At 54.1% G+C, this 255,034-nt stretch overlaps 7 protein-coding genes and 2 pseudogenes across 22 annotated transcripts; 4 read left to right on the forward strand and 5 right to left on the reverse strand.

Annotated features, from left to right (window-relative positions):
- Positions 1–841: 841 nt before the first annotated feature.
- NRBP2 (nuclear receptor binding protein 2) lies at positions 842–41,281 on the forward strand. Of its 2 annotated transcripts, XR_009115356.1 has the most exons (19): positions 842–1,121; positions 25,127–25,249; positions 26,115–26,216; positions 26,534–26,623; positions 26,763–26,803; positions 27,316–27,410; positions 27,867–27,890; positions 28,425–28,508; positions 31,062–31,117; positions 31,708–31,803; positions 32,986–33,118; positions 33,614–33,716; positions 34,029–34,079; positions 34,208–34,343; positions 35,128–35,181; positions 36,470–36,533; positions 37,235–37,290; positions 38,238–40,629; positions 40,821–41,281. XR_009115356.1 is itself a non-coding variant. In XM_058037066.1 (18 exons), exons 1-18 carry the CDS (start codon positions 1,005–1,007, stop codon positions 38,304–38,306), a joined length of 1,494 nt encoding a protein of 497 aa, XP_057893049.1. In that variant the 5' UTR covers positions 842–1,004; the 3' UTR covers positions 38,307–41,281. The 2 variants fall into 2 exon arrangements, 1 of the variants encoding a protein (XP_057893049.1); XM_058037066.1 differs by having other exon boundaries at positions 38,238–41,281.
- A 3,528-nt stretch (positions 41,282–44,809) lies between these two features.
- PUF60 (poly(U) binding splicing factor 60) lies at positions 44,810–67,993 on the forward strand. Of its 2 annotated transcripts, XM_058029834.1 has the most exons (11): positions 44,810–44,890; positions 49,787–49,882; positions 52,202–52,291; positions 53,222–53,272; positions 57,477–57,638; positions 58,684–58,776; positions 59,840–60,053; positions 60,589–60,779; positions 63,021–63,156; positions 64,209–64,447; positions 67,035–67,993. In XM_058029834.1, the coding sequence occupies exons 1-11, from the start codon at positions 44,864–44,866 to the stop codon at positions 67,332–67,334; spliced, it is 1,599 nt and encodes a 532-aa protein (XP_057885817.1). In that variant the 5' UTR covers positions 44,810–44,863; the 3' UTR covers positions 67,335–67,993. The 2 variants fall into 2 exon arrangements, with proteins under 2 accessions (XP_057885817.1, XP_057885827.1); XM_058029844.1 differs by lacking the exon at positions 53,222–53,272.
- Positions 67,994–70,458: 2,465 nt separating this feature from the next.
- LOC131088339 (GPI-linked NAD(P)(+)--arginine ADP-ribosyltransferase 1-like) lies at positions 70,459–72,251 on the reverse strand. The gene is made up of 2 exons (XM_058032359.1): positions 71,515–72,251; positions 70,459–70,522 (listed from the first exon to the last, which is right to left on the reverse strand). Exons 1-2 carry the CDS (start codon positions 72,249–72,251, stop codon positions 70,459–70,461), a joined length of 801 nt encoding a protein of 266 aa, XP_057888342.1.
- A 3,265-nt stretch (positions 72,252–75,516) lies between these two features.
- On the reverse strand, positions 75,517–76,971 carry LOC131088410 (erythroblast NAD(P)(+)--arginine ADP-ribosyltransferase-like). The gene is made up of 2 exons (XM_058032488.1): positions 76,230–76,971; positions 75,517–75,602 (listed from the first exon to the last, which is right to left on the reverse strand). The coding sequence occupies exons 1-2, from the start codon at positions 76,969–76,971 to the stop codon at positions 75,517–75,519; spliced, it is 828 nt and encodes a 275-aa protein (XP_057888471.1).
- A 6,753-nt stretch (positions 76,972–83,724) lies between these two features.
- On the reverse strand, positions 83,725–84,530 carry LOC131088471 (erythroblast NAD(P)(+)--arginine ADP-ribosyltransferase-like). The gene is given in 2 exon segments (XM_058032616.1): positions 83,725–84,395; positions 84,398–84,530. Coding segments are annotated over 2 exon segments (804 nt in total).
- Positions 84,531–86,899: 2,369 nt separating this feature from the next.
- On the forward strand, positions 86,900–87,637 carry LOC131088548 (erythroblast NAD(P)(+)--arginine ADP-ribosyltransferase-like; annotated as a pseudogene).
- Positions 87,638–94,071: 6,434 nt separating this feature from the next.
- On the reverse strand, positions 94,072–96,566 carry LOC131088619 (erythroblast NAD(P)(+)--arginine ADP-ribosyltransferase-like; annotated as a pseudogene).
- Positions 96,567–100,920: 4,354 nt separating this feature from the next.
- CCDC166 (coiled-coil domain containing 166) lies at positions 100,921–102,924 on the reverse strand. Its single transcript, XM_058037774.1, has 2 exons — positions 102,859–102,924; positions 100,921–101,820 (listed from the first exon to the last, which is right to left on the reverse strand). Exon 2 carries the CDS (start codon positions 101,797–101,799, stop codon positions 100,957–100,959), a length of 843 nt encoding a protein of 280 aa, XP_057893757.1. The 5' UTR covers positions 101,800–101,820; positions 102,859–102,924; the 3' UTR covers positions 100,921–100,956.
- Positions 102,925–104,522: 1,598 nt separating this feature from the next.
- SCRIB (scribble planar cell polarity protein) lies at positions 104,523–235,746 on the forward strand. Of its 14 annotated transcripts, none has more exons than XM_058020166.1 (45): positions 104,523–104,684; positions 128,054–128,171; positions 128,364–128,442; positions 129,795–129,884; positions 130,485–130,541; positions 134,858–134,921; positions 136,369–136,443; positions 136,973–137,117; positions 137,665–137,783; positions 139,596–139,795; positions 142,213–142,379; positions 143,307–143,431; positions 146,193–146,318; positions 147,321–147,545; positions 148,204–148,521; positions 151,255–151,317; positions 167,578–167,667; positions 168,325–168,402; positions 171,212–171,520; positions 172,623–172,703; positions 177,699–177,947; positions 178,708–178,818; positions 183,266–183,442; positions 184,272–184,388; positions 187,003–187,191; positions 188,400–188,519; positions 188,729–188,785; positions 192,899–192,955; positions 194,026–194,109; positions 203,569–203,637; positions 206,829–206,879; positions 209,376–209,417; positions 210,185–210,316; positions 212,047–212,160; positions 213,866–213,913; positions 215,225–215,390; positions 217,238–217,406; positions 219,172–219,261; positions 221,450–221,635; positions 223,949–224,098; positions 224,830–224,969; positions 225,169–225,206; positions 226,309–226,383; positions 229,290–229,341; positions 233,649–235,746. In XM_058020166.1, the coding sequence occupies exons 1-45, from the start codon at positions 104,523–104,525 to the stop codon at positions 233,810–233,812; spliced, it is 5,538 nt and encodes a 1,845-aa protein (XP_057876149.1). In that variant the 3' UTR covers positions 233,813–235,746. The 14 variants fall into 14 exon arrangements, with proteins under 14 accessions (XP_057876149.1, XP_057876157.1, XP_057876198.1 ...); XM_058020174.1 differs by having other exon boundaries at positions 210,188–210,316; XM_058020215.1 differs by lacking the exon at positions 226,309–226,383.
- Positions 235,747–255,034: the final 19,288 nt, after the last annotated feature.

The following is a 255,034-nucleotide window of genomic DNA, read 5'->3' on the forward strand; positions in this document are numbered from 1 at the left end:
GCCCGGCGCCAGGGCAGCGCGGAAAGAGGGTGGGACGAGGGCTAAAAGTAACTGGAGACGGCCAGAAAAAGAAAAAAACAAACAAACAAACAAAAAAAATCTAACGAGCCAGAGAGTTCCCGGTGGAACGAAAACATCTGCTGGGCGCCGGGTGGGGGCTGGCGCGGAGCTCTGGGTGCCCGGGGTCCCGCAGAGCCCCCGGTAGCGGAGCGGGAGCGGCTCGGGAAGGGGCCCTGGCACGGAGGGACCCCCGAGATGGGGGCAGCGCCGGGGGGAGCCCGGGCAAGGCAGCCCCAGGGGCACGGGACGGGAACGGGGCTGCGAGGGGGAAACGGGAACGGGGCTCCGAGATGGGGAACGGGAGTCCGAGGGTGGGACGGGAAAGGGAACGGGGCTCCGACGGGGGGGGACGGGAACGGGGTCCGAGGGGGGAACGGGAACGGGGTCCGAGGGTAGGATGGGAACGGGAACGGGTCTCCGAGGGTGGGGACGAGCCCCGGGCCCCGGAAGGGGGCAACCGGCGGCTGCTGGCGGGGCAGGACACGGACACGAACCGGACGGCCCCGGGGCGGGTCGAGCCCGGTGCGGGGCGCGGGGACTATCGGGGGTGCGGGAGCCCCTCCGGGGATGCCGGAGCCGCTGCCGGGGGTGCCGGCGGTGCGGGAGCTGCTGCCAGCGGTGCGGGAGCCCCTCCCGGCGGGGCGGGGCGTGCGCGGCCGCACGTCCGGAGCGGGGCGGGACGAGCCCGGGCCGGCCCCGCACGGCACCGGCGGAGCGCGGCGGGGCTCGGGGCGCTGCGGTGCCGCTCGGCTCGGCTCCGGTTCGCCCCCGGTTCGCCCCCTTCGGCTTGGTTCCGTTCGGTTCGCTTCGGCGCGCATCAGCTCGGCTCGAGGTGGTTCAGAGTGGATCGGTTCGGGTCGGATTGGATCGGATCTAAGCGGATCGGGTCGGACTAGAGCCCAGCACAGCCCGGCACAGCCCGCAGGGCGCGGATCGCGGCGGGGATGGCCGTGCCCGAGCCGGACGCGCGGCTGGCGCAGGAGAAGGAGGAGGAGAGCGAGGAGGAGAGCGAGGTGCTGGAGGAGAGTCCCTGCGGCCGCTGGCAGAAGCGCCGCGAGCAGGTGGGACCGCGGAACGCCGGGCGGGGGGAGGCCGGGGAGGGGACGGGGGTGCCGGGGATGGGGATGGGGCCACCGGGCTGTGCGGGGCACGGCGAGGGCCGCGGCCGGAGGGCGATGCGGGGAGCGAGTCCCCGGGGACAGCCGGAGGAGCGGGGAGCCGAGCTCGGTCATGCCCGACTCGGGCTGTGCCGGTGAGGAAAGCCGAGCTCGCCATGCCACAGCGATTCGTGTCTCGGTATGAGGAGCCGAGCCCGCCGTGTCTCGGTGTGGAAAGCGGAGCCCGCCGTGTCTGGGTGCGGGCTGTACCGGTTTTGGAAGCCGATCCCGCCGTGTCTCGGTGTGTTGGAAGCCGAGCCCGCCGTGCGGGTTGTGCCGGTGCGGGGAGCCGATCTCACGGTGCCCAGATGTGCAGGGACCCGATCTCACGGTGCCCAGATGTGCAGGGAGCCGATCTCACGGTGCCCAGGGAGCCGATCTCGCCGTGCCTGCCGTGGGGAGCCGATCCCCCCGTGCCCTGGTGCGGGCTGCAAGGGCTCGCGTTTCACCGTGCCCCGCTCTGGGGTGTCTGGGGCAGGAGTCGGGCTCACCGTGTCCCGGTACCGGAGGCCGAGCTGGGCTCGCCGTGTCCCGGTGCCGGGTTCCGGATGCCGGGCTCGCTGTGTGAGGCCCCGGAGCTGGGCTCGCCGTGCCCGGTGTGGAGAGCCCCGGGTCAGTCCAGGCCCGTCCCGCGGCCCCGGTTCCGGTGGGACCGGCCGTGCTGGGCAGCCGGTGACCGCCCTGCGGGGCCGCTGGAGGCTACCGGAGGGTTCTGCTGGTGTGGGTCCCGGAGCTGTGCCCGGTGCCAGCCCCGCAGGTGGCAGCACGGTGACCCCGGAGCTCCTGCGGGAGCGGGGACGAGCCGGTCACCGGTGCTGGGTCGGGGCTGCCCTCAGAGCCCACCCCGGGGCTGGAGAGCGCCGTTCCTCCTCTCCAGAGAGCGGCTCAGCTCATCTTCCTGTGCCAGGCTGCAGGACCAGGAGTGACTCCCAAAAATGGGGCTGGAGCCACCCTGTGCCTGTCGGGGCCCCCAAAACAGGGAGCAGAGCCGGAGGTGAATCCTGGCCCCAGGCAGGGGCTGGATGATGGGCACGGGGCTGGGGGACAGACACGGGGCTAGGGGACAGACGCTGGGCTGAGAGATGGACACGGGGCTGGGGGACAGACACTCTGCTGGGGGACAGACAGACCACAGGCACTGCCGGAGCCCGGAGGGGAAAGGCCCATCCAAGGCCGAACCCTTTATCTGCCCCTTAACTCCCCTGTCCCCGAGGCCAGACCTTTTATCTGCCCGTTATCTCCCCTGTCTCCAAGGCCGGACCCTGTATCTGCCCCTTATCACCCCTGTCCCCAGGGCCAAACCCTTTATCTGCCCCTTATCTCTCCTGCCCCGGGTAAGGACCCGGCCTCAGCGCTCAGCCCAGGGCTGCATCTCCCGGCCTGAATTCCCAGGCTGGGCTTTGCTGAGCTACTGATCCCTGCTCCTGGCTGATATCTCCACTCCTCCTGGCTGATCCCTGGGGCTGATCCCTGATCCCTGGGGCTGATCCCTGCTCCTGATCCCTGCTCCTGACTGATCCCTGGGGCTGATCCATGGGGCTGATCCCTTGCTCCGGGGGCTGATCCCTTGCTCCGGGGGCTGATCCCTGCCCCTGGGGCTGATCCCTGCTCCTTGGGCTGATCCCTGCTCCTGATCCCTGCCCTGGGGCTGATCCCTGCTCCTGATCCCTGCTCCTGGGGCTGATCCCTGTTCCTGGGGCTGATCCCTGATCCCTGCTCCTGGGGCCGATCCCTGCCCCTGGGGCTGATTCCTGGGGCTGATCCCTGCCCCTGGGGCTGATCCATGCCCCTGGGGCTGATCCCCTGCCCCTGGGGCTGATCCCTGCTCCTGATCCCTGCTCCTGGGGCTGATCCCTGCTGCTGGGGCCGATCCCTGCTCCTGGCTGATCACTCCTGGTTGATAACTCCTCCTGGCTGATCAGCTGCTCTATCCCTCAGCACTGCCAGGCGCTTCCACACCCCCTTCCCCTGCTCCTGCTCCCTCCTCCTCTCTGTAAAACGCCTTCCCCACACCGAGGGCTTGACCCCGACCCTCGTGAAATGGAGAATATCGAGGAGCTGGAGAGAGTTCAGGGGCAGGAATGGAGCTGGGAAGGTCTGGAGGAGCTGGGCAGGGGCTCAGCCTGGAGCAAAGGAGGCTCAGGGGGGACCTTGTGGCTCTGCACAGCTCCTGCCAGGAGGGCACAGCCGGGGGGATTTGGGATCTGATCCCAGGAACAGGGACAGGAGGAGAGGGAACGGCCTCAGGCTGGGCCAGGGGAGGTTTAGCAGGGATATTGTGGAAATTCCTTCAGTCTGTTCTGGCCAAACAGCGATGGGTAAAGGTGAGGATTTCAATGCCAGTGGTGTTTATTGGTGAGGATTTCAATGCCATTGATGTTTATTGGTGAGGATTTCATTGTCAGTGGTGTTTATTGGTGAGGATTTCAATGCCTGTGGTGTTTTATCGTGAGGATTTCAATGCCATTGATATTTAATGGTGAGGATTTCAATGCCATTGAAGTTTCATGGTGAGGATTTCAATGCCAAACAGTGACATTTACTGGTGAGAATTTCACTGCAAGCCGTGTTTAATGGTGAGGATTTCAATGCCAAACAAACAGTGATGTTTCATGGTGAGGATTTCAGTGCCAAACAGACATGTTTATTGGTGAGGATTTCAATGTCAGTGGTGTTTAGTGGTGAGTATTTCATTGCCGGACAGTGACATTTATTGGTGAGGATTTCAATGTTAATGGTGAGGATTTCAATGCCAGTGGTGTTTCATGGTGAGAGTTTCAGTGCCAGGGATGTTTAATGGTGAGGATTTCAATGCCGAACAGCGATCTTTCATGGTGAGGATTTCAATAGCAGTGATGTTTTATGCTGAGAATTTCAGTACCAAAACAAATAGTGATATTTAATGGTGAAGATTTCAATGCCAAAGTGATATTTAATGGTGAGGATCTCAATGCCAAGCAAACATTTTGGCATTTATTGCTGAGGATTTCAATGCCAGTGATGTTTAATGGTGCGGGTTTCAATGCCAAACAGTGACATTTATTGGTGAGGATTTCAATGCCAGTGATGTTTAATGAGGATTTCAATGCCATACAACCAGTAGTGTTTAATGGTGAGGATTTCAATGCCAAACAGTGATGTTTCATGGTGATGTTTATTGAGGATTTCCATGCTGATTTATGCAGGACCTTTCTGGAGCGGCGCTGCCATGCCCAGACCTGGCCCAGGGGGGGTTCCTCCTCCTGTGCAGATGTGGGACAGGTGGGAACCCCCAGAGCCATCTCCACAAAGTGCTTTGGGTTCCGGTGCTCTCCATCCCCGGGGATTTTCCAGCTGGAGCAGGGAAGGGTGGGCTGGCCTTCCCTGGGCAGCACGGCTGCTCCAGGAGAGCTAGAGCAGCAGGAATGCTCCTGATTGCCGGCTGGAGGAAGTTTGTGCTGGTGTTTGTGCAGATACCCAGGTGTTTGTGCAGGTTCACGGATGTTTGTGCAGATGCCCAGGTGTTTGTTTGTGCAGGTTCCCAGGTGTTTGTGCAAATTCCCAGGTGTTTGATTGTGCAGATTCCCAGGTGTTTGTGTGATTCCCAGATGTTTGTGCAGGTTCCCATGTGTTTGTGCAGGTTCCCAGATGTTTGTGCAGGTTCCCAGATGTTTGTTTGTGCAGGTTCCCAGGTGTTTGTGCAGGTTCCCAGGTGTTTGTGCAGGTTCCCAGATGTTTGTTTGTGCAGATTCCCAGATCTTTCTTTGTGCAGATTCACAGATGCTTGTACAAATTCCCAGATTGTTTGATTGTGCAGGTTCACAGGTGTTTGTGCACATTTCCAGGTGTTTGTGCAGATTCCCAGGTGTTTGTGTGCAGGCTCCCAGGTGTTTGTGCAGGCTCCCAGATGTTTGTGACCTGCAGGAAGGAGTCGGACGCTGCAGATCCACCCTCGGCTCTGCTGGGCTTTGTCCCCACAGGGAGCTCCTGCTGGAGCCCCACTGCCATTATTTATTTCCCCAATCAGTTTCCGGGGGGGTCCAGCCCTGTGTGGGACCCTCAGAGCTGGGGTTTGGAGGGCAGGGCCATCGGGGTCCCGGTGGGCAGAGCTTGGGGTGGTGGTGGAGTGTCACAGACAACTTTTATGGAAAATCCTTTCCTTAGGGTTTTTTTCTCCTGAGAAGCTGAAAGGCCTCAGGAACAAAATGTAAACAATGATTATCTGCCGCTGTGGAATGCAACAGGTGCAGCTGGGATTGGTCTCATGTGGTTGTTTCTAATTAATGGCCAATCACAGTCAGCTGGCTCGGACTCTCTCTCTGAGCCACAAGCTTTTGTTATCATTCTTTAATATTCTATTCTTAGCTGGCCTTCTGATGAAACCTTTCCTTCTATTCTTTTAGTATAGTTTAATATAATATATACCATAAAATAATAAATCAGCCTTCTGAAACATGGAGTCAGATCCTCGTCCCTTTCCTCATCCTGGGACCCCTGTGAACACCCATGACAGGGGAGCAGCCCCGTGTCCCTGGCAGTGTCCCAGCCCTGCCCTGCCCCTGTCAGAGCTCTGCTGCTGGTTGGGAACTGCTGCTACCACACCATTTCCCACCTGGGAGCACCGGGGCTCCCTCAGCCTTGATCCATGACCTCTTTGCTTTTCCCGCTGTTATAAATGATCGAAATTTTCAAAAATTTAGCAAAGATTTATTAATTTGTCTGCGAGACTGAAGTTCGGTCTTGGAAACCACCACAGCAAAAGAGTCAGCGTCGAGCCCGGGGTCAGCACCGGGTGAACACGGACCTGACCCCGAGTGTCAGAGTGTCTCCAGTTCACAAATGCTGCTTCTTGCAGCGAGGTTTTATGCAGTTTATTCTGCCCGAGGCAGAGATGACCGAATGTTCTTTGTGTCTCTTCACATGCATCGTTGTTGATTTCCATGTGCAGAGCTGGACAAAGGTCCAGTCCAGATGTCTCGATGTTGTCAGTCGACACCGGAGAAGCCTTGTATTCACATGGATCAGGATGGCACCGTTGGTTATCTCGACAGATGTTATCATCAGGGCAATAATCCTTTCCAAAGTGGACCCGACAACTCGGTAAACCAACGATTATCGGCCTGGAAGCCGCTATTCTTACGTTAAAAATCCCGATGTTATCTCAACAAAGTCTGGGAACTGGATGTATATGAATAAGACACTGCTCCCGGCCAGGATGGTCAAAAGACATAGTTTGGATTTTACAATATTTTATACATTAATAGCATGAATTATCCCTACCATATCCTACAGCTGCTGGTTGGGAACTGCTGCTGGCACACCTGGGAGTACCGGGGCTCCCTCAGCCTTGCCTCCGTGACCTCCTTTGCTTTTCCCACCCACCCTGGAGATTATGAGCAGAAGGGAGAATAAACTTGGCTTTCTGCTTTTTCTGGGAGGTTTTGTGCCTCTGTTGGTGTGGGCAGGGCTGTGGTGAGCCTGGTTTATCAGTCTGGTTTATCCCTGCTGCTTTGGGGTCCCAAACCCCCAGTTTGCCCGGGAAAGGGGGCTGTGACCAGCAGGAGTTTGCTGCTCCCACCACATCTGTCTGTCTGTCTGTCTGTCCCGTTTCCTGGGCTCAGGCTGTGATTTCCACCCCCTCCCCATCCCCACCTGTCAGTTCTGCCCCTCTGGGGCTGCTCTGGACAGGTCTGGGCTCCTGCAGCCCTTCCCTGGGGTGGGAGTGCTCAGATGGGGCTCATGGATGGAAATTTAAAATTGTTCCTGTGATTTATTCCTCTGAGTCAGCCTGGAACTGGCCCCTGCTCGTGGTTCTGCTGCTGCTTCAGTGTGGGATTTGCTTTGGGATTTTAGGGTTAATTTCCAAGAATTTAGGGTTAATATCCAAGAATTCAGGATGATATCAAAAAATTTAGGGTTAATAGCAAAGAATTCAAGATGACATCTAAGAATTTGGGGTTAATATTCAAGAATTCAGGATGATATCTGAGAAATTAGGGTTAATATCAGAGAATTTAGATTATATCCGAAAATTTAGGTTTAATATCCAAGAATTCAGGATGATATAAAAAAATTTAGGGTAATAGGGTTAATAGGCTTGGGGTAGAGTGAGGGAAGGGATGGGGCACCCAGAGGGACCGGGATGGGATGGGCTTCTGATTTTCAGCACCAAATCCTGTGGGGTGCACATCTGGGGGGTTCAAGGGAAAAACTGAGCTCTGGGGAGATCCTGGAGCCCTTACAGGGCCTGAAGGGCCTCCAGGAGAGCTGGAGAGGGACTGGGGACAGGAGGGAGAGGGAGAGGACACAAGGAATGGCTCCCAGTGCCAGAGGGCAGGGCTGGATGGGAGATTGGGAACGAGGAATTGTTCCCTGGCAGGGTGGGGAGGGGCTGGGATGGGATTCCCAGAGCAGCTGAGGCTGCCCCTGGATCCCTGCAGGTTTTCCAGGCCAGGCTGGACACTGGGGTTTGGAGGAACCTGGACAGTGGGAGGTGTCCCTGGTCCCATGGAAGGTGTCCCTGGTCCCATGGAAGGTGTCCCTGGTCCCATGGAAGGTGTCCCTGGCCATGGAAGGTGTCCCTACCCATGGAGGGTGTCCCTGGCACTATGGAAGGTGTCCCTGGTCCCATGGAAGGTTTCCCTGGTCCCATAGAAGGTGACTGTGGCTGTCCCTGGTCCCATGGAAGGTGTCTCTGGCCATGGAAGGTGTCCCTGGTCCCATGGAAGGTGTCCCTGGCACTATGGTATTACAGCGTCCTGAGTGGGTCGCTGGAGGTGAGAGAGTGATGAGAATCTTGTTTCTTGATCAGAAGGCTGGATTTATTGATATATGATATATAATACATTATGACTATACTAAATAGAATAAAGAGAGAGAAGTTGCAGAGGCTTCCTAAGCTAAGAATAGAAAGAAAGAATCTATAACAAAGTTGTGTGCAGGGACTCTGTCCCCAGCTTGCTCCTGTGATTGGCCTTTAATTATAAACATGGGAACATGAGCCAATCAAGGTGCATCCCACTGCATTTCACAGCAGCTGATAACAATCATTTACATTCTCTTTCTGGGGGCCCTCAGCTTCCCAGAAAATGCAGAAATCTGAAAGAAAGGATTTCTGTGAAAAAATGTCTGCGACTCTATGGAAGGTGTCCCTGATCCCATGGAAGGTGTCCCTGGTCCCATGGAAGGTGTCCCTGCCCATGGAAGGTGTCCCTGGTCCATGGAAGTTGTCCCTGGTCCCATGGAAGTTGTCCCTGGTCCATGGAAGGTGTCCCTGGTCCATGGAAGGTTTCCCTGCCCATGGAAGGTGTCCCTGCCCATGGAACGTGTCCCTGCCATGTCACAGGGTGGCACTGGGGGTGTTGCAGACCCCTCCCCACCCAAACCATCCTGGGGCTCCCCAGCTCTGAGCTCTGACTCCTCCAGGAGGGTGAGAGGAGGGAAAAAGAGAAACCAGCAGCAGAAAACCCGGGGCAGAAACGCTGAGGCAGCGTTTAATGAACATAAAATGCTGTTAAAAACCAGCCAGAGGCAGGGGGGAGGTTCGGGGTGGGAAAAGGAAAACAAAGCATGGAAAAGCAGCGCTGGGAGGGAGGGAGGCAGGGCTGGAATCCCGGCAGTGCGGGGGTTCCCATTTTTAGGCATGGATGAGGTTGCACTTGGCAGCAGATCCCGGTTCCACGCTGGGGAAGGCTTTGGGAAGGCTCCAGCCCTGCAATTCCTGCCACGGGGTTATTTTTGAAAGCTGCTCTGCTGCCAGCTGTCCCCAGGGAGCCGTGAGGAGCTGTGAGGAGATGTGAGGAGCTATAAGGAGCCTTTCCAGCACAGGGGAATCAGCTGCAGGGCTTGGTTCCTTCCTCTGCTGCCATCCCTGCCTCCTCCTCCCATCCCTGGTTTCTGTTTACCCCGGGGGAACCTTGCAGGGCAAGTTTGGGGTGACCCTGCCCAGCTCAGCTCATCTCGCAGGGGAGCTGCCAAGAGTTTTGGGTTAATAGCCGAGAATGTAGGGGTGATATCTATAAATTTAGGGGCAATATCCATGAATTTAGGATGGTATCTAAGAATTTAGCGTTAATATCCAAGAATTTAGAATGGTATCTAAGAATTTAGGGGTAATATCCAAGAATTCATGTACATGAATTTAGGGTCAATATCCAAGAATTCAGGATGATATCCAAAAATTTAGGGTTAATATCCAAGAATTTAGGGTGATATTCAAGAATTTAGGCCTAATAGCCAATAATTTAGGGGTAGTATCCAAGAATTTTGGGTAATATCCAGGACTTTAGGGTTAATAGCCAAGAAGTTAGGATGATATCCATGAATTTAGAGTTAATAGCCAATAATTTAGGATGCTATCTAAGAATTTAGGGCTAATAGGGTTTAGGACTTTAGGGTTAATAGCCAAGACTTCAGGGTTGATATCCAAGAATTTCAGCTAATATTCAGGACTTTAGGGTTAATATCCAAGATTTTATGCTTAATAGCCATATCCAGAACTTTAGGGTTAGTAGCCAAGAATCTAGGGTTAATATCCAGGAGTTTAGGGTTAATAGCCAAGACTTTAGTGTTAATATCCAAGAATTTAGGACATCTAAGGGTTTAGGGCTAATATTCAAGAATTTGGGCTAATATCCAAGACTTTAGGGTTAATATCCAAGAATTATGGCTAATACCCAGGACTTTAGGGTTAATATCCAAGACTTTAGGGTTAATATTCAAGACTTTAGGACCGTGAAGGTTTCACCCTGGCTGTGCTCTGAACGGGGGTTCTGGGACACCCCAGCTGAGGGTGAACCAGAGGGAAATGGAATTCCAGAGCTCACCAGTGGAGAAATGTTACTGGGAGCAGAGAGTGCAGCTCTGTCCCCAGCACGGGTCTGGCACGGATCAAGCCCGGGCTGTGCCGGGTTTGGAACCCTTCCCATCACCTTCCGTGGGCGAAGGGGGGATGGATGGATGGATGGATGGATGGATGGATGGATGGATGGATGGATGGATGGATGGATGGATCCATGGATGATGGATGGATGGATTGATGGATGGATGGATTGATGGATGGATGGATTGATGGATGGATGGATGGATGACGGACGGATGGACGGACGGATGGATGGATGATGGATGATGGATGGACGGATGGATCCATGGATGGATGGATGGATGATGGATGAATGGATCCATGGATGATGGATGGATGGATGATGGATGGATGGATGGATGGATGGATGGACAGATGGATGGATCCATGGATGGATGATGGATGGATGACGGACGGACGGACGGACGGATGGATGGATGGATGGATGGATGGATGGATGGATGGATGGACGGACGGACGGAGCCCCAGGGCTGCTCTTGCCGTGCCGTGCTCTGCATTTCACCGAGCCTTTAATCCTTGGGGAGCTCTCCCGGGCCGAAACAATCCCGAGCCTTGTTCTGGCTGCTGGGGAGGGGCTGACGTCAGCCTGCCGAGAGGATTCAGAGCAGGAATTGTGGTTTTTTCATGCAGGAACACGCTCCTCAATCCCCGTCCGTGCTCTGAAAGGAGTGCCTGGCTGCAGCTCCTTAATCCTGTTCATTTTCTCCATGGGAATTCCAGGCTGCAGCTCCTCAATCCTGTACATATTCCAGGCTGCAACTCCTTTATCCCATCCCTGTTTTTCACAGGAATTCCAGGCTGCAACTCCTTTATCCCATCCCTGTTTTGTACAGCAATTCCAGGCTGCAGCTCCTTTATCCCATCCCTGTTTTTACAGGAATTCCAGGCTCCAGCTCCTTTATCCCATCCCTGTTTTTCACAGGGATTCCAGGCTGCAGCTCCTTTACCCCCAGCTCTCAGCCCGTCCCCTCTGTGCTCCCCCCTCCCACCGCGTTACAATTCCTGCCATTTTCCCTGGTTTTTTTCCCTTTCCTGCCTTTATCCGCGCTGGTTTTTGGCCCTTTCCCTCTCTTTCCCAGGGGGATGGGTTTGTTTTAGCTGCAGCCGGCTCCAGCCCCCTCCGTGCCCCTTCCTGCGTTTCCTGTGCTGTAACCCGAGCCCTCGGCTGTCCCGGGGGTTTGGTTCGTGTTCTGTGCCGGGCAGGGCTGTCCCGGGCTGGGTGAAGCTCCTGGAATGCGGCTCAGCTCTGCCCTGAGTGTTTGTCTGGGTTTGAACACACAGGTGTGTGCTGAGGAAGGCAGGAGCCTCCCCTGAAATGGAGAATGTAAAACCTCCCCCCCCCTGAATTGTTATAATTTTTAATTTTAGGGGCTCTTGGGCAAAAAATATGGGAACAGGAATAACAGTTCTTTAATAGGGAAGAAAACAAAAAGATAAACAATGCAGTACACTAGAACACCATTGACAGAGTCATGGTGGTGTTGACACCCTGTGGGTGAGGGTGTTGGTGGTAGTCCCATTGGAATTGTGGCTGCAGCCCTCCTGCAGTGGCAGGTGTAATGCTGTTGGATCGGGGATCCTGTAGAAATCCAATTGAAATTGTGGCTGCTGGAGTGTCAGGTGTGGTTCTGTTGGATCAGGGATCCCGTAGAAGTTCAATTGGAGATGTGGCTGCAGTTTTTTGGAGTGCCAGCTATGGTTCTGTTGGAGCAGGGATCCTATAGAAGTCCCATTGGAATTGTGGCTGCAGTTGTTTTGGAGTGTCAAATGTGGTTCTGCTGGGTCAGGGATCCTGTAAAAGTCCAATTGGAATTGTGGCTGCTGGAGTGTCAGGGGTGGTTCTGCTGGAGCAGAGATCCTATAGAAGTCCCATTGGAATTGTGTCTGCAGTTTTTTGGAGTGCCAGCTATGGTTCTGTTGGAGCAGGGATCCTGTAGAATTCCAATTGGAATTGTGGCCCAGCCCTCCTGCAGTGTCAGGGCTGGTTCTGTTGGACCAGGAATCCTGTAGAAAGGTGCAGTCTCTTCCTCTGAAGATCCAGTGGAAGAGGCAGCTGCTGTTCCTCTGGGAAATCCAGTGGAGAAGCCGTGCTGGTGTTCCAGAATCTCCACATTATATCCAGTTGGGAATGCTCGGCTCTCCCCTGGCCTCACATCTCCCAGTGGGATGCTGTAGCTCTTATCAGCCATGCAGGGACATTCAATGGCCTCTTATCAGAAAGTGTCTCCCAGGTTGTGGAGGAGATAAGGAAAACTGCCCACTGAACAGAAGAAAACTGCCATCCAGAGGGCAAATACAGTTTGCTTGGCAATCCAGGCTGCATGGCAAACCTGGCTGAGCTCCTGCGGGGTTGGCACTGCTCACTGAGGGGTTCTGAGGGGTTCCTGCCTCTCCTGGAGCTGCTCTGCTCAGGGCTCAGCTGCTCAGCAGGGCAGGAACATGGAAATCTGAGCGAGTTCCTCCCAGCTGGGCTGGCTCCTGCTGGCCCCTGCTCCTCCCTCAGAGCCTGCCAGGCTGGGATGCTCTGCCAGCAGGGATGTGTGTCCTGGAGCTCTCCCTGGGATGCTCTCCCAACAGGGATGTGTGTCCTGGAGCTCTGCAGGACTGCTCTCCCAGCAGGGATGTGTGTCCTGGAGCTCCCTGGGATGCTCTCCCAGCAGGGATGTGTGTCCTGGAGCTCCCTGGGATGCTCTCCCAGCAGGGATGTGTGTCCTGGAGCTCCCTGGGCTGCCCTTCCAGCAGGGATGTGTGTCCTGGAGCTCCCTGGGCTGCCCTTCCAGCAGGGATGTGTGTCCTGGAGCTCCCTGGGATGCTCTCCCAGCAGGGATGTGTGTCCTGGAGCTCCCTGGGATGCTCTCCCAGCAGGGATGTGTGTCCTGGAGCTCTGCAGGGCTGCCCTCCCAGCAGGGATGTGTGTCCTGGAGCTCTGCAGGGCTGCTCTCCCAGCAGGGATGTGTGTCCTGGAGCTCTCCCTGGGATGCTCTCCCAACAGGGATGTGTGTCCTGGAGCTCTGCAGGACTGCTCTCCCAGCAGGGATGTGTGTCCTGGAGCTCCCTGGGATGCTCTCCCAGCAGGGATGTGTGTCCTGGAGCTCTCCCTGGGATGCCCTTCCAGCAGGGATGTGTGTCCTGGAGCTCCCTGGGATGCCCTTCCAGCAGGGATGTGTGTCCAGGAGCTCTGCAGGATTCCCTGGGCTGCTCTTGTCCATGAGCCCAGGCCTGTGCCCCCTCCCAGGGCTGCCATGGGGTGACCCCAGGGTGGTGTCACCTCCCAGGGCAGTGCTGGCATGACCCCAGGCTCGTGTCACCTCCCCAGGCTGGGCTGAGGTGTCACCACGCTCATGTCTCCTCTGGGGCCAAGCAGGGCCAGGGGGTAAAGCAAACATCGCTGCCGGCTCCGGCTGCAGGCGAGGGCAGGGAGCCAGGAAATAAACGCCAGCCCTGCTGCTGACCCTGCTACTGCCCCTGCTGCTGCTGCCCCTGCTGCTGCTGCCCCTGCAGGAGCTGTCCTGGCATACACCAACCCTGCTGTCCCTGCTGCTGCTGCTGCTCCTTCTGCGGCTGCCCCTGCAGGAGCTGTCCTGGTGTGGGCAGGGAGCAGCAGGAAATGCCAACCCTGCTGCTGCTGCTGGCCCTGCAGGAGCTGTCCTGGCATACACCAACCCTGCTGTCCCTGCTGCTGCTGCTGCCCCTGCAGGAGTTGTGCTGGCACGGGCAGGGAGCAGCAGGAAATGCCAACCTTGCTGCTGCTGCTGCCCCTGCAGGAGCTGCCCTGGCTCTGCTCAGGCCAGTGGAAAAGTACTCGGGTGTCCCCTTGCTGGAGAACAGGGACGAGAACAGGGAGGGCAGTGTTTGCTGGGCAGCAGGGAAGGGCAGCCGTGGGCACACAGGGAAGCAGGGGCTGCCAACCCTCCCACGGGAAGCAGTGCTGGGTATGGGATGGGATTGGGGAAGAGATTCCTCCCTGTCAGGGTGGTGGGGTGTTGGAATGGGAGCAGTGCTCGATATGGGATGGGATTTTGGGATGGGATTTTTGAGAAGGAATTCCTCCCTGTCAAGGTGGTGAGATGTTGCAGTGGGAGCAGTGTTAGATACTGTGATGGAATTTGGGAAGGAATTCCTGCCTGTGAGAGTGGTGAGGTGTTGGAATGAGAGAAGGATGAGATTTTGGGAAGGAATTCCTCCCTGTCAGAGTGGTGGGGTGTTGGAATGGGAGCAGTGTTATATTTGGGATGGGATTTTGGGATGGCATTTGGGAAGGAATTCCTCCCCATGAGGGTGGTGAGGTGTTGCAGAGGGAGCAGTGCTATATTTGGGATGGGACTTTGGGAAGGAATTCCTCCCTGTCAGGGTGGTGAGATGTTGCAGTGGGAGCAGTGTTAGGTACTGTGATGGGATTTGGGAAGGAATTCCTGCCCATGAGGATGGTGAGGTGTTGCAATGGGAGCAGTGATACATATTGGGATGGATGGGATTTTGGGAAGGAATTCTTCCCTCTGAGTGGTGCAATGGGAGCAGTGCTGGATACGGGATGGGATTTTGGGATGGGATTTTGGGAAGGAATTTCTCCCCATGAGGATGGTGAGGTGTTGCAATGGGAGCAGTGATACATATTGGGATGGATGGGATTTTGGGAAGGAATTCTTCCCCATGAGGATGTTGGGGTGTTGCAATGGAATTCCCAGAGCAGCTGTGGCTGCCCCTAGATCCCTGGACGTGCCCAAGGCCATGCTGGATGGGGCTTGGGGTGACCTGGGCTGGTGGGAGATGTCCCTCACAGGACAGGGTGAAACGAGGTGACCTCTGAGGTCCCTTCCCACCCACAGCACCCCGGACCTTGATGGTTCTGTCACAGGGAGGGTCCCTGGAGAAGGGCTGGGTGCTGTGGGTGCCCCTCCTGCCCTGGTGGGGCAGCTCTGGCACTGCCCACCCCGCTGGGCTGTCCCTGACTCAGTTTCCCTGCCCTCTCTCCAGGCCTGGGCACAGCCACACATTGGGGCGTGATTTGTGGAAACAAACAAACAAACTCCACAACTTTTGTGCCGTTGTAAAGCTGGTATGTTTATTACCGCCCTGGACGCGTGTGGGAATCATATTTTAAAATGACATGCGTACTTCTGACAACTTCAGATTATTTTAAATCTCTCTCTCAAATACATATGTATGCAATTTCACAGTAGGTTCATACATATTCATTCTACTGATTTTGAGTGACACTTGCTGTGAATTCTTTATCAGAAAGAGCTCTTGAGTCAGGTTGCTTTGCTTTGGCTTCTTCTTTTCTTCCCCCTTATCTCTTGTCCTTCAGCTGAAGCAGTTTCTCTGAGCACAGGTTTTCTGTGAGACCAGGCAGTCAGACTAAACAGCAAGCTACAGATTTAACTCAAAATGTGCATTTCACCTAGATTAAAATAGATTTCTACTCTGGAAAAATTCTACTTTGCTTCAGGTGCTTCTCCTGGGTGACAGGGCAGCCCTGCTGCTCTCTGCCTCAGCTCTGCTGGTTCTCCATGGCCCAGGATGGAGGCTGAGGGGGCAGCAGTGCCTGAGGGGCACACGGTTGTGCCCCCCTGTACCCCCCTGTGCCCCCTGTGCCTGGCTGGGTTCGTGCTGAGCTCACGGCTTCGTGGCAGACAAGATCAAATGCTTCACTGGAATCCAAATATTTTCCGTCCACTGCCTTGCCCTCACCTGCTGGTTGTGTAACAGGATGGCAGGGACAGAACAGGTTTGTCTGGCACCACGGATCCCTTGGCACCGCCGCGGGGCTGAGCTGCGCCCAGCCCTGGGCACGGCTACTGCCAGTGAGGGATGGCATCTGTGCTGGCCTGGGGCTGCTGCCGCTGCTGCCGGTGCCCTCGCTGGGCACAGAGGGGTGCAGGTGCCACTCTGGGGTTGGATGGGGCCTGGAGCAGGAGCTGGAGCCTGGAGCTTTCTCCCAGTCTAAGACAGGGGTGCGACAGCCCCTTACCATGGGCACGGTGTTGGATGGAGCCCTTGGAGCAGGAGCTGGGAGCCTGGGACAGGATGTGTGACAGCCCCTCACCAGGCACGGTGTTGGATGGAGCCCTTGGAGCAGGAGCTGGGAGCCTGGGACAGGGGTGTGACAGCCCCTTCCCTTGGGCACAGTGTTGGATGGGCCCTGGAGCAGGATCTGGAGCCTGGAGCATGCTGTCACCTGGGACAGGGGTGTGACACTTCCCTCGGGCAGTGTCGTTGTCGAGGCAGTCACGACACAAAGTAGAGACTACAAGCAGTTTCAGTTGGCAACTCTTAATTATTGAACATGGCTGACTTTTTTACACTTTCTAATTGTTTATGCTTTTTCTGCTCTAACTATTGGCTACAATAAGTCAACATAATAGTATTGGTGAAAAGTTATAGTGACTTTAACTTTCTAAAACTACTTCATCTAGCTGCAAGGTTCTCTTTTCTTTCTTCTCTCGGTCTCTTTGGTTACAGCTTTGGAGAGAGCTATTTATCAGCTTCTTCTTACTTCTCGGCTTCTTCTCGCTCTTTTAGCTAACAGGCCCGCTGTTAGCCCCTTCTACAGGGCAGGGCACAGGGCGTTGGTGACCCCCCCATCTCCGGGGCCCGCGGGCTCTGCCCGTGCTGCCACTCCCCATCCCTGACCCTCGGGGACGTGCAGGACACAGCTCAGGTGTCCCTGGCCCTTGGGGACGTGCAGGACACAGCTCAGGTGTCCCTGGCCCTTGGGGACGTGCAGGACATGGCTCATGGCTCAGGTGACCCTTGGGGACGTGCAGGAACAGGCTCAGGTGTCCCTGACCCTCGGGGACATGCAGGACACGGCTCAGGTGTCCCTGAGCCTTGGGGACGTGCAAAACAGGTCTCAGGTGTCCCTGACCCTCGGGGACATGCAAGACACGGCTCAGGTGTCCCTGACCCTCGGGGACGTGTAGGACACAGCTCAGGTGTCCCTGAGCCTTGGGGACGTGCAGGAACAGGCTCAGGTGTCCCTGACCCTCGGGGACGTGCAGGACACGGCTCAGGTGTCCCTGAGCCTTGGGGACGTGCAAAACAGGTCTCAGGTGTCCCTGACCCTCGGGGACATGCAGGACGTGGCTCAGGTGTCCCTCACCCTTGGGGATGTGCAGGACAGGTCTCAGGTGTCCCTGACCCTTGGGGACGTGCAGGACACAGCTCAGGTGTCCCTGAGCCTTGGGGACGTGCAGGACACAACTCAGGTGTCCCTGACCCTTGGGGACATGCAGGACAGGTCTCAGGTGTCCCTGACCCTTGGGGACGTGCAGGACACAGCTCAGGTGTCCCTGACCCTTGGGGACGTGCAGGACACAGCTCAGGTGTCCCTGACCCTTGGGGACATGCAGGACAGGTCTCAGGTGTCCCTGACCCTTGGGGACGTGCAGGACGTTGCTTAGGTGTCCCTGCCTGGGGCCTCAGCACTCCCAGCTCGGTGTTTTTGCTTTCCCATGTTTTCTGAAGCGGTTTCTGTGTTGCAACAGCCGTGCCTGCCCTGCCTGGGGCCACAGACGGGGACAGCCTCAGTCAGGGCAGGGGATGCAGGGTTTGGGGGACAAGGGTGGCCCAGGGTACATGAGATTTAGGGGCACAGTTGGCCCAGGGCCAGCAGCCTCTGTGGGGGCTCCCCCTGTCCCTGCTGCCTGTGGGGTGTCCCTGTGTCCCACCAGGAGCCAGACACAGTCCAGGGTGTCCCACCAGGAGCAGGACACACTCCCAGGTGTCCCCCTGTCCCACCAGGAGCAGAACACAGTCCCGGGTGTTCCCCTGTCCCACCAGGAGCGGGAGACACTCCCGGGTGTCCCTGTGTCCCACCAGGAGTTGGACACACTCCCGGGTGTCTCCATGTCCCACCGGGAGCGGGACACACTCCTGGTGTCCCCGTGTCCTGGGACAGCAGGGTGGACATGGGGCTGGCATTTCCTGCGCAGGGTTTTTCCAGGCACGCCACGTTCACCCTTTGGCCCCGTGCTCCCCCAAATCCCAAATGCCGTGGGGGTACAAAGGGCTGGGACAATCGCTGCACACCGTGAGGGGAGAACCATGGAGTGGTTTAGGTGGGAAGGGACCTCGCAGGGAAGGGACCCCAGGTGGGAAGGGACCCCGCCATGGGGGCAAAACCTCCTCTCCTCGTTGTTCCTGGCCCCATCCCCTGGCTGCTGCCCCAGGCCCGGAGCTCCAGCCCCAAGCCCGTTCCCGGGCCTGGCTCAGCCCCATCCCCCGGCTGCTCCCCCAGCCCCGGAGCTCCAGTCCTGAGCCGTTCCCGGGCCTGGCTCAGCCCCATCCCCCGGCCCCAGAGCTCCATCCCTGAGCCTGTTCCCGGGCCTGGCTCAGCCCCATCCCCATCCCCCAGCTGCTCCCCCGGCCCCAGAGCTCCATCCCTGAGCCCGTTCCCGGGCCTGGCTCAGCGCTCGCTGACGAGAAAGGCTCAGGAGGGAGCGATTGCTTGGAAGCTGCAACCCGATCTTTGCTGAACCGGGGCTGAACCGGCCCTGCCCCGTCCCCAGCGGCCGCTCCGGGCACCGGCGGAGCGCTCCCGGAACGGCGCTGAGCAGCGCACGGAGCTGCTGGGAGTGGGATAAACCACGGGGGATAAACCATGGGGATGAACCACTGGGGATCAACCACAGGGATAAACCACGGGGGATGTACCACAGGGATAAACCATGGGGATAAACTGTGGTGGATAAGCCACGGGGGTTAAACCCCAGGGGATAAACCACAGGGATAAACCACGGGGATAAACCATGGGGGATAAAGCACGGGGATGAACCACAGGGATAAACCACGGGGATAAACCACGGGGATGAACCATGGGAGATAAACCACGGGGATAAACCACGGGGAATAGACCACAGGGAATGAACCATGGGGATAAACCAGGGGGATAAACCATGGGGATAAACCATTGGGGATAAACCATGGGGAATGAACCATGAGGAATGAACCACAGGGGATAAACCATGGGGGATAAACCACTGGAGATAGACCACGGGGATAAACCATGGAGATAAAGCACTGGGGATTGATCACAGGGATAAATCACAGGGAATACACCACAATGATAAGTCATGGGGATAAACCGTGGCAGATAAACCATGGGGGATGAACCACAGGGAATAAACCATGGGGATAAGCCATGGGGGATGAACCACAGGGGATAAACCACAGGGGATGAACCATGGGGAATAAACCCTAGGGATAAACCACAGGGAATAAACCACAGGGCATAAACCCTGGAGACCTGCGTCGCCGCCTTTCGTCAGGCTGTGTGGAAAATGCCACGCTTGTTTATTTATTTATGGAGGCCGGGCCAGAGCTCAGAGCGGGAGCAGCTGGTGATGATCACCAGCTCTGTTCTCACTCGGCACAAGGCGGAGCACGTTCGTGTCTGCACGCAGCCGGGAAGGGTCCGGCCTGACACGTTCCAGAGCTTCCTGGATCCCGGCAGGTCCTGGCACTGGTCCCACTGCTGGGGCTCATCCCACTCAGGGAGTTCATCCTACTGAGATCCCAGATCCTGGCAGATCCTGGCACTGATCCCACTGCTGGGACTCATCCCACTGCTGGGACTCATCCCACTGCTGGGGCTCATCCGCTGCTCAGGTTTGGGGCTCACCCCCTTGCTGGGGCTTGTCCAACTGCTGGGGTTCATCTTATTCCTGGGATTCATCCCACTCCTGGAGCTCATCCCATTCCTGGGGATTATCCCATTCCTGGAGCTCATCCCACTGCTTGGGTTGAGATCCCGGCAGATGCCGGCACTGGTCCCACTGCTCAGGTTGAGATCCTGGATCCCGGCAGATCCCAGCATTGATCCCGCTCCTGGGGCTGAGATCCTGGATCCCAGCAGATCCTGGCACTGGTCCCACTGCTTGAGCTGAGATCCCAGATCCCAGCAGATCCCCTGCCCCAGTCCTGAGCGCCAGGATGCCCCTCGGGCCCGGAAAGAGCTTTTTTGGAGCTGGGAGGGACCAGGACCAGCTAGGCTTTAAGGTCCCCCCAATCCAAAACTGTGATTCCAAGACAATTCTGCGGTTCCCACTCTGGCTGTGCGCTGGGATCACTGGGGTCACTGGAGTTACTGGGAGCACTGGGATCTCTGGGGTCATTGGGATCACTGGAATCGCTGGGATCACTGGGGTCACTGGAGTTACTGGAAGCACTGGAGTCCCTGGGAGCACTGGGATCACTGGGAAGGCTGTGCCCGGGTCTCTCCCGTCCCTGCCGGGCTCTGAGCGGAGCCTGTGCCGGGCGGGAGGTGGAACAGAGGTGGAGGAGGAACAGAGGTGCTTTGTGTGGCTGCAACATGAACCGTGAACTGCCTGGGCGTGCCCTGCTAACGAGCCGGGAGTGCTGGGCGCCACGGCTGCCCCGAGCCCCGCGGGGCCCAGCCCTGGCTGCAGGATCAGCCCCGAACCCGGGCAGTAGATGAACCCCAAACCCAGGCAGTGGGATGAACCCCAAACCTGGCCGGTGGATGAACCCCAAACCCTGCCAGTGGGATGAACCCCAAACCTGGCCGGTGGCATGAACCCCCGCAGTGGGGCCAGCCCTGGCTGCAGGACCAGCCCTGAACCCAGGCAGTGGGATGAACCCCAGCAGTGGCATGAACGCCAAACTCAGCCAGTGGGATGAACCCCAAACATGGCCAGTGGATGAACCCCAAACCTGGCCAGTGGATGAACCCCAAACCCGGCCAGTGGGATGAGCCCCAAAGCTGGCCAGTGGATGAACCTCAAACCTGGCCAGTGGGATGAACCCTAAACCTGGCCAATGGAATGAACCCCAGTGGCAGAAGGAGCCCCCTGGCACTGGAATCAGTCCTAGGGTGCACAGACCCCCCCCTGGAGTGCCCCCAGCCCCACAGGAAGGGCAGGAGTGGGTGGGGGCTGCAGTCCCAATCCCACTGGGATGCTTTGGGGTCGCTGGGATGCTTTGAGGGCACCTCTGCTTCTACCATGAGCCTGTTGTGGGCTGGTGTTTGAGCCAGGTGCCTCGGGGGTTTTACCTGGACTGGAGATGGGTCCTGGTGGCTGTGGCTGGTCTGGGGAGCAGAAGGGTCCATGCAGGAGGTCACCTGTGGAGGTGACACCTGTGAAAGTGACACCTGAGGAAGTGACACCTGCAGAGGTGACACCTGCGGAGTTCACACCTGCAGAGGTCACACTTTCAGAGGTCACACCTGCGGAGGTCACACCTGCAGAGGTGACACCTATGGAGGTCACCCCTGAGGAGGTCACACCTGCAGAGCTGCCCCTGGGGTGGGGATCTGTGGCCCCTGAATATGGGAAGCTCCTGGACAGGTGCTGGGGCTCCTCAGGACGCTCACAGGTGATGTGGTGGCTTTGCTTTGCCCACGCCTGATTTTCTATGGCTTTCCTCACACCTGAATTTCTCTGCTTTCCCCACCCCTGATTTTCTCTGATTTGCCCAGCCCTGATGTTCCCTGGGCAGTGCAGGTGTGGGTAGCTCTGGGACAGGTGTGCAGGGCTGGGGACAGGACTGTCACAGTCCCTGCCACACCCCTGAGGAGTCGCAGGGCCAGCTCAGCACCAGCTCCAGGTTATTTCCTCTTTTTTAATACATTTGCTTCCTTTGACTTGCTGAGATTTTTTCATGGCACACTGACTGCCCTCAGGGCGCTGTTATCTTTTTATACTAAAAACCATATGTATTTTATTAACAATAATTTTCTAATACGTTTACTTATGTTAGACAGTCTGTCTCTACACTAAAGCAATCCAAAAATGCCACCATCACAGCAGGAGATGGAGGCTAAGAAGAAGGAGAAAGACAGAACATGCTTAGATTCCTTTAAGAAGTTTTTTGAACTTTTTCTAAAATCTTTTAAAATTCTACTTTTTCTCCCTGTGATAAATTCACTAATGTTCTGCTTGAACCCTCGTGGCTTGTAAATCCTCACACAAAGTTGGTAATTGTTTCCATGGGTTAAAATCGAAGGCCCAGGTAGTTTTGACTGGGTGCCAAGGTCTCTGAGCCCCCTGCCAGGGTCTCAGGGCAGTCAGAGGAATTTCCTGGGTTCCAACTCTTCAGAGGAAATTCCTGAGTTCTGACACTGAGTTCCTGACACTTCTGCTGCTGCCTCCTGGCCCACAGCACTGGCTGGAGATCGGCTCAAGCTCCAGTTCCCAGCCAGAGCCTCTCCAGGGACCTTCACCCCAAAAAGGCTGCATTTCTAAATCAGTGACTGTGGCAGGGAGTGCTGTAAGAGCATGGGGACCCTGTTGTTCCTGGGCAGGAATCAGGTTCAGGCTGGCTCATTGATTATTTTTGTGTATTTATTTGTGCATTTGCTGTGGGAGGTGTTGGTGTCAGTGACTGTGGGAGCACTCAGTGCTCTGTCAGTGACACACAGGTGATTGCAATGAGCTCTGGTCACGGTGCATGCCCCAAAGCAGGGGATTCTGCCTGTTCATTTATCATTTTTTATGTATTTATTTGTTTATTTATTTGTGCATTTGCTGTGGGAAGTGTTGGTGTCAGTGACTGTGGGAGCACTCAGTGCTCTGTCGGTGACACGGAGGTGATTGCAATGAGCTGTGCTCATCGTGCACCTCCCAGAGCAGAGGGTTCCTGTTCCTGCCGGTTCATTTATTGGTTTTTGTGTATTTATTTGTGCATTTGCTTTGGGAAGTGATTGTGGGAGCACTCAGTGCTCTGCCAGTGACACAGAGGTGATCGCAGGGAGCTCCTGTTCCTGCTGGTTCATTTATAATTTTTTGTGTATTTATTTGTGTATTTATTTGTGCATTTGCTGTGCACAGAGGTGACTGCAGTGAGCTCTGCTCACACTTGACCTCCCATACCAGGGGGCTCCTGCTGTTCATTTATTATTTTTGATGTAATTATTTGTGTATTTATTTGTGGATTTGCTGTGGGAGGTGTTGGTGTCAGTGACTGTGGGAGCACTCAGTGCTCTGCCAGTGCCATGGAGGTGATTGCAGAGGGTTCCTGCAGGTTCATTTATTAATTTTTATGTATTTATTTATGTGTTTATTTGTGCATTTGCTGTGGGAAGTCTCGGCGTCAGTGGTTTTAGGAGCACTCACAGTGACACAGAGGTGACTGCAGTGAGCTCTGCTCACAGTGCACCTCCCAAACCAGGGGGTTCTGCAAGTCCATTTATTATTTTTTTATATTTATTTATGTATTTATTTGTGCATTTGCTATGGGAAGTGTGGATGTCAGTGATTGTGGGAGCACTCAGTGCTCTGCCAGTGACACAGAGGTGATTGCAATGAGCTCTGCTCACAGTTCACCTAACAGAGTGGGGGTTCCTGCAGGTTCATTTATTATTTTTTGTGCATTTATTTACATATTTATTTATTATTTGTGCATTTGCTGTGGGAAGTGTTGGTGTCAGTGACTGTGGAAACACAGTGACACAGAGGTGATTGCAGTGAGCTCTGCTCACAGTGCACCTCCCAGAGCAGGGGCTCCTGTTCCTGCTGGTTCATTTATTATTTTTTATGTATTTATTTATGTTTTTATGTATTTATTTGTGCATTTGCTGTGGGAGGTGTCGGTGTCAGTGACTGTGGGAGCACTCACAGTGACACAGAGGTGACTGCAGTGAGCTCTGCTCACAGTGCACCTCCTGCTGGTTCATTTATTATTTTTTGTGTATTTATTTGTGCATTTGCTGTGGGAGGTGTCAGTGTCAGTGACTGTGAGAGAACTCGTAGTGACACAGAGGTGACTGCAATGAGCTCTGCTCATAGTGCACCTCCCAGAGCAGGGTGTTCCTGCCAGTCCATTTATAATTTTTAATGTATTTTCTTTATTTATTTATTTATAATTTTATTTATTTGTTTGTTTGTTTGTTTGTTTTATTTTATTTGAGCATTTGCTGTGGGAAGTGTCTGTGTCAGTGATTGTGGGAGCAGTCAGTGACACAGAGGTGACTGCAATGAGCTCTGCTCACAGTGCACCTCCTACTGGTTCATTTATTATTTTTTGTGTATTTATTAGTGTTTTTATGTATTTGTGCATTTGCTGTGCAGGGCGGTGACTGCAATGAGCTCAGACCTCCAAAACCAGGGGGTTCCTGTTCCTGCCAGTCCATTTATCACTTTTAATGTATTTGTTTATGTATTTATTTGTGCATTTGCTGTGCACAGAGGTGACTGCAGTGAGCTCTGCTCACAGTGCACCTCCCAAACCAGGGGGTTCCTGCTGGATCATTTATTATTTTTGATGTAATTATTTGTGCATTTATTTGTGCGTTCACTGTCAGTGACTGTGGGAGCTCTCAGTGCTGTGCCAGTGCCATGGAGGTGACTGCAGGGGGGTCCTGCTGGTCCATTTAGTATTTTTTGTGTCTTTATTTATGTTTTTATGTATTTATTTGTGCATTTGCTGCGGGAAGTGTCGTTGTCAGTGACTGTGGGAGCGCTCAGTGCTCTGTCAGTGACACAGAGGTGATTGCAGAAATTTGGTATTTTTGGGGCCTGTTCCTGATCAGGCCGTTCCTGAACAGAAATTTGGTATTTTTGGGGCCTGTTCTCCTGATCAGAAATTTGGTATTTTTGGGGTCTGTCCCTGACCAGGGCATGCCTGAACAGAAATTTGGTATTTTTGGGGTCTGTTCCTGATCAGAAATTTGGTATTTTTGGGGTCTGTCCCTGACCAGGGCATGCCTGAACAGAAATTTGGTATTTTTGGGGTCTGTTCCTGATCAGGCCATTCCCAGCCCCAAGAGAATGGAAGTTTGGTATTTTTGGGGCCTGTTCTGGATCAGGTCATTCCTGAACAGAAGTTTGGCATTTTTGGGGTCTGTTCCTGATCAGGCCGTTCCTGAAAAGTTTGGTATTTTTGGGGTCTGTTCCTGATCAGGCCGTTCCTGAACAGAAGTTTGGTATTTTTGGGGTCTGTTTCTGATCATGCCATTCCTGGACAGAAATTTGGTATTTTTGGGGTGCCTGTTCCTGATCAGGCCGTTCCTGAACAGAAATTTGGTATTTTTGGGGGTGCCTGCACAGCAGGTGGTGCCAGCCTGGCCTGACCCCCCCTGTGCCCCCAGGTGAACCAGGGGAACATGCCTGGCATCCAGAGCACCTTCCTGGCCATGGACACCGAGGAGGGCGTGGAGGTGGTGTGGAACGAGCTGCTCTTCACTGACAGGAAGGCCTTCAAAGCTCACGAGGTGAGGACACGGCCTGGAACAGCCTGGCATGGCCTGGCACGGCCTGGCACGGCCTGGAATGGCCTGGGACAGCCTGTCACAGTCCAGCACGGCCTGGCATGGCCTGGCACGTCCTGGCACAGCCTGGCTCAGCCTGGTATGGCCTGGCACAGCCTGGCTCAGCCTGGTACAGCCTGGCATGGCCTGGTACAGCCTGGCATGGCCTGGAATGGCCTGGAACAGCCTGGCATGGCCGGGAACAGCCTGGCAGGACTCTGCCCCCTGGCACGGCCTGGTACGGCCTGGTATGGCCTGGCACAGCCTGGAACGGCCTGGCACAACCTGGCTCAGCCTGCTACGGCCTGGCACAGCTTGGCACAGCTCTGTCCCCTAGCACAGCATGGCATGGCCTGGCACAGCCTAGCAGGATCCATGGCTGCTTCCAGAGAGCCCAGACCAGGCCCTGGGGCATCCCCAGAGCTTGGGGTGCCCTGCCCATGCCAGGAGCTCCCCCCTCATCTGTGTTGCCCATGCCAGCCCCTCACCTGTGCCCTGTGCACCCGGAAGCTCCCACCTCACCTGCCCTGCCCATGCCAGGAGCTTCTGTGTGTCAGGAGCTTCCACCTCATCTGTCTTGCCTGTGCCAGCTCCTCACCTGTGCCCTGTGGCCCCCTCACCTGTGCCCCCCTCACCCATGCCCCCCCTCACCTGTGCCCTGTGCCCCTCCCCTGCCCCCAGGAGAAGATCCAGACCATGCCAGCCCCTCACCTGTGCCCCTCACCTGTGCCCCTCACCTGTGCCCTGTACCCCCAGCCCCTCACCTGTGCCCCCCTTTCCTGTGCCAGCCCCTCACCTGTGCCCTGTACCCCTCCCCTGTGCCCCCCAGGAGAAGATCCAGACCATGTTTGAGCAGCTGGTGCTGGTGGATCACCCCAACATCGTCAAACTGCACAAGTACTGGCTGGACGTCAGGGACAGCAAGGCCCGGGTATGGCTGGGGGGGCTTTGGGGGTCTAGGGGGGCACTAAGGGTCCCTGGGGGTCACTGGAGGGTCTGGGGGAGCTCAGGCTCGGGGTCTGGGAGACACTGGGGGGTCTGGAGGCCTCTGGGGGACCTCAGGGGGCTCTGGGGGGTCTGGGGGGGGGGGCTCAGGGGGGTATGGGGGCGTCTGGGGGGTCTGGGGTCCTTTAGGGGGCACTGAGGGGCACTGGGAGACTGGGGGGGTCTGGGGGGCCGTGGGTGGGATCTGAGGGGCCTCTGGGGGGCTCTGGAGGCAGCTGACCCCCCTCCCCCATGCCCCCCCAGGTCATTTTCATCACAGAGTACGTGTCCTCGGGGAGCCTCAAGCAGTTCCTGAAGAAAACCAAGAAGAACCACAAGGCCATGAACGCCCGGGTGAGCCCCGGGGACACCACGGTCCCTCTGGGGAGGGGGCTCTGAGTGTCCCTGGCCCTGGGAGGGGCTGGCAGGGCACAGGGGGCTGTGCCTGTCCCTGTCCCCATGACACAGCCATGTCCCCCTGTCCCCTCCCCAGGCCTGGAAGCGCTGGTGCACCCAAATCCTCTCAGCTCTCAGGTGAGGCTCCTGCGGCTCCTGCAGCTCTAAACCCTGCCCTGAGGGCTGCGGGGCTGCGGGCAGAGCTCAGCACACTCTGTGCCCCCCATGTGTGCCCCTGTGTGCCCCCTGTACCACGTGTGCCCCCTGTGTGCCTCCCCTGTGCCCCTCCATGCCCCCCCTGTGCCTCCCCAGTTTCCTGCACTCCTGTGACCCCCCTGTGACCCCCCCTGTACCCCCCTGCGCCCCCCCATGTGCCCTGTGCCCCCTATGACCCCCCCATGCCCCCTGTGCCCCCCAGTTTCCTGCACACCTGTGACCCCCCTGTGACCCACCCTGTACCCCCCTCTGCCCCTGTGCCCCCCCTGCCCCCTGTGACCCCCCTGTGCCCCCCATGACCCCCCCGTGCCCCGCCATGTGCCCTGTGCCCCCTGTGACCCTCCTGTGCCCCCCGTGACCCCCCTGTGCCCCCCCATGTGCCCTGTGCCCCCCATGCCCCCCTATGACCCCCCCATGCCCCCTGTGCCCCCCAGTTTCCTGCACTCCTGTGACCCCCCCATCATCCACGGGAACCTGACCAGTGACACCGTGTTCATCCAGCACAACGGGCTCGTCAAGATCGGCTCCGGTGCGCCCGGGGGGCACAGGGGGGCACTGGGGGGGCACGGGGGCTGGGGGGCACAGGGAGGCACCGGGGGGCACCGGGGGGGCACGGGGACTGGGGGCGTCACAGGGGGATGGGGGGTCTGGGGGTGCACGGAGGGCTGGGGGGGTCACAGGGATCTGGGGGGGCTGGGGGAGTCTGGGGTGTCACAGGGTTCATAGGGGACTGGGGGGTGTCACAGGGGGCTGGGAGGTCACAGGGGTCTGGGAGTCTGAGGGGGGCACAGGGGTCTGGGGGCTTGGGGGGCCTGGGGGATCCAAGGGGGTCCGAGGGGTCTGAAGGGTCAAAGGGGGGTTGGCAGGAGGAAGGGGGTGGGGGGGTCCTGGAGGGGGTCCTGGGCAGGCAGGAGCAGGGTCCCTTTTTGGGGTGCCAACCTCGCTGTGCCCTTTCCTTTCCCCCCGACCTGTCTTGCCCTGGCAGTTTGGCACCGGGTGTTTGCCAACGGTGAGTGACCCCCCGCCTCGGCCACCCCCTGCAGCCCCCCGACCCACCAGGAACACGGGGGGTGGGCTGTGTGGGGAGGGGGCACCAGGCACGAAGCATGGCTGTGGGGTCCGTGGGGAGGGGGCCCCTCCATTCCACCGGGAACGGCTGCTGGGTGGGAGCAGAGGGGGCTCCTGGCACGGGGTGGGCAGGGGCACAGATCCTCCCTCATACCCCACAGGTGGGCACACACAGAGACCCCCAGAGGTGGGCAGGGGCACAGACCCCCTCAGACCCCATGGGTGGGCACACACTGATCCCAGGGGTGGGCACACTCATGGGTGGGCACACTCATGGGTGGGCACTCTCATGGGTGGGCACTCACAGACCCCCATAGATGGGCACACTGACAGACGGGCACTGCCAGGGTTGGCGCTCTCAGGTGGGCACTGTCCTGGGTTGGCACACTCAGGTGGGCGCTCCCAGGGTGGGCACACTCAGGGTGGGCACTCTCAGCCCCTCAGCCCGTGCCCCTCTCTCTCTCTCTCCCCCCAGCGCTCCCGGACGATCTGCGCAGCCCCATGAGGATCGAGCGCGAGGAGCAGCGGAACCTGCACTTCTTCCCTCCGGAATACGGCCGTGAGTGGGGAATGGGGAAATGGGAATGGAGAAATGGGAACGGGAATGGGAACAGGGGAATGGGGAATGGGAGAAGCGGAACCTGCACTTCTTCCCTCTGGAATACAGCCGTGAGTGGGGAACGGGGAAATGGGAATGGGGAAATGGGAACAGGGGAAATGGGAACGGGAATGGGAACAGGGGAATGGGGAATGGGAGAAGCGGAACCTGCACTTCTTCCCTCTGGAATACAGCCGTGAGTGGGGAACGGGGAAATGGGAATGGGGAAATGGGAATGGGGAAATGGGAACGGGGAAATGGGAACGGGAATGGGAACAGGGGAATGGGGAATGGGAGAAGCGGAACCTGCACTTCTTCCCTCTGGAATACAGCCGTGAGTGGGGAACGGGGAAATGGGAATGGGGAAATGGGAACAGGGGAAATGGGAATGGGGAAATGGGAACGGGAATGGGAACAGGGGAATGGGGAATGGGAGAAGCGGAACCTGCACTTCTTCCCTCCGGAATACAGCCGTGAGTGGGGAACGGGGAAATGGGAACAGGGGAAATGGGAATGGGGAAATGGGAATGGGGAAATGGGAACGGGAATGGGAACAGGGGAATGGGGAATGGGAGAAGCAGAACCTGCACTTCTTCCCTCCGGAATACGGCCGTGAGTGGGGAACGGGGAAATGGGAACAGGGGAAATGGGAACAGGGGAAATGGGAATGGGGAAATGGGGAATGGGAGAAGCGGAACCTGCACTTCTTCCCTCCGGAATACGGCTGTGAGTGGGGAATGGGGAAATGGGAATGGGGAAATGGGAACAGGGGAAATGGGAACGGGAATGGGAACAGGGGAATGGGGAATGGGAGAAGCGGAACCTGCACTTCTTCCCTCTGGAATACAGCCGTGAGTGGGGAACGGGGAAATGGGAATGGGGAAATGGGAATGGGGAAATGGGAACGGGGAAATGGGAACGGGAATGGGAACAGGGGAATGGGGAATGGGAGAAGCGGAACCTGCACTTCTTCCCTCCGGAATACGGCCGTGAGTGGGGAACGGGGAAATGGGAATGGGGAAATGGGAACAGGGGAAATGGGAACGGGAATGGGAACAGGGGAATGGGGAATGGGAGAAGCGGAACCTGCACTTCTTCCCTCTGGAATACAGCCGTGAGTGGGGAACGGGGAAATGGGAATGGGGAAATGGGAATGGGGAAATGGGAATGGGGAAATGGGAATGGGGAAATGGGAACAGGGGAAATGGGAATGGGGAAATGGGGAATGGGAGAAGCGGAACCTGCACTTCTTCCCTCCGGAATATGGCCGTGAGTGGGGAATGGGAATGGGGAAATGGGAATGGGAACAGGGGAAATGGGAATGGGGAAATGGGAACGGGGAAATGGGAACGGGAATGGGAACAGCGAAATGGGGAATGGGAGAAGCGGAACCTGCACTTCTTCCCTCCGGAATACGGCCGTGAGTGGGGAATGGGGAAATGGGAATGGGGAAATGGGAACGGGGAAATGGGAACGGGAATGGGAACAGGGGAATGGGGAATGGGAGAACTGGAACCTGCTCTTCTTCCCTCCGGAATACGGCCGTGAGTGGGGAATGGGAATGGGGAAATGGGAATGGGAACAGGGGAAATGGGGAATGAGAGCTGCAGAACCTGCACTTCTTCCCTCCGGAATATGGCGGTGAATGTGAAAATGGGAATGGGGAAATGGGAATGGGAATGGGAACGTGAATGGGAACAGGGGAATGGGGAATGGGAGCTGCGGAACCTGCACTTCTTCCCCCCGGAATACGGCCATGAGTGGGGACTGGAGTGAATAGGACACAGGGACGGGGAACAGGGAATGGGGATGGGAATTGGGAATTGGGAATCGGGAATCGGGAATGGGGAACAGGAACGGGGATGGGAATGGGAGTAGGGATGGGAATGGGGAACGGGGAACAGGAACAGGGGCTGGCAACAGGAACAGGCACAGGAACGGGACCAGGAACGGGAATGGGCACAGGAAATGGTGATGGGAACGGGGAATGGGGAATGGGAACGGGGAATGGGGAATGGGAACGGGAACAGGAATGGGAATGGGAACAGGAACAGGAATGGAACGGGAAAGGGCACGGGCACAGGAACAGAGAATTGGAATGGGAATGGGAACAGGGAATGGGCACAGGAACGGGCTCAGGCACAGGGAAGGGGGAATGGGAACACGAAATGGGAACAGGAACAGGGAATGGGGAACGGGGCACTGGGAGGCTGCATGGGGAACGGGCACGGGGAATGGGAACAGGAATGGGCACGGGGGCTGCACAGCCAAGGATGGTAGGGGAGGGGAGGGGACACAGGTGGGAACAGGTGAGGGCAGGGGAGAACAGGTGGGAACAGGTGAGGGCAGTAGTGTCTGCCCACGGGGATGGGATGTCCCAAGGGTATCTGAGTGGGGATGGGTTGAGGGTATCCAGGTGGGGATGGGGTGAGGGTGTCCAGGTGTGGCTGCCCAGGTGGGCTGCCCTGGTGCGCTCTAGCCCTGAGCTCTGCCCCATGTCCCTCTCCTCCCCAGAGAAGGCAGACGGGACGGCTGTGGACATCTTCTCCTTCGGGATGTGCGCACTGGAGGTGCGGGAAGGGGCCTGGGAACCCTGGGAGCCTGTCAGGAGGTGTCACCGGCTGGGCATGTCCTCTGTCCCTGTGCTGTCCCTGTCCTCTGGAGCCCCCCTGCCCTGTCCCGGTCCACTGGAGCTCTCCCAGATGTTCCTGTCCCTGCCGGGTCCTGTCCCCGTCCCCTGTCCCTGGAGCCCCCCCAGGACTGTCCCTTGTCCCTGTCTCCTGTCAGATGGCGATGTCCCTGTCCCTGTAACCCCTCAGCCTGTGCCTGTCCCTGGAGCCCCCCAGACTCCCATGTCCCTGTCCCTGTAACCTTCTGAGGGGTCAGATGTCCCTATCCCTGTCCCTGTAACCTCCCAGCCTGTCCCTGTCAGATGGCCATGTCCCCTGTCCCTGTAAACCCCCGTCCCTGCCCCTGTTCCTGTCCCCTGTCCCTGTCTCTGTAACCCCCCATCCCTGTCCCTGTCAGATGGCCATGTCCCTGTCCCTGTCACCCCCCAGCCTGTCCCTGTCCCTGTAACCCCCCGTTCCTGTCCCTGTCCCTGTCAGATGGCCATGTCCCTGTCCCTGTAACCCCCCGTCCCTGTCCCTGTCCCTGTCAGATGGCCGTGCTGGAGATCCAGACCAATGGGGACACGCGGGTGTCGGAGGAGGCGATTGCGCGGGCCCGGCACTCCCTGGATGACCCCAACATGAGGGTGAGGGGGCTTGGGGACCTGAGGGGACAGACCCTGTCCTGTGTGACCCCTGGGGACAGTCCCTGTCCTGGGTCACTTCTGGGGACAAATCTGTGTCCTGTGTCATTGCTGGGGACAGTCCCTGTCCTGAGTCACTGCTGGGGCTGAATCCCTGTCCTGTGTCACCCCTGGGTGCAAATCCCCTCCTGCCAGCTCCCAGTGGGTGCAGGTGGGCTCTGGCCCTGTCCCTGCTGTCCCTGCCCCTGGCCCTGAGTGTCCCTTTGGGTGCATCTCCTGGGGAATGGGGTCCAAGCCAGTCCCAGGGCAGTGCCCCCTGTGCTGGCACTGCTGGGGCACCTCCAGTCCTGGGGCAGGTCTGGGGTGCCCAGGGGGGGACATGGAGGGGCTGGAATGTGCCCAGGGGAGGGAACAAGGCTGGGGAAGGGTCTGGGGGAGCTGGGGAGGGGCTCAGGGTGGAGAAAAGGGGGATCAGGGGGGCCCTTGTGGCTCTGCACAGCTCCTGCCAGGAGGGGACTGTGGTGGTGTTCACAGGGCTCTGAGGATGAGGGAAGAGACGAGGATCTGACTCCATGTTTCAGAACGCTGATTTATTATTTTATGATATATATTATATTAAAACTATACTAAAAGAATAGAAGAAAGGATTTCCTCAGAAGGCCAGCTAAGAATAGAATAAGAAGGAATGATAACAAAGGCTTGTGGCTCTGACTCTCTGTCCGAGCCAGCTGACTGTGATTGGCCATTAATCAGAAACAACCACATGAGACCAATCACAGATGCACCTGTTGCATTCCACAGCAGCAGATAACCATTGTTTACATTTGTTCCTGAGGCCTCCCAGCTTCTCAGGAGGGAAAATCCTAAGAAAATGATTTTTCATGAAAGATGTCTGTGACAGGGGACAGCCAGGGGGGATCTGTGATTTATCCCAGGGAACGGGGACAGGAGGAGAGGGGAGCTCAAGGGGGACACAGCAGGAATTTCCCCATGGAAAGGGGGTCAGGAGCTGCCCAGGGAGGGTTGGAGAGTCCAAGGGGGGAATGGGCACTGAGAGCTGGGCACAGGGCCGGGATGGGGCACGGGGGCAGCTCCGTGAGCTCTGTCCCAGTGACGCCAGGATCCCTGTGTGAGCAGCAGGGCACTGCCCAGCCCTGCTGACCCCCTGGCCCTGCTGTGCCCCAGGAGTTCATCCTGTCCTGCCTGACCCTGAACCCCGACCGGCGCCCCAGCGCCAACAGCCTCCTGTTCCACCGTGTGCTCTTCGAGGTGCACTCGCTGAAGCTGCTGGCAGCTCACTGCTTCATCAACCACCAGTGTGAGTGCTGGGGGTGAGCCTGGGCCCTGGCAGCTGGGGAGGGATGGGAAGGGTCAGGGTGGAGCAGAGAGCCAGGGGGAGAGCTGGGAATGGTCAGAATGGAGAGCTGGGAATGGTCAGGATGGAGAGCTGGGAATGATCAGGGTGGGGAACAGAGCTGGGAATGGTCAGGATGGGGAGCAGAGCCAGGCTGGAGAGCTGGGAATGGTCAGGATGGGGAGCAGAGCCAGGCTGGAGAGCTGGGAATGGTCAGGATGGAGAACACAGATGGGAATGGAGAGCTGGGAATGGTCAGGATGGAGAACAGAGCCAGGCTGGGAGAGCTGGGAATGGTCAGGATGGAGAACTGGGAATGGTCAGGATTTAGCACAGAGCTGGGAATGGTCAGAATGGGGAACAGAGCTGGGAATGGTCAGGATGGAGAACAGAGCTGGGAATGGTCAGGATGGAGCAGAGCCTGCAGCACCCACACCCTTCCCCATGCCTGTGCCCCAGATCTGATGCCTGAGAACGTGGTGGAGGAGAAGATCAAGGAGCTGGATCTGAACATGGTGATGGCAGAGATCCGCAGGGAGGGGCGGCCCGCAGTGCAGTGGAGGTGAGGAGGGGGGACCCCACAGCCCTGAGACCCTGGAGACCCCCAGGGCCTGGAGACTCCCCAGCCTAGAGACTCCCCCCACCCTGGAGTCCCCAGAGCCTGGAGACCCCCAAGCCTGGAGAGCCCCCAGCTTTGAGACCCCCCCAGAGCTTGGAGAGCCCTCCAGTCTGGAGACCCCAGCCCAGAGACCCACCCCCCAGAGCCTGGAGACCCCCCTGCCATGGGCAGCAGCCCCCTGGACCCGCCCTGACCCTCCTGGACCCCTCTGCACCCCCTGATCCCCCTGACTCCCCATACCTGTTCCCTGCCCAGGTACTCCGAGGTTTCCTTCCTGGAGCTGGACAAGTTCTTGGAGGACGTCAGGTGGGTGTGAGAGCCCCCCCCCGGCTGTGGGGTTGGGACGGGGACATGGGGGTGTCCCTGCTGCCCCCTGGTGTCCCCAGCCCTGCCAGGGGATGTCATCCTCCTCTGTCCCCTCGGTGTCTCCCCAGGAACGGGATTTACCCCCTGATGAACTTCGCCGCCTCCCGGCCCCACGCGCTGCCCCGAGCCCTGTCCCAGCCCCCGGAGGACCCACAGAAAGCCAAAACCCCCACGCCAGAGCCCTTCGACGTGGAGACCAGGAAGGTGAGAAAAAGGAAAAAGGAAAGGGAAAGGGAAAGGAAAAGGAAAAGGAGGAAAGGGGAAAATGGAAAAAGGAAAGCGAAAAGGAAAGGGGAACAGGAAAGGAAAAAGGAAACAGGAAAGGAAAAAGGAAAAGGAAAAGGAAAAGGAAAAGGAAAAGGAAAAGGAAAAGGAGGAAAGGGGAAAAGGGAAAAAGGAAAGCGAAAAGGAAAGGGGAACAGGAAAGGAAAAAGGAAACAGGAAAGGAAAAAGGAAAGGAAAAGGAATGATAATAAAATCTTGTGACTGACCAGAGAGTCTGATACAGCTGACTGTGATTGGCTATTAATCAGAAACAACCCCATGAGACCAATCACAGATGCACCTGTTGCATTCCACAGCAGCAGATAACCATTATTTACATTCTGTTCCTGAGGCCTCCCAGCTTCTCAGGAGGAAAAATCCTAAGGAAAGGATTTTCAATAAAACACAAAGGATTTTTCATAAAACACGTCTGTGACAGTGAGGGAGCACCAGGGCAGCTGCAGGTGGGGACAGGCCTGCCCTGCTGCCACCCCTGCCACAGGGACACCTCTCCTGTCAGCCCAGGGAGAGCTGGGATGGGAATTTGGGGTTGCTGTAGGAATTTGGGGTTCCTGTAGGAATTCCAAAGGGCTGTCCACAGGCAGAGAGAGCCAGGACAGGAATTTGGGGTTGCTGTAGGAATTTGGGGTTCCTGTAGGAATTCCAGAGGGCTGCCAGGGGCACAGGGACCGTGCCCAGGCTGATCCCAGCTGGGCTCTTGCAGGTGGTACAGATGCAGTGCAACATGGAGCTGAACGAGGACAAGAGCCAGTGGCACGTGAGTGACTGCTCATCCCACTGGGAATGGGGCTGGGAATGGGAATGGGAAATGGCACTGGAAAATCTGCCAGTGGCACGTGAGTGCCTGGGTCCTGCCCTGATCCCTGCTCATCCTGCTGGGAATGGGAAAGGGGAATAGAAATGGGATTGGGAGTGGGAAATGGGACTGGGAAATCTGCCAGTGGCACGTGAGTGCCTGGGTCCTGCTCATCCTACTGGGAACGGGGAAATGGGATTGGGAATGGGACTGGGAAATGGGAAAGGGAATGAGACTGGGAATCTGCCAGTGGCAAGTGAATGCCTGGGTCCTGCCCTGATCCCTGCTCATCCTGCTGGGAATGGGGCTGGGAATGGGAAATGGGGAATGGGAGTGGGAAATGAGATTGGGAATGGCACTGGGAAATGGGAAAGGGAATGGGAAATGGGGCTGGGAATGGGAAATCTGCCAGTGGCACGTGAGTGTCTGGGTCTTGCTCATCCCACTGGGAATTGGAAATGGGATTGGGAAATGGGAATGGGACTGGGAATGGGGAATGGGAAATGGGATTAGGAAATGGGAATGCGAAATGGGAAAGGGAATGGGACAGGGAAATCTGCCAGTGGCACATGAGTGCCAGGGTCCTGCCCATCCCCCTGGGAATGGGAAATGGGAAGGGAACTGGGGATGGGAATGGGAAATGGGACTGAGAAATGGCACTGGGAATGGAAATGGGACTGGGGAATCTGCCAGTGGCACGTGAATGGCTGGATCCTGCCCCTCTCCCTGCTCATCCTGCTGGTAATGGGACTGGGAATGGGAAATGGGAAATGGGAAGTGGGAAATGGGAAATGGGAATGGAACTGGGAATGGGAAATAGGACTAGGAATGGGAAATGAGGCTGGGAATGGGAAATGGGAAAGGGAATGGGGCTGGGAATGGGAAATGGGACTGGCAATAGGAAATGGGACTGGGAATTGGGAATGGGACTGGGAATTGGAAATGGGACTGGGAATTGGGAACGGGACTGGGAAGTCTGGCTGGGGAAGCCCTCAGCCGGTTTCTGTGGTACCCAAAGAGCTCACTGCTGTCCTGTGCAATGAAAGAATTCCCAAAGAAGCCACAAATTCCCCCAGAGCTCTCAGTTCCCCCAGAGCTCCCAGTCCCAGTTCCCCCAGAGCTCCCATTCCAGCAGTGCCCAGCCCTCCCAGTTCCTGCCCAGCCTCCCAGTTCATGCCCAGCCCTCCCAGTGCCCCCAGTCCCCCCCAGTCCCTCAGGGCTGCCTGAGCACTCTCTGGTGTCCCTGCAGCTCACGCTCCTGCTGATCCTGGAGGACAAGCTGCACCGCCAGCTCAGCTACGACCTGCTGCCCAGTACGTGTGCAGGGAGGGCGGGTGGGCACCCTCCTCTGGGGGGCTGGGGGAGCCCCTGGTGGGCATGGAACAGCCACCTTCCAGACAGCTTCCTTTCCTTTCCTTTCCTTTCCTTTCCTTTCCTTTCCTTTCCTTTCCTTTCCTTTCCTTTCCTTTCCTTTCCTTTCCTTTCCTTTCCTTTCCTTTCCCTTTTCCCTTTTCCCTTTTCCCTTTTCCCTTTTCCCTTTTCCCTTTTCCCTTTTCCCTGACTTTTTCCTTTCATTTTTCCTTTTTTCCTTTCCTTTTCCCTTTTTCCTTTCCTGGAACTTTCCTTTCCTCAGAGAGCTGGGGAATGGAGCCTGGGAGCTGCTCCTGCCCCAGGCTCTGTCCTGCTCAGCCACACCAAGCCTTTCCCTATGGCACATTGTCTGGAGCTGTGTTTTGGGACCTTGCTCCCCATTTCCTCATGCACATTGTCCAGAGCTGTGTTTTGGGAGCTCAGGAACCTTGTTCCCCATTTCCTGGTGGCACAATGTCCGGAGCTGTGTTTTGGGACCTCGCTCCCCATTTCCTGGTGCCACATTGTCCAAATCTGTGTTTTGGGAGCTCAGGAGCCTCGTTCCCCCTCCCTGCCCCATTTCCAGCTCTCCCTGGTTCGGGAGCTCCCCGGGCTGAATCCATGCTCCTGTTCTCTTGTTCTCTTGTTCTCCTTGTCTCTGCAGCTGACAACTCCAAGGATTTGGCCACAGAGCTGGTGCATTACGGGTTCATCCACGAGGTGAGTTCCCCAGAGCTCCTACAGCCCCTCAGGATTTATGGGATCTCTGCTGCCTCCAGGAGCTGTTCCAGGGGGACCTGCCCACTGTGGCACGTGCTAATTAGCTGGAGCTTAAATAATTCTGAGTGGGAGCACCAGGGCAGCTCCCAGGGAGGGAGGCTGATTCCTCACCTGAGGAATCACAGAGCCATTCCTTTGGGAAAAGACCTACAAGATTAACGACTCCATTCCCTTCCCAGCTCCCTCAGGAATTCTCCATCCCCTCTCCAGCTCCCTCAGCCCCTCCTGGGGCTCCAATCCCAGCACGTGAATTGTTTTTAATTAATGGCTGTGGTGGTGTTCACAGGGGTCCCAGGATGGGGGAAGAGATGGGAATCTTGGCTCCATGTTTCAGAGGGCTGATTTGTTATTTTATTATATATTTTATTTTATATATATATGTATATACAATATTTTATGATATAATATTTTATTATATATATTATATTAAAAGAAAATTATATACTAAAACTATACTAAAGAATAGAAGAAAGGATTTAGTCAGAAGTCTTGCAAGGAATAGAAAGGAACAGAATGATAATAAAATCTTGTGACTGACCAGAGAGTCCAAGCCAACTGACTGTGATTGGCCATTAATTAGAAACAACCACATGAGACCAATCCCAGATGTACCTGTTGCATTCCACAGCAGCAGATAACCATTGTTTACATTTTGTTCCTGAGGCCTCCCAGCTTCTCAGGAGGAAAAGATCCCAATTAAAGGAATTTTCATAAAACACATCTGTGACCAAAGGGGTTTCCAGCCCATGTTTCTGTGACCAAAGGGTTTCCAGCCCATTTCTCTGTGACCAAAGGGGTTTTTCAGCCCATTTCTCTGTGACCAAAGGGGATTCCAGCCCATTTCTCTGTGACCAAAGGGTTTCCAGCCCATTTCTCTGTGCTTGCAGGACGACTGCGAGAAGCTGGCCGCGTTCCTGGAGAGCGCCTTCCACAAGCACCGCTCCCAAGCCCTGTGAGCCCAGCCCAGGGGACTGAGGCGCCCCGGGAGGACCCCAAAGGGCTCCCCGGCCCCAGCCAGCCCAGCAGGACCCACCGGGCCCACGGGGACTCACCCAGGCCGTGCTCAGGGCTCGGCCAAGCCCAGGAGTTCATCCTGGGCCCTGCTCTGGTCCCTGCTCCGAGGGGAGCACCCTCGGCAGGGCCTTGCCAGGGGGTTTGGGAGCTGCTGCAGGAGCCCCCAGCCAGATCCACGTCCCTCTGGGGAGGACCAGCCCCTCTCCTGCAGCTCCCACAGCTGATTCCTGCCCCTTTGCCATCCGGAGCGCTCCTTGCTGAGGGGAGGGAGGGGAGGAGCAGGCTTGGAGAGCCCCGTGGAGCTTCCCATGTGCCACACTCCGCTCTGGAGCCCAGAATTCTCCAGGTCTGGGGTCTGCAGGGTGCTGCCTGTGCTCAGAGCCCTCCCCGTGAGCTGGACGTGAGAAGGAATCCCTGACCCACCACCAGGAACGTCACTGATGCTCCATAGAACCCTTGGCATGGCCCAGCTCCCCCTGCAGCCTTCCACAATCTCTCAGAGAGAGCCCTGGAGCTGTTCCTGCCCGGCCTGGAGATGGGGCACCGCCCCAGGGCTGCCCTTTGCCAGGGGCACACGGGGAGAGAGCTGCAGACAGAAATGTCCCTGTGCAAGGGCTGTGTGGGGCTGCTCCAGCTGTGCCAGGCAGAGCTGGCCCTGAAATCCTGCTCCTGCTGTGCCAGGGAAAACTGCTCTGAAACCCCGCTCTGTGCTGCTGCTGCTGTGCCAGGGAAAGCTGCTCTGAAATCCTGCTCTGTGCTGGTGCTGCTCCTGCTGTGCCATCGGAAACAGGCTCTGGAATCCTGCTCTGTGCTGTGCCAGTGTTGCTCCTGCTGTGCCATAGGAAACTGGCTCTGGCACTCTGGGCCATGCTGCTCTGTGCCAGAGTTTGTGCCAGTGCTGCTCCTGCTGCTCCTACCAGGGAGATGTGCCCCTGGCACCCTGCTCTGTGCTGTGCTGGTCCTGTTCCCACTGTGGCAAGGAAAACTGGCTCTGGCATCCTGCTCTGTTCTGTGCTGATGCTGCTCCTGCTGTGCCAGGGAAAACCACCTCTGGCATCTTGCTCTATGCTGGTGCTGCTCCTGCTGTGCCATCAGAAACAGGCTCTGAAATCCTGCTCTGTGCCAGGGTTGGTGCCAGTGTTGCTTCTGCTGTACCAGGGAAAACCACCTCTGGCCTCCTGCTCTGTGCTGGTGCTGCTCCTGCTGCTCCTGCTGTGCTGGGGATATCCAGCTCTGGCGCTGTCCTGGTGATCTGCACCATGCTGGTGTTCCATGACAGTGCCCTGTGCTGTGCCAGTGCTGCTCCTGTTGTGCCATAGGAATCCATCTCCGGCATCCTGTGCTGTGGCAGCGCTCTGTGCTGCTCCTGCTGTGCCAGGGAAAGCTGCCACTGGCCTCCTGCTCTGTGCTGTGCTGAGCCAGTGCTGCTGCTGCTCCTGCTGTGCAGGGGAAACTGGCTCTGGCACCCTGCTGGTGTTCTGTGCCAGGGCTGCTCCTGCTGTGCCAGTGGAATCCGGCTCTGGCATCCTGTGCTGTGCCAGTGCTCTGTGCTGCCCCTGCTCTGCCAGGGAAATCTGCCCCTGGCACCCTGTGCTGTGCCAGTGTTGCTCCTGCTGTGCCAGGGAAATCTGCCCCTGGCACTCTGCTCTGCGCTGGTGCTGCCCCTGCTGCTCCTGCTGTGCTGGGGGAATCAGCTCTTCAGCTCTGGTGCTGTCCTGGTGATCTGCACCATGCTGGTGTTCCATGCCAGTGCCCTGTGCCAGTGCTGCTCCTGCTGTACCAGAGGAATCCTGTGCTGTGCCAGTGCTCTGTGCTCCTCCTGATGTGCCAGGGAAATCTGCCCCTGGCATCCTGTGCTGTGCTGGTGCTGCTCCTGCTGTCCTGGGGGAATCAGCTCTGGTGCTGTCCTGGTGATCTGCACCATGCTGGTGTTCCATGCCAGTGCCCTGTGCCAGTGCTGCTGCTGTGCCAGGGAAATCTGCCCCTGGCACCCTGCTCTGTGCCAGTGCTGTGCCAGTGCTCTGTGCTGCTCCTGCTGTGCCAGGGAAATCTGCCCCTGGCACCCTGTTCTGCACTGCTCCGTGCTGGTGCTGCTCCTGCTGTGCCAGGGAAATCTGCCCCTGGCATCCTGTGCTGTGCCAGTGCTGCTCCTGCTGTGCAGGGAAATCTGCCCCTGGCACCCTGCTCTGCACTGCTCCGTGCTGGTGCTGCTCCTGCTGTGCCAGGGAAAGCTGCTCTGAAATCCTGCTCTGTGCTGCTCCTGCTGTGCCAGGGAGAGCTGCCCCTGGCACCCTGCTCTGTGCTGTGCTGTGCCAGTGCTCTGTGCTCCACCTGCTGTGCCAGGGAAATCTGCCCCTGGCATCCTGCTCTGCACTGCTCCGTGCTGCTCCTGCTGTGCAGGGAAAACTGTTCCTGGCATCCTGCTGGTGTGCTGTGCTGGTGCTGCTGTGCCAGAGAAATCTGCTCTGAAATCCCGCTCTGTGCTGTGCCAGGGAAAGCTGCTCTGAAATCCTGCTCTGTGCTGTGCCAGTGCTGCTGCTGCTGCTCCCCTGTGCCATGGGAAGCTGCCCCTGGCACCCTGCTCCCTGCAGGAGCTCCGTGTGCCACCACCTGCCCTGCGCTGCTCCTGCTCCAGCTGCATCCCACCGGGATTTCACCCATGCTCAGCCAGCTTGGGCTGCACTCCTGGATTGGGCTGCATTCCCGATTTGGGCTGCACTCCTGGATTGGGCTGCATTCCTGGCTTGGGCTGCAGCCTCAGCAGTGCTGCATCCCCAGCAGTGCTGCATTCCCAGCCCTGCTCCATCCCCAGCAGCGCTGCATTCCCAGCAGTGCTGCATTCCCAGCAGTGCCAATGTCCCACCTGACAAATCAATAAAGCCCATCCCCACAAATCAATAAACCATTCTCACTGTTCCAGCCTGCTTGTGATTCCTTACTCCCAAAGGGAGGGATGCAGGGACCCCTCACAGCTGCCCATTCCCATTCCCACTCAGGCTCTGTTCCATCCTGCTCCTGATTCCCAACTCCCAAAGAGGAGGGATGCAGGGAACCTCCAGCTGCCCATTCCCAGTCCCTCCACAGCAGCCCTCCCAGGCCCCTGACATTCCAGAACATTCCAGACCCTCCTGGGCCCCTCCAGGCACACCCCTCCCCTGAATCCATGGATTTAACAGGGTCCAACACAGCCCCAAATCCATGGATTTAACGGGGTCCAACACAGCCCTAAATCCATGGATTTCAGGGGTCCAACACAGCCCTAAATCCATGGATTTAACAGGGTCCAACACAGTCCCAAATGTATGGATTTAACAGGGTCCAACACAGCCCCAAATCTATGGATTTCAGGGGTACAACACAGCCATAAATCCATGGATTTAATGGGGTCCAACACAGCCCCAAATCCATGGATTTAACGGGGTCCAACACTGCCCCAAATCCATGGATTTCAGGGGTCCAACACAGCCCTAAATCCATGGATTTAATGGGGTCCAACACAGCCCTATATCCATGGATTTAATGGGGTCCAACACAGCCCTATATCCATGGATTTAATGGGGTCTAACACAGCCCTAAATCCATGGATTTCACGGGGTCCAACACAGCCCTAAATCCATGGATTTCACAGGGTCCAACACTGCCCCAAATCCATGGATTTAACAGGGTCCGACACAGCCCTATATCCATGGATTTCAGGGGTCCCAGGTTGCTCCTATCCCTGCCCATCCTGCTCTTGACGCTGCCAGGAACAATTCCCAATTCCCAAAATCCCATTTATTCCTGGGTCCTGTCCCTCCCCTCCCTGTCCCCAGCCTCTCCCCAGCTCTCCTGGAGCCCCTGGAATGGCTCTGAGGTGTCTCTGGATTGTTCTGGAACGTTCTCCTCCCCACATGAACATTGCCAGGTCCATTCCCTGTGCCCTTGGCCCTGCACTGGAATTCAGGCACCAGGGGCAGAGCCAAGGTGTGAAAAACGTTATTGACTTTTTGTTAAAATTTTAGAGGTTTAATAGTAATGAAAATAGTGATAAAGATTAGAATAATAAGATATAAAAATTATAATAAAAAAAAAATATAATAATAGAAAATATATACTATATAAATATAAATAAATATATAAAGTTAAATAAATACAAATATTAACAAATAAATAAACTCAAATCAATAAAAATAAATAAAATTAAAATAAAATAAATAAAATAAATAAACAATGAATAAGAAAAATCAATATAAACAAAATTTAATAAAATTAATTAAATATAATAAAAATAAATAAAATTAAAATAAATAAAATAAATAAAATAATAAATAAGACAAAAATTAATAAATAAATAAAACATTAAAAATAATAAATAAATAAAAATCAATAAAATTAATTTAAAAGTTAAATAAATAAATAAAGTAAAATAAATACAAGAAAATGAAAGTAAATAAATAAAAAATAAATAAAATAAACAATAAATAAGATTAAAAAATAAATACAAATAAAAAGTGAAGAATTGTGGAATTTGGGTGCCTGGCACTCTGCCACAAGGCACACCTTGCCAACAAAGGGTTAACCCTTAAAATCATGAGCCTGTTGCATATTCATAGATCTCATACCTTATTCATGGCATGTTTCTGTTTAATTTTAGCTCCCTCCTCATCTTGTAAATCAACTTCCTTGGTTCCTTAAAATCTGGGTTTCCCCAATAAGGAGGCAATATCTCTTCTCTTAGGATCTTGGTGTCTGTTATTTCTATATTTCTATTTCTGTGCTCTTATTCCTATCCAGATAGAATAATGAGAAGAATTTCTTTATTATCTTTTCCATTCCTTGGAAATGGGCTAATTACAAAAAGTATCTTACACCACAGAGTTTCTATTTCAATGTTATGCTACAGCCTAAAACCTATATTTAGCACAATACTTAAAATAGATTAATACAGCACTATTTAAAAGAGATTAATGCAGCACTAATTAAAAGAGATTAATGCAGCACTAATTAAAAGTGATTAATACAGCACCAATTAAAAGATATAAATACAGCACAACTTTCCAACACAACACATACTGCATTCATTTCAATATTTGTGTGAAAAACACCAATCACTTGGTTTTTAAATTTTTAAAAGTTTAACAGTAATAAAATGGTCTTAAAAATAGAAATATAATTAGAGTAATAATAATTTGCACAATTAGGATTAGGAGAATACTATCTGGCTGCTATCCGATGTAAGTTCTCTCTTTAAAAAAGTATCTTACACAGCATAGTTTCTATTTTAACATTTTGGTATAACCTAAAACTGTATTCAACACACTACTTAAGAAAATGAACACAGCATAACTTTCTAATTGTGAAAAACGCCAATCACTTGTTTTTAGAATTTCAAAAGTTTAATAGTAATAAAATGGTTATAAAAATAATAATATAATTAGAATTAGGACAATATGAGACAATAAAAACAAAGAGTTACAGACAGTCTGGATACCTCTTTCTGGGCAAAATAAACCCAAGAAAGGACCCACGTTAACAGAGGATTAACCCTTAAAAGCAACAGCCTGTTGCATATTCATACACCTCATGCATGATGCATAAATTCCATTCAAACACGGGATTCTGTCTGGGCAGTGTCAGCTGCTTCCTCTGAATCCTGACAGCGCCTTTGAGGCAGGAAGAAGTTAATTTCTTCTGATAAGGGAGCAATAAATTCCTTTTTCTCTGAAAGATTTAGGTGTCCTGTGGCTGCTATCTCGCTGCGAGTCCTTTCTTTAGAAAAAAGTATCTTCCACCGCATAGTTTCTATTTTAATATTTTGTTAAAGCCTAAAACTATAACACACTACTTTAGAAAATTAATACAGCATAACTTTCTAACACAACACATATAATATACATTTGAATATTTGCGAAAAGCCAGTCATACAATGCGCATTTTTCACACCTGCAATTTATAATTTATTGATCCGGTCCGCCCCCGTGACCCACCCGGCACCTCCCAGTGCCCACAACCGGTACCGGGGGGGTTCCGCGGCTCCTACCCCCGGCTGCGACCAAAGGCCACCCGGTGCCAGTCAGATTTAGCACGTTCCATCCCGTTTTAGCTGGGTTTACCCGGGTGTAACGCATTTTAGCTCATTTGAGCCCGTTTTCCTCGGGGCCCGGCCAGCCACAGCCCTGCCCGCGGCACCGGCAGCTTTGGACCATCCCGAGGCACCGGGCACTGCCAGGCCAACACCGACCCAGCGGCGCTGAGGCCGCAGCAGCCGCGCTGGAACCCCGTTCCCCCGGGATTACACCATATTTTATTTTGTTTTGTTTGTTTTGTTTGTTTTATTTTGTCTCGTCTCCCCTCTACGGCGCGCCTGGGCGGCGCCACTTTGGCAGCCGCTGGGGTCACATGACACCCCCCCGAGCTCTCGCGAGACTTCTCCTCGCGAGGGCCTCCAGCGCCGTTTCCCGCGCGCGCGCGCCCCGCGGAGCTCTCGCGAGAGCCGCGTGCTGCAGACGGGAAGGACAAGATGGCGGCGACAACGACGATGGCGCTGGTGAGGGGGCGGCGGGACCGGGCCGGGCCGGGTTGGGCTGAGCCGGACTGGGCTGGGCCGGGATGGGATGAGATGAGCCGGGCCGGCTCCTCGGGGCGGGATACAGCGCGGCCGCCGGGCGGATCCGCCCGGGCCGGGCCTTCTCCGGTCCCGCGGCTCTGAGGGGACGGCGCCGCTTCCCGTCTCTTGTGGGCTCCCGTGGCGGCCTTCTCCGTGTGGGAAAGGTGTCAGTGTCCCCCCGCGCCGTCCTGAGCTGCCGCCTCGCCGTGGCTGTCCCAGCATTGAAGGGAGCGGGCTCAGCCGTCCCGTGCTGGGTGCCGTGCAGGCCGGCCGCGGTTCCGGGCTGCTGCTGCCAAATGCATCGCTTTAAACTCTTCTTTGGGCTCCCAAATGCATCGTTTTAAACGCTTCTTTGGGTTCCTATTTCCCAGTGCATCGCTTTAAACTCTTCTTTAGGGTCCCGTTCCCAAATGCATCGCTTTAAACGCTTCTTTGTGTTCCTATTTCCAAATGCATCGCTTTAAACGCTTCTTTGGCCTCCCAAATGCATCGCTTTAAACGCTTCTTTGGGCTCCTGTTTCCAAATGCATCGCTTTAAACGCTTCTTTGGGCTCCTATTTCCAAATGCATCGCTTTAAACGCTTCTTTGGGCTCCTATTTCCAAATGCATCGCTTTAAACGCTTCTTTGGCCTCCCAAACCCATTGCTTTTAATGCTTCTTTGGGCTCTCAAATGCATCGTTCTAAACGCTGCTCTTTGGGCTCCCGTTCCCAAATCCATTGCTTGATAAACGCTGCCCTTTGGGGTTTAAATGCTTGGTTTTGGGCTAGGTTTCCCAAATGCATCACTTTAAACGCTTTTCTTTGAGCTCCTGGTCCCAAATCCATTGCTTTAAACGCTGTTCTTTGGGCTCCCGTTCCCAAATTCCCCTGTTTAAGTGCTCAGTGTTGGGCTAGGTTTGGTTTCCCAAATCCACTTGTTTAAACGCTTCTCTTTCGGCTTCCGTTCCCAAATTCACCTGTTTAAATGCATGGTGTTGAGTTGGGTTTCCCAAATGCACTTGTTTAAATGCTTGTTTTGGGTCCCCATTCCCAAGTTACCCCGTTTAAATGCTCCATGTTGGGCTAGGTTTCCCAAATCCATTGCTTTAAACACTTATCTTTGAGCTCCCATTCCCAAATTCTGCTGCTTAAAAACTTGGTGTTGGTCTAGGTTTCCCAAATCCCCTTGTTTAAATGCTGTTTTTGGGCTCCTATTCCCAGATTCACCTGTTTAAATGCTCGGTGTTGGGCTAGGTTTGCTTTCCCTAAGCCATTTGTTTAAATGCCGGGTTTTGGCTCCCATTCCCAAATCCACTTGTTTAAATGCTCCTCTTTGGGCTCCAGTTCCCAAAGTCCCCTATTTAAATGCTCCGAGTTGGGCTAGGTTTCCCAAATCCATTGCTTTAAACGCTTCTCTTTGAGCTCCTGTTCCCAAATTCACCTGTTTAAGTGCTCCATGTTGAACTAAGTTTCCCAAATCCCCTTGTTTAAATGCTGGTTTTGGGCTCCCAGTCCCAGATTCACCTGTTTAAGTGCTTGCTGTTTGGCTGGGTTTCCCAAATCCGCCTGTTTCATGCTGCTTTTGGGCTCCGTTCCTAAATCTGCATGGATAAAACCTGAACTCCCTGATTTTATGGGAGTCCTTTGTGAGTTCTGGGACATTTCTTGCTCTTTGCTGGATGGCTGCAGCTGTCAGAGAGCAGGAATCTCGGGGGGGAGCTGTTGTTTTTTGTGAAAAATGCCAATCACTTGTTTTTAGAATTTTAAAAGTTTAATAGTAATAAAATGGTTATAAAAATAGTAATATAATTAGAGTAATAAAAATTTGGACAATTGGGATTCAGGACAATACGAGACAATGAAAACAAAGAGTTGTGGACACTCAGGGTACCTTGATGTGCTATGGGGCACAGCAGGGCCAGGGGATGTGTGTGGGATTCTCAGGGATTCCTGGATGGATCCTTGGTGTGCTGTGTGGGATTCTCAGGAAATGCAGGATCCTGTCCCTTGGTGTGCTGTGTGGGATTCTCAGGGATTCCTGGATGGATCCTTGGTGTGCTGTGTGGGATTCTCAGGGAATGCAGGATCCTGCCCCTTGGTGTGCTGTGTGGGATTCTCAGGGATTCCAGGATGGATCCTGCCCCTTGGTGTGCTGTGTGGGATTCTCAGGGATTCCAGGATGGATCCTGCCCCTTGGTGTGCTGTGTGGGATTCTCAGGGATTCCAGGATGGATCCTTGGTGTGCTGTGTGGGATTGTCAGGGATTCCAGGATGGATCCTTGGTGTGCTGTGTGGGATTCTCAGGGAATGCAGGATGGATCCTTGGTGTGCTGTGTGGGATTCTCAGGGAATGCAGGATGGATCCTTGGTGTGCTGTGTGGGATTCTCAGGGATTCCTGGATGGATCCTTGGTGTGCTGGGTGGGATTCTCAGGGAATGCAGGATCCTGTCCCTTGGTGTGCTGTGTGGGATTCTCAGGGAATGCAGGATGGATCCTTGGTGTGCTGTGGGATAGGGCAGGACCCAGCGGATGTGTGTGGGATTCTCAGGGATTCCTGGATGGCCCCTTGGTGTGCTGTGTGGCCAGGTGGAGATGGCATTTGGGGACATGGTCACTGCTGGCCTGGGCAGTGCTGGGGACAGTTGGGCTCGGTGGGCTGTGAGGGCTTTTCCAGTCTCAACAATTCCATGATTCCACACCACTTTGTCTGGTTTTCAGCTTGGCTGTGGCTCTGTGCACTGCAGTTTGCAGCTCCAGCCACCTCTGCTCCTGTGTCCCTGTTGGTGCCCTGGTGTTGCCATCATCCTTGTGTTCCTTGTGTCCCACTCCAGCCATGGGGAACACCTGCAGCTCTGGCTGCTGTCCAGACACCTAGAGAGCAGGATTTTGTCCTGGGAGGGTTTGTTTTCTGCTCCATGTTCACAAACCTGGAGGCTGCACAAAACCAGGAGTCTGATTCTTGCTGCAAAATAGGAGTCAGAATATTGGGGATGTATCCTGGAATGGCTGGGCTGGGAAGGGAAGCTGTGGCTGCCTCATCCCTGGCAGTGTCCACAGCCAGGTTGGAGCAGCCTGGGCTAGTGGAAGGGGTCCCTGCCATGGCAGGGGTAGAATGGGATGAGCTTTAGACTCCCTCCAGCCCAAATCATTCCATTATTCAGGGCAATCCAGGAGAAGCTTTGATTTTGGTCTTGGCTCGATCCTTTTACTCAGGCAAAGACTTCCCACAGGAACATGTCCAGGACCACAGGCTGGGGTTGTCCCCACTGGTTTTTGGATGGTTGGTGGGAAATGTGGAGCAGAGAGAAGAAACCAGCTCTGTTTTGGTGGATGGTGCCACCAGAACCCCTGTGAGCACCAAAGGCAGGGCCAGGTCCTGCTGTGGGGGCTGAGCTGGGGGTCCCAGCGCTGGATCAGGCTGGGATTGGGGTCCCAGCAGGGGCAGCACCAGGCTGCTGGATTGCTGGAGTCACTCATGGTTCCAGGAGTGGGATCATTATCCTGGAGTCAGTCATGGTCCCAGCAGTGGGATCGCTGTGCAGGAGTCATGGTTCCAGCAGCGAGATCACCATCTGTCGCAGACATTTTTTCACAAAAATCTTTTCTTTGAAATTTGTTCGTTTTCTGAGAAGCAAAAGCCCCAGAAAGAAAATGTAAACAATTGTTATCAGCTACTGTAGAATGCAATAGGATGCACCTGTGATTGGTTCATGTTCCCATGTTTATAATTAAAAGCCAATCACAAGAGCAAGAGCAAGCTAGGGACAGAGTCCTTAGACACAACTTTGTTATAAATTCTTTCTATTCTATTCTTAGCTTAACAGCCTCTGCAACTTCTCTCTTTATTTCTAGTTAGTATAGTTATAATATATTATATATCATATATCAGTAAATCAAACCTTCTGATCAGGAAACAAAATTCTCGTCTTTTTCTCTCACCACCAAGCGACCTCCTCAAGTCGCTGTAATACACCATCCTGGAGTCAATCATGGTCCCAGCAGTGGGATTGCTGTTCTGTTGTCAGTCATGGGATTGCTGTTCTATAGTCAGTCATGGTCCCAGCAGTGGGATCCATGCTCTGAGCAGTAGGATCACCATGCTGGAGTTGTCGTCCCAGCAGTGGGATTGCTGTGCTGCAATCCTAGTTCCAGAGAGCTAGAGAGGGACTTTAGACAAGGGCTTGGATTGGTAGGAGAGAGGGGAATGGCTTCCCACTGCCAGAGAGCAGGCTCATTTGGGGTATTGGGAATAAATCCTTCCCTTTGAGGGTGGTGAGGCCCTGGCAGTGGTTGCCAGAGAGGCTGTGGCTGCCCCATCCCTGGAAGTGTTCCAGGCCAGGTTGGACAGGGCTTGGAGCAGCCTGGGATGGTGGAAGGTGTCCCTGCCATGGCAGGGGGTGGGACTGTGTGAGCTTTAGAGTCCCTCCAAAGCATTCCATGATTCTGTGATTTGGGAAAGTTTCAGAGAAGGTTTTAAACTGACAACTTGAGAAAGCTGTGTCAGCTGGGAGGGAGAGGGGAGGAGAGCATTGATGGCGAACACCAGACAGTGGGTCTGTTGAGGGGGATGGAGATGGTGTGAGCAAGGACTGGGGATTATCTGATGGTCAGTTCACACAAACCTGGCTGGAGAGCTCTGTAAGTGTCCAACAATCTCTTGGCTTGGACAGTTGCTGGGATGGCTCTTCCCACAGGGAATGGTGGGAGTATGAACTGGTTTTCCTGACATACAGCTGGCTTTGGGAAGGGTTTTAGCCAGCTCTCATGTTCTGACATGAAGCTTTGGTTTTCTGGGAGGGAAGACAGGTTACTCCTGTGAGAGCAGATTTCCCTGAGCATCTCCTGTTTCCTCAGGGCACGGAGTCCATTAAGATGGAGAACGGGCAAAGCACGGCAGCCAAGCTGGGGCTGCCCCCTCTCACCCCAGAGCAGCAGGAAGCTCTCCAGAAAGTGAGTAAAACTGGTGGGAGTTTGCTCTTTGGGGGTGGGGATGTGCTTTAATGAGCCTCTGGCACTGGTGGGGCCAGAGGGAACTCACCACCTGGTCTGTGGGGTCGTGGCCATGCTGGAGGGTCCCGCAGTCACATTTGGGGCCAGGAACTGCTTGGTTTGGTTTAGAGTTCATTGACACTTCTGGGAGCATGGTGGGGAATTGCTGCTGGGGTGGGTGAGAGTGGGTTTCATTTAAAAAGTCTGTCAGTTCAGAAAAATGGCATCCTGAGTCAGATGGGAATTCTGAGCTGGGATCAGCCACTGAGGAGCTCTAGGAGGGCTGAAATTGGGATCTGCTGCACCTGGCCTGTCACTGTCCACACCCAGAGTGGGACACATCCCAGAGTATCCCTGTCCTCAGGGTGGCAGGGACACAGAGCCATGTCCCCTGTCCTGGGGGTGGCAGGGACACAGCCGTGTCCCCTGTCCTCGGGGTGGCAGGGGCACAGAGCTGTGTCCCCTGTCCTCGGGAGGCTCTGTGTGGCTGTGCCTGGGCTGTCCCAGCTGTCCCTCTGTGTGACGTGGCTGCCTCCCAGCCTTGTTCCCTCTGGCTTCTCTGGAGCTGACAGATCCAAGCCCCCCTGTCCATTTCCAGTTCCCAAAGCACAGCCCTCAAACCCCTGGGTTAGATCCTGCTGTTCCCTGGCAGCTCCCAAGCACAGCCAGGGACACCAGGTGCCAGGGGGTGGCTGTGTGTGTGTCCTGGGGGGTGCCTTGGCACTGAGCTCTGTGCTGGCACCCTGGAATCTCTGGCTTTGCCAGGTTTGGGGAGGACTGAGAGAAACCCCAAGGGAGCCTGGTGTGAATAGGGAGAGCCAGAGGTGAGCTGGGGCATTTAGGGAGCAGAGCCAGAAGTGAGCTGAGGCATTTAGGGAGCAGAGAGAAGAGTTGGTGTGCTTTGGGAGCAGATTCAGAGGTGAGCTGGGGTGTAGCAGTGTTTGAGGTTCCCCAGGACAAGGGAAGATATCTTGACTCCATGTTCCAGAAGGCTGATTTAGTGTATGATATCTATTATATTAAAAGAAAATGATATCGTAAAACTACACTAAAGAAATAGAAAGAAGACATCAGAAGCCTAGAAAGGAATGAATAATAAAATCTTGTGACAGGCTCAGAGTCTGACACAGCTGGCTGTGGTTGGCCATTAGTTAAAAACAATTCACATGCTGGGTAAACAGTTCTCCAAATCACATTCCAAAGCAGCAAAACATGGAGAAGGTGAAGCTTCCCAGCTTCTCAGGAGAAAAATCCTGGCAAAGGGATTTTTCAAAAAATATGTCAGTGACACTGGGGCATTTAGGGATCAGACGGAAGAGCTGGTGTGTTTTGAGGAGCAGAGCCAGAGGTGAGCTGGGGCATTTTAAGGAGCAGATCCAGAGGTGAGCTAGGGCACTTAGGGAGCAGAGCCAGGGAAGAGCTGGCATGTTTTGGGAACAGATCCAGAGGTGAGCAGAGCCAGGGAAGAACTGGCATGTTTTGAGAGCAGAGCCAGGGAAGTGCTGGCGTGTTTTGGGACCAGATCCAGAGGTGAGCTGGGGCACTTAGGGAGCAGAGCCAGGGAAGAGCTGGCATGTTTTGGGAGCAGATCTAGAGGAAAGCAGAGCCAGGGAAGAGCTGGCGTGTTTTGGGAGCAGATCCAGGGAAGAGCTGGCATGTTTTGGGAGCAGATCTAGAGGAAAACAGAGCCAGGGAAGAGCTGGCGTGTTTTGGGAGCAGATCCAGGGAAGAGCTGGCATGTTTTGGGAGCAGATCCAGAGGTGAGCTGGGGCATTTAGGGAGCAGAGCCAGAGGTGAGCTGGGGCATTTAGGGAGCAGAGGGAAGAGCTGGCGTGTTCTGGGAGCAGAGCTAGGGAAGAGCTGGCATGTTTTGGGAGCAGATCCAGAGCAGGCCGGGCGTGCTGAGGGGGCAGACCCCAGCGCAGGGGTGGCCATGGGGGAGAGGAGCAGGGAGCTGGAGCCCCTTCCCTCCTGTAGCAGCTGTCTGTGCAGAGGCTCTCAGAGCAGAGGACAGGACTGGAGGAGGCCGTGCCCGCCCGGCCCTGCAGGTAAGGGGCTGCGGGGGGCTGTGGGGATGGAAAAGGGGAACGCTGAGCTCTTGGTGCATGCTGCCTGCCTGGGCTGCCGCTCACCACATCCTCTGTGTCCCAGGGCCCTGGGGAGCTGGGGGCAGTGCCCTGGTGCTTAGGCATGGAGAGCAGAAGGTTCTGGGAGCTGTGGAGGCCTCCTTCCCTGCCCCGCTGTGCCGTGCTGCCCCCACAGCCCCTGTTTTCCTTGCAGGCCAAGAAGTACGCGATGGAGCAGAGCATCAAGAGCGTGCTGGTGAAACAAACCATCGCCCACCAGCAGCAGCAGCTCACCAACCTCCAGGTGAGAGCCCCCCGCGAGCCGCTCCCCGTGCCTCGTGCTCCCCCCGACACGGTGGAGTTCTCAGGGCCCTCGGAACCAGAGCACAGCCCTGAGCCTGCAGCTCCCCCAGGCACCCCGACTAACCTCACAAATTGCCCGCAGATCTCTCTTGTTCCCAGAGGAAATGGTTAAAAGTTCCTGTCCTGTTGGACGTCCCTTCTTGAGATACGAGAAGCCAAAGACTTTGCCGTGGGCTTTGCTTCTGAGCCATGTTTGAGGTGGTGATGGCAGAAGGGATCCTGGGAACGGTGTCACCATCTCCTCTGCCTGAGGGAGGGTCCCTGTGTCCCCGTGTGCCAGTGCTGCCCCATTTCCCTCCCCTGCACCCGGGTGCTCTTAATTCTGGAGAAGTTCTCTTGGCTGTTCCTGCTTGCACTGGAATGCCCATACCGGGAGAGCCCTTAACTGGGGTTTGACCTCCCCTCCTTCAGAGGTTTCTGGAACATATCTCAACGCCTTTCCTCAAAGTCAGGAAGCCCAAAATGAGGGCTTTGCCTGAGGAACCCCTGCGGATGTGCTCTCTCTGCCCGGCAGCCGAGGCCGTTTGGGGCTGTGCCTGGTTCTGAGGGTCTGCTCTAGTTGAGGGGCTCCTTTTAAATGCTGGGGGTGAACCAAGGACAGTGGTCGCAGAGGTTGCTATTGCCTTGAGTCCCCCCTGGGATCCCACCCTGCTTCCCGAGGCAGCGGCAGCAGCACAAGCCCACCCTGGCCTGGTGGAACCGGGCTCGGCAGGGTCCTGGCGCCGGACGCTCCTGGGGACCAGGCAGTGAGGGCCGAGGAAGGAGAGGCCTCTCGCAGGTGCCCCTGCGCCGCCGCTCTGCTTGAGTTTGTACAAACAGCCGTAGTATGCTCAGCTCCAACAGACTGAACTCTGTCTTTACTGTCTTTCAGATGGCAGCAGTGACAATGGGCTTTGGAGATCCTCTCTCACCTTTACAATCGGTCAATAGACATATTCACTTCTTCTGGGGCACTTGTCTTAGTCAGGGCCTAGCGTGGGGACGTTCGTAGTGGTGCCAATGCTCTTGTCCGCGCCCAGCGCAGCCCTCCCACATCCCCACGTGTACTGGACACGCCCAGGAGCAGAGCGAGGTGTCACTGCCCCGAGAAGACCCCAGGCTGTGCAGTCTGCGGGGACACTGCCACTCGGGGGCACAGACAGCTTTAGATTTCCACCAGTTCTGAACACACCCGTGAAATTGTGGGAGCTGCATTTCTAGGGATGCTACAGTTCTGAGGTCCCGACCTAAAACTAACGGCCAAGGTAACTCACCAAGGGGCGACTTGTTGTGGAACGACCTCCCAGCAGCCAGAGCCGGCCGCTGCTGGGGAGGGCCGGGGTGCCGGAGGTTGGCAGAGCATGGTGCAGCCCAGGCTCAGACTCTCTTTACTGTGCACGCTCCAGACCAGGGCAGTATGGCACGTTCTGAGTGCAGCCAAAGCAGGACGGGAGGGACAGAACTGCAGGACTGATCACAGAGCTCCTGTGAGCCTTTGTGCCCCTTCTAATCAGAGGCCACAAAGAGCTGAATGACTTGGCATGAGACATCCCCTCCTTTTTCTGGCAGAGTGTCCTGTGACTCCTCTGTGCACCCTAAGGTTCATTTGTAAATTCATTTGCACATTTGTAAATACCTCTCTGGCTTGCTGGACTATGAGATTTGTGCCTGGTGTAAAACACAGGTGGAGGTTTGAACTCCAAGGAAAAGGGCACTGAGGTGAAATGCCCAGTCTCCCTCCCTTGGCAGTGAGTGGTGTGTCGGTGGGCAGCCAAAGTGGCTGTTCTGGGGCAGGGTAAGTTTGGAGTGGAGCAGAGCAGCCTTCTTGGTGTGGATTTGGCAGAGATGGTGTCGGAGCCCTCATGCCCAGGAACTCCCCCCATCCCTGGAGCTGCTGCCTGGCAGTGGAACTGCAGCAATTTGGCCTAGATTGTTTCTGGCTCATTCTCCCAGCTGGGCACAGCTGAGTTGGTGGCACAGGAAAGTTTTAATGGCTTGTGACCCCTTTTCCTCAGCCATTCCTCCCTGGGCAGTGACAGGTGGACACAGCCCAGGAGCAGGAGCAGGTACAGTTCAGAGCAGTCAGGATATCCCTTTCTTGGCAGGTGCTTCATCCCAGAGCCCACTCAGGATGCACAAAGTGCAAACAGGCCCCTGTCCAGCACTTCTCCTGTGGCCAGGGTTCCCCAGTTCCTTTGTGGAGGCAGCACAGCCTGAACTGAACTCCCTGAGCTCTGGGTCTCAGGGCCTGAGTGACAGCTTCCCTTGGGCTCAGTCCTCAGTGTCACAGTGTGAGATTCCCACATCCCTTCACCATCCCCTGTGCCATGGCTGGTGCTCCTGGTGAGGGCTGTGCATCACCTGCTTTGGTTACAAGAGCACCCCAAGGTGGGGTTTTGGCCTGTCCTTGAAATAACCTCCAGTCCCTTTAGAGCAGCATTGTACAGCTGCAGGTGGGGGCTGCTGCCTGGCCGAGGCTTCAGGTGCTTTTCCATGTGACAGGAGGAGAAGGAGGCACAGGGAGCAGTGAGATCAGCCTGGGGCTGCTGAGAGCACTGAGATGTCCAGGCAGGAGGCCCTGACACCGACCTGTGCTGAGCTCAGGGGCCCAGGGCATATCCCCCAGCCAGATGCTCCTGTTGGTGACCCACAGACACAGAGTCAGCACAGCCCATCTCAGCTCTGCCTTCTGCAAGCCCAAAATCCCAGGGTTATTGGGGCTGGAAACAACCTCCAAGGTCATCGAGTGCAAGCTGTGCCTGATCCCCACCCTGTCACCAGCCCAGGTGTTCCCTGGACACCTCCAGGGATGGGGACTCCACACCTCCCTGGGCAGCCTCTTCCAGTGCCTGGCCACCCTTTGCAGGAAGGATTTCTGCTGGCTGAAAATCCCAAGTCCTCCTCACTCCCCCAGCTCTCCTTTAGAGTCCTGTGGCAGGGCAAGGTGGGCATTTCCTCCTGCAGAGGCTCCTTGGGAGAGGCACCTCCCTGGGACACCCAGGGTGACACTGCTGGTGGCTCTGAGCCCCTCAGCAGATGAGCTGCACACTGAGGGGCTTTCCAAAGCTGGGGATGTGCTGGAGCGTCTGGCAGAGCAGCCAGCCTCTGTGTGCTGCATGTGCACGTGCCATAGTCCTGCTGGTCACAGCCTGCAGAGTAAAGAGAGCCGTGGCCCAGCCGTGCTGGGAAATCCTTAGCCAGGCAGGGGGCAACTGGATGTCACCCCAGGAGCAGCAGCTGGGGCTGGATGTCACCTCAGGAGCAGCAATTGGGGTTTAATGTCACCTCAGGAGCAGCAGCTGGGGCTGGATGTCACCCCAGGAGCAGCAGTTGGGGTTTAATGTCACCTCAGGAGCAGCAGCTGGGGCTGGATGTCACCTCAGGAGCCGCAGTTGGGGTTTAATGTCACCCCAGGAGCAGCAGCTGGGGCTGGATGTCACCACAGGAGCAATATTTGAGGCTTGATGTCACCTCAGGAGCAGCAATTGGGGTTTAATGTCACCTCAGGAGCAGCACTTGGAGCTGGATGTCACCACAGGAGCAACATTTGAGGCTTGATGTCACCTCAGGGGCAGAGTCTGGGGCTTGATGTCACCTCAGGAGCAACAATTGGGGCTGGATGTCACCTCAGGAGCAACATTTGAGGCTTGATGTCACCTCAGAAGCAGCAGTTGGGGCTGGATGTCACCTCAGGGGCAGAGTCCGGGGTTTGATGTCACCCCAGGAGCAGCAGTTGGGGTCTGATGTCACCTCAGGGACAGTCTGGGTTGAGAGCTGTCCCTGTTTGCAGTGTCCTGTATGGAATGGCAGGAGTCAAACCCTCCCAGGCTGTTTCCAGTGGCAGTCCTGGACAGGAGCAGGAGTCCCTCGGGTACAGGCTGTGTCCCTGCTGCTGTGCCTGTCACAGACGAGCTCTCCCTCCTTTTGGGCTGCAGCATCCCCAGGCACAGCTCCTGTGCTTGTTGGGGCACCCCAGAAATCAGCGTTGAGGAGGCCCTGAGTGCTTTCCCTCTGCCCCAGGGGTCCCCAGGCATGGCAGAGCTCCTGTGCTCATTGGGGCACCCCAAAAATCAGCCCTGAGAAGGCCCTGAGTGCTTTCCCTCTGCCCCAGGGGTCCCCAGGTGTCGCAGAACTCCTCTGCTCCTTAGGGCACCCCAGAAATCATCTCCTGAAGGCCCTGGGTGCAGCCCCTCTGCCCTGGGGGTGCTAGGGAGGGAAGGGGGGGCTCAGAGCTCCCTCTGTGCTGCAGGGCAGGGCCAGAGGCATCACTTACTGCTGCTGCACGTGCTCTGCACCAGCCTCTTGGTGCCCCAGGTGTGTCCCACCTGCCCCAGGGCCGTCCCCTCACCTGCAGGCAGTGACGCCCCCAGAGCCCCAGGTGTGGCCGCATCTCTAGGGCCCCGTCCCTCAGCAGCTCTAGAGCTGCTCTGGGGGTGACAGCACGAAGGACAGACACACTGTGCTCTGCTTTTGGGATCCCTCCCTTGAGGAGTGGCTGGATTTGTCTGAGAGCAGGTTTCCAGGCAGACGTAGGGCACCGCAGCAGGAACCCTGCGTGCAGCGCCCGCGCGGCGGGTCTGCCCTAGCACAGCCAGTGCCGCCAGGCAGGGATGAGTACTGGCACCACACGCTTCCCAGGAGTCCCGCTGGGCCACGGGAGTGCTTGGCTCTGCTGTTGAGCTGTGGCAGGGGTGGTGCCCAGTACTGGATCTCGCACTGCCGGGGGCGGGGGGAGGCTCTGGTGCCGGAGGGAGCGGGGGGGAGGTTCCCAGATCCAGGCCCTGTGCTGCCGGGGAGGGGGCGGGAGTGCGATGGATCTGTGCTGCTGGGGGGAGCGGGAGGGGTTCTCCCAGTGCCCCGAGCTGAGCCCTTGGCTGCCTGGAGGGGAAGCTGCCCTAGAGCGAAGGGATTCCCTCCTCCTGCAGGCGAGGCTGGAGGTGAGACCCGGCCGGAGGGGCCGAGCCATGCGTGCCCCGGACTTTATCCGGGACCGAGGCGGGCGGATCCGCTCCAGCGGCCTGTGCAGCGAGCAGGGAACTCCTTCTGGTCCAGGCTGTGGCTGGCTCCGGGAGGGAAGCAGCAGGGGGAGGAGGCCCCGTGGCTGTGGCCAGCCCGGCACTGACCGGCCAGTCCTTGTCTCGCTACAGATGGCGGCCCAGAGGCAGCGCGCACTCGCCATCATGTGCCGGGTCTACGTGGGCTCCATCTACTACGAGCTGGGCGAGGACACCATCCGCCAGGCCTTCGCCCCCTTCGGGCCCATCAAGAGCATCGACATGTCCTGGGACTCCGTCACCATGAAGCACAAGGTGGGACGGGGTTAGGGTTCCCTGGGAGGTTCCTTCCCTGCGACAAGGGGTGCAACCAGAGGAGCTTTAAGGTGCTGTCCCACCAAAACCCTTGTGGAATTGCCTGGGTCTAGCAAAGAGGAGGTGAACTGTCTTGAATTCCTTGGGGGCAGCAAGAGCTGGTGCTGCTGATGCCCAGTGATGAGGGGTTCTGGGGTCTTCTGCAAGGACATTTCTTTCTGCCATGTGTCCTGAACAAAAAATGAGCAGCTTTGCAGAATTTTGGAAGGAATTCTTCCCTGTGAGGGTGGGCAGGCCCTGGCACAGGTTGCCCAGAGAAGCTGTGGCTGCCCCATCCCTGGCAGGCTGGATGGGGTTTGGAGTCACCTGGTGTAGTGGAAGGTGTGGAACTGGATGGGCTCTAAGGTGCCTACAACCCAAACCTTTCCATGGTTCCCAGCCCTCAAGGAACATCCTCCTCTCTTCAAGGCTTGCCAGATGCAACCAGGAGAGGAAAGGGCTTCTATCCCTGTCAAGAACAGGCTCCTTTTAGCACTGGGGGTGAATGTTTGCAGGTGCCTGATCTGCTTAGGGCAGGATTGTGGTGGGAGCTGGGGGTGTGTGGGGTGAAGTGCATGGAGTCAGAATCGTTGAGGTTGGAAAAGAGCTCCCAGAGCACTGAGTGCCACACTCAATCATTCCTTGGACATCTCCAGGGATGGGGACTCCACAGCTCCTTGGACAGCCCCTTCCAATGCCTGACCATCCTTTCAGTGAAGAAATTCCTCCTGCTGTCCAGCCTGAAGCTCTGGAAGTGCTGACAAGGCAGCAGCCCTTAGTTAGGTGGGGTTTTGCTGCAGAGCCTCAGAGTCTGAGAGGCTCCAGAGTCTGATGTCCTCCTTGGGGGAACCTCTGCAGGCATCTTCTGCCACATTAAAATGCTTTTCTAAGGGATCTCCTTGGGCCACGAGCAGGAATCAGTGAGGTGGGAATCAATCCCACCTGTACATCCATGGGCAAGCTTGGCGCAGCTGGAGTGACTGACCGGTGTCTCCTCCCATCCCAGGGCTTTGCCTTTGTGGAATACGAGGTTCCTGAGGCTGCCCAGCTGGCCCTGGAGCAGATGAACTCTGTCATGCTGGGCGGAAGGAACATCAAGGTGAGTTCTTGCTCTTGCTCTGCAAATTCCTGCTGCTCTTTTCCTGTGGGGAAATGCTCCCCACAGCCCTGTGGTGGGGGAAGGAACCTAAAGACTTTTCCCTGATGGACCTTGATGTCCAACATGGGGCACATGGTAGCTCTGGGTCCCTCCTCCTGAGGAGAAACCTGCAAGTCCCACCTGAGACTGGCCCCAGGGACTGCACTCAGGTTTTCCCACCCACACATGGAATTCTTTTGAAGACAAAGCAAAGGGGATTCTTTATATCTTTTATGGTGTCTCTAACACACCCTGAGTGTGTGCAGGGTGCCATGGCCCAGGGGGTTTAGGAGAGAGGGAGGGATGCTGTGGTTTGCTTGCAGAATGCTGCTCAGTCCCTGGAAGTTTGTGTTTGGCAGGTCAGGGAAGGTAAATGGGTACAGGGAGGAGGGAGCAGAGCCCAGGACCCCGTCAGTGCTGGCTGTTCTGGACCTGTTCCCTCTGAGCTGTGCTGTGCTTTGCACAGGCCGGTGCCAGGTGCTCCATGGGCTGTCCATACCATACCACACCACAGAATAATGGAGCTGTTCTGGACCTCTTCCCTCTGAGCTGTGCTGTGCTTTGCACAGGCAGGTGCCAGGTGCTACCCTGCTCCATGGGCCATCCACACCACAGAATAATCGAGCTGTTCACATGGGAAATCCCTCCCAGCCCATCGAGCCCAGTCTATCATCCAGCCCAGAGCACTGAGTGCCACATCCAGCCATTCCTTTGATGTCTCCTGGCATGGGGACTCCAGCATCTCCTGGGCAGCCCCTTCCAATGCCTGAATGCCTTTCCTTGAAGAGATTTCTCCTGATGTCCATCCTGAACCTCCCCTGGCCCAGCCTGAGCCCATTCCCTCTGCTCCTGTCCCTGTTCCCTGGAGCAGAGCCCGACCCCCCCGGCTGTCCCCTCCTGGCAGGAGCTGTGCAGAGCCACAAGGGCCCCCCTAAGCCTCCTTTTCTCCAGGCTGAGCCCCTGCCCAGCTCCCTCAGGGATTCTGCAGCCCCTTCCCAGCTCCATTTCCACCCTGTCCCTGCAGGTGGGGAGGCCCAGCAACATTGGGCAGGCTCAGCCCATCATTGACCAGCTGGCAGAGGAGGCCCGAGCCTTCAACCGCATCTACGTGGCCTCGGTGCACCAGGACCTGTCCGACGACGACATCAAGAGCGTGTTCGAGGCCTTTGGCAAGATCAAATCTTGCACCCTGGCCAGGGACCCCACCACAGGGAAGCACAAAGGCTACGGCTTCATTGGTACAGCTGGGTGCACCTGGGGCAGGGGGTGTCCTCTGTTCCTGGGGTGGGGCCGGGCAGGGGGAGTCCTCTACTCCTGGGGCTGGGGCAGGACATGGGGGTGTCCTCTGGGCTGCTCTCGGGGCTGGGATTTTCCTTAGGGGGTGGGAATATATTTGGAGCAGGTCAGGGCTGGATTTAGAAATGTAATTTATGGTGGCTGTGAGGGGGTGAGGCACTGGCACGGGGTGCCCAGAGGAGCTATGGCTGCCCCAGTACTGGCAGTGCCCAAGACCAGGTTGAGCAGGCTTGGAGCAGCCTGGGACAGTGGAAGGTGTGTCTATGGCAGGGAGTGGGGCTGGAAGATGTTTGAGGTCCCTTCCCACCCAAACCGTTCCATAATTCCGTGGTTGCACAGGCTTGGAGCAGCCTGGGACAGTGTCTATGGCAGGCAGTGGGGCTGGAAGGTGTTTGTGGGTCCCTTCCCACCCAAACCATTCCATAATTCCGTGACTGAACAAGGGAAGGCTCACTAGTGAATGATCTCCTCCTGCAGAGTACGAGAAAGCCCAGTCCTCCCAGGACGCCGTGTCCTCCATGAACCTGTTTGACCTGGGGGGTCAGTACCTGCGTGTGGGCAAGGCTGTGACACCCCCAATGCCACTGCTGACCCCTGCCACACCTGGGGGGCTTCCCCCTGCAGCTGCTGTTGCTGCCGCCGCTGCCACCGCCAAGATTACAGCACAGGTGAGACACGGGCTGGGACAGGGGAGACACGGGCTGGGACAGGGGGTGGACAGGTGAGACACAGGGGTGGAACAGGTGGGACACAGGGTGGGACAGGGGATGGACAGGTGAGACACAGGGGTGGAACAGGTGGGACACAGAGTGGAACAGGGGAGGGATAGGTGAGACACAGGGGTGGAACAGGTGGGACACAGAATGGAACAGGGGAGGGATAGGTGAGACACAGGGATGGAACAGGGACAGCACAGAGCACCGCACAGGGTGTCCAGAGAAGCTGCCCCAACTCTGGAAGTGTTCCAGGCCAGGTTGGGCAGAGCTTGGAGCAGCCTGGGACAGTGAAAGATGTCCCTGCTCGTGGCAGGTGTGTGACTGGATGAGCTTTAAGGTCCCTTCCAGCACAAGCCATTCCAGGGTGTCATGATTGCAGATCATACTCTGTCCCAGGATTTCACACATGGAGGCTTGTCCCTGGCAGTGGGCAATCTGAGACACCAGATTGTGGAATCATCTGGCACAGCTGATGAGAGCTTCATTCCAAGAACTGGTGTGGAAGGGTGGAGGGAATTCCTAGTCTGGAAACCAAGCCAGCAGTGAGGGAAAAATGTTTGCAGGAGAGGCTGAGAGAAAGCAGGAGAGGACAAGGAAGGGATGAGGGCTGGGGGCAGGAGCAGCACTTTGGCTGCAGGTCACACCTGTAGCAGGGTGGAACAGGCCTGGGATGGCTTTAAGCTGCTAAAAACAGGGAAAGGCAGAGATGGGATGGGTTGGATATTGGTACAGAGCTTGAGTTCTCTGATTTTGTTTTCCTGAAGTACCAGGAGCTCCTGGGTGGGACAGATTCCCAAGGCTGTGCCCCCCTCCCAGCCTTGGGCAGCAGGATCCCCCCATGGCACTGCAGCCCATGGAGCAAGACAATTCCAGCCCTGTTTGCGTTGTGGGCTTTGCTTGGGCAGGAATTGCTGGGCAGAGCAGGCCCTGGTGGTGCTGCAGCGTGGCTGAGGCTCCAAAAGGCTTTTTGGGAATGTTCCCTGAAGGGGAAGGCAGGAGTGGGAGGAGCTGCCCCTCATGTGGAACTCACAGGTCCTAGGAGAGATTCCAGAGGGCTGGAAAGCTCTGCAGTCAGGGCAGGGAGGAAGCTGAGACATGGCTGGAATTACTTGGATCAGAATCACTTGGGAAGGGAGAATGAACTCTGCTTAATGATGGGGATGTGGTACAGACACATGTAAATCCTGCTGTTCTGTCAGGAAACTGCAGGATCTGTTCCTGCCAGGAGAGTGGCACTAGAGAGAGAGGAGCAGGGGTCACCCCTGTCTGCCTGAGGGGGGAAAAGTCAGACTTGCAGGGAAGTGAAGGAACCAGAAGTATTGGGAGAAGTTTTTTAGCCATTTCCAGTGGAGCCAGAAATTCCAGTGGGTTTGTTCCAGCACTTTCCCATTCCCCTTCAACAAGAGCTTCATCTCCAGTGGAAATAGGAGTGGCCTAGTGGGCACTGGGGGCAGAGCCCTGATGGGATGGGTTGGATCCCAGGGCTTGGGCATTTATGTAGGGAAGAGTTAGGATATCACAGCAGTCACAGATCCACTGACATCTGGGATGGAAGGACAAAACCTTGGCATCTTCTGCTCTGCCACACCAGGGATTACAGGAACCCCAAGAACACAAGGGAGAGGAGGATGGGAGCAATTAAACCAGGACTACAATGGCCTGGAAAGTGGCAACAACCAGAAAACATGGGGATCCTGGGCTGTGTTTTAGGCACATTATTTCAGTACTTCCATGGAAGTGCTTATTGTTCAGCTGCATGTTCCTCCTGGATGCTGTTGGTGTTCTCAGTGTGTGGAGTCAGGGTGTTCCTTGGGATTGGAGTTCAGGAGGAGCTTTTTCTTCCTTGGGATTGCAGTTCCAGGAGGAGGTTTTTCTTCTTGGGATTGGTGTTCCAGGAGGACTTTCTTCCTTGGGATTGGGGCTCCAGGAGGAGATTTTTCTCCCAGGGTTTCATTCAGAGTTTCTGTGTCCCTGCTGGGCTGGGTGACACCTTGGCCTTCCCTCACAGCCCTGGGAGTTCCTGGGGGTGGAGTGTTGGAATTTCCAGGTGCAGGGAGCTGAGCCTGGCTGGCTGCTCTGTTTCTGGGGATGGAGTGTTGGAATTTCCAGGTGCAGGGAGCTGAGCCTGGCTGGCTGCTCTGCAGGGACAGTCCCTGGAGCAGGGCTAACCCCAGGTTTTCCCTGTGTCCCCAGGAAGCCGTGGCAGGAGCTGCAGTGCTGGGCACGCTGGCCACCCCGGGGCTCGTGTCCCCTGCCCTGACCCTGGCCCAGCCCCTGGGGGCTCTGCCCCAGGCTGTGATGGCTGCACAGGCCCCTGGTGTCATCACAGGTGGGTCCCCTCCTCCTGGTATGTGTGTCCCCTTCTGTCACCTGTGTATGTCCCTTCTTCCTGGCCCCTCTGTCCCCTTCCTCCTGGCACCCCTGTCCCCTGTCTGCAGGCACTTCTGTGCATCCCCTTCTGTCACCTGTGTGTGTCCTCTTCTGTCACCTGTGTCTCTCCCCTCTTCCTAGCACCTGTGTGTGTCCCTTCTTCCAGGCCCCTCTGTCCCCTTCCTCCTGGCATTTGTGTGTCATCTTCTATCTGTCATGTGCATGTGCTCTTGTCACCTTTGTGCTTCTCCTCCTGTCACCTGCACATGTCTATCCCCTCCTCCTGCCACGTGTGTGCTGTGCCTCCTGTCACCTCTGTGTGCCCCTCCTCCTGTCACCCGTGTGTGCTGTGCCTCCTGTCACCTCTGTGTGCCCCTCCTCCTGTCACCCTTGTGTGCCATGCCTCCTGTCACCTCTGTGTGCCCCTCCTCCTGTCACCCTTGTGTGCCATGCCTCCTGTCACCTCTGTGTGTTCCCTCCTCCTGTCACCCGTGTGTGCTGTGCCTCCTGTTACCTCTGTGTGCCCCTCCTCCTGTCACCCGTGTGTGCTCTCCCCCTGTCACCTGTGTCCCTTTTCCACAGATGTCACTCTGTGCCACATGTGAAGCTGGACTCCTGCTCCTGGCCCTGCCTGGGCTGGAGCTGGGAAGTTTTATGGATTCATTTTGTGTCCAATAGATGGGACAGGCCATGGTTCCCAGCAGGAACACCTGGCATGGGGGGAAAAGCTGGGAAATTGGCACTGGGTGTCACTGACCATTGTCCAGGTGTCACTGAGCGTGGCCTGGTTGTCATTGACCATTTTCTGGGTGTCACTGACCGTTGCCCAGGTGTCCGTGACCATCACCCAGCTGTCCCTGACCATCACTCAGCTGTCACTGACCGCTGCCTGTTGTGGTGTGCTGTTAGCTGCCCAGCTGTCACTGTCCAGCTGTCCCTGACCACTGCCCAGCTGTCACTGCCCATCACTCCACTGTCACTGACCACCCTCCTGTCCCTGCCCTCTCCCAGGTGTGACCCCTGCCCGGCCGCCCATCCCGGTGACCATCCCGCAGGTGGGCGTTGTGAACCCCATCCTGGCCAGCCCCCCAGCGCTGGGGCTGGTGGAGGTGAAGAAGGAGAATAAGGAGGAGGAGGAGGTGTTCCAGGAGTCGGAGCGGCCGGAGATGCTGAGCGAGCAGGAGCACATGAGCATCTCGGGCAGCAGCGCCCGCCACATGGTCATGCAGAAGCTGCTGCGCAAGCAGGAGGTGGGTGTGCCAGGGGACAGCTGCCAGCTGGGTGCCAGGCTGGGCTCTGCAGGGCAGGGGGGCTCGGGGGCACCCACAGCACCTCTGAGGGGCACCCACAGCATCTTTGAGCTCTCCCACAGCACCTCTGAGCTCAGTGACAGCACCTCTGAGCTCAGCAATAGCAGTTCAGGGCACCCACAGCATCTCTGGGCTCTCCCACAGCACCTCTGAGCTCAGGGGCATGAGACAGTGTTCACAGAGGTCCCAGGATGAGGGAAGAGATGAGGATCTGACTCCCTGTTTCAGAAGGCTTGATTTATTATTTTATGGTATCTATTACATTAAAATTATACTAAAAGAATAGAAGAAAGGCTTTCATCAGAAGGCTGGCTAAGAATAGAAAAAGGAATGATCACAGAGAGTCCGAGCCAGCTGACTGTGATTGGCCGTTAATTACAACCAACCACATGAGACCAATCACAGATGCACCTGTTGCATTCCACAGCAGCAGATAACCAATGTTTACATTTTGTTCCTGAGGCCTCTCAACTTCTCAGGAGGAGAAGTCCTAAGGAAAGGATTTTTCATAAAAGATGGCTGTGACAGTGGCACCCACAGCACCTCTGAGCTCAGCAACACCCACAGCACCTCTGAGGGGCACCCACAGGGCTGTGAGGAGCAGCCACAGGAAATGTGGAGCCTGGAATGGGATGGGGCAGAGCCTGGAATGCCCCAGGGGTGCCAAGGCCAGGTGCACAGAACAGCCTGCCCAGAGGGGGGAGGGTGGAATTCCTGTCCTTGAAGGTGCCCAGAGGCCACCTGGATGTGGCCCTGGAACTCAGGCCAGGTGATCTGAGAGCCCGAGGGGCTCAGTCATGGAAGGGCTGGGTGCAGGTGTGTCTGTGTCACCCATCTGTGTGGCTTGTTGGGAGCACCCAGAGCACCTGGGGAAGCCTTTACTGGGAGGGCAGGAAAGGAACACAAAGAGAATTGTGACAGAACTGGGGAACTGTTGAGGAAAAGCCAGAAATACTTGTGTGGTATTTTTGGGGTCCCCTTTGAAAGGTGAGGAAAATGATGAATCTGACTCCATATTCTTAGAAGGCTCATTTATTATTTTATGATATTATATTATTAAAGAATACTAAACTAAACTATACTAAAGAATACAGAAAGGATACGAACAGAAAACTAGAAAGACACCAATGAAATCTTGTGACTCTCCCCAGAGTCTTGACACAGTTTGACCATGATTGGTCATTAAGTATAAACAATTCACATGAAACCACTGGAGCAATCTCCTACCACATTCCAAAGCAGCAAAACACAGGAGAAGCAAATCAGGAGAGAAATCCTGGCAAAGGGATTTTTCCAGGAAATATGAGAGTGACATACCTGGATGGCAGCAGCACAGGGAAGATGGGAGTGGTGCCCAAGGCTCGTTGTGCTTCCAGGGCGTGTCCCAGGAAATGGCACACAGCATTCTCAGCCAGGGAGTTCTGATCCAGGGGCCAGCAGCACACAGGCCTGGAAACTTGCTGCCACACATCTCTTCACAGAGAAAAGCAAGGCACAATTGTTCCCAAGAATATTTCTGAGTTTCACATTCTCTGAACATCAGAGAAAGGAAAAACAATTCTTATCATTTGCTGTGCCTGTGTTGTGCCAAAGTGGAATGCAATATGGAGATTGTTTACCCAGAGTGATGGTGTTTTGTTTCCTTGGTCTGTCAGGGCCAGGGGTGTGTGTATGTTTGTGTCCTGGATTGTCTGGACAGTCATGAGAGAGAGTCAGGAGATGAGTGTAGAGAGAGCAGTTGTGTGCCGAGTGAGTGCTTGGCAGATTCACTTTAGGTGTAATGTGACATAGTATAATAAAGTAATTAATTATTATTGAAGTAATTATTAATAATTTTATTAATTAACATTAAACATTGAGTAAAATTCATTAAAAATTAAAAATATTTTAATTAATGTTAATTATTTACACAATTAATTATTATTAAAGTAATTAGCCTTCTAATAAGATGACGTCCTCCTCATCATTCCTCCTTTGTCGGGTTGCCAGGCAGCAATAGAAGCTCAGTGATTGTCCCTGAGAGCCTGAGCCTGCAGCCCTGTGGAGTGTGCCTGTGTGGTGATGGTGTTCACAAGGGTCCCAGGATGAGGGAAGAGATGAGAATCTTGACTCTATGTTTCAGAAGGCTGATTTATTATTTTATTATATGTATTGTATTAAAACTATACTAAATGAATAGAAAAAAGGATTTCATCAGAAGGCTGGAGAGGAATAGGAAAGGAATGATAATAAAATCTTGTGACTGACCAGACAGTCTAAGACACCTGGACTGTGATTGGCCATTAATGAAAAACAACCACATGAGACCAATCACACATGCACCTGTTGCATTCCACAGCAGCAGATAATTCTTGTTTGCATTTCATTTCTAAAGCCTCTCAGCTTCTCAGGAGAAAAAAACCTAGCAAAAGGATTTTACATAAAATATCATGGCAGCAGTGCTTGCAGTGGGTTTGGAGTTTGGGGTTTGGGCTGTGCCCCATGCGTGTCTCCAGCCTTCACCCCCTCCTCTCCTCCCTCCCTGCAGTCCACGGTGATGGTGCTGCGGAACATGGTGGATCCCAAGGACATAGACGACGACCTGGAGGGAGAGGTGACGGAGGAGTGCGGCAAGTTTGGGGCCGTCAACAGGGTCATCATCTACCAGGAGAAGCAGGGCGAGGAAGAGGACGCCGAGATCATCGTCAAGATCTTTGTGGAGTTCTCCATGGCCTCAGAGACTCACAAGGCCATCCAGGCGCTCAACGGGCGCTGGTTCGCGGGCAGGAAGGTGGTGGCCGAGGTCTATGATCAGGAGAGGTTCGACAACAGCGACCTCTCGGCATGAACTGCACCCCGGGGATGGGGCTGGGCCTGGAGATGGGCTTGGACCTGATCCTGGGGATGGATCTGACCCTGGGGCTGGGATTTGGATTGGGCCTGGACCTGATCCTGGGGATGGATCTGACCCTGGGGCTGGGATTTGGATTGGGCCTGGATCTGATCCTGAGGCCAGGCCTGGACCTGACTGATCCTGGGGCTGGGATGGGCCTGGGATTTGGCCTGGATCTGATCTGGGGCTGGGACTGGGCCTGGGCCTGGATCTGACCCTAGGCCTGGGGATGGACCTGGGCCTGGATCTGACCCTAGGCCTGGGGATGGGCCTGGGCCTGGGGATGGTCCTGGGGCCGGGCCTGGATCTGATCCTGGGGCTACGGATGGGCCCAACTCTGATCCTGGATCCTTGATCCAGGAAATGGGCCCAACTCTGATCCTAGGGCTGGGTTGGGCTTGGATCTGGGGATGGACCCAGCTCTGATCCCAGGGCTTGGCCAGGCTCAGATCCAGGGACTCAGCCCAACTCTGATCCCAGGAATTGGCCAAGCTTGGCTCTGGGGCTGGCCCTGCCACCTCTGCCTCCCGGGGTTTTTGTAGCCGTGTGTAAAGGACATTCCAGGGTGGGCAGGGATCTGGTATCTGGGGAGTTGAGATAAAAACGCAGAGAAAGCTGGTGTCACTTGTGTGTGTGTGTGACAGGGCTGGCACCACCTCGGCCCGGGCTGGCACGGGGATGGCACCACCTCGGCCCGGGCTGGCACCCTGGGTAGCAGGGCCGGCCCCAGGAGATGCTGTGGGTGCCCCTGCCCAGCCCCAGCTCCCTCAGGCACACCGGGGTCAGTTTCCTGGGGGAAGGAGTGGCCCTTTCCCTCTGGGATGGGCTCCATGGGTTGGGATGGAGCCAGCGGAGAACCTGGGGAGGGGGAGACACCCCTGGGGGCTCCTGTCCTGGCACTGGGAGGAACTGGGGGTGCTGGGAGGGAGCCCTGATCCAGAGGAACCAAGCTGAGCCTGTGCTCGGGAATTCCACAGAACTGGGACCCAGCTGGAGGAAATGATCCTGTTACTGAAGAAATGCAGATCTAAGGAGGATGATCCCCAGGGAACTGCAGCCTGGAATTTGGGGAATTCCGAGCCCAGCCTCCCTCTAGGGTTGCTGCCAGGCCTGGGGATGTCCTGCAGCTGAGCCTGGGACACTCAGCAGGGGCTGGAATGGCTCAGCCTGGAGGGCTGGAATGGCTTGTCCTGGAGCACAGCCAGCAGCTGTTTCTGGGGATGTTGGAATGCTGGGATGCCGTGTCTAAAACAGCTGGGGTTTTGGGATGCAGGGATTTGGGGATGCTGTGCCTGCAGCACCTGGGGTTTGGGATATAGGGATTTTGGGATCCTGTGCTACAGCAGTTGGGATTTTGGGAAATAGGGATTTTGGGATGCTGTGTCTACAACAGCTGGGATTTTGGGAAATAGGGATTTTGGGATACAGGGATTTGGAGATGTTGTACAGCAGGCGGGATTTTGGGATGTAGGGACTTCAGAATGCTGTGCTATAGCAGCTGGGATTTGGGGATTCCATGTCTACAGCAGCTGGGGTTTGGGATGCTGGGATGCCATGTCTAGAGCAGCTGGGGTTTTGGGACGCAGGGATTTGGGGTTGCCAAGTCTGCAGTAACTGGGGTTTTGGGATATAGGGATTTGGAGGTGCTGTGCTACAGCAGCTGGGATTTGGGATGTAGGGATATGGAGATGCTAGGGCTTTGGAGATGGTGGGATTTTGGGATGTGGGGATTTTGTTGTTAAGGGAAGACATCCCAAAAATGCGGGGTTTAAGCACGAGAGAACGTGTGCACCCAGCAAGCAGCGCTGCTCACACCAGCACGGGACAGCCTGCCCTGCTCGTCCATCAGGGTGGGGACCTGACCCAAATGCACCTGTCCAGGACCTGAAGGAACCGAGCAGGGAAGCAACCAAATCCTTCTGGCAGTGGAAGCACTAAGAGCTTGGAGCTGTTGTCACACTGATCCATCAAATACATTTATGGACGAGATCCATACCAACATTCTCCTTCTGTCCCAGGGAAGAGGTGGCTGCCCCATCTCTGGTCATGTCCCAGGCCAGACTGGGTAGGGCCTGGAGCAGCCTGGCCCAGGGGAAGATGTCTCTGCCTATGGCAGGGCTGGCACCGGACGGGCTTTAAGGTCGCTCCATCCCAAACCATTGCAGAGCCCCCGGGGCCGGGATGGGGCGGGCGCTCGGCAGTGCCAGCAGCTCGTGCTGCCGCCTGTTGTTGGCACCCGGAACTGCAGCTGGTGGGGCGCATGCGCAGTGCTGCTGATTTCCCGGCGCTCGCTGCTGCCCTCCTGTGGGCAATTACTGAACTACAACTCCAGGAGATGAACGGGTAAAGAGGGAAAATCCCTGATTTGAATGAAAAAAGAGTTTCCTGAGTGAAACATCAAGGTTTTTTTTCCTAAACAAATGGGTGGTGCTGCCTCTGTCCCCATTTATCTATTTTATTGTTTATCCTTCTTCATTCTGTTTCTTTTTCTTTTTTTTCCTCCCAATTCTTCTTCTGAAGTGTTAGCTCAGATCAGGAATTTTGTAACTGGTCCCAAACAGATTATTCATCCTTTTTAATTGCACTGAACAGCCTCCACCAGCTCCCTCAGCCCTTCCTGGTGATCCAAACCCTTCCCCAGCCCCATCCCTTCCCTGGACACATTCCAGCCCTTCCAGGTCCTTTGTGAGGGGCTGCAGTGAAAAAGGAAATAGGGAGGAACATTTCTCCAGCATCTCTTTAAAGATCGAGGTTTGAAAAATAAACCTTTAAGTTCCCTCTAACAAAAACTCCAGGAAAGGTTTTATTTCAGGAAATGAGGCGCCCTGCAGGAGAGACATTATAGAAGCTGTAGCAGATACATCAGGTGAGCCAGCAACAAATTTTGCTAAACTATTGATACACCAGGCAAGCAAGGATCAAATTTCTGATAAACATTTGATACACCAGAAGAGCAAGGATCAAGTTTTTGATACATTTCTTATACGGCATGTGAGCAAACTGCAATTTATTGATGTAACAGGCGAGGCAGCCAAGGAGCGCTAGGAGGTGGCCATGGCATTGCCACTCCCAAACCCCTTTATTGGGAAGAGCCCAAGTAGCCCCAGGCACTGGCCAATCTCGGCTCTCCTGCACTGTTCTGGCTGCTCCAGCCCCCTGTGCTGGCCCTGCTGCCCTGGCATTGCTCCCTCACTGGACAGCTATCAGAGGGGCTTCCCCAAGATGGACACCTTGTTACAGTGACCATGGTGGCCACAGAGACCATGGTGGCTGCGGTGACCTTGGTCACCTTGGAAACCACACTGGCCACAGTGGCCTCAGTAGTTACAGTGACCACAGTAGCCACAGTGGGCACGGAGACATCATGGGTCACTATGGGCACAATGGCCATGCTGACCATGGTGGTTCCAATGCCCAGAGTGGCCAGATTGGTCATAGAAGCCAAAGTGGCCCCAGTGGCTGTAGTGGTAATAATGGCCACAGTGGTCACACGGGACAAAGGGACCATAGTGGTCATAATGGCCTCGGTAGCCTTGGTGGCCTCAGTTCCCTGGGGGTCCTTGTGGCCTTCATGGTCATGTTGGCCACAGTGGCCCCCAGGACCACAGTGACTTTGGTGGCCTCGTGGCTTAGAGGGTTCCAATGGCCACTGCCATGGCTATGGTGGCCAGGAGAAGCCACCCAAGCCAGGGGGAGTTCCTATGGAGGTTCCCACCTGTGGGGACAAAGAGAGTGGTCAGGGGGATCATGGGATGAGAGGGTCAGTTGGGTCAGGAGGGCCATGGGGAAAGGGACAGGGGTAAGGGGGGACCCTGAGGCTGTGAGATCAGAGGGGGCCATAATGAGCCCTTTCCTCTGTGCCCAACCATGGGCAACCTTGTTGTCCCAATTCAAGTAGGTGTTCCCAGCACTGGATGTCCCTGTTCCCCTCACCTGCCACTGGGTGTCCCCAACCCCTGTGCCCAAACAATGCTGTCCCTGACCTTGTCCCCAGCTTTGGGTGTCCTGCCTCCCAGCCACAGTGGGTGTCCCTGTCTCCTCTGGGTCATGGGTGTCCACAGCACCGTGTGTCCTTGTCCCCAACCCTCACTGAGTGTCCCCATCCCCCCAGGTTGTTCCCATGATGTCACCTCGCAGCCACTCGCAGTTGTAGTTGCTGGAGTTCCCGGTGGAGCGAAGCTCAATCTGCACCTTCTTCCCTTCCCTGGTGACTTTGGAGACTTCAAAGGTCTCAAAGGGTGGGATCAGCACCTCCTTCTCACTTTGATTGAAGGAGAACTTCTGGATATCTGCTCCATGGCACGTGTACACCTCAAACATTGTGACGTTCCCATAACCCTGGGCCACCGTTTTGTCCAGAGACGATGAAGCAAATTGACCAAAGCGGACTTTATCACCAGGTGTCACATTGAACTGGACTGTCCTCACCCCACGGAACACATCTTGACACTCATGAGGGCATCTCAGCTTCTGGAGGGCCTGGGTCAGCAGGAAATGCAGTGTTTTGAAGTGAAAGTTGTCCCGGTATTCCTGGCGGGAGCGCCCAGCCTCGCGCACGGCCGGGTTGAGCTGCTTGTGCACATCCCCCATTGTGTAGGCCATGAGGGCAATGGCCTGGTCATTGGTCAGAGGGGATGAAGAGGAGCCCCGCTTCTGCCATTCAGCCCTGGCCTTCACCCAGGCCTGGGAAAACTCCTTGTTCTCCTGGAACTCGGAAACATTGAGGGCTGGCAAGGCCTCAGTCATGGCAGGGCCACAGTTGAGGTACTGGTCATCAAAGGAGTTCTGGGCCATGTCCAGGGGCACCACCTTGATGGCCGCAGTGGCCACGCTCATTGCCAGCAGTGCCAGCGTGTGAGTCAAGGGGACCATGGAGATGAGAGGCCACAGTGGCCAGTGTGAGACACTGTGGGACACAGAGGACAGACTGTGTGACACAGAAAAGACATTGGGGGATACCAGGGGAGGCTGGGAGGACACTGATGGGCACCAGGAGACACTGATGGGACAGAGGGGGATGCTGAGGGACATGATGGGACATGGGGAGGCTTCCTTGGGGAGGGGCTGGAGAGGGACAGTGGGGTCAGCCTAGGGAGGGGGTCACCCTGGCCAGGAGATCCCAGGATGTTTCCTAAGACCCTGATCCTGGGGTCACTCCTGGCGGCCCTGGTGTCCTCCAGTCCCCCCAGGGACCCCAATCCCACTCCCACAGTTTTGGGTCATTCCCCTGGGGTCCCCTCAGCCCCCTCAAGACCCCAGTCCAAATCTGGGGTCACTCTCTGAACCCCCAGTATCCCTCTCAGCCCATCCCGAGACCCCATTCCCATTCCCAGTCTGGTGTCCCCTTTTGGAGTTATTGGAAATTATACACCCCAGGACCCCATCCCAAATCCCAGGATCACCCTCTGCACCCTGCAGTGTCCACCAGCCCTCCCATGGCTGCAGTCACACTCCCAGTTCCCCCCTGCTGCCCCCCAGAGCCCTGTGAACCCCAGTCGCATGTCCCCCAGCATTCCCCAGCTTCCTGAAGACTCCAACCCCTTATCACATTCTCCCCCAGGGTCCCCCCAGTGACCCCCAGGACTCCAACCCCACATCGCATTCTCCCCCAGAGTCCCCCCAGTGTCCCCCAGCGCCCCAGTACCGATGTAACGTTTTCCTCTCCCCCCCTCCCTGTGTGCCCTGGGGTGCCCCCAGCCCCTGATACCAAAATCAGCTGGAGTGAACTCCCTGACGGAACTGGAGGTATCAAAAAGCTGGAATTCTTGATCAGCTCAGACTCACTGCAGATCTCTCCTGGCCCTGCAGCTCAGAGGGACTTTGCCACTTCTATCTACTGTACTTATAAATATTTATTAAAATAGGCTTCTTAGCTAATACAAAACCCGCACATTTCCTGTAAATAAGTGTCATGGCTCCGCCTCTTCTTTTATTTTTCTGGAGAATTCCTAAGAAGTCATCTGGAGGTCATTTTCACTTATTGTCACAGTATTCCAGATGTCGTCACCCACACTTCCGGTTTTTGGGTGGCGCTGTTCCTTCTGTGTCACCAAACTCGTAAAAAACCCCTCTGTAGTTCCCCATTTTCTCTTTCTCCACTGCTTTGAGCCATGTTTATTGTGCTCTGTAAATACTTTTAAAACCTTTCATCATTTTTGCCAGTCAGACTTTAGGCTCTACCCAGTACCTTCAGTATGCGGGGAAAAGCCACACTGTGAAAAGCCAAGGATCCTCACAGCAATCTTAAAACTTGATTCCAATAAAGGGACAGAGTTTCCACAGCCATATCCCTCTGGGGTTTCTCTCTCGAGGATTCAGAGAGCAAAGCTTCCTTTTATCCCAAACTCCCGTCCGCATGTTGCCTTCATCCTTTCCACATTGGCTGAGGTAGCAGGAAGGTGCAGCTGTCCCAAACCACCTACCCCATATCCCCCTTGAAGCTGTCATTTTCTCCCGAAGTTCAGAAGATCAGGCTGTCAGGGTTATGGAATTGACTTTGTGAAGACCCATTTCTCTAATTACGTGAATGGTCAGGACTACCAACCTTTCTGGTCAAACCACTAGGGTTCTGTGACAAAGTTCATGTCTGCTCATGCAGAGATGTCAAGACCCATTTTGAAGACACTGACAACAATTTCTCCTAAAGATTCCCAACCCTCTGAGTCCTTTTTCAAAGACATCACCACCCATCTTTCCTATAAAATCCTTCCCTGTGATGGTGGTGATGCCCTGGCACAGGCTGCCCAGAAAAGCTGTGTCTGCCCCATCCCTGGCCTGTGCGGTCCCTGGAGCAGCCTGGCCCAGGGGAAGATGTCCCTGCCCATGGCAGGGCTGGCACCGGACGGGCTTTAAGGTCGCTCCATCCCAAACCATTGCAGAGCCCCCGGGGCCGGGATGGGGCGGGGTGGGCGCTCGGCAGCGCCAGTAGCTCGTGCTGCCGCCTGCTGTTGGCACCCGGAACTGCAGCTGGGAGCCGTGCATGAGCAGCGCCACTAATTTCCCGCGCTCGCTGCTGCCCTCCCGTGGACAATTCCCGAACCGCAACTGCCAGAATCCCCAAATCCCAGAATGGGTCAGGCTGGAAGGACCCAGACGGGGGACCTGGCCCAACATCCCAGCTCAAGCAGTGTCATCCCTGAGCACAGGATTGGGTCCAGAGCAGCTCAGACCTGGACATGGCACTCCTGATGTGCCTCACTGGGCAGGACAGAGGGGCACAAACACTCCCTGACCTCCTCACCCCATTCTTCCTGATGCCCCCTGGATCCCTCCTGGCCCAAGGACACATGGCCAGCTCCACTGGCCACTCAGCCCCACGTTCTTCTCCAGAGCTGCCCCAGCAGGTCCCCACCAGCCAGGATGGGCACTGGGGACAGTCCCTCCCCAGGGACAGGACCTAACCTTCCCTCTTGAACCTCTCAATTTCCAGTTTTTAACATCCCCCTGACGTAAAGGTTATGGCAGTATGCTCTGCCTGGAATGGGGCCAAGGAACAATGTCACATTTGTGGCCATCAGGGCTGCATTGAGAGGGGTCTGCTGTTGATTTTGGTGCTGAATTGGGCTAAAACCAGCCCAAATCACCAACCACGAATTGGCAAGTGAGGGTGAATCGCCAGTGGTGGGCCATGCCATCCATCATCTGACCCTGGCAATGTCCAGTACCTTTTCACACAGAGATACCACTCCCCTATTCCTGCTTGGGATGAAATGTGTATGATGTTCCTCCTTTAGGATGTGGATGCTGCCCAGGGTTCTTCCTCAAGGTTGTGAAAAAGAAGCATTCCCACAAGCGTTGGTGTGGGGAGTGACATTGAGACCTGCTTAGGAAGTGTCACTTTTTCCTCGCTTTGTCAGATTTATTTCATGGAATAGTTTTGATTGAATTATTTAATACAATTGCATTTCAAAGTGGTATTGGTAGCCACGGTGGCTGTGGTAGCCTTGTGGCTGAAGGATTCTAGGTGATCACGGTGGCCGCAGTGACCTTGGTGGTAATTGTGACCATGATGGCCAGAGTGGCTGTGGTGGCCTTGGTAGCCTTGGTGGTCTCATTTTTCTGGGGTTCCTGGTGGTCTTGGTGATCATGGTGCCCACAGTGGCCACAGTGACCTTGGAGGCCATGGTGGTCTCGTGGCTCAGAGGATCCCAGTGGCCACTGCCAAGGCTGTGGTGGCCAGGAGGAGTCCTCTGAGGTTGAAGGTGGCCCTGAGGACACTCCCACCTGTGAGACAAAAAGAGGGACATCAGGGGAACCATGTGGGGAGTGAGGGGGTTGGGGACATGCATATTGGAGGGTTAGGGGTGACAGGAGAAATGGGGGCCATGAAGTGACAGGGTGTCAGTGGAGGCACAGGGTGGTACAGGGCCTGAGGAGGTCAAGGTGGGCTTCGAGGCAATAGGGGTCAGGGGGAGTCAGGGGGTGCCATGGTGGGTGAAAGGGTGTGACAGGGTTTCAGGAAGGGATATGAGGGTTCCCAGCTCACCCACATCCAGCACACAGGGCCCATCCCCACAGCACTGCCTTTGGTGGGGAGGGACAGAATCAGAATGGGGACATCCCTGTCTCTGTCCCTGCTGTCCCCTGGCAGGGCTGTCCCTGTTGTCAAACCCTCACTCAGTGTCCCCACCCCCTGTGCCCTGTTCTGAGTGTCCCCTGTCCACAGCTGGTGTCCCCAGAACTGGGTATCCCTGTCCTTGCCTGCAGCCATGGGTGTCCTTGTCCCACCTACACTGTGGGTGGCCATGTCCCTGTCCCACAGGCCCAGTGAGTGCCATTGTCCCTGTGCCTTCTCGTGGGTGTCCCCAAGGCCACAGTGGGTGTCTCCATCCCCCCAGGTTGTGGTGTCACCTTGCAGCCACTCGCAGTTGTAGTTGCTGGAGGTCCCATTGGAGCGGAGCTGAATCTTCCTCCCCTTTCCTATATTGCTGACGTTGACAACCTTAAAGGTCTCAAAGGGTGGGATCAGAACCTCACCAGGAGAGTGGGAGAATAGCTGGATCTCTGTGCCATGGCAGGTGTACACATGGAAAACTGTGTCATTCCCAGAGTACCCGTGATTTCTTTTCATCCGTGATGCTGACATGAATTGACCGAACCGGACAAAGTCACCGGGCTCTGCCTTGAACTGGACACCTTCCACGTGGCAGTACATGATGTGACACTGCTGTCCCCGAGTGTCCCTCAGCATCAACAGGGCTTGGGTCAGCAGGAAATGCAGCGTTTTGAAGTGGAAGTTGTCTCGGTATTCCTGGCTGGAGCGCCCGGCCACACGCACAGCATCATTGAACATGCTGCGGAGGCCATCCATTGTGAAGGCCATGATGGCGGTGGCCTGGTCTGGGGTCAGAGGGGACTCAGGGGGCCCCCGACTCTGCCACTCAGCTGCAGCCTTTACCCAAACCTGGGCAAACTTCTCATTCTGTTTGAACTCAGAGCGGTTGAGGGCCGGCAATGCCGCCCTCATGGCAGGGCCACAGCCCTGGTACTGGTCATCAAAGGAGTCAGGGGCCATGTCCAGGGGGATCACATCGACAGCCGTGGTGGCCATGGCCATTGCCAGCAGTGCCAGGGTCTGAGCCAGGGGGGCCATGGTGGGGAGAGGCCACAGGGACCTGGCGGACACAGAGGAGACAAGGGGAGGGTTCATCAGTGAGGGACTGGGGAGGGGAGTGGGGTCAGCCCAGGGGGAAAGGAGGCACTCCTGGCCAGCAGACCCCTGGGCATGTCTGGGGTCCCTAAACCCAAATCCTGGGGTTATTTATGCGTCTCTGATGTCTCCATGCCCCCGGGATTCCAATTCCAAACCCACAGTACCATGTCTTCCTGCCTCCAGAAGCCCAATCCTACTGCCATGACTCCATAATCCCCAGCAGGATTCCAACCCAAATCCTTGGGTCATTCCCTGAGCCCCTCAGTCTTCCCCTCGGCTCATGCCCAGACCTCACTCCCACTCCCCTTCCCCAATTTCTTCGGTGTCACCCCAACACCTCAACCCAAATCCAGGCATCACCTTCTCCCCCACAGTGTCTTTTAGGGCCCCTCATGACCCCAATCCCACTCCCACCATCCCCTGTCCCCCCGCATTTTCCCCCAGAGCCCCCCATTACCCCAATCCCAGACCTGTGACTCCCCAGTGTCCCCCCATGTGCACTATCCCAATTGCTCAGTCCCATGTCCCCAGCAAGTGTCCTCAGCTCTCCCCCCAGCCCCGATACCAAAATCAGCCGGAGTGAACTCCCTGATGGAACTGCAGGTATCAGAAAGCTGGAATTCTTTATCAGCTCAGACTCACAGTGGATCTCTCCTGGTCCTGCAGGTCACGGGGGAGTTTGCCACAGGGTCTTCATCCACCACAACTGCAAATGTTCGTTATAATGTGTCCCTCACCTAGCACAGAAACAGCACTTTTCCTAGCAATAATTTGCATGGCTCCACCTCTTTCTTGAAATCCTTTTATGGTCCTGGAGAGTTCTAATAATGAGTTTTCTCAGTGTGCCCCAATATGCCAGAAGACCTCAGCTTGAACTTTCACTTTTGGCAGACATTGCTGCTCTTTCTGTGTTAAAGAATTTGCCAAAAACGCCTCACAGGAGTGCCCTTTATCTCTTTCTCCACAAGTTCCAGCCACCTTTGCCCCGCTCTGCTCACACTTCTACATCCATTCATTGTTTTTTGCTCATTCTTCTTTAAGCTCTATGCAGCACCTTCAGGATAACTCAAATTTTCTATTCTCTCTCCTACTGCTCACCCTCCAGGACCCAAATCTCACCATCCCATGTTCCCCCACTTTCTCCCAGTCCCACCCCCACTGCTCACTGAGTTACTGTCACACCTCAGATACCAACTGGGTTCGTTATCAGATGACATCCCTGTAGGCACCTTGAGCCTGGGGATGATCTCTTGGAGGAGTACCTGGGTGATTTCCCTAGCCTTGTTGTTGTGGCAGGAGAAGTTCTGGACCCCAAAAAAGGAATCCACCAAAACCATGAGATACCTGAGCCCATGTTGCCATGGTAGCTCAGAAAAGCCATTTGCCAGTAATCCCCAGAAGTGTTTCGTCTTTCAGTGACGCCTGGAGGGAATGGTTTTGAATTCAAAGGGTTTTTTTGAAAACAGATCTGGCATTGCTCTGTAACATACCTGACTGTTTTGTCCTACAGACACGGAGGATCTGAGGCTGCAGACCTGTCCCCATCTCATCAATTCCCCAGAGATTTGCTGGTGCTTTTCTCCTTTACAAATTGCAGCATCAGTTGGGGAGGGCCGGACCTGGCTATTGGGAGTTACCTCTCACCTACCCACCCATCCACCCTCTTTATTGTGGGCTTTTAGATAAGCAGCCAATTTTAAATCTGCCCAACTCTATCCAGGCCTCACCTCTGGCAGTGAAATTCCTTTCTCAGGAATTAAGACCAGGATGCTTTGTTGTGGAACCTCTTGTGCAGTTTTAATGCAAGTCTATTTTTCACAGGGATTTGTCAATCCCCAAGCTGGTGTGCCCTGGATTGTAGTACAGCCACATTTTGGGCAGCTGGGAGGAATCAAGGAGGGATGATAATTCCTTTTTGCATTTAATTGGAGATCCTTGTGCTGTTAATTGGCTTCTTTCTTTGTATATGGCTCCATGGACATGAGCAATGCTCAAAGCAGATGGTGAGTTCCTATGTTTGCTCTTTTTCTCACTGCCAATTCTAGAGCTCTTTGTAATATGTCAAGTTCTGCTCCTTGTTCCACATCTTCTTGCAGTTACAGCGAGCAGAGTATATACCATAAAGTTTTGTCTCAAATTGAATTTCCTGGCCTCTTGAATGAGGAGTACTGTTGCTGCTATGGCCCAAAGACATCTGAGCCAATCCTGGCTGATGTCAACTTTTTTGAAAAAACACCCCACAGGTCACCCAGAATGATCTTTGAGTTGGACTCCTGAGAAAGGACATGGGTTCTGTAACTCAGAGATGGCCCTGATGTCCACATCTCCCATGGGATTTCTTCTCCTTTCAGCTTTTTGTGTATCAATGACAGCAGCAGGCGCTGGGTGTCCTAGCTACTATCCAGCGGCCCAAAGAAGTGAGTGTGATACAGTCCAGGGCACATCAGTTTGGGGATTGACAAATCCCTGTGAAAAATAGACTTGCATTAAAGCTGCACAAGAGGTTCCGCAACAAAGCATCCTGGTCTTAATTCCTGAGAAAGGAATTTCACTGCCAGAGGTGAGGCCTGGATAGAGTTGGGCAAATTCAAAATTGGCTGCTTATCTAAAAGCCCACAATAAAGAGGGTGGATGGGTGGGTAGGTGAGAGGTAACTCCCAATAGCCAGGTCCGGCCCTCCCCAACTGATGCTGCAATTTGTAAAGGAGAAAAGCACCAGCAAATCTCTGGGGAAATGATGAGATGGGGACAGGTCTGCAGCCTCAGATCCTCCGTGTCTGTAGGACAAAACAGTCAGGTATGTTACAGAGCAATGCCAGATCTGTTTTCAAAAAAACCCTTTGAATTCAAAACCATTCCCTCCAGGCGTCACTGAAAGACGAAACACTTCTGGGGATTACTGGCAAATGGCTTTTCTGAGCTGCCATGCCAACATAGGCTCAGGTATCTCATGGTTTTGGTGGATTCCTTTTTTGGGGTTCCAGAACTTCTTCTGTTATACCAACAAGGCTAGGGAAGTCACTCAGACACTTCCCCAGGAGATCATCCCCAGGCTCAAGGTGCCTACAGGGATGTCTGTTGAGGGATTTTTGCAGGAAAATGGATGCAGTGCCCAAGCCAGCCTTTATGGGGTCTGAGTAGAATTTCACATTGTCCCCCATAGCTTGAAAATAGGAAGAGCCTCCTCAGGAGAAAAACATGTCCAGGATGTGGGGCACGCTAAGACAGAGCAAAAAACCGCAGCAGAGTGCATGAAGGCAAAATAGCAACCCACAGCGAGATGCATGAAGAAAGAAGACTAACCCATCAACTGAAGGCTTGAAATGCATGCACAGCTAGGCTAAACCAATTATTCATTAGCTTGAGGGGCAAACAGTAGAACAAAGCATAAATACACTTTGTTCTTGTAATAAATTTGACTTCACTTGATCATATTGATCATGGCGTGATGTCCCATTGCTGATCCTCTGCAGATGGCATCTGATAGGCGAATAGGGGACCCCAAGTGGTATCTGAGGTGTGACTGCAATTCAGTGAGCAGTGGGGAGTGGGACTGGGGGAACTGGGAGGATATGGGATGGTGGGATTGGGGACCTGAAGGGTCAGCAATAAGAGAGAGAATAGAAAGTTTGAGATCCCTGTCATAGTTTGACACTGGGACAATGCCAGTGTCGCAGTGAAAATATATTCTCCCTAGTGTCTACTCTGAGATGTGACCAGAAACAGTGCAAAGCAGGCTCCAGCTTAGGAATAAAGGAAAAAAAAAATCTTTATTAACTTACAATATGTAAAAGAAACACAGAACTCAGAATGAAAACCTTCCAAAAATATTCCTCTACCTCCCCACAATTTCCAACACATCACAGTAAGACAAAGCCTTGGACTCTCAATTCAGTTAGCACCCCTCAGGTAATCAACTCTCAGTCTCTCATCACCCTTCAGATAACCAATTCTCATTTCATCACGAAGAGAGGATGCCCTCTTGTGCCATAGGCTTCCCCTGGAAACACAGTTGAAACCTCTTGTGTTTCCATGTCACACATGGCACCGCCCAGAGATCATTTGCCCTTGTGACATCTTCCTTCCATGCCCAGTACTCTCACAACTGCACATGGACCAGAGCTGCTTCTAGGGTTCTCTTTTTAAGGATGCTTTGCCCAGTTCCAAAAAAGCAACAGTCTCTCACTTTCAGGACACCAGTCCCCTCCAGATTCACCCCCTGGGGCCGAGGGGTGTCAAGAACAGAGATCATCTTCTTCCCTGAAGACAGAGGGCACCACCACCACCATCCTCACCCATTGACTCTGTTCACACACTCCAAGACATTGCCTCCCCCTAGATGCCATCTCTGTGTCACAGGAAAAAATGGTTCTGTCCATGGCTATACAAGAGAAGTCCAGCCAAAGGCCACTCCATCACCTCATCTCACCCAAGATTCTTCTCCAATTCTCTTGTGGCCCATTTCCTCTGATATCATCTCTATCTCTTCTTCTCCAATTCTCTTGTGGCCCATTTCCTCTGATCTCATCTCTATCTCCCTTCTCATCCAACTTCAGGAGGATCAGCATTTGTAAGGTTTCCATCATCCAAGAAAAGGCTTAAAAATCTCAGGCTCTGCCTGTCTGGAACTCCCATGCTGCCCTGCTGGGCACCTTCTCACTGCACCCCACCCTTCTCCTTCTCCGCTGGCTGTGCTATCAAATTTCATGGTGGCACAGGCATAGGCACCAGCTTGTTCTCTCTCTCTCCTCCAGGGATGGTGGGGATGGGGGGGTTGGGGACCAATGACTCTTGATGCTCCTCCACCCTTCCATCGGCAGGGCCCTGGCTCACCTCACCCGGCTGCATGGCTTCCCCTCCCCCACCCAGCCCACAGCAGCTGGGCAAGGGAGGTCTGAAACTTTCACTGACGGGAACCAAAAGAAAGTTTTCCTGGGAGTTCTCTGCTTTTAACCCCCTGCCCTGTGCTCTCAGAGGTATATCCATGTCCTCAGTGGCCACACCAGGTGCCAATATTCACACCTGATCACGTATTGGTTTAACCACAACATCACACAAAACTCATTTCATCTCAAACCAGGACACTGAGGTACCAGGAAGATGCAGCTGTCCCAAACCCCCTAACCCACATACCTATTGAAGCTATCATTGTCTCCCAAAGTTCAGAAGTTCAGGCTGTCTGGGTTATGGAATTGACTGTGTGGGGACCCTTTTCTCTTATTAGCTGAAAGTTCAGGACTTCAAACATTCTGGTCAAACCACCACGGTTCTGTGGCAAACTTCATGTCTTCTCATGCAGAGATATCAAGAGCCATTTTGAAGACACTGACAACAATTTCTCCTAAAGACCCCCAAACATTTGAGTCATTTTTCAAAAACATCACCACCCATCTTTCCTATAAAATCCTTCCCTGTGATGGTGGTGATGCCCTGGCACAGGCTGCCCAGAGAAGCTGTGGGTGCCCCATCCCTGGCTGTGTCCAAGGCCGGGCTGGGCCGGGCCTGGAGCAGCCTGGCCCAGGGGAAGATGTCCCTGCCCATGGCAGGGCTGGCACTGGACGGGCTTTAAGGTCACTCCATCCCAAACCATTGCAGAGCCCCTGGGGCCGGGATGGGGGGGGCGGACACTTGGCAGTGCCAGCAGCTCGTGCTGCCGCCTGCTGTTGGCACCCAGGACTGCAGCTGTAGGCAGCGCATGCCCAGTGCTGCTGATTTCCCCGCGCTCGCTGCTGCCCCGCGGTGGAAAATTCCCAAACCACAACTGCCAGAATCCCCAAATCCCAGAATGGGTCAGGCTGGAAGGACCCAGACGGGGCACCTGGCCCAACCTCCCAGCTCAGGCAGTGTCATCCCTGAGCACAGGATTGGGTCCAGAGCAGTTCAGACCTGGACACGGCACTGGTCAGACCTGGTCACAGCGCTCCTGATGTGCCTCACTGGGCAGGACAGAGGGGCACGATCAATCCCTGACCTCCTCACCCCATTCTTCCTGATGCCCCCTGGATCCCTCCTGGCCCAAGGACACACTGCCCCCTACATTGGTCACCCACCAGCATCCCCAGATTCTTCCCCAGCAGGTCCCCACCAGCCAGGATGGGCACTGGGGACAATCCCTCCCCAGGGACAGGACCTAACCTTGCCCTCTTGAACCTCCCAATTTCCAGCTTTTAAGGTGCACCTGAAGTACAGGATGAGCTGGATGCTTTGCCTGGAATGGGGCCAAAGGACAATGCCACATTTCTGGCCATCAGGGCTGCATTGAGTGGGGTCTGCTGTTGATTTTGGTGCTGAATTGAGCCAAAACCAGCCCAAATCACCAAACCTGAACTGGCAAGTGAGGGTGGATCACCAGAGCTGGGCCTGGCCATCCATCAGCTGACCATGGGAATGTCCATTTCCCTCTCTGACAGAGATTCCCCTCCCCTATTCCTGCTTGGAATGAAATGTGTATGACGTTCCTCCTTTAGGATGTGGACACTCACCAAGGTTCTTCCTCAAGGCTGCAAAAAAGAGACATTCCCACAAGTTTTGGGGGGGTGAGTGGCATCGAGGCCTGCTTAGGAATTGTCACTTTTTCCTGTCTTTGTCAGATTTATTTAATGGAATAGTTTTGATTGAATTTTTTAATACAATTGCATTGCAAAATGGTATTGGTAGCCACAGTGGCTGTGGTAGCCTTGTGGCTGAAGGATTCTAGGTGATCATGGTGACCACAGTGACCTTGGTGGTTATAGTGACCATGGTGGCCAGAGTGGCTGTGCTGGCCTTGGTAGCCTTGGTGGCCTCGTTTCTCTGCAGGTCCTGGTGGTCTTGGTGATTGGGGAGGCCACAGTGACCTTGGAGGCCATGGTGGTCTCGAGGCTCAGAGGATCCCAGTGGCCACTGCCAAGGCTGTGGTGGCCAGGAGGAGTCCTCCAAGGTGAAAGGTAGCCCTGGGGATGCTCCCACCTGGGGGACAAAGAGGGGCATCAGGGGTACCATCAACGCGAATTCACCAGACCGGACACTGTTGTCACACTGTGCCTTGTACCAGGCGTCACACACATTTAGGAACGTGTTCCAACACTGCCCTTTCTGATCATCCCTCAGCGTGGCCAGGGCATCGGTCAGCAGGAAATGCAGCGTTTTGAAGTGGAAGTTGTCCCAATATTCCTGGTGGGAGCGCCTGGCCACACACAGGGCATCATTGAATGTTCTGAGGTAAGTCATTCTGAGGTCAGTCATTGTGAAGGCCATGATGGCAGTGGCCTGGTCTGGGGACACAGGAGACACAGGGGGGCCCCAACTCTGCACCTTGGCTGCAGCCTTTACCCAAACCTCAGCAAACTCCTTGTTCTGCTGGAACTCAGAGTTGTAGAGGGCCCTGCCTTCATGGCAGGGCCACAGCCCTGGTACTGGTCATCAAAGGAGTCAGGGGCCATGTCCAGGGGTATCCCTTTGACAACAGTGGTGGCCATGGCCATTGCCAGCAGTGCCAGGATCTGAGCCAGGGTGGCCATGGAGGGGAGAGGCCACAGGGACCAGGGTGGGACACTGGGGGACACAGAGGGGACATGGGGGAGACAAGGGGAGGGTTCATCAGTGAGGGACTGGGGAGGGGAGTGGGGTCAGCCCAGGGGGAAGGGAGGCACTCCTGGCCAGCAGACCCCTAGGCATGTCCGGGGTCCCTGATCCTGAATCCTGGGGTTACTTATGCCTTTCCAATGTCCCCCAGCCCCAGGGACCCCAATCCCAATCCCACAGCACCATGGTCCCCCAGAAGCCCAATCCTACTCCCATGACTAAAAGTCCCTCACCTGACAAAGGACCCCAACTCAAATCCTGGGGTCACTCCCTGAGCCCCGCAGTGTCCTCCTAGGCCCATCCCCAGCCCCCAATCCCACTCCTCTTCCCCAATTTTTGGTGTCACCCCAAGACCTCAGCACAAATCCAGGCATAGCCCTCTGCCCCCACAGTGTTTCCCAGCCCCCCTATCACTCCAATGCTACTCCCACCATCCCATGTCCCCCCTCATTTTCCCCCAGAGCCCCCCATTGCCCCAATCCCAGACCTGTGACTCCCCCAGTTTCCCCCCAGCACCGCAATCCCAATCCCTCAGTCCCGTGCCCACCCCCAAGAGTGCCCAGGGGTCCCCCCAGCCCCGATACCAAAATCAGCCAGAGTGAGCACCCAGATGGAACTGCTGGTATCAGAAAGCCAGAAATCTTTATCAGCTCAGACTCACAGCAGATCTCTCCTGGTCCTGCAGGTCACGAGGGACTTTGCCATGGGGTATTATCCACCACAATTATGAATATTCATTACACTTTGCCTCACCCGGTACAGAAACTTCACCTTTCCTATTAATAATTTGCATGGTTCTGCCTCTTTCTGGAAATCCTTTTATGGTCCTGGAGAGTTCTAAAAATGAACTTTCTCAATGTGTTCTCTCAATAGGGTCCTGGGAGGTGAGAAATGAGACAGAAAATAGAAAGTTTCAGATCCCTCAATGGTGCTGGATAGGGCTTAAAGAAGAACTAGTGAAAAACAATAAAAAGATGTAAAAGTGTGGACACAACAGACCAAAGGTTACTGCAACTTGTGAAGTAACAAATAAAGCAAACCCAGTGAGGGCTTTTTGGCAAGTTCTAGTACACTGGAGGAGCAGCGCTCGCCCAAAACGAAAGTTCAGCGTGAGGTCATCTGGCATATTGGGGCACTCAGTGAAAACCACATCCTGACACCAAATTTTTATGACCTTCCAGGATAATAGAATTTTTTTTCTTAAAAGTGGCAGAACCATGCAGATTATTTATGGGGCAAATGCTAGTTTTGTATTAGCTAAGAACCTCATTGTAATGAATATTTATAATTCCAATGGATAAAGAACCTGTGGCAAAGTCCCTCCCTGACTTGCAGGACCAGGAGAGATCTGCTGTGAGTCTGAGCGGAGAAAGAATTCCCGTATTTTGATACCTCCAGTTCTATCAGGGAGTTAGCTCCAGCTGATTTCATATCAGGAATGGTGAACACTGGAGACACTCAAGGAGGGGAACACAGGCCTGGGATTGCAGAGTGGGGCATGGAGGGCTCCACAGAGACATTGTGGGGGCAGGGGGTGAGCCCTAGATTTGGGTTGGGGTCCTGGGGTGACATGAAATGGGTAATGCAACTGGGAGCAGGACTTGGATCTGGGAGAGAGACCTGAGGGGCAATGGGGCCAGTGAGGAAGTGGCTTTAGGAATTTGGGTGAAATCCCAGAGGGGCCTGGGGTCACAAGAGGCTTGTAGAGGATTGGGAGCAGGATTGAGGTCCCAGGGAGCACTGGGAGGACATCAGAAGAGTAAACACAGGACTGGGATTGCAGTTGCACTGCTGAAGGGACACTGGGGGAATCACAGGACTGAGATTGGAGTCATGGGGGAGCTGGGAAACACTGTCGGGGCAGAGGATGATGCTGGATTTGTGTTGAGGTCCTGAGGTGACAGCAAAGAAATTGGGGACTGGAAGTGTGATTGGTGTCTGGGGACGGGCTTAGGGGAACAATGGGGGGATGCTCAGGAAGTCACCCCAAGATTTGGGTTGGGATCCTGCAGGGGCTCAGGGACTTGTAGTGATGGGAGTAGGATTGGGCTTCTGGAGGCCACGGTACTGTGGGATTGGGGTCTCTGGGGCTGGGAGATGCTGCGGAGGGATAAGTAAACCCAGGATATGGGATCAGGGACCCTGGACATGCCCAGGGGTCTGATGGCCAGGAGTGCCTCCCTTCCCCCTGGGCTGACCCCACTCCCCTCCCCAGTCCCTCACTGAGGAACCCTCCTTTTGTCTCCTCTGTGTGTCCTCTGTGTTCCCCAGTGTCCCACACAGTTCCCTGTGGCCTCTCCACTCTATGGCTGTCCTGGCTCAGATCCTGGCACTGCTGCCAATGGCCATGGCCACTGTGATCAAGGAGGTGGTGTCCCTGGATGTGGCCAGGGACTCCTTCGATGACCAGTATCAGGGCTGTCACCCTGCCATCACTGCAACATTGCTGGCCCTCAACTGCTCTGAGTTCTACCAGAATTGTGTCTTTGCCCAGATCTGGGTGAAGGCTGTGGCCAAGTGGCAGATGTGGGGGCCCGCTGTGACCTCTCTGTCCCCAGGCCAGGCCACCACCATCATGGCATAGACAGTGGATGGCATGTCCAACATCTTCAATGACGCCATGTGCGTGGCCAGGCGCTCCCGCCAGGAATACCGGGACAACTTCCACTTCAAAATACTGCATTTCCTGCTGACGGATCCCCTGGCCATGCTGAGGGACGCTCAGAAAGGGCAGCGTTTTGACGTGTTCAGTGGGCATGTGGGGTCTGGTTCGACAGACAGCGTGGCAACACGGTCCAATTCAGTGAATTCACATCAACATGGCTGCGCAAACCAAATTGCCAGGTCTTTGGGAAGGAGACAGTGTTCGAGGTGCACACGTGCCACCGTGTGGACATCACTTCTTCTCTGAAAGTCCAGGAGTCAGGGGATGCTGACCCCACCCTTCATGACCTTTGAGGTCACTGAAGTCACCCAGTACAGGGAGAGGATGTACATCCATCTCCACTCCACCGCGAACTTCAGCAAATACAACTATGAGTGATTGTGAGATAATTGCAGAGGGGACAGCCTGGGGGCATGGGGAAACACCCAGTGTAGCGATGGAGAAACCCATGGGATCAGGCACAGGGGACAATGACACTCACTGGGAATGGGGGACAGGGAAAACTACTGTGTGTGGGGGACACGGACACTCCATGCTGGGGACACCAAGTCTGAGCACACCCATTGTGGGCACAGGGACAGGAACACCCATGACAGGGCACAGGCATGGAGATGCCCACAGCCAGGAGGGGACAGGGATGCCCCTGCCAGGGAAGGACAGGCACAAGGACCTCTCCATTCTGACCCTGTTCTACCCCACCAGGGGCAGTGCTGTGGGGACAGTCCATGTGAGATGGATGCAGGTGGGCCAGGACTCTCCCCAAGAGCCCTCCCATAACAGTCCCTGAACCACTGTCAGCCCCACTCACCCCTGTGGCACCCCGAGTTCCCCGACCTCTATTACCCCTAAGCCCACCCTGACACTCCTGAACTCCCTGGTCCCCTGTACCCACCCTTGCACCCTCCTCACACACTGGACATCCTAAACACCTCACTTCCCCCAGGACACCATGACAACCCTCTTTGTCCGTGGGGGGAAAGCGTCCCCAGAGCCACCTTCCACCTCGGAGGACTTCTCCTGGCCACCGCAGCCATGGGAGTGCCCACTGGGATCGTCTGATCCATGAGGGCAAACATGTCACCAAGGTGGCTGTGGCCACCACTGTGGCAACCATGGCCCCCGTGATCACCAAGACCGCCTGGACCCCCAGAGAAATGAGGCCATCAAGGCTACCAAGGCCACCACTGCCACAATGAACACCTTGGCAAATATTGCCACCATGAGGACACCAGGACAACCACTGTCACTGTGGTCATGGTGGCCACCACAGCCACTCTGGCCACCATGGTCACTATAAGCAGCAACCCCACTATGACCACCTTGATCACCAAGACTCCTTCACCCACAAGGCTACCACAGCCACTCTGGCCACCAAGCACACCAATGCCATTGTGCAAAGCAAATCTATTAAATCATAATACAAACAATTGCATTAAATAATTCTAACAAAGCCAGCAAAAATTGACCATTCTTAAGCAGGGCTCCATGTCACTCCACAGAAAACACTCGTGGGAACGTTCCTTTCTCTCAACCTTAAGGAGGAACCCTGGGGAGCATCTCCTTCCTGAAAGAGGAACCTCACGCACATTTCATTTCAAGCAGGAACTGGGGAGAGGAATCTCTGTCTGAGTGGGGACTGGACATTCCGAGGGCCACCTGATAGATGGCCTGGCCCACCACTGGTGATCCACCCTCACTTGTCGATTTGAGGTTGGGTATTTGGGCTGGTTTTGGCTCAATTCAGCACCAAAATCAGCAGCAGAGCCCTCTCAATTCAACCCTGATGGCCACAAATGGTGCATTATCCCTTGGCCCCATTCCAGGCAGAGCATCCTGACACATCCAGCACTTCAGGAGGACATTATAGGCTGGGATTTGGGGAAGTGCAAGAGGGCAAGTGCAGGTCCAATCCCCAGTGCCACTGCAGGCTGGGGGCGACATGCTTAAGCAGCTCTGGAGAAGGATATGAGGTTGCTGATGGGTGAACAGTGGAGCTGGTGGGGCGGCCATTGGGTGAGGAGGGATCCAGACAGCATCAGGAGGAGCAGAGCCAGGCGGTCAGGGAGTGATCATGCTCCTCAGCCCTGCCCAGCGAGGCGCATCAGGAGTGCCAGGTCCAGCTCTGTCCTGTGCTGTGTCCAGATCTGTGTCCAGTGCCGTATCCAGTTCTGAGCTGCTCTGGATCCAATCCTGGTCTCAGGGATGATGCTGCCTGAGCTGGGAGGTTGGGCCTGGTGCCCACTCTGGGTCCTTCCAGCCTGACCCATTCTGGGATTTGGGGATTCTGGCAGTTGTGGTTCAGGAATTGTCCACAGGATTCAGCAGCGAGTGCCGGGAAATCAGCGGCCCTGCGCATACGCTGCCCCCAGCTGCAGCCCTGGCTGCCAACAGCAAGTGGCAGCACGAGCCGCTGGTGCTGCCGAGCGCCCGCCCCGCCCCATCCCAGCCCCGGGGGGCTCTGCAATGGTTTGGGATGGAGCGACCTTAAAGCCCGTCCAGTGCCAGCCCTTCTATGGGCAGGGACATCTTCCCCTGGGCTGGGCTGCTCCCCGCCCTGCCCCACATGACCTCGACCCTTCTAGCATGGGTCAGCCACATCTTTGTTATAGATGGGTAATGTGATGATTGTCTCACAATTAACGGAATGGATATTGTGTATGTTAAGAAAAGTTTTGTTGATGAATGGTTATATTATTGCAGTTTGCTGTTTTGGCACCCTCTGTTCTCCCCACAGTCTCCTTTCCCCCTCTCTGTATTGTTGTCACCAGATGGCCCTGGTTGTCAGGGTTGTCAGGGTCATGTGGAGGGAGGGCGTGTACCTGTGGCCCCTGCATGGGGCAGTCGGGAAAGGGCAAAGCCTGTTGCTGGGGAGTCATGGCTTGACAACACCTCACCTCCAATCAGACTTAAGGAAGGTCTTCACCCATGGACAGCAAGGGAGAGTCACCTGGAAGACTTTGGAAGGGGCCAGGCATTTATATAGAAAGTTTTTGAGTGTTTATGACTGCTTACAAATTTGTATTTGCCTGATGCAAAACCAGGGCTATAAAAGGCTGAGCCGCCATTTTGTTAGATGAGTCTCTGGCAGTTGGCCATGCTCCCAGTGTTGTCTTTTTTTCCTTATTCAGTCCCTTTGTTGTGTTGTTTGGTTTAAGAGACATTTAACATTTTAAAATGAGCTCTCCTTTGTCACAGGTTTCTTTTTTTTGTTCCTTTTTACTTACAGAATTTTTTCCCATAAGTTGCTAGGAAAGACTAATGACTGGGTACTTAAGAAAAGCAAAAGAAATGGCCAAGCTCAGGGAAGGAGGGCATCTGGTTGCATTTATCTTACCTGGGAGTCTCTTTATGAGGGGCAGAGATACTGTGAGAATTGGCCAGGTCAATGATGCAGCTAGGGCAACTGCTGGCTCTCTCTCTCTCTCTCTCAGCTTTGGTGAAGGAGGGTCGGAGCTGCTCCTTGGGGAAGTGAAATCACTGCTGCTGCCACAGCCCAGCCCAGAGTTGCTTCTTCTGCCATGGGGTGAGCCTCTGCTTGTGAGATGTGAGAAACACGTTTACTCTCCTGTGAAAATTTAGAAAGTTTAATAAAGGAGAACAGGAGACTAAGACAGTAAAAGAAATATTACGGCTGGGTGCATCACAGCACTCAGCCAAGAGCATGCCATCATCTTCAGGGAAACCCCTTGAATACCTTTTCCATTACATCAGCCCATTGCATACTCATAGATCGTTATGCATATCCATATCTTGGCATAAACTAGTAACATATTCCAGGAACTATTTTACATGGCTCATCCTTGGATCTGCCTTTTTAGAGCATGCCTGTTTCTTGGCTGTTGTTTTGGCTCCTTCTCTTTATCACTTCCAGTCTGGGCCTTGATCTATGGCAGATGGCAGATGCTGATGGTTGCCATATCAAAAGCAGGGTCCACATGACATGTGCACTGGATGTTACCCCGACTAAACAGACACTTCACGTGTACCTACATCAGCAGCTACCACTACTACCATGTCTAAGATTTTGTTAATAGCAGAAATAAAAACAAAGTGATTTTAAAATACACATACAACATTCATCTTAATATTTGCAAAAAAACCAAGAGATTTGATTTTTCTCCCATTCTCTTTTCCCTTTTTTCTCATTTCGTCCAGGGAAAATGGTAGGGGTGGCTTTGGGACCTTGATGACCTCATTTTTCTGGGAGCCATGGTTGCCTTGGTAGCGCCTGTGAGAAAAGACCGCTCACTTTAAATTTCTAAAGGTTTATTAAACCTCAACAACACAATAAAGGGACTGAATAAGGAAAAAGGGACAACACTGAGACTGTGACTAACTGCCACAAAATGGCAGCTCTGCATTTTATACTCCTTGTCTTGCATCAGGTAAATACAAATTCATAAGGAGTGATACCTATTCAAACACTTTCGTTATAAATGCCTGGCCACTCCAAAAATCTGCCAGTTGACTCTTCCTTGCTGTCCATTGCTGGAGACATTACTGCAGTCTGACTGCAGGTGAGGTGTTGTGATGCCACGCCTCCCCAGCTACAGCTTCTCCCATTCCCAACTGCCCCATGCACGGGGCACAGGTACACACCATCCCTACACATGACCCTGACACAACCCTGACAACCAGGGCCATCTGGTGACAACAATACAGAGAGGGGGAAAGGAGACTGTGGGGAGAACAGAGGGTGCCAAAACAGCAAACTGCAATAACATAACCATACATCAACAAAACTTCTCTTAGCATGCACACTATCCATTCTCTTAGTTGTGAGAGCCGGTCATCACATTACCAATTGATAACAAAGCTGTGGCTACCACACACCTGGAAGGGTTCAAAGCCAGGTTGGGCAGGGCTGGAGCAGCCTGGCCCAGAGGAAGATGTCCCTGCCCATGGAAGGGCTGGCACAGGACGGGCTTTAAGGTCGCTCCATCCCAAACCATAGCAGAGCCCCTGGGGCCGGGATGGGGCGGGGCGGGGCGGGGGCGGGTGCTTGGTAGCGCGAGCAGCTCGTGCTGCCACCTGCTGTTGGCACCCGGAACTGCAGCTGGGGGCAGTGCATGCAGAGTGCTGCTGATTTCCCGGCACTCGCTGCTGAATCCTGTGGACAATTCCTGAACTGCAACTTCCAGAATCCCCAAATCCCAGAATGGGTGAGGCTGGAAGGATCCAGACGGGGCACCTGGCCCAACCTCCCAGCTCAGGCATTGTCATCCCTGAGACCAGGATTGGATCCAGAGCAGCCCAGGACAAGACATGGCACTGGTCAGATCTGGACACAGCACAGGACAGAGCTGGACATGGCACTCCTGATGTGTCTCACTGGGCAGGACAGAAGGGCATGATCAATGACCTCCTGATTCTGCTCCTCCCGATGTCCCCTGGATCCCTCCTGCCCCAAGGGCCACATGGCCAGCTCCACTGGTCACCCACCAGCAACCTCATGTCCTTCTCCAGAGCTGCTTAAGCATGTCCCCCCCTAGCCTGTCCTGGCACTGGGGACTGTCCCTCCCCAGGGACATGACCTGCCCTTGCCCTCTTGAACCTCCCTATTTCCAGCCTTTAATGTCCCCCTGAAGTGCTGGATGTGGCAGGATGCACTACCTGGAACGTGCCCAAGGGACAATGCCTCATTTTTGGGCACCAGGGCTGCATTGAGAGGGGTCTGCTGCTGATTTTGGTGCTGAATTGGCCCAAAACCAGCCCAAATCACCAACCCAAAATTTACAAGTGAGGGTGAATCACCAGTGGTGGGCCTGGCTGTCTATCGCCTGACTCTGGGAATGTCCAGTCCCCACTCAGACAGAGATTCCTCTCCCTGTTCCTGCTTGAAATGAAATGTGCATGAGGTTCCCCTTTCGAGAAGGAGATGCTTCCCAGGGTTCCTCCTTGAGGCTGAGAGAAAGAGACATTCCCACAAGTGTTTTCTGGGGAGTGACATGGAGCCCCGCTCAAGAATGGTCTTTTTGCTGGCTTTGTCAGAATTATTTAATGGAATTGTTTTGATAGAATTATTTAATAGAATTGCTTTGTACAATGGCCCTGGCTGCTCGGTGGCCACAGTGGCTGTGGTAGCCTTTTGGGTGAGGGAGTCTTGGTGATCAAGGTGGTCATAGTGGCCATGTGGCCAGAGTCCCAGGGGTGGCTACAGCAACCATAGTGACAGTGGTGGCAACAGTGGCCTCATGGTGGCCTTGGTAGCTTTGGTGACCTCATTTCTCTGGGGATCATAGTCCTTGGTAATTGCAGAGACCATGGTGACCTTGGTGGCCTCATGGATCAGACAATCCTGATGGCCACTGCCAGGGCTGCAGTGCCCAGGAGGAGCCCTCTGAGGTGGGAGGGGGCCCTGGGGATGATCCTACCTGGGGGAAAAAGAGGATGGTGAGGGATCCGTGGGGGTGAGGTGGTTAAGGGCAGTCAGAGAAGGGTCAGGGGTTACAGGGGGGGCATTTGAGGGTTTCAAGTGGAATGGAGGATGATGGGGATCAGGGGGTCAGGAGGGCCATGGGGGGTGTGAGGGGTGAGGGGTGGGGGTTGGTATGACATGGGATGAGGAATGACAGGAGAGACTGGAGCAATGGGCAGGGTTGTGGGTGACCAGTGGCCGGGGTGCAGGAGGGAGATTGGTGGTCAGGGGGCCACGGGGGCTTTAGGGATGATGGGGTGTCAGGGGGGCAGTGGGGTAACACATGGAGCAAGGGGTTTCAGGGGGTCATGGTGGGCTTCAGGGATGGCCGTAGTCAGGTCTATATAGGGGGTGCACTCCTGTGCCATGAGGGGTGTCAGGGGGTTCAAGAGGTTCAGAGGGGATCAGGCTGGTCCTGATCCAGGCCCACCCATGTCCAGCACACATAGCCGGTCCCTACAGAGCTGGTCTGCAGAGGGGAGGGACAGAGACAGCAGAGGAGTGTTCCTGCCTCTGTCCCTTTCCCTGTCTTTGTCCCTGACATCCCCTGGAAGTGGTGTCGCTGTCCCCTCCCAGATGTGGGGGTCCCCATCCCTGTGCCATGTCATGGATGTCCCTGTCCCTGTCCCCCATCACCTGTGGGGGTCATTGTCCCCTGTGCCTTATCATGGGTGTCCCCATACCCACAGTGGTTGTCCATGTCCTCCAGGCTCTCCCCATGATGTCACGTCGCAGCCACTCGCATCTGTATCTGCTGAAGGTCCCGCTGGAACGGAGCTGGATCAATGCCCTGTCTCCTTCCTGGGTGACACTGGTGACCTCAAAGGTCTCAAAGGGTGGGATCAGCACCTCCTCCTCACTAGGATTGGAGGAGAATTCTCGGATATCCTCGCCATAACATGTCTCCACCTGGAACATCGTGTCTGTCCCAAATTGCTGAGCAATCTGTTTATGCAGTGATGTTGACGTGAATCGACCAAACCGGATGGTGTCACCACGCTGTGCCTTGAACCGGACCCCGTGCACTCCCCGGAACACATGGTGACATCGTGGTCCCCGAGTGTCCCTCAGTGTTGCCAGAGCATCGGTCAGCAGGAAATGCAGTGTTTTGAAGTGGAAGTTGTCCCGGTATTCCTGCCGGGAGCGCCTGGCCACATGCACGGCGGCATTGAACTCCTTGTGCACGTCCTTCATTGTGTAGGTCATGAGGGCAATGGCCTGGGCTGGGGACAGAGGGGTCACAGGGGGCCCCCGCCTCCACCACTGGTCTGCAGCCTTCACCCAGGTCTGGGCAAACAGAGGATTCTGCTGGAACTCAAAGTGATTGAGGGCTGGTAACAACTCAGTCATGGTGTGTCAGCAGCCCTGGGTACTGGTCATCAAAGGAGTTCCAGGCCATGTCCAGGGGCACAGCCATGAAGGCTGTGTTGGCCATGGTCATTGCCAGCAGTGCTAGCGTCCAAAACAGGGGATCCAGACAGGGGAGATGCCACCAGGAGCAGTGTGGGACACTGGGGGACACTGGAAAATTGAGGGGACACTGTGGGACATGGGGAACACTAAGGAAAACAGCAGAACACTGATGGAACACTGAGAGGATGCTGAGGGGATATGGGGGAACACAGAGGGACATGGAGTCACACCAGGGGACACAGGGAAGGTCCCTCAGTCAGGGGCTGGGGAAGGAGGGCGGTGTCAGCCTGGGGAGGGGGGCAACCTCAGCCAGGAGACCCCTGTGCACATCCTGGGAGCCTGATCCCAAATCCTGAGGTGATTCCTGGATGTCCCAGTGTCCTCCAGACCCCCCATGGACCCCTATCCCACTCCCACAATCCTTTGTCATTCCCCAGGGATCCCCTCCGTCCCCCCAGGATGCCAGCCCAAAGATGGGGATCACCTCCTGCCCCCTGCAGTGTCCTCCAGCCCTCTCATGGCCCCAGTCACACTCCCAGTCTCTCCTTGCTGCCCCCCAGAGCCCTGTGAACCCCCGTTCCATGTCCCCCAGTGTCCCCCAGCTTCCCTCTGGACTCCAATTCCACATCACATTCTCCCCAGGGTCTCACCAGTGTCCCCCAGGGCCCCAGTCCTGATGCCATGATCCCCTCACCCCCCCTTCCCCAATGTGTCCCTTGGAGTCCCCCCAGCCCCTGATACCGAAATTGGCTGCAGTGACCTCCCTGATGGAAGTGGAGGTAGCAGAAAGCCGGAATTCTTTATCAGCTCAGATTCACAGCAGATCTCTCCTGGTCCTGTAAGCTGGGGAAACTTTGCCAAAGGGATTTATCCACCGTAATTAAAAATAGTCATAAAAATCGGCCTCCTAGCCAATACAGAAACAGCACTTTTCCTGTAATCAATTTTCATAGCTCTGTCTCCCTCTGGAAATTCTCTTGTTATCCTGGAGAGTTCCTATAAAGTGATCAGGAAGTCGTTTTCATTGACTCCCCCAATATCTCAGATGACCTCGCCTCAAACTTCTGCTTTTGGCAGACGCTGCTCCTACTGTGTAATAGAATTTGTCCAAAACCCCACTGGAGTTCCCGTTATCTCTTTCTCCACTGCATCGAGACACTTTTATTGTCCTGTGTAAATTCTTTTCAATTGTTTTATCATTTTTGAGAGTCAGACTTTAAGCTCTACCCAGCACCTTCAGTATGTGAGGAAAAGCCACACTATGAAAAGCCAAGGGTCCTCAAAGCAGTCTTGAAACTTGATTGAAATAAAGGGACAGAGTTTCCACAGCCATATCCCTGTGGGGATTCTCTCTCCAGGTTTCAGAGGGCGCAACCTCCTTTTATCCCGAACTCCTGGCTGCAAGTTGCCCTCTCGCTTTCCCCATTGGCTGAGGTACCAAGGAGGTGCAGCTCTCCCAAACCACCTACCCCACATCCCCCTTTAAGCTGTCATTTTCTCACAAAGTTCAGAAGTTCAGTCTGTCAGGGGTATGGAATAGACTGTGTGGATAATAATTTCTGTTATTACCCAAATGTTCAGGACTTCAAACTTTCTGGTCAAACCACCAGGCTTCTGTGACAAACTTCATGTCTTCTCATGCAGAGATGTCAAGAGCCATTTTGAAGACAACTGACAACAATTTCTCCTAAAGACCCCCAACTCAGTGAGTCATTTTTCAAAGACATCACAGCCCATCTTTCCTATAAAATCCTTCCCTGTGATGGTGGTGATGCCCTGGCACAGGCTGCCCAGAGAAGCTCTGGCTGCCCCATCCCTGGCTGTGTCCAAGCCAGGTTGGGCAGGGCCTGGAGCAGCCTGGCCCAGGGGAAGATGTCCCTGCCCATGGCAGGGCTGGCACCGGATGGGCTTTAAGGTCACTCCATCCCAAACCATTGCAGAGCCCCTGGGGCCGGGATGGGGCGGGGCGGGCGCTCGGCAGCACCAGCAGCTCGTGCTGCCGCCTGCTGTTGGCACCCGGAACTGCAGCTGGGGGGGGGGCGCATGCGCAGTGCTGCTGATTTTCCCACTCTCACTGCTGCTCTCCGGTGGACAATTCCTGAACCACAATTCCAGGAGATGAACGGGTAAAGAGGGAAATCCCTGGTTCGAAAGGAAAAAGAGTTTCCTGAGACAAACACGAGGGGTTTTCATCAATAAATGGGTGGTGCTGCCTCTCTTCCCCAGCCTCAGTCTGCTCTATAATCTCAGAAATGCCATCAGTCCCCAACGAGCAGCACCTGTTCTGAGCTCCTCCAAGCTTATCAGGAGCATAGTTTGCTCCCAGGAATTCCTGCTGCATGGATAACAAGCTCCCCCATTTAACATACAGCCCTGTGAACTCATTTTTCTTGCCTGAAGAACAACCCAAAAGGAACCTTTTCACTGTGGAACTTTCAGAGAGAGCTCCTGGGCTGAATTGCAGCTGGGATGGAAAATGACCATGGCCAAAGTCCACCCTCTCTCCTGTGACCTGCAAACGCCTCCTGGAGCCTTTTCACAACGATGGACACATTTTTATACCTTTATCGTTATATAACTACATATTAATTATTCAACTTCTATTTTTCTATTGTATACATTGATTTCATCCAAGCATTTTTTTTAATTTCCATCAACCCCCCCCGACATCCGTTCTCATGATTCTTGTTGCTATTAAACAATAATTATATACAATTGCCAAACAATCATCACATCTAACAATCATATAATTTACCATAGCGATTAAATGATTACAGGTGCAGCCTAACATTTTCCCAAGCCTATCCTTCCTTTGTAACTCCCCTGAATATTCCATGATTTTAGAAACATGTTGTCCCTATTCTATCACTGCCAGCTCCTCAGCTCTCCGTCTGGGATGTGACTGCATGCAGCAAACACACCAGGGGTGTTCCCCTGGGATCCTTCACTGTGAAAAATGTGTATTTTGTGACTGGCTTTTTGCAAGTATTCAAATGAATATTATATGTGTTGTGTTAGAAAGTTATGCTGTGTTAATTTTCTTAAGTAGTGTGTTAAATATAGTTTTAGGTCACAACATAATGTTAAAATAGAAACTGTGCTGTGTGAGATACTTTTTTTAAAGAAAGGACTCACACCAGAGAGCAGCCACAGGACACATCAGTCTTTCAGAGAAAAAGAATTTATTGCTCCATTATCAGAAGAAACGAACTTCTTCCCACCTCGCTCAGCCCTGAGGAGCCATCAGGATTCAGAGGAAGCAGCTGACACTGCCCAGACAGAATCCTGTGTTTGAATGGAATTTATGCATCATGGATGAGGTGTATGAATATGCAACAGGCTGCTGCTTTTAAGGGTTAATCCTCTGTTAACATGGGTCCTTTTTCAGGCTTATTTTGCCGAGAAAGAGGTACCTGGACTGTCTGTAACTCTTTGTTTCTATTGTCTCATATTGTCCTAATCCTAACTGTCCAAATTTTTGTTATTCTAATTATATTGCTATTTTTATAACTGTTTTGTTATAATGAAACTTTGAAAATTTAAAAAATGAGTGGTTGGCATTTTTCACATTCATCCTTTAGATCTGGGGTGATTCAGGCTGGAGTGATTTTAGCTTTAGATTGACTAGTATTCGATTTTTGTCTCTGTGTGCTTTAACCACTGAGTGAGCTTTGCCCATGAACCTCATTGTGCTTTTGCTTTTATTTCAAACCTGCTTTTGCTGATGCCTTTGCTGGTGGTTCTTTAAGTGACCTCAAGCCTCTCAAGTGCCACAAAATGTTAAATGGCAATATAAAACCACTAAACTGTTTGCAGCAGTGCCAGTGGCTCACATCTGGGAATACATCACCACATGCAGGAAAATTGAATTGCTTTTGTAAATTGTCTCTTTTCGTTATTGGGGGGTTAAAAATGTCAGCCATAAGGGAATTCCTGAGTTATTGCAGAGCTAAAATGACATTTCCATGAGTTGCGGATGCAGCTGATCCTGGCCTTCAGCAGGACAGGGAGCTCTGTGTGGGAGCAAGCAATAGTGAGAGGGAAATGTTTAGAATTTGCCTTATTTTCTGCAGATTTTAATCCATACAGGAGTTTTGTCAAGTGTGAGAAGAATTCCTTAGCTGTGCTGCTGAGCTTTAGTTCTTCTGGGAATTTAAGTTTGCAAACTTAAAAAACTTTAAACCTTAAACTCTAAGTTTTCCACCATGTGATATTACATGCTTCTATTCAGATTACACATCTTCTATTCAAATTCTTCTACTCAAATTACACGCATTACAGCTGGGGTAACCCCAGGAGTTGTGGAATCACCTTGTCTGTATTTTTTAAAATGTTTTTAATTACTGGGATTTAAATATTTTAAGCTCCTGGAAGTTTTTTCAGCTGGCAGGGCCTGGTTTTCCATGAAAAATTCTTGGCAGAGATGTTATTTCAGTGAAGGAATTTCGAGCCAAACACAGTTCTGGGGTTTTCCATCACAGCACGTGAAATATTCAAACCTAATGATTACAGCTTGTGTCCCTGGCAGGATGGATGAGGGATTTGGGGATGCTGTGTCTGCAGCAGCTGGGGTTTGGGAGGCTGGGATTGGGGATGGTGGGATTTGGGGATGGTGGGATTTGGGGATGGTGGGATTTGGGGATGCTGGGATTTTGGGATGCAGGGATTTTATGATCCTGAGATTTGGGGATGCTGTGCCTACAGAAGCTGGGTTTCGGGATGCTGGGGTTTCGGGATGCTGGGATTTGGGGATGCTGGGATTTTGGGATGTTGGGATGATGGGGTTTTGGGACGCTGGGATTTTGGGATGCTGTGTCTGCAGCACCTGGGATTTAGGGATTTTGGGATTTGGGGATGATGGGGTTTTGGGATGCTGTGTCTACAGCACCTGGGATTTTGGGATGCAGGGATTTTGGGATGTTGGGATTTGGGGATGCAGGGATTTGGGGATGCAGGGATTTTGGGATGCTGGGATTTTGGGATGCTGGGATTTTGGGATTCAGGGATTTGGAGTGCAGGGATTTGGGGTTGTAGGGATTTTGGAATGCTGGGATTTTGTGATGCAGAGATTTTATGATCCTGAGATTTGGGGATGCTGTGCCTACAGCAGGTGGGTTTTGGGATGCTGGGGTTTCGGGATGCTGGAATTTGGGGATGCAGGGATTTGGGGATGCAGGGATTTTGGGATGCTGGGATTTGAGGATGCCTTGCTCCAGAGTCCTTCACCTGCATCCAAACCTGGGGATGGCTGAAATCACCTCAGTTTACAGCCATGGGTGTTGTTTTAGGGGTTTTTTCGGTGTGAGCTGATTCCCAGGCTTTTCCCTGGCAGTTGTGTGGCGAGTGAGCAGGGAAGCCTTTGTTGGTTCAATAATTCCCACCTGGAGCTCAGCCAGAGCCTGAAGCAGAGCTCCATCTCCATCCCACCTGTTCCCAATGGCATCAGAGCTCCCGGGGAGGGTCCCTGGGACCTCCCTCCTGCAGAGCCCAACAGGTTGCTCCCACAGGAGCCATTTGCACTGAGAACCATCATTTCATGGAATTCTGGAAAATCTCACCCCGCTGCCATGGGCAGGGACACCTCCCACCAGACCAGGCTGCTCCAAACCCCATCCAAGCCTGGCCTTGAGCCCTTCCAGGGCTGGGGCAGCCACCTCCTCCCTGGGACAGAAGGAGAACAACAGTATGGATCTGCGTCAGTATGGATTTATGATCCATACATGTATTTGATGGATCCTTGTGCCAAGAGCTCCAAGCCCTCAGTGCTCAGAAGGGTTTGGTTGCTTCCCTGCTTGGCTCCTGCAGGCCAGGCCCAGGTGGTTTGGGGTGGTTTGGGGTGGTTTGGGGTGGTTTGGGTGGTCTGGGCTCAGTGGCTGGCCCTGGCTGGCAAGGAGGGCAGGCTGTCCCTGCGGTGCCGCACTGGCACGAGCTGGAGGCACAGGTTCTCCCGGAGCAGCTCCTCCTTCTGGTCCTGCAGCCGGACCCTGGTGTCCCTGAGCAGCTGGCAGTGCTGCAGGAGCCCCATCAGCTCGTGGCGCAGGAGCCTGTTCTCGGCCTTCACCTCCTCCACGTGCTGGATCAGGGCCTTCATGGCCACCTCCTGCGCGCCCCAGGTGAGCTGCTGCATCCTGCGTTGGAACTGCTGCTCGCACTCGGCCTTGTCCTGCAGGAACCTGCTCCTCACGGCGTGCGTCTCCTCGGCGCAGCGGATCCTGGTCACCCGCAGCTCCCTCTCCAGCGCCTTCAGCCTCTGCTCCGCCTCTATCTTCTGCTGCTTGTAGGGCTCCAGCTGCTGCAGCTCCGTGTCCATGCGCGAGGCCTCGGCCTCTGTTTCCTCCAGGACACTCCGCACCTCCTGCTCCTTGTCTGCGTAGCGCGGCACCAGCTCCTCCTTGTGCGCCTGGATTCGGGCCAGCTCTTGGCGGTGGTGGTCGCTCAGGGTGATAATCATGCCCGGGGGGTCCTGGCTGAGCTTTTCTCCGCAGCTCAGGTAGGACTGGCTCTGCTCCTCAGTGCGCTGCGCTTCCTTCTCCTGCTCTTTGGAGGCCTGCAGGACCTGCTCCGCCCGTGCCATGTAGGTGTCCAGGTGTTGTGAGATGATCCTGCATTCCCCCTGCAGGTACAGCTTCCTCTCCCGGATGGGGTCCTCCGTGTCGCTGCTTTCCTGGGGTGGCTCTTCATCCTTGCTCTTCTTTGTTTTGGATGCCATATTTTATCAAATGGTGAAAAACTGAAACAGAAGGAAAAAAACCACCGCCTCAGAGTTTTTGCCCCAGTCCTACTGTTTAGCTTCCAACAGATTCCTCCAGCAGCTCAAATGTTTGACCCAAAACTGTTGCCATTCCTGAATTTGCATTTCCCATCCTGATTTTCCTCAGGAGAGAAACAAAAATGCAAATTTTTAAAGATTTCTTTTTTTGCCATGTAGTGTTGGGATATTCCTGCAGTTTGGAGGGAAAAGTGCAATTCTGCCCCATTCCCATCAAACTGTGAAAAACTGAAACAGAAGGAAAAAAACCACCGCCTCAGAGTTTTTGCCCCAGTCCTGCCCCTGAGTTCCCAACAGGTTCCTCCACCAGCTCAAATGTTTGACCCAAAACTGTTTGTTGCCATTCCTAGATATGCATTTCCCATCCTGATTTGCCTCAGGAGAGAAACAAAAATGCACTTTTTTAAAGATTTCTCTTTTTTTGCCTTGTAGTGTTGGGATATTCCTGCAATTTGGAGGAAAAGTGCAATTCTGCCCCATTCCTTCCTCACTGATTCCAGTGTTTGAAGAGGCAGCTGCATCCCAAACCAGTATCTCCTGTCCAAAACCAGCATCTCACATCCCAATTTCAGGAGATTCTCTTTTAAAAAACGTATTTGTCAGCATTAATTTAATGAGATTCAGGTTTTTTAAACACTTTTTAAGCATTAATTTCAGGATTGGCTGAATTCCTGAACTATTTATTCCAGTGTAGAATGCTGGAATTTTCAGGATTTACAGCTGGAGGTTGACAAGTCTGATGGTTTCAGTGAATATTTGTAATTACAAATTCTCATTTCCTAATACAACACATGTAAATTCTTAAGGAAACAAAAAAGCAAAATTCCAAAAGATGAGTGAAAACCATAATGAATCCAGTAAAATCCCAGCCCAGGGTGCAGGGATTTGGGGGATTCTGGGGGTTTGGTGCAGGGGATGTGTGAGGGTCAGAGAATTCCCCTGTCCCCGTGGGAAAAGGAGGAAAATGGGATATAAAATGTGGTATTTTAGGGCACTGACCTTCCCTGCAGCCAGGTTTTCCCGGGTCCCACGGCTCTTGGCTGGCTCGTTGTGTTTGAGCTGTGTCCATGGAGATGAGCTGAGGTCACAGGGGAGGGAAGGAGGGGGATCCCACCCAAACAGGTTCCACTGTGAGGTCTGAGAGATGGAGCAGGACAGAGGGGGAAAGGGGCACTGGTTTCCTCCTCACCTGCCCGGGTGTGCCAGGGCTCCTTCCTCTTCCTCACAGCCTCCTCCTCTGTGAAAAACAACAGCCACTTGTTTTTAAAATGTTAAAAGTTTAAGCGTAATAAAATGGTTATAAAAATAGCAATATAATTAGAGTTATAATAATTTGGACAATTTGGATTAGGACAATATGAGACAATAGAAACAAAGAGTTACAGACAGTCCAGGTACCTCTTTCTCGGCAAAATAAGCCTGAAAAAGGACCCACGTTAGCAGAGGATTAACCCTTAAAAGCAACAGCCTGTTGCATATTCATACACCTCATCCATGATGCATAAATTCCATTCAAACACAGGATTCTGTCTGGGCAGTGTCAGCTGCTTCCTCTGAATCCTGACGGCTCTTCAGGGCTGAGCGAGGCGGGAAGATGTTCATTTCTTCTGATAATGGAGCAATAAATTCTTTTGCTCTGAAAGATTTAGGAGTCTTGTGGCTGCTCAGTGACAGTCCTTTCTTTTAAAAAAAGTAACTTATACAGCATAGTTTCTATTTTAACATTATGTTAAAACTCTAGAACTATATTTAACACACTACTTAAGAAAATTAACACGGCACAGCTTTCTAACACAACACATATAATATCCATTTGAATATTTGCCAAAAGCCAATCATAAAATACGCATTTTTCACAGCCAGAGCCGGTGTGCCCAGAGCCGGGTCCCTCCCAGCACCAGCGCCGCCGGTGCCGCGGGGCGGAGCCGACTCCGTTTCCCAGGACTCTGTTTCCCGTTTCCCGGGACTACATTTCCCAAGATTCCATTTCCCATTTCCCAGGACTCCGTTTCTCAGGACTCACTTTCCTATTTCCCACGACTCCATTTCCCATTTCTCTGGACTCCATTTACCAGCATTCCCTTCCAAGGACTCAATTTCCCGTTTACCAGGACTCCATTTCCCAGCATTCCCATTCCCAGCACTCAATTTCCGGTTTCCCGGACTCCATTTCCCATTTCCCGTTTCCCAGGACTCCATTTCCCAGCATTCCCTTCCCCAGGGCTCCATTTCCCGTTGCCCGAACTCCATTTCCCAGCATTCTCTTCTCCATCCCTCAATTTCCCGTTTCCCGGACTCCATTTCCCAGCATTCCCTTCCCCAGGGCTCCATTTCCCGTTTCCCAGACTCCATTTCCCAGCATTCCCTTTCCCAGCACTCCCTTTCCCGTTTCCCGGACTCCGTTTCCCAGGCGCACCCGCGGACGGACGGAGGGCGGCGCGGCCCGGGAGCGGCCGGGAGCGGCGGCAGGCCGGGGCGGCGGAGCGGAGCCGAGCGGAGCGGGGCGGGGGCGCTGCCGCAGCCGCAGCGGGAGCAGCCCGGCCCGGCGCGGCCCCCGCACATCCGGGCGCTGCCGCAGGCCCGGCCCGTGCTCCCGCGGCGGCGGCGCGGCCCGGGCGCTCCCGGCCGGCCCGGCCCGTGCTGTGGCGGCGCGGCCCGGCGCGATGCTGCGCTGCATGCCGCCGCTCTGGCGCTGCAACCGGCACGTGGAGGCGCTGGACCGGCGGCACTGCTCGCTGCAGGCCGTGCCCGAGGAGATCTACCGCTACAGCCGCTCGCTGGAGGAGCTGCTGCTGGACGCCAACCAGCTCCGGGAGCTGCCCAAGGTGAGCCCCGCCGCGCCGGCCCCGCCGCTCCGAGCGCCGCCCCGGCCTGCGCCGCCCGCTGGGCCCGGCTGAGCCCGTGTGAGCCCAGCCGGGCCTTCCCCGAGCTCCGCGGCCGGCACCGAGCGCTTCGGGGCGCCCGGAGCTCCGTGCGGCCACCCTGGGCCGGGGAGGAGCCCCTCGGCTGGGAGCGGCACCCGGCTGCCGCCCGGCGGGATAAATGGGTATCCTGCCTGTCCCGGGAGATCCTGTACCCGGGTTATGGGGATAAAGGGGTCCCCTGCCTGTCCCGGGAGATCCTGTACCCGGGTTATGGGGATAAAGGGGTCCCCTGCCTGTCCCGGGAGATCCTGTACCCGGGTCATTGGGATAAAGGGATCCTCTGCCCACCTGGGAGCTTCTGTACCCGGGTTATGGGGATAAAGGGGTCCCCTGCCTGTCCCGGGAGCTTCTGTACCCGGGTCACAGGGATAAAGGGGTCCCCTGCCCACCTGGGAGCTTCTGTACCCGGGTCGTTGGGATAAAGGGGTCCCCCGCTCTCCCGGGAAATCGTTTACCCAGGTCATCAGCCCTGTGATAGTCACAGCTGCTGCCAAGCCAAGCACAGCATGAATTAAAAAACTCTGGTCTAGGCAGTAAGCTGAAAAAGCGTCAGGTAGGTTAATGGAAAGTGATAGAACTGCTTTGTAGTTATGATCATAACTATGAGGCTGCAGCATCTCCGCCATGCAGACAGGCTGGGGGTGTTTGGCCTCAAAAAGAGAAGCCCTTGGGAGAGCTCAGAGCCCCTTGCAGTGCCCAAAGGGGCTCCCGGAGAGATGGAGGGGCACCTGGGACAAGGGGGAATGGCTTCCCACTGACAGAGGGCAGGGTTAAAGGCGTTATTGGGAAAAGATTATTTTCTGAAGGGTGTGAGGCCCTGGCACAGGTGCCCAGAGCAGCTGTGGCTGCCCCCGGACCCCTGGCAGTGCCCAAGGCCAGGCTGGACAGGGCTGGGAGCGGCCTGGGACAATGGGAGGTGGCCCTGCCATGGCCAGGAGCACCTGTCCATATGCACTTCCCCCATGGAAGGGGAGTGGAACTGGGTGCTCTGTAAGATCCCCTCCATCCCAATCAGTTCCATGATGTGGGGCTGCAGCCTGCACTTGCAGCTTGTGTTCTGCTCTGTCCAGCACAGAGCTCTGCCCACAGGAGCACCAGGATAAGCTGCTCCGTGTCTCCCTGATCCCTGCAGGGCACGGGATGGAGATCTGCCCTGCTGCCAGCTTGGGCCAGCATCTCCTGCCTCACCAGGGTTTGCTGTAGCAGGGCAGGGCGCTGGGGCAGGGCAGCTCTCATGGTGGGTCCTGGAGCACCATCCAGCAGGAAGCCAGCCGTGGTGTTCCCATTGTGCAGGTGGGAATCTGAGCCTGCCTCTGGGGAAGGAAAAGGCCTGGAGGCAGTGACTGGGCTGAGGGATATTCCAGAGAAAGCTTTATTGTGTATCCCCTTTGGAAACTCTGATTTTTAAAAGCTATTGAGGTTCTACCTGTGCTAGAGAGAGAAGGTGTTTGACTGCCCTGTGTTTGGAGAGATGCTCTTCAGGGAATGCTGACTCAGTTGTGTGTTTATTTAAAAATTGAGAAGTGGGTCATTAGGTTTCAATGTTTTTGTTGAATATTGACATGTTATGGATTTTGCCATCAAATATAGGTAAAATAAACCCTTACAAAGCAGAAACTCAGTTTTGATTCAGGCCAGAGTGGTTTGGTTCAGTTTTGGTAAAACACACAAACATCCACACCTGAGCAGGCTCTCTTGTTTGGAGGCAGCACTTCCTGCTCTGGTGTTTTTGGGTTCTGTTTGTCTTTCCTGCTCGTCTCTTCCTGGTGAGCTGGGCTGCCTGTGGGACTCAATGTGAGGCTGTTCAGGTATGGAGGCACTGATGGGATTCAGTGTGAGGCTGTTCAGGTGTGCAGACACCAGTGGATTTCAGTGTGAGGGTGTTCAGGTGTGCAGACACCAGTGGATTTCAGTGTGAGGCTGTTCAGGTGTGCAGACACCAGTGGATTTCAATGTGGGGCTGTTCAGGTGTGGGGACACCATTCAGTGTCAGGCTGTTCAGGTGTGGAGACACCAGTGGATTTCAGTGTGAGGCTGTTCAGGTGTGCAGACACCAGTGGATTTCAATGTGGGGCTGTTCAGGTGTGCAGACACCAGTGGATTTCAGTGTGAGGCTGTTCAGGTGTGGGGACACCATTCAGTGTGAGGCTGTTCAGGTGTGCAGACACCAGTGGATTTCAGTGTGGGGCTGTTCAGGTGTGCAGACACCAGTGGATTTCAGTGTGAGGCTGTTCAGGTGTGGGGACACCATTCAGTGTGAGGCTGTTCAGGTGTGCAGACACCAGTGGATTTCAGTGTGGGGCTGTTCAGGTGTGCAGACACCAGTGAGAGCCTCTGAGCCCTTCTCTCAGGTAGCTCAGCATCTTGCTGTACTTTAGGCAGGGAGGTTTCCCAGGCTGCTGGAAAATGTGTGTGTTGTGGGCAGGCCGGGCTGCAGGCATGGCTGTGAGTGTGTCTGCAGAGGAGGAGGTTGTGACACACCCACGGAGCAGAGCCTGCTGGGCCCCGTGCTCCCAGCTCTGTGTGCCCTGCTGAGCTGCCTCGTGCTGCCCTGGACCCTGGAACTGGGGCAGGCTGGGGTTTGTGAGCTTGGAACTGCATCTTTGGGATTGTAAATGCAGATTTTATAGTGGCTCAGCCTGTGTGGGTGCAATCCTGCCTGTCGTGGCAGGTGCCGTGTGCCCTCCTGAGCCACCCAAAGAGCTTCTGTGCCACAGAGCTGTGGCATCTGCTCATCCTGGAGCATCAGAGCTGCTTCCATGGCCTGTCCTGGGCTCACAGCTCCATGTCCTGGGCTATGCTCTGGGCTGTGCTGGGCTCACAGGCTCCTCTCTGGCCTGTCAGTTCCCCTTCTGGAGCCTCCTGCAAGGAATTACCAGAGGAACAAATGGAACAGAGCAGTGAGATGCTGGTCCCCTCGTCTCAGGAGAGGGACAGAGGATGGGGAGCAGCAAGGGCTGTGGCCAAACCCAGTGCACAACAGCTTTGCACAAGGGAGGTGAAGGCTTTCAGGGTGTCTGCATCTGTCTGGGAAAGGTGGTGAAAGGCGGAGCCATTCCCCAAACCATTCCCCAAACCATGGCAGGGGCCTGGAGGGTGAGTGATGGCCCAGAGGAGGGGACAGGGAGCCACTGCTGCTGCTTGCAGGAGAGCACTGAGTGCAGCCAAAGAGGGCTCAGTTCAGAGCTAATGACATCATTCTTCATGCAAAATGTAGTTTAACTGAGCTGCAGAACATGGCATAGCAGTGCTGTGGGTTAACATGAGCTCAGGAGAGAGCTGGAGCAGTTCAGGAAGGAGAAAACAACCAAAACTGAGGGTCTGCAGAGACACCACTGAGTGTTTGCACTCCCTCCTGGGAGAGGCCTGGAGGGAGTTTGGCCTTGCTGCACTCACACTCTTCCTTCCCAGCCCCTGTCCAGAGCTGCCCAGGGCTGTCTGTGGCCATGCTGGGTGTGCTCCCTTCCCCAGGCAGAGCTCAGTGCCCTCACAGGTGAGCATCAGGTGCCCCTGAAGGGAGAGCAGCCCCAAATGCTGCTGCTCCTGAGAGCAGCCAGGGAGTCTGGGCATGCCAGAGGATGGGGACACGCTGGGCAGGGAGAGCAGAGTCCCCTCTGTCCCTCCCCAGCCCCTCCAGGTTCCCTGTGGCTGTGCCATGGCTGCTCCAGAGGCACGTGAGGAGGAGGAAGAGGAGATGTGCAGGAACAAGGAAGCAGGTTTGACCCACCTCAGGTGTGACCCAGAGTGTGTCCTGAAGGTTCCCTGGGCTGTGCCAAGGTGCCTTTGGTCCCAGGCACAAAGTCACTGCAGGAAGGGCTTTTTTTGAGGATGTTCCTGTTGGTAGGGATGCACATCTAAGGCAGGGGCAGGAATCTGTGTGGTATGAGGTGAATACAGTGATGAAAATTGAAAATAAACTGCCTTTTCACCAGGAGGAGGGAAGAAGGGAGCTCTGGGTTTAGGCACACGCTGGCTCTGCAGGATGGTGGTGGGAAAGCCCTTTGGCTGGGGCAGGGGGATGATTTCCAGGTGGGGAGCCTTCATAAAAAAGGCTTTTTTTGGGAAGGAGCCCCTGGGAGGAGGAGGGTTTGTGCTTGTCATGAGGTGGAGAATTTGTGTGCTTGTTTCACAGGAGGGGCTGCACGTGCCCATTCCCTGGGAGAGGGTCTGAAGGACACAGGGATGGGAAGATCTGTCAGAAAAGTGGAAATGAGAGAGCAGGCACAGCCCTGGGCAGCAAGGTTGTGTTTGAGGGGCTCAGGCAGGGCTTTTAGGGAAAGAATTCCCTGTGGAGGTGATTTTTGAGGTGAAAGGATTGGAGGGCTGGCTTTTGGGAAGGTCAGTCAGCTCTCTTGATAATCCCTGAGTTTATATGAGTTTATATGGTTCCTCTTCTGAGCATTTCTTAGCCAGCACCAGCTGGGTGTTTCAGACAGGCTTTTCTGTGTCCTTATTTCACCTCTTTCAGAAACATGGCATCTCCTGCTCTTTCTGTGGCAGTTTTCCTCTGCAGCATTTCCAGTGCCCTTTGTGCTGCTGCTGTGCTCCAATCCCATGGGATGGATGCTCTGCCCATCTCCTGGGATTTCTGAGCAGCACTGCTGTGCCTTCCTCACCTCTCCCTTCCCAGCTGCAGGACTCAGCCTCTGTTCCTCTCCATCCTGCAGTGCCAGCTCCTCTTCTGGCTGCTCTTGCTTCTTTGTCACCTGTCCCTTGTGGAAATTTTGCCTGTTTTGAGCCTAAATTTCCCCTCAGGGTGGCTGTGCTTGGGCAGTTTGGAGGGATGGATTAAATCTATGTGGGAGCATCTGCTGCCCCATTGCAGGGACTTGCTGCCAGGGCGATACCACACAATTTAATGGAAAATGATAAATTCCCCTTGATAAGTTTCCTGTGCTTTCCACTAAAGCATCTGAATTCTAGAGGTGGAAAAGACTGACTTCTGCTGTGCCCATCTTGCAGAGAGTGGGGCTGCAGGATCTCTGCAGGACAGGGTGCAGAGCAGTTTTGGTGGTACAGAGGGTTAAATCATTGTGTTGGAGCTGCATAACAACACCTCAGTCATCCAGGCCACTCCTGAGCACTTGAGAAGCACAGGTCTCACTCAGCAGGAAGGAATGAGCACATTCCATGGAATTTGGAGCACTCGGAGGTGGCAAACAGAGCCGGTCACAGCCCAGAAGGATCCAGAGACTCTCGGAGTGCATTTGGAGGAGTGCTTCAGTTTGGAGTGTGGGGCGGGAGGCTGGGTGGAGCAGAGCTGGTTGGACCTGGTGTAGGAGGACAAGAAGGTGGAGCTGAGTAGGAACTGAGATCCTGAGCAAGTCTGAGCAGAGGGAGGAGACCTCGGAGCTCTGGTGTGTCAGCATGAGCGTGCCCAGGGTCAGGCTGCTGGACACCTGCTGGGGCAGTGCTGGGCTGGAAGGGTCTGAGGCTGTGGCTGTGCAGAGGGGGAACCCAGGGCTGGCTGTGGTCCCAGGGCTTTAGCAGTGCTGGTGCTGAGGAGGGAAGTCCCAGGCACTTCTCATGTAGGGGCTGCAGTTCCTCACAGCAGCTCCCGTGCTGAACTGAGCCCAGTGCAGAAAACACTCTTCTCACTGCCAGTGAGCTGATACCCACTTGCACTGGAAACTGTGAGACACTGGGGAGAGGAGCCCATTTCTGTCCAGGGCAGGTCCTGCCCTGTTTGGGCTTGTTGCTGTTTGCATCATGGCAAGGCCCTTTGAAACCAGCCAGGTTTCTCTAGTTCCTCCATCAAGGCCACCCCTTTGAAACCAGCCAGGTTTCTGCAGCTCCTCCATCATGTCAAGGCCCTGTGAAACCAGCCAGGTTTCTGCAGTTCCTCTGTCATGGCAAGGCCCTTTGAAACCAGCCAGGTTTCTGCAGCTCCTCATCATGGCAACCCCTTTGAAACCAGCCAGGTTTCTGCAGCTCCTCATCATGGCAAGGCCCTTTGAAACCAGCCAGGTTTCTGCAGCTCCTCCTGTTTGGCTGCTGTGGCCTGGGGTGAGAGCCTCCCCATGCCGTGTCCAGAGCCAGGATCTTACAGGGAGCTGGGATCCCATTGGGAGCCAGGATTCCACCAGCAGCCAGGATCCCACTGCACCCAGGAGAAGCTCAAGGCCATGCCTGCCACTCTTTCCCAAAGCAAAAAGGGGCCTCGCAAAGCTAATTAAGAGCAGCTTTTAATTTCCTGGCATGTGAAGGCTGTGAGGAGGATCTTGGGGTTTATTTACTTCCATGGAAGAGTAAAGCTTCTCCCTCTAATCTCTCTGTATTAATAGCCCTTCCCTGAGAAAGTCAGGAGCCAGGAGTGCTCCATGGAGCCAGCCTTGGAGCCTGCCAAGGCTGGATGTGGGGTGGGCACCTCCTCTCGCTCTAGATGTGCCTCTTTCCATCCCAGGCTGTGTCAGAGCTGCAGCTGCATTTGCTTAACAAAACCAGCCAACAAACTGGTTTCACTTGCTGGCTGTGAGACTGGTGTGTGGAGCCAGCACAGCTCTGGGTGCTCTGCAGGAGCTCAGCAGCCCTGTGGCTTACTGGGACAGCTGGATGTGTGTTTGTCTCTCCAAAAACCATGTGTTCTGCATTGCTGCTGCCCAGAAAGTAGAATAAGTGCAGGCCATCTCCCCTGCACCCTCCTCTGGTGACAGCAGAGGTGTAGGATCTGTGGTGGAGGGGCAGCACCAAACACAGGCTCAGTCATGGAGGAAAGAGCTGATAAAACTTTTGGATATACAAACAGAAAACAGGAAAGAGGCACACAGGTGGATTTTATGCTTGAGGGCTGTGAAAGGGAAGTGACTGTTAACTTTCAGTTCTCTGAGGTGTGTTCAGCTCTGTGGGACAGGTGTGGGTGTTCTGCCAGACTGTCTCCCCCCTTAGAGGGGGTTCACGTGTGTGAAATAGGAGGTGCAGAGGCAGTAGAGAGGTTTAGAGGAGTAAAAAATGATGAAAATTCAGGTGGCCATGGTTGGAATGTCTCTGCCTCTCACCAGCCCTTGCTTGGCACTGGTTTGGTACCTGCTGGGAGGGCAGAGCTGGAAGCACCTGCTCAGTCTTTCCTGGTTTGTTACAAAGCTCTCTGTAGGTGTCTGCTGGTTGGTTTAACACCTGCCCCGTGTGTGCTGCTGCCAGCTGGGTTTGCTGTGCCCCTCTGGGGGTGTTTGGCTGTGTCAGGTCCCCAGCCCTAGCTGCTGCTCGCAGGGCTGTCCCTGGATGTGGCATTGCAGAGGCCCTGCCTGCTCCTCCCTCAGTCTCAGGTTCCCTTTGGTGCTGCTGAGGATGTGCCAGGGAGAATGAGTTCATTGATGGCTGCAGGTAGGGGCAGGGCTGGGTTAACCCCTTCAGCTCTCCTCTGACCTGTTCTGTTTCCTGCATTTTGGAGCCCTGTTTTGGCATCTCCCTGGAGGAGCTTAGCTGAGGCAGAGGCGGGAGCGTGGTGGATCGAAGGATGGATGCTCAGCTGTGTGCTGGGCAGGGGGGATGTGGCATCACAGCAGCTCTGTGGGCTCTGGCTCCCTGTTCCATTCCTGGTTCAGGGCATTTACTGTGTATGTCTGAGCTGTTCCCAGGGAGCTGCTCCAGCACCTGCTTCCTTGTCCTCTTCCTGCTCAGGGGAGATGTTTGGGTACACTTAACTCTTCCTCAGGACTTCTCCAGTCCCCCAGATGTGCTTTCCTGCACCCCGAGGGTACAGGCTGCCTTTGAGTCCCCCTCTTTGCACCAGTTACTGGGCTTGCTCTCATTACCTTCTCTTGGATTCCTAGTTTCAGGGTTAGACCTGGCTTGTTGGGTTTTTTGGTGGTTTTAAGGTGCCTCACTGTGCTGGAAATATATCTGTTGGATGAACCCATTTATGATTTCTGCCTCTGGAAAACACAATCTGATTGGAAACTATTGCAACAGGTTATTGTATAATACAATTTTGGCATTTTCCCCTCTGCTAATAGCTGTGGCATTACAGATCAGTCAATTACTTTTTGTAGTTGCAAGTTGACCCTTCTTTGCTGAGAGGGTGGTGTCCCTTGGCTGAATTGTGGGGCTGGTTCCCAGTGTTACATCAGGAACTAGAGGGACTGTGAAATATGGTTTATAGATGGAGATGGAGAAATTGGAATGCAAAATACCAGCTTGTGGTTCTTCCTATGTGTTCTCAGCTCTCTAGCTGAAGCTGAAGACAATGGGCATCCCTTACAGTGCAATGTTTCCTGTGAAAGTGTCTGTACATTGAAGTGGATTACAAAGGAAATACCCCAACAGCTTCTAGAACATGTCAAAATCATACGAATTTCGGTAACACGAAGGAAGTTTATTATTTTTGTGCATATCCACTGGAGTTCTTCAAAACATGAAACCATTAGGGTATATCAGAAATTAGTGAGACCCAAAAAGAGGCATTTGGATGCTCTTGGATAATGGAGCTCATGAAAGAAGCATTCCTCCTTAACATCAGGACTCAGTGGGGACAAGGCATCTGTTTCATGAAAAATTAAGACTGAATTATGCTGCTTTTCAATGAGAAACAAAACCAATACCTACTGTCATTTACCATGAAAAAAATTGTCAGAAAGTACCACATATCTCACTGACTCAACAGCTTGGTGATCAGAGGTATTCATCAAAATTTTAGAAACATCACATCCTGAATGAAAAACCAAGGAGGAGGTGATTCCTGAGGTGCAGGTGTGCCAGGGAGGGGCCTGGCTGGGAAAACCTAAATGTTCAAATCAAAAAGGAGCAGATATGCTTGGGTAGAACCTAGGGTGTGCTGGGTTTGGCTGCTTCACCCACACCCAGGATGCTCTCCCTGAAATGATCCCCACAGCTCTCTCCAGAATAATGATTTTGCTCCAGTGCTTCACTACATGCACAGATAAGAATTTCTACCATATATCTAATTTAACCAGGCAGGAGGCACCTGCTCTGCAGCAGCTGGAGGAGACAGCACTGCATAGAACATCACTGAACATATAGAAATACTTTTCTATAATTCTCTAGGAGAATTATAGGAGATTGGCCTACTACTCTGACAGAAGGTACTTAAGGCTACATTATTTTAATGCTTGATACAGGAATACCATCAGATTAAAATGTGATTTGGATTTATTTTTTTTTTCCAAAAGCAAGAGAAATTTTTTTAAGTGACTGAGGTCCTTAAAGTAGGCACAATGTGTAGTGGTTCTGTTATGGAAAAAATTAGTCACAGCATCATTGAGGCTGGAAAAGACCTTCAAGATCGAGTCCTACCTTTGACTGAACATCGTTTTGTCAACTAAACCACAGCTCTCAGTGCTGTGATTATTTCGTATATTCCAGTATATTTATGTTTATATTTATGTCTATATGCTGGAATATATGAAATATATTCATTCACAGAGCAAGATGGAGGCTGTGAGTGCTGGGATTGTATGGGGTTGTATGGAATATGGCCTGCACATATTCCATTGAAATATATAGAATAATATACTGTATATATATGAATAATATAATGTAAATATATGAATATATTTTGTATATTCCAGTATATTTATATACTGGCATATATGAAATATATTCATATGTATATACCATATATATATACACACCATATATGTATATATACATACACCATATATATATATACACACCTTTTATATATATACATACCATAAATAAATAAATAATTAAATAAATATATATATATATATATACTGTAAATATAGTCATATATTTACGGTATATTATTCATGTATCTACAGTATATTATTCCATATATTTCAATGGGAAATGCCCCTGAATGCCCTGGGCCTGCCACAGGCAGTTCTGGTCCTTCCTTTCTTGTCCCATCCCACTGCACAGACCAAGGTGGAGGCTGTGAGTGCTGGGGTTGTGTGGGATATGGCCTGCATATATTCCATTGAAATATATGGAATAATATACTGTAGATATATATGAATAATATAATGTAAATATATGAATGTATTTTGTATATTCCAGTATGCATATATACTGGAATATACAAAATATATTCATATATATATATATACTGTATACATATACCATGTATATATCTATTTTTTTTACAGTATGTGTATATATATATATATACATATATATATATGAATATATTTCATATATTCCAGTATATTTATATACAAAATATATTCATATATTTACGGTATATTATTCATATATTTACAGCATATTATTCCACATATTTAAATGGAAAGGGCCCTGTGCCTGCCACAGGCAGTTCTGGTCCTTTCTTTCTTGTCCCATCCCACTGCACAGAGCAAGGTGGAGGCTGTGAGTGCTGGAGTTGTATGAGGTTGTATTAAATATATTCATTCACACACCAAGGTGGGGGCTGTGAGTGCTGGGGTTGTATGAGGTTGTATTAAATATATTCATTCACACACCAAGGTGGGGGCTGTGAGTGCTGGGGTTGTGTGGGGTTGTATTAAATATATTCATTCACAGAGCAAGGTGGAGGCTGTGGGTGTTGGGGTTGTGCTCAGGGCCCCTCTTCACACAGCCAGAGTTTGCTGCTGCCTCGTGTGGAAGATCAGCATCGATCACTCCCCAGCCTCGGCAGCAGTGGGATGCCGGTTGTGGTGTCTGGGCTCAATCCTGGCTCAGGACTGCCCTTCTGGGGTTGGTTTGTTGTTTCACCTGGAGCAGGGGCTGCTCCCTGCTGCTGGCCGTGTGCTGTGTGCCCAGCAGCTGCTGCCCCGGCCCTTCTGAAGGGGACAGCATTCCTCAGCCCTGCTGCAGCAGCAGCTGCCGAGCCTTGGCTCCCAGACAGCCGCTTTGTCTTTGCTGGAATGCATTCCCAGCCCTTGAGTGCTTTTAGATATTGGCCGTGCATTCCTCAGGGCCAGATTCGGGGTTAAATAGTCGGAAATCCGCCGGGCTGCAGGGGGGGGGCCGTGTGGGGCTGGCAGGGAGCAGCCTGCTGGGGCTGCTCTGCTCCTCTGCTGCCTCCAGCGTGGGCAGGAGCTCCCCCTGCTCCTCTGCTGCCTTCAGCGTGGGCAGGAGCTCCCCCTGCTCCTCTGCTGCCTCCAGCGTGGGCAGGAGCTCCCTCTGCTCTTCTGCGGCCTCCAGCGTGGGCAGGAGCTCCCCCTGCTCCTCTGCTGCCTCCAGTGTGGGCAGGAGCTCCCTCTGCTCCTCTGCGGCCTCCAGCGTGGGCAGGAGCTCCCTCTGCTCCTCTGTGGCCTCCAGCGTGGGCAGGAGCTCCCTCTGCTCCTCTGCGGCCTCCAGCGTGGGCAGGAGCTCCCTCTGCTCTTCTGCGGCCTCCAGTGTGGGCAGGAGCTCCCCCTGCTCCTCTGCTGCCTCCAGGGTGGGCAGGAGCTCCCCCTGCTCCTCTGCTGCCTCCAGGGTGGGCAGGAGCGTGTGGGGCACTCCTGTGGGTGCCCCCATGCCCCTCCAGTGTGGGCAGGAGCATGTGGGGCACTCCTGTGGGTGCCCCCAGTACCCCTGCCCTGCCTCACCAACCCCTCTGTGCCTCTCCTGCTGCGGGCACACAAGGAGTGTCCTCTCTGCCCTCTTCTCCATGCCCTCTGCCATGGCTCTGGCTGCAGAGCTGGGCATGGCTGGCATGCCAGCAGTGTCTCTTTGGGACTGAACTGCCTGAATTGCCACCTTTCAGGTGTTGGTGACCGTGTGCCTGCAGCCACAGTTCACTAGCCATGTCCCTCATATCTTCCCCTCCAAGTTGTGTCTTCCTCCTTGATTTTTTCCCCTGCTTTTGCAACATCTGTGAAGTTAGTTTTGGCCTCTTTTGGTCCTTTGCACTGCACCTGATTTCCTCCTAGACCACTTTCTTGTAGTCACTGAATCTCTGGATTTTCTGGGGTTTTTTTGGATTTTTTTTCAATTGCATTTCATTCTATCGTATCTCCTTTCCAGAGTCTTTCTTTTCTGTTTCATACGATCCTGTTTCGAGGATCTTTTTGTTTCCAGGCCACAATTCACTAGCCTGGAACTAGTTCAGGATGTGGCTGTAAATGCTGTGAGGAGGGGAGGAGGAAGCACTGGTGGTGAATTGCCACCTTTCAGGTGTTGGTGGCTGTGTTCCTGCAGTCAGTTCACTGGCCTGGAGGTGGTTCAGGATGTGGCTGTAAATGCTGTGAGGAGGGCAGAAGGAAGCACTGGTGGGGTGGTAACAGCTGGGAAGATGGTGATGTTAAGGGGCAGCTGGTCTGTGTCCCCTGCCTGAGGTGGCTCAGACCAAGTCCCCAGGTAAAGGACACCTGCATGGTGGCTGTGGTGCCCTCCCTGTGGCACCAGGGTGCCCCTGGGGCTGCTCTGCTGGAGCTCCACTGCCGATGTTCCCACCTCTCAGCAGTGTGATAGCTTGTTTGACCTCAGCTCGGGTTGACTCAGTTATCCTCATCAGATTTCAGTGATTCTTCTTGAATTGAGCTATTCTGGGAAGAGCCATTTCCTTCCTGGTTTCTGTCTGTAGGGAGAGGTGTCTCTTGGGGTTGCTCACTGTCACCTGGAGGCACTGGGCTGTGCTGGAGGTGAGTCCTGCTCTGCTGAGGGAGCTGAGCAGCCTCTGGAGCTGGGCCTGGGCGGCCCAGCCATGGCACACGGGTGGGGTAGGTTCTGTGGCCTCACCTGTGCCATGCTGCCTTTGAGCCCTGTGAAGTGCTGGGTTTAACCCTAGAGCTGATCAGCTCCTGCCTGTTTTGCTTTGCAGTCACTGCTCCCAGCTCCTCCTGCCTCTGTCCCAGGCTGGATTCCCCCAGGGACAAGGCACAGGTGTGAGATCTCTCAGCATACCTGTGGAAGGAGGGCCCCAGGTCTCTTCACACTTCACCTGTGGGTGTCTGAGGCAGGCTGAGTGTCCCAGTGCCCAGCTGTGGAGCATGCAGCAGCTCTGCTTCCTCCAGGCACAGGAGGAACATGCCAAGCCCTTGTTTAACCAGGAAAATGGGAAGGAAGGCTCAGATGCATGAGCTGGTTTTGCTGCCAGCATTAGAGGAGCTGCTGTGTTGCACTTTCACAGATGGATGGACAGACACCTCCTGCCTGCAGTGCAGGGTCCCATGCATTCATCCAGCCTAGAGACAAACTCAGAGCTCATCTGGGAGCCCAGCCCATGGTGGCATGGGAAGCAGGCCCTCCTGCTCGTGAATCACAAGGAGCATTGTAATTATTTTGCTGCTGCACAGTCTGATGCTGCCTTTAATTAAACGTGCGCTGTCCTGCTGGAGGCAGGGACTGCTCTAGCAGGGCTGGACAGGTGGGCTTGAAATTCTCTGAGGAGAAATGAGGGGTGAGGAGACTGAGGAGCACCTTAGCATGGGCACTTCCAGGGCTGAAGGGTTGGCAGAACCTCTGCCTTGGAGCCCTCAGCTCCTGTTGGAGGAGTGGCCACACAGCAGGCACGGCTGGGGTGCTTGGTCCCTGGAGAAAATCACCTGTTACCAGCACTGCTGGCCCAGGGCTGCTGCCTGGGGCAGCCTGGCTTGTCACAGGTTGTTTTTGAGGAAGAGGAGTGTGGGAGAACAGGTTGTAAAAGAGTAGAGATGGTGCTGAAGGCAATCTCACCCCTGATGAATTGCAGCTGTACTAATTACCGAAGAGTGGGGACAGCCTTGTCCTTAATAGTCCCAGGTGTGTCCAATAAGGATGGGTGTTAGAAAAGAGGGGGTTAGCTGGGTGAGAGTTCTTCAGAGTCAGAGTTTGCTGGCTGTGCTGTGAGCAGGAAGGGTCAGGATGTGCTGTGAGGGACAGACAGACTCAGGTGGCTGTACAAGGGGCAGGAAGGAGTTGGCTGGTCCTGCAGAAGGAAAAAGGAAGAAGAGCAGGAGGCGATGTTGCGTGGAGCTGCCCTGGAAGTTTACAGAGAAGGTATGAGAGATTTTTTCACTGTAGGATAACAAACTGATGGTGCCAGTCAGTTTGAGTCTGCTGTTAATTGGTGCCAAGCACCAGCACTGGTAAATGGTGCCCTGTGTGAGGAGACAACACCTACAAGGGAGGAGGTGTCTGAGCCTTGCTGTTCGGGCAGCAGAGCTGGGAGCACCCATGGGGGTTTGGCTGCAGGAGCAGAGTCTCTGTCCTATTCCAGAGCCAAGATTGTGTGCTTGTGGTGTAGAGCCTGTTCCTGATTCCAGCTGTGGAAATATTCACCGATTGTGTGCTTGTGGTGTAGAGCCTGTTCCTGATTCCAGCTGTGCAAATTGTCACCACCTGCTTCCAGAGCCCTTGGCCTGAGTGTGGCATTGTTGTAGCTCTGTGGTTAGGCTGGTGCTGGCCTCCTCTTCCCCTGGCACGTGTCCTGCTCTGCTCCAGCAGTGCTGCTGTTTGGTACCTGCAGAGGTTCTGCACTGGAACCTGCCTAAAGCTGCTGGGCTGGGGGAAGGATGTCCCCAGAGCCTGTGGGGACACTGGGCAGCCCCCGCTTTGTGTCTGCTCTTGGCAGGAGGGTCCTGGGGCCAAGGCAGCTCCACAAGCTGTGCTGAGCACAGCATGGCTCCTTCTCCATGGAGGAGCCCAGCTGTTTGTCTGTCTGTCCTCCTCTCTGTCTGTACCTCTCTTCACAGGTACAGGTGAGAACATGGGGAGCACGAGGTGATGCTGGGGAACAAAGACTCCCCTATATCCTGGCTCCCTTTCCATGGCATGATGAGATTAGACACCAGGTGAAGGGAGAGCTGGAGCTTAGCCCTGCTTAGGCCAGAAACCCTTTTTTTGTAGCCTCAGGAAAACAAAGGTTTGGGAAAGAGTGGTGGTGCTGGCCTGGGAGGGGGGATCAGCCTGCATGCAGTCACATTTGGTGTTTTTCAGGAGCCAGGCTCAGCAGCCAGACACTTTCTGTGTTTCCCTGGCAGTGCAGGTGCATGTCCTGCAGGTGTGCAGGAGCACCCAGGCTGGTGTTGCCTTTGTGGGCACAGGGATGGGCACAGGGCTCGGAGCTTGCTGCAGACACCAGCGGGCTGCCAGGGAGCTCGGTGGCTCTGTCCCTGACCCTGCCATGCTCCATCAGGGGGTTCCAGGCCTGCAGCCTGTTCCCCCCTGCCAGAGCAGCTGCAGCAGCCCCCTGGGCCAGCGTGGGGGTGGCTGTGGTGGCCCAGCACTGTCACCCCACAGCCAGGCTGCCTCTCTGTCCCCAGTCCTCATGGCTGGCTTTCCAGGCCTGCCCTTGGGACTTTGCTGTTTCTGGGAAATGGCATAGCTGAGTGGTGGCTCAGAGGGTTTGTCCTGAGCCTTTTATCCATTGTCCTTTCTCCCTTTTTCATTTTCCACCTCTTGGTCTGGCTGAATGAGTGAGTGGGGGGCGGACCAAGGCTCTGCCAAGCATCAGCTGCAGCAGGAGGGAGATGTGGGGGTGGTGTCTGAATTCCTGGCATCACTGGGCACTGTGCTTCTCTTAGGTCACCTCACAGCCCCAGCAGCCCTTTGTTCATGTCCTGGGGCTCTGCTGCAGCCTCAGCACTCTTGCTGGGAGCTTCACAGACGCATCACGTCAGCTGGACAAACACAACTTGGAGGCTTGGTCACGGCAGGGAGGGGATGGAACCTGCTGCAGATGGTTCCTTAAGGACAGAGAATGGGCTTAGAGGGCCCTTTGAGATTCTGCTGTGTGTGTATGCATGTCACATGTGACTCTGGTGTGTGTGTGCATGTGTCTGACTGCTGTGTGTGCATGTCGCATGTGACTGCTGTGTGTACATGTCATGTGTGATTCTGCTGTGTGTGTACATGTGTGTGACTGCTGTGTGTACACGTCACATGTGACTCTGGTGTGTGTGTGCATGTGTGTGACTGCTGTGTGTATGCATGTCACATGTGACTCTGTGTGTGTGTGCATGTGTGTGACTGCTGTGTGTATGCATGTCACATGTGACTCTGGTGTGTGTGCATGTGTGTGACTGCTGTGTGTACACGTCACATGTGATTCTGCTGTGTGTGTACATGTCTTATGTGACTGCTGTGTGAATACATGTCACATGTGACTCTGATGTGTGTGCATGTCTCAAGGCATTGCTGTGTGTGCACATCCTGCCCCAGGGGCTGTAGCTGACCTCTCTCTGAGCAGAGCTTGGACCACCTGGGACAGCAGGTCCCTTCCAGGCTCACCTCCTGCGTGGATCTGCATGGATCTCTGTGCTGCAGGTTGCCTTCTGGAGTGAGCTGCTGTCCCTGACAGCCTGTCCCTGTGCAATTCTGGGGCTGTTGGCTCTCCAGAACATCCCCTGCTGTCTGGACATGCCTGGCAGCTCCGTTCTGGAGCCTGCAGGGCCTGGGATGCCTCCCTGGTGCTGCTCCAGGCTGAGGACAGGTTCAGTCTCTGGGGCAGGTTTGGAGCAGGACAGTTGTTTCCCCGTGCAGGGAGTGAGGAAGGGGTGTAGGGGGATTCAGTATGGGTAAATGAAGGTGGTACAGAATCTAATCTTGTCCCCTAAAGAGTTGCAGCTGAACCAGCTACTAAAGATTAGGAGCAGGCCTGATGTTAACAGGCCACACCTGTAGCCAATAAGAACAGTGTTATAAAAGAGTGGATTGGTGGGATCTAGAGTCAGTTGGCTGCTGCAAGGACAAGGAGGAGTCAGTGCTAGAGGAGCTGCCTACAAGAAACATCGAGGAGGTATGAAACTCTAGCAATATGGAACATTTGCAATGTAATGACAATAGAACTCTTGATACATAATGACAGCACAGGGGTCCTGTTGTCCCTGCTCAGGAGTAGCTCATCTCATCCTGAGCTTGGCCAGTGCCTCCTCCAGTGTCACCCATCCATGCTGCTGGTGCTGGCCCATTGTGCCACGCTGGGTTATGAGGGCAGAGGGTTGTTCCTGGCTCAGGTGGGCATTTCCTTCCTCCTGGGAGCACTCTGCTGTGGACCTGGAGCTGTGCCCTGCCCTGCCTGAGGTGCAGGCACACCTTGGGTTGTTCCTGGCTCAGATGGGCATCTCCTTCCTCCCAGGAGCACTCTGCTTCCCTGTGGGCCTGGAGCTGTGCCCTGCCTGAGGTACAGGCACACCTCGCGGTTCCCCAGGGACAGGGACTTTGGTGCCCCTTGCTGGCTGGCCAGCTGTGCCAGTGGGCGTTGGCCATGCTGGAGGATCACGTGCAGGGTCAGCCGTGGGTGCCTGGGGCTGCCCAGGTGTTCCCCTGCTCGGCAGGAGCCAAAGGTGAGTGTGCCAGGGCAGGCTGCGTGTGCTGCTCCCAGCGTGTCTGGTTCCCAAACCGGCTGAGCCTGTTCCTGTGGGTAACACCAGGCCAGCCCAGAGTGGGGTGTGGGAATGTTCCTGGGGCAGGACTGGCCTCCCCATGAGAGTGAGCATGGCTGGGCTGGCTCTGCTTCACAGAACCACAGAATAATGAGCTTGCAAGAGACCTCTGCCCATGCCCTAACACCTTGACTATAGCACCAAGTGCCATGTCCAGGCTTTTTTTAAACACATCCAGAGATGGTGATTCTGCCACCTCCCTGGGGAAGAGCATTCCAGGGCTTTATTGTTCTTTCAGTGAAAAATTTCTTCCTAATACCCAACCTGTACCTTTCCTGATGTAGCTTGAGACTGTGTCCTCTGGTTCTGTCAGTGCTGCCCAGTGGGAGAGACCGACCCCACCCCTTTCTGCAGCCTCCCCTCAGGAAGGTGTAGAGAGCAATAAGGTCACCTCTAAGCCTCCTCTTCTCCAGGCTGAGCACCCCCAGCTCCTTCAAACGTTCCTCATGGGGTTTGTGTTCCTCCTCTTCTCCAGGCTGAGCACCCCCAGCTCCTTCAAACGCTCCTCACGGGGTTTGTGTTCCCAGCCCCTCTCCAGCCTCGTTGCCTCCTCTGGATGTGCTCAAGCATCTCACCATCCTCCCCAAACTGAGGGCCGAGAACTGGACACGGTGCTTGGCTGCTGCAGGGGCTTGCCTGGACAGGCTCATTTTGGGCACAGCTTTGGCTGTCACTGTGTGACCCTGCTGTCAGCACTGGGTTTTCCTCTTCCATGAACTGATGTCAAATGCAATACTCTGGATCAGACGGCTCGCTAATAATTGCGTGGGGTTTCATCCTTTGTCACTCCTGCATAAATCAGCCAGTTGGAACGGGCCCAGAGCAGGCCACAGGGATGATTAGAGGGCTGGAGCACCTCTCCAGTGATGAAAAGCTGAGACACTTGGGATTGTTCAGCTGGAGAAGAGAGAGCTCTAGGAGACCTTAGTGCAGGCTTTCAGTACCTGCAGGGGCTGCAGGAAAGCTGGAGAGGGACTTTGCACAAGGGCTTGGAGGGACAGCACCAGGGGAATGGCTCCCCGCTGCCAGAGGGCAGGGATGAATGGGATATTGGGCAGGAATTGTTCCCTGGCAGGGTGGGGAGGCCCTGGCACAGGATGCCCAGAGACACTGTGGCTGCCCCATCCCTGGAAATGTCCAAGGCCAGGCTGGGTGGGGTTTGGAGCAGTCTGGGACAGTGAAAGGTGTCCCTGCCCATAGCAGCAAGTGGGATTGGGTGATCTTGAAGGTCCCTTTCTACCCAAACCTTTCTATGGTTTGGCCCCCCAAAGCTGCCGTCACATACCTTCCAGTCAAAACAGAGTTCAGCACTGAAATCCCAGTACCAGGTGTGTCCAATCTCCAGTTTAGGGGGAAAAATCCCACCCTGTGCCAAGGACAGGATGCAGAAAGGAAGAGGCAGGTCTGTAGAGAGGAGCTGTGGGACTTGTGGATGTGGAGAGATTGTGGGGTGTCACTGGGTGGGGTTTGGCCAAATTCTACTGGTTCCATCCCATGGGTGATGCTGACCACACTCAGTGTGTGACTGGCAGCAGCAGTGAGGGGTGTTTGAGGGGTTTTATTGGTTTCACTGGGGCCGAGAGGCTGCCCTGGGAGGAGGGCATGTGGTGGAGCCAGGGCCCAGAGGCATTTTGGGCCATCCCCTATGGTTTGAGCAGCCTGCCCTGGCCTCATCCTCATCCTGTCCTGAGCAGGAGCTGCACTGCAGATCTCCCAGGTACCTTCCACCATGAATTATTGCATGGCTCTGCGATGGAGGTCTGTGATACACAAAGGATTGGAAGGATATTATATCTGCTCATAGCTCAGTCCCTTTTGAGTGGAAAAGCCATGGGTCTAGGTTGCCGCCTTTTGTCTTTTTTAAAGTTAATTTAGTTTCAGAACTTAGCGAAACACTTGAATGTGTTTGCATACATTTGGCTCTCAAGGGGCTGCTGAGGGAGGATGTTACACCTGCTGAGGAGCCTGAATTTCACAGTTTTCTGGCTTTTTTTGCAGTGTTGTCATTTTGTGGAGCATTTCTTATCTTTTGGCATATGGTTCTTTACAAACTCTTTATACCTGTCCCTAATTAATAACTATTTAATGTATTTCCAGTTGGCTGCACTGTGTCTGCTGCGGGCATTTTAAGAGCTTATGTCCCTGAATTTGCATTGCAGGACAGTTTTGTAGCTGTTTTCTGCCTTATCTACCCTGTGAATACTCCCATGCTTCAACAGAGAATATCTTTGTAGTGCACCCTGCTTTGCAAAGGCTTTTTCCCCCAGTTACACCCAGCTGCTCTTATGTTTTTAGGGTATTTTTGTTAGTGATAACTTCCATCACACTCTGAGATGCTGGAATATTCTTGCGCTGATTCTGGATTCCTGTGTGCTGGAATTTTTCTGTGCTGGTTCTGGATTCCTGTGTGCTGGAATTTTTCTGTGCTGGTCCTTGTGGGCTTTGGGCTGCCAGGAAACAGGGAGAGATTGGGCTTACCTTTTTTTTCAAACTTCTGTTTTTAATCTACTCTGAGTCCAGTTTGGACACTGAGGGATCTGGGTTGGGCAGATTGGGTGATATTTTATTTTATATATCAGAAAACATTGAAGTTGGGGGGAGTTTCTCTTTAAATGTGGTGCCAAATCCAGGGGTTTGCTTTGTCAGCTCTGGGAATTGGGATAAGCTTTGATTAGCAAAAGGGATAATTGCCAGTCTGCAGAGACATGTAATCAAGATTTCACTCTTAGTTCTAGTAAGAATTTTAAAATCATTTTGTTCTCACTTTCAAGTGTCACAAGTGAATCTCCTGTGCAGCCTTTGCTTTGAGTTGTTGGCTGAGCTGAAGGCTTCAGCTCCCAGAACACTGAGCTGGAAATGACATGGAAATTCATGCCAGAGGCAGCGTTTGCAGCTCTTGGTCACATCCTCTTGCCATCTCTCTTTGGCAAACATAAAACCTGCATTCAGGCATGCAGTGCATGCAGTGAATGAAAACACTGCAGTTCTCATGTTTTGTTTTTCTGGCTACCACTGATGGCTGTTGGCTGATTTTGCTTGTTGTCACATCTACATGTTTTATTCGGGTGTAAGTGTAAGTGATTCTGCCACGGGGACGCAGCTCCTGCAGCTCTGCACGTGGGCTGTGCCCAGCTCTGGCAGTGCCAGGGGGTTCAGAAACCTTTTTTCTAAGGAAAAGGAAGGAGCTGGGAGCTGCTGCACCACATGCAGCCTGGGTTTATTCATTTAATACACCTAAATTGTCCTTTAAAAGTGTGGAGATGTGTTCTGAGGCCACCTGTGCCCTGGGCAGCAGTGCTCAGCCCCTGTGGTTGTTTTCCAGTGTGCAGACTCTGGCAGGCCAGCACCATGTCTTGTCTGGAATTTCCTTGCATTCTAAAATTAGGAGAAGGCTCTAGGAAACAATAGCAAATCAAGTCTGTAAACTCCTGCTCCCCTGGACCTTTGTTGTCATTGAGACTTTCACCCACTTCCTTTTCACTGAGCTGGTCTGCATGAGATAAACTGAGCTAAACAGGACCACTGATGAGCTGGTGAGAGGGGTTATCTTTAAATTTATTTACTCATTGCACAGTTATTATGGTCCTTTAGGACATCAGAGGTGTGAATTTCCCGTCAGTGCTGTCCATCCCTGATCACACCCCTGTGCAGAGTGGGAGCAGGAGAGCAGCAGGGGCTGTGCTGGGGTTTGTGCCCCTCAGACACACACCTGAGCCCAGCAGTGTGTCCTGTGGGATTGGAGCTGCAGAGCCTTGGCTGTGTGCAGAAACTGCTCCAGGTACACCTGCACAGCTCGTGGTGGTCACTGCAGGAGGGGGAGCAGCTCCCCTGTGCATCTTCTCAGGGTTCTGTTTGCTCCTCCTTTGCTCTGCTCTGTGCTCGTTTCCTGCAGTGTTGGGGGTACTCCACACCTGGAGGTACCTGCAGGAGTTCCTGGGGAGCTCTGCCCAGCAGCTCCTGTGCAGGTGGGCACCTGGAAAGGCACCAGGAGTTCCTGTTTGAGCCCTGCCCAGCAGCTCCTGTGCAGGTGGGCACCTGGAAAGGCACCAGGAGTTCCTGTTGAGCCCTGCCCAGCAGCTCCTGTGCAGGTGGACACCTGGAAAGGCACCAGGAGTTCCTGTTGAGCCCTGCCCAGCAGCTCCTGTGCAGGTGGGCACCTGGAAGGGTACCTGGAAAGGCACCAGGAGTTCCTGGGGAGCTGTGCCCAGCAGCTCCTGTGCAGGTGGACACCTGGAAAGGCACCAGGAGTTCCTGTTGAGCCCTGCCCAGCAGCTCCTGTGCAGGTGGACACCTGGAAAGGCACCAGGAGTTCCTGTTGAGCCCTGCCCAGCAGCTCCTGTGCAGGTGGGCACCTGGAAGGGTACCTGGAAAGGCACCAGGAGTTCCTGTTGAGCCCTGCCCAGCAGCTCCTGTGCAGGTGGGCACCTGGAAAGGCACCAGGAGTTCCTGGGGAGCTGTGCCTAGCAGCTCCTGGAAAGGCACCTGAGGAGGGGGGCTCAGTGCCTGCTCTGGTCTGGTCCCTGTCAGTGTGGGCTGCAGGAGGAGCCCTGACCCTGGCCGTGCTTTGGGACCTCAGGATGACCCCAGGGTTGCCTCTCCTGTGCTGCTGTGGCCCCTCCCTGCCTCTGCTGGGGACAAACACGGGGTGATGTAATTTAGACATGGCCTGTGCCTGTCCCTGCCCAGACCTGAGTTTGTCCTCGGTCACTTGTGAGCGGTTTCTGCAGTGGCCCCACGTTGTTGTTTGTTGTTCCCAGCGCTCAGAAACACTCCAGGAAATGCAGCGAACACCCCAGCCCTGGTTCCCATCCTGTCCAGGAGCTGACCTCTGGCAGTGGTTAGGATCAGCTGCAGTATGTGGTCAGTTGATAATTACAGTCCATTGTGTTTACTGAGCTCGCTGGGGCTGTGGTGACTTGGAGGAGTGATTGGTGGATCCTGGAATTTCCCATTTGCAGCTGATGGACTTCTGGGAGCGCCGAGGGATGTGTGAAAAAGTCAGATGTTGTGAGGGCCCTTCCAGCCACCGTTCCCATGGCTGTGGTGTTTCTAGAAAGGAGTTTTTATGCCTTGTTTAGTTCAGTGTTACCTGGGGCCGTGCTGACAGCTCACCTGTGCCTTTCCCACCTGGCACAAGGGCCACAAGCCTGTCCCTGATGGTGTGGGGACCTGCCCCTGAAGTCCTCACCAAACATGCTGTGCAGCAGCAGGAACAGCTCTCTGGGCTGCTGCTCTCCTGTGTTTCTCCTTTGTTGGTCCTCTGAACCTGCCCCACAAACTCAGGTGACTGCTGCAAGCTGCTCTAGGTGACCTCCCTGTGGTGCTGGGCTTCAGAGCCTGAGGGGAGCTGTTATTGTAGGAAACAGGGAATGTCTGGTCTGTGTCCTGTGCAGGAGGGAGGAGAGCAGTGGGGTCCCAGATGCTAAACGAATGATCAACCTGAACTCATTCATGCCTTTTTTCTTGTACCCCCATCCCTTGTCACCATCATATTTTCTGAAAAATCCCCTTGCCCAGGATTCTTCTCCTGGGAAGCTGGGAAGCCTCAGAGAAAAATGAAAACCATAATTATCTGATTTGCTTCTCCTGTGTTTTGCTGCTTTGGAATGTGTTTGGACATTGTTTAGCAACAGGTTTCATTGGTTTCATGTGAATTGTGTTTACTATTGGCCAATTACGGCCAAGTTGTGTGAGGCTCTGGAGAGTCATGAGTTTTTTGCTAGTATCTTTTAGCCTTCTGTCTGTATCCTTTCTGTATTCTTTAGTATAGTATTCTTTAATATAATATAGATTGTAAAATAATAAATTAGCCCTCTAAGAACATGGAGTCAGATTCATCATTCCTCACCTTTGTTGGGTCACCCCACAAATGCAAGAATCCCTTCATGGGGGTTCTGATCCATGCAGTGGCTGCCCCTGGTGGGATGGGGTGGTGGGAGCAGGCAGGCTCTCAGGGGGGATGCTGAGGCTTCCCCTGAGATGAGGATGTGGTGTTGACGCCAGAGTTGCTGCTGCTGACCCCGTTGTGTCCCTTTGTGCCAGCCTTTCTTCAGGCTCCTGAACCTGCGCAAGCTGGGCCTGAGCGACAATGAGATCCAGAGGCTGCCCCCCGAGGTGGCCAACTTCATGCAGCTGGTGGAGCTGGACATCTCCCGCAACGGTGAGCCCAGAGCTGGGCAGCAGCAGTGCCCAAACCCCACCGTGCCCTCGTGCTGGGGGGAAGCTGTGCCCTCCTCGCCCTCAGCGCTCCTCAGCTCTGGCTGGGCTTGTGCTGCTGCGTCTCAGGCTGCCACCACTAACTGCTGTCCCGTTTTCTCATGCCTCTTTTGTTCTTTCACCTGTTTTTTTCCAGACATTCCAGAAATTCCTGAGAGCATCAAGTTCTGCAAATCCCTGGAAATTGCAGACTTCAGTGGGAATCCTCTCTCCAGGTAGGAAGGCACATGCAGCCCATTAGTCCAGCTGAGAGGGAGAACTGGGATTGCACATTGTGCCTGGCTTTCTCTGATCTTCATTTTATAATTTTGTCCTTGTGAAGCCAAGGCTGGAGTTGCCCTGCCTCTTCCAAAGCTGCAGTGTCCGCTCTCCTGGCACTGGAAGTGTTCCTGGCACTCTTCTGGCACTGGAAGTGTTCCTGGCACTCTCCTGGCATTGGAACACTTGGTGCTGGAGGAGCTGAGTGAGCTCCATCCTCGGGGCCTGGGGCTGTGAGTGTTGAGCTGCTGTTGTACTGGTGCCAGCAGTGAGGACTTCTGTCCTCTTGCAATGAGTTTGTTGCTTTCTTTGCACTGGTCACAAACCTGAATGGATAAGGACTTGTGCTGCAGAGCAGAAAAAGCCTGCATGCAATGCTCTGCACCCCAGAGCCCCTTTTGGGCCCCACTCTCTGCCCTTTTTGCCCCCTCTTAGCCCCTTTTCCACCTCTCTGTTATTCAGAACTAAGGACAGCTATGCTTTGTACCCCTCTTATCTCAGTGCCCAGAGCTGTGCCCAAGCAGGAATTGTCCTTCAGTACTCTGGAGCTTTTAATGCATGAATTTGGGATCCGGTGTGGCTCCCGTGCCTCAGTGAGCCAAATTTCCAGGCACTGGTGTCCAGCTGCAGGGTCCCTGTGTGGCCCCAGGTGTCCCTTTGTGCTCAGGGCAGGTGCTGCCCAGGTTTGAGGCACATTAACTCTGCTCCCTCTCCTGGGGCCAGGCCCTGCTGCAGCGGGACAAGCTTCCCTGTTGGTGACAATCCCTGCACCACAGGAGTGACCAGCACTTCTGCACCAGGAGTTATTTGTCAGAGCTTTTCTGCTCAAGGTCAGATGAGTTGGGGGGTGGGTGCTGAGGGATCTGTATGAGCTGCCTGCAGAGCAATTTCCTCCAGGAATTTCCTTCCAGGGCTTTTCCCTGTTCTGTCACACCTTGGGTGTGTTGTGATGGTGCCTGGCCCTGGGGAGTGCTGCAATGCCATCTGCAGGGATATCCTTTGTTTTGGGCACTTGGAATCCTTTTCCTCAAGTAAATGCTCCCATGGCAGGGTTTAGACTGGGATTTGTGCTCAGGTACTGCAGGGCTGGGTTTGCCATCCTGGACAGGTAATGTCTGGTGCAGGTGGGTTTTGTGCTCTGGGAAGCAGAGCTTGTCCTGGATCAGCAGCCAGGGTTGGTGATGGCTCCTGTTCTCCTTTCCACACGTTGATGCAAGCTGGGATGAGATTGGCTTTTGTGGATATTAGTGTTTTGGGGCATTGTGTGCTTTGCACACAGCATTAATGGAGTCTGTTCATGTTCTCACAGGCTGCCTGAGGGCTTCACCCAGCTCCGGAGCCTGGGCCACCTGGCCCTGAACGATGTGTCCCTGCAGAGCCTCCCCACTGACATTGGGAAGTGAGTATGGCCTGTTCTGGGGAGGGCTGGGCTGGGGACACCTTGCTGCTGGCACCAGGACAGTGGCAGCACCTGCAGGGACAAGCCAGGGTTGTTAAAACACCTTCCTACTGAGGTTCTGCTCCTTGCTGGGGTTTGTGGCACAGCAAGGATTGATCCAGTCTCCTCAGTCCAGTTTTCCCTGTGTTCTCATTTGCCCCTTTGCCCCTTTCCCCTTTCCAAGCAGGTGTGAGCTGCCTGATGATGTTTGATTCAGATTTGTGCTGCTGGCCAGTGGCCTTGTGGGGTGCAGTGCCTCTCCCATGGGGTTTGCCCTTCCTCATGAGAGGGGTTTGACCTTTCTGGGCAGGCAGTCCTGTTGTGGCAGCGTGTTCCTTGTCCTGAGTGTGGGCACAGTGTTGTTCCTTGTGGCTGCAGCAAGCACCTGTGTCCACAGAGCCATTTTCATCATGTGTCTGTTCACATCTCCATCCACGTGTGCACACCCATGCATTGCACAGGACACCAGGGGTGGTTCCAAGGGAAGGGACATGAGCAGCCCCTGCTATCCCTGAGCCCTGTCCAGTGAACCTGGCTTTCTTGCTCCCTTTTCTCTTGCAGTTTGGCAAACCTGGTGACTTTGGAGCTGCGTGAGAACCTGCTAAAGACTCTCCCCACGTGAGTGTCTGTCTGGGGGCTGCAGGAGTCTCCTGCCTGGTCCTTCCTGCTGCTCCCTCAGGGACCAGGGCAGGCACCATCACCTGGCTGGGGAGGGCTCAGACTGGGCACAAATTGGCTGCACCTTGCTGGATTTCCTTAAATTGGGGCGAGGAGGGAGAGGATGGTGCAGGGCTGAAGAGTAGCAAAGGATGTTCAGAGCCTGCACTCAGCCTGTGTAAGGATTGGTTTAGAATAGGCAGGGCTCCCAAAAACAGCTGCTGGAAATAGTGAGAACCCCATTTTTCCTGAAGAGCTGGAGCAGGGTGGATTATTTTGGAAAGAAAGAGAAAACTGTGGATGGGTGTGTAGGAGGAGCTCTGTGCACAGGATTTGAGGAGCACAGCTGAAGGGTCCATTTTGCTCCTGACATCTGTTCTGTTGGATATCCCTCCTGTTTATATCTGGGTGGGATAACTGCCTCCCCTGCAGCAAAGCTAAGCCAGCAAGGGAGAAGAGGTAAGTGTTGTTCCATGTGCTGGAGTCAGGGATAGGGATGAGTTCCTGGCAGGGAACATGGTTCATGGTGGAGGTGATGCTCTCAGGTGGATGGACGTGGAGAACTGCCCAGTTGCTACTTCAGTCTTTGCTCTGGCTCTATCAGAGTTTGTTGAGTTTTCTGCCCTCCAGCAGCTCTGTCAGCTCATGGCCTGCCTGCTCATGCATCCCACTGATGATTCCCCCAGCTTACCTTGGAGTCACTGAAAGGATTCTGCTGACTCCTTCTTGAGCAGCAGCTGTTTTGGGGCCACCTGAACCCCTCAGGGAAGGTGTGATGTGTGCAGCTGCTGTCACAGCTATCCTCACAGCTCTCTTGCAGTTCTTTTTGAGCAGCAGCTGTTTTGGGGCCACCTGAGCTCCTCAGGAAAGGTGTGATGTGTGCAGCTGCTGTCACACCTGTCCTCAGATTACAGCTCCTGGCAGGAGCTCAGTTTGTCTGCTGGCACTACCCCTGTAGGAGCACAGATCAGAATCACAAATGGCCTGGTCTGATGCCAGCCAGCACATCCCTTGTGCCCAGCAGTGACCCTGTCACAGAAAGGTGACAGGAGGGGACAGCTGAGATGGTCCCATGTGGAGTGTCACCACACAGGGCAATCTGGGTTAGAGCTCCTTATTCTGGAGCCGCAGGTGGTTTGGCTTGGAAGGGACCTCAAGGCTCATCACATTCCAGCCCATTGCCTTGGGCAGGGATTAGAGCTCCTTATCATGGAACCCCAGGATGGTTTGGGTTGGAAAGGACCTTAAGGCTCATGATGTTCCAGCCCATTATTGCCTTGGGCAGGGACACTTTCCAAGGTGCAGGGAGCTCCAAGCCTCGTCCAGCCTGGCCTTGGACGCTTATTGTGGGCTGAGAAGTGGCAAGCAGAGGAGTTGGGGTCCTGGTGTGGCTGCTCTTGTGTCTGTTCCTGTCCTGGTGCTCACACAGCTGGCTGACCCCATGTCAGCAAAGGGTGCAGCAGCTTCATCCAGGGCTGGGCTTCCAAACTGCAGAGTGTCACTGTGATGTTTTCTGAAAAATCCCTTCACCAGGATTTCTTCTGGGAAGTTGAGGAGCCTCAGAGAAAAATGTAAATGATAATTATCTGATTGCTTCTCCTTGTGTTTTGCTGCTTTAGAATGTGGTAGGTGATTCTTTCATGGGTTCCATGTGAATTGTGTTGTCTTAATAACCAATCATAGCCAGCTGTGTCAGACTCTGAGGAGTCACAAGTTTTTATTATTCATTCTTCTGTCTGTATCCTTTCTCTTTATTTAGTATAGTTTTAGTATATATTTTCTTTTAATATAATATAATGTCATAAAATACTAAATCAACCTTCTGAGAACTTGGAGTCAAATTCTCATCTCTCACCTCATCCTAGAAATCCATCAACACCACAGCAGAGAAGTTACTCCCAGTAGCTTTTGGCCATCTCAGAGCCACCAAGTCTCTGGAGTCTTGAGAATTCAGTCTGTGGCCACAGCCCTTGGGTTTTTGGGGAGATCTCTCCTGCCCAGTGCTGGGTTTTTGGGGAGATCTCTCCTGGCCAGTGCTGGGTTTTGGGGGAGATCTCTCCTGCCCAGTGCTGGGTGTTTGGGAAGATATCTCTTGCCCAGTGCTGGGTATTTGGGGAGATCTCTGCTGCCCAGTGCTGGGTTTTGGGGGAGATCTCTCCTGCCCAGTGCTGGGTTTCTGGGTAGATCTCTCTTGCCCAGTGCTCCCAGTCGCCCTTTGGTAGATTTGGGTGCCATCCAGCAGGCTGCTGGTAGTGTGCTGTGAGATTTTGGTGTTTTCACTGGAAGGTTAATGCAGGTTTGATACTCACTCTGTAATGCAAATTCAGCTTCTTTTCATCTTTCCTTGTCATTTTTCAAACCACGACACTCCCCAATTCCCCAAATAGAATTTTGGGGTGATTTCCAGAAGTAGAACATGGATCTTGAAGGCCAAGGTGGTTCTGATCAGAGGTGTCAGTCGAGTACAGGATGGCAGGCCATGGCCAAACCCCTTTCAGTGATGCTGTGGGGTTCTCTGCCTCAGGTCCTTGGCTGACTGGCTGCACAAAAACAGCTCTAAATGAGGTCAGGGGGCCTTGCCAAAGAGGAGAATGACTTAAACAAGAAATGGCTGGTGCTTTGTTGCCAGGGTTCCTGAGCCTAGTGAATAGATAGGTGGGCTTCAATGCTGAGAGTTTGGAGCAGCAAAATGCATCAAGGTCCTTTTGGTATTTTGTTGTTGTAGAGCTTTTTGAAAGGTCCATCTTGCAGTGACCTTTGTTTGCCAGAATTCCATGTAATTGGAACTGACTGAGCTCTGGAATGGTGCAGCTTGTGCAGCAGGTGATCACCCTCATTTCTCCCATGCAGCTGGGATGCAGCCAGAGACTTGGGAAGGACAGCTCTCCTGGATTCCTGTGGAATGGTGGAGGGTGGTCTACACTGAGACCTCTTGCCTTTTGCCAGATGTCATCAGTGTGGATTCCCCAGGTCGCTTGTTCCTGTTTTGGGAATTCAGGCTGTGAAGGTGCAGAGGGACAGTCGGGGCTGTCTGTGGATCCCCCAGATGTGGATTCCCCAGGTCACTTGTTCCTGTTTTGGGAATTCAGGCTGTGAAGGTGCAGAGGGACAGTCGGGGCTGTCTGTGGATCCCCCAGATGTGGATTCCCCAGGTCGCTTGTTCCTGTTTTGGGAATTCAGGCTATGAAGGTGCAGAGGGACAGTCAGGGCTGCTTCACCTCCAGAGGAGTCAAAGTTGGTGCACATTCGTGGTGAAGGAGTGCTGTGCAGCAGGGTCCTCTGGGTGAAACTGCTGATAAACCTTTGCTGGAGTTTATCTCAAAATCCACCGCTGCATGCAGCAGGAAATTCATTTTCCTGCATAGCCCAGATGTTTTTACAGGCAAGACAGTTCCCTTTTATTGCACCCCCAACAGCCCTGGTTTGGGTGGCCTTGAGAGGGGGACCTGTTTCCAGAGAAATGTGGGGATTTCTTTGTTTGGACAGTTCCTGAAGAGGAGAATGAAGCTGTTGCCTGCTGGGGGAGTGGGCAGGGCTGGCAGCTGGCACACAGTGAGGGGGAGCTGGAGCTGGAGTGGATGGGTCAGACTCAGGTGTGAGCACCTGGACCATGTCATGAGAACCCCCCATGGGTTTGTGGGACTGCAGGGCTGGCCTAGCCCCAGGTGTGGTGTGTGGGGTGCTCAGGGCTGCTGGTGTGGGTGAGGACAGGTCCTGTGCAGTGCCTTCATCGTGAGCTTCTGTCTGTACCACTCCCCTCACCCGAGACATCAGGCCACTGTCGTGTTCCCTTCCTCTTCAGAAGCACGAGCATCCTGTTTGGGGAAGGCTGTGGAATTTGTCATTGCTCCCTTCCCTGCAGCTGTGTGCTCCCCTTGCCCCCCACACATGTCCTGTCCTCTGCTGAGCCCCTCCTGTTGCCTGTCAGTCCGTGCCCAGCTCCCTGTCCTCGCTGGGGAGCAACAGCCGTGGGAAGGTGTGGCTGCTCACCTGCTGTGCTTTCAGTCACAGGGTTGTTGTGGTGGGGGGAGCAGAGGGCAAACTGGTACTGGTGGGGCTGCTGGAGCCTCTGAACCATTCCCTGGGTGAGCAGTCTGGCCTGGGGAAGGGAGCAGCTCCACAAAGTGCTGGGCTCAGAGGGACGTGAGAAAGGCCAGGATTGCCCCACCTGCTGCAGGAGTTACTGGAGATGGTGTGGTTTGTGCAATGTGTGTCCCAGGTGCTAACCTTCCGCTCTTTATTTCTTGTTTTATCTCTCTGTGCCCTGTGCCTCGCAGCTCCCTCTCCTTCCTTGTCAAGTTAGAGCAGTTGGATCTCGGTGGCAATGACCTGGAAGTGCTGGTAGGTGAGGGCTGCTGGGGAGGGGCTCGGGGGGTTGGCAGGGGTTTCCACCTGCAATGCAAAGAGACAGGCCCTCAGGTTATTGGGGAGGTTCTGATCTGGCCAGCATGGCCCAGTCACCATTCCCAGGTGAATTTTCTCTCCATGTGTCAGCCCCTGTGTCCTGCTGGCCTCACACTCTGCCTGCCCTGTCCTTTCCAGGCTCTGGGATGGAGATTCTTCCTGTCTGGCTGCCAAGGATCTTTCCTTTCCAGCAGGACTCTGTGCTTCCCTTCTCTGTCCTGCACTGCCCCCAGCTGTTTTCCTTCTCGTCCAGCTTCCTGCCTTTCTGCTTTCTGATGTGATTTCTGCCCCACACAGTGCTGGGCCACTCCATGTTGCCCATGGCAGTGAGGGTAGCCCAGTGTGGGGGCTCTCTCCGTGGAGGGCTCAGCATGTGGAGAGCAAGGGCACAGTCTGAGTTGAGGTTATCTGGGCATTTGGGGCCACCCTGTGATATTCTGCAATTTGCAGCTGTGGATTAAGCTGTTACTGGATCTTCCTCTTTGTGTTCTGGTGTGGGTTTTGGCAGAAAGCTGGGAGGCACCGGGGCTTGTGCAGCTCAGCTGTGCACAGGCTGAGCTCACCTGTGAGAACAGGTGTGTGACACTGAGCCATGCTCCAGTGGGACAGACTCCAAACCCTGATTGCCTCGGGGGCTGTGGGATGTGCACATGTGTCTGTCACAGCTGATGGTGCCACTGGGTCATCTTGAGCTGGGCAGTGGTACCCAAATGTTCATTTTCATGTCTGAGAGGAGGAGATGCATTCCTTATGTAAGGCCAGAATTTCCAACCCCCTGGAATCACGGAATCATTTAGGTTGGAAAAACCATCTGAGACCACTGAGTTCAGCCACTCTCCCAGCATTGCCAAGGCCACCACTAACCCATGTCCCCAAGTGCCACATCCACACAGCTGTTAAATCACCCCAGGGGTGAGGACTCCACCTCTGCCCAGGGCAGCCTATGCAGGGGCTGGACAGCCCTTTCCAGGAGGAGTTTTCCCAGTATCCAACCTAAACCTCCCCTGGCACAATTTAAGACTGTTTGTCCTGTCCCTTGTTCCCTGGGAGCACAGCCTGACCCCTGCCTGGCTCCATTCTCCTGCCAGGGAGCTGCAGAAATCAGCATCTCTCCTGAGCCCCGTTGTGCCCCAGTTCCTGAGCTGCTCTCCACCAGAGCTGTGCTGCAGGCTCAGCTCTCCTTGCCTGCTGACACAGCCCTGCTGATGCTGTCAGTGTTTGCCATCCCAGACATTCCCAGTGCGCTCCCAGGGTGAGAGGCACAGCAGTGCCTGGCTGTGCAGAGTGCTGTGTCTGCACACCCTCGAGCAGCCTCTCCCTGTCCCTGGAGGGGCTGATGTCCTGGTGATGTCCTGGTGATGTCCTCACTGTGCTGTCTCTGCAGCCGGACACTCTGGGTGCGCTCCCGAACCTGCGCGAGCTGTGGCTGGACAGGAACCAGCTCTCGGCTCTGCCACCGGTGAGTGTCTGCCCAGCACTCCCTTCCCTTCCCTTCCCTTCCCTTCCCTTCCCTTCCCTTCCCTTCCCTTCCCTTCCCTTCCCTTCCCTTCCCTTCCCTTCCCTTCCCTTCCCTTCCCTTCCCTTCCCTTCCCTTCCCTTCCCTTCCCTTCCCTTCCCTTCCCTTCCCTTCCCTTCCCTTCCCTTCCCTTCCCTTCCCTTCCCTTCCCTTCCCTTCCCTTCCCTTCCCTTCCCTTCCCTTCCCTTCCCTTCCCTTCCCTTCCCTTCCCTTCCCTTCCCTTCCCTTCCCTTCCCTTCCCTTCCCTTCCCTTCCCTTCCCTTCCCTTCCCTTCCCTTCCCTTCCCTTCCCTTCCCTTCCCTTCCCTTAAGCTTCCTGAGCCATGAACACACATCCACCCTTCCCCTTTCCCTTCCCGCTTCCCTTCTCTAAACTTTCCTAAACTTCCCTGCCCTGCTCCTCCCTGAGCCATGAGCACACACCCACCCCAGCCCTGCCTCTCCCTGAGCCGTGGGCCTTCCTCTCTGTGCAGGAGCTGGGCAACCTGCGCCGCCTGGTGTGCCTGGACGTGTCTGAGAACAAGCTGGAGCAGCTGCCCAACGAGGTCAGCGGGCTGGTGGCCCTGACGGACCTGCTGCTGTCACAGAACCTGCTGGAATGCATTCCCGATGGGATCGGTGAGTGCCGCCAGCTGGGGGAGCTGCAGGGCTGCCGTGGCAGGAAACAGGAACTTGTGTGTGCCAGGCAATCAGGGATTCATGGATACAGCCATAGTGGGTGGGACAGGTGAGCAGAGCTCTGCAGGACAGTGCAGGTGCTTTGTCTGTGCCTGGGAATCAGGGATTCATGGACAGGAGCAGTGGGTGGGACAGGTGAGCTCTGCAGGGCAGTGCAGGTGCTCTGTGTGTGCCAGGCAATCAGGGATTCATGGACACAGCCATAGTGGGTGGGACAGGTGAGCTCTGCAGGACAGTGCAGGTGCTCTGTGTGTGCCAGGGAATCAGGGATTCATGGACACAGCCATACAGGGCAGGAGCAGTGAGTGGGACAGGTGAGCAGAGCTCTGCAGGACAGTGCAGGTGTTTCATCTGTGACCAGGCCTGCTGGGAGGAAAAGCAGAGCCTGTGTGGCTGGGTTGTGTGACCCTGGATGGGATCACAGGTGAGTGTAGAGCAGCACCCTTCACTCTGGCACAGCTCACACCTAACTTGTCGCCCTGGCCAGGTCAGCTGAAGCAGCTCTCCATCCTCAAGGTTGACCAGAACAGGCTGACAGACATGACAGAGTCGATTGGGGACTGTGAGAACCTGTCTGAGCTCATCCTGACTGAGAACATGCTGACGGTGAGTGCACAGCGGACACCTGCCTCACACAATCACAGAATCACTGTGGAAGACACCTTCAAGGCCATTGAGTCCAACCCAGCCTTAACACCTCAACTAAGCCCTGGCACCCAGTGCCACATCCAGGCTTTGTTAAACACACCCAGGGATGGTGACTCCACCACCTTCCCAGGCTGCCATTCCAGAACTTTGTCACCCTTTCCATGAAAAACTTTTTCCTAATATCCAGCCTAAATTTCCCTTGGTGCAGCTTGAGAGTGTGTGCTCTGGTTCTGTCATTCCTGGAGACAGAGCCCAGCCCCAGCTGATCACAGCCACCTTTCAGGAGCTGTGCAGAGTGATGAGCCTCTCCCATGCTGTTCACTGCAGCCAGCTGCAGGGATCCCTTCCCTTCTTCTGCCCTCCCAGCTGAATTCCTGAGCTGCTCCAGCTGCTTCTACAGCTTCACCAAACTCACACAAGTTTGGAAGCTGCTTTCTCTCACTGACTTTTTTCCCCCAAATCATTCTCTGGTATGCTGGGATTGCCCATCCCATAGCCCATCCCATCTGACAGGTGCCAGACCCCATCCCAGGCTGCATTTCTGAGGGATTTTTTTGGGATGGTGTGATTGAAAATGGCCCTGCTCCAAACTGCCTGTGATTTGATTGGTAAAACAGGAGGATTGGGAACAGGCAGACAAACAGAAGAGAAGTCTTGACCAGTGGTTCTGTGTTGAGGGGAAGAGTTGGCACAGATCAGTCTATGAGCCTGAGGGAAAACCTGTCCCAAAGATGTCCCGAAAATGTTTTCCCAAATGTGTCTGTTGGGACAGAAGGCAGCTTGCTCCCCGGGCTGAGGGCTCTGCCTTTACCTGTGTGTGTTTACCCTTTCCTCTTGTGAGACAGAGTGGAAATTTTCCAGAGTAGAAATCTATTTTGATTTAGGTGACATGTACATCTTTGAGTTAAGTCTGTAGCTTGCTGTTTAGCCTGGTCTCACAAAAAACCTATGCTCAGAGAAACTGCTTCAGCCAAAAGACAAGAGATAAAGGAGGAGAGGGGCAGACAGAACAAGGCAACATGACCCAGGAGTTCTTTCTGATAAAGAAGAATTAGCAGCAAATGTCACTTGAAATCAGTATAGTGAATATGTATGAGCCTATTGTGAAATTGCAATCATATTTATTTGAGAGAGAGAGAAAAAAAATCTGGAGTTTCCAGAGGTACACATGTCATGTTAGGAGAAGGATTCCCACATGTGTGCAGTGCTGTGATAAACATACCAGTATTGTAGTTATCCTATAGATAGTATCCTGTAGATACTGTAGTTATAGTATCCTCCTCCAGCCAGGTCTGATGAGCTCCAGGTGGCCCATAACACACCCAGGATAGCTCAGCTACCCTTGGACGCACAATAATCAACAGGATGGCCTCTGTTGCAGCGTTGGAAACAAAAAGATTTAATAAAAGGCAAAATAACAAACAGAAGAACGGAGCCAGGTGCCAGACGTAGCTGCTCCTGATAAAAACACCTCACAAAAGCGATTAGTTTCTTTGCTCACATCCTTTTCTAGTAAATTATCCAGGCAGGACTTTTTGGCTTCTGTCCCATTAGCTATCCTTAAGTTTGAGGTCAAGTCCCCTGGGTCCTCTGAGGAGTCTTTTTACTTAATCGAGGAGAGAAACTTCTGGGCTTCTTTCCTTTTAAGGGGACAAAGGATAGTTTTGTCACTCTGTCAAGAGGGGACACATTCCTACATACCAGCTTTACAACTTCCACAAAAACACAAATGTTTGTTTGTTTGCAACCACTGACTGGGCTCCTTTGCAGGCCTTGCCCAAGTCCCTGGGCAAGCTGGCCAAGCTGACCAACCTGAACGTGGACCGGAACCGGCTGACAGCGCTGCCAGCAGAGATTGGAGGCTGTGCCAACCTCAACGTGCTGTCCCTGCGCGACAACCGCCTGGCACTGCTGCCCCCCGAGCTGGCCAACACCACCGAGCTGCACGTGCTGGACGTGGCTGGCAACAGGTGAGCAGCCTGGCTTTGGGGGGTCTGGTCTTGGACAGACAGGTGTGTTCCCTGAAATGGAAACTGTGGCCAACACCACTGAGCTGCACGTGCTGGACGTGGCTGGCAACAGGTGAGCAGCACGGCTTTGGGGGATCTGGGTTTGGACAGACAGGTGTGTTCCCTGAAATGGAAACTATGGTCAGCACCACCGAGCTGCACGTGGCTGGCAACAGGTGAGCAGCAGCATGGCTGTGAGGGGTCTGGGTTTGGAAATGCGGGTGTCTGCTGTGGAAGGCAGGAGCCTCACCTGAAATGGAAACTGGCCACCATCACCGAGCTCCACGTGCTGGACGTGGCTGGCAACAGGTGAGCAGCCTGGGTTTGGAAATACAGGTGTCTGCTAAGGAAGGCAGGAGCCTTCCCTGAAATGGAAACTGTAACTTCCCTGGAAACTGTAAACCCCCTTCCTCCTGGAAAATGTAAACTCCCTCCATCTGAATTGCCATAAATTTGAAATTAAGGGGCTCTCAGGCAAAGATATGGGAGCAGGGACTAACAGTTCTTTATTAGGGAAGAAAATAAAATAAACAATGCAGTAATACAAAACAAGACTGACAGAGTCAGAACACAGCCTGACACCCTGTGGGTCAGGGTGTTGGTGGCAGTCCCACTGGAATTGTGGCTGCAGCCCTCCTGAGGTGTCAGGTGTCATTCTGTTGGAGCAGGGATCCTGTAAAAGTCCCATTGGAACTGTGGCTGCAGCCTTCCTGGAGTGTCAGGTGTGGTTCTGCTGGAGCCAGGGCGATCTGTAGAAATCCAATTGGAATTGTGGCTGCAGCCCTCCTTATTAATTGTTTGCTGTTGTTATGAGTGTTCCCCAGGATGAGGCGAGAGATAAGAATTGACTCTTAAGTTTTCAGTAGGCTGATTTATTATTTTATGATCTTATATTAAAAGAAAATTATATACTAAAACTATACTAAATAAAGGGGAAAAAACATTTAAAAACTAACAAAGAATGAATAATAAAAACTTGTGACACTCAGAGTCCAACACAGCTAGCTGTAATTAGCCATTAATTAAAAATAAGTCGCCTGCTAAGGAAACGGTTTACCAAATCACATTCCAAAATAACAAAACATGGAGAAGCTGAAGCTTCTCAGCTTCTTAAGAAAAAGAACCCTAGTAAAAGGATTTTTCATAAAATATCACAGTGACAGGCAGGTGTGGTTCTGTTGGAGCAGGGATCCTGTAGAAGGGTGGAGTTTTCCTCTGAAGATACAGTGGAAGAGGCAGCTGCTCCTCTGGGAATCCAGTATTTTACTAACAAGTTACAAAATAGTTAATTTTTTTCCTATATAAAGTCTTTTAAGGTTAAATTATCTAATTAAGAAATTGTATTTAAATTATTTTTACTTTTAATTTAATAACTAATCACTTAAAGTTTGTAATGTTTTTTGTTTAATTATAAAATATTACTTAAACTCAGGAAGAAGAAGGTGAAGAAGGACTAGTTGATGTTTTAAAACTTCTATTTTAGCTTTATAAATATTATTATAAAACTAATTTTTAAAAATTATAAAACTATTATATACATTTTTGTATTTAATTATTAAATTATATTTTTCATATATTTATATATAAAGTTATATAGACTATAAAGATTATATAATAAAAAGAGTAAATAAAACTAAATTACTAAATTCTAAGATTCTGAATTTTTGACTTTGTGATATCACCTACTTTTAATCAACTGTGTACTTGTAATCTTAGTGTTGTCAGTTAATTTTGGTTGTATTTTCTATGGCCTCAGGTCAAATGTAATGTTCTCTTGGGAGTTAGTTTGTTGGTATAGAAAGTTTAATACCCTTAGTATCTAACAGCTAGAGAGGGAGGAGCTGGAGCTGTGTGGATCCCAGGATCCTCAAGGTAGGAGAGCTCAGGCTAATTGCTGAGGGCTTGAACTATGAACCCTTCCTTTTTTCCCCCTTCCTTTCCCCTCCCTGCAGATTTTGGGGTTTGTGTCATCAGAGCTCAGCTGGTCGGTGCCAAAGCCTCATCCATGGTGTGTGTGTGCCTGGAGCTGTTCTGAGAGCTCCCGTGGTTCTGTTTTTGGGGTTGGTGGTTTTGGGAGCAGTAGGACTCTGACCACAGCTTGTGTAGGGAGCATTCTGTACTCTGGTCTGTGAGGGCATTGCTTTTCTGTTTGTAAACCTCTCCACACTGTTGGAGGGAGCTGTCCCCTGCTGAAGGCTGCTGAGGGTGGGGTACTGCAGCCTGGTCCCACAGCCAGGGACAGAACCAGCTGGGAGCAGGATGGGGGCAGCCACAGCAGCTTGCTCAGTCCCGCTCTGCTCAGCTGGGCACTCTGGAGCTGAGCTGAAGCTCCTTCCTGACTAGGAAAGTTAACAAGCAGTTGCTCTTCTCTTTTGCAGGCTGCAGAACTTGCCCTTTGCTTTGACAAATCTCAATCTGAAAGCCCTGTGGCTGGCAGAAAACCAGTCCCAGCCCATGCTGAAGTTCCAGACCGAGGATGATGAGAAGACAGGAGAAAAGGTTCTCACTTGCTACCTGCTCCCCCAGCAGCCCTCTCCCAGCCTGGGTAAGAATCTACAGCACCAGCACAGGCTGCAGAGCCTTTGCTCTGGAGGGGGCTGAAACCTTCTCTGCTGGGCTGGGCTGTCCTTGATGGGATTCCTGTGGCACATCCAGACTCTTGTGTGGATGGATCTGGGCACCTTTCCCAGGCAGTCATTGTTAAAACTGAGGAATTGCTTTCTGACAGGTGACAGGGCCCTGCAGCCTCATCTTCGAGTGTTCTGCTTGGATCTGCTGGCCAAGCAGTGAATTTTCATTGTCCTGTCAGCATGCTATTTGTGATGGTGTTCACAGGGGTCCCAGGATGAGGGAGGAGATGAGAATGTTGACCCCATGTTTCAAAAGGCTGATTTATTATTTTATGATATATATTATATTAAAATTGTACTAAAAGAATAGAAGAAAGGATTTCATCAGAAGGCCAGCTAAGAATAGAAAAAGAATGATAACAAAGGCTTGTGGCTGACTGAGACAGTCCGAACCAGCTGACTGTGATTGGCCATTAATTAGAAACAACCACATGAGACCAATCACAGATGCACCTGTTGCATTCCATGGCAGCAGATAATCATTGTTTGCATTTTGTTCCTGAGGCCTCCCAGCTTCTCAGGAGAAAAGATCCTAGCAAAAGGGTTTTTCAGAAAATATCATGACTACAGCTATTCCTGCCTGAATTCTGCCTTTTCCTGCACTCCTTGGGTAAGGAGTGCTGGAGCTGAAGCATCAGACACCTCTGGAGGCTGCTGTAGGTCTGGTGGGAGGTGTACAGAAAATGACAGGATGGTGAGGCCACAGCCTTTGTCCTCAAGGCCTCTGATGCCATGGGCAGATACAGCAGAAGCTCTCTCATGGGATAAGAGCTGACCTCCATCCACATCTGCAACCCTGCTCTTCCCAAAAGGAGCTCCCACTGTGTTCCCTTCCTCCCCAGAGAACCTGCTGCAGAACAGCGTGGATGAGAGCTGGACGGACAGCAACTTGAACAGAGTCAGTGTGATCCAGTTCCTGGATGAGCCCAAAGGGGATGAGGATGAGGAGTCTGGAGCTGAGAGACGGGTAAGGCATTCCTGGAGCTTGTTGGCTCCTGTGGGAGCACAGGGACAAGCTGAGCTTCCAGAGATGGAGCCACTGTGGTGTCCGTGTTTTACACTGCTGTAGGTGTGTGATTTCCACACTCTGAAGGCTCTTTGGTGCCCAGGCAGGAGGAGAAGGGGATGAATTCCCTGGGATCCATGGTGCAGAGCCATATTTTGGGGCTTTTCTATGGGAGTGGGGCACTCAAAATGTCCAGAGATCCCAGCAGAGCACTGTCAGGGTAAGGTTTTTTCATCCCCACCATGGGGAAAGGCTGCCCAGCCCAATCCAGGCCATCCCCATCCCTCCAAGCATGCAGGCAGTGCAGCCCATTGTCAGGGTTCTTTTGGCCAGGGTCAGGATTAAGTGTGTGAGACAGGATTTCTTGCTGGGACTCAGATGTTTATTAGTTCTTATGCATGCTACAGTCTCACAAACCGTGAGTTCTACAGCACTTCACTCTAACAAACCAGAAAATGGAGCCCCATCTCTCTCTCTCTACAAGATCTTTTAAAGGTAAACTGTCCAATTAAGAAATGACACCTAAATTATTTTTACTTTTAATCCAGTAACCAACCACCCATGGCCCACAGTGTGGACTTTTTTATCCAATTACACAAAACCACCTAACCCATGGAGAAGAAGATGAAGAAGGACCAACCTCTGCTCTAAAACCTCCATCTTGCTTTATATATATATTACTATATTCTAAAACCTTTAACTGTAGGGTTTTCACCCTGTGATATCACACACTTCTGTTCAAACTCCACACCCATAATTTTAGTTTTGTCATTCCATTTTGGAGGTTTTCTCCACAGCCTCAGGTAAATGCAGTATTCTCCTGGGGATCAGTGCCTGGCAGCACAGAAAGTCTGAAATTCTCAGCACCCACGGTTCCAGCAGCCCATGCTGTGGAGTGTCCTGTTAGTAAAATACTAAACGCTGTCTCAAAACCTGCAAGAGCTGGTTGTGCTTCCAGGGCAGATGCAAAGGCCAGGACAGCAGTTCTCAGTGAGTGTTCTGAGGGTTTCAGTCTCCTGCAGGACTTTGTTCCTTTTTAGTTTATGGAAAGCCATCCTTGAGATCTGAATCCTTCCAGTGAATGGTGTTGGCAGCTGTCCTGGCAATGCGTGTGTGCTGCTGGCCTTGGGAGCTTTGGGGATTTTTAAAATTGTTCTCAGCGTTGTGACTAGTTTTAGAATGCTGGTTTTCTTGGCCCTCCACCTGGGATGGAACTCTATAAGCAGCATCAATTCTGCTGCATTTGGGCTTGGCAGACCTGTTAAGTGCAGAGGAGTTAGGAGGACATCCCAAGATTTCTCACCTGTGCTCTGGAGGAGTTTCTGTGTCGAGAGTTTTTCATTTACTAAGCCTGAAACACCACTTTAAACTTCCCAGCTCCATCATTCTTCCCAAAGCCCCTGTTAGCTGGAGAGCAGGATGATGGAGAGAGCTGTCAGGGCTCCCTGTCTCTGTTCTTTCCCCATTTCCAGGCTGAGGAAGGCCTGGAGCAGGTCCTGCAGCAGGAGGGGTTGGTGGTGTCCCCTTGGGGCTCTGGATCTGATAAAGGTGTTGCTCGCCTGCAGAGGGTCATGGCCTGGTGTCTGGCTTTGAACAGACAGGTGTGTGCTAAGGAAGGCAGGAGCCTCCCCTGAAATGGAAAATGGAAGCCCTCTCCCTCTGAATTGTCATAATTTTGAAATTAAGGGGCTCTCACGCGAAGATATGGGAGCAGGAATAACAGTTCTTTAGTAGGGAAATTAAAAATGCAAATGCAGTAGTACAAACAACAACAAAAAAACCCATTGAAAGAGTCAGAATAGACCTGGCCCCCTGTGTGTCAGGGCGGTGTCCCAGCCCCATCCAACGGGGGCTCAGCCCTCCTGCAGTGCCAGCTGTGGCTCTGCTGCAGCAGGGATCCTGCACAAGGGGGGGAGTTTTCCTCTGCAGCTCCAGGGCTGCTGCAGATGGGCCTGGGCTCCTCTGGCCATGCAGGGCAGCAGAAAGCTGCTCCTCTGGCAATGCAGGGGGCAAAGGCTGCTGTGGTGTTCCCAAAGTCAGATTCTGTCCAGGTGGGAATGCCTGGGTGGAGCATCTCCCCATGGGATGATGGAATTTTATCAGCCGTGCAGGGACATTCAGGGGCCCATTAACAGAAGATATCTAATAATTATTGGTCCATGAACAGAAGCTATCTCCCAGAGGGAGAATTGGTTTGTGGAAGAGATAAAGAAAACTGCCGAATGAACAGAAGATAACTGCCCCACCTCTGAGATATAGAAATATAATACATACCCCCATTTCCAACCTAAGACATGGTGTCAGGAGCTGGGTGCCCGTTTAGCCCTAAGATGGTCCCTGTGGTGCACGTTTCCCACTGCTCCTCTGGGAATGCAGTGGGCAAAGACTGCTCTGGTATCCCAAATCTCAGATTCTATCCAGGTAGGAATGCTTGGCTCCTCCCCAGGGGCAGGGCATCTCCCAGTGGGATGATGGAATTTTATCAGCCATGCAGGGACACTCACTGGCCCAGGAACAGAAGATAAATAATAATTGATGGCACATGAACAGAAGCTGTCTCCTGGAGGGAGGATTGGCTGTGGAAGAGATAAACTGCCCAATGAACAGCAGATAACTGCCCTACCTCTGAGAGATGGTTATAGAATACACACACATCTCACAAGCCAGGAGCCTGGCAGTGCTGGCAGGCTGGCATCCCCTTCCTGAGGGTTTCTCCTTGCAGGGCCTGCAGCGCAGAGCCACCCCTCACCCCAGCGAGCTGAAGGTGATGAAGAAGGTGATCGAGGTGCGGCGCAGCGAGGTGAACGCTGCCAAGGCTGATGCCAACCCCAGCTCCCCCAACTCGGAGGTGAGTGCTGGGCCCTGGGCAGTGCAGAACCACAGAGAGCAGGGGGTTGTGTGAGGTGGTGTTCACAGGGGTCCCAGGACCAGGGGAGAAACGAGAATCTTGGCTCCATGTTTCAGAAGGCTGATTTATTATTTTATGATATATATTATATTAAAAGAAAATAATATACTAAAACTATACTAAAAGAATAGAGAAAGGATTTCATCAGAAGGCTTACAAGGAAAGGAAGGAATGGAATGATAATAAAATATAATTAATATTTTATTATTATAATAAAATAATAAAATCTTGTCACTGACCAGAGAGTCTGAGACAGCTGGGCTGTGATTGGCCATTAATTAAAAACAACCACATGAGACCAATCACAGATGCACCTGTTGCATTCCACAGCAGCAGATAATTATTGTTTACATTTTGTTTCTGAGGCTTCTCAGGAGAAAAAATCCTAGCAAAAGGATTTTTCATAAAATATGTCTGTGACAGTCATGGAATGGTTTGGGTTGGGAGGAATCTTACACATCAGCAAGTTCCACCTCTGTGGCATGGTAAAGACATCTTCCACTGGGAACATCTAGCATATAAAAGGACTGACTTTTGGGAAAGATTGGGAATGGATTGCCTGGAGAGGTTTGGAATCTGTCTTGAGATGTCATGGGGGGCCTGTGAAACAGAGCAGGAGATAGAACCGGGAGGCAGAGAACAGTGGAAGGGGAACTGTGTGTGTCAGTACCAATTTTATAGTACAGGGAGAAGAAGAGAAGGCTCTGATATTCCCAGTAAAGAGTGGTGGGGATGGAGCACTTGCAGGAGGCACCTTGCTGCCCTGGAGGGAGCTGGGAATAAATCCCTGCACAGGAGGGTGCACCCAGTCACATGGAGGGAGCAGAGAAGGGGAAGCTGTGGGCACCCTGAGGAACAGCTGGTTCTGTTGGAGCTGCATTCCCCCCTCACACCAGCGACTCTGCTCTGGCTCCATGCTGACCACCAGAACCCTTTTCTCAGGAGAAGAGGCTGAGTGCCACGTCCAACCGCAGCGAGGACTCGCACCTGTCCGCCAGCACGGCCTCCGTGGAGGGCAGGGCAGAGGACAGGGACAGGGGCTGGCCCAACGGGCAGCTGCCCGACCTGCACAGGGACCTGCACAAGGACAGCAAGCCCAGGGCCCAGGAGGAGCACAAGGAGCCTGCTGACCACGAGGAGGAAGATGTGGAAGTGGAGTACAATGAGGTACGAGCCTGGGAACTGCTGCAGGGTCGTGAGAAACAGTGAGGGGAGCTGGAAGTTTCAGAGGAGATGGGAAATAGAGGTGCAGGGAAATGGATGTGGGATTTGGCTGGAGGCAGATCCAGGCCGTGGAAGGCAGTGCAAGCAGAGGCTGAGGCAGCTTGTGGGAGCCTGGCAAGCTGTAGGAAATCTGGGGTGGCTGTGAGGGGTTTGAATGCCCTCCATCCCTGGAGCTGACAGAAGAGTGTCTGGGGAAGGTGTGGTTGTGGAAAAAGGCAAGGATGTGTGGAATTGGGAATGCATGCAGTGCCACTGGCCTGGGGAAGGTGTGGCTGTGGAAAAAGGCAAGGATGGGGAATTGGGAATCCATTCCTGCCTTGTGCTGGGCACAGCAGCAGTGCCACCAGCCTGGGGAAGGTGTGGCTGTGGAAAAAGGCAAAAAGGAAATGGGAATGCATTCCTACCTTCTCCTGGGCACGCCAGCAGTGCCACTGGCCTGGGGAAGTGTGGCTGTGGGAAGAGGCAAAAAGGAAATGGGAATGCATTCCAGCAGTGCCACCGGCTCTGCCTGCGTGGCAGAGGGCTCCCAGGGACAGCAGGTTCTGTGTGCCAGCCCTCTGTCCCCTGGGGCTCACGCTGTGTCTGGGCTCTCCTGTCACAGCCCACCGTGCACTTTGCTGAGGACACGCTGATCCGCAGCGAGGATGAGGATGAGGACGAAGAGCGGCCGTTCCCCGTGGAGAAGCAGAGGCTCATCCGCAAGGACACGCCCCACTACAAGAAACACTTCAAGATCACCAAGCTGCCCAAGCCAGAGGCAGTGGTGGCACTCCTGCAGGGGCTGAACAGCGATGGGGTCCCCAAAGAGGAAGAGGAGCTGGGAGGCTGCAATAATAACACAGAGCCCAGGGATCAGGAGGAAGCGTGGGACGAGGAGGACAGAAAGAACGGAGCTCTGTCTGCTCAGCCCTCCGTGAAGGTAAGGTCTTGTGGGGAGGGGGAGCTCACAGGGCTGCAGACCTGCCCCTGCTCCTGTGGCCAGCAGCCAGCTTGATGTGGTGCTGAGGAAGGCTCTGGTAGGGGCTGCAGCACTGGGGATGTGCTGAGGGTGGCAGGAAGGCTCTGGCAGGGGCTGCAGCACTGGGGATGTGCTGAGGGTGGCAGGAAGGCTCTGGCAGGGGCTGCAGCACTGGGGCAGAGCTGCAGGTCACAGGGGCTCGTGGGGCTGCCCTAGAGCTGTGCTGTGTGGCTGTGTCTGACACCTCCACTGTGTCCAGGTCCATCAGCCCCATGGCACATGCTGCAGGGACAGTTCTGTCTCACCTCTGGTGGGTTCTGCTGCTCCTTCCAGCCTCCTCCTCCTCACTGCTGGTTGTTGCTGCTGGTTCCTCCACACAGGAGGATGAGCTTTGTCCCTGTGTGGATTCAGTCTTAGACTGGCACTTGTTGGTACAGTGCTTCCTGGAGCATGTCAGTGCAGCCAGGAGTGTGCCCTTCCCTGTGCTGCCACCCAGGCACAGCCTGAGGGAGGCTGCACTGGGATTAGGGCAGCTTGGGCTCTGAAGTTTGGCCTTACTGGTTATACTGGGGCCTAAGGGATGGGGGTCCTGGGCTCTCCTCAGCTGAACCACCATGTCTGGCTGGGGGCACACAGAGGTTCCTGCCTGAGGAGGTTCCTCACAGTGGAGTGGGGATACATGGATGAGGGACTCCTCATGAGGTCAGCCCAGTTCTCATCCAAGGGTTTGAGGATTTTTTTGAGTTGTGTTTGGTGGGCGGAGGTCAGGATGTGGCTGAGTCTCCATCCCAGTCTGACATCAGCAGATCTGAGGGTGACATGTGGGTCTCTGGAAGATGCTGGAATGCTTCTGCTGTAACTGCACCTGCTCCAGGTGCTGGGGTCATTCCCATCCCTTCTGGAGCTCGGGTTGCCCAGGGAAAGGTCCTGTCCCTCACTTTCCCTCAGTGGGTGCTTGCCTTGCTCTGTGTGAGCCAATGCAGCTCATCTTGTGCTCCCTGGGGGTGAGGCCTCTTTTCCCACTGCTGGTGAAGTCCCTCAGAAGGAATGTTAAGCTGTCCCAAGTCCCCTTCATCCAGGACCCATCATCCTCACCTGCAAAGGTCATTTCAGCTGGGCACTGAGCTGAGGAGGCACTGCCCTGCTGTGCTGCCTGCCCAGGGCTGGGAACCTGTCTGAAATGACCCTGGCTGCCAGCTCAGCCTCTGCTGCGGCTCAGCTCTCCTCCCTGGGCTGGCATGGATGCCTGCTCCATTTCTGGGCTGTGTGCCAGCAGTGGGGATGGATGCAGGGAGCAGGGTCCCTGGGCAGGAGGTGCACTGAGGAGGAGGCAGCTGAAGCCTACAACCAGAGGGTTTTGTTGCAAGGACAGTTGGTTTTCAGAAGAAATCCTGAGGTTTCCTGCGCTTGAGAGCAGGATCCCAGGTGCCTGTCAGGGGGTGCTTTTGCACCAGAGAAAGGGATTGGTTCAGTTATGTTTGGGACTGGTTTTTTGCAGTTGTGTTTGGGACTGCAGTTGCATTTGGGGCTGCTTTTTTGCAGTGTGTTTGGGACTGCTTTATAGCTTTTTTGCATTTGTGTTTGGGGCTGCTTTTTTGACTTTTTGCAGTTGTGCTTGGGACTGCAGTTGTGTTTGGGACTGTTATTTTTGGTTTTTTGCAGTTGTGTTTGGGACTGCAGTTGTGTTTGGGACTGCTTTTTTGCATTTTTTGCAGTTGTGTTTGGGACTGCTCGTTCCTGTGCAGCAGCTTGTGGCACCACAGGCTCCTCGGTGCTTCCTCCTGTGTTTAACCCTTCCTGTTCCCAGAGTGACCTGGAGGGGATGAGGTCAGCCTGCGGTGACCCTCAGGGTGCCAGCATGGCCAAAGCCTGGCCTCAGGGGTGCCCTTGGCAGGGCTGGCTGGCACCTGGCACTCTGGGGACCCATGAGCAGCCCTGCTGGGGTGCTGAGCAGAGCTGGGGGCTGCTCTGGGGCTGAGGGTCAGCTCTGGAGCTGCTGGGGCAGCTCTGGTGCTGTGAGAGGGCTCAGCTGTGGAGCTCTGGGGGTCAGCAGTGACTCCTTTGGGAGCTCTGGAGCTGAGCAGTGAACCCAGGAACTCTGGAGCTCAGCAGTGGCCCTAGGAGCTGGTCAGCCCCAAAGCTCCTGAGCTCAGCAGTGACTCTGGGAACTCTGGTGCTGAGCAATGACACCAGGAGCTCCAGAGCTGAGCAGTGACGCCAGGAGATCTGGAGCTCAGCAGTGACCTCGGGAGCTCCAGAGCTCAGCAGTGTCTCTGGGAGGTGGATCAGCTCTCTAGCTGTGGAGCTCAGCAGTGACTCTAGGAGCTGGATCAGCCCCAGATCCCTGGAGCTCAGCAGTGACTCCTCTGGGAGCCCTGGAGCTCAGTAGTGGCCCCAGGAGCTGGATCAGCCCCAGATCCCTGGAGCTCAGCAGTGATTCCTCTGGGAGCTCTGGAGCTCAATAGTGACCCCAGGAGCGGGATCAGCCCCAAAGCTTCGGAGCTCAGCAGTGACTCCTCTGGGAGCTCCGGAGCTCAGCAGTGACTCCTCTGGGAGCTTTGGAGCTCGGGAACCAGCCCAGCTGTGGCCCAGTGCGTGTGTTGGGTGGTGGTGGTGGTTGTGGTGGTCGTGGTGGCGGGTTTGGTCGATGCTCCACTAATCCGCATGCCTCTTTGCTGGTTCCTGTCCTAACAGGGGGTGTCGTTTGATCAAGCCAATAATCTGCTGATTGAACCTGCTCGCATTGAGGAGGAAGAGGTCTGTACCACTCCTACTGTTCTCTCTCTGCCAAAAATCACCCAGCCTGCTTGATTTGCTTCCCAGCCTCACCCGTTGTTGTACAGGGACTCTGATCTCTCTGGGTCAAGTGGCTTCTGGACCTGGCTGATCCCAAACACAATGATTGTTTCCTCCTTGCTTTCCCCCTTTCCTCCTTTCCTGGCCTTGAGGTGAGAGTGGCTGCTGCAGAGAAGGAGTGAGCTGGAAATGATGTAAAAAACCAAAGGGGCTCAGGTGGGAAGGTCAGTTCCTGTTTGCTGTTTGTTGATGGAGAAGTGGGGTTGAACAAATGGATATTTCTGGACGTGTGGGTAACCCCGGAGGAGCAGAGACCTTGAGAATCAGCCAAGTGTTGTGTACTGACCCTTTGATAAAAAGAGGGTCTCACTCAGGGCACTGTGCCCCTGCCTGGGGAAAGGTCTGGAGCCAATTTGTGCATCTCCTGCAGCCTGCCCCAAATCCCTTCAAGGATTACATGCAGCATGAGGTGTCAGGAAGGGGCAGGTGTCATCTGAGGGACCTGGCATGGGGATGGTGATTATGCTCAGGGTAAAAATCCTCTGGCTGTGAGCAGTTTCCTGCGTTTGTCTGCAGGCTCTCAGTGCCTGGCCCGTGGGTCAGCAGCTCTCTGCAGGCAGGTTTCCCAGGAGCTGCTGAACAGCATCCTTGCTGACACTTGCATGGGGATTTCTCCCCTAGGACAGGCAGTACAGGGCCAGCAGAGCCGAGTGCTGGGCAGGGTGTCTCTGAGAACTTGGCTCTGCTGTTCCCTCAGGTGTGAAACTGAGATCTTTCCTGGTTTTGGAGTAAGGCTTTCCAAGTGGGAGGTGACAAATCCTTTCCACCCAGGCAGAACACGAGCTGGCTAAGGTGTTGTGGAGGGGTGGAATGTAAGAGAATAGTGCAGAAGGCAGTCTCACATCTGAGGAGTTGCAGCTGTACTAATCACCAAAGATCAGGAACAGACCTGCCCTTAAGAGGCCACAGCTGTGTCCAATAAGAAGAAGAGTGCTACAGAAGAGGGGGTTAGCTGGGTGAGGAGAGGGTTGGAGTCAGTTGGCTGTGCTTTGAAGAGGGTTGGAGTCAGTTGGCTGTGCTGTGAGGAAGAAGGAGTCAGTGCTGTGAGGAGGTGTCCATGAGAAATCACTGAGAAGGTATAGAAGATTTACAATAAGATGACTACAAGGTGTAGTCCCCTGTTAGCGCATCCTGAATATTTCATCTGTCTCCATCTTTAGGTCCCTGAAAACCACTTGCATTTCTCTTGTCCCAATGAAACTTGCATTTCTCTTCTGCGTAATGTTCTGATCCTGGAGGTCTTTTCCAGCCTCAGTGGTTCTGTGCTTCCTGGGTGTGGCTGGTGTGAGGCTGCCCCTGGTGTTCCCTCAGCACAGACCTGTTCCCATATTGAGGAAAACGTGGCTGTGCAGCTCATAAGGAGCTGGAGATCTCCCAGGCTGGTGGTTGGAGTCACCCAAGAGCAGCCCAGCTTTGGGAAATTGTTTGGGAGAGAATACCTGATTGTCCTGCAGCCCTGGGCAGTGCTTAGCAAGGAACCTTGCACGAGAGCAGGTTGCTCCACGCCTGCCCACCCTGTCCTTGAACACTTCCAGAGAGCATCTGCCTGCTGCTCCAGGGATGATTCCTGGAGAGGAACCATGGGGTGATGGAGCTGAGCAGAGAGCCTGGGGCCCTTGAGCAGCAGGGTTTGAGGTTCAGTATACTGCTGTCACATTTCTTATATAATGTAATACAATCCTGGGAGAGGAGGCACTGCTGATTCCTGACTGTTCCTTATCCCTGAACCGTGGCTGTGAGCTGGAGACTGATCTTGTTGGAGCAGAACTGGAGAGACACACCCAGCTTGTGCCAGCCCCAGTGTGGGGCACTCCCAGAGCTGCTCTTGGTGCCAGGAGAATAACTTGGTTGGAATATGGGATGCCCTGTGCTGGAGTGCAGAATAACTTTGTTGGAGTGTGGGATACCCTGTGCTGCTGCACTGCAGAATAACTTTGTTAGAGTGTGGGATACCCTCTGCTGGTGCAGTAGAATAACTTGGTTGAATTCTGGGATACCTTCTGCTGCAGCAGGAGAATAACTTTGTTAATGTGTGGGATACCCTGTGCTGTGTTGAGGGAGAGAATGTAAGAAAATAAAGATAGTGTAGAAGGTAATCTCACACCTGAGGAGTTGCAGCTGTACTAATCCCCAAAGATTAGGAAGGGCCTGAATTTAATAGGCCACAGCTGTGTCCAATAAGAGAAGTGATACCAAAGAGTGCGTTAGCTGGTGGTGAAGAGCTTTGGAGTTTGTTTGTTGTACTGTGAAGAGTTGGAGTTTGTTGGCTGTGCTGTGATGAAGAAGGAATCAGTGCTGTGAGGAGGTGCCCATAAGAAATCACCAAGAAGGTGTAGAACTTTTGAAATAAGATGACAGCAGTGCTGCAGCAGAATAACTTTGTTATAGAGTGTGGGATACCCTGTGCTGCAGCAGCAGCAGAATAACTTTGTTAAAGTAACTTGTGGGATAGCCTGTGGTGGATATCTGGGTTCCTGGGCTGGTTCTGTCCCAGGGTTTGGTCTCCATCCTCCTGTACCTGGCAGAGTGGCTGTGCTGGATTTAGAGAGGCTCTGAGAGGAGAAAAGCAGCGTTCAGCGCCTGTTTGAGGTTAGACATGAGCTCTCTTTTCAGGTGGTTCTGATGGAACAGCCTGGAAAGCTGCTGGGCAGGTTGCAGAGCAGTGGAAGGAGGGTCCCAAGGTGCAGAGCAGTGGAAGGAGGGTCCCAAGGGTGCACAGAGCAGTGGAAGGAGGGTCCCAAGGATGCACAGAACAGTGGAAGGAGGGTCCCAAGGTTGCAGGAACAGTGGAAGGAGGGTCCCAAGGTTGCACAGAACAGTGGAAGGAGGGTCCCAAGGGTGCACAGAACAGTGGAAGGAGGGTCCCAAGGTTGCAGAGAAGTGGAAGGAGGGTCCCAAGGTTGCACAGAACAGTGGGAGGAGGGTCCCAATGTGCAGAACAGTGGGAGGAGGGTCCCAAGGGTACACAGAACAGTGGGAGGAGGGTCCCAAGGGTGCACAGAACAGTGGAAGGAGGGTCCCAAGGTTGCACAGAACAGTGGGAGGAGGGTCCCAAGGTGCAGAACAGTGGGAGGAGGGTCCCAAGGGTACACAGAACAGTGGGAGGAGGGTCCCAAGGTTGCACAGAACAGTGGGAGGAGGGTCCCAAGGTTGCACAGAACAGTGGGAGGAGGGTCCCAAGGTTGCACAGAACAGTGGGAGGAGGGTCCCAAGGTTGCACAGAACAGTGGGAGGAGGGTCCCAAGGGTACACAGAACAGTGGGAGGAGGGTCCCAAGGTTGCACAGAACAGTGGGAGGAGGGTCCCAAGGGTACACAGAACAGTGGGAGGAGGGTCCCAAGGTTGCAGGAACAGTGGAAGGAGGGTCCCAAGGTTGCAGGAACAGTGGAAGGAGGGTCCCAAGGGTGCAGAGCAGTGGAAGGAGGGTCCCAAGGGTGCAGAGCAGTGGAAGGAGGGTCCCAAACTGTGTTCCAGTGGCCAGGGCTGCTCTGCTGTGGCAAAGGCTGGTGCCATCCACAGCCTTGGGTGTGCCCAGCCTTAACCCATGTCCTGCAGAGCCCCTGCAGGGGCAGGAGGTGCAGAGTGGTCTGTGCTGCCAAAGCTTCTGCTGCTGGAGACATGGACAGGATTTTGTGTCTCACTCTGCCCAGGGACAGCAGGAGCTGCCTTTCCACTCCCTGGGAAGGAAAAAAGGTATCCAGAGGTGTTGGATGTCTTTGCTGCTGCTGCTCAGGTGTCACATCCTGTTGCTCTGCAGGCAGGGAAGGAGCCTGATCCTGTGGAAACTACTCAGGAATGGCACCATTTGTGTTGGAATGCCAGCCTGAAGCCTGGCACCTGCTATGATCTGCCAGCAGCAGATGGGACAGCACAGCCTGGGGTCCTGGAGCATCCTGTGCTCAAAGGGTTCAGGTTTGGGAAAGGCTCCACAGGGACTGGGGAGCACTGGGATGTGCTGGGAGCCATCCTGAGTTCAGACTCAGCTGTGGAAGGGCCAGCACAGGGACTGGGAGCACTGGGATGTGCTGGGAGCCATCCTGGCTCTCTGCCTGTCCACACACATGGAGCCCTTCCTCTTGCTCTGGTTTTGCATTTATGGGGTGAGTGTGTGCTGCATCAGGGCGTTGTCACACTTGGAATTCTTATCTAGCAAATTTGATTTTCTCATAACGTGACCCCTAAATTTTAAACCCAGAAAAGTTTAATGAACCTCTTGTGTAGTGCAGGAGAGGTGACATCACCTGTGTTAGCTCACCTGGCTTGGCTGGAATATGACAGAGTGGAGTGGTTTTGATATTAAAAAGAAGATACAACACTCCCATTTCTCTTATTTAATTTTTAAGGATATCAAAGTTCTATTGAGAAAAGAAAAATGTGCCATATTTTCTCCTTTAATTTGTCTCGTTTTTAATGTATTCCCATCACAATGTTTTTATGACTTTTTTCTACTGGGTTGAAGGGTCCTCAGTGTTCTTTATGGAATCATAGAGTGGCTTTGGATTAGAAGGGACCTTTGAAATGTCACCCCCTGCCATGGGCTGGGGCACTTTCCACTGCCCCAGGTTGTTCCCTGCCCTGTCCACCCTGGCCTGGAACTCTTCCAGGGATGGGGCAGCCACAGCTTCTCTGGGCCAGGGTTCTGAGACCTTTCCAGGCTGTAACACTCTGGTTTGGGGGTGGGTTTGTGACCTCAGAATGGGTTTGTGACCTGAGCTGTCTTTGTGACCTCTAGATGGGTTTGTGACATTGGGCTGGGTTTGTGACCTTGAGCTGGGTTTGTGATCTCTTCCTGTAAATGTTCAACCTCACCCATGCACCTGTGTCAAGGACAGGGACACGAGTCACCCCCAAAGTGTCAGAGATTGAGGACTGATTTATGTGGCTCCTGCTTGTTCCCCATCACTGATCCCTGCTCAGCTGCAAGTTTTGCCTGATCCAGAGTTCTCTGGGGACCAAGGAGCAAAGTGTGCAGTGACTCTCACACAAATGCAGTTCCCCTTGCCTGCTCCAAGAGTGGGGCAGGATCATTTTGGTTCTGCTCTGCCACACAATCATCTCTTTGGCCTTCACAGAGAGAGCAGGAAGCAGCAGGGAAGGGGCTGATGGAGTGAAAATTGCACATTTAAACACAGTGCTACAGCAAATCCAGGTCTCCCCTCTGCGCTGGGCAGGTGTCCTGTGTGTAACACACAGGGGGCTTTGCTGCTTGGGGCCAGGGTTAGGTGCAAGAGTCAGGCATTGCAATAACCCCCACAGCACTCACAGGGGCTGGGACATTTACCTGCCCTAAAGCTGCTCCCTGTGTGCTGCAGTGAGCTCTGAGTGTCACTGAGGAGAGCAGGAGCTCCCAGCCAGTTCCAGGATCACCCTTGCGGTGGGAAACAATCCCCAGCTGGGCACTGGGCACACTGGGACAGGCTGGGAGAGAGAGTTCAGCTGGAAAGGGGCTGTGCTCAGCTCAGGAGCTCCCAGCCAGTTCCAGGATCACACTGCAGTGGGAAACAATCCCCAGCTGGGCACTGGGCACACTGGGACAGGCTGGCATTTCTGGAGTTGAGCTGGAAAAGGGCTGTGCTCAGCTCAGGAGCAGCAAAGCTCAGTTTGCAGGGAAGATAACAGATGATTTAGAAGGAAGTGCTGAAGTCAAATCTCCTATCAGGGCTGGCAACCCAACATTATACTCTGGTTAATAAATCAGTCCAACTTTTCATTAAATACAGCTTGTTTCATCCTGTTAGCAGTGTGTACACACAAAGATCCCTCCTCCAGGGAGAACTCCAAAACTTCTCCATATTTCTGCTTCTGGAATCATCAGAAAACTTACTTTTAATCTGTGATTTGTTAGATCATGGTTGTAGTTTATCTTGTGCAATCTCTTCCCGCTAGCTGACCCATTGCCTGCTTGTCTTTGGTGTAATTCTATGGACCCCAGTCCTGACTTCTTCCAGCCTTCCTTTTGCTGGATTAGAGAAACCAAGTTTCCATGGTAAGAGGGATTTCCATTTATTCCCTGCCTTTTCTTTCACCTGATCTGCCTGAGCTCAGGGTTGGTGACTATAGACAACATGAGAGAGTTTATCCAGACGTTGGTCCACTGAATTCCATGCTTGTTTTTTCATTTCAAACAAGGCAGTTCCTGCTCCTGCATGGGAATTTCTCTTTGTTCTTACCTTTATTGCACCTTTAGCTTTTCTTCCTGTGTCCGTTGGAGAGGCTTGGCCTCCAAACAAGGAGCGCTCAGAGATGTCTCTGCCGGTTTGTTCTGAGGCAGGTGAGGCCAGGTTTAATGGAATTTTTCCATGTATTCCGCTGCTCCTTGGATAAATGTTCTCCTCCTTCAAAGCCTGCCCTGAGCAGCACAGCTTTGAAGTAGGTTGTGGTAGAGTTGTAAACTCCCAGTCTTTACAGCCTTGTAATTGTGTGTTAAATGATGGGTAAAAGGGCCTTTAGAACAGTCTGAAACTGCTGGGCTGAGAGCAGTCTCCAGTGGAATTTTATAGTGGAAAATACAGTTCAAAAAAATGGCTGCTCCAGGGATTTCACTGCACAGGAAGGGTCAGTAAGAGCAGGAATAAAAACTCTGTGCTGCTGAAGAGATGAAATGGGATGTGTTCTGGTGTTACCTGTCCCAGATGAACCTGGGGGTAGGTTTTTGTCCTGTTTCTGGTTCTGGAATGGTTTGAGGATTGGTAGCTTTGGATAATGCTTTTTATTTCTCTCTAAGCATTTGACTGTTTTCATTTCCAGGGAGACCCTGTCCTGCTGCATTCCGTAGTTTGGCCAGGCCAGATCCTTGCAGGATTCTCTTCTTTTTCTGTCTCTGTGGCCCTGACAAAGCTGGCTCCCAACTGTGATGAGAAGGAAGTGCCAGCTTCCTAAGTGCCACTCTCTGTATTTCAGTAATGAAATAACTCATCCTGGAGTCCTGTCTTGTGTAGTTCATTGATGAAATAACCAATCCTGGAGTCCCACTCTGTGTGGTTCATTAATGAAATAACCAATCCTGGAGTCCCATTTTGTGTAGTTCATTACTGAAATAACTCATCCTGGAGCCCCATTTTGGGTAGTTCATTACTGAAATAACCCATCCTGGAGTCCCACTTTGTGTAGTTCATTAATGAAATAACCAATCCTGGAGTCCCATTTTGTGTGGTTCATTAATGAAATAACCAATCCTGGAGTCCCGCTCTGTGCAGTTCATTAATGTAATAAGCAATCCTGGAGTCCCACTCTGTGTAGTTCATTACTGAAATAACTGATCCTGGAGTCCCATTTTGTGTAGTTCATTAATGAAATAACCAATCCTTGAGTCCCATTTTGTGTAGTTCATTACTGAAATAACTGATCCTGGAGTCCCACTCTGTGTAGCTCATTAATGAAATAACCAATCCTGGAGTCCCATTTTGTGTAGCTCATTAATGAATAACCAATCCTGGGATCACAGAGCAGCCCAGGGGCCTGGACAGCCCCAGGGTTTGAGGGAAGGAGCCCTGGTGAGGCTCTCAGCCCCAGCCTGTCCCAGCCAGGGCTGTGGAGCCTGTCCCAGTGGAGGATTGCTGTCACTGCAGACATTTCTCCCATGCCCCAGGATGAAGTCAGGCCTTTTTACAGACACACAGCAGCGCTGATCTGGATGTGGATCTGCAGCCCTGCACACACACAGCTGTCAGAGGGGGGTCACGTGATGTGTGAATGTTCTCATAGCTGTAGGAGCCCTGGGTTTTGTTGATGCTGCAAATGTGACCATATTCCCTGTTCCAAAAAGGCATCCTGGCTTCCTTCTCCCTTGGGGAAACGTGGTCACTGTCCTCATTAATGAGGTGTCCTGGGGATGTGCAGGAGCAGAGCAGCACCCTGAGCATGGCAGGTCCCTGTCCCATCTGCTGCCAGTGCTGCTGTCCCCAGATCAGGGACTGTGGCAGGTCCCTGTCCCTTCCTTTGCTGCTGTCAAAGATCTCCTTTGGGGTTCTGTGCTTTGCACTGTGTTTTGTTTTGCACTGCTTTTGTGGAGTTGCTCAGTGGAGTGAAGTCAGTGAAGTGCCCAAACTCCCCTGCCCTGTGCCCCCCATCTCTGCCCTGGAAGGGCTCACACTCCCCTGCCCTGTGCCCTCATCTCTGCCCTTGCTCACACTCCCCTGCCCTGTGCCCTCATCTCTGCCCTTGAAGTGCTCAAACTCCCCTGCCCTGTGCCCCCATCTCTGCCCTGGAAGGGCTCACACTCCCCTGCCCTGTGCCCCCATCTCTGCCCTTGAAGGGCTCACACTCCCCTGCCCTGTGCCCTCATCTCTGCCCTGGAAGGGCTCACACTCCCCTGCCCTGTGCCCCCATCTCTGCCCTGGAAGGGCTCACACTCCCCTGTCCTGTGCCCCCCATCTCTGCCCTGGAAGGGCTCACACTCCCCTGCCCTGTGCCCCCCATCTCTGCCCTTGCTCAAACTCCCCTGCCCTGTGCCCCCATCTCTGCCCTGGAAGGGCTCACACTCCCCTGCCCTGTGCCCCCCATCTCTGCCCTTGAAGGGCTCACACTCCCCTGCCCTGTGCCCTCATCTCTGCCCTGGAAGGGCTCACACTCCCCTGCCCTGTGCCCCCATCTCTGCCCTTGCTCAAACTCCCCTGCCCTGTGCCCCCATCTCTGCCCTGGAAGGGCTCACACTCCCCTGCCCTGTGCCCCCCATCTCTGCCCTTGAAGGGCTCACACTCCCCTGCCCTGTGCCCTCATCTCTGCCCTGGAAGGGCTCACACTCCCCTGCCCTGTGCCCCCATCTCTGCCCTTGAAGGGCTCACACTCCCCTGCCCTGTGCCCCCCATCTCTGCCCTGTGCCCCCCATCTCTGCCCTTGAAGGGCTCACACTCCCCTGCCCTGTGCCCCCCATCTCTGCCCTTGAAGGGCTCACGCTCCCCTGCCCTGTGCCCCCCATCTCTGCCCTTCTGGTACCCTTTTGAGAACTGAACCCCCTGGAACAGGGAAAGGAATCGTATGAGAGCCAGGAAACCTCCAGCCCATGGCCCTGGGCTGCTCTCCTGCCAGGGCTGCTTTCCTTTGTGTTCCTTTCCCGCTGCCTGGGGTTAATTTAGCTCTCAGCAGCCAGTCCCATCTCCCTTTCGCTCACTGTTATTTTCAGCCTGTCTCTGTGTCCCCCTGAGCTGTCAGTGACCAAAGCCAGACAGATTTAGCTCTTCTCATCTTTCCTGGTCAATCAGTGCCTCCTGCTCTTCCCTGTCCCAGCTCTGTGCACCCAAGCTGAGCAGAATCCCAGAGTTATTCAGGTTAGAAAAGATCTCCAGGACCATCAAGTTCAGCCTCTGACTGACCCACACCTTGTCACCAGCCCATAGCCCTGAGTGCCACATCCAGTCATGCCTTGCACACCTCCAGGGATGGTGACTCTGTCACTCACTGAGCAGCCAATGCCTGTGACCCTTCCTGGGGAGAAATTCTTCCTGATGCCCAGCCTAAACCTTGAGGCTGTAGTGTGACAGTTAAACCAGTGTGTTGTGTCATGTTGCACTGACTGAACGTGTGCCAGAGCACAGTGACAGGAGCTGAGGGGCCCAGACCCAGCAGGACAGAGGGATCTTCCCCTGCTGGGTGCTCAGCTCCTGGCACTCTGTGGGTCATGTTCATGCCCAGGTATGAGGCACCATGGGGCCTGCCATCCGTGGTTCTGTCTGATCCTCTCCAATTCCTTTTATGCATTTCTGTCCCACAGAATCTAGTGGCAATCAATTATAAATTCACTTGAGCTTTATATCCAAAAGTGTTTTTTAAGCTTGCCACTGGTATTTCATTTGGTATCTTACTGAGTTCCACTGAATATCCCTAATTCTTTTGTGATTGCAAACATGGAATAACCATCTCCTATGAAGTTATTAATGCCATGAAAAGGTAAAAAGGTCTATTTCCCCCCCTGAATTGGAAGGCCCCCCAGCCTCCCCTCATATGGAATTATTTCAATTCTTTCTGCTTTAGAATAAAGCCACGCCTGACAGATCTTGACAGAGCCCAAATTCTTGTTTCTCTCCTGATGGCTCTTACCTGGTTCTTTCTTGGAGCACAGCTTCCATGTTCTGCACAAGTCTGCTTGTGCAAAAGTGAACCTTCACTTCATCAGCCAATTCTGGAGTCTTCTCAGGATGAAATAGGTTGTCTTTTGAGGGACCTGGTTTTCATAGAATTCAGCTGTTCCTCATGAAAGCCATTTGGTATCTGCTCAGAGCCACATTTGCCCCTCAGTTACTGCTGGAGTGATGTCTGGGTGAGGAGCTGATGGTCTCAGGAATCCCTCTGGGTACAAAAAGCCCAGAATTTCGGAAATGCTCTATAAGGATCTCAGGCAAATGTTGGGACTCTTGAACACAAGTTGTCCAGCCCTTTTGATTTTTGAAAAGGTTGTTGATGATATTTTATGGATTCTTCAGCTGCTGTTGAGGCGGGATTGCTCACCTTCACATGGCAACTGTCCCTTGTCACATGTCTGTCCCAACATAAATCCAAATCACTTATTGCAGTGTGCATCTCCTGTGTCAGTGTGACAGTCTCAGATAAATCTTTTGGGACATGTAAACACCAGGATTGGGCACTGAGAGTCAGGGATTCTGTCTGTCCTAACATAAATCCAAATTATTGCAGTGTGCATCTCCTGTGTCAGTATGACACTCTCAAATCTTTTGGGACGCATAGATGCCAGGATTGGGCACTGAGAGTCAGGGAATCAGTAAGGTTGGAAAAGACCTGTAAGAACAGCAGGTCCAGCCATCAACCCAGCACCACCACCATGTTCATCACTAAACCATGTCCTCAGGTGCCATATCCACATGGTTTTTGAACACTTCCAGATATGAGGACTCCACCCCTGTCCTGAGCAATCCATGTCAGGGCTGGACAGCCATTTACAGTAAGGAATTTTCCCAGTATCCCATCTAAACCACTCCTGGCACAGCTTGAGACTGTTTGCCCTTGTCCTGTCCCTTGTTCCCTGGGAGCAGAGCCTGGCTCCACCTTCCTGGCAGGGAGCTGTAGAGACTGAGATGGTCCCTCCTGAGCCTCCTTTCCTCCAGGCTGAGCCCCCGTGAGCTGCCTCAGCTGCTGCTGGTGCTGCAGGCTTTTCCCCAGCTCTGTTCCTGGCTCTGGGCTTGCTGATGCCCCTCGAGCTGCCCCGGCTGCTCCTGGTGCTCCAGAACTTTCCCCAGCTCTGTTCCTGGCTCTGGGCTTGCGGATGCCCCTCAGTGTCTTTCTGGTTCTGAGGGGGCTCCAAACTGACCCCAGCTGTGTGCATCCACTTGTAGAACCATTTATAAATTGGTGCCTTTCCATCTTCTGGATGTGAAGCCCTTGAACCCCACTCCTGTGCGTGTGTTTGGAGGAAGAACTTGGTCTTTCAGCAGCTCTGAGCTTTGTCCCTTGAGTTCTGTCCCTTAAATGCCTCCAGCTCCTGCTCTTCCCTGTCCCAGCTCTGTGTGCCCAAGCTGAGCAGAATCCCAGACTTATTTAGGTTAGAAAAGACCTCCAGGACCATCAAGCTCAACCTCTGACTGATCCACACCTTGTCACCAGAGCCCTGAGTGCCACGTCCAGTCCTTCCTTGCACACCTCCAGGGATGCCATGGTTGGTGCCTACCGTGCCCCTGGCAGGCTGCAGGGATCCTCAGGGATGAGTTGCAGGGCACAGCAGCAAATTCGGACTGCCCCAAATCTGCTGGGCAGCCCCCAGATGTCCCTGGCTCTGCCTGAATCTGTCCAGTGTGCAGCAGCTCTGGTGTGTGCAGCTGCTGCTGAAAGCTGGGAATTCTGCAGGAGCACTGAGTCTGATAACAGAGAAGGGTGGGTGGGTGAGCTTTAAGGTCCCTTCCACCCAAACTGTGAAAAACGCCAATCACTTGTTTTTACAATGTTAAAAGTTTAATAGTAATTAAATGGTTATAAAAATAGTAATACAATTAGAGTAATAATAATTTGGACAGTTTGAATTAGGACAATATGAGACAATAAAGACAAAGAGTTACGAACAGTCCGGGTACCCTTTACACCTCATCCATGATGCATAAATTCCATTCAAACACAGGATTCTATCTGGGCAGTGTCAGCTTCTTCCTCTGAATCCTGACAGCGCCTTCGAGGTGGGAAGAAGTTCATTTCTTCTGATAATGGAGCAATGAATTCTCTTTCTCTGAAAGATTGAGGTGTCCTGGGGCTGCTATCTTGCTGCAAGTCCTTTCTTTAAAAAAAACATCCTACAAAGCATAGTTTGTATTTTAACATTTTTTATAACCTAAAACTATATTTAACACACTACTTAAGAGAATTAATACAGCATTACTTTCTAACACAACACATATAATACTCATTTTAATATTTGGGAAAAGCCAACCATAAAAAACATGCATTTTTCACCCAAACCATTCCATGATTCCATGTTAAAAGACAGTTACACCAAAAGCCATACGAAAACTGGGTTGAGGTGGCCCTGGGTCATGCTTGGTGTGTCCCCAAAGAGGCACGGGCAGGATGTGGAACAAGCTGAGGTGCACAAGGGGTGGAACTGCTGGGTGTATTTGGGGCCACTGATGGTGAATGGGTTCCCAGTGGGATCCCAGGGTGAAGGATGGCAGTGTGACCGTGTTCACAGGGGCCTCAGGTTGAGGGAAGAGACGAGGATCTGACTCCATGTTTCAGAAGGCTGATTTATTATTTTGTGTTATATATTATATTAAAACTATACTAAAAGAATAGAAGAAAGGATTTCATCAGAAGGCCAGCTAAGAATAGAAAAAGAAGGAATGATAACAAAGGCTTGTGGCTCGGACAGAGAGTCCCAGCCAGCTGACTGTGATTGGCCATTAATCAGAAACAACTCTATGAGACCAATCACAGATGCACCTGTTGCATTCCACAGCAGCAGATAACCATTGTTTACATTTTGTTCCTGAGGCCTCCCAGCTTCTCAGGAGGAAAAATCTTAAGGAAAGGATTTTTTATAAAAGATGTCTGCGACATGGCAGCTCAAAGTGTGGCAGCTTTTCCAATTTCCCCACTTTCCCCTGGCACTGCAGCACTTTTCCTGCAGGGCTGTTCCCTGCTGAGGACCTGGGAGCATGGCGTGCTCTCCATGAAGGTTTGTGCTTTCTGCAGAGGGAGAAGCACTGAGTTTTGGTGAAAATCAGCTCAGATCAGATCATCTGAGAGGGGCTGTGGGTGGGTCCCTGTCTTTGGGGGAAAATACAAAAAGGGTAAAATACACAAAGGATAAAATGCCCCTTGAAATCCATGGCAGGAGCAATGGCAAGGAGGGAGCTGAGCTGTCCCTGCTGGGGCAGCTCTGTGCTCTGGTTTCAGTGGTTTCTGTGTGGTTTTGTGGCAGTCCCAGAGCACCCTTAGGAAAGAGGAACTTGGGGGAACAAAGAGCTTCAGGGTTTGGAGCCAGAAACAGCCTGAGCTGCACCTTGAAGGGCCATTCCAGGCTGCTGGATCCAGGTCCTTCTTCTTGAGGTTCATGCCTACTCAAACATCCATCCACCAATCTCACCACACTGGCTTTTGTGTGATTTTCTTGGGAGTTTGAAATCTTTTCAGCCCACATATACTCATATATAACTCAAGCTCCTCTGCTGCAGTTGTCCCAGCATTTTTAATCTGACTTGTTTTCTCCTTGGGGTTTTGCTTTTCACATTGATGGACAGAAGGTTCCCATCAGGCCAGTTGGCTTTTCTAGCAGGTTTCCCCCTATTTCTAGACTGGTTTGCTGAATCTGAGGGGTGAAATCCAGGGGGTTTCTTGTGAAATCCAAGGGGTTTGTGGCATACCTCTCTGTTAGTTTACAGCATCAGCTTCCCATGCAGCTGGAAGTGACATTCTGTGACCAGTGACATCAGACAGTCCTCAGTCATTATCCAAAACCATGATCCTGTCCAATGGATCTGGGCACTGACCAGACCTGGGAAACACCAGGATCCTGCTCTTAGACCAGTCTGTAATCCCTGCCTGAAGCCTTGGTTTGCTGTAATTCCTGTAATCCCTGCCTGAAGCCCTGGTTTGCTGTCATTCCTGTAAATTCCCGTAATTCTTGCCTGAAGCCCTGGATTGCTGTCAATCTTAGAAACGTTTGTGTTGAACATAGAATTACACAATTTCCTGATCATCAGGATCCTCAAGTCCAGCTTCTGGCCCTGCACAGAACAACCCCAGAAATCCTCCCATGTGCCTGGGAGCATGGTCTGAGCACTCCTTGGACAGTACAGCTGTGAGTCTTCAGAGCATTTCTAGAGTCCAGTGAGTCTGGGTGGAAAAACAAGGGTTTTGTAGTTAGTTCCTAATAGAATCATGGAAGGAGCATTGTCTGGTCAGGAGCTGGTTTGAGTTGGGCTGTCTTGGTGTTGTCTCCTCACCACCCCATTTCTGTTTTGCTTGGGTATTCCAAAACTTGGAATTTGACTCAGTTTCTGGCTCTTACACAGAGAGTGAGCTGGTGGCAGGTCTGGAATCAGGGATTTCCCTGGGAAGATTCACATTCTTGCTTGGGTATTCCAAAACTTGGAATTTGACTCAGTTTCTGGCTCTTGCACAGAGACAGTGAGGTGATGGCAGGTCTGGAACCAGGGATTTCCCTGGGAAGATCCCTCAGTGTTCTGCTGTGCTGTAATCTGGGCACCAGAGGAGCTGGCCGAGCAGAGCACTCAGCTTGTCCCACATTTCCTGCAGGGCATTTTGGTTTGGGTTTTGTTTTAGCCTTAGCAGAACATGTGTAGGGGGATACAGTGTGGGTAAATGAAGGTGGTACAGAATGTAATCTTGTCCCCTAAAGAGTTGCAGCTGAACCAATTACTAAAGATTAGGAGCAGGACTGATGTGAACAGGCCACACCTGTAGCCAATAGGAACAGTGTTATAAAAGAGTGGATTGGTGGGATCTGGAGTTAGGTGGCTGCTGCAAGGACCAGGAACAGTCAGTGCCAGAGGCGATGCCTATGAGAAACACCAAGGAGGTATGAAACTCTGGTGACATGGAACCCTTGCACCATAATGATAGAAGAACTCTTGATATATAAGACAGCAAATATGGAGCTCCACAAGATGTTGGTTCTGTCACTGCAGAAGTGAAAGGGGGCTGGAAGGGAGATGTTAAGGAAGATGATCCCTGCTTCCTTTGCTGCCCATGCTGTGGCAACGAGCGACACACCTGAATCTCTGCAGCAGCCTCTCTCCATTCTGGGCTTTGCTCACAAAGAGGTGACGTGGAGGACAGCAAGTTTGGTTCTCTGTGCTCATTTCTGTCACTGAGCTCCCCAGCTCCTTGGCCCTGAGAGAGTCCTGTCTGTCCTGTTCCTTTCCCTGTGTCCTACCACGTGCTCCCTGTCTTCCTTCTCCTGACTGTGGCATTGGGAATGGCTCGTGCTGGTGTCCCTAAAAGAAACAGCTTCAGCCTGAGTCACATCAGCATGGCTGGGTGTGTGGAGGTGGGAGGTAGGAAGGAGAAGACTTGTGGATTGCTCAGCTGTGATCCTGAGCAGCTGGGGCAGAGGGGAGCAGAGCATCTGGGGTTTTTGGAATTGCGTGTTGATTTCCATCAATACAGCAAAGCCCAGTGTCCATCCAGAGCCTTCTGGACAAGGTGCCATCCTGGTCACTGCACACTGCTCTGGGGTGGCCTGGAATGCCCCTGGGGTGCTGGAATTACACTCAGAGGGAGCCCTGGCAGAGCCAGGCTGTGGTGTGAGCACTGTCCCTGTCCTGTGATCCAGTTCCAGTCCAAACTGGCTGCCCAGTTTGCCTTGTGCTGGAATCCCCTCAGCTATGCCTGCTGTGGGCAGGCTGGCTGTTGGCTCAGGGCTCAGCTGTGGGAAGGGATTGGTGTGTTCCATGGGTTGTGGGGGTGCTGCCTCTGAGGCATGAGTGCCAGAGCACCCCCAGTGTGTCCCACAGGTGCCAGAGCACCCCCAGTGTGTCCCACAGATCCCCTTTGGGTCCCAGGGCCCCCCCAGTGCCAGGAGATGGCCCAGAGTTGCTGTTTTCCATGCAAGGGAGCTGTACTTGGCTCTGGGTGCCCGGACCCATGTCCTGTCCCTGTCACAGCCCCCCCAGTGCCAGGAGATGGCCCAGAGCTGCTGTTTTCCCTGCAGAGGAGCTGTCCCTGGCTCTGGGTGCCCTGACCCTGTCCCTTGTGTTGCAGCTGACCCTGACCATCGTGCGGCAGACGGGCGGGCTGGGCATCAGCATCGCCGGGGGCAAGGGCTCCACGCCCTACAAGGGGGATGACGAGGTAAGGCCTGGCTCTGTCACTGCCCCTGTCACTGTCCCTGCTGAGCCAGCTCCTGCTGGGGACGGGGTGTCCCTCGTGGGAGTTTTGGGCTGGGTGGGAGCAGCCCTGGATGCTCCCAAAGGGAGGGTGGTGGGGTGGAGCAGGATGGGGGATGAGCTGGGTGAGCCGTGGTGGTGGCGTGGAGCAGACCCCAGCAGGATATGGGGGATGAGCTGGGTGAGCCATGGTGGTAGGATGGAGCAGACCCCTGCCTCTGAGCCAGGATGGGCTGAGCTGGAGCTGCCATGGAAGCAGGGGTTCCTCCCCACTGTGGGGCACAGGGTGTGGGGTTGTTCCCCACCTGGTGGCATCAGCTCCATCCTGTGATGCCAGTTCCACTGGAAGAGGGTTAAGGTGTCATTCCCTGGTCTTGTGGCTCACCTGGGGCAGCCTTGCCACGAGGCTTCTGTCCCCCTCTTGTCACCTTGGGGCAGCCCTGCCATGGTGTTTCTGTCCCCTTTGTCACCTTGGGGTTTCTGTTCCTTCACCCCAGCTCCTGAGCTGCCATGTCCTCCCCTCATTGTGGGTTCAGGACTGGCCAGGGGCTGGGGCTGAGGGTCCCTGCCCTGCAGAGGGGTGAGGAATGGGCTCTCCATCAACAGAGGGTTTTGTTTGCAGGGCATCTTCATCTCCCGCGTGTCCGAGGAGGGTCCTGCAGCTCGGGCAGGGGTCCGTGTTGGTGACAAGCTCCTGGAGGTAAGCGCTGGCTCCTGGCACAGCAAATGCTGCTGCTGATGGCTTGGAGGGGAGGTGTGACCGTGTTCACAGGGGTCTGAGGGTGAGGGGAGAGATGAGGATCTGACTCCATTATTTCAGAAGGCTGATTTATTATTTTATGATATATATTATATTAAAACTATACTAAAATAATAGAAGAAAGCTAGCCTTCTGATGAAATCCTAAGAATAGAAAAAGAAAGAATGATAACAAAGGCTTGTGGCTCGGACGGAAAGTCCCAGCCAGCTGACTGTGATTGGCCATTAATTAGAAACAACTCTATGAGACCAATCACAGATGCACCTGTTGCATTCCACAGCAGCAGATAACCATTGTTTACATTTTGTTCCTGAGGCCTCCCAGCTTCTCAGGAGGAAAAATCCTAAGGAAAGGATTTTTCATAAAAGATGTCTGTGACAGGGAGGTGTGAGATGATTGGGAATGGATTTGCATCAGACATGTTATAGACCAAGATGTGTAAGAGCTAAACAAAATCCCTTTGGCTCAGAGATGGTTGTTTAATTTATGTTACCATGAATATTTTGTTGCTTTATAAGCTCCTGCATTTGCTCTGGCCCAGCTCTGAAGTGTTGTGTGGCCCAGGTGGGAGTAAATACAATAAAAGAGCACATACCTGGGCAGAGCAAAAGTGAACCCTGTAAATAGCTTCTTACCCAGGGAGCCAGCCATGGGGATTGTTTGGGTGGGAGAGGACATTAAAGCTCATCTCATTTCACCTCTGCCATGGGCAGGAGCACCTTCCACCAGCCCAGGCTGCTGGGCTAACCCCCTGGTCCTCCCTTTTGTGCCACCCTGGAGATTATGTGCTCTGTGACATCCCCACACCGAGAGACTGTCACACTGACAGCTCTGGGTGTTCCAGGGCTGTGAGCAGCTCCATGTCCCTCCTGGAAGATGGACAGGGGTCAGCCTTGTGTTGGACTGTGCTGAATTTTGTTGGTGGAGATGGTTCTGTGTGGGGTTATCTGTCTGGGATGTTACCTGTGAGGATGATACAGGTGTAGGGAATTCAGGACTCCCTGTGGGGAAGGAATTCCTCTGGAAGGGCCTTTGCTTGGTTGGCCTGGCCTGGGACAGGTTGCAGGTGCTGTGGGAAGGCAGTAAAACCTCCCAGAGGTCTGGGCACACCTGTGGGACAGGGCCCAGGTGGGGTGTGAGGGGCTGGGCCAGCTCCCTTGGGCAGCAGTGGTTGGGCTTGAGATGGGTGTGAGATTGGGGCTGTGTGAGATTGGGCTGGGTGGGAGGGGACACTGAGTGTGGGACTGGGGCTGTGTGTTAGAGGATGCTGGGTGTGAGGCTGGGGCTCTGTGTAGGTTTAGGCTGTTTGAGGTTGAGGCTGTGTGAGTGGGCTGGATGTGGAGTCTGGATGTGAGGGGACACTGGGTGTGAGGTGAGGCTGTGTTTGAGGTCAGGGCTCTGTGTAGGTTGTGCTGGGTGTGAGGAGACACTGGGCGTGAGGTCAGGGCTCTGTACAGGTTGGGCTAGGTATGAGGGCTGGCTGTGTGTGAGACTGGGGCTCTGTGTTTGCTGGGCTCTGTGTTGGTCAGGGCACTATATCAGGGCAGGCTGTGTGTGAGACTGGGGCTCTGTGTTGGTCGGGGCACTATATCAGGGCAGGCTGTGTGTGAGACTGGGGCTCTGTGTTGGTCGGGGCACTATATCAGGGCAGGCTGTGTGTGAGACTGGGGCTCTGTGTTGGTCGGGGCACTATATCAGGGCAGGCTGTGTGTGAGGTTGGGGCTCTGTGGTTTTGGGCTCTGTATTGGTCAGGGCTCCGTGTTTGCTGGGCTCTGTGTTTGTTGGGTTCTGTGTCAGGAAATACTGTCACTTTCCCCACGCCCAGGTGAACGACGTGTCCCTGCACTGTGTGTGTTGGTCAGGGCTGTGTTTGTTGGACTGTGTGTCTCACGGCAGTCTGTCTGTCTGTCTCCCCCTGTGCCCAGGTGAATGACGTGTCCCTGCACTGTGTGTGTTGGTCAGGGCTGTGTTTGGGCTCTGTTTCAGTCTCACAACACACTGTCTGTCTCTCTCTCTGCCCAGGTGAACGGCGTGTCCCTGCACTGGGTGTGAGGTCAGGGCTCTGTGTCAGGCTGTGTGTTGGTCAGGACAGGCTGTGTTTGGGCTGTATCTCAGTCTCACAGCACACTGTCTCTCCGTGCCCAGGTGAACGGCGTGTTGGTGCACTGTGTGAGATTGCTCTCTGTGTTGGGCTCAGTCTCACAGCTATCTATCTCTCCATGCCCAGGTGAACGGCGTGTCCCTGCACTGTGTGTGTTGGCCAGGGCTCTGTCTCACAGCAGTCTGTCTGTCTCTGTCCCCATGCCCAGGTGAATGGTGTGTCCCTGCACTGTGTGAAGTTGGTCAGGGCTGTGTGAGGTTGGTCAGGGTTCAGTCTCACAGCAGTCTCTCTCTCTCTCTCCCCCCGTGCCCAGGTGAATGGCGTGTCCCTGCACTGTGTGTGTTGGTCAGGGCTCTGTCTCACAGCAGTCTGTCTGTCTCTGTCCCCATGCCCAGGTGAACGGCGTGTCGCTGCACTGTGTGAGGTTGGTCAGGGCTCTGTCTCACAGCAGTCTGTCTGTCTGTCTGTCCCCGTGCCCAGGTGAACGGCGTGTCCCTGCACTGTGTGTGTTGGTCAGGGCTCTGTCTCACAGCAGTCTGTCTGTCTGTCTGTCCCCGTACCCAGGTGAACGGCATGTCCCTGCACTGTGTGTGTTGGTCAGGGTTCAGTCTCACAGCAGTCTCTCTCTCTCTCTCCCCCCGTGCCCAGGTGAACGGCGTGTCCCTGCACTGTGCCGAGCACCACGTGGCGGTGGAGGCGCTGCGGGGCTCGGGCAGCTCGGTGTCCATGACGGTGCTGCGGGAGCGGATGGTGGAGCCCGAGAACGCCATCACGGTGACCCCGCTGCGGCCCGAGGACGACTACAGCCCGCGGGAGCGGCGCGGGGGGCTGCGCTTCCCCGAGGACCCCGAGGCGGCCGCCGAGCGCTTCTCCACCTGCCTCATGCGCAACGAGAAGGGGCTGGGCTTCAGCATCGCCGGCGGCAAGGGCTCCACGCCCTACCGGGCCGGGGACACGGTCAGTGCGGGCCCTGGGACCCAGATCCTCGTCCCTGGGGTTCCAAAATCCTCGTGCCTGGGGACCCGGATCCGCATCCCTGGCCGTGCAGCAGGGCAGCCTGGCCCTGAGCTGCTGGGCAGGGTTTGGAGGGACCTTAAACCTCACCTTGTGGTGAGCAGGTTCCGCTGTGCCAGTTTTGCTCCAGTGACCATGGCCTTCAACACTTGCAGGGATCCCGGGACAGCCACAGCTGCTCTGTGCCAGGGCCAAACCATCCTCAAAGGGAACAATTCCTCATTCCCAATGTCCCATCCAGCCTGGCCTCGGGCACTGCCAGGGATCCAGGAGCAGCCACAGCTGCTCTGAGCAAGGGCTCCATGCCCTACCGAGCTGGGGACACGGTCAGTCTGGGTCCTGGGACCCAAATCCTCATCCCCGGGCGTGCAGCAGGGCAGCCTGGCCATGGGCTGCTGGGCTGGGTGCTCTAAAGTCAGGGGATCACAGAATTCTGGCATGGTTTGCATTTGGAGGGGCCTTAAACCTCACTTTGTGGTGGGCAGGTTCCGCTGTGCCAGTTTGCTCCAAGTCCTGCCCACCATGGCCTTCAACATTTGCAGGGATGCAGGGGCAGCCACAGCTGCTCTGGGCACCCTGTGCCAGGGCCAAACCACCCTCAAAGGGAACAATTCCTGCCCAATGTCCCATCCAGCCTGGCCTTAGGCACAGATCTAGGGGCAGCCACAGCTGCTCTGGGCACCCTGTGCCAGGGCCTCACACCCTCACAGGGGAATATTCCTGCCCAATATCCCATCCAGCCCTGCCCTCTGGCACTGGGAAGCCATTCCCCTTGTGCTGTCACTCCAGGCCCATGTCCAAGTCCCTCTCTGTCTTTTTTTATAGAAGGAGGGTGGCTGTGGCTCCGAATCCGTGCCAGTGACATCCAATCCTACTGCTGCCCTCCTGGCACAGATTCCAGGCCCTGGGCCCCAGGAGGATTCGCTGCCAGGGGCTCTGGGAGCAGCGGGTTTGTGTGGAAGGGGAAGGGTCAGGGCAGGGGGGAGCACTGAGAGCGGGCTCTGGGGACAGCCCGGGCTGCTGTGACCCTGTGCCTGTGCTGCAGGGCATCTTCATCTCCCGGATTGCAGAGGGCGGCGCCGCGCACCGGGACGGGATCCTGCGCGTCGGGGACAGAGTCATCTCGGTGAGTGCCGGGCAGGGGCTGCTGCTCTGCCCCTGGAGCTGCACGTTGGGGTCCCTTCTTCAGCTCTGAGCCTGCTGGGAGAGCGGTTACTGTGGGTGGTTCTGCCCTGCCTGGGGCTGGGTGCAGTTACACCTGCCCTTTCCTCAAGGGATGGCATGGAGGGAGGGGACACGGCGGCACTGCCCAGCCTGGGGGGCTCTGCCATGGGGAGGGGGAGCCCCTTGGGGCACAGTGGGGTGGGCTGGAGCACAGGGAGCTGCCCAGGGGTGCTGTGGGGAGCCCCTTGGGGCACAGTGGGGTGGGCTGGAGCACAGGGAGCTGCCCAGGGGGGCTGTGGGGAGCCCCTTGGGGCACAGTGGGGGGGACTGGAGCACAGGGAGCTGCCCAGGGGTGCTGTGGGGAGCCCCTTGGGGCACAGTGGGGGGGACTGGAGCACAGGGAGCTGCCCAGGGGTGCTGTGGGGAGCCCCTTGGGGCACAGTGGGGTGGGCTGGAGCACAGGGAGCTGCCCAGGGGTGCTGTGGGGAGCCCCTTGGGGCACAGTGGGGTGGGCTGGAGCACAGGGAGCTGCCCAGGGGTGCTGTGGGGAGCCCCTTGGGGCACAGTGGGGTGGAGGGAGCTGCCCAGGGGTGCTGTGGGGAGCCCCTTGGGGCACAGTGGGGGGGACTGGAGCACAGGGAGCTGCCCAGGGGTGCTCTGGAGCAGGACAGGGGTACCCCAGTGCTTCCCTGCCTCACGTGGATCTCCGGCCCTGCCGTGCTGTCGCTGCGGATCTCACTGCTCTCACCTGTGTCTCTGCCTCCTGCTCCTCACTCCCCTCCTGCGGGAGCCTCTCCTCAGCCTCCTGACCCTCCTCCCACGCTGCATGCTGCCTCTGGGAAGCTCCAGCTCCTGGTGCTGGTGGTGGTTTCTGCCCAGCTGCTGTGGTGAGAGCACAGCGCTGGCGTGAGTAAGCACTGATACAGCCTCGTCAGTGCTGGCTTCTGTCTGCTCTATCCCTGGGCTGGGGCTGGCTTGGGTTTGCTCAGGCACAACGTCTTAGGGCAGGTCTGACACTTGACAGCAAGCTTGAAGTGGTATGGCATCTCTCACTCCCTCCTAGTGCTCCACACTGCCCAAAATCAAGCCCTGACCCTGATTAATGCCAGAGTATTTTGGATTTGTTCATGGTTTGATGCTCTGTGGTGCAGAGGTAATAGTGAGGCCCATTATTTCATCATTTGGGATTGGTTTGCTTGACCTGTGGAAAAAGGAGACACAAAACCATAGAAGAGATTCAAAAGTCAAACCTGCCCCCACCCTGCTTCAGCAGCTCTATTTATATCCATGGGCAGCTTTGTAGGAAAAGCAGATCCAATTCCCTGGTAATAGCTTGCATGGATTCCTCATGGGATGTGTGAGTTCAGGGCTCACAGAGCTGGGGCCTCTGCTGGATTTGGATGTGGCTGAGGTGCTGCTGTCATTATTATTCCTGTCACCCCCAGTGGAGTCCCTTGGCTACCTGTGCTCAGGTATGTGTGACTATGCAGGTTTGGTCATTATTCCTGACACCCCTCAGTTCCTGTGCTGTGTGTGACCATGGGGGTTTGGTCATTATTCCTGACACCCCCAGCATGTTCCCCTCAGTTCCCTGTGCTCAGGTGTGTGTGACCATCTTAGAGGTTTGGTGCTGAGCAGCAGCTGAAGCTCAGATCCCATGCTCACCTCTGAGAAGTGCAGGAACATGTCACCTTTCAGGAGAACACTCCCAGGACTTCCAAGCCTGCTTCCTACACTATTTGGAAGCAGCAATTTTCCTTTTTTGTTGGAAATCTTCCACGATGCCATGTTGTCTAGGATGTGGGTGCAGGTTGCCTGGGTCCCATGGGAGGACCTCACTGGGTACAGGGCCCATTTCCAAAGCTGTGCTCTCCTGGTCACACTCAGCTCTCACTTTGCCAAAGAATTCTGTTTTCTTAAGAAAATAAATACAGCACAGCTTCCTCTCTTCCCCTGTGCTCTAAATCCTCCTGGACTTCTCCCCAGGAGAAGAACTCGGATTATTCCTTTGACTTTCTTCGGAGAGCTTTGAGCACAGGGGTTGAGGAGCCCAGCTGGGTCCCACCTGAATTAACACCCCTCAACATGGCCCAGTGACTGTCACTCATTCCCTGTGTTCCTGTGTCTCTTGGGACTCGTTTTGGGGGAGAAGACTCTGGACAGGCACTGCTGGGGGGTGCTGCAGAGCTGGAGCTGTGGGATGGGAATCCAGCAGGGAGCAGTTTCTAAGGGCAGCTGATTTTTTTGGGACTGGGAAGAAAACTGACATTGGAGAGATGTAGGATAGTGGTGGGTGACACGTGGAGCCCTAATGATGCAGTGTGACCCCTTAGAGACTTGCCAGGATAATATAATTCCCTGGCACACAGAGAATAATATCATTCCCTGGCACTTTGCCTTCCCCATGGCACTCAGAGGGCCGTGCTGCATGGCTGGCCTTGCTCTCCAGCTAGATAAAGGTCATGGAAAATCAGCTGCCACAAAAGCTGTGTGGCCACCAGGATTGCCAGACAGGGGAGAGTTACTGGGTGAAATGCTCCAGGGGCTGTTACATTTGAGACAGATGTAGTGATAGAACCAAAGAGCCAAGTCTCTGCTGGGCGTTGCCTTTGTTAACCATCAGAGGAGCCCAGGAATCCTCCCTTCCCAGTCCCCTGCACACAGAGCTGCTGCTTTCCCTGCTCCAGCTCAGCCATCAGCAGGGCAAAGTGCAGGCTCCAGATGTGGAACACGGGGCAGACACAGCTGGTCCCAGGCTCCAGATGTGGAACACGGGGCAGACACAGCAGGTCCCAGGCTCCAGGTGTGGAACACGGGGCAGACACAGCTGGTCCCAGGCTCCAGATGTGGAACACGGGGCAGACACAGCTGGTCCCAGATCAGCATGGGAGGGCAGGGCAGTGCCCTTGCAGGTGCACACCTGAGCACAGGTGGTGCTCACAGGGCGGCAGCACAGCCTGGTGCTGCCTCTGGCTCATCAGGGTTCAGCTTGCTGGGCGATGGCACAAATCCTTCCTCTATCACTCAGCCCAGTCAGGGCTGCTGCCTGCAGCTCTCCAGCCTCTGCTCCAGCAAACAGGGCTCCCAGGCTCTCTGGTCACCCCCAAGCCTCTCATCCAGCCTCTGGGCCACCTCTTGAGTCTTCCCACATTTTGGATTCCTGCTTGCTGGCTGTTCCAGCTTGAGTTTTACCAGCAGCTCTGCACATGTGCCCTGAACAGAGTGAGCTAGCCCAGTAAATACAGAATGTGGGGAGAGGCAGAGCAGATGTGCACTCAGGCCCAGGGCTTGGCCACACCAGCACTGACCAGCAGCCTCCTGTTCTCCCCTGTATTTCCCTGTGCTTGTTCCTCACCTCCAGCCCTCTTCCTGTTCTGCTGAACGTCCCATAACAAGTGCTGCATATCCCCACAACACCTCCCTCAAGCTTCCTGCAGCCACTTGGCCCTTTCCTGAAAGAGATGTGCTGAGACAGCCCCTCATAATCCCCATTTCTTCTGCAGACTGGTTGCCAGGTCTTGTCATGCTTCTCTAATGTGGGGATTCCTTTGTGTGATTGCTTTTGGTGACTCTTTGAGGAGGATCCATGTGCTGATTCCTTTGTGTGATTGCTTTTGGTGACTCTTTGAGGAGGATCCATGTGCTGATTCCTTTGTGTGATTCCTTTGTGTGATTGCTTTTGGTGGCTCTTTGAGGAGGATCCATGTGCTGATTCCTTTGTGTGATTGCTTTTGGTGGCTCTTCGAGGAGGATCCATGTGCTGATTCCTTTGTGTGATTGCTTTTGGTGACTCTCTGAGGGTCCATCTGGGGTGTCTGAGCTGTGTGTCTGTAACCTGCCCTCCGTTAGGGGCTGTGCACCACCTGTGTGGTTCATTTGTCACCTTTCCTGCTTGGTGCCCTGTCCTGTGCCCTGGTCCCTCTCATCCTTCCCCTTCCTGGGGGCACATGCCAGCTGCTGCCCTGGCATCCTTCTGGTTCATGCCAGAATTGTCCTTTGGGGACAGTGCTCTCGGCAGAGGTGACACTGGGCTGTCTAAGGAGAGCAGTACCCACAGCCATGGGTCACAGGGGGTCCGGACAAAGCCCTGCATGCCAGCCTAGTCCAGAAACTGCTCTCTGGGAAGGAGCTGGGGAGTTACAGTAATATTTCTGGGGATCAGGCACTGGGGAGTTGGCCTACAAGGCCCAGTTGCTGTGGCTGTTACAGTCACGTTGTTATTTCATGAGCTGAGGAAAGCCCATCTTGCAGCTCCTTTTTTCATATGTTCATTTTGGAGAGCTTTTCCAGAACCTAATGACTAGACACCTTTTGATTTTCAGCTTTTTCCTGTCTGGTTTTGTTGCTCTGGCTGTGTTCTCTCAGCTCAGTTTCTGCCCCTTGTACATCCATGGTAAACAGTCACATCCTTTGAGTTTCTAGGGAGGCAGTTGTAAATCTTAATTTTGTAGGAAAGGCTCTCTGTTTTTTCACATCTCCCTGTACCTGGGGTCACTTTTAATGCCTTAGAGCTGCCAGCATGGGCAGCCAGTGGGGCAGTGACCAGTGGCAGGTCCTGTCAGCCACCAAATCGTGCCCGTGGTGTCTGTGTCAGGGCTTTGGGTGACAGATGAGGGCAGCTGCCTCAGTGACACAGCAGCAGCTGCTCCTGCACGTGCCTGTGTCATGGCACTGCTGCTGGAAATCGCTGTTTTGCCTCTCCCACGTGGAGATGTTTGGCTGTGGCAGGTGGAACATCACCCCTGGCCTGTGTGAGCCCCTGGAGCACCGTGTCAGGGAATGGGGGAATGGGGCAGGAGAGCTGAGCAGGAAGGGAGCGGGGGTCAGTGGGGATTCCCAGGTGCCTGTGCCCCTTTGCCAGGTCAGAGGGAGCTGGGAGCCCCCGAGGTGCTGTGGGGCACAGGTGGCAGCAGGACAGGGCTCGCAGGGCTCGGCCCTGACGCCGGCTTTGTTCCAGATCAATGGGGTAGACATGACAGAAGCCAGGCATGATCAGGCCGTAGCGCTGCTTACCGCGGCCTCCCCCACCATCGTGCTGCTGGTGGAGAGAGAGGCCAGGGCAGAGGAGCAGCCCGGCGAGGGGGGCTCGCCCCGCGCCCGCATGCACTCCCCGCCACCGGGACCCGGGGACAGCCTGAGCCTGCCCGAGGATGCAGCCAGGAACCACCTCCTCAGCAAGGGGCTGGAGGACCAGTACCCCATCGAGGTGAGCTTGGCTTTGGATGGCATGGTGTGACCCTGAATTATGGGTGTTGTGGTGGGAACCAGACTGCTGGGTTATTGGGGCTGGAGGACCAGTACCCCATCGAGGTGAGCTTGGCTTGGGGGGCACGGTGTAACCCTGAGAAATGGGTCATGTGGTGAGAATCAGCCTGGAGGGTTATTGGGGCTGGGGGACCAGTACCCCATCGAGGTGAGCTTGGTGGGATACTGAGAGATGGGTGTGGGGATGGGGACAGACCTGCAGGGTTATCGGGGGCTGAAGGTGTCATTGTAGAAAGGCTTGGGGTGGAGGGACCTGAAAGCCCATCCAGACCCACCCCCTGCCATGGGCAGGGACACCTTCCACAACCCCAGCTTGCTTCAAGCCCTGTCCAGCCTGGCCTTGAAAATTTCCAGGGATGGGGCAGCCACAGCTTGTGGAGCACCCTATACCAGGGTCACCCTATCCTCACAGGAAAGGATTTCTCTTCAATATCCCATCTAGCCCTGCCCACTCTGAGGGAGAGCCTGTTCCCCCGTGTGTCACTCCAGGCCCTTGCCCAAAATCCCTCTCCAGCTCTCCTGGAGCCCCATTCCAGCTCCTCTCCAGGTTGTGGAGTCCCACATGGGGAACCCCCTTGTCCCATGGGTGTTCACCCTGTGCTTACCCCATCCAAAACAGCCCTGACTCTGTGTTTATCAGTGATTGCGGTGTGTAGGTGACATCCTTCATTGCCTTTGACACTGCTTTTTGTTCCCTTCAGGAAATCCACCTGGTGAAGGCAGGGGGTCCCCTGGGCCTCAGCATCGTCGGGGGCAGTGACCACTCCAGCCATCCCTTCGGCATTCATGAGCCTGGTGTCTTCATCTCCAAGGTAGAGTCCCAGCAGAGCTGCCCTGGGTGTTCTGAGCTGTTGGTTGTTGGCATTAAGGTGAAGGATTTGGATGTGAGTCTGGCTGTACAGGATGGATTTGTGAAATAAGGGCATGGGACAGGGATGTGTGAGGTTTGTACTGCAGGTGCTGCTGCTGGAGCCATCTGAGGGCATGTAAAAGCCTCAGGCCTTTCTAATCCATGCTGACCCCTTTGGAGGGATCCCAGTGTGCTATTGAAATTGCTGGGTTCAGGTTGGCTTTAGTGAGTCCTGGGAAGATGCTGGCATTGCAGGAAGCCAGGCATTACTGGGAAGGTGCTGGTGGGACAGTGTGTGCCTGCTCTGCTGCACTCAGACCAGTGTCCTTGGATCCACATTGATCCTTTGATTCCATATTCCCATTCCAGTGGTGATGCCATGCAGGGGCAGCACACACCTGGCCACTGCCTGCAGCCCATTCCCTCACAGTCCTGCACTTCCACACTCATGGGAATGGGGATGCTGGAGAGGACATCGCTGCAGAGCCCTTTCTGCTTCCTGACTGCTCTTGTCCCTTGGAGGTGCTGAACCTGACTGACACCTATGTCTGGGTTCACACCTTGTTAAGGGCTGTTTGGAGTTCTGGGGGTGATGCCTGCCAGGCCTCTCCCTTGGTGTGCCCATGGTTTTTATTGCAGTGCATCAGCAGGTCAGTGGGGCAGGATTTGCTCTTCTCAAAGCCTGACTGACTCTTTCCCACCATCTCTGCTTCCCACATGCTCACAGATTTCACCCTTTCCTTGCTGGCTCCTTTGTTTCACCAGGAGCTCAGGTTTGGTTGTAGTTCAGCTCTCAGGAGCCCCTGCAGAGCACTGAGTGAGGACTGGAGCAATCCTGGTGCTGTCAGACCTGATTACACTCACAGGCAAAATAATGGCAACACTGGCACAGGATTGGCTCAGATTAAATTGGGAATATGAGAATAACATATGGAATAGCACTTGAAAGCACATTCCACTTCATTCTTCAGTGTTCCCAGTGTGTCACCTCTTGGGGAGTTTTGTCTGCAGAGAGAGGAGTCAGATCAGGGCTGCAGGGTGCTGGAGGATGCCTGGGCACACAATCACATCTCCAAGGACAGATGGACTGTCCTGGTTGAGACAGTCACAATGCAAAGCAACACGCTCCATTCTCAGAAGGCTTCAAACTGTTTTTATTACAGCATGCATGCTTTTTATACATTCTGTTGGAGTACCAGTTGTGGGTTTCTCTGTGTCTGAATTGAAGGCACCACCTGAGACAGTAATCCATGTTCAGACTCAGGTGTTTATTATTTCTTATCAGTAAAACAGTCTCACTACTATGAGTTCAGCAGTTTTTCATTAGAAGGCACAAAATGGCCAACAATCACTTGTTACAAGGTCTTTTAAGGCTAAACTATCCAATTAAGAACTGACACCTGGATTATTTTCCCTTTTAACCCAATAACTGATCCCAAAGAGCCCCCAGTGGGGACTTTTCTGCCCAATTACAAAATGCCACCCAAACCCATGGAGAAGGAGAAGAAGCATGAAGAAGAAACCCAGGCCAGCACCCTGTGCCCTCCATCTTGCTTCCATCCACACCATACTAAAAATCCCAAAACCTACATTTCTCACACCTAAACTACTCTCTATAATCTGTTGCACACTTTTGTGGATTCCAGTCTGTCTTGAAGTCCCGGAAACTTTCTCCATGAGTGAGGGTCAAAGTCAGTGCTGCCCTGGGGATCAGGGCACCCCAGAGCAGACAGAGTATGCTGTGGTGCACTGGGTGCTCTGGGTTTCCACAACATTCTTACAAAACTCATGAATTTTCACTTCACTCATTAATCACAAGAGACAAAACAATGAGCTTATGTTGCAGACATCTTTTATGGAAAACCCTTTCCTTAGGATTGTTCCTCCTGAGAAGCTGAGAGGCCTCAGGAACAAAATGCAAACAATGGTTATCTGCTGCTGTGGAATGCAACAGGTGCATCTGTGATTGGTCTCACGTGGTTGTTTCTGATTAATGGCCAATCACAGTCAACTGGCTCTGACAGAGAGTCCGAGTCACAAGCCTTTGTTATCATTCTTTCTTTTTCTATTCTTAGCCAGACTTCTGATGAGATCCTTTCTTCTATTCTTTTTAGTAGACTTTAATATAATATATATATAATAAAATAATAAATCAGCCTTCTGAAACATGGAGCCAGATCCTCATCTCTTCCCTCATCCTTCTGTGAACACAGTCACATGCTCATTGGAATAGGCAGTTGCAGATTTCTCTTATTTATCCCTCTGTCCTTCTTGGTTTCTGCATCAACAACCTTGCTAGGAAATTCCTTCAGGGGTACCCATGGATCCTGTTACCAGATGTCTTGGTTTGGAAAGAGAGGTGCCTGCTAAGGAAGGCAGGAGCCTCCTCTGAAATGGAGAATGTGAACCCTCCCCACCCCTTCCAATTGCTATAACTTTTAAATTAAGGGGGCTCTCAGGCAAATGTATGGGAGCGGGAAATAACAGTTCTTTAATAGGGAAAAGAAAAAAAATAAAGGATAAAATAAACAATGCAGTACACTAGAACAACACTGCCAGAGTCAGAACCCAACCTGACACCCTGTGGGTGGCAGTCCAATTGGAAATGCGGCTGCAGCCCTCCTGCAGTGTCAGGGGTGGTTCTGCTGGAGCAAGGGAGATCTGTAGAGAAGGATGTACTCTTCCTCTGAAGATCCAGTGGAAGAAGAGACAGCTGCTGTTCCTCTGGGGAATCCCGTGGAGAAAGCCATGCTGGTGTCTCAAAACCTCTGGATTATATCTGGGTAGCAATGCTTGGCTCCTCCCTCGGGATTATATCTGGGTAGCAATGCTTGGTTCCTCCCTCTGGATTATATCTGGGTAGCAATGCTTGGCTCCTCCCCCTGGATTATATCTGGGTAGCAATGCTTGGCTCCTCCCCCTGGATTATATCTGGGTAGCAATGCTTGGCTCCTCCCTCTGGATTATATCTGGGTAGCAATGCTTGGCTCCTCCCTCTGGATTATATCTGGGTAGCAATGCTTGGCTCCTCCCCCTGGATTATATCTGGGTAGCAGTGCTTGGCTCCACCCTCTTGGCTCGCATCTCCCAATGGGATGTTATAGTTCTTGTGACCGTGTTCACAGCGGTTTTCAAGTGAGGGAAGAGATGAGGATCTGACTCCATGTTCAGAAGGCTGATTTATTATTTTATTATATACATTACATTAAAACTACACGAAAAGAATAGAAGGAAAATTTCATCTCAGAAGGCTAGCTAAGCTAAGAATAGAAAGCACAAGAATGAATAATAAAGGTTTGTGTCTCAGACAGAGACTCCAAGCTAACTGGGCTGTGATTAGCCATTAATTACAAACATCCAAGATCGGCCAATTGCAGATGCACCTGTTGCATTCCACAGCAGCAGATAACCATTGTTTACATTTTGTTCCTGAAGCTTCTCAGCAGGAAAAAATCCTCATGAAAGGATTTTAATGAAAAGATGTTCTTATCAGCCATGCAGTGACATTCAATAGCTGTTATCATCAGATGTCCCCTCCCAGGGAGGTGTGATTGTGGTCACTCAAAGAGAGAGATAAAGCAAACTGCCCACTTGACAAAGGTAATCTGCCATACAGACGGTAAGTGAAAACATCTTGCATTGCAATCTTCCACACCAGCCTTCTCTCGGGCACCCAGCAGTCTGTAAAGCCCCTCCGGGGTGACAGCCCTTCTCAGGAGGTGTGCTGTGTCCATCTGCAGGTGATCCTCCCAGCAGTCTGTACAGCCTCCTGCAGGGTGACAGCCCCTCTCAGGGTGACAGCCCTGCTCAGAGTGACAGCCCCTCTCAGGGGGTGTGCTGTGTCCACAGGTGATCTGTACAGCCTCCTGCAGGGTGACAGCCCTTGTCAGGGTGACAGCCCTTCCCAGGGTGGCAGCCCTTGTCAGGGTGACAGCCCTTCTCAGGGGGTGTGCTGTGTCTGCAGGTGATCCTCCCAGCAGTCTGTACAGCCTCCTGCAGGGTGACAGCCCCGCTCAGTGTGACAGCCCTTGTCAGGGGGTGTGCTGTGTCCGTCCGCAGGTGATCTGTACAGCCTCCTGCAGGGTGACAGCCCTTCCCAGGGTGACAGCCCTTGTCAGGGGGTGTGCTGTGTCCGTCCGCAGGTGATCTGTACAGCCTCCTGCAGGGTGACAGCCCCGCTCAGGGTGACAGCCCTTGTCAGGGGGTGTGCTGTGTCCCTCCGCAGATGATCTGTACAGCCTCCTGCAGGGTGACAGCCCTTCCCAGGGTGACAGCCCTTGTCAGGGGGTGTGCTGTGTCCGTCCGCAGGTGATCTGTACAGCCTCCTGCAGGGTGACAGCCCCGCTCAGGGTGGCAGCCCTGCTCAGGGTAGCAGCCCTCCTCAGGGGGTGTGCTGTGTCCGTCCGCAGGTGATCCCGCGGGGGCTGGCGGCGCGCAGCGGGCTCCGCGTCGGGGACAGGATCCTGGAGGTGAACGGCACCGACCTGCGCCACGCCACGCACCAGGAGGCCGTGAATGCCCTGCTCTGCAACAGCCAGGAGCTCAGCATGCTGGTCCGCAGGGACCCCCCTCCCCCTGGCATGCAGGTGGGGCTGGGGACAGCCAGAATGGGATTTGGGGCAGGCACAGCGGGGTTTGGGGCAGTTCTTGCCTGGGAAGATCTGGGATAGGATACAGCCAGAATCCTGGGATTTCCTGCTCCTGATGCTTTGTGAAGGCTGGCCTAGAACAGGGGCTGGATGGAGCTAAAGAATAAAGTAGATTTATTTGGAGTCTTCAATAGGTCCACCTTGGGCAGCACAAGAGCCCAGGCAGGGCTACAGCCAAGATGAACCCAAAAGTTTTTTAACAAAAAAAATGGATGACTGGTCACAGGGTCTCACACTTCTATAAGTTTTGGTCCATTAGCATATTGGAGTCAATTGTCCAATTACAGCTTTAGCCCATGAAGTCCCATCCTTCTTGTTTTTCTCTCTCCAGCCCATGGTGTTTGTGCTCTTGGGGCTGAGATTTGGATCATTTGTCCTTGGTGCCCAGCTGGAGCAGGAATTGTTTTCTCTCCCTGCTCTGTGCACAGAGCTCACCATCCCTTAATATGAAACCCAGATCCACACACTAAAGCAGCTCAGAATGTGAAAAATATAAAAGCTAAACCTGAGGCACCACTCCTTTGGCAGAATCCAATCACTTTTAAGTGTCTCCAGCTGGGGCATGCTGAGGATCTCTTGTCATGGCTGTGGGACTCTGTCATCAGGGAACAGAAAAGGGCAGGTTCTCCCCAACAGGAAGAAACTGCCAAATGAGGATGGGGTTAATTCAGGCCCTTTTCAGAACATTTAGAGCTGTGGTCACGCCCAGGAGTGTTCCCTCAGCTGAACTTGGCCCACTAACAAGGAGACTCTTCTGTGTTTCCAGGAAATTTGCATTGAAAAGGCTCCAGGAGAGAAGCTGGGCATCAGCATCCGGGGTGGAGCCAAGGGCCACGCTGGCAATCCCTTTGATCCCACTGATGAAGGCATCTTCATCTCCAAGGTACCAGAGCAGCACCCGTGCAGGCACTGCCAGGGAGGAGGGTGAACCCTGGGGAGCTGCTGGAATGTGCTCTCAGCTTTCACTGGTGCACCATCCTGGAGATTTTCCCTCCAGCAAAGCAGACAGATCCTTCACTGGTGCACCATCCTGCAGATTCTCCCTCCAGCAAAGCAGACAAATCCTTCACTGGTGCACCATCCTGCAGATTCCCACTCCAGCACAGGAGACAAATCCTTTTCCTTGTGTATTTCCTCCTCTGCAGCAGCTTCACAGTTTCTCATTTAATTTCCTACTCGCCTTTATTTTGCTTTGTGTTTTTTCCTATAGTGCAAACCCACACATCTTTCCTTGTCCCCACATTCCTGTTGGTCCCCCTGTGCCTGTCCCTTCCTGCCCACTCAGACATGCAGGCTCTTTCCTCCTTCCATGGAAAGCACCAGGAATTCCTGACCTTTTCTCCTGTGCCATGCACTGTCTGTGTGACTTTGTTCCTTTTTTAGGTGACCGCTTGTGTCACACAAAATTCCCACATCAGTTTTACTCCAGAAATTACACGTTTTCTTGTTCAGCTTATGCTTATCATTTTATGCTCCTCCCAACCTTTCCCAAAAAGTTTTTATTGCTTTTTCTTTGCTGGCAGCAGAGCACAGCAATGAGTGGTGTCATTTTGGTCTGGCTGCTGACAAAGAGGACTCTGGGTGTTCACTTCATTGTCACTGATTCCCTCTTCAGCTGTTTTTTTGGGGTAGAAACTGATGTGAGTTATCCTCATGGCTGAAGGCACTCCATAATTGGCAGTCAGCCCTGATAATTGATAATTAGCTGCTGCTTAGGCGGGGGAACATTCAGCATTTGTTGTTATGTGGCTGTAACTGTTTTATCTGAGTTCTAAAGATAAAAGAATGAATTCCCTCTTTCAGAGTGACAGTTGCACGTTCACCTGGGACATTTGTAACAGCAGGAAAAGAGAACCTGGGATCATTCTAACTGGCAGTTATTTTGGGAAGCTGGGTCTGGTTTTCTCTCCTGCCACATTACAGGATTTGGGGTGGAAGGTTCACAGTTTAGCCATGGCACAGAGTTAGTTTACCCCATCTCCCCTCCCTGTTTTTCCCAATACTTGCTGTTTTAGCCTGCAGAGACCCAAAATCCTGAATTTCCCTGTTCTCCCTTGAGCCGTGTTCCTCCCCCCAACCTCTCCTACCTGTCCTGTCTGGAGGGGTTTTCCTGCCTCTGCTTTTCCCTGGATATTTGTGGTAGCCAGGAGACAAAGTGGTGCTTCTCCTCCTCTTCCTCTTTGCATGTCTGATCCCTGCCTCCTTCCTCCTTAGTTTGTCTTCATTTGCATTTCCATTGTGTCTCTCTCCCAACACAAAATGATTTCTCTTTTTGTGATGTGGCAGCTTTTCCTTCTCACCCGCCTCTTTCCTTGGTTACATGGAACCAAGAAGGCTTCTTCAGAAGGCTTCAAGCTGTTTTTATTACAGCATACATGCGTTTTATATATTCTGTCTATGGGGTACCAGTTGTGGGTTTCTCTGGGCCTGGATTGAAGGCACTTGAGGCAGTAGTTCATGTTTGGACAGCAAATTTCAAATTCACCTTCTTTTACTTCACACAAAAGATTCTTCCACACCTCCATCAGCCTGTACAGGTTCTTCCTGCTCTGCCCTCCCCATAGTTCTTGATGATCCTCCCCTGCCTTGCAGCTGCAGGCTGTTGTCCCCATTCCCTGTGTGTGCTGTCACCCCTCCCTGTCCCCAGGCTCTCCTGTCCCCTCTGAGCTGCTGCAGTGGCCCCTGGTGTAAGAGCCTGAATGAGAGATGCAGGACTCCAGGCAGCTCTCCAAAATGCAGTTTATTGTATACAAAATGCAGTTTATTGCGTACAGAATGCAGTTTATTGCATACAAAATGCAGTTTATTCCATCCAAGGTGTTAGAGCAGTCCAGGGTTGTGGGTGACAGAGCTGTGCCCACAGGCTGTCAGCTCCAGCTGCAGGCAGGCCTGGAGACCCTTTGGTTTAGGTTACATTGCATTATATACTTTTCTTTTGGTTACAATGCATTATAAACTTTTCTTTTGGTTACAATGCATTAGATACTTTTCTTTTGGTTACAATGCATTATATACTTTGCTGAGCACCTTAATACAGTAGAACCAACCTATACCTTAACTATTATCTACAGCCTATCATAACTACTGTAATTACCATATTCATGTTCCTGTTCTCCAGTCACTAAAAGTTAGTGCATTACAGTTTAAGCTAGAAGTTGTTATTCAGTTTTCTTGCAGTAGAAAATTCTGAGACCTTTTTTATACATTGGCAGGCTTGTTTGCCTGTGCTATCTTTCTGCTTTGTAAAAATATCTCCTTGTTTGGGGTGGGTTTGTCCTTTGCTCAAAGCCATAAAAACCCCTTCTAACTAACACACCCTTTGCCTCATTGGTTAACCAGTAATACAGGCTCAGCAATTCTTTTCTTCTATATCAAACCTTGCTTCCATCTCTATTCCTTCATCAGACTCAACATTTAAATATCTTTCTGCTGAGCATGCATATGTGTGAGACTTTCCTGTCAAACTTTCCTCCTCCCCAACACCTGGTGTGTTGCAGGTGAGCTCCTCAGGAGCCGCAGCGCGGGACGGGCGGCTGCAGGTGGGGATGAGGATCCTGGAGGTGAACCACCAGAGCCTGCTGGGCATGACGCACACCGAGGCCGTGCAGGTGCTGCGCGCCGTGGGCGACGCGCTGCTGGTGCAGGTGTGCGACGGCTTCGACCCCAGGGCGGCTGCGGCCATCGAGGTGAGGCTGCGGGGCAGGGCCGGGGCTGCCAGGGTGCCCACGGGGGTCACAGCGGGGCTGGGTGCCAGCCTGGATCCCAGTGAGGCTGCGGGGCAGGGCTGGGGCTGCCAGGATGCCCACGGGGGTCACAGCGGGGCTGGGTGCCAGCCTGGATCCCAATGAGGCTGTGGGGCAGGGCCGGGGGCACCAGGGTCGCCCACGGGGGTCACAGCGGGGCTGGGTGCCAGCTACAGCAGCATGGGTGCCAGCTGTATCAGAGTGGATCCCAGTGAGGCTGGGTGCCAGCTGTGTCAGCACCATGGATCCCAGTGAGGCTGGGTGCCAGCCTGGATCCCAGTGAGGCTGGGTGCCAGCTGTGTCACCATGGATGCATCCCAGCGAGGCTGGGTGCCAGCTGTGTCAGAGTGGATCCCAGTGAGGCTGGGTGCCAGCTGTGTCAGCACCATGGATCCCAGCGAGGCTGGGTGCCAGCTGTGTCAGCACCATGGATCCCAGCGAGGCTGGGTGCCAGCTGTGTCAGCACCATGGATCCCAGTGAGGCTGGGTGTCAGCTACAGCCGCATGGGTGCCAGCTGTATCAGGGTGGATCCCAGTGAGGCTGGGTGCCAGCTGTATCACCATGGATGGATCCCAATGAGGCTGGGTGCCAGCTGTGTCACCATGGATGGATCCCAGCGAGGCTGGGTGCCAGCTGTGTCAGAGTGGATCCCAGTGAGGCTGGGTGCCAGCTGTATCAGCACCATGGATCCCAGCGACCCTGGGTGCCAGCTGTAGAAGTGTGGGGTTTAGATGGGGGATGCTGGTACCTATTTATACTTCCAACCCAAACCAGTCTGGGGTTCTATGGAATAAGGTTTCAGGTTGTTGGAAGAGTTCTGTGTCTGACTTCCTTGGCATTGTCCTGGCACTCTGTGTGTGGGATTCCGCTTAATTAGACCTTGTTTTCCTCAAACAATGACCTAAATGGCAGGGATGGAGCTGGATGCTCTTCAGGTCCCTTCCAACCCAAACCAGTCTGGGGTTCTATGGAATAAGGTTTCAGGTTGTTGGAAGAGTTCTGTGTCTGGCTTGCTTGGCACTCTGTGTGTGGGAGGCTGAGAGTTTCTGGGATGAATTCTGTGGCTCCCACCAGGTGTGGTGACGTGCTGCTTGCTCTGCAGATGTCCCCAGGAATCATGGGGTGTGATAATGTGGTCTTTGCTCTGCAGATGTCCCCAGGAATCATTGCCAACCCTTTTGCTGCTGGCATCGGGCGCAAGAACAGCCTGGAGAGCATCTCCTCCATCGACCGGGACCTGAGCCCCGAGGAGCTGGAGATCCTGCAGAAGGTGGGTGTGGGAGCCCTTTCTGCAAGTCTCTGGTGTCTCCCTGGTGCATGCAGCCTGCAGTGTGCTGTGGGCATGGCCTGGGATCAGCAGGGCCCAGCACAAGGATCAGGAACACTCTAGGATGGGACTGTGACCCTTGGTGAGGTTCCAGGTGCTGCAGGTGTGGAGAGAGCATGGGCTGAGCTGGCTCTAACTCTGCTCTCTCCTAGGAGATGGAAATGGTGAGAGAAGCCACTCAGTGGGAGAGAGAAGAAGTGGAGAAAGTGGTGAGAGATCATGTGTGTAGCAGAATGTGTTTGTGGCAGTGGCTCTGCCGAGCCTGTGGGTCCCAAAGAAGGTGTCACAGGCTATCTCTGCTCCACTGTAGTGCCTGGAGAGCTCCAGAGCTCTGCCCCATTGTCATTGCTGTTATGGACCTCTGCCCTGGTGTCAGTGCCATGGGGAGCTCTGGGTCTCTGTCCCATTGTCAGTGCCATGGGGAGCTCTGGATCTCTGCCCCCTTGGCAGTGCCATGGAGGGGAGCTCTGGGCATTCCCTCTCTGGGGTGCACTACTCTGTTGCCCTGGCCTCTCTTAGGCTGTGCTGCACCTCCCTGTGCACCTCTCTGGTGATGTTCCTGTGGTCAGTCCCTCCCTGGTAACGTTGCTGTGGTCAGTCCCTCCCTGGTGATGTTCCTGTGGTCCATCCCTCTCTGGTGATGTTCCTGTGGTCCATCCCTCCCTGGTGATGTTCCTGTGGTCAGTCCCTCTCTGGTGATGTTCCTGTGGTCCATCCCTCTCTGGTGATGTTCCTGTGGTCCATCCCTCTCTGGTGATGTTCCTGTGGTCCATCCCTCCCTGGTGACGTTCCTGTGGCATTCACAAAAACCACCCTTGTAACTTGCTGGTACCTCCTGGCCAAGCTGCAGCTTCCAGAACAATGGCCAATGAGCTTGGAAGTCCCAAGTTTAATCATTCACCCTGTGACTGACAGAGGTTTTGTGAGCAAAGATGAGAACACAGCTCTGAGCTGCCCTGAGTGCAGAAGTGATGCTGTTGGTCAGACACAGCTTTGTGCTCCTCAGTTCACATGGCCATTTCTCTGCTTTGCTGTGAGAGTGTTGTCTCTCTGTCTGCTGGCTCAGCCCTACACAGAAAGAGAATTTCACAGGACAATTTCACAATAGTAGATCAGCAGACTCAAGCCTCTTCAGGATGTAGAGTTTCCAGTCATCCCTCTTAAAACAGTAATTTATCCAGTCAGAGTCACTGGAAGAAGAGGGAAAATGGAATTCTTCAGTGTTGTCAGTAGGGTATCTGCTCTGCTGGCAGAGGTGTGTGTACACTCTGAGGTGTTTTGTCAGGTTCCAGGTTCAGATGCCCCTGAAGTTTCCCTGGGCTCTGTCTGCAGTTCCTGAGCTCGTTCCCATTTGCTGCCCCAGGAGCAGAGAGAGGTTGGCAGCTCTGGGTGCAAGTGGAGTGACCTCACAGAGGGATCCTCAGCCTGGTCCAGCTGAGGATGCCTCTCATTGCAGGGGCTGGACAGGATGGCCCTGGAGGGTCTCATCCCACCCAAACCCAAACCATCCTGACTAGTTTGGGTAGGAGGGACCTCAGTAATACTCTTGGTTCAGCCCAGAGCAAAGGCAGTTCAGATCAGATTTAGTTTTTTCCTGTAAAATGTCTCATTCCTTGCCTGGGAAGGAGCTCAGTGTGGTTTGATGTGGTTTCAGCAAACCTGATTTCTTGGTGTTTCTGTCTGAGCAAAGGATATTCCTGCCAGTTCCAATGTGGGCAGTATATGGATTTGAATATGGATATATGGATTGAAATCCATTTAATATGGATTTGAATATGGATATGTGGATTGAAATCCATTTAATATGGATTTGAATATGGATATGTGGATTGAAATACGTTCCAGGAGAGTTCAGGTGATACTGTGGGTCAGTATCAGCATTCCTAACTCCTGTGAATATAGCAGGTGTGGCCCCAAATTCTGATGCTGGGGCTGAGCAGGTGCCATTTGTCCAGATTCAAGTAGAGAAAGACTTTGCCAAAATTTATATTGAGATTACTTAAAAACATTTGGGTCAAAAAAAAAAAAAAAAAAAAACAAAACTAGAGAAACTTTTGTGATTGCTGAAGTAGCCTTGGCCATATCTAATTTTTAAAAAAAAAAAGCTGATGTATTTTGGTGCCCCTTCCCTTGGTGTGCCAGGAGGAGGCAGCAATGGATGCTCCAGGCTGCCTGGGATTCTGAGGCCCATTAGCAAAGACGTTTTTCTGCTGGGTCTTTTAAACCTTGAACCTGGGATTATGTCTGTAAAACTGGTTTTGGTGATTAAATTTGTCCCAGTGGTGGAGCCAGCACTCCGTGGTGGCTGTTGGAATACTGAAGGAGGTTCCTGTCCCAGTGCCAGATCCCTGTAATTTCTGTCCCCATTTTTGGAGCGTTTTTCTTGCCCTTCAATGTTTCATGTTCATTCTTGCACAAGAGCAATGGAGACCACACGTGTCTGCAGCCCACAGCAAGCTGTGAAATGAATAACTGGAGGAGTTATGCCTTTGCTCTACTCGTGGTGGAAGTTTTCAAACCCATTCTCTGCTGGCACCTCCTGCCTCCAGTTCTGTCATAATCCAGTTTCTAGAAGTGTCAGTGACTCTGAGTCTCTGTGGGCTGATTCCTGCTGCTCCCTCCTGCCTCTGTGCCTGTATTTTATCTGTTGTTTTTTAGTCTTAATTCAGATCCCCCCAGCCATTGTCAGAGGTGGATTTGGAGCAGAATTTGGAGCTACAGCTCCATCTGGGCTGACTGCTGCTCCTGTCACTCCTTAGAATGTGACCTCAGAGAGGAGTCACACCCCACATTAGTGTCACCTGAAGCCCTCACCCTGCAGAGGACTCTTGGCCAAAACAAGCATAACCAGATTAGAATAAATTTTACCTTAAATATCCCTCAATATCCTTTTGGGAGCCGTGATCCTCCAGAGTAAACTTTACCTTAAATATCCCTCAATATCCTTTTGGGAGCTGTGATCCTCCAGAGCTTTAGTGACTTCTCAGGCTGCTTGTCCTTGCTCGGAGCTCACAGGGTGATGTGGAGCAGTGGCAATCCGTAGTGCTTGGGATCTGTTCAAGAACAGGGCCCAGGTGCTCAGCAGAATTTTTGGTTGGTCCCTCTGAGCTGCCTCCCGTCCTCCCAGGGTTGGGAGCTTCTGGACCATCTGGTTCCTGCTTGGGGAGAGCAGCTGGGAGGGCTCCGTGGGCAGGAGAAGGTGCTGCTGTGCTGTGCCCAGAGCTGCCAGGGGACACGTCACAGAAATATCCGTGCCCAGAATCAGTCCTTAGGACAAGCCCTGCCCGTTCCCTTCCTCCTGCAGCCTGAAGCTGTCCCATGGCTGGGGCTTTTGGGATGAGCCACTGGTCACTCCCTCATGGCCCTGCAGTGCTGAGCCAAGGCATTCCTGTCCCTTTGGATGTGTTTGCATCACTGTGTCTGTGGCGCTGTGAGCCAGCAAGGCCTGGATTTGCTTTTCCATTCCCTCCCAGCCTGTCCTGCCTGTGCTCCAGCAAGGTGTCTCTTGCAGCAGTGAGCAAACTCCTCCTCTCCCTTGGTGTGGATTTGCTTTTCCATTCCATTGCTTTTCCATCAAGGTGTCTCTTGCAGGGTGACCGTGTTCACAGGGGTTCTTGGATGAGGGAAGAGACAAGAATGTTGACTCCATGTTTCAGAAAGCTTGATTTATTATTTTATGATATATATTACATTAAAACTATACTAAAATAACAGAAGAAAAGGTTCTCATCGGAAGGCTGGCTAATAATAGAATAGAAAAGAATGATAACAAAAGTTTGTGGCTCGGGCTCTGTGTCTGAGCCAGCTGACTGTGATTGGCCATTAATTACAAACAACCACATGAGACCAATCACAGATGCACCTGTTGCATTCCACAGCAGCAGATAACCATTGTTTGCATTTTGTTCCTGAGGCCTCCCAGCTTCTCAGGAGGAAAAATCCTGAAAAAAAGATTTTTTCATAAAAGTTGTCTGCGACATTCCAGCAGTGAGCAAACTCCTCCTCTCCCTTGGTGTGGATTTGCTTGGGGACACAGTAGCTCTCTCAGTTCCCCAGGACTGTCCCTCGGAGGATCTTGGGGACACCTGCTCTCCCTCTCCCCTGTGTGCCCAGATGTTCTGTCCCTGTCCTTTCCTCTGTCAGTAACAGCTCCCAGTTCCGGCTCCTCCCTACCCAGTGCCAATGCTGGGTTTCTCTGCCCCTCTCGTGGTGCTGGCACTGTCCCCGTGTCCCCTGAGCAGCCCTGGCCAGCTGTGTGACCTCTGTGCCTCTCTCTCCTCTCTGCCCTGGCCCTGTCTGTCTGTCTGTCCGTGCCACGGAAGGAGCGGATGCGTAGGGAGCGGGAGGCGGCCACGCAGCAGCTTGAGGAGGAAGCAGAGGTGAGCAGCACCTGAGGGGAAGGGCTGAGAGGCCAGGAAAGGGCTGCAGCTAGGCTGTGATGGTGTTCAAAGGGGTCCCAGGATGAGGGAAGAGATGAGGACGGACTCCATGTCTCAGAAGGCTGATTTATTATTTTATTGTATATATTACATTAAACTATACTAAAATAATAGAAGAAAAGGTTTTCTCAGAAGGCTGGCTAAGCTAAGAATAGAATCAGAAAGAATGATAACAAAGGTTTGTGTCGCAGGCCCTGTGCCCAGGCCAGCTGACTGTGATTGGCCATTAATTAGAAACAACACAGATGCACCTGTTGCATTCCACAGCAGCAGGTAACCATTGTTTACATTTTGTTCCTGAGGCCTCCCAGCTTCTCAGGAGGGAAAATCCTAAGGAAAGGATTTTTCATGAAAAGATGTCTGTGACACTAGGCTGGAAGGCTGGAGAAATCCCCAAAAAGAGTTTGTTCCCCAGAGCTTGTGTTCTCCACTCCCCTCCCATAAGGGGATGTGACTTTGGGGATCAGAGATCAGAACTGAAGAAATGTGTGAGGGATTGAGGAAAATGGGCTGGGTTAGAAACTTTGGCTCTCCTCTTTAGGGTTAGAAGGGCAATATGTGGGAAGCAGAATGGAACAAAGTTGTACAGTGAGTGTGAGGTAAGGCTGGGAAAAGGAGCTGTAGAGGAATTGCATGCTCGCATTCTTACACGTGCCCAGGTCCATCATTCCAGGTGCTGTTGGAGCAAACAGGTGGGGATGGCACGTTCTCTGCTCCATCAGGAGGTGGAAATGGGGCAGGAGGAGTGCAGGGATCTGAGCAGCAGTGGGTGCCCAGGGGTGCACAGGGACACATTCTCTGTGGGGTTTCTCAAGCCTGGCTCCTACCATGAGTTCACATGGTTGTGCTTTGAACAACTCCTGCTCTTTTTCCAGGCAGTGGGAGCTCTGATGAGTTTGAGATAAGACCTGAGTTATTACCGGGGTGATTCCCTTTTCATTGCTTTTTCTCATTGATTTAATTGCCTTTGGGCCTGACCTGTTGCTGGTTTTTTCTCCGTCCCTCTCCAGAACGTCCCCAGCGAGCCCCTGCGCCTGGACTACAGAACCCTGGCAGCTCTGCCCAGCAGCGGCCTGCAGAGAGGCAACCGTGCTGTGAGTGGGGGTCCTGGGGGGCTCTGGAGGGGGGGTTCCTGCAGGGGAGGTGCTGTGGAGCTGTGATTCCCAACGGGAGAGGGGCTGTGGAGCTGTGATTCCCAACAGGAGAGGGGTTGTGGAGCTGTGATTCCCAATGGGAGTCATTGAGGGGCTGTGGAACTGTGATTCCCAACAGGGGAGGGGCTGTGGAGATGGGATGGGGATCCCAACAGGGCAGGCCGTGGTCCCTCCATCTCCTGCCCTCCTCCTGTGCCGTGCTGTGGGAGGGTGTCACGGTCCATCCTTACGAACGGGGTTTGCGATGGTTCGTGGATTTGATCTCAGAGTGCAAAAAGAACCAACACAGCACAGGGGGTTTGCAGTGATAATCAAAACAATGAATGACCACAGCAAAATGTGGTAGAGGAGTTAAGGGAGAGGAAAAGATAGAGAAAGAGAGAGAAAAGAGAGAGAGAGAGGGATATACCTACCAAATGTAGAGACAAAGTCCTTTGGTCCAGTCCAGTCGAGGATCCACCTGTTATGTTGGGGAGATCTCAAAATCTTTAGCTAACTCAGACATTTTTATTATGATAATTCTGTTGAAAATTGTAAGGGGGGAGGGAAACAGATGCCATAAGGAATAGATGTAACAGGTAGTCCATGTTCTCAGCAGTAAGTGAGAGCCATTGTTTATGTGGTCCAGTGCTCATACCTGCAGACAAACATCTCGCTTTGGTCAGCTTTGGTCCCCCCACACACCTCCCCGGGTTGGGGGTTCCATGTCTCAGACCTTGGAAGGAGCAGAGGGGCCTTTTCACATGGGGGTTTCAGTCCCAGTCCTTGGAAGGAGCAGAGGGGCCTTTTCACATGGGGGTTCCATGTCTCAGTCCTCGATGGAGAGGCTCCTTACATCTCCGTCCATCTGTCAGGGTGGTTGTAAAACAGGTGAGGGTCTTCTGTGGGAGACCACCTGAAACTCAGGAGAAGTCCAGCCAGGCCAAGAGGTGGGACAGCTTCCAGAGCTGTTGTTGCAAACGGGGCACGGTGCCCCTTCTTCTTCTCATTGGGCTCAGTGTAGCATCCAGCAAACAACACCTGTGTAAACAATGGCTTAGCACTGTGCTGTCAGGTCTCAGGCACATGAGTTTCTCCTTTGGAGCCAGAGATTTCAGACAGGGGGGTCTTCTCTTCAGTGGTCCCCCAATGACGCTCATGAGGCAGATGAGGGAAAATTCAGACAGACTCTCACAGAGGTGACAGAGGAAAACTGGGCAGCAGAGCTGCGGGGCCTCAGGCACTGAACCAGGAGCTGCAAAAGGAAGATGGGAATGAGAAAATGAGGAGAGCAAGAGGCAGGCAGCTTTGCCTTCTGGGAAGGGAAGTGGCACAGTTTGAGAAGCTGCAAAAAGCAGAGATGGGAGCAAGGCAGAGAGAACAGCCAGGTGGCAGAGAAAGGGATGTGGGTGAGGAGTGCAGGGATTTGTTGTGGAAGGAAGAGGCTCCAGAGAGCTGCCAAGGAGGGAGAGGAGGATCCTTCCCCACACAGTGATGGCAGTGCTGTGTGCACAGCTCAGTTGTGAGTTCACTGTGGGATGGTGTTTAGGAAATGGGAGGGATGAGAGTGCTGAAACTGGAAGTATTACACACAGAAAATGTTTAAGGCCGGGTTGGACCGTGCTTGGAGCCATCCATTCAGTGGAAGTGTCTACCCCTGGTGCTCTGGTGGAAGTGTCCCTGGCCATGGCAGGGGTGGCGCTGGCTGCTCTCAGGGTCCCTTCCAGCGCAGGCTGCCCTGAGGTTCTGTCACAGCCAGGGTTCCCCCAGGCCGCAGGAGAGAGGGGGCTGTGGTTGTGTGTCATGGCTGTGGTTCTGGCTGTGGTTGTGTCCTGGCCGAGCCCTGTGGCTCCTGTATCCTGTTGTGGTTGTGACTCCTGCCTGGCCATTCCTGTCCTGGGCCCTGCCTGGCAGTCCCTCACTGGTAGTGGCCAGGAGAAATTCCAAGTTTCTCTTCCAAATTCCAGCACAAACTTCACAGATTACAGGTTTACCTCTCTCCTGTGTTGTTTAAAATCTCACCTCTCCATCTTTTCTTTTATCTTTCCTGCATCACACCCATTCTGCTGGGTTTCTGCCTGCTCCTTCACACATCAGCAGTCTTCCTCCTTTCCCCCTGTTGCAGCAAGATCTCCCTTTGCTGTCGTCACCCCATTCTGGTGTTTCAGGATCATCTTTTGTCCTTCCTGTCTCCATCTCCTTCCATGCAGACAGCTCTCCTCTCCTGTTCTCTTTCCTCTGTTACTCCAGTGACAGCTCTACTTTGGCTCCAGCTCTGCCTCCTTTTCTCCCCACCCTTCCCAGCTTTGATTTTTCTCCCTCTTGCTGTTCACACAGCAGAGCAGTATCAGGAAAAGGATTATTATTAGCGCCTCTGAGTGTAACTCAGGAGCTGGAACAGGGGCAGAGTCAGCCCCAGGCAGCAGCTGGGTCCGTGCAGCACAGTTCAGGGTGGTGCAGAGCAGCTCTGGGTCCATGCAGCACAGCTCAGGGTGGTGCAGAGCAGCTCTGGGTCCATAATGGACAGCCCAGGGTGGTGCAGAGCAGCTCTGGGTCCGTTCAGGACAGCTCAGGATGGTGCAGAGCAGCTGTGGGGCTGTGCAGGACAGCTCAGGGTGGTGCAGAGCAGCTCTGGGTCCGTTCAGGACAGCCCAGGGTGGTGCAGAGCAGCTCTGGGGCTGTGCCTGGCAGTGGGGTCAGCTTGGGAACGCCAGGCACGGGAATGTGGGGCCGGGCACAGGGCCGTGGGGGTTCTAAAAATGTCCCATTGCAGAGAGGGCCCCGGCCAAGGGGGCCTGTGTGGGCCCAGCTGTCACCAGCCCTGTCTTTGCTCTGATTGGAAAGGGAAATCTGCCTGGTCCTGGGGACAGGGAGGGGCTGGTGCTCCTTCAGGAGCTGCCCTGTTCTGTTAGGGGGCCACTGGAGTCTCAGGTAGATGTTTGATAATTGCTGCCCCGAGATGTGCAGGATGTCTCTGCTTCAGCCCACGCGGCTGAAGAACGAGTCTGGACTCTTCACTTTTTGGTCTTGACGTTGTTTATTAATTCTTATCTATGAAATTTTCTTTCTGCCCAGCCAAGATCTGCTCAGCAGGGCAGCCACAGGCACTCTGACCGCCCCTGAGGTGGTGTTGTCCTTTTATACTACAAACTACATATAACATATTTACACTTCATTCCCAATACCCATCACCTATGTTAGACAGTGCACTTCTATTCTAAATATAACATATTTACCTTAATTCCCAATACCCATCACCTATGTTAGACAGTGCACTTCTATTCTAAATATAACATATTTACCTTAATTCCCAATACCATCACTTGTGTTGGACAGTGCACTTCTATTCTAAATATAACATATTTATACTTAATTCCCAATACCTATCACCTATGTTAGACAGTGAATTTCTATTCTAAACCAATCCCTAAGTGCCAACATCACAGCAGAAGACAGAGGTAGAGAAGAAGAAGAAGAAAGGCTGGACACACCCAAGTCCCTCCATCTTGTCCCCAAAACCCCTATTCTAAAAAACCCCAAATCTACTTTTTCACCTAGTGATAATTTTATTATTACACTACTTAAACTTCTGTGGCTTTCAAGTCTTCATACAAAGCTGGCAATTTGCTCCAAGGGTCAAAATCAAACCCACAGGTGCTCTGGACTGTGTGCCAGGGTCTCTGAGCCCCTTGGCAGGGGTCCCAGCAACTCCGGACACCCAGAGGGATGTGCTGAGTTCTGACATCTGGGCAGCCTCCTCCGGGTGACTGGTGCTCCTGCCCTGTCCCATCGTGGTTTTCTCCTGTGGAAGGGCAGGCAGGTCAGTGAAGGTTGTCTGTCTCTGGGCAGCCTCCTCCAGGTGACTGGTGCTCCTGCCCTGTTCCTATTGCAGTTTTCTCCTCCTTCCTGTCTCCAGGGCGGTTCTCGCTCAGGTGTTCTCCTCTGAGCAGTACCTGGGTGTCTTTAACTGCTGCACATGTTCCTGTGAGGGATCTGCAGGGTTCCTGTCCTCCCTGTGAGGGATGTGCAGGGAGCTGCTCCTGTGCCACACAGGGATGTGCAGGGAGCTGTTCCTGTTCCCCTGTGCCACACAGGGATCTGCAGGGAGCTGTTCCTGTTCCCCTGTGCCACACAGGGATGTGCAGGGAGCTGTTCCTGTGCCTCACAGGGATCTGCAGGGAGCTGCTCCTGTGCCACACAGGGATGTGCAGGGAGCTGTTCCTGTGCCACACAGGGATCTGCAGGGAGCTGTTCCTGTGCCACACAGGGATCTGCAGGGAGCTGTTCCTGTGCCACACAGGGATCTGCAGGGAGCTGTTCCTGTGCCTCACAGGGATGTGCAGGGAGCTGCTCCTGTTCCCCTGTGCCACACAGGGATCTGCAGGGAGCTGCTCCTGTGCCACACAGGGATCTGCAGGGAGCTGCTCTTGCTGTGCAGCAGGAGGAGGTGCAGGTCCATCTGTCCCCCATGGAACAGGAGGTGTGGATCTCCCCACTGACCACTGCAGCTGTGGTGGAGTTGGTCAGGAGGCTTTCCCCAGAGCAGCCACCAGGGAAGGCAGCAGTGGTGCCTGTCCTGGATCCATCTGTGCTGCTGCATCTGGGGCCCTTTGTGAGCAGGATTTAACGCAGGGTGATGAGATGCCCTTTCTCTTTGCCCACTCTTACAAACCAAACTGAAAATTCCTGTTGGAAGCAGCATGGGAATGCTGGTTTGGGGGATGCCCTTTGGCCATGCAGTACAGACATCACTTCGATGATCCTGTGGTCCCTTTCAACTCAGAATGTTCTGGGATTCTGGGACTACAATTCCTGCTCTGCTTCTCTCATCCCCCTGTTTATAATCAAAAGAGAAAAAAACCCCCTTGCAACAGTGTTAGAACAGTAAAGTAAAAACCAGACATTTATTGGAAGCTTCCAGGTGTCCCAGTGGGGATGGGGCACACCAGCCCCTGATTTCACCAATTTATTAGGGTTGATTGATTAGGATATTTATCAGGAACATCAATAGGAGATTCACTTAGCCCAGTTACACACCCCTGGAGAGAAGCTGTGGCTGCCCCTTGGGTCCCTGGCAGTGCCCCAGGCCAGGTTGGATGGGCTTGGAGCAGCCTGGTCCAGCAGAAGGTGTCCCTGCCATGGCAGGGGTGGAACAGTCTGAGCTTTCAGGTCCCTTCCCACCCAAACCATCCTGGGATTCTGTGACTCTCTGACATTTCCCTGACAGAAATCAAAGAGCTGCTGCAGTGTGTGTCCTCTGCATTGAACAGGAATGAAAGCCAGGCCCCTGAGGGGCTGATCACAGCAAAACCATCAGAGTCTAGTTTTGCTTCCTGGGCTATGAGGGATGGAGAAGCCTTGGCATGTCTCAATAGCAAGTCACCATGATGAGTTAATTAGCAACCTGTACTTTCTGTTCTGAATCTCTTTCTCTTCAGTTTCTTGCCACTGATTCCTTTTTTTCACTTGTTCACGGGTTTAAGACTGGATTTCTTTCAGTGCCAGGGAGGATGCAGGGTAGCACGTGCCTATTCTGTCTGCGAGCTGGGAAAGCTCCCTGCATTGCCCAAATTCTTGCTCACCCAAAATAGAAACCGTGCCTTGTCTGACAGGAATAGCTGTGGAGAGGCTGGGCAGTGAGGAATCCGGGCAGTGAGGAATCCCTCACCAGGACATGCTGGAGCTTCCAGGGAGACAGGAATAGCCCTGGTGAGGCTGGGCAGTGAGGAATCCCTCACCAGGACGTGCTGCAGCAGGAGCTGGAGCTTCCAGGGAGACAGGAATAGCCGTGGAGAGGCCGGGCAGTGAGGAATCCCTCACCAGGACGTGCTGGAGCTTCCAGGGAGACAGGAATAGCCCTGGAGAGGCTGGGCAGTGAGGAATCCCTCACCAGGACGTGCTGCAGGAGCTGGAGCTTCCAGGGAGACACAGATCCAGCTGGGCCCAGGAACAAAGCAGGGACTGAGGCTGCCCTCTGACCATCAGGCATGGTGGCACTTGGGGGAAAAGGGGCTAAAAGCAGGGTTTTACACTAAAAATCACACCCAGCAGAGTGTCTTATGGTAGCACTGGTGAGGAAACACGATATGAGGCAGGGCTGTGCCAGCCACAGAGGCTGGGCTGGGGGTTAGGGGAGGGCCTCCCAAATTCCTGAGCCTCCCAGCTGCCATTGTAGTCAGCAGCCCAGCCCTGAGAGCTATTTTGGGGAGCCCTGCCATGACACAGGAGCTGAGGAATCCGCTCTGAGCAGGAGAGGTCTGTGCTCCCCGGAGGCACTCGGATGGAAGCTTTGGGCTCTGCTCTCTGCCTGTCCCTGCTGCCCTGAGGAAGGCTCTGCTGTTTGGGGTAACAAACTCTCTTCTGTGGCACTGAGGGGAAGGGCCAGGGCATCACTGGGAATTGAGCCTGACAGAGCTGGGACTGCCTCAGCCCTGCCATCAGCAAGGGCCGCCCAGAGGGGCTGTGCTCACTGAGCTCTGGTGTTTGGGGGTGCTGGGAGCCCTGGGGCCCTTAAAGCATGTTCACCTGGGCAGGTGGGGCCCTGTGGCAGCACTGGGGCCCTTAAAGCATGTTCACCTGGGCAGGTGTGGTGGGAGTGACCCTGTGGCAGCACTGGGGTGGCAGCAGAGGCTGGACCATGTGTGGTGGGGCTCAGTGAAGTGGGGATTGAACTGGAGGATCTCAGAGGTGCCTCCCAGCCCCAGCTGAAGGTTCTGTGGTTGTGTGTGCTGAGGTGAGGGGGGAGCATGTGCTTGTGCAGGTGCTGGAGGTGGGTTTGGCTGGGAGCAGCTGCAGGGAGGTGTGTGTGTGGGAGCAGGGAGGTGTGTGAGTGGAGCAGGGCAGCCTGTCAGCCCCCTGGGCTGTGTGTGCCCAGCGGGCTCCTCTCCAGGAGGGACACTGAGGGTCACAAGTTGGTGGCAGAGCTGGAGAGGGTCGGGATGCCGTGCGGGCGTTAGCGCTGGAATTCTCTCCCCTGTCCCTCAGCAGCTGTTCTGTTTTCTCTGTGCTCCTCTTCTCTGTGTTCTCCTCGTTTCTGTGTGACCCTTGTGTTTCCTCTCAGCCTGTTGAGTGCCCCCAGGGCAGCTGCAGCATGGAGGGCGACTGCGCCGTGCTGTGCTCACAGGCCTGGCACGGCCGGGCAGCGTCCCCGGAGCCGGCAGCGGGCACAGCCCGGGCCCCCTCGCCTCCCCAGCAGCCCCAGGCAGAGCAGCAGGAGCCCGAGGGCTGCCCCCTGCCCCAGGAGCAGCTGCCAGAGACGCCCGAGTGCCTGATCGACTCGCAGCCCATCCCCTTCAGTGAGAACCCCTTTGTGGTGGCCAACCGCAGGGGCAGGGCTGGCCTGGGGGGGCCTCCCCTGGGCTACGGCCGGGGGGGCGTGCTGAAGACCAGCCTGCACTCTAAGGCAAGCAGTGTGTGGTGTGTGGCATGCACTGACACAGCCTGGCCACCGCTCCCTACTAAACCCTGGCACCGGGCAGCACGGCGCCCGCGGGCCGGTCCCTGCCCTGTGTGCCCCCTAATGTGCCACATGAGGGGTCCCCGGGCCGCCAGGCCATGCCCTGGCCGCTAACACACACCCTGGTGCTGGGGTGTGGGGACAGGATGGCATCTGTGACCTCCCTGCTGTCCCCTGGGCTCTGCCTGCCCGGCTGGCAGCACTGATGGGGATCAGGGCTGGTGCCACAGCCCTCCTCTGGGCTGTGGAAACATCTGGAGAACATCTGTAAAACACTGGTGGGGATCAGGGCTGGTGCCACAGCCCTCCTCTGCGCTGTGGAAACATGTGGAAAACATCTGGAAACCACAGCAGATCCGCAGCCCAGGAGCTGCTCCTCCCAAGTGACACCATTCAGTAGATCGAGACTTGGGAATTCCAAGGGAGAGCTTTGCTTTCTGTTCTGGGAAATCTGTGTTTGACATTCCTGCTGTTGCACAGGGAACCCATGGTGGAGCAGGGACTGGACCCAAAGATAGCACCCTCCAGATGAGCAGCACGTTGCTCTCTCCTCCTTCCTTTTAAAGGCTTTTGGGAGGTCTGAAAATCAGAGCAGCCCCACATAAGCAGCCCCATACACAGCCAGCAACAAACCCAATCCTCAGCTGTAGTGATCTTGGAGGTGGTTTAGTTCTTCCTAGGAATTTCTCAGGTGTGTAGCCAGGTGAGCTTAGCAAGGTATCTGGAATCTGTGCTCCAGTATAAACTTCAGGCTTGGTGTCTCAAATATTGATTTTATCCATCTGGCCGTGTGCATGGTATTAGTGACTGGGAGCTGTAGGGTTGCCTGAATAGTTCCCTAAATCCCAAATGACCTGCCTCTACCTTGAGGCATTAGAAATCCTTGTGCAAGGTGTTCCTGATGCTGCAGTGGGAGTGCAGGTGGTTCCTGGGATGCTGCTCTCTGTTCAGCTGCTGGCAGCTGCGCCCCAGTGCCAGAGGTTCCTTTAGGAGCCAGCAGGGCCCTCTGTCCCTGCATCTAGGCTTTCTTTGCTCTGTGTCTGTGCCCAGGAGCTTTTCCTGGAGCTGACCCTGCCTGTGAGGGCTGCGGGAGTCAGGGAGGAGGAGGAGGATTCCTGGGAATGCCGATGCTGTAACCCGATCCAGCTGGGATGCGATCCCGGTGTTTAAGCTCATTCCCTCGCTGCTCCTGGTGCTTTCTGGCATGTGCCACCTGCTGCTGGGCCCTGCTAGCCTTGCTCCCTTGTGAAAAACGCCAATCACTTGTTTTTGAAATTTTAGTAGTAATAAAATGGTTATAAAAATAGTAATACAATTAGAGTAATAATAATTTGGACAGTTTGAATTAGGACAATATGAGACAATAAAGACAAAGAGTTACGGACAGTCCGGGTATCTTTTCTGGGCAAAATAAGCCCTAAAAGGACCCACGTTAACAGAGGATTAACCCTTAAAAGCAACAGCCTGTTGCATATTCATACACCTCATCCATGATGCATAAATTCCATTCAAACACAGGATTCTGTCTGGGCAGTGTCAGCTGCTTCCTCTGAATCCTGACAGCACCTTCGAGGCAGGAAGAATTTCATTTCTTCTGATAATGGAGCAATAAATTCTTTGTCTCTGAAAGATTCAGGTGTCCTGTGGCTGCTATCTCTCTGCGAGTCCTTTCTTTAAAAATAGTATCCTACATAGCATTGTTTCTATTTTAACATTTTTTATAACCCAAAACTATATTTAACACACTACTTAAGAGAATTAATACAGCATTACTTTCTAACACAACACCAGTTAATATTATGAATGTAATATTCATTTTAATATTTGCGAAAAGCCAACCATAAAATACACATTTTTCACATCGCTGGATGTGCAGGTTGTCCCGTGCCCCTGGGCTGCACAGACCCCTCCTGCCATGCAGTAACTCTGGAGCTCTGTCCTGATCTTTGTTTTCTCTCTTTCAGGCTCCCGTGGGCGAGTCTGGCGCAGGGAATTGCAGGCGTGAATCCCCCTATTCCCCCAGCAATCCTCAGGTGAGATGCCCCCAGCACAGGGGGTGTGGGAAGGGCAGGGGGCACTGCCCGGGGTGCGGGACAGAGGGGGCTGAGGGCAATTCCCACCCTGGAGTGCCCCTGTCAGGGTGGAGGGGCTCCATCACAGCGGGCACCCAGAGAGCAAGGGAACAGCTCCCTCCCTCAGAGTGTCCCAGAGAGCCAGGAGGGTAATTAGCTGCTCTCAATGAGCTCTGAGGGGCAGCTTAATTGCAGAGGGATGAGGGGGGGCTACAACATGTAGTTGTGAGGTTTTTGGGAATGGTCTTTTTGGACCAGTGCCCTGCACAGAGATTCTTTAATTCTGGCAACTGGTGTCTGGTTAGAAACGGAGGATCAGGGTTTGGGTCTGTGAACCAGAGAGGATGCGTGGTGCTCTGTGTGAGCCTGGTGTGTGGTTAGAAATGGAGGAGTTGGGATTTGCGTTATTAAACCAGGGCTGCCCAGGCCTGCAGGGGATGCCTGGCTCTCTGTGTGAGCCTGGTGTGGTGAGAAATGGAGGGTCAGGAGGATCAGGGTTTGGGTCTGTAAACCAGGGCTGCAGAGGATGCCTGGTTCTCTCTATGTGAGCCTGGTGTGGTTAGAAATGGAGATTTGGTTCATTAAACCAGGGCTGCCCAGGCCTGCAGGGGATGCCTGATCCTTTCTGTGTGAGCCTGGTGTGGTGAGAAATGGAGGAGTCAGAGTTTGGGTTATTAAACCAGGGCTTCCCAGGCCTGCCGAGGGTGCCTGGTGTGGTGAGAAATGGAGGATCAGGGTCTGGGTCTGTAAACCAGGCCTGCAGAGGATGCCTGGTTCTCCCTGTGAGCATGGAGAGCTGCTGGCCAGGAGCTGGAGGGATCCTGCTGCTGCCTCTTCTGCCTGACCCTGCCCTCAGGATCCTGCTGCATGCAGCTCCTTGCCAGAGGCTTTCCCTCTGCAACGGGAAGAATCTTTGCTTTTGTAGCTTCTTGTAGTTATGATACTTTTTGAACAATCCTTTTTTTTAGGATTTTTCTCTTTGAGAAGCTGAGAGGCTTCAGGAATAAAATGTAAACAGTAATTATTTGTTGTTGGTGAATGTAGCAAGTAGATCTGTGATTGGTTTTATGTTTTTAATTAATAGTCAGTCACAGTCAGCTGGCTCGGACTCTGTCCAAGCCACAAGTTTTTGTTATTCTTTTTTTTTATTATTATTATTTTTAGTCAGTTTTTTTATTATTTTTTTATTTTTAGTATAGTTTTAGTATAATATATATCATAAATATATATTTATATATATTTATATAATATAATCTATAGTATATATAGTATAATGTATATTATAAAATAATAAATTAAACTTTTTGAAACATAGAGTTATATTTTTGGGGTTTTTTTTTATTTTTAGACTTCTGTGAACACTGTCACAACTTCCAATGATTTTTTCTTTATAGACATTACCTCTTATCCCTTGACATTCATATTCCTTATTTATCTGATGATTTTTGTCTGTATAAATAATTAATAGAAACATTACCTTTTATCCCTTGACATTCATATTCCTTTTTTATCTCTGAACTTTTCAGTATCCTTGATCCCCTTGTCCATCCCATGACATGAGGTACCACAGCTCAGTTGAGCCTTTGGAAGTTAAATGAATTTAAAGAGATTTTTACATTTTCCCTTTGCAGTCGTTGCCCATTACTGGGTTTATGCTGGGGCTGGAGTGAATTGCCAGTTGTTCTTTGTTCTCTGTCCTTTTGGGTCTGTTGGTTCCTTTTGGAGTCCAGCTGTTCTCCAGCTGTTCTCCCCCAGCTGTGGCAGTTCCCTGCCCCATGTCAGCTCTGGGGCTGGGCAGGAGCTCGAGGTGAGGCGGCTGCTGGGGCTGAGCAGCAGGGCCAGGAGCAGCAGGAGCAGCACTCGGGCGCAGCCTCTGTTCCCTCTCAGCCTGTCCCCATCTCCCTCAGTCGTAGATCATTTTAAATTGAGTGTTCAGCAGGAACACAGCACCATTGGGAGGCGGTGTCACAGCTGAACTCTTCCAATGCACTTTGTTCCAGCTGTGTTTCCCTGTTTACATTTCTGACAGCTGCTGTGGTTTTTGTAAGTTTTCCTTTTATCACCGGTGCCAATTCTCTTTATTTCTTTGAGATAATTTCCACAGACTCCCAGGATGGTGTGGGTGGGAAGGGACCTTCAGGACAATTTCATTCCAGCCCCTATCATGGGCAGGGACACCTCCCACTGTCCCGAGGGGCTCCCAGCCCTGTCCAGCCTGGCCTGGGGCACTGCCAGGGATCCAGGGGCAGCCACGGCTGCTCTGGGCACCTGTGCCACGGCCTCACACCCTTGAATGAAATAATTTCTTCCCAAAATCTCATCCAACCCTGCCTCTGTCAGTGGGAAGCCATTCCCCCCTGTCCTGTCCCTCCCCAGCTCTCCTGGAGCCCTTTAGGGCAGTGCAAGGGGCTCCGAGGTCTTTTCCAGGCTGAGCAGTCCCAGACCTCTCCTTCTCCAGGATTCAGGAGTCTGCACTTTCAGGTTGCTGCTGCAGAGCAGAAGTTCCGAGGAATTTTGTCTCTTACTCTCTGGCTCCATCTGTTTTTTAATGTTAATTCTTTGATTTCAACATCTTGTACTCCAGCTGGAATCGACTGGCTGATTTCAGAGAATTATGTTAGTTAATTGATTAATTAATTCAGAGAACAATGTTAATTCTTGGATTTCAACATCTTGTACTCCAGCCAGAATCGACTGGCTGATTTCAGAGAATTATGTTAGTTAATTAATTAATTAATTAATTCAGAGAACAATGTTAATTCTTTGATTTCAACATCTAGTACCCCAGCCAGAATTGACTGGCTGATTTCAGAGAATTCCTTGAGGGAAATGGAATCCTTGGTCCCGAGTAGGGATTATAAGGGTTGAGTAGGCACTGTGAGGGTTGAGTAGGCATTGTAAGGTTTGAGTAGGCACTGTGAGGGTTGAGTAGGCATTGTAAGGTTTGAGTAGGCATTGTAAGGGTTGAGTAGGCACTGTGAGGGTCCTGCCTGGCCTGAGCTCTGCATGGGGCTGGTGGAGGCAGGAGGTGTCTGTGCTGGGTCTGGGGGTTCCAGGCAGGGCAGGGGGCTCCCCTCGGGCTCCTCTCCCCTGGCAAACCCAGTCTCTCCTTTTCTCTCCCATTCTCTGTGTGCTGCTGCCCCTCCCCACAGGTGCCCACAGCCCCCCGGGCCCCTCACCTGGCCGGCAGGGAGACACGCTTTGTAAGTGCTGCTCATGGTGTGCAGTGCTGTGTAAGGCTTTGTAATGGTTTACAGTGCTTTGTAAGGGCTGCTTATAGTGTGCAGTGCTGTGTAAGTGCTGCTCGAGGTGTGCAGGGCTGTGTAAGGGCTGCTCAGGGTGTGCAGGGCTTTCTAAGTGCTGCTCATGGTTTATGGTGCTTTGTAAGTGCTGCTCATGGTGTGCAGTGCTTTGTAAGGCTTTGTAATGGTTTACGGCGCTTTGTAAGTGCTGCTCGTGGTGTGCAGGGCTGTGTAAGTGCTGCTCATGGTTTACAGCGCTTTGTAAATGCTACTCATGGTTTACAGCGCTTTCTAAGTGCTGCTCATGGTGTGCAGGGCTTTGTAGTGCTGCTTGAGGTGTGCAGTGCTGTGTAAATGCTGCTCATGGTTTACAGGGCTTTGTAGTGCGGGTCATGGCGTGCAGTGCTGTGTAAATGCTGCTCATGGTTTACAGCGCTTTGTAAGTGCTGCTTGAGGTGTGTAGTGCTGTGTAAGTGCTGCTTGGGGTTTACAGTGTTTTGCAAGGGCTGCTCAAGGTGTGCAGTGCTTTGTAAGGCTTTCTAATGGTTTACGGCGCCTTGTAAGGGCTGCTCATGGTTTACAGCGCTTTGTAAGTGCTGCTCGAGGTGTGCCGGGCTTTGTAAGTGCTGCTCATGGTGTGCAGGGCTTTGTAAGTGCTGCTTATATTGTGTAGTGCTGTGTAAGTGCTGCTCATGGTTTACAGTGCTTTGTAAGTGCTGCTCATGGTGTGCAGGGCTTTGTAAGCGCTGCTTATGGTGTGCAGTGCTGTGTAAGTGCTGCTCATGGTGTGGAGCGCTTTGTAAAGGCTGCTCTTCTAAGTGGTGCTCACGGTATGTGGCGCTGTGTAAGGGCTGCTCATAGTTTACAGCGCTGTGTAGGTGCTGCTCGCGGTGTGCAGCGTGCCCCTGCACGGCTGCTGCACTGCCCACCTGGCTGCTGCGCTGGCACCATGGCCCATGGGCACCCAGCATCCCCACGGGAGCCCTTGGGGGTCCTGCCATCCCCCTGGGGGGCTGCCATCCCCATGGGATCCACACGGGCACCTGGCCATCCCCACCAGGGCCCCACGTGGACCCAGCATCTCCATGGCATCCTGGCATCTCCTCGGGGGCTCAGGATCCGCACGGAGACCCAGCACCCCCACAGGGGCCCAGGATCCCCACAGGGTGCCCTGGCATCCCCTGGGTCCCCCAGGGAGCAGCACCCCGCTGGCACTCGGGGCACGAGGGGCTGCTCCCCGTCAGCTGCTGCTGTGGTGGCACCACGAGTGCTTGGGAAGAGCAGGGGGGACAGCTTTGCTCGGGCTGGGGCAGGTGTGCAGGGTGGCCATGTGCCTTGGGGATGTGCCATGGGGATGTGCCAGGGACCAGGAGCAGGGGATGTGCCCAGGGAATGTGCCAGGGACCAGGAACAGGGGATGTGCCAGGGAATGTGCCAGGGAATGTACCAGGGACCAGGAACAGGGGATGGGCCATGGGAATGTGCCCAGGAATGTGCCAGGGACCAGGAGCAGGGACCAGGAACAGGGGATGTGCCCAGGAATGTCCAGGGACCAGGGCATGTGCCAGGGAATGTGCCATGGGCCAGGAGCAGGGAATGTGCCCAGAGCAGGGGATATGCCCAAGGAATGTACCAGGGGATGTGCCAGGGAGCAGGAGCAGGGGAAATGCCCAGGAATGTGCCAGGGAATGTCAAGGGAGCAGGAGCAGGGGCTGTGCCCAGGGCCAGAGCTGTCCCAGAGTTGGGCTCAGAGTTTGGAGATGTGCCCAGGGAGCAGGAGCAGGGGATGTGCCCAGGGAATGCCCAGGGACCGGGGGATGTGCCCAGGGAATGTGCCAGGGAGTGTGCCCAGGAGCAGGGGCTGTGCCCAGGGAATGTCCAGGGAGCAGGAGCAGGGGCTGTGCCCAGGGAATGTGCCCAGGAATGTGCCAGGGACCAGGAGCAGGGGATGTGCCATGGGGATGTGCCAGGGAATGTCCAGGGACCAGGGCATGTGCCCAGGAATGTGCCAGGGAATGTACCAGGGACCAGGAACAGGGGATGTGCCCAGGGAATGTGCCCAGGAATGTGCCAGGGACCAGGACCAGGGGATGTGTCATGGGGATGTGCCCAGGAATGTGCCAGGGAGCAGGAGCAGGGAATGTGACCTGGAGCAGGGGCTGTGCCCAGGGAATGTGCCCAGGGAATGTCCAGGGAGCAGGAGCAGGGGCTGTGCCCAGGGCCAGGACTGTCCCACAGCTGGGCTCAGGGTTTGGAGGTTTGCAGAGAGCTGTGAGGGTCTCCTCACACAGCACAGGGGCTGGGAGAGGCTTGTGCAGGTGGGCTGTCCTCACCTGAAGAGACAAGGACTGGGGTTCTGTGGCACCTGGAGCTCCCCTGTGGCACAGGGTGGGCAGTGGGGCAGGGGTAAACAAAGGCTTCCAGACTCCAGATTTACCCCTGTGTTTCTGTTTGCAGGCTTCCATTAGCTTCATCACATCGCAGGATGACAGTAAATCAGTGAGTACAGCTGCTGTGAAACCTGACTGTGCTGTCCCTGTGCATCCCCCAGCACTTGGAGCTTGTTCCTTCCTCCTCTTGGCTCCTAGTCTGTCTCCTCCAGTCCTCCACTATGCCTCGAGTTTGTACAAATGCATCAGGTCTCAGATAGGGTCCATGTGAAAACCCAGTCGAGCTGTTTTTGCAGCTTTTATTGCTGTTTCCCCTCCTGCAGGTTTTGCTGCCTTACCCAGTCCCTGTGCCACTCTCTCCACTTGCAGGTGCTTTGCTCACTTTCACACAGCCTCCAGCAGTGATGGTGACATCTAGGAGAGGTTTTAGCCTCTCACCTCTGCTCCAGTAACTGCATTTCTCATCAGACCCAGCCTGGTTCACTTCCATCCACAGCTTGTGCCAGTTCCCATATTCCTGGCTGATGTTTCCCTCCTTCCATCCCTGGTGCTCTCATTTTCTGAGCTTGGTCACACTCACCGTACCCTGCCAACCCCTGTAGCTGCTGCTGGTCTGGCAGGTGCTTCCTTTGGTCCTTCCTTTTGTTCTCTGCAGTGCAGTGGTGCTGTGTAACCCTTCCCTGGCTGAGTCTCATTTGGTGTTGGCTCCTGCAGCTGGAACAGCAGCACAGCCGAGGAGAGAAGTGGGGATGCATGGATTTGCATGGGTTTGTTTATTCAGCTGCATGGCAGACACCTGGCTGCCCTAACTGCTCGTTTCTCTTCTCTTTGTGCCCCTTGCCCTCCTGTGCCCTGCCCACGCTGCCCTGGCACCAGCAGACCAAGCCTGGCGTCATCCAGCCGCTGTCCCGTGTGCGACCGAGCGCCGCTGTGGCACTCAGGGCCGAGGAGGGGGACAGCCCCAACCCCTTCCAGCAGCCCCAGCCCTGCTTCAGGACCCACAGCTCTGTAAGTGCCCAGGGAGCCCTCCCCAGAGCCCTGTGGCTGCCCCGGGTGGTGCAGTGCCATGTCGGGGGGCAGGAACCCTCCCAGAGGGGGCTCTGCATGGTCACCACGTGCCTGGTCACTCTGGTGTGCTGACCACGTGCCTGGTCACTCTGCTTGGTGACCATGTGTCCTGGTCACTCTGCTTGGTGACCATGTGCCTGGCCACTCTGGTGTGCTGACCACATGCCTGGTCTCTGGGGTTTGGTGACCACATGCCTGGTCACTCTGGTGTGGTCACCACGTGCCTGGTCACCCTGGTTTGGTGACCACGTGCCTGGCCACTCTGCTTGGTGACCACATGCCTGGTCTCTGGGGTTTGGTGACCACATGCCTGGTCACTCTGGTGTGGTCACCATGTGCCTGGTCACTCTGGTGTGGTCATCATGTCCCTGGTCACTCTGGTTTGATGACTGTGTCTCTGGTCACTCTGGTGTGGTCACCGCATGCCTGGTCACTCTGGTGTGGTGACCACATGTCCTCATTGTTTTTGAAAGGTTCATGTTTCTGGGGCTGTTTGTTGATGGGGGAGAAAAATTCAGGTGTTTTTGTCTTTGTCACAAGGCAAGACCTGTGTCCCTTCCTATAAAAGTGGAAGGAATAGTGGAAGGTGTCCCTGCCCGTGACTGGATGGGCTTTCAGTCCTTTACACAAACCATGCTGGGTGAGATTCCATCAATCCAGCCCTTCTATCCCTGCTGGAGCTGGTGCAGTGGGATACCAGAGGTATCAGAGACCTGATTTGCAGGCTGTACGGAACCCATGGAATGGGCATGGCTCACATTTCACAGCTCTCCTGACCTCACTGTGCTGTGCTTTAGCCCATCAGACAGCATTGTTTAACCCTAGTCCAGCACTAAGAAAAGCCAGAACCAGAGCTGGATTGGTGCAGAGGGGATTTCCTCTCCAGAGAGGAGGAGGAGGAGGAAGGTTTGGGTGCCGTTGCCCCCCACCCTTCCATCTCCGGGGTGCTTAGAGCAGGATCCCCAGTGCTGCAGGGGCTGGGTGAGGGAGGGACCAGCAAAGACAGTGACAGGACCAGGAAGGTCCCCTCAGACCTTGTCAGATGTGTAAGTGTAATTCTGCAGAGGAAAATTTGGGATCAAAGGCAGATCTCCTCCCCATCACAGATCCCTGGATCAGATCCTGGAATCACAGGGTGCTTTGGGTTGGGAGGGACCTTAAAAACAGAGATACCTTCCACTAGAGGGGCTCTTGTTCAGCCCTAAATAGAAATCAATGTGTAGCTGTCCAGTTCTAGCCCACAAAACCCTGATTCAGGTAGGGTGAATTGGGTGTAAATCCTCAAGGACTGGGACAGCAATGTGCCCTTGGCCAGAGGATGTGTCACAACATTCCCATCAGGTCAGTGAAGGTCTGTGCCACCAAAAGCACCATTCCTTCCCTGTGCATGGAACAGAACAGGCTGTGACTCTCGTGCTGCTGTCACAGTGTGTGTGCAGTGCTCTGCTCCTGGTGCTCCTGCCCAGGGCTCAGCACAGAGGCTGAGATTGCCTTCCCAGGGCTCACAGATCCCTCACGTGTTCCCTGACCTGTTCCTTCCGTATCCCCCTCACCAGGCTCTGCAGGCCAAGACTCAGGCTGTGTTTCCCCCGTATGGGTTTTCCCCCACCTGTGCTCACCTGTGCTCACCTTTGCCTCCTGTCTGTCTGTCTGTCTGTCTGTCCCTGCAGCCAAAGCCATCGCCGCCGTCGCCACCATCCCCTGACGAGGTGCCCATCAATGTCAAGCAGGCCTACAAGACCTTTGCAGCAGTGCCCCTGTCCCAGCCCCTGCTGGGGACACAGGTAACCCAGCCCTGGTGGCACCAGCCCGCCCTGCAGGGACAGCTGGGGACACGGCCAGGGCCCGGGGGAGCTGGAAGGGCTGGGGATGGGATGGTCACCCTGGAAAGGTTCTGGTGATGAGATGGTCATCCTAGCAGGGTCCTGTGTGGATGGTGCAGATCCACAGGGTATCCATCCTGGCAGGGTCCTGTGTTGGTGAGGGGATGGTCACCCTGGCAGGGTCCTGTCTGTGCCAGGTCCTGGTGGAGTGTGTGGATGGTGCAGATGTTCATCCTGGCAGGGTCCTGGCTGTGCCAGGTCCTGGTGGAGTGTGTGGGTGATGCAGATGTTCACCCTGGCAGGGTCCTGTGCTGGATTTGGAGTGTATGGGTGATGCAGATGTTCATCCTGGCAGGGTCCTGTCTCTGTCAGGTCCTGTTGGAGTTGGAATGTGTGTGGATGGTGCAGATGTTCATCTTGGCAGGGTCCTGTGTTGGTGATGAGATGTTCACCCTGGCAGGTTCCTGTCTGTGTCAGGTCCTATTGGAGTGTGTGGGTGATGCAGATGTTCATCCTGGCAGGGTCCTGGCTGTGCCAGGTCCTGTTGGAGTTGGAATGTGTGTAGATGGTGCAGATGTTCATCCTGGCAGGGTCCTGTGTTGGTGATGCAGATGTTCATCCTGGCAGGGTCCTGGCTGTGCCAGGTCCTGGAAGCTCCTGGAATCTCAAGCATTGTTGTTCTCCCTGGACATTGGGATACTGATGTACAACCACGCAAAGGAACTCTGAAATTCCAGGTTCCAGGGCCAGGCTAAACCTGTGCTGAGACATTTTTGGGTAGATTTTGATTTTCACTGGGACTCTTCCTTTCCCTGCCATCTAGCTGAATCCTGGAACAGTCCAGGCTAGCTGAGGCCTTGGAGGTCACTGCCTCAGTTCCCCCTGCAGAACAGGGCAGCCTTGGGTGCTGGAATCCTGGAATCCCACAATCCTGGGACGTCCTGAGTTGGAAGGGACCCACAAGGATCATCAGGTCCAGCTCAGGACACCCCCAGGAACCCCACCATGGGCCTGAGAGCGTTGGTCAAACATCTCCAGAGCTGTAGGAGGTTGCTCAGGCACTCCACTCCAGTTCTGAATTCTGAATTAGTTTTTGGAGTGTTTGGATAAAGCCAGAGATCATCTCCTTGCTCTCTCTTTGCGGGTCATTTCAGTTTGTCTAATTGTAAAACTTCCTTATTTTCCATAACTAGTTTGCAGTTCTCAGTTTACCCCTATGGATTCCTGGTTAACAGATGGATTTTGGGGATCAATTTCCTCCCTCTGAAGTTCTGTTCGTCCAACATTCTGTTATGTATCCCAGTAAATACAGATTTCATTCCTTCTGATGGCATCTCTGCTTCTTTAAAGTAAATTTTGGGTGGTTTTGTCTTTGATGCAAGCAAAGTGTGAGTGGCTCCTGCCAGCTCCTGTGACTCCCCTCCAGCCCTTGCTCCTGTTTGGTGCCTGTTTCCTGTGATTTTCAGTTTCTCCCTTTCAGGAGTTGTCACTCCTGCTTCTGTTTAACCCTCAGTTTACCATAAATCCTCACTCCTGACCATTGCTGAGCCTTGTTAAATCTGTGTGAATTCAGGGACAGTTTGGGGACCTGTGTCAGCTGCCTGGCCTTGGGGCACAGGGCTGGAACCTTTCCTTTCGGAACATGCTTGTTTCTCTGTGTCCTTAGGAACTGTCTGGTCAGAGCAGCACAGAAAACACCAAAATGGCCTTGGAGGTGGGTGCTGGGAGTCATGGGGGTGTGGGTGGGCTGTGATGGTGGTCACAGGGGTTCTTGGATGGGGGAAGAGATGACAATGTTGGCTCCATGTTCAGAAGGCTGATTGATATATGTTACATTACTAAAGAATAGAAGGAAAGGTTTCCTCACAAGGCCAGCTAAGAATAGAATAGAATAGCAAAGAGTGAATAACAAAGGTCTGTGGCTCTGACAGAGAGTCCAAGCTCTCTGGTCTGTGGTTGGCCATTAATTGTAAACATTCAAGATGGCCCAATCACAGACACACCTGATGCCTTCCACAGCAGCAGATAACCAATGTTTACATTTTGTTCCTGAGGCCTCTCAGCTTCTCAGGAGAGAAAAATCCTAAAGAAAGGATTTTCACAAAAAGATGTCTGCGACAGTGGAGGGATGGGGCAGAGTGTGGGAGGGCTGGGGAGGAGCAGGAGGAGGAGAGGAGGGGGCAAAGTGAGAACTGAGAGGATGGGGCAGAGTGGGAGGAGGGGGCACAGTGGGAACTGAGAGGATGGGGCAGCTGGCAGAGCAAGGGATAGGGTGGCATGGGGCTGGGTGGGCAGTGCTGTGGCTGAGTGGGCAGTGCTGTGGCTGGGTGCCCCCTGTCCCTGGGTGCCCCTGTCCCTGGGTGTCCCCGGGTGCCCCCTGTCCCTGTGTGTCCCTGTGTGCCCCATGGTGTCCCTGTGTGTCCCCATGTGCCCCCTGTCCCATGGTGTCCCCGTGTGCCCCCCTGTCCCCGTGTGCCCCATGGTGTCCCTGTGTGCCCCCTGTCCCTGGGTGTCCCTGTGTGCCCCCCTGTCCCTGTGTGTCCCCCTGTGCCCCCCTGTCCCCGTGTGCCCCTGTCCCTGTGTGTCCCCATGTGCCCCCTGTCCCATGGTGTCCCTGTGTGCCCCCCTGTCCCCGTGTGCCCCATGGTGTCCCTGTGTGCCCCATGGTGTCCCTGTGTGTCCCCATGTGCCCCCTGTCCCATGGTGTCCCCGTGTGCCCCCCTGTCCCCGTGTGCCCCATGGTGTCCCTGTGTGCCCCCTGTCCCTGGGTGTCCCTGTGTGCCCCCTGTCCCTGGGTGTCCCCGTGGGCTCCCTGTCCCTGTGTGTCCCCCTGTGCCCCCTGTCCCCGTGTGCCCCTGTCCCTGTGTGTCCCTGTGTGCCCCCTGTCCCATGGTGTCCCCGTGTGCCTCCTGTCCCTGTGTGTCCCGTGTGGCCCCCTGTCCCTGTGTGTCCCTGTGTGGCCCCTGTCCCCGTGTGCCCCATGGTGTCCCCGTGTGCCCCCTGAGCAGCGTTCTGGCCCTTGCAGGTGGCTGCCCACAGCCCTGGGGGCCAGCACAGCCCTGAGCAGAGGTCCTTCCGGGAGAGGCAGAAGTATTTTGAGATTGAGGTGAAGCAGCAGCACCTGGACAAGCCTCCCAAGCGCGTGTCCCTGGTGGGGGAGGACGACCTGAAGAAGATGAAAGAGGAGGAGGGTACGTAGCAATGTGTGCTCAGAGGGTTGTCCTGCTAAGGGATTCCTTTGCCACAGAAATGCAGCGCTTCCAGAAGCCCCTGGGTGGTTATTGTAAGGACTGGGAATGATTTGAAGTGAATGCTGAGCAATTCTGTGCGTGCTGCACTGATACTGCCTGGGTTGGTGCAGTGCTGTAGTTTCGGGTGTCCTGTATCATGGAATCACAGGAGGGTTTGGTTTGGTTGGAGGCACTTTTAACCCACTCAGTGCCACCCCTGCCATGAGCAAGGACTCCTTGCCTCAGACCAGTGGCTCCAGTCTGGCCTGGAACACTTGCAGGGATGGAGCAGCCACAGCTGCTCTGGGCAGGGTCCCTTCCCAAAGCCATCCCTGCAGCCATCCCCCCTCCAGCCCTGTGTCCAGAGCCCCTCTGGGTGCTGCAGGGCTGCAGTGAGTCCTGCCCGCAGCCTTCTCCTCTCCAGCTGAGCAGTTCAGCTCTCACAGAGCTCTCCCTGCAGGGCACAGGGCATTCCAGGCTCCCTGCTCTGGGCTCTGTGCCTGCAGCCTGCAATGAACACTTGAGGGACATGTGTAAGGCCCCTGCACACAGTGGGGCTGTGCCAGCCCCAGGTGAGTGGCACCCTCACACAGGACTGGCAGCAGAGCTCAGAGCTCACTGTGCTGCTCCAGGGCTGCACCAGGAGCTGCATTGCTGCTCTCCTTTGTGTTGTCATTCCCTCTTGCTTGAGAGTTCACAGAATTCACAAAATGACTCGGTTGGGAGAGACCTTAGAGATCATCGAGTCCTACCCATAGTTGCTTTAGGAGGTGATAAGGAACAAGGTGAAGCGGACAAAAGCATTTTTACTGAGCTCTCCAGCCACTCCTCTCCAAAGCGTACCTGAACCTGGCATTTGGTTCCGTTTCATGCTAGTAATGGTTGCCCGGTGTTCCAGCCTGTCTGCACCCTCCTGTAGGGCTCCATGGCCCTTGAGAGAGCCACCAGCAGCTCCCAGTTTGGCATCAGCAGGAGTGTTCCTGTTGCATTCAGCTCCTGCAGAATGCAGAAAAATTATTTTATTAATAATTTAAATATTATTTTTATATTTTTAAGAATTTTAATTTATTTTTAATGTTTTTTCTTTTTAATATTATTTTTATCTTTTTAAGATTTTTAGTCTTGCCCCAGGGCTGAGCCCTGAGGAGCACCCCTGTGTGACCTGCAGGACACCTGCCCCAGAGCTGCCTGCTCCTTTCCCCTCTGTTCCTGACCCTCTGGTGATGGTGTGCTCACCAGCAGAGCTGTCCCAGGGCCGCTGCCACGCATGGGGCCAGCACTAGCACCCAGCCTTGGCTCCTGCAGGAGGCATGGGGCAGATGCAGGCTGCCAGGGCTCTTCCTTCCCTCTGGGAAAAGGGCAGGAGAAACTGTGCCCAATTCCAGGGTGAGGGAGGCTGAGAGCACTGGGAAATCTGCTGGAAACCTGCCCTGGGTGTCCAGGGATGGAAATCTGGTGGATAAGGAAAGGGGGAGCTGAGGAAACCATGCACAGTTTGTTGCATCACTGGTGGAAGTGTGGAGGAACAAAGGTGTTCATGGAGAGGGGATGGACTGAAACCAGCCCAGACTTGCAGGGGTGAGAAGGACCTGCCCAGAGGTTCCATCCTGGGGAATTCAGTGTCAGGACGGAATCTCTTGGGGGTTCAGTGCCAGGACCTGCCCGCAGTCCCATCCTGGGGGTTTCATTGTCAGGACCCCCCCACAATCCCTTCCTGGGGGTCTCATTGTCAGGACCCCCCCACAGTCCTGTCCTGGGGGCTCAGCCAGTGCTCTCAGGTGTGTGATCTGCCTGCTGTGTCCCTGCAGCCCGCAAGCTGCAGCAGCAGCGAGCCCTGCTGCTGGAGGAGGAGGCTGAGGAGGAGGAGGAGGAGGGCAGGCGGGCGCCCCAGGCCGTGCAGTCCAGCGTCATCATCGAGGGCGTGGAGTACAAGGTGGAGAGGCTGAATGGGAGGAGCAGCCAGGCTCCAGCAGCTCGGTAAGGCAGCACCCTTGTTTTGCAGAGATAACCAAAAACTCCACAGCTTTGTGCAAGTTGTAAAGCCGGTATGTTTATTATTACATGTGGAGATTGCTCTGCTTAAAAGACATGGGAACTTCAGGTCCCTTTTTATCCCCCTCTCAAATACATATGCATACAATTTCACATTAGGTTCATGCATATTCATTTTTACAAATTTTGCATGACCTTTGCTACTAGTTCTTCTTTACCAGAAATAATTCCTAGGTCAGGCTGGCCTGCTCTCACAGCAGTCTCTCTGTCTCTATCACCCTCTGTCCTTCACTGAAGCAGTTTCCCAGCCTAGGTTTGCAGTCAGGTTACATAGCTGTGTTTTCTAACCACAGACTCAAAGATGTGCATTCCACCTAAATCCAAATGGATTTCTACTCTGGAGAATTTCTGCTCTGTCTCACCCAGGGCAGGCAGCCTGCACCTGCCACGGGCAGAGAGTCCCAGGAGCTCTCAGGGCACAGGGCTGGCACAGATTTCTGCTTCAGAAAAGGCCAAGTTTTACATCTCACTCTTTCCAGGGAGCAGCTCCTTCAGCTGTGCCCCAGGGTGTGGAGAGAGGTTGATTTTAGAGAGGTGCTTCAGGATAAGCTGAATGATAAAGTGATACTAAAACAGATTTGGGTTTTTTTAGGCTTGTTTCCCCATTCTCTGGGACTTGGCCTCCAGGTTACCTTGATGGTTTTTTCTAATTCTTGGGCATAGAACAGAGGAACGAGAACAGGGTTCTGAAAGGCTCCAGATAAATTCAGAATGCACTGAAGTAAAGCTGAAGCTGTCCTTATCTGCCTTTGAAGCCTTTGGCACAGACAGTGTGCTCTCCACAAACACATCTCAGTCACAGTGGCAGAACACTCCCTGGCACTGCAATCTCATTTCTCTCTGTTATTTCTGCCCAGTCTCACTGGAGGAGCTTCTCACATCACAGTGCCCTGAGACTGCCCCTGCCCCTCTGAGCTGGGGCAGCTCCCAGGAGGAAAGCAGTCACACAAAGCGCCTTGGTTCCCTGGGAGCCCCCCTGATCCCTCCTGTTCTCATCCTGAAACATGGCATGCTGAAGGACAGGAAGCCTGGCTCCATCAGTTGTTTATTATTTATGCTTGGATGCAAGGGAGGCAGTGGAAGAGGCTGAAGTTGTGTTTCTTGAAATATTCTTCCTCATGCTGGAAGAGAAACTGAAGTTTAATTAAAATAAACTTGAGCAGTAAAAATCAGAGCTGGGTGTCACCATAAACTGAGCACCCCCAGCTCTCCCAGCCAGCTCCATAGCCCATCTCATGGAACAACTTAAAATAATCAAATTAATTTGTTAATGAGGGTGTAAAATCAGGATCAGGTGACAAGGGTTTCCAAAGGGAATCTTTCTTGGGCTCCTCTGTTTGGAATCCTTTGTGCCACATCTAACAAAGCCAAGAGTGAGGTCCTGCTTCCCAGGACTGAAGGGTGAGATCCAGAGGAAAAGAAAGCCCAACAAATATCTTTATTAGGAAAACTGAGGAAAGATTTGTGTGTGTGTGTGTGTGTGTGTGAGTGGCTGGGTGGCCTGCAGGTGCAGGAAATGAGTTCTGCTATTCGTGTGGATGTTGAGGAGATCCCACAGGAATGTTCACAGCAGTGATCACAGAGCGCTGTGACTTCACCCTGGAGCAGTTGTTGCTCTCCTGGGGTGGAGCTTCACCCTTGGCTGGGTGTGCAGCCCGTGGGGCTGCAGCTCACAGGGCTCTTTCTCCAGGCCCTTGGAGCTCAGTGAGAGCAGCAGCTCACAGAGGAATTCCCTGGAGGAGGGCATCAAGCCTGAGCACAGAACCAACTCCATGTCGGGGTGAGTGGGGCAGGGGCTGCCAGGGAGGGGTCTGGGGGAGGCAGGGAGGGGAACTGAGCAGAGCCAACCTCATGGAACCCAGCGTGGGTTGGGTTGGGTTGGGTGGGAGGGAGGGAGGGACCTGCAAGACCCTCTGGTTTGAACCCCCTGCCTTTCGGTGTGACCGTGTTCACAGGGCTCTGAGGATGAGGGAAGTTATGAGGATCTGACTCCATGTTTCAGAAGGCTGATTTATTATTTTATTATATATATTGCATTAAAACTATGCTAAAATAATAGAAGAAAGGATTTCATCAGAAGGCCAGCTAAGAATAGAATAGAAAGGAATGATAACAAAGGCTTGTGGCTTGGGCTCTGTGTCCAAGCCAGCTGGCTGTGATTGGCCATTAATTAGAAACAACCACATGAGACCAATCACAGCTGCACCTGTTGCATTCCACAGCAGCAGATAACCATCGTTTACATTTTGTTCCTGAGGCCTTTCAGCTTCTTAGGAGGAACAATCCTAAGGAAAGGATTTTCCATAAAAGATGTCTGTGACACTGCGGGGGGTGCTCCCAGGACAATCCAAGCCCCGTCCAGCCAGAAACTCCTTACAAGGAGCTTTCCTGTACCCTGTGTCCTCCCCATCCATGGCAGCCCGTGCCAGTGGCACCAGGCAGGTGACCAGAGCTGCCATGGCACGGGGCAGGTGAGCAGAGCTGGCAAGGGCACAGGGCAGGTGAGCAGAGCTGGCAGGGGCACGGGGCAGGTGAGCAGAGCTGGCAGGGGCAAAGGGCAGGTGAGCAGAGCTGGCAGGGGCACAGGGCAGGTGAGCAGAGCTGGCAGGGGCAAAGGGCAGGTGAGCAGAGCTGGCAGGTGAGCAGAGCTGGCAGTGACACAGGGCAGGTGAGCAGAGCTGGCAGGTGAGCAGAGCTCCCAGGGTTGCAGGGCAGGTGCCCCCAGGTGCCCCTGCTTGCCAGGTGAGCCCTGCAGCCCCTCAGAGCCTCCTGTCCCCTCTGTGTCAGGTTAACCCCTGCGGAGCTTGGTGCTCCTGTGCACAGAGGGGCAGGTGAGCAGGGCTGGCAGGTGAGCAGAGTTCCCAGGGGCGCAGGGCAGGTGACCCCAGGTGCCTCTGGCTGCCAGGTGAGTCCTGCAGCCCAGGTGAGCCCCACAGCCCCCTCAGAGCCCCCGTCCCCTCCGTACCAGGTCAAACCCCATGGAGCCCAGCGCTCCCGTGCAGAGAAGGGCAGATGAACAGAGCTGCCATGGCACAGGGCAGGTGTGCAGGGCTGGTAGGTGAGCCCTGCAGCCCAGGTGTGCCCAGGTGAGCCCCTCAGAGCCCCCTGTCCCCCGTGTACCAGGTTAACCCCTGCGGAGCCCGGCGCTCGTGTGCGCAGAGGGGCAGGTGAGCAGGGCAGGTGAGCAGGGCAGGTGAGCCCAGGTGAGCCCCACAGCCCCTCATAGCCCGTGTCCCAGGTTATCCCCCGTGGAGCCCGGTGCTCCCGTGCGCAGAGGGGCAGGTGAGCAGGGCTGCCGTGGCACGGGGCAGGTGTGCAGGGCTGGCAGGTGAGCCCTGCAGCCCAGGTGAGCCCCTCAGAGCCCCCCTGTCCCCCGTGTCCCAGGCTGTCCCCCGCGGAGCCCGGCGCTCCCGTGCGCAGAGGGGCAGGTGAGCAGGGCAGGTGAGCAGGGCAGGTGTGCCTAGGTGAGCCCTACAGCCCCTCAGAGCCCCTGTCCCCGTGTCCCAGGCTGTCCCCCGTGGAGCCCAGCGCTCCCGTGCGCAGAGGGGCAGGTGAGCAGGGCAGGTGAGCCCAGGTGAGCCCCACAGCCCCTCAGAGCCCCCTGTCCCCCGTGTCCCAGGCTGTCCCCCGCGGAGCCCGGCGCTCCCATGTGCAGTGGGGCAGGTGAGCAGGGCAGGTGTGCCCGGGTGAGCCCCACAGCCCCTCAGAGCCCCTGTCCCCGTATCCCAGGCTGTCCCCCGTGGAGCCCAGCGCTCCCGTGCGCAGAGGGGCAGGTGAGCAGGGCAGGTGAGCAGGGCAGGTGTGCCCAGGTGAGCCCCACAGCCCTCAGAGCCCCCCTGTCCCCGTATCCCAGGTTATCCCCCGTGGAGCCCGGTGCTCCCGTGCGCAGAGGGGCAGGTGTGCAGAGCTGGCAGGTGAGCCCAGGTGAGCCCCACAGCCCCTCAGAGCCCCTGTCCCCCGTGTCCCAGGTTATCCCCCGTGGAGCCCGGCGCTCCCGTGCGCACGGCCAAGGCGGAGCGGCGGCACCAGGAGCGGCTGCGAATGCAGAGCCCCGAGCTGCTGGCCCAGCAGGACAAGGACAAGGACAAGGAGCTGTCCCCGGCCGAGCGCCGCGCCCTGGAGGCCGAGAAACGCGCCATGTGGAGGGCAGCACGGTGAGCCGGGGCTGCCGGTGCTGCGGGAGGGAGAGGGGCAGCCCCGAGCTGGGGAGGAGGGCAGCGAAACCGGGCAAGGGGGGATGCTTGCACAGTACGGGGAAACTCCTGGGGTGGGGATGAGGGCAGGGAAACCGGGGAATGGAGGGTGCTTTCACTGGGCAGGGCTGGTCCCGGGTGTGGGGATTAAAGGGAGGGAAACCGGGGAGTGGGGGAGGCTGTTACAGGGCAGGGGTGCTCCTAAAGGGAATAAAACCGGGGAGTGGGGATCCTTTTGCTGGGCAGAGCTACTCCTAAAGGAGTAAAACTGGGGAGTGGGGCATGCTTTTACAGGGCGGGATAGCTCCTAAAGGAGTAAAACCAGAGAATGGGAGATCCTTTCACACAGCAGGGCAGCTCCTGCACATCTGGCACCCAAAGGGTGTAAAACCAGGGAATGGGGACCCTTTCAGGGGCAGATGTCGAGGGAGGCTGTGCAGGATCTGTCCAAGCCCTGGCTGAGCCTGTCTCTTGTGATTCCCCCAGTGCTGCCCAGCCCTGCCCAGGGGAGCTCCCCATGGACACAAACCCAGCTGGATGCTGTGCTGGCTGTGTCCTGCCCTCACACACCATTCCCACCTTGTTTGTGCCCCTTTCGGAATGGTGTCACTGAGGCTGCAAGGTCACACGTCCAAAAGGAAAAATGGAACTTCTCATTTCCAGGGTAGCTGGGCTGGACATCCTGCTGCAGCCAAGAGTGGCAGGATCTGGCCATTTCCATTCTTACCCACACGAGCTGTTCCATCAGCCTTGAAAGAGTGGAACGCTGCCAGGGATCCAGGGGCACCACAGGATTCTCTGGGCACCCTGTGCCAGGGCCTCACACCCTCCCAGGGAACAATTCCTAATGCCCAATATCCCATCCAGCCTGGCTTTGGGCACTGCCAGGGATCCACAGCTGCTCTGGGCACCCTGTGCCAGGTCTGCCCACCCTCACAGGGAACAGTTCCTAATGCCCAATATCCCATCCAGCCTGGCCTGGAACACTGCCAGGGGCACCACAGGGTTCTTGGGTCACCCTGTGCCAGGGCTGCCAGGGAAGGATTTTCCGAGGTCCCCTCCAGCCCTGCCCCTCTGGCAGGGGGAATCCATTCCTTCCCCCTTGTCCTGGCTCTGCAGGCCCTTGTCCCTTTCTGTGGGACAGGAGGGACTGTTCCCTGCTGCCCCAGATCTCCAGGAGGATCCAGGGCTCTCAGGGCCCCTTTTCCAGCTCTGGAATGGGCAGAGGGTTTTGGCCAGGTCCTGTCTGCAGGGGAGGTGCTGCCCTGCCCCACTGGGGGGCTCAGCCCCACCGCCCCACTGGGTTTGTTCCTCCCTCTCTGACCTCCTGTCTTTGCTTCTCTCCGGTTCTCTGCTCTGTGCTGTCACTCGTGACCCTCACTCTGCCCTCCTTGGGCTCTCCTTGCTGTCCCTGTGCCATCAGGGCCCTGCCAGGATGGGGATGCCCCTTCCCCAGCACCCCTGTGCTCTGTGCACACACAGCCCCAGCTCACACAGGGGTTCTGGGCACACACAGCCCCTGGCACAGCCATGGAACAGTTTGGGATGGAAGGGACCTGAGGGTTTGTCTGGTGCTACCCATGACATGGCAGGGGCACCTTCCCCTGTGCCAGGCTGCTCCAAGCCCCGTCCTTGGGCACTGCCAGGGATGCAGGGGCAGCCACAGCTGCTCTGGGCACCTGTGCCAGGGCTACCCACCCTGCTAGGGAACAATTCTTAATTCCCAATGTCCCATCCAGCCTGGCCTTGGGCACTGCCAGGGATCCAGGGGCAGCCACAGCTGGTCCCTTCCCTGGGGCTGGAGCTGTTCCTGGTGTCTCCATGGGGCTGGAGCTGTTCCTGGTGTCTCTGTGGGGCTGGAGCTGTTCCTGGTGTCTCCATGGAGCTGGAGCTGTTCCTGGTCCCTCTGTGGGGCTGGAGTTGCTCCTGGTGTCTCCCAGCACTGGGAGGTGTCCCCTGGATGTGGCCTGGTCCCCTGGATGTGGGCACTGCTGGGTGCTGCTGTTCCTGGGCACCATCCCAGGCTGCCCCAGGGGTTCCTGCTGCCCCAGCAGTGCCCATTGCTGGGTGGGATCAGACCTGGGACCAGCCCAGCCCAGGCTGCCCCGTGTCAGAGCCGAGTTTCCCCTGCCCAGGGTTTGTTGCTGTATCTGTTTCTTTCTTTTCCTGTTCTTGTCTGCTGCAATGTTCATCACCATCATCTCTTCCTCTCCTCCTCCTCCTGTTCCTGTCCCTCCTGTCCCTCCTGTTCCTGTCCCTCCTGCTGCTCCTCAGATGCTCAACCCTTGAAGACAGTGTTAAGCAGTACGAGCAGGACCTGGCCAGGAGGCTGTACCAGTCCAGGCAGAGAGCAGCTGCTGCTGCTGCCCCAGGGCAGAGCCAGCCCTCGAGAGCCACCCCTGGGGCAGGAGGAGGCCAATCCAGGTGTGCACAGCTGCATGCTCCTGTCTGTGTCCCCAGGCCAGGGTCAGGAGGCCAATCCAGGTGTGCACTGCCCTGCCACAGCTGCATGCTCCTGGCTGGGGGCTCCTGGGGCAGGACCAGGCTGGGCCCTGGTGTGACCCCAGAGAGCAGGGGGGTGCTGGGGCTGATGGGGAGGAAGGGACAGACACCTCTGATGTCTCACAGCTGTGAGGAGGAAGGAACAGACAGCTCTGATGTTTCCCAGCTGTGTCACAGGGTCACATAGGGGTTGGAAGGAACCTTAGGGATCACCCAGTTCTACCTCCTTCCACACCTTTCACTATCCCAGGGTGCTCAGGGCCCCATCCAGCCTGGCCTCCATGCTCTCCTGCTGGCACAGGAGGGTTCAGGTGCAGCACAGGGCAGGGTGAAGCCCCAGCACTGATCCTGCCTGTGTGATCCTCACATTCTGTCCCCAGCTCAGGTCCCTCTCCTGTTTTTTGGCACTCTGGGGCTGCCCACAGTGTGCTGGTCCATAGCTCCAGCCTCTGTGTGTGTGGCACAGGTGCTCCCAGGTGTGTTTGGGGGTGGCAAAGGACAGCCCAGCTGTGCCCCTGCCTGCCCTGGGGACCCTGGGGGGTTTGTGCTGAGCCCAGGGCTCTGTCCCTGCTCTATCCCTGCCCTGCAGGGTGGCCCTGCGCCCTCAGCAGCACTCACAGCTCCTGTCCCTGCCCTCTCCCCGTTCCTGGCAGGATGAAGTCCCTGGAGCAGGACGCCCTCAAGGCGCAGATGGTCATTGCCAAGTCCAAGGAGGGCAGGAAGCGCAGCCCCCTGGAGCAGCTGGCAGAGTCACCGTCCCCCGCGCCCACGCCGTCACCCACGCCCATGGAAGGTACGGGGCAGGGACAGGGGGCAGTTCCTGCTGATAGGGGACAATTCCCTCCTGCTGGGGGCAATTCCCTCCTTCTGGGGGCAGTTCCCTGCTTCTGGGGGGGGACAATGCCCTGCCTCTGGGGGCAATTCTCTGCTTCTGGGGGCAATTCCCTGCTTCTGGGAAGTCACTGACTGTGCCCTTCTGTCCCCCCCTGCAGATTGCAGCCCCAGGAACGTCACCTCCCCAGGAAGGCTGGTATGGTGTTCTGCTTGCCTTTGTCACCTTTCCCAAACCCTGCCATTCTTTGTCCCCTTTCCCAAACCCTGCCATTCTTTGTCCCCTTTCCCAAGCCCTGCCATTCCCTGGTTGTTCAGGCTGGTGTGGTGTTCTCCTGCCTGCTTTTGTCACCTTTCCCAACCCCTGCCATTCCTTTGTCACCTTTCCCAAATCCTGCCATTCCCTGGTTGCTCAGCTCTGCTGGGAACTCTGGGCCCCTCTCAGCCCTTGCTGCATGGTGCAGGGAAGGGAGGGGATCTGTGGATGGAGCTTGGCCAAACTCCTGGCCAGAGGAACTCTCCCCCTTATTGCAGCTCCCAGGGCACATCTGCTCTCTGTCCCCTGTTCTATGGAGCCATCCTTTCTGTGCGGCTTCACCTCCTGGTTCAGAAAGGTTTCCACCAGGTCCAGAAAGCCTTTCCCTGGTTCAGAAAGCTTTCCTCAAGTTCAGAAAGCCTTTCCCTGGTTCAGAGAGCCTTTCACTTCCCCTCAGGGACCTTGGCCCTGTGTTTCCCCAGAGCACAGGGCAGATTTGCAGCTGCAATCAGCATTTTCCCTTTCCTAGCCCTGAGTGAAAGCCATGGGGCTCTGTAGCACAGCCCTGTAAGAACTGGGACAGAGCAGGGAAAGCAGCTGCAAGGAGGGAGCCTTGTCCTGCCAGGCCACCCCATAACCCAGCCCTGGGTGAGGTCCTGACTCTGCCCTGGCTGTCAGGAGCCTTGCCATGAATTTCCCCAGAACCAGCTTTGCCCCCTGCCCTGGTGTGCATTGACATTTCACTGGGGCAGGGGATGCTTCCTCTGGGGCTCACACCCCTCCTGCCCCCAGGAGAGCTCCAGGGCAGTGTCACAGGGCTGTCCCACATCCCAGGGCTGTCCCAGGACTGTCCCACATCCCAAGGGTGTCCCAGGGCTGTCCCACGTCCCAGCTCTGTCCCACATCCCCTGCCCAGGCTCTCCTGCCTCTCCCTCTGCCCCTGCTGGGCTCTCTGCTTGCCCTGCTCATCGTGCTGCTGCCTCTCCAGCCCTTCCTCTCCCTCACTCTCTCTTCTCTGTTTCTTCCCCTCTGCTGTCCCTTCTAGTCAATGTCTGAAAAGAAGTTTGACTACCGGGAATTTGCTGCTATTCCTTCCTCCAAACCTGTTTACGAAATCCAGGTACAAACTGCATGCTGAGCCCCCTCTGCACAGCCCAGGCCCTGCTCTGGTGCAGGAGCTGAGGCTGAGGGGTTTGGGGAGCCCTCTGCAGAGCCCTGGGGCAGGGACACCAGTCCTGCTGAAAACTGGGGGCTGCCTGGAGCCCCCAGCCAAGAGGAGTTGGGGAAAGGTTGGTCCGGGGGGTTTTAAAATGAATGACAAAAGCTTTGCAGATAGAAAACAGCTCCATCTTCACCAGAATGGCTCCTAAAATAGTGTTAAGTGAAAGATGAGAACTGAAAGGGAAGAAAAAGTGACAGAAATGATGGCTAGCAAATGCCAGATTGGAGCAGATGTAACTTGGAGCTGGGCTGTGCCTGTGTCCTGCAGCTGGTGTTCTCAGGCTGTAATCCTGCTGGCAGTGAGCTGTGGGGTCAGCACCTGGTTCTGAGGGTGAGAGCCATGCTGAGGTGCTTCTCCCTCCTCACATGGGCTGTTCTGAGGGTGAGAGCCACGCTGAGGTGCTTCTCCTTCCTCACATGGGCTGTTCTGAGCCCTTCTGTCATGGGCTGCCAGCTCTGGAGGTGACCCTGACCCCTGGCCCTGCTCTGGGGCCACTGGAACCAACCTTGTAGGGCTGGGAGCTGAAACGGGGTCAGTCAGGCCTGGTGGCATTGGTGACAGCTGAGTTGGGCAGGTTCCCTGTGTCTGAAGGGTTTGGGTGGGTTTTTGGTGTCTGAGGGGTTCTGGGTGGGTTTTTAGTTCTGTGTGCAGAGCATGAAGCAGATTCAGGGCATGGAGAGCCAGCAAGCTCTGCCACACTGGGGGAGAGCTCGCTGTAGGGACACAAAGGTGGCACTGCAGACACAAAGGGGACACAAAGGTGGCACTGCAGACACAAAGTGGGGACACACAGGTGTCACTGCACACACAAAGGTGTCACTGCAGGCAGGCTGGCTGTGTCAGAGTGCACTGTGAGGATTCTCAGGCACTCCTGCTTTATTTGGTGTCTGTTCTTCACTGACGCCTGTTCCTCGTGGTGGTGCTCTGCTCCTGGAATCATCCCTCATTTTCCTGCAGTGCCTCCCTTTGGGATGTGCCCTCTGCAGTGCCACCCTTTGGGATGTGCCCTGAGCAGTGCCCTCCTTTGGGACGTGCCCTCTGCAGTGCCCTCCTTTGGGATGTGCCCTCTGCAGTGCCACCCTTTGGGATGTGCCCTCTCCAGTGCCTCCCTTTGGGATGTGCCCTCTCCACTGCCTCTGTTTGGGATGTGCCCTCTGCAGTGCCCTCCTTTGGGATGTGCCCTCTGCAGTGCCACCCTTTGGGATGTGCCCTCTCCACTGCCTCTGTTTGGGATGTGCCCTCTGCAGTGCCTCCTTTGGGATGTGCCCTCTCCACTGCCTCTGTTTGGGATGTGCCCTCTGCAGTGCCCTCCTTTGGGATGTGCCCTCTGCAGTGCCACCCTTTGGGATGTGCCCTCTCCACTGCCTCTGTTTGGGATGTGCCCTCTGCAGTGCCTCCTTTGGGATGTGCCCTCTCCACTGCCTCTGTTTGGGATGTGCCCTCTGCAGTGCCACACTTTGGGATGTGCCCTCTGCAGTGCCACCCTTTGGGATGTGCCCTCTGCAGTGCCTCCTTTGGGACATGCCCTCTGCAGTGCCTCCCTTTGGGATGTGCCCTCTCCAGTGCCCTCCTTTGGGATGTGCCCTCTGCAGTGCCTCCCTTTGGGACATTCCCTCTGCAGTGCCCTCCTTTGGGATGTGCCCTCGGCAGTGCCCTCCTTTGGGACGTGCCCTCTCCAGTGCCCTCCTTTGGGATGTGCCCTCTCCAGTGCCACCCTTTAGGACATTCCCTCGGCAGTCCCCTCCTTTGGGATGTGCCCTCTGCATTGTCTCCTATGGGACATTCCCTCTGCAGTGCCCTCCTTTGGGATGTGCCCTCTGCAGTGCCCTCCTTTGGGATGTGCCCTCTGCAGTGCCTCTCTTTGGGATGTGCCCTCTGCAGTGCCCTCCTTTGGGACGTGTCCTCTCCAGTGCCCTCCTTTGGGATGTGCCCTGAGCAGTGCCCTCCTTTGGGCCGTGCCCTCTGCAGTGCCCTCCTTTGGGATGTGCCCTCTGCAGTGCCACCCTTTGGGATGTGCCCTCTGCAGTGCCCTCCTTTGGGGTGTGCCCTCAGCAGTGCCTCCTTTGGGATGTGCCCTCTCCAGTTCTGTACCAGGTGGGTTGGCACTGGCTGCTTGAGCCCTGTGGTGGCTCCAGACCACCCCAATTCCCCAGGGACAGCCCTGGCTCTGCTGCAGCTGGGGAGGTGCCTCCACATCCTCAGGCAGTGTCTGGGGTGCCATGGTTCACAGAATCCTGGCATGGTTGCGTGGGAAGGGACCTTAAATCCCACCCCACCCCAGCCCTGCCGTGGCAGGGACACCTTGCCCTGTCCCAGGAGCTCCAGCCCCATCCAGCCTGGGATCCTTGGGCAGTGCCAGGGATCCAGGGGCACCCACAGCTCCCTGGGCACCTGTGCCAGGGCTGCCCACCCTCACAGGGAACAATTGCTGCCCAGTGTCCCATCCAGCCTGGGATCCTCGGGCAGTGCCAGGGATCCAGGGGCACCCTGTGCCAGGGCTGCCCACCCGTGAGCAAGGATTTCTGTCTCATCTCCAGCACAAGTCTCCCCTCTTGCGGCTCACTGCCTTTCTCTTCCCTCTCTACTCTTTGTGCCTTTTGTGTTTCTTCCTCTCCTTCCTGCACACACCAAGTTTGGGGCTTGGCAGAGGGGGCCTGAGCCAGGCACGAGGGATTCCAGCTGGAGTCTCTGTGGCAGTGTCCCAAATGGGCAGTGTCCCCTCTGTGTCACTGTCCCTGCTGTGTCAGTGTCCCCTCAGAGTGTTCCAGCTGTTCCAGGTGTGACTGGTCCCATTTCTCTTGCAGTCCCCTGATGCAGCTGATGACCTCAGGCACGTGGATGAGCGCAGTAACTCAGGTAAGCCCAGCCCAGGCTGTCCTGGCTGTCCCTGCTCTGGGTCTGGAGGGCTCCTCTCCCTTGTGGGACCCCCTGAGCCCCTCACCCTGTGCTGCCTGAAGCAATGCCATGTTCTGTCTGTTCTAGAATGACAGCTCCACGCTCGCCACGTTCATTTTGGGTAGGAGATTTGCACATTTGCATTGTTTTCAGTGATGACTAATCTGTGTGCTGTGTTGCAAGCATGCCTGGTTTTCTCCAGCTTTGTCCTGGAGTGGAGCGGCAGCAGGATGTGGCAGGGGGGTTTTGGGCTCTGTCACCTGTTCAGTGTCCCTCATGCAGGGGCTGCAACAGGGAATGGTGCAGGTGAATTCATCCGAGGTGCACCCATGGGCAGTGACCACCTCGGTCAGCAGGAGTTACAGGTGTGCACCTGGAGCTCTGGGATGTCCAGCTGGGCTGTGGGTCTGTCCAGGTGGAGCTGTGGGTCTGTCCAGCTGGGCTCTGGGATGTCCAGCTGGGCTGTGGGTCTGTCCAGCTGGGCTCTGGGCTGTCCAGCTGGGCTGTGGGTCTGTCCAGCTGGAGCTGTGGGATGTCCAGCTGGGCTGTGGGTCTATCCAGCTGGAGCTGTGGGTCTGTCCTGCTGGGCTCTGGGATGTCCAGCTGGGCTGTGGGATGTCCAGCTGGAGCTCTGGGATGTCCAGCTGGGCTGTGGGATGTCCAGCTGGGCTGTGGGTCTGTCCAGCTGGGCTGTGGGATGTCCAGCTGGAGCTCTGGGATGTCCAGCTGGGCTGTGGGATGTCCAGCTGGGCTGTGGGATATCCAGCTGGGCTGTGGGTCTGTCCAGCTGGGCTCTGGGCTGTCCAGCTGGGCTGTGGGATGTCCAGCTGGGCTGTGGGTCTGTCCAGCTGGGCTGTGGGATGTCCAGCTGGAGCTCTGGGATGTCCAGCTGGGCTGTGGGATGTCCAGCAGGGCTGTGGGTCTGTCCAGCTGGGCTCTGGGATGTCCAGCTGGGCTGTGGGTCTGTCCAGCTGGAGCTCTGAGCTGTCCAGCTGGGCTGTGGGTCTGTCCAGCTGGGCTCTGGGATGTCCAGCTGGGCTGTGGGTCTGTCCAGCTGGGCTCTGAGCTGTCCATCTGGAGCTGTGGGATGTCCAGCTGGGCTGTGTCTGTCTGTCCCACCTGTAACACACACCTGAGCCTCTCCCAGCTGCTCCCAGGGCCTGGGCAGAGCCTGCCTGCTGTGTAGCCTCTAACGTTGGTGCTGGTTTGCTTCTACCCTTTTTGCATGTTTCACCCCTTTATTAAAAAAAACCAAAAACAAACAATTCCTTTTATCTTGACCAATCCCTCTGAGTGCAGGCTGCATCCCAGACAGCTGAGCCACAGCTGAGCTGTTTCCTGAAGGAGGTTCTGCTGCAGGACTCTACACAAATGTACTTTCCTGAGAACAGGATCTGTTCTTCATCCCTCAGAGCCATCCTTTGGGATGCAGTGCCTCCCTTTGGGATGTGAGCTCTGGGTGATTCTCCTGAGGGTGTTTGTTGAGGCAGTGCAGGGATGAGAGCTCAGGGCAGGGCTGGGGAGCAGCAGCTGCTGCTCAGGGCATCCAGAGCTCACTGCTGCCTGTCCCTGCTCTGCTGGCCCTCACACGGGATGAAAGCCAGAAGGAAAATGTGGTGCTCATGAGAGACCCAGCCCTGAGCCCTGAAGCAATGCTGAAATCACCTATGATGTTTGCGAGGCACACAAACAAGGTTTTCCCCAATGATCTGGAAAGGATGGAGGTGAGGATGCCAGTCAGCTCTCCTGGCTTTTTCAGAGACCCCGTCCCCTCTCACTCTGCCAGGCAGAGCAGCATTCCAGCCAGCATAATCAGAATGGTCCTGGATCGTGGAATCATGGCTTTTTGACTCACAGCAATTCTGAAACCTTTTGCTAGCAAACCATTACATCAGGAGCTCTGAGGAAATCCAGCTGCGGGAAGGTGTTGGCATCTCACTCCTCCCAGCACATCCCTGTCCTCTTGCCCACGCAGAAACATTTCCTTCCATTCTCTGCTCTGACTTCATGGTCATAATCTCTTGAAGGGATTTAAAAACCTTTACTCCAAGGTTTCCATGAGGCCATGGAGTTACTGAATGCAGAGCAGCATTCTCAGGGTGGAACCATCAGTGTTCCCTTTGCTGTGGCATGACTTACCCAGATCACCTGAGACTTCTGCTTCCCAGTCCTGTAACCTGAGGCTGCAGAACCTCCCCTGATGCTTTTATGCTGCTCCTGTTACTGGAAACCTGCCTGTGGGACATGAGGAGCTGCATTTCCCTGTGCTCCTGGGCTGTTCCTGTGGGACATGAGAAGCTGCATTTCCGTGTGCTCCTGCCCACCTGGGCTGTTCCTGTAGGACGTGAGGAGCTGCATTTCCCTGTGCTCCTGCCCACCTGGGCTGTTCCTGTGGGACCTGAGGAGCTGCATTTCCCTGTGCTCCTGCCCACCTGGGCTGTTCCTGTAGGACATGAGGAGCTGCATTTCCCTGTGCTCCCTGCCCACCTGGGCTGTCTGCTGTGGGCAGCAGCTGCCACAGGAATGGAGCCTCCCCATCCGGCCCCTGCCCTAATTGCTGCTGGCTAATGAACTCTGCAGCTCTGACACTCAGGAACCACACACGTGTTCTCTCTGCCCTCCTGTGGCTTTAATTTATCCCTGTCCAGCCTCTTTAGCCACATCACCACTCCAAGGACTTGTGTGGCATTTTCTGGGGTTCCCTGTGGCAGGAAGGAATTAATCTGACTCCATGTTCTTAGAAGGCTAATTTATTATTTTATGATCTATATGGTATTAAAGAACACTATACTAAAACTATACTAAAGAATAGAGAAAGGATACAGACAGAAGCTTTAACAAGATACCAATTAAAAACTTGTGACTCTCTCCAGAGCATCAACACAGCTGGCTGTGATTGGTCATTAAGTTAAAACAATTCACATGAAACCAATGAAACAACCACCTGTTGTATAAACAATGTCCAAACACATTCCTAAGCAGCAAAACACAGGAGAAGCAAATGAGGTAACATTGTTTTCCTTTTGCTCTGAGGCTTCTAAGCTTCCCAGGAGAAGAATCCTGGGCAAAGAGGATTTTTCAGAAAATGTGATGGTGACAGACACGCATCCATCCTGTTCTTCTCCAGACTTGCATTTCACAGGCTCTTTCCCACCAAAATGCCAACACAAAACTGGAATCTCTGGATTCATACCAGTGGCAATGCCTGTGCTTTCATCCCAGGATGTCCCCTGTCCCTGGTCAGGAGTGTCACCCGTCCCTGGTCAGGAGTGTCCCCTGTCTCAGCAGTCCTGATCTGAGAGCTCTGGTCAGAGCAGCTCCCTGCATCCAGCTGGGCCTGACACAGGGGGTGACCCTCACCTCCTTGTCCCTGTCCTTCCCTAAGGGTCTGGATCCTCCCATTCCAGCACCTGAGGCACAGCAGCTGTCCCACCATGCGTGTGGTGCCCCTGCGTTTGAAGCCCTCCTGGCCAGCTGGGCCAGTCTGTGACCCAGACTCTGCTCCTGCTCTGTGGCAGAGGGACCCCTCAGCCCTGCAGGCCTGGGCCAGGGTGGATCCCTGCTCTGGAGAGCAGAAGGACACCCAGGACATTTCAGGACACTCAGTGTTCCATGCAGCTTGGCACTTCAGTCACATTCAGTGAACCAGGGCTGGTACAGGCAGGTGTCTTCTCACCCATGGCTTATCCTCCCCAGCACCCACAGTGCTCCTGCATGAGCTGTGGGTCACCAGGGGGTTACTGTGAGTGACTGAGACCAGTGCTGTCCCAAATCCAGCACCTGGGAATACCTTGGAACACCTCTCTGAAAGTGAGTGTGGACAGGGCTTGGGGCAGCCTGGGACAGTGGAAGGTGTCCCTGCCTGTGGCAGGGGTGGAATGGGATGAGCTTTAGGGTTCTTTCCTACACAAACCATTCTGTCATCCTGTGATAGCCTTGGCATCTGCATTAACTGTGCCAGCTGTGTGCTGCCAGAATCACAGCATGGTTTGGCTGGGAAGGGGCTTTTCAAACCCCCCAGTCCCACCCCTGTCCTGAGCAGGGACACCTTCTATCAGACCGGGTTGGTGTGAGCCACAGCTCCCCTGGCAGCCTGTGCCTCACCACCCCCTCACAGGGAAGGATTTCTTCTCACCTGACTTAACCAGGGCTCTGTCCTCACATCCGAACCCCTCTTGTCATTGCAGCTCCCCAGGATTTCTCCTCAGGATCTCCCTGACTCAGCCCAGGGCTGTGTCCTCACATCCGAACCCCTCTTGTCGTTGCAGTGCCCCGGGAGCAGGACAGGCAGCCAGAGGAGGAGGAGGAGGCGCTGGCAGCAGGGGATCCATCAGCAGCAGCTCCCTCAGCCCTGGAGGACATGGCCCTGTACAGCAGCAAGAGGAAGCTCCGGCACAGCCGGCGCAGCCTGGAGACCGCTGTGCCCACATAGGTGGCCCTGGGCACTGGACTGGCCTGGCTCAGCCTGGCACTGGCCTGGCCTGGCACAGCCCCTCGGAGCTCCAGGGACAGCAGCAGGCTGCCCCCCTGCCTACAGACTCTGCATGGGACGAGCTCCCCTGAGCTCTGTGGCCAGCTGACTCCTCTGGGGCCGTGGGCCGCCCTCGCTCTCACCCAACAGCGCACTGGGGCACATCCCAAACTGGGACAACACTGGACTGACTGCTGGCAGATGGAGAGGAGGGGTGGCCAGGACAGTGGGCAGATTTTTAGCCTGTAAATATTGTGTGTCGGGAAGAGTAGGACAGGGAGAATGTAGGAGTGTGAGAGTGTGTTGGGCTCCAGCTGTTACTGCCTCAGCTTGGGTTTTGTAGTGGTTGAAAGGAGCTTCTGCTCTGGTGGGAACCAGGAGAAAGGTCCAGCCTGCCTTTACTCCTATTTAATTTCCAGTCTTTTGCCAAAAAGCATCTCCTCCCAGCTCCTGCACTGTGTCACCTCACTTCCTTTGGGAGTGTTTGGGAATGGGAAGCTTGGAGGCAAAAAGAAGGAAAAACAAAAAGAGAAAAACGCACCAGAATTCCAGCAAAGTGCCTCCCTCTGCCACTGGCACTCTGTGCTCAAGGAAAGCAGAGACAGCTCTCTGCCTCTGTCCTGGGGGGACTCTGCTCCTGCTGGGCCTTGTGCTCCCTCCCGGGATGGGCACGTCCCCTTTGTCACCGCTGCAGAGCCTCTGCTGTGGCACTGGGGCTGAGCTGGTCGCTGGGCAGGAGTGGGATGGGCTGGCAGCCAGAGCAGGGGTGCAGGGCTGTGTGACAGCAGTGGGGCAGCACAGGGGCACAGGTGTGACAGCAGGTACCTTAGGGGGTAGAGTTCAGGAACTGGGGATGGGTAGAACGTGGAGTTGCTGGGGTCAGGTTGGGAGTTAGAGGATCCTACACACGGAGATGGGGAGGCCACGGTGGCCACAGTGCTGGCTCTAGGGTGGGGTGGGATGTCACGGGTCCTGCTGTGCTGTGCTGTGCTGTGGGCTGGCAGGGAGCACCAGGAGCAGGATGGGGCTGGCCTGTGCCTTGCAATAACCACACAGTTCCACTTTGCCAGCTCAGCGGCTTCAGGCCCCTTCCCATGGAGGACAGGGAAAATGCACGTTTGCCCACACAAGAGGGAAAAAGGAAAATGAGCAATGAGTGGGGGTGTGAGCCTTGGTTTCCACAGGTTCTGAATCACGTGAGCTCTGCAGATGTGGAGGTCACAGCTGCTGCTCCCAACTCTGCCATCAGCCTCTGCTGCCACTAGTGAGGGGAGACAACCCTTTTCTTTTTCTTTTATCACTGCCTCTCACCGTGAGGAAGGTCCGAGCTCGGCACAATCCCCTTCCCTGTCCATTGGTGCTCTCTGACTCCCCAGCAAGAGCAGGGTTGGACCTTGAGCCTCACAGTGGCTGGGCATTGACAGGCACAGCTGCTTGTATATTTGCTGAAGGAAAGAGCTGGATGCAGTTTTCTGGGTGCAGTTTTTTAGTTGAGCCTCTCCTTTCATGCCAAAATCCAGCGGATCATTTTAACTGACTCTGAACGTTTTGATTTTACAGACTTGTGAAGGGGAACTCTGATAATCTCACGCTGCAGCTGCAGCTGCCTCTGTCATCAGCAATTTGAGCTTTTCCTTTTTAAATCTAATTTTAGCATTTGCTTTTTAACAAGAGCAGTTTTGGAAACAATCCTGGCTGGGTTTTGGTGACTAACTTGTGATTTTCTCTCCTTTCCCTGTGCGGTACCTGGTGCCAGGCTCTGGATTCTCTCCCGTTCTCTCCCAAGAGACTCCGAGGGAAAATTAGCGCATCAAGACTGTAACTAGTGAAATTTGTACAACCAAAGAAATCTATTTTGTGGTTCAAGGATAATAAAGTTTACTTTACATTTTAGAGCCTTTGGTCACAGTGGTTTGCCCTGTGTCAAGCCTGCAGTTTCAGTGTAAGGCTCTGCTGGTGGTTGTTACTCACTGCATAATCCAGCAAAGATGCTCCTGGTGTCCCTGCCTTTGGGAGCAGGAATTGATGCACACTCCAGTTACTGCCAGCTGAGAATATCAATATTCAGGGATGGGGAAAAAGAACAATATGAAACACAGTGATACCAGTCTTCAGTCTCTTGGCTTTCCTTTTTTGGCTGTGTTAAAACAAAAACAAAACAAGAACCAGAAAGCTCCAACGTGATTTTGTTTATATTATTAAAGTTTTTAAAAATAGTTTGACTATTTTGGGGTAAAATAGTCAAAATGGGGTAAAAGCCAACCCCATTTCCTGTAGCCCAGTCAGGTTTTCCTGAGCCTGGTTCAGTGGATGGGCACCACGCTGTGCCACCCCAGGGAAGAGGTGGATTGTGGATTTCCTTTTCCTGGAGCCAGGGTGGTGCCAGAGCTCAGCCTCAGTGCTCCACCTGTGTGACAGGTACAGCTGGAAAGGGGCCTTGGCCATGGCACAGCCACTCCTTGGTCAGTGAGGGCTCAGAGCTGCAGCTGCCAGCCCCACACGGGCTCTGTGCTCAGCTCCTGGGCTGGGTTTGATTTATTTGTTTATTTATCTGCTCTCTCCCCTGGGCCAGGCTCACTGCCAGGCTCCTCTCTCAGTGTGTATCACTTGTCCCCCAAAACTGGACCCTGATTAGGTAATGGGAAGTGGTTTACCTCTTCAGACAAACACAGAAACATCATCAGTGGGAATTGTTTATTTAGGGATATTAATTTAGGCATGATTCATGTAGGGTTGCAACTAGATGGTCTGTAAGACCCCCTCCAAGCCCAACCTTGCTATGATTCCATTATATATGTAAATAGGAATATAAATCACCCAGTTCAGTACATGGGGAGAATGCTCTGCAGGGCGGCCCAGGCAAAGGGCAGAGCCCAGCTGGCTGGGCTGCAGCGTTTGCAAGGAACTCTTGCAGCTCTGAGCAGCAGCAGCAGCAATCCACAGACAGGCCCTGCGAGATGGAGGGAGGGAAATGTCACATCTGGACACAGCTCCAGCTGTGAGCCTGCCCTGCCCTCTGACCCTGCCCAATGCCAGTTCTGGTGCCAGGAGTCAGTCCTGGCCTGTGAGCTGAGGGATGATGGCACTGCTGGTCCTTCCCTGCATTCCCCATAGAGAACAGTCTGGGATAACTGTGGGATTCTGCTCAAGGACTGCCCTGAGCAGACAGGTGGGGCTGTCCTGGAAGCTGCAAACCACAACAAACTCACCTGTGTGTCAGCTCTGGCCCTCAGAACACCCGGGGTTTGTCAGCTCTGGCCCTCGGAACACCCGGGGTTTGTCAGCTCTGGCCCTCAGAACACCCGGGACAGCCCGAGGGCGAGGAATGCTGATCTCCGGCCTTGCCCACGGGTCACCGGCTGCTTCTGGAGAGCAGCAGCGGCGGCAGGAGAGGAACTCCTCTGGTAGCTGCTCTGGTCCTGCCAGGTGCAGTTTTTGTTAATTCTGCGCTTTCAGCCACCCTCAGTGACACCCGGAGCACCGAGAGCCCTGCAGGCCCTGCACGGCACCGCTCCCACCGCCGGGCCCTGGGCAGGGCCGCTCCCGGATCGGGCCCTCCTGTCCCGGTGCCTCCCGTCTCAGTGCGCACCGCCCGTGAGCCGCAGCTCCCCGGGGACAGAGAGGCACCGGTGGGGATGGGATGGGCCGGGACGGGATGGGGCCAGGCCGGGAGCAGCGGCGGTACCGGCGGGAATGGGATGAACCGGACCAGGACCCAGAGCGGCGGTACCGGCGGGGCCGGGCCGGGCCGGGGCCCAGAGCGGCGGTACCGGCGGGGATGGGATGAACCGGGCCGGGCCCCAGAGCGGCGGTACCGGCGGGGCCGGACCGGGCCGGGGCCCAGAGCGGCGGTACCGGCGGGGACGGGATGGGCAGGGCAGGGCCGGGCCGGGAGCAGCGGGAGCGCGGCCCTGCCCCCTGGCGCCGTCACGTGACGCTGCGCGCTGACGCTCCCCGGTGACGCCGCAGTGACGCAATCGCGACGCGACAGCGGCGGGCCCGGACCGACCCAGGCCGAACCCAGGCCAGGCCCAAGCCGAGCCCGGGCCGAGCGGAGCCCGGGAGAGGATCCCGGAGCGGGGATTGAACGGCTCTGGGACGGAGCGGCTCAGGGCCCGTGCTGCGCACCGCCTGTGAAAAGGTGCAGCTCTGTGCCTGCAGAAACTATTGAACTGCAGCTGTGGTGACTCCTCATTGATTTAATAACCCTAAACCAGCAATTAAATCATTTAAATCAGGAGCCGCTGTGCTGTGAGGCTGTTTCTCCTCAGGGAGGACGGAGCAGGCACACAGTGAGTGCCTGGCCGTCTTTGTCCTCTCTGCGCTCCCGCAGCAGCGTGGGTGAGGCACGGAGTCACAGAGGGCTGGGCTGGGCTGGGCTGAGTTGGGCTGAGCTGAGTTAGGCTGAGCTGAGCTGAGTTGGGCTGAGCTGAGCTGGGCTGAGCTGAGCTGAGCTGGGCTGGGCTGAGCTGAGCTGAGTTGAGTTGAGTTGAGTTGGGCTGAGCTGGGCTGGGCTGAGCTGAGTTGAGTTGAGTTGGGCTGAGCTGGGCTGGGCTGAGCTGGGCTGGGCTGAGCTGAGTTGAGTTGAGCTGGGCTGAGCTGGGCTGGGCTGGGCTGAGCTGAGTTGAGTTGAGTTGAGTTGAGTTGAGTTGAGTTGAGTTGAGTTGAGTTGAGTTGAGTTGAGTTGAGTTGGGCTGAGCTGGGCTGGGCTGGGCTGAGCTGGGCTGGGCTGAGCTGGGCTGACAGGACCCCGGGTGCCATCGAGCTCCCTGGAGAGCCCATCCCAGCGCTGAGCCACCCTCTGGGGGCACAGCCTTTCTCTGATATCCAGCCTAACCCTGGCCTGACACAGCTGCAGCCATTCCCTGGTGACCGCAGAGATCCGTGTCTGCACCTCGCCCCTCAGAAGGAAGGTTCAAACTGCCACCAGTCTGGAATTGAAATGTGTCTCCCGTGCCAGTGCAAGGTGAGCTCTGGCTCTGGATATCCTTGTTCCTGAGGGGGAGTGGGTCTGGCCCAGCCAAGCAGTCTGGATTTTCTCTGGATTTTCTCTTACTCAGGTCATAGTGGATGTTCTGAATCCCCTGTCTGCACGGGGGACCCTCCAGTGGGGTTGTGGTTAGGGCCAGGTGACCTGATCCCAGGGACTTCCCTTCCTTAGGGCAAGGACCCTTCCTGGGCTTTCCCCAAAGGAAAGGACAGCCATCAGGGAAACCACAAAGCAGCAAACCCTCACAACAGCTTCCTGTCCTGGTGCCCAAACAGTGCTGCTGTGTAAATACAACACTGATTCTTCGCAGATTATTCCTCCCTTTAATTGAAGGCAGTTTTCTTTAAAAAGGTGAACAACTAACAGTGAAACTGTGCAAGACCACATTTCTGTTCCCACGCCCAGAGTTCCATGCAGATGTTGGTCCTGCTTGCTGGAATAATGTGGGATTTCTCCACATTAAAAAAGTCACTGTGAAGGGCTAGAGGGGGATGACTCGTGCAACCACTGAAGAGACTTTTCCAATTCTGTCAGCCCAGGGGGTGGGAATTGCACCGGGGAGCTGTGAGATGAGTGACCAAGCCTGCGGTCACTGCAGAACTATCAGCTCAGTGCTCAGTGCCAGTCAGTGCCTGGGACTCCTGAAACTGGGCTGGCATGAAAACAGGCAGATCACGTTAAACAGCTCCAGAGCAGACAGATAAAGGGCAAAAGCAGAGCTGCACTTAACCCAGATAATCTGATATGTACACATGCAGAGCCTGAGAGATCAAACCCAGAGTGGCAGCTGGGATGAGTCACCCGTGGGGAGTCAAGGGCAAGATTCACCATCTTCTGCACTATCAGAGAGCCCATGGATCTGCACTGCTGGAGGAGCGGCTCTGCAATGAGGCCCTGCTCTCCAGATTACCCTGTGTGTGCTCGTGGTGCCTCTGGGGCAGGTAATGTGTCTGTTCCTCACATCCTGGCAGTGATCACAGCAGGCCAGCAGCTCACTGGTGGATGGAGCCAGGGGCTGTGTGCTAATCACAGGATCATGGAATGTTTTGGGTGGGAAGGGACCTCAAAGCCCATCTAATCCCACCCCTGCCATGGCAGGGACACCTTCCCCTGTCCCAGGCTGCTCCCAGCCCCGCCCAGCCTGGCTTTGGGCACTGCCAGGGATCCAGGGACAGCCACAGCTGCTCTGGGCACCCTGTGCCAGGGCCTCACACCCTCACAGGGCAGAACTTCCTCCCAGTATCCCAGCTAAACCTACCAGAAGCCAAGCTCCCATCAGGTCAGATTTCCAGGATTTCAGTTTTAAAATCAGAATCATTACGGTCACAATAGACCTGTGGGAGCACCAAGACCAAGCACCAGCCCAGCACCACCACCATGTTCACCCCTAGCCCACGTGCTTGAGTGCCATATCCCCACGTGTGGGGATATTCTTGGAACAGTTCTGTGGCACCTGAGGACACAAACTTGTGCAATCTCCTCTTGATCAGTGCTGAGAGCCCTCACAGTGCTCCGGTTCAGGCTGTTGCCAAAACCAAGGGCTGGAGCAGTACCCCAGCACGACCTGCCCGACACACGTGGGCTGTGTTGGTTCCTGGGGAGAACGGTGCTCAGAGCTCTCCCTGCTGCTGCTCCCCTGCTCAGGGTGTTCTCCTGCTCCTGCCCCCTTGCTCAGGGTGTTCTCCCACCTGTTCAGTGTGTTCTCCCTGCTCAGGGTGTCTCCCTGCTGCCCCCCTGCTCAGGGTGTTCCCTGCCTGCTCTGCTGTCTCTGAGAGCTGCAGTCCCAGTGGAAGCAGCTACCACAATCTGAAATTAGGTCTCACCTCATTGCACACACTTTATTTTACCCCGTGTGGTTAATGCAGACATCGTCAATCTGGGACACGAGTGTGCCTTGCTTGAAGGCCGTTGGCAGAGGGAGCCTGGTGAGACACTGGTGACAAACAGTAATTACCCAGCTTGGATTACTGCACTAATCCAGTGTAACAATGCAAACACGTTGTAATTCATGCAAACCAAACAAACACCGCTTACACACATTGCATTTACAGGGAAAGAAGGTTCTCTAAAATAACCAATATTATCTTGGAAATAATGCAAGGAAATAAACACAACCAACATTCAGAATAGAAAAGCAGCAAAACTTTATTACTAATTCCCAAGTGGAAGGATGAGGCCTCTTTATTCCATTAGGAATAGCTTTAAAATCAGCAATTCCAGGTAATATTTACTCTGGAGTGCAAAAGAAATTGTCTCAGGAGAAGTCAAACCTACTCCAATAAAATGTTGGTGACGTGTTTGTGTATACAGCAGTAGTGAAACTGAAAGTAAAAGCATCCTGTTTGATATTCAGATTTGAAAGTTAGTTTTGAAAAGATGGAACACAAAAGGTTCACCAATATCCTTTTAAGTGATTTGGAAAAGAGAAAATGAGAGGTTTAAAATGTTTTCTGTTTAATAGTGAGAAGACTGAAAAGTGATAATTGTATCTACATTACTGAGAAATACTTTACTCAAATACAGGCTATGAGACTTAATGAAGTAGATTAAACTGGTGTGAGATAAAGGCTGAAACAAGAGTGTAGGGTTATCCCACAAGCTCTGGGAAGGCCAATGTGTTTTCACTGGGATTTAATAACATCTCAGAATAACTCACACAGGTCCTTGCGGGCTGATAGAATCTAAAAGCCAAAGTTGACAAAGATTCCAAGTTCCTTTACAGGTAATTCCAGACTCTTACTGCAAGTCATTGTTATTTAAGGATAAAAGGTTTGTAAAGCCACACACTGAAACCTTGCAGAAAAACTAATGAAACAGTTTAAACCTGACTGGGTTTTCACCGATTCATATTTCAGTATCACACAGGGAAAAGCTCCAAACTCATGCTGAAACTGGCTTTCCTTACAGGCAGGATTGGTTCAGCTCGTTCAGAATCACAGGGACACTGCTTATCCAATCTAAGTGTCTCTGTGAGATACCAGACAGATGGTGTAGCTCCCCTGTATCCAGAGGGGTTCAGCTGCAGTTCATCTTTTTAGCCTGGAAGGTCTGAATTGCCCCCATGTACATAGTGGCACCATTCCAAGGTCTCTGGGGTGGCTGGTACTGATAGAGCCACCTCTGTCACCAGCTGTCACCAGTGTTCAGTCTGATAGGTCCTGCCTTAAATGGCCATATCAAAACCATGACACTACCAGCAGTGCCATCATTTTGGGGCCTCAAAACAGATCCTTTGCAGTTTCCTGATGACAGAAGAGGGATTATAGCAAAGATGTAAACACGACATTCCATTAGAGAGCAGAAGTGTTCTGTTCCACAGAAGAGAAGCCAAGCAGTTGATGAATTGTTACCTTGATTCCAGTGCCTGAAGGGGCTCCAAGAGATCTGGACTTTAGACAAGGGCCCGCAGTGAAGGACAGAGGGGAATGGCTTCCCACTGCCAGAGGTGAGTTTAGTTGGGATGTTGGGAAGGAATCCTTCCCTGTAAGGGTGGTGAGGCCCTGGCACAGGTGCCCAGAGAAGCTGCGGCTGCCCCTGGATCCCTGGCAGTGCCCAGGGCCAGGTTGGACAGGGCTTGGAGCAGCCTGGGACAGTGGGAGGTGTCCATGGCAGGGAGGTGGAACTGGATGAGGTGTAAAGTCCCTTCAACCCAAACCATTCCATGATTCAATGATCACTGAGTCCAGCTGCTCCCCAGCACTCCCAGGACCAGCACCAGCCCATGTCCCCAGTGCCACATCCACTCCACTGTTCAGTCTCCTCAGGGATGGGGACTGGGCAGCTTTGCCAGGGCTGGACAGCCCTTTCCAGAAGGAACATTCCAAATATCCCACCTAAACCTCTTCTGGTGCAGCTTGAGGCCATGACCTCTCATACAGTCATTTATTAACTGGAAGCAGAGCCTGACCCCCGCCTGGCTCTGCCCTCCTGTAATGGAGCTGTAGAGAGCAAGCAGGTCCCTCCTGACCCCCTTTTGTCCAGGCTGAGCCCCCCGGATCCCTCAGCCCGGTGCTGCAGACTCTCCCGCAGCTCTGTTCCCTCCTTGGACACTGCTGCAGCCCCTCAGAGGAGCCCGAGCCTGTCGCCGCCCCGCAGACACCCCGGCCGTGCTCGGCCCTCGGTTCCTCCCTCACGGCAGACCCCCCGCCCCGCCTGAGTCACCGCCGGCCCGGCCCTCACGGCGGCGGCGGCCGGGCGGGACGAGCTGGGACATGAAAGGTGGAACAGGCGCTGCCACGCCCGGGGCTGCGGGGAATCTCGCTTAACCCTTCCCTGCCTGCGGGGCCCCGGCCGCGGGAGCGGGCACGGTGATGGGGGGAGACGGGAGGCCGCGGCTGTCCCCTCAGAGCCCCTTCCACGGCACCCCCGAGGACACAGGGGACAGGGCGCTGCCCCGGGCCCCTCCTGTTCCATGGTGCCACTGCCCAGGAGCTGCTGCTCGTCTGTCCCCAGCACGCCCAGAGCACCACATGTGCCCGAGGAGCCCAAATCCCCCTTCCTGGGAGCCGCAGGGCCACGACCGCGGGGACCAGCGCCCAGGGGCCCTGCCCAGGGCTGGGGGCCGAGGGCTGGGGTCCGTGTCACGGGCCGGGGCTGGGCTGGGGTCCGTGCCACGGGCCGGGACAGCACCGGGGCTGCGGCGAGCCCTGCCCCGCTGCCAGTGCCGAGCTGGTCTGACAGGCTCGGGGCAGACGGAAGGGAGAGGCCTCCGGCGGCTCAGGAATGCGCAGCCCTTATCTCTGGCTCCCTGCGCGCCTGGGGAGGGAACAGCTCTCCGGAGTTTGCCTTTCTCTCGCTGTTACTCACCCCCGCTCTGCCCTGGGTGGAGCCTCGCTCGCCTGGCTCCCAGGTGAATCAGGTTGCAGGCACGTCCAAGTGAGCAGACAGTGACCCACCACCTGCCCCAGCTCACCTGGGAAGGTAGAGAAGGGTGGAGACCTCGTGGGTACCTGCATGGCCGCCTGAGCCAGAGAGCAACCCACTGCCTACCCACCAGCTGGCCGGCTTCCCTGGTAAGGTAGGAGAAGGGCACGTACCTCCTGGGGTACCTGTGTGGCTGCCTGAGGTGGAGGGCAAGGCCTGGGGAGGGCCTGTCCTGCTCCTCTGCCCAGTGCCTGGCATCTGGGACAGGGAATTCCACAGGCAATCCATGGGCAGGAGGCTGCTGCTTCTATGTGGGAAGGCTCCAGTGGCAGGAGCTCCCAGATACGCCATGATGAAGGGAAGGGAGAGAGACAGAAGGAGATGAGAGAGGCAAGGGGGGCAAGAGAATGTCCCAGTACTGGCAGCAGGGTCTGGGGATGGGAAAGGAATGGACCCAGAACGTCCCAGTACAGGCAGCAGGGACTGGGGATGGGAAAGGAATGGACCCAGAACGTCCCAGTACAGGCAGCAGGGACTGGGGATGGGAAAGGAATGGACCCTGAACGTCCCAGTACAGGCAGCAGGGACTGGAGATGGTGAGGGAAGGGACCTGGAATGTCCCAGCTGTGTTGGGGATGGCAAGGGAAGGGACCCTTCTGTCCTCAGGTCAAAATTGCTTATCAAACACTTTATACAATTGTGTCTGTTCCCCTTTGAGAAATCCCTCAGGAGCGGATATTCCCAAACTCAGCCTCGTTCTTTGGGAAGAGTCTTGCAGCCTGACTGAGCTCTCCATAACAAAGCCCAGGCCGCTCTCCTGTTTGGACCAGGGACTCTGTAGGGATGTATGGTCAGGAGATTGGGACAGAGGGGATGTGCTGTGAGGGCTGAGGTCTGCGAGGGGCTGGGAAGCAGCTCCCGAGGCCCCTGCATTCCACACACAGGGGCTGGGTGTGCTCTGAGTGCTGACACGGCCCACGAGCCCTGGCACAGCCGTGCACGTACGGGCAGGAGCAGGGACAGATGCCTGTGGACAGGCGCACACGGGCTGGCACTTGCTGAGTTTTCCATAGGTGTGAGCCTGACAAACCTCAGGACTGGTGTGTGAGGACAGGAAGGGGATGGGTCCGTGTTGTTCACTCTAAGTTGGCCAGGGTCAATAGGGGTCAATTGTGGATCTTGCCTGGCCTCAGGATTGGGTTCTCCATCTAGAACAGTTAGAAAGGGAAGAGACACCTGTGAAGGAACAGAAATACTGATCACATCCTTCTGCTGCTGAAAACATCTAATTTGTGGAAGCTGCGATAAGCTCAGCTGCAAGAGAGGCCAAAATAGGTCAGTAGTAGCAAACTACCCCAACCTGGAGCAGTGACAGTGGCAGCCGTGCTGAGCACCCGTTCCCATTCCCTGTGCAAATGTTCTCCCTGGATCAGGAGGCAGGAGAGCACAGTGAGTCCCAACCCCATTAGATGGACACATGGGAGCTGCATTTTAGGGAAAGTTGTTTTCATTTTGGTCTCACTCCTCTTTACCCAAGGGACTTTATAGTTGCATTTGAGGTGTAAAAAGAGAGTTGGATTTGCTGTGACCTGGCAATAGGAGTATTCTGAGGGGGGAAAAAGGTCTTGCTCTTCATATGCTTTAGGGGAAATTGCATGCCAAAGGAAAAAGTTGTTGTTCCCCTGTTCCTGGAAGGTTCAAGGCTGGGATGGGGCTGGGAGCAACCTGGTCTATTGGAAGGTGTTTCTGCCCATGGCAGGGGGCTGAAACAAGATGGGTTTGAAGGTCCTTTCCAGCTCTAACCTGTCTAATCCAACTCTAATCAGTCTCTGATTCTGAGGTTCTGTAAGTGTGGAAATGTCTGTGTGCTCGTGTCAGAGCAGGCTGTGGCTCAGGACAGACTTACTCATGTTCTAGACATAATTTTTCTGGCAACCAAAACTTTCCAGGCAATGGAAATTCACCTCCAAACCCTGCAGGATTGGAATTCTTTGCATTTTACGGTTACATGGGACATGTCTGGAGTGCTTATCAGGCCCCATGTGCTGGATTTTCGTAGTCTTACTGAGGAAGAGGAGATTGATGACTGCATTTCTAAAATCAGTGTGTGGGGGAAGTAAAAGTCAAGGGCAGCACGTGGTTCTCCCCCAAATTAGGCCTTACACTGATTGTCCTTTTTTTTAAGTCCTCCATTTTAGACTTCCTTATGCTTGCTACCTTTTGAATAAAAAGCCAGGGGAAGGGATTGGCTGCAGGGTAGTGAATGTGACACGAGCATTGCTGTCGTAGATGTGGCACTGGGACATGGGTTAGTGGTGGCCTTGGCAGTGCTGGGAGAGCCCTTGGACTCGAGGGTCTCAGGGGGCTTTTCCAATCCAAAGGATTCCGTGATCATTCAGATAATCTCCTCAGAGACTTTTGCCTGCAGGATGACATTTCATTTCCAGCTGCTGTAAACATCAGGTTTTGTGCTGCTGCTCCCCACAGCTCAGATTTCCCTGTCCACTCTGTACCCTTGCTGCATGGGACAGTTAAGGCTGACAGGTTCACGTGCTGCCACTGTGGGACACGCTGACAGGTGTCTCAGCAACCACTTCACAAAGAAAATTACAACATGTAATTCTTCCGCCGCTTTTCCCTTCCTCTGGCCTGCAGAAAGATCCCCTGGATATCCCGAATGTCTGGCCACTTTCTGATTCTCCAGCAAAGAATGTTCTGTGGGATCCCTTGCCCTAGTAGGCAGAGATGAGTGAGAGTCCAGTGGGTTTTGGAGGTGCAGACCAGGCACCAGTTCTGCTCTGCCAGTGCCTGCAGCATTCAGGGCATTCACTGCTCACCTGAGACACAGAAAGTGTTCTTGGAGCCTTTTATCAGGGTCAGCTGCCACAGGTATGAACACAGACAGTGCAGCTGCCATCTCTGGAAACTCAGTGAACAGTTGATTAATTGAAGCAATTTCTCATCTGATGGCCAAAACTTCTGCAGTGAAACTCCCAGCAGCAGGCAGAGGTGCTGTCTGTTTTTTAATGATGACTGAGATCCATCTAAGACCATCCAGAGTGAAGAATGGGGTGGCATTCTCTCAGATGATTAACATGGAGTGAACAGCTGTTCAGATGACCAAAGGAGAAGGTCTGGGAGCATTATATGGCATTGTAACAGGAATAACAAATTCGACCAGAAATTCTGACAGTGACCCCGGCTTTGAGCCTACTGCCTGAAGAGGACACTGAGAAGGAGAACATGGTAAGACTCAGCAGGAAATGCAGAGAGAAGAATGGAAAGTGAAAAGATAAGAATTAGGACTTGGCTGAGGCAGTTGTAGCTAAAAAAGTGCCTAGTGGAGGTTATTTGCTGTATTTCCCTGTCCTGTTGTGAGGAATGTGAGAAGAGCAGTTCATGGGAAGGTGTCCAGCATCCAGTATCATGCAGCCATGGAATGGTTTGGGTTGGAAGGGACCTTCAAGACCATCTCCTCCAACCCTCTTCCATGGGCACCTTACACCAGCCCAGGGTTCTCCTACCCCCTTCCAGCCTGGCCTTGGGCACTTCCAGGGATGGGGAATCATCCACAGCTTCTCTGGGCAGCTTCCTCTTTGCCCCAGCTCTTGTACAATTCCATGTTCTGACCAAAGTAGGAAATTGTGGGCTACACTTCAGAACTAGAGATCCTGCACCCCTGTAAGACTGGCAGGATCCTTTTCAGGAGAAGCCCAACCCTTGGAACAGAAAGTGAGAAGCAGCTTCTGGAGAGGACGAGCATGTCCTGCTGTTCATACAGGTTCTTCCTCTGCAGCAAGATCAGAAGGCACTGGCTAGTCCTTCCATCACACAGTGCAGAATTAAAAACCCCACACCTTGAACCATCTTCGAGGAGACAGGTCTCTTCCCAGATCATTTACCAAGTACAACATTTTCTTGAGAGCAAGCTAACACTTTCCATGTCTCATTGTCACCATGTCTGCTCCAGTCATTTTCCCTCAGGCATTGCTGTCCTCTCCTAAACCCAACCCTCCCAGAACATCAGCACTTTGTTTGCATAGGATCTTTCCTAATTTTTTTTTGAGGCCAAATATTTTTTTTTAAATAATTGATTTGTGAACTTTGTTTATAGAGCCATTTTGGAAACATGAATTCTTTTCACAGCCCACCCTAAGAGATGACAGCGATGACATTGAATGTGGTGTACAGGCCAGGTGAGGCCCATCACAGGGATCAAAATGCCTTGATTCGTTTCTTGCCCATAGTTCAGAACCCCTTTGAGTGTTTATAGCACAGAAGGGTTTGTGGCTGGCTGTGCAGAGTGTGGCTAAAGAACAGACTGTCTGTGCTGCCTTTCTCTTCTTGCTGCTGTCTAGGGCAGTGAGAAGTGAGGTGGTTGAGCCCAGGATTGTCTGTACTTGCAGGTAAGGGGTCTGGGGAACAGCTTGGCTCTTTGCAGACTCTGGGATCCAGCCCTGCTTCCTCGCAGGCAGCTCCTCCTGGGTGCTCCAGGCAGCCTGGGCTGCTGGGAGTGTCCCAAAGCAGCGGAGCAGGTCCAGCCAGGGAGGGATCACCTGAGCGAGGCAGCCTGGGAACTGGCTGTGCAGGCAGAACACGTAACAACAAGCACTGCAGTCAGCACGGGGATGCAGCCAGCCCCAGGTGCTGAGGCATCAGCAGGGCTGGCACCAGGCACCGCAGATGAGAGACAAAGGCAGCACTGAGCCGGTTCCCTTTGGCTTAGGCTGGGCAAACACGGTCCAGCGCCCTTGATTCACACCTGGCACAAAGGCTCTGGAGAAAGGCACGTCCTTTTATCTATTTATTTTAATCTGTAGGGCTTTGTGGTGATCACAGCGTGTCTGAATCTGTGATTTCCTGCTGCTCTGTTAGGGAAAAAACAGTAAAAGCCTGTTGAAATGGAACATAATATGGACAGGCACCAAATGCTGCCCACGTCAACAGGTCTGTGCTTTTCCCAGTTTCTGCTGCTATAATGAATCCAGAGGCAAAGGGACAGTTTTTACCTCCAGCGTCATCTGCCAGCCACTTTTCCTTACATTAAATATTCCACGTGGTTGAGTGTTTTTCAGTGTGCAGGAATCTGCAGGCTGTGATCACATCTGACTCTTCCCTTTATTAGGGGGCTCTGACAGCTTTTGGGGATCTCAAAACCGAATGTGTGTGGCAGGAATCACAGCCAGTAAAGTCACTCCCGTTTATAGCAGTGGGAACAGAGGCAGATCTCAGGCCAAGCTGAAGGGAGATTTCCCTTGGAGACCCCTCTCCACCCCTGCCTTGATCAGAGGATGGGGATGGCTGAGACTGCCTGCTCCTTCCTCTCCACCTGCTCCTCTCCTCCTGATGGCTTTTTGGCTGTGGAGGGGAGTGACTCCACTGGGACTCCCCGTGCACCACTGCAGCAGCAGTGCAGTGCAGTGCAGTGTCTGATGCAGCAGCAGCAGCAGTGCAGTGTCTGACGCAGCAGCAGCAGTGCAGTGTTTGATGCAGCAGCAGCAGTGCAGTGTCTGATGCAGCAGCAGTGCAGTATTTGAGGCAGCAGCAGCAGCAGCAGTGCTGTGTCTGACGCAGCAGCAGCAGTGCAGTGTTTGAGGCAGCAGCAGCAGCAGTGCAGTGTCTGACACGGCAGCAGCAGTGCAGTGTCTGATGCAGCAGTTGCAGCAGCAGCAGTGCAGGGTCTGACACGGCAGCAGCAGCAGCAGCAGTGCAGTGTTTGATGCAGCCGCAGCAGTAGTGTGCAGTGTCTGACACAGCAGTTGCAGCAGCAGCAGTTGCAGCAGCAGCAGCAGAGCAGTGTTTGAGGCAGCAGCAACAGTGCAGTGTCTGACACGGCAGCAGCAGTGCAGGGTCTGACACGGCAGCAGCAGCAGTGCAATGTTTGATGCAGCAGTTGCAGCAGCAGCAGTGCAGCGCCTTTGCACAGCCCAGCAGACGGGCGGAGCAGACCTGGATCCTGCTCCTCCTCAGCCCATTCCAGGGCCTTCATCTCCCACTTTTTGGGTTTCCAACAAGCTGTTTCGTGCTCTCCTTGATCCGCTGCCCCCAAGCATGGGAGGGGTTGCTGCACACGGCCACAGAGGAGCTGCCTTCAGTTCTCCTGCAGCTTCCCCTGCCAAGCCAGCCAAGGGCCCAGAGTGCCAGCAGTGCTCACACCTCCTTCCTTCCTTCTGTGGGCTCCCTGTGCAGGGCCAGGAGTTTGGCTTGCTGGCCCCTGTGTGTCCCCTCCAGCTCGGGAGATTCTGTGGTTCCTCCCACACCCTTCTGTGTACCTGTCCGTGCTCTTGCTTGTCCCAGCCATGGCATTAGGAGAAGGATTTATTGGGGAGAAACTGAATTTTGCAGGTTTGGTTCCAAAGGTTCTGATCATGACTGGTGATACTTCCAAATTTATGGACATAATTTCATAGAATGGTCACTTAGGATAGCAGAGAAGTGCATGAAATGCCAAATAATGGTAACAGACTTCTAGAATGTCTGAAGAAGTAACACTGTGACACATAACTGTGTGGGCTGGAATCGTGCTGCTCTGGAGCCAGGCTGGGACAGCTGGGGCTGTTCAGCCTGGAGAAGAGAAAGCCCTGGGGACACCTCAGAGCCCGTTCCAGTGCCTAAAGGGGCTCCAGGAGAGCTGGAGGGGGACTTTGGACACAGGCCTGGAGTGACAGGACAGGAGGGAACGGCTCCCCACTGCCCAAGGACAGGGTTTAGATGGGATATTGGACAGGAATCATGGAATGCTTTGGGTTGGAAGTACCTTACATCTCATCCAGTCCCCCACCCCTGCCATGGGCAGGGACACCTTCCTCTAGCCCAGGGTGCTCCAAACCCCATCCAGGCTGGCTTTGGACACTGCCAGGGACAGGGCAGCCTGTGCCAGGGCTCACCACTCTCACAGGGAGGAGAGTGTCCCCAATATCTGACTCATCCTCCTGTCAAAGCTGCCTCCCATCCTCTGGTAAATTCTGGTATAGAGCGCTGACAGTTCCAAGCAGGATCTTGGTAGGATGGATTGTGTGACAGGGTAAGGGGGAATCTCGGAGTTAAAACAGTTGAGGTCTGAGCACTGAGGCTTTAGCAGGATGATTTGTTAATGTCTGGAAGAAAAATTAAGAGAGTATTTGGCCAAACGTGAGCATGTCTGTTAGAAGATGAATCCTATCCCATATTTCTGGGATATTATCTGTAAGGGGGTGCAGATAGGCACATTGTACATATGTGTTTGGTCACTGATCCTGGAGGAGAAATCCTGGTTCTGACACCTCTGGGTTTTGGGACATTCCAGGTGCCTTTGGGCATCCAAAGCTCCCACAGCCTCCTCAGCAGCGGCTGGAGGCCAGGCCAGGCACCTTGGGGCATCCCAGGTGACACGGAGAGCCTGTGTGTGAGCACCTCAATTGCTGCCCTGGCCATGCCTTGTTTGCACTTTATTTATGTGACTTTCCCAAGGCCTAAGGGCTCGGTGATGGGGAGAGGCAGATTTCCCCCTTGCTGCCTAATTTACCTTCTGGAATTTTTCTTTCCTTGAAGCACCAGGGGCTTGGCTGCAGCATCAGTAGGGATGTTGCCCAGTTGTCTGAAGAATGTCTTGGGTCCTGTATTGGTGTTTTCTGCTCAAAACATCCAGCTTTAAACAATTGCTGGAGTTTTTTCCCAGGTCATATTGTCAGGATGTAGCAGGATTCCTTTCCTTTCCTGTATGATGCTGGGGCAGTTCTCTCCCACTCTCCCAGGGAAGCTTTTCCCAGTGAAATTGTGGCTGTTGAAGGTGAGGAGGACATTGGTGATGTGCTTGAGCTCTCCTCTGCCATTCTGGAGGTGCACTGCAGGGTTTTTGGGCTAGGGGACCTCAGGGCCTTAGTTTTCCAGTATTGTCCTGGGAATGGAAGGAGGGATGTTCAGGGTTCCCTCTGGCTGAACTCATCTCACAGCTGCAGGTGCTGGCTTGGCATGAGCTCCTCTCCTCCTGTACCCACTGCAGTTCAGTGCCTGAGCTGTAACTGCACACAGAATATCTTGTTACTCATTATAAAGAAATACTTTGTTACCCATTATAAAGACCCCCAAGCAAATTGCCACACATTATTCTTTTTAGCATTCCCATTTCTCCCTCAAATCCTCATTACTCATGTCAGAAGATTTGGTAAACTGGGACCAGCAATTAAAAAAAATGAAATTCCTAATTAAATAAAAAAACCCAAGCATGTAAGTAAGTAAAATTCTCTATCAATCAGTACTTACAGGCTGAAAATCTACATTTGGGGTATTTTCAGTTTATGGATCAGTTCCTTTGACAGTTTTGATGGTTCAGAATTCCAGAAATACAACAATTGTCTTTTTCTGGAGGGAAAGAAGCTGCAGAAAATAGATTTGCAGGTAAAGTTCAAGCAGGGAGCCAACCCCTGCTTGGAGTCACAGAATCACAGAGTGGGCTGAGTTGGAAGGCGCCACACATCAATCCCAGGTGCTGGCCTGCACAGGATCACCCCAGGAGTCCCACCCTGTGCCCCAGAGCGTTGTCCAAATGCTTGAACTCTGCCAGGGAACCTGTTCCAGGGCCCAGCCACCCTCTGGGGGAAAAACCTTGTTTTAATTTCCAGCCTCGCCCTCCCCTGCTGCAGCTGCAGCTGCTCCCTCGGCTCCTGTCACTGCTACCCCAGAGGAGATCGGTGTCTGTGCCTCCTCCTCCTCTCTTGAGGAGGTTGTGGGGTGCTCTGAGGTCTCCCCTCAGGCTCCTGCAGGTGGTTTTAGGTGCCCCTGATCTAAGAGAATCCAGCCATCTCTCTATCAGGGGAGAAGAGAGCTGGTAACTCCAATAACTGATGTGTGTCCATAACTCTGATGTGTGTCCAGGCTCCTGTCCCTCTGAGGGGAAACCTGCCCTTGTGCTCCCTGAGCTCTGGTTAAAAGGAACCAAGGCTTAAAGCATGGAATGCCCTACAATGCAATACACAGTTCTGGAGTAAAAAAAGAGCAGGGAAATGTGGCACAGTGAGTAATTCATCTCCTGTTTCCTGAGGCATGTGAACTGCTCCTCCACCAAATCCAGCCTTGCACTGGGATAATGCACACACTTGGAATGGAGCAAGACTAGTTGAGAGAAGTGAAAAGACAGGAGTTTAAAAGCCAGTTCTGTCTCAGAAACCTCCCTCTGGCACACAAATAATCAGCCAGCAGTGGCATGTGATTGGTTACATCTGATTTGGAGAGGAATTGCTTTCCAAATAGTGGAGGGTTTGATCCAGAAGTGGAGAACTGGCCTGGGAGTCAGCAGCTTCATGACACCAAATCTGACCCAGGGCCTCAGAGCTCTGCCAGTGCAAACAGGTCATCCCAGGGGCTGGAACAGAGCAAAACAAAATTGTAAAAATCCATGAACTAAGTGCAGAATCCATCTGAAGTCGGCAAGATGAGCTGTAGCAGGAGAAATTTTATTTATTCCTTGACCTGAACTCACATCCACCAAAGTGACAAAAGGTTACAAATATCCTTTGGAGTTCCAGGTACTTTCTTCCCTTCTGCTTTACCTGACAGGGAAGGATTTTGGAAGATAAATGAAATATCCAGAATTTAGTGTGTTTGTATATATATATATATTTGTGTGTGTATATAGCTATTTATTTTTTTACATACTTACTTATATGTATAAACCAGCTTTTTTCATGCAAACTGAGAATTCATCAACATGGTGTTGTTCTTGATGCAACCCAGGGAATTAAAGGATGCCAACAATTAATGGCATCATGGGAGCACGAGATGGTTTGGGTTGGAAGGGACTCCTCTTGTTCCATGCTCTACAAGGGCACCTTCCACCAGACCAGGTGGCTCCAAGCCATGGAACACACAAAGAGCTGGGGCAGACACCTGTGGGGGCACAAACACAACTTCTGGGTTTTATTTCACAGTTATGAGCCATGGGTCTTTTCCAGGCCCCTTTCAGACATCCCCTGCAGGCTCCCCCTGATCCTCCAGGCCTGCAGCCCTCCCTCACTGCTGGGTTCAGTGACACCAGGACACCCCCAGCTCCCTGTCCATGTTCAGTGACACGAGGACAACCCCAGCTCCGTGTCCATGTTCAGTGGTACCAGGACACCCCCAGCTCCGTGTCCATGTTCAGTGGTACCAGGACACCCCCAGCTCCCTGTCCATGTTCAGTGACACCAGGACACCCCCAGCCTTGTGTCCATGTTCAGTGGTACCAGGACACCTCCAGCTCTGTGTCCATGTTCAGTGACACCAGGACACCCCCAGCTCTGTGTCCATGTTCAGTGGTACCAGGACACCCCCAGCTCTGTGTCCATGTTCAGTGGTACCAGGACACCCCCAGCCTTGTGTCCATGTTCAGTGGTACCAGGACACCCCCAGCTCTGTGTCCATGTTCAGTGACACCAGGACACCCCCAGCTCCGTGTCCATGTTCAGTGGTACCAGGACACCCCCAGCTCCCTGTCCATGTTCAGTGGTACCAGGACACCCCCAGCTCCCTGTCCATGTCCAGTGGTACCAGGACACCCCCAGCTCTGTGTCCATGTTCAGTGACACCAGGACACCCCCAGCTCTGTGTCCATGTTCAGTGGTACCAGGACACCCCCAGCTCTGTGTCCATGTTCAGTGACACCAGGACACCCCCAGCTCTGTGTCCATGTTCAGTGGTACCAGGACACCCCCAGCTCCCTGTCCATGTTCAGTGACACCAGGACACCCCCAGCTCCCTGTCCATGTTCAGTGGTACCAGGACACCCCCAGCTCTGTGTCCATGTTCAGTGACACCAGGACACCCCCAGCTCTGTGTCCATGTTCTCCCAGTGTCTCAGGGAAGCCCACGAGGAGTAGTTTGCTTTCACATCCAATTTACCTCTTCACTTGGTGCCATTTTCCCTGCTTATTCACAAATGTGCTCATCTTGGGGAGCTCAGGTGGCTACAAACACTGGGAGCAGAGCCTGACCCCCACCTGGCTGCACCCTGCTGCCAGGGAGCTGCAGAGCAATGAGAGCTCCCCCAGATCAGCCCAGCTGAGCACAGGGGGTTCCTGGTGTCCCTCTGAACCTGCCAGGTTCACCTTCTGTCCTTTGGGTCCTTGTGCTGGCAGCAGAGATGTCCTGGGCACAGTTTGTGGATGTCTCCTCTAGACTGAGGAATCAGAGTTCAGGCATAAGCCTCCCCATTTGGGAGTTGAGGAATAAAATATCTGTAACAGCTGTGCGTTCCTCCTGAACCTGTGTAGTGCTGCTGTTTGCTGTGGTCCTGCCCAGTAACAGTCAGCATTGCTTGGTGCTTATTTAAAGCTCAGTCTTCTCCCTCTTCATTTATAACTGTAGTGAAATAATTA

The sequence above is a fragment of the Melospiza georgiana genome, chromosome 1 (genome assembly GCF_028018845.1).
Source record: "Melospiza georgiana isolate bMelGeo1 chromosome 1, bMelGeo1.pri, whole genome shotgun sequence".
Taxonomy (NCBI): domain Eukaryota; kingdom Metazoa; phylum Chordata; class Aves; order Passeriformes; family Passerellidae; genus Melospiza; species Melospiza georgiana.

What these genes read in the sequence shown, in the direction of transcription:
- CCDC166 (XM_058037774.1), bottom strand. Translation starts at nt 101,799, where the DNA reads ATGGCATCCAAAACAAAGAAGAGCAAGGATGAAGAGCCACCCCAGGAA.
- LOC131088410 (XM_058032488.1), bottom strand. Translation starts at nt 76,971, where the DNA reads ATGGCCCCCCTGGCTCAGACCCTGGCACTGCTGGCAATGGCCATGGCC. An exon ending in CAACTGCGAGTGGCTGCAAG is followed by an intron (nt 75,603 to 76,229) that starts GTGACACCACAA and finishes TTTGTCTCACAG; the next exon opens with GTGGGAGTGTCCTCAGGGCC.
- NRBP2 (XM_058037066.1), top strand. Translation starts at nt 1,005, where the DNA reads ATGGCCGTGCCCGAGCCGGACGCGCGGCTGGCGCAGGAGAAGGAGGAG. An exon ending in GGCAGAAGCGCCGCGAGCAG is followed by an intron (nt 1,122 to 25,126) that starts GTGGGACCGCGG and finishes CTGTGCCCCCAG; the next exon opens with GTGAACCAGGGGAACATGCC. An exon ending in CAAATCCTCTCAGCTCTCAG is followed by an intron (nt 26,804 to 27,315) that starts GTGAGGCTCCTG and finishes TGTGCCCCCCAG; the next exon opens with TTTCCTGCACTCCTGTGACC.
- PUF60 (XM_058029834.1), top strand. Translation starts at nt 44,864, where the DNA reads ATGGCGGCGACAACGACGATGGCGCTG. An exon ending in AGCAGGAAGCTCTCCAGAAA is followed by an intron (nt 49,883 to 52,201) that starts GTGAGTAAAACT and finishes TTTTCCTTGCAG; the next exon opens with GCCAAGAAGTACGCGATGGA. An exon ending in CCGCCAAGATTACAGCACAG is followed by an intron (nt 60,780 to 63,020) that starts GTGAGACACGGG and finishes CTGTGTCCCCAG; the next exon opens with GAAGCCGTGGCAGGAGCTGC.
- LOC131088339 (XM_058032359.1), bottom strand. Translation starts at nt 72,251, where the DNA reads ATGGTCCCCTTGACTCACACGCTGGCACTGCTGGCAATGAGCGTGGCC. An exon ending in AACTACAACTGCGAGTGGCT is followed by an intron (nt 70,523 to 71,514) that starts GCGAGGTGACAT and finishes GGGCTGGAGCAG; the next exon opens with CCAGAACAGTGCAGGAGAGC.
- SCRIB (XM_058020166.1), top strand. Translation starts at nt 104,523, where the DNA reads ATGCTGCGCTGCATGCCGCCGCTCTGGCGCTGCAACCGGCACGTGGAG. An exon ending in GCAATGACCTGGAAGTGCTG is followed by an intron (nt 134,922 to 136,368) that starts GTAGGTGAGGGC and finishes CTGTCTCTGCAG; the next exon opens with CCGGACACTCTGGGTGCGCT. An exon ending in TTGGTGACAAGCTCCTGGAG is followed by an intron (nt 168,403 to 171,211) that starts GTAAGCGCTGGC and finishes CCCCGTGCCCAG; the next exon opens with GTGAACGGCGTGTCCCTGCA.